The following is a 288,358-nucleotide window of genomic DNA, read 5'->3' on the forward strand; positions in this document are numbered from 1 at the left end:
AAACTATATCAGAATGAAAATCCATGAAAAATAAATTATGGAGGGGGTGTACAGTCTATTTTTACGGCAAAAACTGCTGTGGGGTTAATACCAGTGATACTCATAGTGTTAATATATGCAGTAGTCTTTACACAGTTAATACATACTGATCAATTTTAATGTAAATTAATTGACAGGAATTTACTGCTTCTGGTTAAACACACAAAAGGCTTAGATAATATATCTTTGAATTATTTATTTTTCTTCATCATCCAGTCTATTTTTTCAGCAAATATCTGGTTTCTTTTTGTTTAGAAAATAATTTCACCCAGCAAGTAAAAGGCACTGTGTAATACAAATGCTTAAAATAATTCATCTGGGGGTTGATCCAGAGCCCTTTGAAGTCAATGAGAGGTTGCCATTGACATCAGTGACGTTTGAATCAGATCCTCTAAGGGATAGATGTAATAAAAGCTGATAACAGAGAAGAAGGTTAAAGTTAAAAGGTAGATTAAAAAAAAAAAAAAGATGAAAGGAGAAAAAATTGCTGGACTCACGCAGCTTCATACCACTTGTGGTGAGTCTCTCAAAATCTTTAACCACTTAAACTAAATACAAGTTTCTCTTTATCATGATCTATTAAGTGATAGGGAGAATACAACAACAGTGTCCCAGACTTTGAATGAAGGTAGGTTCCCAAATCAGGCTGTGGTGTTCAGATGTGTTGCACTTACAGCAACTGCTGTATTTCAGAAATAGTAAAAGCTTCACTGCAACATCAACGAAATGTTTAGTATTTTTCATGGGTGGTTCTTTTCTTGGTAATCTGTTTAGTGAAGAAATGCAATGTCAAAACTATGCATGTCACAACTGAAAAGACAATATAAATATACTTCCAAATATTACTCTCTTTTTATGACTAATTCTTTTCTTCTTGAAAGACTCTCCTTCCATACTTCCAAATAGCATACTTTAACCTTTTTTTTTTTTTTTAAATGTAGCGGCATTCTCTCATTCATTTTCTGTCCTTCTGCAGTATCCATTCCTGAGTCCTATATCTTAAATACGTATTTTTCATTTGGAACAAGTAGTTTAAGCAAATAGAAAATAAATATTTCAATCATAGCTGGCATTTTTAAATATTAATATTCAGCTAATATCTATGGAAGTAGATACTGGTGGAAAGCATCTCATTAACATCAGGACAATCTTTGATTCACTGTTTTTTGAGCTACATGACTATAAAAGCACTTTTGATTCGCTGTTTTCTAAGCTACATGACTATAACAGCACACTCACTTCCTGTAACACATACCTGTAACACTTTCCATATATACTTTCCTGAAACACATGCATAGTTCAGCTGTAAAGTTACATGACCTCCTCCAGTTTTAGGCCAGGTCAAACATTTGGTCTACATGTGCCTTTGAATTTATGCTAAAAAAAATCTGCGTGTATATAGTATTGGTACAGTCAAATACATGCAAGTAACTTTGAATATCTGATTCATTTAAATGTTCTTAATTTTCATAAATACATCATCTATGAAAGTTATGTTCAGTTTCTAAAGAATTTTTTTTTTTCCTCTCAAGTGGTATGCCTTAAATCCTTTTCTATTCAACCAACAATTATTTAATGGTTATGATTTTCCTCAGATTTTTCTAATGCCTCTTTATAAATTTTCATGTATGAGTATAAATAACACAATACACCCAGCTGCGTGTAGTGTGATATAATCTGAATAATTTGAGGTTGTACTAATTTTGGAATCTCGCAATGCAGGTCTTACATTTATGATTTATTATGCCAAAACTGCAAATAATTGGCATTACATGGAACTAGGAATAAGACTACTTTATACAGTCTGTTGTGAACACACACCCCTGAAATAAATGAGTTGACAAAAAAATTAACCCAAGCAGTGACAAATAGTGGTGAAGATTTAGAGAGCAAAAGCGTTGACCTGTTTAGGCCTGTGTGCTGGGGAGTAGACAGACTTACAATCTCTACATCCTTGGATGGATAGAAAGCATTGAACAGATTGAAGTTATTTCATACTTTGAAAGATTTTTAATTTTTATCCAGCTTTCCCAGGCCATCAAGGACATTTAAGCCAAATGGATGAAATATAGATCAATCAATCCTATATTTTCATAGATAAGGTTCCAGGTGAATTAGCTTATGATGTTTAAAATTATCAGTAAGGGTCAAGTAATGCAAAGTGATAAATTTGTTACGTGTAGGACAATCACTTTTGTTTTTACAATAACCACTGAACATCTATGTTTTTTCCTAAGGCTCAGCTCACACAGGTAGGGAGGAATGTATACCAATGAGATTAAATACTTCTGTTAATGAAGAATTTAGGGCATTTTTCCAAACATTTAATGAACATTCTGGAAGATTTTGCTTTACTCTAGAAGTCCAAAAGCAAGTAGTCCAATTTCTTTTTTTTCACTTTTGAGTTTTTCTTTCTTTTAAAAGACTTTCATCTGGAACAATAAGACTGGTTAAATGTCTGTATGTGTGTATGTATATATTTATTGCAATTCTTCCCTGGATTCAATTATTGATGTTACAAATTAAAATGCATGATTGTGTTTTCTGAATGCTAAAAAATCTGACAGAAATTAGTACTGATAAATATTAAATACTGTATTGATTTATAATAATGAGCAAACAAGAATATTTTAATTGTATTTCTATAACAAATATATAATTTGCATGCACATACCTATTTTCTGTTTGGAATAGCACATTCTCAGCAGCACATGTAAAATACATACCAAGGATATAATGAGTCTGGAGGAAAGAAATCAAATAACATTTGGATACTTTTTACCTTTGTGATATTATCTATAAGGTCTTCAACAAGTGAAAACTTATTGTGCTAAAAGACCATTTACATCAACATCATGAATTGAGCAATCTACATAGCAATAAGAAAAGAGTTTTTTGTTTCTTTTTTGAGCCTGTAACATTTTGTCATTGGTTGATAATGGATTCTTTTGTTTCTGTACATTAATAGCTTTGGTTTTCTAAAATCAGTCAAATGTATTATACAAGCTTACCATGCCAAAGAAGCACAGTCTGCTATTTGCTGCTTTTTTTATGCCTCCTCAACAGAAGAGACATAATTGTAAAGTTTGTATTATATCCTGGTTCCTTTCAGACACCTGAAACCTGGAGATCTAGACAGAGTTAACCTGGACTTTTCAAAACAGCAACTGAACTAGAATTATTCTAGGGTATTTTAATTATTCACATGACAGCTGTTAAAATGGAAATGATCCAAGTGACAGAAAACTTCTATGTGAATGTTAGCAACTTAACTGTTAAGGAATTAGAGAGATGCTTCTTAAAAGCTTTTCTTTGCTATTATATCCAAACCCAAGATCTGTCATGGTTTTGGCTGCAACAGAGTTAATTTTCTTTGTAGAGGCCTGTATGATGCTGTGTTTTGGAATTTTGATTAAAGTAATGCTGATAACACATGGATGTTTCAGTTGTTGCAGAGCAGTGCTCACACAGAGCCAAGAACGTTTCAGCTTCTGGTGCTGCCCTGCCAGTGAGGAGGCTTGGGGGTGCACCAGGAGCTGGGAGGGGACACAGCCAGGACTGCTAGTCCAGGCTGACCAAAGGGGTGTCCTCTGCTGTGTGGTGTCATGCTCAGCAATAAAAGTTGGGGAAAAGAAGGAGGAAAGTGTTCAGAGTGATGGCGTCTGTCTGCCCAAGGAACCACTATGCATGCTGAGCCCTGCTTTCCTGGGAGTGGCTGAACATCTGCCTGCAGATGAGAAGTAGCAAATGGATTCCTTGCTTTGCTTCACTTGTGCATGCAGCCTTTGCTTTACCTAGTGAGCTGTCTTTATCCCAATCCCTGGGTTCTCACACTTTTACCTTTCTGATTCTCTCCTGTATCTTGCCTGGGAGAGTGAGCGAGCAGCTGGGTGGTGCAGAGCTGAACTCTAGGTAAAACCACAACAAGAACTTATGGTGACAAAATGTAAGGAAAGGACACCTCTTTGGGTAGTCAGACTCTGTGTGCTAAATTGCCATGTATTAGGAGTCTCTGGATAGCCCAACATAGCAGCAGAGGCCACATGGCTGCTGGTGCTGGGAGCCCAGAGGCCAAGTAACCATGATGGGAAGGGCTCAGCAGCACAAGCACTTTGCTTTGAGCCTCTGGTCATGGTCCTGTCTCACTAACCTGATCTCTTTCTATGATAAGGTCATCTGCTAGGTGGATCAAGGGAAGCTGTTAAATGTAGTTTTTCTGGATTCTAATAAGATTTAGATACTGTTCTTCACAGTATCCTTGTGGACTAATTTTACACCTGTGGGATGAGCAGGTACATGGGGCTCCACAGTATAGAAAGGATGTTAAGTTCCTTGGAAGCATCCAGAGAAGGGCAGAAATACTGTCTAAAAGTCTGGAAAGGATGTCCTGTGAGGAGAGGCTGAGGGCACCTGTTTTATCAAGCTTGGAGAAAAGGAGGCTGAAGGGTGACCTCATTGCTCTCTGCAGCTTCCTGTGGAAGGAAAGTGGAGATGCGCATCTTTTCTCTGTGGTGTCTAGTGACAGGACACGTGGGAATGGCTCAAAGCTGCACCAGGGTGTGGTTCAGACTGGAGATAGGAAAAATTCATTTACTGTGATGGTGGTCATACACAGGCTTCTTAGAGAGGTAGTTGATGTCTTACACCACTTAGTGTTTGAGAAGCATTTGGTTAATGGTCTCAGTGATGTGTTTTAACTTCTGGTTAGCTCCAAAGTAGTCACAGTTGGACTCACTGACCTTTTTAGGTTTCTTCCAACAGAACTATTCTAGTCTAGTAGAGTCTAGTCTAGTCTACTGACCTGCATGAAGAGGATTGGGCTCACCAGTGCAGGTGCGATGCATGAGGGTCATTACTCACAGACTCTCATAGAGGAGAACAAACGGGATGTTGTATGGGCCCACCTCCTGGCTCAGAGGTTCTCCTGTTAGATCAAGTTGCTCAGGGTTGTGTACAATTAGGTTTTGACCCAGTTCTTCTAACCTCTCCTGGCACACCACGTGTGTCAGCCCCCTGTCTGCCTTGGCATCTCTCCCTTAGATTTGCACCAGTGCATCCACATATTTCTTGCCCTGGGGAACCAAAACAGGACACTGCATTCCAGGTGCTGTTGTTGCACAAGTGAAACCCCAGAGCTGAGCAGTTACCCAACAATTCCAATCCCACTTTTTTCTCCTCCCACACAGAGGAAATAATTCACAAATCTAAGGACTCTGTTCACTTGCCTACACATAGGTGCCTTGTACTACTAAAGGATGGTCATTCCCGTCTTTCTTTGTGATCTGTCAGCTTTGGGAATAGATGATGCTGCAGCTTGGGAAGCTTGTGCCTTTCTGAAGTGGCAGCTGGAAATCAGTTAGTACTCTCAAAGGTATTTCAGCTGACACTAACATCAATGCATGAGCAGTGAGTCCCTCCTTCACTACCTGATTGTACACAGCCTTTGTAGGAGACATGCAGATGCTGAAAGTAAGGAGCTTCCCTAACAACTTTCCCTGTCTCATCAAACACAAAGGTGATGCTCCAGTTAAAGTCACACTGTGGCATATGTCTGGCCACCCACTCAGTTTACATGGTGCTTTTAGTTGTGCTTTTTATCAGTCCATCTATATGAAATGCTCCTCACCTCCATGAACTTCAGTGTTTATCCATTCTTTATTTATCTGACAGCTATTCCATTCTTCCCTGCCACCTGCAACAAAATGTCACGATTTGAGGTCCTGGGTATCAGTTATGACAAATATCTGTATTTAGTGCAGAGTAGGTGTAGGGGGTATGTTTAGTTTTTCTTTCTGTCTTTCTGAGAAGTAAAATTGCCAGGTGGGAACCTGAGGAAGGAAATATGCTGTTGGAGCAATAAGGAGGAAAAGACATTTAAAGTAATGCTGTAATTCTGCCAATTCAATCGAATTTAAAAGAAGACTGGAAATCCAGGATAATAAAGTTCCTAAAGCATGTGTGAAAATTGGCAGCTGTGGAGAGGACAGCAACATCCCCAGTGCTCCTGCAAGGGGGCTGGCAGGCTGTACCCAGCCATAGCCAGGGCAGACTGTGCCTGCCTGGAAATGTGGCCATGGGGAGCACAGAGAGGCAGCATTGAGAGATGGATGGTGCTCTGCAGGGTAAAGCATGCTGCCCTGTAGAAAAGCTCATTTAATTAATTCTCCTGTTCGTTGAAAACCATTTTTCCAAACAGCAGTAGCAGCCCACCAGCAAGCTCATGGTATGAACAATAATGTGGGATATAATTGCTCTATTTGTCTAAATGCCTTCACCCCTAGCCCTTCCCTTTCCTGTCAATTTAGATTGATGTTTTTAGGGGCAGAGCTTGTCTCTTAGTGAACGTTCAGTGGCATCTTAATAATTGTGAAGGTCCTGCAGCATGACGAAAAATCATGTGTGTGGTTTAGTACAGTGTGACTGATTTGGAGCCCAGAATAACCCAGGTGAATGGAGGAGCTGGATTTGATAGCTGATCCTGAGCTATCAAACCTAGTTCAGCACCACGGAAATATACAACATCAAACTGAATACCTGGCAACAAGACAAAACAGTATGGTATCAACTCAGAGGCTTACAGTGGGTGTTAAAACTCATAGTTAGCCACCTGCAATAAAAATGCAAGCAATGCTTAACGCTGCAATAAACAAGCTAAGACTGCTTAGTGATCAGCCAAGTGTTTCCTTGCATCAGGGAGGACAGGGTTCATACCACAGCTCTGGGAAGACCTGAAGGCTGTAGTTTCATGTTGGGTGATGGGGCCAAGCTGATGTTTTCTCTGAAAGGTTGGCTCCTCTGCCCAAGGCTACCTCACAGCCTCACAGTCTCTGTGCTGGGGCTGAAATGAGAGAATGAAAAAGGGGGAGAGCAGCCATGCCTGCTTTGCTGCTGAAGACGTTGTGGCATTGTCACTTTAGTTTGGTGCTTGATTGTTCTGTATAACCAGGAGATCATCGCTTTGCTGGTGGCTTTGTAATCAGCAAAAAGGGGGTCCCAAAGCCAAGGAGGGTTATGCAGACTAGCATAAAGACAAACCCACTTTTTTTTTACTTTTTTTTTTTTTTAATAAACTCAAAGTTGTTTTCACCTGGTCCTTCTAAAGCTCACATACAACCTCTTGAACCTAGAATAGCTTAGGGCTAAGGAGACTTCTCCCATGCCAATTTCCCTGGCCCGGTTTCAGAAATATCTTTCTATAGTACCCTCGATGGAGATGTCACACCATGCTTGTTTGGCTTTTTGACAACACCAAAACAGTCCTAGACAGACACTTCTGTTTTCCTGATCAATGATACTGCGCCTCAGAACAAGCTGTGCTGCACCATGAGCTGGTCTCTGCCACACAAATGCACACATTATATTATATATATATATTTTTTTTTTCTCTTTCTATGTATATATGTATGCATTTATATTCTCAACACAGAGGATGAAATAATTCTGCACCATGTACATTTTTGTGCTGTTAAGGCACACTGTTGCTCTGCAAGCAAAACAGTAGATCTTTCATTTGCCGGTGACATTGCACAAAGTGCTTATAATTCAGTGTTAGCTTATCAACTGTCCAATCTTCCACTCCAGGGAATGTGTCAACCATCAAAAGGAGTGGAGGAGGTGTGCTGAATCTTAATGGCTTCTATTTCATCAGACTCACTTTCTTAAGGGCATTTAATCAATGAGGACAAGTAGTAGGCAGATTTTGAAATAAATGTGTCACTTTAGGTTAATCCACAGTACAGCTGAATGTATTTGTTTATGCGATTCCCCGAATATGTTCTTCTGCTGCTCAGCTGAATTGATAATCTGTAAATCAAAACATGTTACAAGTAGTTTTAAACTAGCCCTTGAGCAATAGCTTCATTTGACCTACTGGTATCGAAACCATCCAGAAGTTTCAGATCCAAGGGTGTTTAATGTCAGTGTTTCATATTCAGCAGAGTTTCACGGAAACCTTTGCCTCAGTGAATTAAATTGTTTTCTGGTCACTACAGGCTTGTAGAAATATTTTGTAGACTGCTTCTCTTTAATCACATTTTCTTTTTCTTTTTTTTTTTCCTTTTTCCCTTTTCTTTTCTTTTCTTTTCTTCTTTTCTTTTCTTTTCTTTTCTTTTCTTTTCTTTTCTTTTCTTTTCTTTTCTTTTCTTTTCTTTTCTTTTCTTTTCTTTTCTTTTCTTTTCTTTTCTTTTCTTTTCTTTTCTTTTCTTTTCTTTTCTTTTCTTTTCTTTTCTTTTCTTTTCTTTTCTTTTCTTTTCTTTTCTTTTCTTTTCTTTTCTTTTCTTTTCTTTTCTTTCTCTTCTCTTCTCTTCTCTTCTCTTCTCTTCTCTTCTCTTCTCTTCTCTTCTCTTCTCTTCTCTTCTCTTCTCTTCTCTTCTCTTCTCTTCTCTTCTCTTCTCTTCTCTTCTCTCTTCTATTTTTTCTCTTTTCTCTTTTTTTCTTCCTTTCTTTTTTTGAAATACAAAAACTAAATGAGAAAGTGAAATTAAAAAAAAACACAATATTTTGAAATATTTTAAAATTGTGTGTTAGCATTACTTGTTACCAATAATTTAACAACTAATGTAAACATGTAATAGGATAATCTAAGAAAGCTTATGTACGTTTAAGACAGTAAAAATGCACAAACTGTTAAAATTGTATGAATATGTAAATATAGCTGTGTGTGCATGGGCAGGTGATAAACAGATACCCGCAAGCTCTGATTTACTACATTTTAACTCTTGCTAATTAAAACACTGAATCTGTTTATCCTTTCTGCTCAGACACGAAACAAAGGTTATCAGAAAATTCATGGGGGAAAATTGGTCACAAATTATGGTACTTTAATTGTACAATTACACCAATATATACCGGTGTTCAGAGAGAGGAAAGCTGACAGACTAGCGGAAAAAAATATCTAGCCCATCCATATGAGATTTGCACTGATGCAAAATATTGGCTAAGTTGCTTTGATTTCGACTGATAAGACCAAGATTATAATCAAGCCTAACAGCTAGACTGAACATCGTTTGTGCTACTCAGCTGTAAGAACATATAAGGCGTGGCTGCGTGATTAAAACCCCTAAGAGACCAATGCTGGCTTTACCTGCATAATGACCACTGTAATAGTGCAGAAATTATACTGTGCAGTAATAGAAAACTTTCACCTACAGCCGTTTATTGGGGCCTTTGGTGGAAATACTCTGCAGATCGAAGCGTGTGACATTGTGAAGGACATCTGTGATTATGAGAGGCTGCTTGTGTTATGTAACACAAATCACTCAAGCATGGGCATTCAACCAGAATATGACTTTCCAGTTCATGTGAGGAGTAATTAGATTGACGAGAGTGTGTCACAAGCAGAACAGTGAAATAAAATAAACTGCATCAACAGTGCTCATGGACAAAACAGAAAATAAGGCTGAACATGTGTTACAGGTGCTCTCTGTAACGTTCTTACAATTTTAAGGGTGATTCTCACATGACTTTAGCCTATCACAACCACTCCATTTCCAAGCTACACAGCACCAGCACTGTAAATGCTCTTATAAACATATGTATAATGGATACTTTCAAATGCATATTCATGTGACAATTTGTATTACAATTTTACTCTTCTCCATTCACGACAAATTAAATTCATTCCTGTGCATCCTACTGGTAATGTACAATTAGCATCCCGAGACTGCAATCTATTTTTTCTCTTAACTTGCAGGCGGGTTTGAAGACAGAAGGTAAAACCTACCTTATCCCTTTAAAAACAATCTTTAATATGAATCTGAATGCCACGTAAATCAATCTATCCCATAAACAGTGTCTCAACCTCTTTAAACATATCTCTGTGTTAGCTCTAACATCATTATGTCCCATTGTGATGAAAATGGACTTTCTGTGTCCTGTGATAATGAAAATAGCCACTTTATGCAGTTTTTGCCGGCAATTATCCAGGCTTTTCTCAGACTCTAGAGAAATCTAAGCTAATTGCTTTGGGACATTTGCTACATTTCCATAAATTCTTTGTTAATTTTTCATGAGAAACTGTTATTGCAGTTGGCCTTAAAGTTCCCATTGTATTCAATAATGTAAAGAAGTCATTATGAAAACATAACCAATTCACCAGTGCCTCCATCAAAGCTATGCTCTTTTTATCTACATGTATTCTCAGGTGAGACTGAATGACTCATCCAAACCCTTCAATGGATCTTTTTTGTATTTTGATGCAAGCTTTTCTTCATCTGAGCTTACTCAGAGCAAACCTAAAAGTGGTTCTATGTGGTGCATGACCTTGTCATTATAGGACATGATTTGAGTTTGCTTTATCTGACAGTTGGCTATGGAATTGCTTTTATACCTACTCGTGAAGCCAAAGACAAAAAATTCTGTTTTAAGTGACATGGTAGTAATAAAAATGAGGCACATTTCCAAGGGAACACTTCACCACTTGTGATGTTGTATTTGATTTATTGATTAGTCTGAACTCAAAGTCACAATTTCTGTAGACTAGAAACAACAATAAAATATTAATCTGAATCCACTGCAGTGCACTTTGTGCAGATATCTAGTAATACAAACACAGGTTCTATTCCAAGTGGTATTGAGCACTGCTTATCAGGATCCTTTTTTCTTTCTTTACTCACCTAGAGTACAGTACACTGGTGCATGTTTTCCTCTGCAACATTCTCCTGAAATGTAGTGATTATGAAAGTTGTTGTATTAATTAGATGAAACGCTACAAGACAGTGAGGAAGAATAAATTTGAATGAGGAGTTCTGGGGTAACTGCAGGTCGTTGCAGACTTCTGAAATAACAGCAGCTGTGGGCAGCTGGCTACAGTTTGTCAAGTGTTTTGCAGGAAGAATACTGCACAAATTAGAAAACAAGAACCATCAAAAGCATGGCTAAATTTGTGTTATTAACTGTGAAAAAGTATGCCACTGTCTTCTGCAAGATCCAGAGTAAAAGTAATGACTGCATTGAGGACAAGCTTCTCAATACAAAAAATCAGATTTGCTTGATTTTGGTGGTGCCATGCCAGTTTTCTCCCACTACAACACCAGCCTTGATGAGGCTTGAACAAAAGCATCAGTGCAGTCCACCAAAATGCCACTTTAAAAGTCCCTGAACTGCAAAAAACCTGCTTGGCTCCCCCAGAACCCTGAAAAACACTAAGAACCAAAAGTAAAATAAAATAAATACATAAAAATAAAATAAAATAAAATAAAATAAAATAAAATAAAATAAAATAAAATAAAATAAAATAAAATAAAATAAAATAAAATAAAATAAAATAAAATAAAATAAAATAAAATAAAATAAAATAAAATAAAATAAAATTGAGCCTGTTGCATTTGAAGTTTACAGATTTCCACCATTCAGTGCTTTCTGTTGTGATCATAAAATATTGACATCTTTGTAATCAGATATGTGTCACTGCGAGCTCTAAAGCAGTTCATATAATTTTCAGCAAAAGACACAATTCTGCAGTGATTTTCCCTGACATATTGTAACAGAAGAGAGAGTGCATTTCTGAGAAACAAAAGGAAATGAAGAGAAGCAGGGTAAAAAATCACCCTGAAAATATAAGGATAAGCCAGTGTTTTCCTAGTTAGATAATATTGCTCAGTGATATGATTAATGGAAAGCACGGGTTTTCTTGATATCAATAGCAACCATTATATGCTAGGTCTGGATCATTTAATGACCTATATTTCTCTAAGGTCCTCTAATGTCTGATTGCTGAAAAAGGCAAGGGATTGTAAGCAAACCTCAAAAATCTCTAAGGTTTGACTCAGAAACATGCTCACAAATCCCATTGCTTATTCTAAGCTTTTCTAAACCTCTTTTGTGTGGTAATGAAGCAGAGGATCATTGTATGATTGGATCTCTTTTTCTCTTGTGGGTAGGTGGTCTAAAATAAAAGAAAACCAATACTGCTTGTGATATTTATCTTAATCTGAAGCAAGTAAAATGTAAAATTTTAAATTAGTAACATGGTAGCCCTACTTTTTGCATTCTCACAAAAAAAAAAAAAAAAAAAAAAAGTACATCTGGCTTCAGTATTGTTCACAGACTCAGTTTTTTCACGTTTGTTAGTGGATTCCCTGTGCTGGAGACTATTGATTCAAGAACCGTGCCCTTCCCATGCTGCTCAGCGGCTGCTGTGCTTTATTCTCTGAGGAACCGGCTGACTTGAATGGGAATATTGGCAGCATATGGCATTGCTCAGGACATCTGAAGTGGATGGTTCGTTACACGGGAAGGAGATTTACTCTTCTTTAACTCTCATTGTTGCACGCGCTTTTGAACAGTACACGCCCACTAACTCCCCAAGACGGCAATTTTACAGCTCCTCTTTTTCTAGGATTTGCCGCCCTGATGCTAACAGAAGTGAAAGAAACAGTACAGCAGCTCGTAGGCTGAGATTTTAACTACTAAGATGTTGGGCTCATTTGTTTTCTTTTTTTTTTTTTGTTTTGTTTTGCTTTACTGCAGTGGTAGCAGAAATAGTGGGGTGTGTTACTAGGAAGATAAACCTTCTGTGTATTTAACTTCAAATATATGTGAACAAGGCATATCTCTACTTTATCCAGAGCACTGGATGTGCATTTTTGCCCAAGAGGTACACCCTCTCCACATTCTTCCATTCAAAATAGGACGTGCTTTGAAAGAGAGAAATGACTGGAAGGCCTTCTCTCATCCCCAAAGTCTACATCTACTGGAAGACTAATGGACTTACCAGCTGGTCTGCCTTTCTTTAATCATCTTCCTTCCAACATCTGCTCAAAATGGCCTAGGGAGGAGGGAGGAAAAATGGATCTGCTGGTGGGGTAGGGGACTGCAATTTCACAGGGGGTGTGAGAGACAGGAAAGCATAATTACGTTTTTCCCTGTGGGTTTGAGCAGAGTGAAATTGATGAAAAGGTGATGTTGCTTTGGAATTGGGCTAAGCGATGTATTAACTGAGAAGGGTGGGACAAGGATCAGTGGAAGAAACGTGGGACACAAAATTCTGGAGACTAGGAGAGGAGATACAAACTTCTGTGCCTTCATGAAAAGCTGTGAACATCTGTGTGTTTACAGAGGATTGTAGTGGGAGCCAAAGGACAGAAAGAAAAGAGGAGTGGGGAGGTGCAAATGCAGGGAGCAAATCTAAGTCTTCTTGCTCAGGAGAACTAAGCCAATGTTTCTTGTACAAACACTGCTTTGGTCATGCAGGAAAAATGACTCAGCTTCTGGGGACTAACTGAATGTTTTGGCTGTGCTTCCCTAAGCAAGTCATTCTGCTTCATTTGTACATGATAATTGCAACAGGCTTTACAGCTCGTAGTCCCCTTACTGTTAAAGAAAATTTCATGTGGACCAATTTAGGCCAGAAGGCCAGTTTTATCGTATCTTGATCATGTTGACAAGTTCATACACAAGCTAGATAATTTCTTCTTTGGTAGCTGAGTCTTAATGGTGTTTTCTTTTACATGCCAGCTATTTTCTAGCTTTTAAGTATTTTGTCACTCTGATATTGCCTGAACCATGAAATCTAATGAAGTGATTACATAAGCTAGTGAATATGGCTTGGTTCTTGTCTCTTTTCTTTGCTAGAGTATCTGTTAAATACATGAGCAAAAAACAGCTCTCTGAACTACTGGGGGAAAAAAATAGAAGCAGGAGCACACACATGCAGTAAAGTAGCCTTAGATTTTTACACACACATTAGTGTTTAATTTCAGTCTATTAGACAATTAAGAAGATTGTTTAGGTAGTATTTGTATAAAAGGCATGTATAAAATTTTCACTGAATCATTAGCTGGGTATAAGACTGATCACCAAAAGCAAAACAAAACCCAACCAAACAAAGACTTCCATTCTCACAACGATTATTCTATTCTGATCAGCTGCGTGTATGGAAATATCCCTTGACATGCATATATACAGTACTGATTTCCCTATAAGTGCAGTCCAGCGCTATCACATTCTAATTACATAGCTGTGCTATGAAGACAATTGTTCACTGAAAGCTGCTGGGAAGGCAAAGTTCACGTGCCTTTAAAAGCAAAACAAAACAAAATGTAAACTTTTGACTGTTAAAGTTCATTATGCTTTCCGCTGCTCTTCACTTCAATGAAGGATCTCGCAGGAAAGCTGTTACAGCAATGAAAAACCCATTGCTTTACATGGTGCTGTGTTTGCAAATTCCCTGTGGCTAGTGCATTTCTTTCACAAACTGAAAGAAATGAAGTGTCATGTACATCAGGTTGTTCTTCATTGCTCACATTCCTCTTTGTGTTGACCAGAATTTTTCGTCACAAGAATGCAAGAATGGCACTTTACTTAAAGATAGTGCGTTATGTTAAGCAGACAGTATTGTCATTATTTAGCTGCTATGGTAGACTGTGGATGCTGTCCTGTTGATTTTATTAAAGAGGTTGTCAGGATCTATAATTCACACATCATTAACCGCTTCATTAAGACTACAGCAGCTCTGTGAGCCCTAAACTTGTAACATTTTCAAGACAATACAAGTAAATGTTCACTGTCTGAGACATGCAGACATCTCCAGTGACTTGTTCACTGGATAGTTAAAAGGCAGTGTTGGTTTTTAGGAAATACTTTTTTTCAAACTATAAGCATGAATGCATAAAACATGTTCACTTAGAATTTATTTGATTTAAGTTAAAAGCATTACTTTGCAATGAGGTGTGCATTCTCACATCGTCAATCAAAAAATAAAAGGCAATAACATACCAAAATGTACAGTCATTTAAGCATTTTCATATGGTTTAAGTTTTCTTTACTGGAATATGAAGCAGCCGGTGTCCTGAAACAATGTGAAGGAGAACACTAACAGCCATGAGCAATGTGAATCATATTTATTTAAGAACTTAAAATTAATGGAGCATTAATTATGTAGAGATAATTTTTATTTCCCTACTATTTTCCCAGAGTCCTTCTATATTTCTGTTTTGCTATAGTCAGTGTCTGTCCCTTGTTTTCTCTTTCTCTCTTTCACCAGATACCTCCTTCTGTCTTTCCCTGCTTCTTTTGCTAGAGCTACCCACTCAGACACAAGCATATACCATGGATTTTTGAGCTGTGCTTTGGAGCCTGATCAACTTGAGCACATTTGGAAGCAAGCAGAAAGATTTACACTTCCACCCATAAGCTGTGGAAGCCTCCTGGGTGGGATGCGTGTGCAGCTGCCACAGCTCTTCCACCCCGCTTTTCAGAGCCACCAGCCATCCCTCCTTACACTCAGGGAGTCTTTTGTCAGAGCTCTATGGTGTCCCTGTGAATTCAGATCCTGTGCACCTGTCCCATAGGCTGCCAGCCTTCTCCCACACTTCCATCACCCCCAGCACCCCAGCCCCATGGTCAGCCCCACAGCCACCCCTGCAGATGCCCTGGCTCAGAGTCACCAGGATGCTCTGAGCTCATGTCCCAACAGGTCTGGACCTGCATTTCTGGGACCAAGTGCATTACACTGCAGTTCCCCAGCAGACTGGCATCCATAAACCAGCGTTCTGCTCAAGCTATAGGCACTACCTAACATATAAAGAGCCAAAATCTGCATTGCTTGCAAAAAGCAAGCAAAAGCTGAGCAGATGTCTGTGGAAAGCTGGCAGCCCTGTGGGAGTCTCAGTCCACTGTTATTGTTAGAGGTAGGGTCAAGGGAAGAGCAAACCCAGAGCTATCACAAGAGTAGGGAAGCCCTGGGAAACCGAGGGTTCCCTGGCCATCACACTCTATGGGTTTTTATCACATTCTTTTGGAAGGCTGATAAATAAAATAAATAGCCCTTACTGTATTTGTTGTTATCAGTCCAGAAGCGCTATGCAAAGCATAATTGATTGATATTGCCCTGAAAGACCATTTGAGTTTTGCTAACTTTGAGTTTACATCTTCACTGAAAAATTACATCGCATATTTGTTGCCATAAAGTAAATCTCTGGGTAAATGTACTGTCAGCAAGCATGTTGTACCTTTCTTGGAGTCAGTATGTGAATATCTCTATTGACATTTTTGTGGGGAAATAAGTCCAATTTTATTTTCAGAAAGATTTTTCTCTTCTCCTCCCCATTTACCTAGAGAGATGAGAGATGCACAGATATATAGATAGCTTTCTGCTCAGTCATGCTAGATTCTTTCAAGGTTAAATCCCAGGTCTCCAGGGGAATGCATTATTCTCTTTGCAAGATGTCAATGTTTCCAAGAATGGTCTAAAAAGGCAAAAAAAAAAAAAAGGTATTTTTTCCAACAGCACATTGCTTACAACTATTTTTGCCGGGGCAGAGTAGTTCATAATGGTCACCACTTATAACATGTTCACAATTTATTGGGATGTCTGGGCAGTAAAACTGTGGCTTGGGTTGAGATTATTGTTTCTATATTTTGGTATAGTAGTAGTTACTGAGAAATAAAATCAGCTAGGGTTAGTAGCTTTTGTCTATAGCCCCATCCAAACATGTCAAATACAACAAAACTGGCTTTTGTAAAAGAGGAATGAATGAGGAACTCTGATTTATTTATTTATTTTTTTATTTTCTGTAATAATCACTGGTGAGTATTTGTGCTCTCAGCAGAAAAAGTGCTGGTAATGTTGGGAACCGCTAGATCTTGAAAAACCAGAAGGCTAGTCACTGTGTAAACAGTTAGGAGCCAAGATTTTATTTATTTATATATTTATTTATCTATTTATTTGCCATGACTTTGCACTGACCTCAGCCTTGAAGTAGGAACTTCTTTGCAAGAGATAAACATTAATGCCTTCCTGTCTGTCCAGGACAGACGGCCTAAGACATGGCAGTAAATTCAATCTGACCAAGGACATTCTCTGGCAATGAAGCCAGCCTAGAAAGAATGGCACACATCCTTTCCTTTAAACTATCTTACTGCTCAAGACAAGTTGGCCAAACCTGAACCCACAGGTTGTGCACAGTCACAAGCAATGCCCAGCACAAGACTGCTAGCTGGTACAGACAAATCTGGGCTGAGGCAGCCCTGGCACTGTCGGTGTGGGTGGCTGAGCCTAGTGCCCAGATCTGTTCCCCAGCACTCTTTCATTTCACAGTATACCATATACCAAGGGGGCTGCTTCTGGTGCTGTCCACTTTTTCTGGGGAGTAAATCTGTGCATTCCATGTCCATTTTACCTAGAAAACTTGAAGGAAATACAAGCAGTGACCTCTTAAAGGAAGGTCAATTGTTACTACAAAAGCTTCTGAGCAAGTCAGATTGTATTCATACATTCTCCCAGCACAATTAGCACATTTCTTTCACAGCCTTATCCTTTCCCTGCAACCTGTATTCATTCTTAAGCTAAAAGTAGATTAAAAAAAAAAAAAAGAAAGAAAGAAAGAAAGAACAGAAAAGAAAGCTCAGATATTCCAGATATTCCTAACTGACATGGCTGTGTGGAGGGTTGTTTGTGTCTGGAGTCTGGATGACAAGAGGCTTGTATCTATGGCAAATCAACATGTTGTAAACGCTACAGAAAGTTAGCAAGGCTTAATTAATTAGTCCCACACGATAGTATTGTTGACTAAATGGGCAAGTCAACAGTAAAATATTGCAAGAGCTGAAAACTCAACAACTTGTGATTATGGGCTGCAAGTAAAAATTCATAGAACTCATCATGAGAAAATCTTTGTCACATATAATTGTAAAAAAATAAAAAAATTTAAAAAGTGTTTGAAAAATAACTAGAAAAAACAGAAATGTCTTTCCAATAGATACAGAAAAAAAAATAAAAGAAAAGCTGCCTTATCCCTCCCGTGCAATTCCAGAAACCTGCAGACCTAACACAAAGATACTGTGAAACAAGCAAGTACATCTACAACAGTCACGTGAATACACCTCCCATTGGCAAGTTATCATCATCATACAGTTCACTAAAGCAACCACAGTCCATGCTTAATCAATGCAAAAGTAAAGAGCAGCCCAACACAACCTTTTTAATTACAAAAATATAATAATAATAATAAAAATACTTGAAAAATAAAAATAAATAAAAATAAAAATAAAAATAAAAGGTTAAAAAGGTACATGCCAGATTTTGGCCAGAACTCAGCATGAAATGTTAGCCTTCAGAGCTCAGACCTAACTGCTGCTTAGGTCTGAGCTCTTAGGTCACTCAAGAATCAGTGATGGTCTAGATGACCAGTATTCTGGGCTAAAAGGACTTTTGGTATGGCATCATGTGATAACCCTTAATCACCTGCCTTTCTGATGGGCAATGTATATACCTCCCTTGTTCATTCCTTCACTTCTCAGCTTACCCATAACAGCCAGAAAGTACAAATTACTTTCCTTTTTCATTTTTATTTTTATTCTATTTAAGTCTTTTAGCTCTGATCAGACTCTTCTCAAAACTGAAATCCCTCATTTCTGACCATTGTCATTCCACATCTTGAAACATAATGTCCAAAAGAAAAGACAGGGTAAGGCACTGACTTCTTCCCACTGCTCTGTAGAATGGGATCATTACTTCATGTGTTACAGAATTTGCTATTTCATATCCCAGCATGGTGTGTTGTTGCTTTCACAATAGCATGACGTTGTTGACATTGTTCACTTTGATCCGCAATAAACCCCTACAAAGTCAATATCTATCCACTACTTGTGCAGTTTATTTTTACTTACCTAAGTACCTCATTGTGCAAATGTTTTTCAGTGCACTTTACCTGTTCTGTTATGATTATTTAGCATTACTAGAAGGACATTAAACTCCAAAAATGAGGGCAAAATGTGAAGGTTCAGCCAAAGAAAACAGCCATCTCAAACTCAGAAATTCTTCCAAAATGGAAGTTTTTAACTGTTACCTAATGTTTTGTGTGTATATTTGTCTCCTGGCACATCCATGGGGCACTACATCAGTCCAAACATTTCCCAGTGTTGTCCAACACTGGATATTCTTCATATATTAGAGGTAGCAAAGAAACCATGTCTGAAATCCATGAACACTAACCTATTTTGCAACCAGTAGATTTTTTTTTCTGTTCTAGAAACTATAAACTGGTAAAAAGGGAAAAATTAAAATTAACCCCTTACAGGAAGGCATTAGTCATAGCACAGAAACATCATTTGCAAAAAAAAAAATAAAATAAAAAAATCATAGAACAGAAACTTCTTACTGGAAAATTTTAGACAGTAGAGTACATTTGCCTGTACTCTAGGTCTCGTCATAGCCATGCCGCCTTCCTAAGAGTAAGTTTGTGTTCTCTTTGGTACCAACAGAAAGATGCCTAAAGAAACCAGGTGAAGAAGGGAATCCAGAGATGGTGCTTAAATTTTTCTCATTACAATGGGTTGTGAATAACTATAAATTAGGACATACAGAGCACAATTAAACATACATAGTGTTACTTCTCTTACATTTTAGCCTAGGTGAGAAGCACCTGTCTTGTCAGGATAGGCTTCTGGCCTGGATGACCTGGCTTCAATATGTTTGCTATAGTCTTTTTGTGGGGAGGTCAGCTTGTAGGTATGACAATGAAAGCAAAGTCAAAGGAAGAAATCTTGCACCTGGAACAGATTTATTTTTTTTTTCCACTTTCACTCGCTGTTTTGGAAAAACCTTCTATGAGAGAAAATGTAATTGGCTTACAGAGGTGTCTGTTGTGCCAAGAATGCATTATTGCCCAGTCTTCCTCTCAGAATTACAAAGAGTCTTGATTATGACCTTAGCTCAGAGCACCCAGAGGCAAATGTATTTTAATGTATTTTAATGCTTTGTGGTAACTGAAGTTTACTGAAGAATGAAGACTTCCTGAATAAATGTTCTGTGCAATTCTGAGATGTTGTAGACAGCCTGATCCTACAAATATACATCTGCCCTATAGATGGGTAGATGCCTTTGTTCTGCTGGGGTTGCAGAGCCTACTTTGGCTTTTATGGTATTTTCTGTGCTTTGGAGAATTCTGGATTTGCTGTGAACTGCTAGATCACATTTCAACTATTTTTTTGCCTAGTTTTCTAAAGATACTGTCTTACGCAGTCACTTTCTCATCAATGTTTTCCTGGTAATGTTTTAATTTTGACCTAATTTCTCAAAGGAGAGGGTCTCATGGAGAGTCCAACAAATCATTTGTAGGAATAAATGAATGCCCACAGGGGAGAACAAGCCAACAAACTCTCTCAACTGAATGAAACCAAGAGTTCAACGTGTAGTTTTTTTTTTTTAATCTTGTAACTAGTACATAGAGAAAGTATGTGCTTCCTAACTATCCAGTAGGTATTGGATTAGAAGTAAGGTAAAAGTACATGTTTTGGTAAGAACTTTGGAAGATAGAGCTAGAGCAAGCCAAAAGGGATGGGCCAAGATAGTTGCTTGAAGACTGTAGTCTCTCAATTCACAGAAAACAAGGCCACATTCACAGAGCAGTTTGGGATTTCAAGGAGACATTTACAAGCAGTTCAATAATAAAAAGTAAAAAAAAAAAAAAACCAAAAAAAAAAATTATTGAAAATAAAAATACATTTTACTTTATTTAAATTTCTTTTTTTTTTTTTTTCAAACATCCAGACACTGACTACTACTAGAAACACGGTCAAAAAATCATATAAAATCATTTAGGTTTTGAAAATATACATGAGATCATCTAGTCCAGCTTAAGAGACAGAGTAGTACAGTGGATAAAATCAGTACAGAAGAATGATTAACCCAATTGTAAAATATCAATCCCTTAATTCCCCTCCTCTCACAGATATCAGGGAAGAAGGACTCAGTGCTGGGAAAAGCAGAGGGAAACCCCTTGAGAGGACAGAATGGCTGAGGGTGGAAGGGACCTCTGGAGGTCATCTTGGAAGTGTCCACACTCCAGCAGGCTCCCCTCCAGCAGGCGGCCCAGGGCCATGTCCTGATGGTGTTTGAATATCTCCGGGATGGAGACTCTACCACCTCCCTGGACAACCTCTTCCAGTCCTAAGTCACCTTCAGAGTCCAAAAGTGTCACCTGATCACAGGCTCACAGTCACAGAGTGGCTGCGCTTGGAAGGGGCCTCTGGAGATCATGTAGTCCAGCCCCTTTCTCAAGGAGAGCCTCCTGGAACAGGTTGCCCAGGACCCTGTCAGGGTGATATTCTGACATTCTCCAAGGATGGAGACGCTGCCACCCCTCTGGGCAACCTGTTCAAGTACTCGGTCACTCAGGCTGGGGTGCACAGCAGGGATGGGGCTGTCAGCATGGCCTGCATTCCTGGCAGCTGCACGAGATGCAGTTCCTCAGGACCTGCAGGCTGGATGCTGGCCAGAGGGCTTGGACAGCCACGGGCTCGTGCTGGGAAGTGGGAGACTGGAAGAGGTCGACGGACATGTCTTCTGTGTTGGCATATGCATTAAATGCAATCATCATATGCACCACAAAATGCTCCCCTCTGGCTTTCCTCCACTCTGGAGACAAAGTTGGAAAGTCTTCCTTAGAGGAGGTAGCTCTTTGGTTTTGAAACAAACAAACAAAAAACAGAAGAGCGACGGAAAAGTATCAGGGCATTTATTGCATGTAGAAGAGTTCAATGTGCACAGCTCCTGATGCTTCCATTCTGAGGTGGAAGAAGACTGGAACCACAGGCCAGGCCGCGTGCCACCCTGCACGCCGTGGGGTAGGCCTCCGAGGAGCCCTGCGTGTGCGAGCCTGCTGGGAGGTGCCATTTGCAGGCCCCGCAGCTGCGCCGCCCCTGGATGCTGGGTTGGGCCCCACAGGTCCTCTCCTCCAAGCTGAGGGGCCGTGGCTGGTGGGCCGTCCACGTGAGTTGTAGCGCTCCTGTGGGGATCTGCTGCGCACCCTTTCTCTGGCTCTGTTCCTCCTGCGGCGGGCAGACGAGCCGACCCTGTGCTCCTCGTGGTCTTCTGGCATCCTGCGCACCACCCGCTCAATTGGCTGCCTGCAGAGTGGGCAGGTGCTGTTCTGTCTGCTCCAGCGTCGGATACAGGTGGAGCAAAAGCGGTGGAAGCAGCGGGCCACGTAGGCTGCGTCCGTGATGATGTCGAGGCAGATGGGGCACAGGCAGTCTGCCGCGTCCTCGGCTGGCCCCGCCTGCTGCAGCTGGCTGCTGCTGCCCCTCGCAGCAGGGCTGCTCTCCTCCAGGCGTTCCTCAGCACCCGACGCCATGTCCTGCCAAGAGAGCCGTGCCGAGTGGCCGAGTGTTCCTTGCGCTACCAGTGGGAAAGCAAGGAAAGCCCAAGAACGCGGTGGGAGAGGGGTGGCAAGGGCTTCCCAGGGGGCTCCCGGTGGGCTGAGAAGCAGCGATGGCAGCCTTTGGTGCAGCCTTGGGCAAAAGGGCCTGGGCAGGGGGAGCACGTGCGGCTCATGGTGGAACGGCTCCAGGTGGGGCTTGGCAGGAGCTGGGGCAGGGCAGACACAAGTGAGTGGGGCAGGATGGGATGTGCAACTGCACCCTGTTGGACGTGTGAGGCAGAAGAGGAGGAAGAGCAGGAAGGGAAGCCCTGATGTCCTCCTCGCTTGCCCAGTGCTCAAGCCCAAGGTGGGCTCTGGCATCCTGTCAGCAAGCGCTGGGGGAAGAGCTGGCATGCCCAGGACCCCGGAGTCCCAACGCTCCATGCCAAGCAAAGCTGGAGTTAGCCCGGGGTACCTGAAGGAGGTGGTCAGGAAAGGCACAGCAATGCACTGGGAGCCTTCAGCACTTCTCACAGCCCCAGCACACTCCTCGTGCCCACAGCCACAGGACAGTCGCTCTGTGGGACCCTCAGCACCCCACAGCCAGGCAGCAGGGACAGCAGCACTGGCAGGGGGCTGCCTTGGCTCAGCGTCTACAGCTGCCGCTCTCCGCAAAGCCAACAGTTGGCCAGCACGCTCACAGTCCTGCTCGAGCCTGCACGACTTGCGTCTGTGCCTGCACGAGCCCTGGACAAAGTGAGTGCGGACAGAGCCTGCGGCCTCGGCTATATACAGAGGTCACACGCAGTCACATTCAGCGCTGGTGACATCACAGCGGGCTCTGTGGCCTGAAGGCTATGCTTGCCAACGCTGCCAGGCAAGGATGGCAAACGCCCCAAGGCCTCCACAGCGACATAGTCACAGCACCAAGCCTGTTGGAGTTTAAGAAACACTTGGATTCTGCACTCAGTCATTTGGTCTCAATTTTTGGCAGACCTGTGTGGTGCCAAGAGTTGGATTCGATGATCCTTATGGGCCGCTTCCAACCCAGGATATTTTAAGATTCTATATCACCCTGACAGGGTCCTGGGCAACCTGCTCCAGGAGGCTCTCCTTGAGAAAGGGGCTGGACTACATGATCTCCAGAGGCCCCTTCCAAGCGCAGCCACTCTGAGACTGTGAGCCTGTGATCAGGTGACACTTTTGGACTCTGAAGGTGACTTAGGACTGGAAGAGGTTGTCCAGGGAGGTGGTAGAGTCTCCATCCCGGAGATATTCAAACACCATCAGGACATGGCCCTGGGCCGCCTGCTGGAGGGGAGCCTGCTGGAGTGTGGACATTTTCCAAGATGACCTCCAGAGGTCCCTTCCACCCTCAGCCATTCTGTCCTCTCAAGGGGTTTTCCTCTGCTTTTCCCAGCACTGAGTCCTTCTCCTCTGACAGCCCTCGGAGGGGCCTCTGAATCTGGGCACTGATGGGACTGAGGAGGTCAGCAGGGCTCCCTTGCCAGCATTGCTCCCCTGCCCGGTGCGTGCTGGGCCTTTGTGCTCAGGGGGCACCGGTCTCTCACCACAGAACCCTACAGGCCTGAAGATGAGAGAGCTGCCGAGAGGATGGCAATGTCCTGTGAGGCAGGCTTTCCCTCTTTGGGGCGTTTGCCATCCTTGCTGGGCAGCTTCAGTGGGAAGCCTCAGAGCCCGCTGTGATGTCACCAGCGCTGAATGTGACTGCGTGTGACCTCTGTATATAGCCGAGGCCGCAGGCTCTGTCCGCACTCACTTTGTCCAGGGCTCGTGCAGGCACAGACGCAAGTCGTGCAGGCTCGAGCAGGACTGTGAGCGTGCTGGCCAACTGTTGGCTTTGCGGAGAGCGGCAGCTGTAGACGCTGAGCCAAGGCAGCCCCCTGCCAGTGCTGCTGTCCCTGCTGCCTGGCTGTGGGGTGCTGAGGGTCCCACAGAGCGACTGTCCTGTGGCTGTGGGCACGAGGAGTGTGCTGGGGCTGTGAGAAGTGCTGAAGGCTCCCAGTGCATTGCTGTGCCTTTCCTGACCACCTCCTTCAGGTACCCCGGGCTAACTCCAGCTTTGCTTGGCATGGAGCGTTGGGACTCCGGGGTCCTGGGCATGCCAGCTCTTCCCCCAGCGCTTGCTGACAGGATGCCAGAGCCCACCTTGGGCTTGAGCACTGGGCAAGCGAGGAGGACATCAGGGCTTCCCTTCCTGCTCTTCCTCCTCTTCTGCCTCACACGTCCAACAGGGTGCAGTTGCACATCCCATCCTGCCCCACTCACTTGTGTCTGCCCTGCCCCAGCTCCTGCCAAGCCCCACCTGGAGCCGTTCCACCATGAGCCGCACGTGCTCCCCCTGCCCAGGCCCTTTTGCCCAAGGCTGCACCAAAGGCTGCCATCGCTGCTTCTCAGCCCACCGGGAGCCCCCTGGAAAGCCCTTGCCACCCCTCTCCCACCGCGTTCTTGGGCTTTCCTTGCTTTCCCACTGGTAGGGCAAGGAACACTCGGCCACTCGGCACGGCTCTCTTGGCAGGACATGGCGTCGGGTGCTGAGGAACGCCTGGAGGAGAGCAGCCCTGCTGCGAGGGGCAGCAGCAGCCAGCTGCAGCAGGCGGGGCCAGCCGAGGACGCGGCAGACTGCCTGTGCCCCATCTGCCTCGACATCATCACGGACGCAGCCTACGTGGCCCGCTGCTTCCACCGCTTTTGCTCCACCTGCATCCGGCGCTGGAGCAGACAGAACAGCACCTGCCCACTCTGCAGGCAGCCAATTGAGCGGGTGGTGCGCAGGATGCCAGAAGACCACGAGGAGCACAGGGTCGGCTCGTCTGCCCGCCGCAGGAGGAACAGAGCCAGAGAAAGGGTGCGCAGCAGATCCCCGCAGGAGCGCTACAACTCACGTGGACGGCCCACCAGCCACGGCCCCTCAGCTCGGAGGAGAGGACCTGTGGGGCCCAACCCAGCATCCAGGGGCGGCGCAGCTGCGGGGCCTGCAAATGGCACCTCCCAGCAGGCTCGCACACGCAGGGCTCCTCGGAGGCCTACCCCACGGCGTGCAGGGTGGCACGCGGCCTGGCCTGTGGTTCCAGTCTTCTTCCACCTCAGAATGGAAGCATCAGGAGCTGTGCACATTGAACTCTTCTACATGCAATAAATGCCCTGATACTTTTCCGTCACTCTTCTGTTTTTTGTTTGTTTGTTTCAAAACCAAAGAGCTACCTCCTCTAAGGAAGACTTTCCAACTTTGTCTCCAGAGTGGAGGAAAGCCAGAGGGGAGCATTTTGTGGTGCATATGATGATTGCATTTAATGCATATGCCAACACAGAAGACATGTCCGTCGACCTCTTCCAGTCTCCCACTTCCCAGCACGAGCCCGTGGCTGTCCAAGCCCTCTGGCCAGCATCCAGCCTGCAGGTCCTGAGGAACTGCATCTCGTGCAGCTGCCAGGAATGCAGGCCATGCTGACAGCCCCATCCCTGCTGTGCACCCCAGCCTGAGTGACCGAGTACTTGAACAGGTTGCCCAGAGGGGTGGCAGCGTCTCCATCCTTGGAGAATGTCAGAATATCACCCTGACAGGGTCCTGGGCAACCTGTTCCAGGAGGCTCTCCTTGAGAAAGGGGCTGGACTACATGATCTCCAGAGGCCCCTTCCAAGCGCAGCCACTCTGTGACTGTGAGCCTGTGATCAGGTGACACTTTTGGACTCTGAAGGTGACTTAGGACTGGAACAGGTTGCTCAAAGCACCGGAATATGTACACGACCTCCACACCTTCACCCCCTTAAGGAAGAATATTTGAGGAGCCACCAGAAAGCTGTTGGGTTAGGATTACCAGGGAAGCAGTGTCAGGTGACCTTATAGTGGGGGTCTGCTACAGGTTACTTGACCTGGAAATCCAAACGGTTGAGGTCCTCTACAGGCAGATAGAAGCAGCCTTCCTTTCTGAAGCCCTGGTCATCATGGGAGTTTTTAACCATCCCCGTATGTATTGGAAAGACAACACAGCAGAGAATAACAATCTAAGAAATTCCTGGTATGTGTTGGTGAACTTCTTTGCTCAATGGATAGAGGAGCCGATGAGGAGAGGTGCCATGCTGTATCTTGTTCTCACCAAGGAGGTGCTTATTGTGAATGTGAAGGTCAACATCTGTTTTGGCTGCAGTGACCATGAAATGGTGGAATATAAGAGTCAGCAAGGAGGGTGCACAGCAAGCTCACCACCTCAGTCTTCAGTAGAGCTGCCTTTGGGCTCTTCAAAATTCTTCTTGGTAGGATACTGTAGGATAAGGAGGGAAGAGGGGCCTAGGAAAGCTGGTTAATAGTCAAGGACCACCTCCTGCAAGCTCAGGAGTAATGCATCCCAGTAAAGAGGAAGTCAGGCAAAAATGCCAGGAGGCCTTCACGGATGAACAAGGAGTTCCTGGCCAAACTCAGACATAAAAACGAAGTGTACAGAAGGTGGAAGCAAGGGCAGGTGATGTGAGAAGAATATGGAGACAATGTCTGAGCAGCCAAGGATCAAGTTAGGTAAACTAAAGCCCAGATAGAATTGAATCTGACAATTTAGGGACATCAAGGACAACAAGAACAGCTTCTACAAGTATGCCAGTAACAAAAGGAAGACTGGGAAAATTGTGAGTCCTCTCCAGAAGGAAACAGGAGAACTGGTTATCCAGGACTTGGAGAAAGCTGAAGGACTCCACTTTTTTTTTTTCATTGTCTCAGTCTTCACTGGCAAGTGCTCTAGTCACATAGCCCAATTCATAGAATCCAAAGGCAGGGACTGGGACTATGAGGTATCACACATGGTAAGAGAAGATCAGGTTCAAGACCATCTAATGAGCCTGAATGTACAAAAGTCCATGGGACCTGATGACATGCATCTGAGTGTCCCAAGGGAACTGAAAAATAAAGTTACTAATCCACTGTCCATCATATTTGAGAGGTCGTGGCAGTCTGGTGATGTTCCCACTGATTGGAAGAAGGAAATCATAAGCCCCATATTTAAAAAGGGAAAAAAGGTGAGGCTGAGGAACTACAATACAGTCAGTATCACCTCTGTGCCAGGCAGGATCGTGGAGCAGATCCTCCTGGAAACTGTGCTAAGGTACATGGAAAATAAGGAGGTGATGGATGACAGCCAGCATGGATACACTAAGGGCAGATCATGCCTGACAAATCTGGTGGTCTTCTGTAACAGATTTATGGCATTGCTGCATAAAAGAGCAACTGACATCATCTACCTGGACTTGTGCAAAGTATTTGACCATATCCAGCACAACATCCTTATCTCTAAAATAGAGAGACATGGATTTGATAGATGGACCATTCAGTTACTAAGGAATTAGCTAGATGGTTGCTGTCGAGGAGGAGACCAGTGATGAGTGTTGTCCCTCAGGGGTCTGTACTGGGACCGGCGCTGTTTGACATCTGTGTTAGGGACATGGACAGTAGGATTGAGTGCACCCTCAGCATATTTGCAGATGACACCAAGCTGTGTTGTGCGGTTGATTCACTGGAGGGAAGGAATGCCATTCAGAGGGACCTGGGCAGGCTTGAGAGGTGGGCCTTTGCAAACTTCATGAATTTCAACAAGGCCAAGTACAAGGCCCTGCACCTCAGGATTGCCCATCCCAAGCACAAATACAGGCTGGGCAGAGAATGGACTGAGAGCAGACCTGATGAGAATGGCCTGGGGTTATTGGTGGATGAGAAGTTCAACATGAGCCAGCAATGTCTGCTTGCAGCCCATAAAGCCAACAAATCCTGGGCTGCATCAAAAGCAGCATGGCCAGCAGGGCGAGGGAGGCGCCAGTCACCATCTACTCTGCACTCATGACACTCCCCCCTGGAGCACTGCATTCAGCTCTGGGGCCCCCAGCACAAGAAGGACATGGACATGTTAGAATGAGTCCAGAGGAGGGAGCAAAGGGATGGAGCACCTCTACTTTGAAGACAGGCTGAAAGAATTGAGGTTGTTCATCCTGGAAAAGAGAAGGCTCTGGGGAGACCTTATAGTGGCCTTCCAGTACCTAAAGGGGGCCTACAGGAAAGCTGGGGGGGGACTCTTTGTCAGGGAGTGGAGTGATAGGACAAGGAGAAATAGCTTTCAACTAAAAGAGGTTGGTTTAGATTAGATATTGGGAAGAACTTCATTACTCTGAGGGTGGTGAGGCGCTGGCACAGGCTGCCCAGAGAAGCTGTGGATGCCCCATTCCTGGAAGTGTTCAAAGCCAGGTTGGATGGGGCTTTGGGCAACCTGGTTGAGTGGAAGGTGTCCCTGCCCATGGCAGGGGGGTTGGAACTGGGTGGACTTTAATGTCCCTTCCAACCCGAATCATTCTATGACTCTATGATTCGTGGTAGTATTATTCTGTGAATTTGAAGACAAAACTTGCTCAGCTGCGCTTTCTCCCTTTTGCAAACCTGGTGAAATTATTTATTTCTGCACTGTGAAACACAAATTAAAGCCAACTGGTCCTATTGCTTAGGCAAAGAATCACCTTTTGAACACTTGCACACATTCTAAAAACCCAAAGATTTTTTAGCACCTTATGACAGTTAGCTGTTTCAAGCCAATGATTTCAACCATAACCAGTTTACTCAACTCTGTTCTTACAGCATGTTTTACATATAATCTTAGAAAAAAACATATCTTTCAAGGCTGAAGCTTGGGAATAAAACAAAAATCAGCAGCTGAAGATAAAGTAACGTATAAAACTCTACTAGCAATTAGAAAGAAATCTGTTGGCATGAATGCTTTATCCCATAAGGTCCATGACCTTCCCATTAAGCATTACATGATTTTTCTAACTTCAGACTGACACTATAAACAGCTTTCCACAGGAAAAAAAAAAAGGGTTTAAAAAATCTTTATGTTTCAAGGTGGAGCCTGTTCATGGCTTTAACTTCATTACTATTTCAAAAAGCATTGCGGCACTCACCATATACTGATGTAAGTTAAACTCTTATCTACTTACGTATTAAAATCTCTTATCAAAGTCCTAGAACTATTCTACAATTTATAAATCTAAAATGCTTACGGGGTCCTTCTGTCTGTGTGGAAACTGGAGTCCCAAAGTAGTCTGAACTCTAAATCAAGGGTAACCTGAACAAAGACACATGAACTGCAGTAATCTCTCTGCCATATGTGCTTTATAAAATTCCTCTATGGCACCAGTGTGGTAATATGAATCCAAACTGTTGACCTACTGGATTGCAGCCATTTATCTAAAACAAGAGATGTCCTCTCCTTTTAACTGTCTTCACCATCAACAAGTTTAATATCACACAGAGGTGTATAGATGAAATTACTCAGAATACTTTTAATGACTGCAATGAAAGACAATCACTATAAATATATTTATACATCCCCATCACCAGGTACCATGCACTGCTGTTTTTCTGGAATCCTGCCCAGATTTCTAACCTAATCCTGGTGCCTGACAGTGTACACCAAATTTATGTGTACATCCAAGATGTATGTAATACGCAGAACATGCACACTAAACAAAACATTTCTCACACATGGCAGTGGGATAGCATGACCCTTACAAGTCTGAATAATATCATGATTTTTTTCTTGTAGGCTGATGGCCTTTGTGCTTTGAATCCTTGCAATTGGTTTTTGGATTAAGGTTAATCTAACAGAGCAAAACTTTGTCTACAGGTAAATAGGTTTTAGACAAATGAAAATAGCAGTGGCTTTAAAAGTGCCTTTTCTGTCACGGATGTAATGTGAGGACAACTAATTCAAGGTGATAATGTTAATGGGGGTTGATAAAGTGTTTGAGCAGACATTTGTATGGATTTATCAAGTGAAGCATGCATCTGAAATGCATTAGAAAATGATCATCTCACACTGATTAAGGATGTAACATTTCTTTCCATTGAGACATGTTTTACACCTGGGGGGCTGCATTGAGTCTTGCAAATAGCTTAAGTATTTCACAGGCAAATTATATGTTTCTCACTTGCGCATGTTCTGTCACTAACTGAACAGAGACGCCAGAAATCTCAGCTCTTAAAAAAACAAAACAAAACAAAAAACAAACAAACAAAAAAACCTTTCACTGTTTTTCTGTCCAAAACAGCCTTTATATTATGAACCAGCCTTTTTGCAAGTGCTCTAATACATTTTGAGATGTTTCTCTTGTATTCCCTTAGCAAGCTATGACACAGTTAGATAGACATGAGGAAACTTCAGCCTTGTGAACACTTGCCCACGAGAGACATGTAATCCCTGGCAGCAGTGCTTAATCACATTCCTCAGTCAGGTGTCAAACAGAGCAAAGGCACAAACACACAAGCAAGTTTTGTTTAGAGGACCTCAAAAAACCAGCCAAGTGGCAAATTTGGACATCTGTGCTAGACTGTGGCTGTCCTGTTTTTCCAGTCTAATCTGTCAAGATAACCATTTCCCCATTCTCTTAAACAAACACAGACTTCCTTGTTTAAACACTGCAACAGTTCTAACAGAGCACAGGTTTTAATCATTCTCTGCTAAGTACACTAGCAAGAGACTGCAAAAAGAAACAAAACATCTTAAATGTAAGCTGCTGATTTTGCTCTGTGCAGAAGAATAGAGCATGCAAGCCTCAAATTTCAGGTGGACTGTAAACAGTGGGCTTGTAAGAAAATGCTGCAGCTTAAAAATATACAAGCTCTTTTTTTGGTCTTTCAGTTTAAAGGAGCAGCTGAATTCAATTCTACTCTGACAGAATAATTAGAATGGGGGAAGGGGAGGGTTCATTTTTCTTTTCCTATAGAGTACACTTTCCTACAGATTTTCTCTTCTACTCAGATTATATTAATGTAGCATTAGTGAAAGGTTTTCCATGAGTAATACAATCATAAAATATGATAAATGTTGAACTATAATCGTTTATATTTAGTCACTGCTTTTAATACCAAAATCTAGGAAGAAATAAGATGTCTTTTGCAGGAAACATAGATACACAAATAAATCCAATTAAAATCAGTCTTTTTTTTTTTTTTTTTTTAAATATTGGCTTATCTTTTTACTCTCTTTAGGCTTTTTCCCTCCCTGTTCTTTTCTATTAGTTCTGGTTTATTCTATTCACTTCTGTATTATTTATCTTCAATTTTTTTTTATTTTTCTGCACATTGTTCTCTTGCCCTTCTCTTCTGTAACTACTTGTCCTTTTTCTCTTTGAAAGGAGCATTTCTCTTCCATTCATTCTTCATTGCTTTTATGCCCAGCACCCATTACTGACCCACATACACTGACACATACACACACATTACTGACACCACATACACCACATACACATACATCTCTCTCCTTTTGCTGTGATCTTATGCTTGTTTTCTGTTCGTCTGTTTCTTTTCATTGCATTCTATTGTCTCTTTCTTGCTGTCCCCTATCACGTTCATCCTTATCCTTTATTCCCAAAGTCTACTTTTTCTTGCCATTGAATCTCTCCTTTTAACTCTTTCTCAGTACAGGATTTCCCCACATCCTATTTCCAACATATGGTGCTTTTAACCTCTCATTCCTTATGAGGTCTCTCTTCCTGTCCTGCAGCAAAAGAAATATTTCTACTGACAGAAATACTACTCTCCCATCTTTCTTTTTCACCTCTTGTTTTATTTGCACTACAGCAACAGCTGAGTCATATCACGTGCTCGGAAATCAGTCTGCACAGGGTTTGGATCTTGTGATTTCCCACACAAATAATTCTGATAATTTTCCACCTGTGAGTCACCTGGGTGTACTCTGGATGTGGGTTCTGGTTTGGGAGACTCCTTTTTCCTCAACAGAAGAAGAGTCTCAGCCAAGTCCATGCAGCAGACCCCCATCACAAAGTTTCCCATATAGTTCATACAGACTTCCAAGAGCTCTTCTGTGGCACTCTGGTTGAAAATATTAAAAAAAAAAAAATCTGCGGAGGGATTTTTAAAATACTTTATTCTTGGATAATACATAAACCACACTGATCCATGTACAAACAAGAACCCTACATATGTCTCTTGGCCAGAGTTAGTTTTTCCCTCTTCAGTTATTCTTCAGGTTCAATTTATGACTGAGGCAGCTGCACTCCTTTCCTCTTCTTTGTTACTCTCCTGTTTTCCAAGGATGGTTCTTCAGTGGAGTAGGGAGAGAGGTCGGATAGGTCTGGAGAAGATATCTGTCTTCAAGTAAGACCTGTTCACCCTTGTTAGGTTACTCACCACTTTTAATATCCTAGTCAGATGGCTCATACCCAGCTCTGAGAGAAAGGCTAAGACAACTGACTTCCATTATGTTAGTCTGTTGACAAAATATGTCATTTCTCCCTTATATTCAGGATAAAAAGAACTAGGCAACTGGTTTTACAGCACAAAATGAGATGAAACAATGCAGAAGTGTCATGTGCAGTGAATCTGAAATACAGTGTATTTTGACAAAATGAGATGCAGACAAATTCTCAAAAACGTCATGATTTCTTGCACAGTACTGTATAGAAAATGCTTCATCAATAGTGTATGGACACTGGAAACAGTCAGTCACATACCTGGAAAATGTTTCTCCTACCCAAAAGGTGCAGTGTGCTGCTCAGATCAGTACTTCAGATTGAACAAAATAATAACCTTTAGGTGCTCCAGAGGTATAGCTACCATTCTTGCTCATTGCTAAATAATGCCAATACCCAAACAAACACTAAGGAAATAAATTAGTAGCTAAGGATCATAAGTAGCCCAGATCTGGACAGAACCAGAAGCTGTTCATCACAGTCTTAGCAGGCAATAAGTCTTAGAGACTTGGACACTGGAAATGAAAAGAAAATCTAGTCATATCCTCATGAGACAGGAGTGAAAAAAAGACCTCTGATCTAACGGGAAAAAGGACCTACAAAAACCAGCAAGCCCTGGTTCGGGTCTTTGACCTAGGTCTGACTGCCTCAAGGTAAGTTTCCCTCACATGGGAAATCCAGACTTGTTTGCTACAGGGGGTCCCTTTAAGGACCAAGTGCAGTCTCAATTAAAAACCAGACATTTTAAAGCTTCTACAAAGAATTTTAGCAGCACCCACATAGAAATTCTTTTTGTTGCTGAAGTGTGACCATCCTTAGAAAATCCTTGAATCCAGAACTTAAAGACAGATTTTAAAAATTTCTAAAATTGCATTGTACTTCTCTGTGCTTGCAAAGATCTTTGAGTCTTCTATACATGCTATCATCTCAGCATTGTGCAAAAGAAGTTGCATCTTTCAAAATTATGAGGTCTACTTTGGGAAACCTACAGTAGATTTCTCATGTCTACTGTGTTGAGGTCATCCTTTGAAGCAACACATCATGGGTGAGTTGTCTTCCACTTAGTGTTAGAAATTCTGCTGAGGGCTTTTATGTTTATGCAACATTGTGGTGTCTTTCCTCAGTTCTGATAAGGAGACTAACAAAACCATGGAAGGCTAATGAATTAGAGACGCAACATCCAGATTTCCTTCCATATTTTCCTGCTAATCTTGCCCTACAAAGTGGTTAGCTAAGCAAGTTCATAATCCATCAACACTTGCACATTCTGCAATTACTAATCACCTGGAGGAATTTATAGCTTGGGGAAAAGAGCATAGTTCTAAGAAGAATCCAAATATTAGTGAGGGCTGATGTTGCAAGGTAGTTTCTCACAAAGGGAATGGAATATTGTCCTGAAGGTTTAAATGTCAGAACATTATGTGGGGAAATGCAAATGGTCGTATCACTCAGTGAAAAGATGAGGTTTTCATAAAACTAGATGCAAAGTGTGTGAAGCGAGGAATTTAGAGAAACAGACTGTAAGCAAGAATGAGAATAGAAATAAAAACTCAGAGGCATCTGAATGGAACGAGCATCTACAAAGGAGAAATGTGAGAATGAAGAAATAGGACTCCAGAACACCAGGGCTGTCAGACATGGTATGTGACTGACCATCCAGATTTCAGGCTGGTGTCCAGGCTAGGATAGAATTTGGCCTGATGTGGCCCAGGACTGGCTTGCATTCCTGCTAGGGCATGCTGCTGGCTCATGCTCACAGTGGTGACCAGTGCCTTTACCCAGTCAGACTGCAGCCCATGCCTTTGCTTGAGATCACTCTGTCCCAGGTACAGGACTTAAAAGTTAACTTTGTTAAACCTTGTGCCATTCTTTATGACCAAACCATCCAACCTGTCAATGTCTTTCTGTACAGTGGCTCTTCCTCCCTCTGTACATAAAAGCTGCTACTACTTTGGTGTCATATTCAAACTTTACCCTCGGTAAATATGTGTTGGCTTTTCCCAGTTGCATTCTTGTCCTTCGGGTGCTTGAAAGCAACTCACCAGGAGATCTGTACCACAGTTTTTTCAGGGACTGCAACATCCTTTTCTCAGGCTTGAAACATCCTGGATCTGTATTTGCTCTGACCTAGCTGTGATTTCCCAGAACTGTTATCTTCAGTTTAACACCATATGTATTAGGACACACATGGGGTACCTCCAAAGTTTGTGTATATCACTTGAGGAGATGACATACAAAATGGCATTGTAGAAGCAGATACTCCTGTGACTCATTTAGTCCCTAAAAAGCCCTTTAAGACGTTCATTTGGGTCTTAGAGCATCCTGTAGTATAGCTCAAGGGTGAGCATACAGTATAGCTTTTGGAGGGGAAAGAGAAGAAGCTACCCGGAAGCTGTGCAAAATGTCTTCAGTACATAGGCCAGGTCAAGCACTAATGGTACCTCTCCCTTTTTTGTCATGACCCAGTATGTGTCCAGCACTGTGCTGCCCACCCACACAGGCATACATTATCTGAGCGTCCTCTGATGAGGCCCTGAGTAGTCATATCAATACCTTCACGAGCATGCCCTGTAAGGACAATATAGGCATATACTTTGTGGGTTTTGCCTGGGTATATGTCAGGCTGTGAGTGAGCACTCTGACTTACAGAGCACTCTGTAAGGCTGTGAGTGGCCAGGATGTTCTGACTTGCACCTTAAAATCTCTCTGTTGAGAGAAAGAAGGTAGAATTAATATTTGTTTAATAAACTTAATAGAAGATGTACCTGAAGGCACTTCTTATAAGGCAACACAAAAGGGATCATACAAAATACTAAAACCTACTTTGAATATTTTCTAAAGAAGAAATAGGTTTTGCAGCATAATACAATAGTAAGGGAATAAAGTTATCACTAATATATTTCTACCATCATATATCTCTGCCTTTACTTTCAGACAAAGTAATTTAAACTGTTACACTGTACAGATACCATCTAAAGTCACAGAAAGGCTGCATTCTTTTTCAGAAGAAGGTGAATTTTAGCACTTCAACAGTAAGTCAGATTCAAGAGCCATGTTGGCACAATCAATATAGTTTTATTATATAGTTTTATTAGCAGCATGAATAACTAATTCAATCAAGGTAGACTCCTTTAAAAAGAAATTTACTAATCTGTCAACCAATACAGCAACAAAACACTAGAAAAAGCTTGCTAGGAAATACTTGCTAAGAGGCACAACTTTAAAAATGAATTAATTATTAGATCAAAAATATGATAAATACTTTTCTTCTGAACCGTGTGGTTCAACTGCAGCATTGTCTTCACTAAAATTCACAACTGTGAAAAGTGGGTGAAAAACAAATGATTTTGTTATATAAATGATTTTGTTATATATGTATATATAATTATAATTTTAATTAATTATATATATATGAATATATAAAACGTAACATCCTACGGGAGATATTTCCCATCTAAAATAAATGTTAAATGAATGTATTGCTTACTTCAGAATGATTTAAATATTGTTCAATAATTAATGTGCTGCTGTGCTAATGTGGCATTATAGAGAAGAACTAATTCAAATGGCAATTAGTAGTATCAGATGAAAGTTTTGCTTTGGGGACTTTTATTATTTAGAAGCTATTTTTTATCATTAATTTAAACTCGGTGGCTTACATTTGAGGCCGTGTGGCTGTGGCTGCCTGCTACATGTATGCATGCTCTCCAGCCCGCCAGCCCGTACAGCCCAGAGACAGGGACCCCAGAACAGCTTTCTGCATTCACACTATCGCATGGGTGTGCAAACATTTTTAACCCTGCCACCTCCTTGCTATTGTAGCTAAGATATAAAGGAAGAATGCAGCGTCCTGGCTTTGTCTTGCACTTCAGTCCTATGGAGAAGCAAAGGTTAAGAACGAGGAAAATTAGGCAGACAGCCCTGTGTGGCCCAGAGAAAGACATGCTCTTCTGTGCGGGCCAGGGCCCCTTACATAAATGGGAGAAGGCTCTATGAATGAGATCATTTTGACTTCCTCTGCTCACATGCTAATGCAGGCTTTCTTTCCTTTGGCTGAAGCAGGTCAGCCATGTAGCTCGGTTCAGCGCCGCATTGTGAAACATTTCCGAGCCCCTGGTGCCTGCGCTGTGACTCAGGTCTAATGAACGTGATGTGAGAGGGCTTCTCCCAGCAGTCCAGCATCCACGGAGCCCACCTTGGTCTTCCCACTGAGATGTCTGCAGAGAAGCCCACAGCAACCAGCAGGATCAGGATGAACCACGGGCAGTGGGTTTGATTGCAGGCCACTTCTCAAGGGTTTGTTAAAATGAGGTTTGTGTGTGCCCTGCTCTCACTGAGAGCAAATTAAATTTTAACAGGGTGCAGCTCTAGCATTTAAGAGTGCCAGCCATCACAGACAAGTGACAGTGAAATCAGACAGACACACTCTTTTTCCTGGTGTTTATTTAGTGGCTTTTTTTTAATCCTTGGATGACTTTGCCCTCAAATTCTTTTACAGTTTGCTCACTGAGTTATGTTCACTCCAAAGATGTGCATCCAGTTAGCTTCCTCTGCTCCCACAGCAATCATCAATTCAAGCTAAAGTGAAAGGGTCAGATTCAGAGGCAAGTAGAGAGTGGTGTAAATTTCTTGTTAGTGAACTGGTCCAAATTTGTGAAATTCTTTGTTATTGTACCAAAGTCATCCCTGCTTTAAGTGAAAACAAAGTCCATTAATTTCTTTGGGAATGGCATGTTTTTTACTCTCTGCTTGATTCATCAGGCCAGATTACCTCTATACCCTTGACATGACTGCAAATTTGGATTAATTATTAATTGTTAATTGTTGTTAATTATTAATTACTTATGTGAACATAAATCTGTATAATTCACTGCTGAGAGGGGAATGGGACTGATGTAGGAAAAAAGAAAGTGTAAGACCAATGAGTTTACATTATATATGTGTGCATATATACGTGTATATATATCTATACATAAGAAATTTTAAAAGTATACTTAAAAACAGAATATATCACACATTAAAAATAAGAGAAACAGAAAGGCAAATATATGTCCTTTACTGTGGAATTACTTCTAACCATAAGCTTTTTTAATGAGCCTTCCTTCATGGAAACTTTGCATCAGCTGCAATTTTCTCCTCTTTTTCAAAAGACATCTTTAGAGATGCTTTATCATATTACAAAACCACTATAAGAGTCCTAAATCCTATGAAATGGATGCATTAGTCAGGGTAGGTCACTTTTAGCAGTAATGTTGTCAAGGACAGCCTCAGCTGCTCTTTTTTTATTATTTATTTTCACACTGTCCAGATTTGCTTGATATTGTTTTGCATTTTTAGCCCTGTTATCTCTGAAAGCCAGAATGAAGCATTATACCACAGTTATACTATTATCTCTGAAATATATGTGAACAAAGGCATATTCAGAAGTACATGCAGTTTGGAGGAAATACTATATTCAACACTGGAAATATTTAATGGATCAGATTCTATTCAGTCCCTTTAGGCAGTACCATCTCTTCCTCACACATGCATAAAATTAATATTAATATATTTTTAAAGGAGATTTGCAGGTATTTAGCTCTATGTGCTTGCCTGCATAAGAGCCTTATAGAATTCCTGTTATAGCTAGAATTAATTTGTGAACAAGCTGAAACAGGATGTTAGCACCTACAGCTGTAAAGACCACTGAACTATATGCCACATACATGAGGAGTCACCCACATTTCCTGCAATAGAGACCAATATACATTCGAGTGGACTGCAGTCTCTGAACTAAACACTGGAGCCTGGGCTGCTGCTATGTATCTCTGCAAGAGAAGCTAGAGCCTGGTTTGCAGTCTGCAATAATGCTTCTCATTTGACACTTGCTAAACATATGTTTTTGAAGTGGTGGAGAATTGTAATAAATTCCAGGGCTGTAGATGGGAGGACACACAGCCTGGACCCAAATTCTTGGCTCTGAACACTTTGGATTTTAGATTTGGATCATAATCTAAGCAGACAGTCAATGTCAGATTTGCTGTGGTCAGAGTCTCATGTGAGCTGCCAATTGTATTTCCTATCAAGACAGCAGGAATTTTATGAAAGCAGCTGTTCTGGAGAGATTTTTGCTATTCTCCAGGCTGATAATAGCTGATTTGTCTTTATCTACTTCATACCGTACTCAAACTTTGGGAAATGTACTTCATTATCCTCTTTGGAGTGACTGAGACAGTAATCTGTTATCACCAGCAGACTGAAAAGACTCAGCTCACCTTCCCACTTCACTCACTGGTAGACTCGTAGCTGTGAAATAGCGAAATGGTGGAGGACATTTGAGTGGTGGTGCTCCTAACATGCCATCAGACAGAGGAACAACCACTCAGTACCACGCCGAAGGCTCTCTCTGCAAGGGAAGGCTGTGCTCCTGCTATGGAGCCCTGTCCCTTCTGCCAAGAGCCATGGGGACATCAAGAGCCACGCACAGGTTTTGGAGGGTGTCAGACCTCAGGTATGCAAACCAGCAGTTAAAACCCCAGCTGATCTTTGCAAAGCTCATATCGTACACTCTGATGGATCATAGTACTGAAATCACTTCAGCCCAAGCTGATGAATGCTGAATTGCTTCAATTTCTGCTGACTTTTAATGGTCCCCTCGGGGGTCAGTACTCTGTTTGGAATGAAATTCCTAGCACACACACTGTCTACCCCAGCGTGTGCTGTAAATACAACATCAGTCAGACAGTTCTTAAGGAACTGTTAGACACTGGCTTATTCTTTAGATCTAATCACCTGCTCTTGAGAAACCTAATTAAAAAAACTTGCTAAAAATTTCTTCCAACTCCATGTGAATAGCATGTGTATCCCGGCCCTTGTATTCATTTGTAATACAATGGCCCCAAATATTCATTTGTAAGGACAAGACTTGAAAAATGCTGCTGCTGCTGTCAAGCCAATGTACAACCTCTTTTTGACTAAAAGGCACTGGCTTAGTTCAACTTTCAGAACAGAAGGCTGAAAGGTGACCTGACTGCTGTCTACAACTACTTAATGGGAGGATATAGGGAAAGTGGAGCCAGTCCCAAAGCTGGACAGGAATGTGAGAAGAAACAACAAACACAAGCTGGAACATGGGAAACTTCAACTAGGTAAAATAAAAACAATTTTCACCATGAAGGTGGTGAGGCACTGGAAGAGAAGCCTGGAGAGGTGTGGGATTTTCACCCTTGAATATATTTAAAACTCAACTGGACACAGCCCTGAGGAACCTCATCTAACCAGACCTGCATCAAGCTGGGTGTTCTGTGATTCTAAGAGAAAAACAAGGAGTTGGGTTTAATAAAATACAGCTGTGGGTACCTGTTTCTGACCTTCATTGGGCTCCAGAGTGTCCTAAGACAGTCGTGGCTCATCTGCTCAATTCTGAGTCTATACAAAATCACATGACATTTCGTTGTGCTAGATTAAAATGTCCAAATACCCATCACTTAGCAACTTTACTGCTTTTTCCTGCTGTATGCAAACACAAAAGGCACTTCCAGACTTGGAATTTCTGTCAGGGGATGTCCTGCCTTACAAGCCTCTTAAGAGCCTTTTGGGGGATCAACAGGCATATGGTAAGGATGATTCAACCAGATCACCCAAGTAATATTGTCTAGTTGGTTTTCCAAGAGCTTCTTGGCAGAGTCTTTCACGATGCTGTAGTTAAACTCAGCAGGCAGCTAAGTACACCAGCAGCTCATTCTACCCAAGTAGAATGAGGGAAAGAATCAGAAAGGTAAAAGCGCAAGAACTCATGGGTTGAGATAAAGACAGTTTACTAGGTAAAGCAAAAGGCGCGCACGCAAGAAAAGCAAAACAAGGAATTCATTCGCTGCTTCCCATTGGCAGGCAGGCGTTCAGCCACTCCCAGGAAAGCAGGGCTCAGCACGCATAATGGTTCCTTGGGCAGACAAACGCCGTCACTCTGAACGTTCCCCCTTTCCTCCTTCTTTACCCCAGCTTTTAATGCTGAGCATGACGGTATATGGTATGGAATATCCCCTTGGTGAGCCTGTGCCAGCAGTCCTGGCTGTGTCCCCTCCCAGCTCCTGGTGCACCCCAAGCCTCCTCGCTGGCAGGGCAGCACCAGAAACTGAAACGTCCTTGGCTCTGTGTAAGTGCTGCTCTGCAACAACTAAAAACATCGGTGTGTTATCACCACTATTTTCACCATAAATCCAAAACACAGCATTGTGTGAGCCTCTACAAAGAAAATTAACTCTATCCCAGCCAAAACCATGACAATATCCACCCCTTGTTCCATACCATTTATGTCATGCTCAGGTCCCATACTTTCCAATACATACTCATTAATCACCACCCTTCAATTAATAAACAGATATAATATTCTTAGTCTATGGACCATCCATATGAAATGTCCATAAAATGTCCATAAAAAGTCCACTGATTTCTTTTAGTCCATGACTTAGCTTCTATCTGTTACGGCGGTTGCTCAGGACAGGAGAGGCGGTGTGTTGTGTGGAGTTATTGGACGCCAAAGCCAGCTCAGGTCGGGTCACTGCTGTACTTGCACTGCTTCTCGTGAGGCTCATCCTCTCTTGATTCAAGTGCTTCCTGCTATAGGAATCCTGTGATCAAGGGTTACAACAGTTTGAAGGCATATCCATCACAATCTCCACCCCTTGTCCTTTTGGACCAGGCCGTAGGGTTTAGCATTGCAGTGAACTCATCCCCTTGCCCCTGCTCCAGCCTGGGCTTGTCCACTGGCCACAGTCCCTTAGAGGTGTACCTGCTCTGGAATGGCCTCATTCATGAGCCACAGTCCCTTCAGAAGTCTACCTACTGTGTTGTGGACTTATCCATGGCTTCTAATGCCTTGGGGTCTACCTGCTCTGGTGTGGACTTACTAATGGGCCACAGTCACTTTGAGGTGTCCCTGCTCTGGCACAGCCCTTTTCACTGGCCTCAGACACCTGCTGTGTCATGGTCTTATCCACAGCCAGACACTTCAAGGTGTTCTGGCATGTCCTTATCCATGGACACTGCAAGGTGTACCTGCTACACAGCATGGACTTCTCCATGGCCGCAGACACTTTGGGGTGTACGTGCTCTCATGTGGACTCACCCACAGCTCACAGTCCCTCTGACTTGAGTTTAGTCTGGAGCTCCAGCCTGTCTAGTACAGCAGCAATGAGAACAAAAACAAGAACAGCAGCAAAGATCTGGCCATCCGACAGCCCCAGAGAATGGTCACAGCTGATATCAAAATGTTGCCAGGCACAGCAAAGCAAGACGCTAAGGAGTAGAGCAAATGGCAGAAGCAGAAGCAGCCACTAAAAAGCACTGGACTCTAACATAAAGTAAGGCAAGCAAGCCCCATGGCAAGCACAGGAGCCAGCTAATTAGCAGCTAAACAGCTATAATATCTCCACACTCCAATCAGATCTGTCATCATCTCAAACCCTTCATGATATACGTTGGGCTCCATAAAGGACTGCTGTAGTTTAACCTGGCAGGCAGCTCAGCACCACCCAGCCACTCACCCACTCTCTCCAGGTTAATGGGGGAGAGAATCAGGAAGGTAAAACTGAGAGAGCTCATGGGTTGAGATAGAGACAGCTCACTTGGGAAAGCAAAAGCTATGCACACAAGAAAAGCAAAATGAGGAATTCATTCACTGCTTCCCATTGGCAGGCAGGTGTTCAGCCACTCCCAGGAAAGCAGGGCTCAGCATGCATAGCGGTTCCTTGGGCAGACAAACGCCATCACTCCAAACATTCCCCCTTCCTCCTTCTTTACCCCAGATTGTATTGCTGACCATGACACCACACAGTATGGGACATCCCTTTGGCCAGCCTGGGCCAGCTGTCCTGGCTGTGTCCCCTCCCAGCTCCTGGTGCACCCCCAGCTTCCTGCTTGCAGGGCAGCACCAGAAGCTGAAATGTCCTTGGCTTTGTGTGAGCACTGCTCTGCAACAACTGACACATCCGTGTGCTGTCACCACTGTTTTCATCACAACTCCAAAACAGAGTATTGTGTGAACCTCTACATAGAAAATTAACTCTGTCCCAGACAAAACTATGACACATGATGGCTTTGAAAGAAACTCACCAGCATAGAAATGCGCATAGGGAAAAAACTGGCTAAAACCCAGAAAGCTAAAGGTATGAATAAAAGGGGAGTTCTCACAACAGGAAGATGGATATGTGTCGCCACAGCTTAACAATTACATTAGAAATAAAAAAAGAGGTTCAGGGAAGGATGGCAAGAATGATTGATAGTCTCCATATAGCAGGGGAAAAAAATGAAGAAAAAAAAATTAGTCTGGAAATCTTCAGTGAGGGAAAAAAAAAGATCACTTAAGGGAGAATATATTAAAGTCTATAAAATCACAAGAGGTATAGAAGGAAGATGATTAGAACTGAAATTGGTTTTGTTACTTCCAGTACAGGAATCCAGGTCTATCAAATAAAGGTAACAGGCATTGCAGTCAGAGCACACAGAAGGTCTTCATGCAATGGGCAGCACACATGGGAAAATCCATGGCAAGGGACACTGCGAACACAAGAAGTTTATATTGCGTTCAAGAGGGGAGTGAACAAGCAGTTGAAAAATGTTTGTACATTATTACATAAAAAAAACAAAAGAGGGTCGGAAAATACCCTGGATGAAAACTGCCAGAAAGCAGGAGAGTGTTGGCATGGGTGAGTATCCTCTTCGTGCTCTTTCCTAGGCATTTGCTTGTGGCCACCGGTGATGACCAAGCTAGCCAGATGTTTGGCCCCATGTTCCTTGACCTCCTCTTTGACCTTCCTTCACCCCGAGTACTGCAAAGAGCACCGAGCAAGCAGGTTCCCTGGCCGCAGGGCCACCCAGCATTGCTCAGCATGGACATGTGCCTGGGGACTCTGTCCTTCTGCCTCCCGACCAGCTCCCCAGCAGCTTCGTGTCCCAGGGTGGCCTCCTGGCTGTCCTCCTGCACAGCGTGCGCCTGAAAGCCGCTGCAACTCTGAGCTTTGCATTTTAGCCCTGGAGCTACATCTTGGCAGACTTGAGGTGCCAGAAGAGGGAAAGTGAGGCAACTGTGTTGTGTGGACCTTTCTGCTGCAGAAGCAGCTGGATTTTCAAGAGCATTCAGGTGCCTAGAAAGCTCTTCAAGGGAATCTCAAAATGTGCTTTGCTAGATAGTTGCCAGATGCCTAACTCCCCTTGATTTCACTGTGATAGCACTTGTGGAAATATATATCTACCTATCTACATCTTTAGGTGCTTAAATCTCTCCAGTGTGCTGACCCCATGCCCTCCAGAACTTAAAAATAACTTTGCCTAATTGGACCCCTACTTGACCCCATGTGGCTTGAGGCCCACTCTGCCTGCATGGGATGACAGGGCAAATGAAAATGTATTAATCTGAAGTGAAAAGCACTTATTGCAGATGGAGTGGGGTCCCTTGAGGAACATTTCTTATCCCAAAGTTATGGACAGGCAGAGCAATTTTAATATTAATACTACATTCTAAATGATGGAGAAGCTGTGAGATGTTCAATTCATGGCCTAACAAACTATGAATCACACTTTTGTATGTCAGATTAAAGGACTGCAATCCATAACATTTCATGGTTCTCTAGTACAACAGTGCTATTGTGGAAAATAGTATTAAGCAGGAAGCTGCTACCCATTTGTTTTTTGTCCTCAACACAACCAAAAAGAAAGAAAGGAAGGAGGAAATTGACTGGGACAGAGCTCCGTCTTTAAGCATGTTTGTACAGGATTGAGTAGACCATGCTGGAATATTTGGAGGGCAGGGTAAAATACTTTCAGTGGGAATACTAAATCCTGACACGGAACAAAATAGCTCAGAAAGACAAAACACAGAGCAGGAGACACAAAACCCACCACGTGTGCACATGCTGAAGGTGACCATGTCACTGGAGACACACACGTATGCGTGGTTATCCAAGGGTTCTGCTGTGCTCTTCTCTCAGGGAGCAGTTTTGTTACCAGACCTGGCCATTCCCATGCTCAGCACATTCACGATTCATTCCTCTGCCTTTGCTATTTTTTGCTTTGTTTCATTTGTTCCAATGTCTGCTGCTGTTATCACATTCTCTGGCTCCTGATCCACTGGAGATGTCTTCTAGTCCAACCGGCAGCTCTGAGCTACAGGTTACAGCTCCGGAGGAGGGGGAGGCATGGGAGGGAGCTCCTGCCTGCCCAGCCGACTGCTCAGCGTACAGCTCCAGGTGCAAACCATGTGTCTTCAGCAATGCAGCCATTTGGTTAGCTGTCTGGATGAGCCTGCGCCAAACACTTGGATTCAGAAAGTTTGTTTTCAGCCTTTGTGGCTGCAGCCCTGCTCCAGTCCAGTGCTCCTCCCCACACTGTTTATTTAGCTAAAACACATAAAACTCTTGTCAGTGTAGCAAGGGTGGGATTAGTTCCTTTCTTCTCTCTTCCAAGGGAAGCATTGTTTTACAAGAAGAAACAGCTTGTGTCCAAAAGTAAATAGGTTAGCAAAATTGCTGCTGTCATTGGTCAACAGGAGAATCCTCCCTTCCTGTGCAAAACAGCTCATTCATTTGGGTGGTTAAGAAAGAAATTAGATGCCTGATTTTAGATGCCCACGTCTGGAATTATTGGCCTACAGTCCTGAACTGACCCTTCTCGTGCCCTAATTCAATTCATATCAACCCTTTTTGCACAGCAGACCAGTGAATCCTAACAATGGATGTTTGTTGTAAACAACAACAACAACAGCAACAAAAAATAATCACTGCTGTGACTTCAATTACAGTTAGCTAAGCTTAGCAATGTGCTGCAGGTATCTTTGCTTGATACTTCCTAACTCTAAATGGACATGCACATGAAAGGGAAATAAAGATCCCCAGAAGCCGCGCCAACCTCATTTGAACATTAGATTATTCACTTTCCCAACTAATCAATAATTGTTATAATTAAAATTGATAGCTGCAAATAACATGACAGAGTGCTGCTGCCAGAATACTGATTGTGTATTTGGCTTGGAAAGATAGGCAGTAGCGTGGAACACTTATTTTCCAATTTGCTTTTAGCTGTGTGCAAATTGCTTTAGCTGTATCCAGCTGATTTAGACCTTGCCTGGAGGTACACTAGATTAATTGGGAGCCACACATTCATTGCTTACAGAATGGACTCTGTAATTGGTGAAATTTGTTAGTGCCAGTTATAAAATAACTATATAGTTCTGCTTTTTAGTTGTCCTTTCATTACTCTTTCAGGAAGGGGGAAAAACAATTAGAACCTTTCAGACAATCAAGACTGCTTTTAAGTCTTTATGTAAAACTGCCAGTGTGACCATAGTCAATATTTTATGCAAGCAAACATTAGTGTGAATATGGTATTGATTTTTTTTTTCAGAACTGAAAAGCTCTTCAGCACACACAAGAGAGATTTTTTTGTCCTTGTTGTGACTGAACTTTAGATAATGAAACCATTATGTTGTTACTACCCAGAGCTTTCAAAAATAACTTTTTTTTTTGAATCTTAACTAGCTTGTTATTAAACAGTAGAAAAATTCATTGTTATTTGTTAACACCCAAAAGCATTAAAAAAAGACTGTGGCCACAGCTTTCCTTAATCCATATTCCTCTGTTGCTTGTGTGTATGTAATTGGTACATGTAAAACCTACAGCTAAATATATAAATAACTCTACAGTGGATTAATTCAGAATTACACGTTCTTGCGATTACTGATGAATCTAGGAGTCAAGAGCCATGACCTACACTTATTTCAGTTTCCCATGTTATTCATGGCTTTACCCTTAAAAGGAACAAGCAGTAAACCAGCTATTTCTCCTTACAGCAGCTGTGATCCCTGGAAATGTCCTGCATCCTGCCTGTGGCGCAGGGCATGGTGCAGTTTCACAGACAGGGCTCAGGTGAGGCCCCAAACACACCCCTGCATTGTGAAGGGAGAAGATGTGGCTAGCCCAATGCCACCTTTAGGATTAGGTTTTGGTTGCTCAGGACACATAACCAGGCTACAAAGACAAGAGCCTCGCACAACTCTCATTTACAGCTCCTGTGGTCACACGTTTCCCTTGCACACATCAATCGAGCCTGTTGTAGTTAACCTACAGATGCATGCTCCAAAAACACCCTATAGCTTCACAAGTACTGGCAAGCAGGCAAAGGAGAGGCAGCCTGTTAGTGGCCTCAATTAGGAAAAAAAAATATGAAGTTCACACCTTATTGAACATCTGAGAGTCCAAACAGGCAAGAAAGCCATTGAAATCTTGTCTTTACTAGCTGCAATTCTCATAGAACTACTCATTCTTCTTCAAGTCTCTTTTCCTTGGTGATTAGTTAGCAATTTACTTTTGATGGTGTTAGAAGATAGGGGTAATTCAGCTGTTGATTCAAGTACAGCATCGGACCTTGATGCTATCTTAGGGACTAAATACAACAGCTGAGCCAGGGGCAAACGCATAGTTTAAAAAAGGGTTGTGGGTGTGTGAAAGGGGTATGGTGAAGAGGTCCCTCACTGCCATAAATGCCCTGATAGACCTTCTCCTGAAACCAGTGTCATGTGTTTGCTTTACAGATGTCACATACAGAGATTTTCAATTCTTATTCTACTGATCATTATACACTAGTCAAATAAGCTTTAGTACAAGTTAGAGGGGTAACTGCATTATTGATAGATATCTCCTTGAAACCAGTGACCTGGTCTGAAATTTCTTTTCCTTTGTATCTGGTACCAGATGCTGCCAAGAATCTGAATGGCCTGTGAATGCATTTTGTCTTTTTAAAGAAATAGGGGGAAAATTGTGGAAGTTGAACACCTTGAAACATTTTTCTCCTTTTCACATGAACAAGATCTCAAAACAAAACAAAACATTACTAAAAATACATGACACTTAATCACAATATCACAAGAAGTGCTGAGGTTGGCAGGGACCTCTGGAGGCATCTGGTCCAACTTCCCAGCTCAGGCAGGGACACTTAGAGCTGCTTTCCCAGGAATACAGCCAGCAGCTTTGGAGTATCTCCAACAGGGATGTCTCCACAGCCTCCTTAGGCAACCTGTACTCAGTCACTCATACACCAAAGGAGTGTTTCCTCCTGTACTTCAGTTTGTGTTCATTGCCACTTGTCTTGCCACTAGGCACCACTAAAAAGAGCCTGGCTTTGTCAAATATTATGACAAATAGTATGAAAGTCTAATACTAATTTTGAAGATTCAGCTGAGGCCTCTTTTAATGCTGCATGCTGAAGTGCTAATTGTCCAAAAATATAGCAGCCAAAACAAAAGCATCTAGTAAGAACAAAACTATCATGTCTCATTATGGAAATACACTTGTTACAGAGAAAAATATTCTGGATGGATTTTCAAACGTGTATCAGCCAATTAATGAGGAAAAAATATAGGTCCTTTGTACTGGTGGCTAGTAATCTAATACTGCCATTTCATGGGCCCCCCAAAAATATAAGAATTGGATCTACTTAACAAGAAAACACAGAGAACAGGACCGAAGTTTTCAACTTACTGCCATGACAGGAAGTGTAAACGGAGAAACACACTTCTGGTTTGACAGATACAGTCTCCTGGCTGATAATGTTCTCCTCTGTGATAAAGTTCTTTTTCTCTATAAAAGAGGAACTTCTGTCTTCATATGGCAGACAGAAAAGACCGGTTCTTTCTGTAAAGCAGCTGGAAAACAAGTGAAATCATCTTCCTCTGAGAGAGGGGAGTTGCCTGTTTGTAACATGACAGGTGTAGTGCCTTCTAAAGACAAAGTTGTCATGGCCAAGCTTGAGCTCTGAGGTTACCTCATGCTTTATCTTGTCTCATTTTCTGTACATTGTTTGGACTTAATAACCCTCACCACTCCTGAGATAACAAACATCATGTCTCTTGATGCTGCAGACCTGTACCACTGAAGAAAACAAAGTGTACTGAGATGGCAGCTCAAGAGCCAGTAAAACACGAGCCTGCAGTGGGTGCCTGAGCACTTCACAACAGTCAGATTGGCGCTGAGGGTCCTTGATCCACATTAGCTACATAAACAAGACCTGTCTGTCCAGTGCCAATGCTTTACTAGGAGGCATTGCAGCCCCTGGTATCAGCAGTTGCTCTCTACACGCTTGGTGCTCATCTGTGCTTGCCCAGTGACTTGTGCGATGCCACTCACTGTTCCTTGTGCTGCTTGGGTGACCCTGCTGGACTTGTGACTATCCAAATCCCTGTTCCAGTACAAAGTTTAGCATGGGAGTCTGTAGGGCAGACTCAGCAGTTTTCAGTTGGGTCACTTTTATGTCAATCTTGTCCTGCCTACACATCAGGGCCAGTTTTAGTCATTCTCTCCTGAGAGAGAGAGATACATGGTATATATAGATATATATGTTGAATGATCTACCAGCCCCATACACTGACATGCACGCTGCTCTTCTTTAACAATACTGAATTTTGGTACATCCATCTCTCAGGAAAACAAACTCTTTTACAAGTGAGACATTTTTAAAAGCTCATGACCTAGCACCAGGTGTAGAGATAAAAGGCCAAAGTTAAGCAGTTATTAGTAACCTAGAGGACTATTTTATTGCCAATAGGCTTCAAAAGAAAACCCTAAGAAAATTAATATCAAATAATGCATATATTATTTATATGTGACCCTTTAATGAAGGAGATAGTGAGTACATAAACATCCGAGAGAGACTTGCATGTGTATATACTCAAGGAAGAAATAAAGACCTATAATAAGAAGCAATTATTGCTCTATCTCGAGGTCCCAAATCCTTATCTGAGTTGCAACAGGAGAGCTCACCTAGAACTAATGAAAGGTGCTCTAGCATAAAGACAGTGATCACTTTCCTGTGATTTTTGGTGTTTTCTTATATGGTAGTTTCTTCTGCACCTTGGTTCTTTAGAGCAGTAACTTGCTGTAACAAAGCTGGGGACAGACTTGACATATATTGGGCTTACATGGCAAAGTTTTGGTAGCAGGGGAGCTGCAGGGGTGGCCTCTGGGAGCAAAGCCCACCAGCTGCCCCATGTCAGATCAGAGCCAGCTACAGCTGCTCCACAAGGGACCGGCCATGGGCCAGAGCCAAGCCAGGGAGTGACGTTGGTTGGGCCTCTGTGAGAGCAGATTGAAGAAAGGGGAAAAAAAAAATCTGCTGGGCAACAGTAGCTGAGAGAGAGGGGGGAGAACCAGCCCTGCAGCCCCCCAGGTCAGTGCAGCAGGAGGTGCTGCAGGCAGGGAGCAGCCGTTCCCCTGCGGCCTGTGGAGAGGCCCCTGGTGGAGCAGGCTGTCCTCCTGCAGCCCATGGGTCCCACACGGAGCAGATCTCCACGCTGCAGCCCCTCCGTGGAGGAGCCCCCGGTGGAGCAGGTGGATGTGGCCTGGAGGAGGCTGCGGCCCATGGAGAGCCCCCGCAGGAGCAGGCCCCGGGCCGGAGCTGCAGCCCGTGGAGAGGAGCCCACGCAGGAGCAGGGGGTCTGGGGGGAGCTGCCGCCCACCCGTGGGGGACCCGTGCTGGAGCAGTTTGCTCCTGGGGGATGGATGGACCCCGTGGTACGGAGCCATGTGGGAGCTGTTCTTGAAGAGCTGCTGCCTGTGGGCAGCCCCCGCAGGCTCAGTTCGGGAAGGACGGCATCCCGTGGGAGGGACCCCACGTGGAGCGGGGGCACGGAGTGACCGTGACGGAGCGGCGGAGACAAAGCATCAGGAACTGACCGCAGCCCCCATTCCTTGTTCTCCTGCACTGCTTGGGGGGAGGAGGTGGAAGAGGGTGAATCAGGGGGAGGTTTTTTTAGTTTTAGTCCTCCTTGCACTGGTCTGTTATTAGTTGGTGGTAAATTACATTAATCTTCCTTATGCTGAGTCTGTTTTGCCCGTGATGGTAACTTGGGAGTGATCTTTCTGTCCTTATCTCAACCTACAAACCTTTTTCCATCAAATTTCCTCCAACACCCCTTCTGAGGAGGGGGAGTGAGAGAGTGGTGTGTTGGTACTGAGCTGTCCATTGGTGTTAAACCACCACAGGATGTAAAATGGAAACTGGCCATCTGAATTCAATGAAATCACAAGACAGCTACAGAGGCTGAGCATTTGGCAAATTCTCTGTTAAAGGAAGCCAGATTATTTGAAAGCAGAATGATCATGAAAGGGCTCAGCAGACACTTGAGGCAAAGCCTGGTACTAAGTTGTTATGTTTCAAAGCATGGCATGGGGAGACATATTGTATCATTGACATTTCAATGACCTTTTCTGTATGGAGCTCTGCTTAAAAATCAGTGACTTGATCAGGCTCATCTCTGTGAGCACTTAAACTGATGTGGAGATGGAGGTGGGGAAAGGTGCGAAGAAAAGGCCATTAAAAAAGCCTTGCTCTAGCATGCATAAGCAATGGAATAGCAGAACCGTCAGCCCTCCCTGCAGTCCATCTAGCCCTTGATCTGCTTCTTCGCACTGTCTCCTGGGGAACACAGAGACCCAAAGGAAGAAGGTAGTCAGGTTTTTGAAGCAACCAGCAGCACTGAATAGAGACTTATCAAGGAGAAACTGGTTCTGACAAGGAAGCTACCCAATTTGTGCACACACATTAGAGGCCAGCTCCTGTTAAAGCTAACTGCAAAGCTTATCCCTTTCAGTCACCCGTGTTGGATACGGAGGGGAAAATTTTCCCCTCTCCCCTCAAGTTTTTTCTAGTGTCTTGTGGACTCAAGTTTATATAACCGAGAAAATAGGAAAAAATGCAAAGAAAAAGAGGAACATTTTTTTCATGGCAGCCTGTTAACTACGTAAGAAGTTCTTCAATCAGAAAACTCTGGGGCTTTTTATCTCACCTCACTTCCACTGTTCTGTAAGAGTCTGACTTGAAATACACACGCAAAATTCCTCTTTCAACTTTCTTTTGACTAATCAAGAAAATATTAACGAGGGTCTGACTGAAGCACATTTCCTGCATATCCTTCTATTAGAAACAGCTCCAAACCAAGTCCAACAGAAACTACACGTCTTTGTTCACCACTGCCAGGGTATGGCCAGCAGCAGGGGTTCCCCTGGGGCCATCCTGGTCTCATCACACCCTTCTCAGCCAGGAACTGCAACCGTTTACTCTACCTGTCAAGATGTATACCTTAAAATTAGTCTCTTGTGTTTAGGGTTTAAAGGAGCTTTCAGAGAACCTTTGCTTCCTGATTCAGTTTTTTTTTTTGTTTTTGTTTTTTTTTTTTTCATCAGGCACTGCTGTACCATTCAGTTTCATAAAGAAATCCTGAAGTATTATGGTGAAAGCTATAAATAAGCACTGTTCTACCATCAGCAAACTCAAACAACAGAAATCATGTAACTAACATACACCATTATACCACCCCAAATTACTTCACAACGCTACTAAAACTACTACAAAGCTACCGAAACATTACTACAGGTACTGGCTTCGTTTTATAGCAGTTCATTTGTCTGTAACAACATATGCTTTCAAAGTCCCCAGAGCATTTTTCTATATTATGGTGGAGAATAACAAGTTTTCTACTTGATAAATATTGTCAGGCAGCAACTAATAATTACCTTTGCAAAATCCTAAGTTTGCTAATTTATCAGCCTAGACAAGAAGTTTCAGAGTTACTACTGAGGTTGAGAGTGCTATTTAGCATGTGTTGCTTAAAATTACTAACAGACACCATGAGGATTTAAATGGTATTTTATAGGCATTAAAATTCCTTACAGAAACGGTTAAGAAAGTGAAAAAGTAGTGTCTTTGAAAAGCTTTCCCATTCCTCAAAATGAAACAGCTTCAGCTAGTAAACAGTGGATATGCCAGAAAGGACATTCCATGCTCTCTGGTAAAGCAGAATGTTCACTGGGTAAGTAAAGACATCCTGAATATGAGCTGAAACGCACTTACAAGTTATTAGACTTCTTTTGTTTTCCACTTTCTGTAAAAAAGAGAGTATCTTTTAAAGCTTGTGCTCTAAAGAAAGGGATAAAGAGCATAATGAAAACAGTACAAATCAAGACCTAGGGTTTTTCCACGTTAAACTGAAGTGGATAGCTTATTCTGCTACCAAAAGTCAAATGTGCACTTGAATGAAAATGAAACCATCATATATTTCTAAGTAAAAGTAACAAGTAGGACTTACAAAAAAAAAAAAAAAAAAAAAGGCTATCTGGCTATCTGAGCTTAGACAATAGCCTAATGAAAAACCTACATTAAGGAAAACTGTAGTTCATGGTAAAGCTGTAGAGTATTTAACACAGAAAGCTAGGTAAAGGTTAAGACTGAAACAAATGAAGAAAACATCTCTTTTCTAAAGCAGAGCAAAGCTGGCTCATTAGGCGATGACTATATACCTCCAGTTCTCTCTGATTCAAGGAAGTACAGCTTTAGACTTCCTGTATAGGCTTGATATCATTCCCAGTTTTCGAGGCAGTAATGGTTTCAACATAGCTTTCAAAATCATGAAGTCTTTTGTCAGTTATCTTAAACTCCTTGTTAGTAATGGTCTGCTCTAACTACTCATGACATCTTGCACTATCATCTACATGATGTTAGAAGCATCCATTGCTATTACTCTGAAAAAACTATAAATATGACCTACACTGTGGGAATTTCAAGTGAGACATGTTCTGTGTCCCAAACACTTTATGCTGAAGAGAAACAGGATACATTAACACAGCATAAGACAGGAAAAAAAAAAAACACAGGTCAAAGAAGGGAACGTGATAAAAGAAAAGGTCGGAAACTAATCAAGAGCTGAGATCACAAATGTATGCAGAAGGATTTTAGCTGTACAGATAGAATGAGTAAGTTTTGATGATATCAAATGGAAGTAAGCTAGAGGGCTCTACTGTGGCCAAGTGGCCAAGTAAGGTGAAGGGGAGAGAAGGAGAAAGATGTGGAGAGAAAGAGGAGCGAGAGAGTATGGCAAGCAAATATTAGAATGAGATTTTCTTGCATAATGAGGACGGTACATCTGTCAGTTGTGATAAGAGTGGCAAGACCATGATGCCAGAAGGAATAAGCACTAGATTCCTTGCACAACTCTTCCACTCCTTCCCTGACAACAGCCAGGGTGGAGAGCTGCATAAGGGCAACAAGGTGTTGTTTATGGTGTTTTTTGTGCTATCAGTGATACCTGGTGTATTTTAGAATGCATTAATGGATTCTCTCATCTTACATCTTCTGAAAGCACAGGCACTGCCAGCAATTGTCAGAGACTTAATGACCCAGTGATTACATCCAACCAACACACCCTTCAGAAGCAAGGGATGGGATAAGATGGCACAGAATTAGCTCTATGAGTTCTTAGGTGTTCACTAAAATGACCAGGGAACCTAAAAATATGAAACTGGAAAAATGTTTCTCCTGGGCCGCACTTTCAACAGTTCCAGTCTAGCCCTGCTAGTCATCCAACTCAGTCAGTTAGACCCCTGTCTTATTTGAGCCTCTAGACCTGCAAGATTAATCAAACAAACCAACCAACCAACCAACCACACCCTCCCCATTCACATCTGTTTTCTTCCCAGTGCAAGCACCACAGGCAATAACTCCCCGGCTGGGGTTTTGGGTTGGTGTGATGGGCTCCCACTGACAGACCTTTCATTCCTCTAGCTGCATGCCATGGACAGGTTAGAAACTCACAGAAGTCACTGTAATACTAAAGCTCTCGTTCACCTCTACAAGACAGCTGGAACACCCAAATGAAAAATAGAACAGGGTCACTGACTGTAGCTGCTAGCAGAGCAGAGTGGTAAGGGTGTTAGCTGGAGGTCACAATGAGCACAAGCCCTGCCTGTGGAAAACAACAGCACAGATACATCTGTACCATGCTGCTTCAGCTGCCCCCTTCCAGTGACCAGCTTCTGTGGCCCGAAGTTCCCAGGTTTGTAAATTGTCTTCCTCATACTGCTGCTTCAGTTTGCTCATCCTTTGGATACACAAGGATGAAATGATTACAGCAGCTACATGTCAAACTTGGACACGTAGATGGATATCTTTTGGCTTTGGGGAGTTATTGAGCCAGCTGCACAGCCTTTAAGAAGGTCAGCACGGCAAGTGCTAAATTAAAAGTTATGAAGATAGAAGGAAAAGAATAACCTTAAGTGGAGGAAGAAAATAAATGGCAATGCCTGTTAGCCTCTCTTACAAATTTCAAGGATATAATAAAGTTATAACATTAATTATAATTTTAACTGCTGCTTACCCCATATCAATCAGAGTAATTCATTCCAGTTACTTACAACACTATATTAAACCACACTAAATCAAAATCACCAATAGTGTGAATTTATAAGATCTGTTTTGCTGCAGAAGCATTAATGGTCTAGACTGAAAAGAAATCAATGGTACATTTCAATACAAAAACCATCTAAGCTTTTAATATAGAAGTAATAAGGCACTTATTTTTCAGGAGTTCTGCATTCACAATATCCCCATCCACAAAAAAAAACACCTCTTCCTTCCCATTTTTGAGGAAGCTAATTTGTAGTATGTCACCACTGTGAAACTTCTGAACGTGTTCAGAACAAGATGATAGGAGTAAGCCACAGATGAATAATGTGTAGTAAAAATCAATAAACCTTATTACTAGTCACTATGGGAACTTATTTTATGCCTATAAAAATAAAACAATTATACCAATATGAATGGCAGATTCATCATAGTAATATAAAAAGTCCAAGTGTGCTTGTCTGCTGGGAATCTTTAATTCATCCTTCTGCATTAAGTATTCACAAGGCAGGAGGAATGGAACCGACTTCATAAACAAGCTCTAACTTCTAGTAATTCACCCTGCCAAAAAAAACAAAACAGTAAAACTTTAAAAAACAGTTTTGACTACTAATATAACTGGGATACGCAGGAAAGGATAGAAGTTAAAGCCTCAAAAACCTGACCAGTAAATCTGACTTTTTTCAAGTCATAATTAATGTTTTCATATTACTGTGTACTGTGTTTAGTGCAATTAAACAAACCAGGTGGTATAGCCACAAAAAATATTTATTTTGTGGTAATACAAGTACCAATGGTTAAGCACAGCAATGGCCTTTTTCTTTTACTCTACATGTCCTCAGTTTTTGTGCATCTATTCATTTTGGGGGGGTGCAATACAGACATAACCAAAAAAAAAAATCACCTGAAATTTATAGTACACAGAGCTGTGCTAAAAAAGGCAAATCTCTAATGCCTTTTGGAGTACCTCTAATACCACCCGAGGCTACTATGGGCCTTTTCCAAGCCTACTGGGGTCAACAGAAAGAGGTCCAGTGCTATCACCTGGCTCGGGTCCCGCATAGCCCCTGGGAGAGGACAGCACTGCGGGCCCAGCAGGGCAGGCAGAGGATCGCTGCGGGGGCACACTGGTAACTGAGCCCCAGGGAGAACTTCTGAGACACAGACCAGCAGTGGAACGGCAGCTTCAGGCTCTGCTATCTACACCTACGACACATCTTTCAAAGTGGCCCATAGACACCAAGAAAGTACAAAAACAACTTTTTTTCTTTATTCTGATTGCCAAATTATTTAAGGCAGGTATAAAAATGAAAGCATTCAATATACATTTTACATAAAATAAACTAGATTACAGCATAAAACAAGTAACCAGGCAATGGCATTAAAGTCTCTCTTCTAAAACTGGATAATTGTAAACATTAAAAAAAAGACTGCAGGACTATTCAAGTAATAGAACAATCACAGATGTCTTCTGTTATGCAGGCTATTGGTTATCTGCCATTCAAGATTATCAAAAAAGACATTTCATTATTCACAGATGCTCATTATTTTCCATTTAAAAATTTTACATTATGTACAACACAGTTTTTGTGGTACTAAGATCCCCATGCCTTCCAAAGGTATATTTTTCACAATACACAATTACAATGAAACAGTGAATACAGTAACATTTTACACTGATGCATCTTAATAGGAGCCACCAAATAGACATCTACATTGTACCAAAGTGTCATCACAGTTAGCCTCTCTGAGAGCTTGTGGGAAATATCAGAAGGGTACGCAAGGTTCAGGCACACTGATACATAACATTATTTATTTACAATATGAAAGAAAAGAAAAAAAAAGAAAGAAGAGAAAAGAAACAAACAACCTTTTGCGGTTAACACTTTCTAAACATGACAAATACATTTCTCCTTTTACTATGTGGTTTGCAACTTAGCAGCAGACCCTGTGTGCGAGCCTGGTTATTGATACAAAAAAAGTAAAGAATATATATATATTTTTATATATATATGTATATATATATACGCATATATATATATAAAAACAGAAGTCTAATTACAGCAACATTTGTTACTCTGTGATAAAATCTGCAATTTACAAAAATGAAATGACTGGTTTTTGCCTGCCATTAAGGCATTTCAAATTAACACCATGGAACTGATGTCTGTAATAAAGCGCTTCCTCATGTGATCCAGTCACATGACAATGTACATCTCCAAACTCATCATTCTCTGAAAAGAGAAAGAAGAATGTTTTAGTATGCAGTGTCCTCTTTTCCTAATGTTTTCTGCACCTCGGACAAACGCTGTGAAATGAAACCTGCACAGTGCTCTCAAACCCAAGCAGGAAAGACATCTAAGCCACGTCCTCTTCCCTCCCCTGCCAGGAACAACATACTCGCGAGTAACATGTGCCGAGATCGATCTCCTGGGCTCTGAAACCCTAGCATACACCAGCTCTCTCAGAAGTAGAAACCCTTCTCATTCAAATAATTCCAGGTGAGAGCCTTACATGGCCACTTGTTTTCAGAGTCAGCTTTCAGAAAGACATCCATAACCACAGAACTTTATAGTACTACCTAATACGTCAAACTCCGAGAATTAACATGGCAGTGATGAGAAAGACCCTACTGTTAAGGGTGCTTTGGGATTTTCAGTTGAAGTGGGATCATTATTATACACAAGAGTCTCTTTCCTCTTGAAGGATAAGGGTAACAGCTGGAGAGTAACTTCTACTGAAAACCTAGTAAATACCTGAGAGGCAAGAGTACAGTACTGGTATGTAACTTTAAAATGATGTAACCTCTAATGGATTCCCAGGCAAACCTCTCTGAAAGTAAAATCAGCAAACCAGGCAGACTTGCAGATTAGATAAACTCTTAAGTTTTCCTGGATCTACTACAATGGATCTGATTGAATACTAAATTTAAACCCCTTAAAAAAAATACAACAAACAAACAAAAAAACAACTTATAGTTTCACAATCACTTACTTGACCTTAATAATACCAACACTTATAGTCTATAGAAAATCTCAGAAGGCAGACTGCTTGCTCCCTGTTCATGATCTATATTACAGTTAAAAGACGCAGCATGACAAAATGTCACCTTGAACAGAATAAAACTATGATTATCCCAAAGCCTCAGCCAAGTCCCTCCTCCTCCTTAAAAACTATGTCACACAAGGAACTTTAGACCATCAGAGGTTGTAAAATTTATTATTTGCTTTCTCCTCTCTATGTTAAAAAAAAGTAACTTAAGATCTACTGGCTATTTACCTTCTTTGTGCAGGAAACATACCAGTTGCAGATGCCTGCGCAGCCACCTGCTGAGTGGCAACAAGGGCAGCAGAGGTCAGTCCTGAGGGAATAAGAAAGAAGGAATGTTGATGTACTTCTGGATTTAATGCATTTTTGTGAGAAATGGTAGAAAGCATCTCCAAGGCAAACAGATAAACAAACAAACAAAAAAACACCATTCAAAAAGTGTGTGTGTGTGTGTTTTTAACACTACACAAATGGCAAATGTTTTGGGCAACAGTTTTAAGGAAATCTACCCAGTATGATCAACATGCCTTCTTATACTATACCGAATTGTCCTTGATAGATATTTTACAAGAAAATACAGCATTCCTACTGATTGTATTCCTTTCCAAGTACTGCACTGCATGCTGCTAAATGGTTTGTATGAATTCCTGAATAGGAAGCTCAGCAGAAGTAATAGGTACCAGGAAACAACAAGAATCAAAAGTCACAGTGAATTACAGAAACGACATGCCAGCTGCTCAGAATACAATACTTTCATAATAACTTAATCATTTTTACAGTTTTCCTACTGAACAAGCATAATGCATCCCATAGGCATATGGAATCACTGAATCAAACTGAGAAATTTCAAGACTTTTACACAGGACAAATAGCTGCTGAGGCACCAAGTGAACATAATGAATTAATGTCATTTTAGCCAGCCATTGTGATAGCACGTACTTTGCTGCATGGGAGGAAACCTCCTTTTAATTTAGCTAGAATCCAGGCTTAGCGAAAAACAGTGAAAGACTGGTACAAAACCTAGGGAGAATGAATCGTGTCTTACTGTGCTGCTTTTCCCTGACTGCAACTTTGTGCACTGCATTTGCCAAAATACAAAGAGTTCTCTTTTATACACTCAAACTATAACAAGCACAAACCCTTGTGACTCCAATGCCTTGTACATAAAATATGCTCATTATAAAACGCTTTTGTCTTTGCTATATTTCTTCCATTGCTTACACAACTCTAATTATACAAAAAAGAAGGTTGTTTGGTTTGTTTTTCACTGCCTTTCAACCAGTTAATGTCAGTTTGCAGTAGGAATCAAAACATTCATGTGAATGACAGCCTAACTGGTACATCTTCAATAATGTTCTAAAACCCAGCTTTGCTAACAAAACCTAGTATTTCTGAATGAAGTTATCTACTTGCTGTTAGTCCTCACTGTGAGTTTCAAAACCTTCTTCCTAAAGGTAAAGCATTTCTGATTTAATAAGGGGATTCAAAATGCTTCATGTAGGTATGACTTGCAATGTCAAGGTAACAACTTTACATGGCGAGCTAATGCCATCACTGGAAACCTTCTGCTCACCTTGAAATGGGTCATACTGTCCAGGTATAAGTGGGTAACCCATTCCAACATGTGTGTGATGGTGTGTATGGAGGTGTCGCTGGCTAAAAGGAGAATGACGGTCTCTTTCCCTTTCTGCTTCCCGTTCACGCTCAGCTGCTGATTTTTCCACGGGCTGGCAATAAAAGGTGAAAGCAAACGGATATAAAATTTTTTCTTTAACAAGAAGAAAATCTCAACAAAAACACACTCGCCAATATTATGTGACAATGACATTCAAATGATGAAGCTTTTTTTTTTTCTGATGAAGAAGTTTATATAACAGATTATTTGCATTTGATTCTAATCTAAAGCTTGTGTCTCTGACTAATGGAAGATTTTCCATGAGCAGAAATTTTGAAGCAACACACTGCAGCATGAAGACTTCCACTATGCTGACCTCTAGTTTTGGGCACCCTTATGCCTGGCTGACTTGACAGTGCCTGAACAACCTATTTAAGCTGCAGAGAGCTGATGTAAATGAATCCTCAGCACTCTTTAAAGCACCCAGGGGATCAAGCCTGCCTGAATAGCTAGAAAGCCCTTTCAAAAATAGAATTAGTCAGTGACTTGCTCACAGTTAAAAACAGCACCAATTTCTCTGAAAGTGACATAGCAGTGTTTGTGCTAACATGGAAATCTTCAGAAACAGGAGCTTGTAATGAGCTATTTGGAAGATACGGCTTCATGGTAAATACAGCAAGTTGATATTATGAGATCCCACAGCCCAGCTTTTCATTTCATTATATTATTATAATATTATAATTATTATTAAATAATTATTAACTGCAATATTAATTATTAACTGTAATTATTAACTGCAATAAAGTGTGCACCAGGAGGTACCTCTGAATCTTGGTTTCTATACGAGTCCATTCATTTAAGCCAGAAAGACCCTGAGCACAGAACCCTGTTATATGTCACTTCCAATTTGCCACAGAAGCATTGTGACTTTAAATTGGTTTTATTTTAAGCAATACTCTAAAGAATCATCATACATTCAAACCCTGATGTCTGACTGTGTGCTTCTTAAAATTATGTTCTTTACCCCTCCCCAAAAGTACTGCTCCTTGGTAACAACAGATGAAGCCTTACAACAGGGGACTTGCTGCGATACTGGTTGGCATGCTGCTGGAGCAAATCCAGTGCTTTGGACTCAGTGGTTGATTTTGCGTTGATGCTCGGGCTGGTATTGACTTTCTCCGCCTCTTCTCTCCCTGACATCTTCCCGTAAACTGGGTAATGAAATCCTGGAGAGAGATAGGCCCCTGCAGGTAAACAGTAAATACCACATCAAGTTACTGTTTTCGTATTTTGGATATATTGAGATAGGAGGAGGGGATACCAGGACAGGGGGTAACATCAAAAATGAATCATGTGACTATCAAATGGTATCTTTGCTTCTTTTTTTTTTAACCTACTTTACACTGATGAATGGAGGCTATAAAGAGGGTTGAGCTGATAGCCATTTCAGACATTTATGGGTCCTCTTTAAGTGAAAGGAATAGTAACTATAATGGTTCTGACAGTAAGTGCTTAGAATATTTTTATAGGCAATAAACTATCTGTCAGCCTAACAGCAATAGCAGACTGTCAAGGGTTGGGGAAACTCTGGCTGGAAATGGTGACAGTTCATAAAAGGAACATCTTGTATTAAATCAGTTTCATCTACAGAACTTTACCTAGTGGAAGCAGAAGCAATACAAATGTCACCCACAAAGCTTCTAATTTACTCAAGCTACTAATAGAAATAGTAAAATGCAAGCTTTATTGCACTTTGAGCGTGTAAATCTTAACTAGTGTACAAGGCAAATTTCAGAATACATACCAGGATAGCTGTGCATTAGGACAGGAGAGACTGCACGATAGGCTGGATGGTTGGGATCGTACATCTGTGGATAAGGATAAGCATGCAAGTACTGGATATATGACTGATGCTGACTCATTGGTGAGGAAACTGCTACTCTAGCACCCCGAGAGTCCTTCCAATTTACAGGAGTCTTTCGATCATCGTTTTTTATCTTGCTCTCATCCACTGATTGAGAATCAGAACGCTTGACCTCTTTAGGCTCCTCTTTAATGCTTGCTAACGAGACAGGAAGGTTAGGCAGGGAACTTTCCTTGTTAGGTGTTTTTCTAGGGCTGTCTTCTTTTAACTTTTTCTCACGATCAAGTTCTTCTGATTTTTGGTGATCAAGGTATTTGGGCTGATAGACATAATGATGCCATGTTCGTGAATCTGGATCCTAATATGGAGGAGAAAACATTTTTTTTTCTGAACTTATATACTGAAATATAATTATTATTGATATTCCCATATTTCTGTTAATGTACTTTTAATAGCTGTTTTAATAACATAACTGTATTACATAGAGGAGAGGTTTGCTTGCTACAGAGTGCCTTGAGCTCAAAGTCAAACCAACATTCCCATGAAAGAGCAAAAGGCTATTATCAAAATTTAATTCAATTGCTTCATCTTCTATCCTTCTTCAAGCCTTTAACTAGTTTAATCATGAAATACATATGCACTGTTTCGAAGTTCTGAGACCACACTGTTCATAAAACATTTTAATTAAAGCCCACAGAGATATTTTCCCACTAGAGAGCAAAAAATATCTGTGAACCACAAAATTAAAGCTGCCTAATGATATGCCAGAGCTCTTAGATTACCTGGAACAATTAACCTGAAAAATGTATCTAGCTGGAAAGATGCTTGTGCTGTCTCTGACATTACAAACATTCACAAATCAGTGGAAGTCAGACATTTAGGCAGACTTCCTCATCTGACAGTACATTTTTAAGTTTGTAAAACTACGCACGTTAAGTATTTACAGCATCAAGACCACAAGGTTTAGGGAACACGTACAGGATATCACAAATACATTTTTGCTTAATACATTACACAGAGCAGTTCATAAACATGTTACAGAATTAAATAGATGAGTTCTTTACCAGACTACATCAAATCAGTATTGAACAATAACAGGAAGACTTTGTTGTGTGTTTTTTTTTTTTTTTAAATGCAAGATATGCAAGAGCTAATTGCAAACACCATCTCCAACAGATACACACTCATGGCACATGCAATGGAAACATAAGAACTAGACACTTGGATTGTCTGGTTCAAAAAATCATTTGAATCAGCAGAAATCTTCTCCTGCTCAGGCCTGTACCATCCCATTTCCTTTAGAGCTTCCTAACTCCCATTCACCTGACCCCACTGCATCTTCAAAGGCAGACTGTTAGGGTGAAGTCTGGGATGTACCGCACACCAGAACATGAAAGCATTAAGCATTGAGGCTCCAGTTCAGAGCACAGAGGCAGTAACATTGCCTGGAATGAAGGAAATCCGACATCTAGGAAGGTCAGCATGAGCCACTGGATGAAATTCTGGTTCCACTGAAGTCAATGGCAAAACTATCACTGACTTCAATGGAGAGATGATTTCATCCATTGTGTAGGTCTGTAGGGGCTGGAGGTTGGTTGAGGACAGAAGGGGAACTTAACTGTTTCAAAAAGGTCACCTTGGGTTAAGATAAAGAGCTGAGCTTCAAGCCAACTCTTCAAAGAACCAGTTCACCCATCTTTGTAAATGCCAACTGTCATTTAACAAAAAAAAAAAAAGAAACACTTCAAACCATGTTTCAAAACTACTTTAAGTCCTCTCACAATGAAAGCTGCTTATGTTGCTTGAAATTTCTCATTTCTGAACTAAGCAAATTGCTTAGTATTTACATCTAAAAGAGAAATCTAATTCTATTTTATTCATGCATGTGATTTAAAATAGTCTATTCAGGTCTTAAGCCTGGGTTCTGTCATCACCTTGCTAGATTTTTTTTCTTTTCAAACAGCTCAACTGAAATGTCTATTGGTCTATTCACAGACTACATTACTAACCATCAAGACAAATAGGATGGCAAAGCTTGTTTGACTGCAAAGGTAGAAGAACATAGCAGAATCAGATACAAAATCTCACGTGATTTAAGGATAAACCAAGACACTCTTGTTCCATTTCCTGTGATCTCACCTGTTTAAATCTCGTGGTTGGATCCACTCCTGTTTGCTTCATGGAGTCCATAACAGATTTCATCTCCACAGCCTCCTTTATGAGCTGATGGTTTTCCATTTGTTTGGCTTTGAAACTATCAGATTGAAGCTGCTGCTGGTGATTGGAAAGGATCTGTGATTTGCTCGTCTCCTCAGATTTGTTAGGGACTGAAGACCCTATTTTAGTGTTATTTTTGCTCGACTCTGGAGTTGAAGGGGCCTTTGAAATAGTAGCAGATGGAATATTTTTCTGCTTGTTATCGTCCTTTCCAATTTCCTTCAAGGGGGGTTCATTCTTCCTTTCACAGTCCCTCCCAGTTTGTGCCATTTTCTGTTCTGCTAGTCGCTGGTCCTCATAGTATTTTTCATACTGCTGTCTGTAAGCAGGATTAGAGGCCATTAAGGACTTTTGGTCCATATAGAGCCCATAGGCATACTGTCCATAATAAAGTGACTGAGCAAGTGCAGGGTGTCTTTGCGTTATTACTGACTGATGTTGTGGCTGCAAATTAGAGGAACTGCTTTCACTTTTCTTGGCATCTGACAGTTCTGCCTTCTCTTTCTTTTCAGCCTCTTCCTCAGCCTCCTTTTTGATCTTCAGTCCCTGTGGGGTGCTGCTGTTCCCAGCTGCTGGGGTGCTGACCTGTCCAGAGTGCATGTAACTTGGAGAATAATAAGGATCGTAGCCATGGTAATAGGGAGAATGGGACTCTTTCGCTTGAGCCGATTGTGCTGTGGTTGAAGAATGTCCTTTCACAACACTGTCCTTATTAGAAATAATATCCGAAGGAGAGCTGGCCTTTGACCTCATGCCCTCTGACCGGCTGTCGGAGCCACCATCATCAGCTGCATCAGAGATATCCGAGTAAGCAGGGCTGTTGGTTTTAGCGGCAGCGCTATCTGCACCATTTTGTGTCAACACATGCAGTGGCGCCATCGAAGATTGTCCATTCACCAAAGTGCTGCATTCCATCCTGGAGGCACTCCCTATAGAAGGGCTGGGAGCATTGTCTGTGAATGTGTAAACCTTATCAGCTTCAGCCTTAATACTCGCCATCCTGCTCTCTTGAGACTCAGAAAGTCCATTAGCTAACACTTCATTCTTGTTGAGATGGTCCTTTAAAAAATGTCCAGATAAATCTTTCCCAGACCCTTTTGAATCCTCTAGCTTTCCCAGCTTAGAATCCATCTTAGGGCTTCCAGTCTCTTTGCTTTCTTTGTCCTTTAGCTTTCGCTTCTCCTTTTTCTTTTTGTCTTTGAGTGATGTGAGAGCTGGGTTTACAGTGCTTGGCTCTCCCATAATTGTGGGCTTTGGTTGAATAGGTTTTAGCGGAGGGCTCTTTGGTGTAGCCTGAACAACAGTAGTTGTTAGAGAGGGCAGTCCCGGTATTGTCCCTGTAGTGCTGGTTGTAAAGGCTGTAGTAGGTATAGCTATTAATTGGGGAGGAGTCGGTGCTGGCGCTGGGGCAATGGGCCTGGCTGTTTTCAGTTTGGATAGGTTTTTATCCACTTTGCAATTATTAGCTTTCTTGCCTTTATCACCCATACTCTTCTTGTCTATTAGCCCTTCAGCCTCCAGTTTTGGCATTTCAGTTTGCAAATTGCCATCTGCTACAGAGCAATTATCCAGTGCGGCTGCCATATTAGAAATTACTGGAAGGCTGTTCAATTCACTGTTCAGACCCTTCTTTTTGCCAGAATTCTTGCCAGTTTTGGAACTGATAACTGAACTGGGGCCATTGCTGGTCAGTTCCCTTTTTCCCTTGGGGGTCCCTGGGGTAGTGATAGAGGAAGGAGATGTCGGTGCTTTTAGCGGATCAAAGCCTGGCAAATTTGTGCTTGGCTCACTGCATTCAAGTGCCACATTACTCAAAGCTTCTTCACAGTCTGAAATTTTGTCTTCACTGTCAGGCTCAAACTCCAGTTTGTTTTCTGGGTCTAAATGTGCATGAGCCTGGTGGTATCGTAGTCCATTAATGTGCTTGTACTTTTTGTTGCAGTTGGGGTGAGGACAGTCAATCAGCACTGGAGAAGAGCAGCCTTGGTCCAAAAAAGTAGTCTCTGGTTTCCCCTGTGGGGTGGTGGGAGTGCTTCTAGAGTTAGTACGAACACGTTTTCCACACTTATTGTCCTCCGAACTGGAGTTCAAGTCTAGCTCCATTGGAGGCTTACTTTTTCTCTTGTTTGTGGATGACGGGCTGGCTTTGACTTCATCCACAGCGCAATTTGGGGGTGTCCTGCGCCCACTTGAGTTAAGGCTGCCCCTCCTTCCCTTCCCATTAGCACCACCTCGATTCTTATTCTGAAGTCCTCTAGACTCGGTAAAACTCGTATCATTTCCAGGTACAGCTGCAGCTGCAGCAGACCTTGCCCTCTTCCCCCTGCCCCGTCCTCCTCGCATTTCCAGGTCACTTGTTGGAGATTCACAGAACCTATATATAAACAAGAGCAGATGTCATCAGCAGGAGCTGTGAACTGAACAGATACCAAAACAACACCATTTCCCATAACAAAACCTTTACTTGCATTAAAGGAAGGATGTCCTTTCAAATGAGAATGTTACAGTCTCAAAGGGAATGTGATAAAAAAGGACAAAAATTGTAAAAACAAGACCAACTAATTAGTTGAAAAGAAAGCTTTTTGAAATCTACAGAAATGTATTTTTAAATTGATCCACCCTTTGTCTGAATCCTATGTATTTCCCCTCACACTCAAAAACACAAAACAAAAGGAAATAAAAATGCCCACCCACATGTCCCCACTTTTCAGCGTGGAAAAGAGAATTACTCATTTCATGGCTGTATGTTTTCAATTATATCCATTTTTTTTATTAATGTCCATATATAGTCTCTGGGCAGAGACCAAGGGTGAAAACACAGCAGAGAAAAAACAGACTCACTCAGAATGATTGCCTACCTGGGAGGGGCCCAGTCATGCTTTGTGCAGTCCAGCAGCGTTCCCACGTAAGTCTTGTTCCTCCATGTAACGTTTACCACCAGGACACCTGCCAGTGGGAGAAAAACAAAGTATTATCACAGTCAGAACAATAACTGAGAGAGGTTTTTCCTTTTCTTCTTTTCTTTTTTTTTTTCCTCACTTTTTTTCTTTCCCACAAAGCAAGAGCTTTATTCTCATTCGCTTTCAAACGCTGTGGTCTATACTCTTCCTCTTTTCTGGTTTCAGTGACCTCAAGTTAAAACCACAGGAAAGAGAACAAACGAAAAAGAACGAGAATGTGTGTGTAAATGTGTGTGCATACGTGTGTGTGTGCATGTGCACCTATCAGTGTGTTCAATCAAGATACAGCCGACAGAAGGAAATGGTTTTTGCCATGTCCTGTTGTAAAACGGCAACACTCACCTCTTAATTTTGCTATTATTGCACATAATTGCTTTCGTTTGGCAGCCAGCCAGCATAAACTGAGCACCAGTTACAGTGTTCAAATCAGTAGGCGACTGAGAAGAATCTGCTTTGCTTTGAACAATATGATAATGATGCTTCTATTTATTTGAAATTGCATATATCCAAACACACAAACACACACACAGATGCATTATAAGTTTTGTTCATCAGACAGAGATGTTTATTATTTGCCTTGCCTCTCCTCTGTGCAAAGCATGGGACTAGACATGAAATCTCAATCATGCAGTACAGCTAAGAAGAATCACAGTACAGATATGTAGGAAGAAGACTCCTTTTAAAAAATATACTGTCATTTAATTGCTTCGCCACTTATGGCTTCTTTTAAATGCAAATACACCTGCCCACCTAAAGCTGACTTTGAATTTTGGTGGAAGGGGATGTCATTTAAACGTTTTCAGGCTCCCCTCAGACACTTGTTCACACAGATGATTTATGGCCCTGTGTACAGAGCAGCCAATATAACGACCACCTTACTCCACTGGCCACCACCACCGACAAGCATCAGGTAACAGCTATCTCTTCTCGTCAGAAGGTAACACTGAAGTGGAACAGCAGGCACTATTCTACCCAGTCGAGTGGCACAGTGCAGCCTTTCCGACCCGTAAGAGGCACTGAGGCTGACTCGCAGCCTCGTGACTCGTTTTCCCTTTGCGCTGCCCTTATTCTGGCTCTAGCTTTTCCATAGAGGATATAACAATGGCCCTGTGCCAGGCGGCCTGAGCCTGCCTGCCTGCTTGGTCTTACAGGTGTGATCCCTAATTCTGCACAATTAGGAACCACACCGGTAAGGAGGCCGCGAGCGGTGCCCGGTCCCAATGAGGAGCGCTGCGGCCTGGCCTCGTTCCGCAGCCTGGTGCTGTGCTGGCAGACCCGGGCGCATGCCACGAGGGAAGGTCTGTGTATGTAGCACTTGCCAGGGGCAACACAGCTCCCAAAACGGCACCCTCAGCACCCCACCTGGTAGCGCCACCATGCCTCTCTCCCTCAGCACACTTTCCTTTTTCCCCAGCTAGCTCACCTGCTTCCTGTTGTTAAAATGCAATGGGCACTTCAAACAAAATAAAGGTATACCCCTAAATAAGTCTCCGCCTCCCTCAGTATCTGAATTCTTGCCTCTCTCTGTATGTGTGCTATATTTGTAAATGAATTTATGAAAGAGCTGTTACCCATTAGAAAACACATAGTCTGCTACCTGTTATTAGAACAGAAGGCAAAAAAATAAGACGTGGAGCAGGCGTAACAATAAAACCCTGAAATCAATAAACATCTCAGTAATTCTTAGAAGACATTCAAATGACCTTCAAGTGTAAGCAAGTCAATATTTCAAAGCAAACATAAGCAAGTTCCTCCCTTACAGTCAGTTACATTTAGCATCTCATTAATTTTGTTAGTCTTAGTGAAGGTCCCAGTATGTAAATAGGAGGGAAGATTGATCCCCACGCCGTGTTAGAGTAACCATGGTAAGGAATACATTTCCTTTCCCTAATGAACAGCACATAACTCAACCACAGGTAAGATTCTACATAACAGGCAGTAAAAGTAGCTCATTTAATCTTCTAAAATTATCACAGAAATGGGTCAAAAGAATAGAAGTAACGTGGGAGGTAGAACTGACCCCTAAGGCAACATGCAACTGGCAGGCTTATTAGACTAAAGCACGGGGAAATGAAAACGGATATGAGGCAGGTAAGTAGTCTACTCTGTATGCTAGAGGCGTTACCAAAGAGAAAGTATTATTCTTGCTGCACCAGTCAGGGTGTACTGTTACAGGTTTCTTTGATCCAAAATTCTTGTCCTAGCACAGAACTCGAGCACAAAACAAGAGCCTCTGCTGGCACTTCCTTCCAGGTCTCAGAGGCAGTAGACAAATTGTACCACAGCAGTCTTTTGTTCACCTCCAAATAATGCATCTGAGCATACAGAGCAGGAATTCATAGACACACTGGCCATTCTCTTATCTGAGCACGTGTGAGCTCTGCATGTACTGCTCTATCTCATGAGGTAAGCAGTGTATCACATGCAGGATCAAACCTCTCTGGGGCTGCACCAAGTCATAAGAAGTCCCTGTAGTGAGAAACTCCCCGGTACATTACACTGTACGTTACTCTGCAATAATCTTTTAACATTCATTTCCTTAGCATTGTCTGAACAAGACTGAAAATGTAAGGGCAGTCTGACAATCCCACAGGTTTCATACTATCTGAATACAGCAACGTATTTTCACTTGAGAAAAAAAAAAAAAAAAAAAAGCCCCAAAGGCTTTAACTACTTAAAATAAGCACTACTGAAGAACGGAAGAAGAAATCAGATGTTTGTAATGCAGTGTTATCTAAGGGTATCGGGGCTAAGACTCTAATTTAGGAAACCTGGTCAAAATGTCTAGACCAGTTTTTGTGAGGTAGAATCAAACTATTGTGAATATATGTACGTAATATACAAATGTTTCTTCTACCAAGTAATGTCATCAACTCAGTTTTAACAATCACCAGAGCACAATTAAAAAGATTTGGATTTAATAGAGAGAAACTTATCCCAAAACGGGAGTGTAAATTTCTTGATTTAATTCATTTATTATTCCATGCACAAACTAGTCAACTATTCACTTGCAGTATTCCTGAAATTAGCTGTATTCTCCACAGTCCTCAGTGTGAAATATGTTATATTAAAGTAGCCAAGAATAAGAAATAATCTTTTGAAAATTTCAAAAGTTACTACCAATGCTACTCTTTTATCATCAAGGAGTAGGCACAGTAACTGGTTGACTGATAATGCTCAGGGATTGCTAAATGCAATCTTATATAGGGAAATGGGGTCATGTTACTTAGAAGCTTTACAAATCAATTCCCCTATCAGTCAGTACCTTTTCTGCCAAAATCCATTATTAGCCAAGATAGGATCATACACAACCCTTAATGTAAGGTGACAGTCACACAGAATGTTACCTAGTGTCCACCACTGTCAATGGATGTCCCTCCCTTAAAATCAAGGGGAATCTCAGTAGCCTGTTAGGAATAAAAAGGCTTTATGTATTTTGGTATTTTTTTTTCATGTTGGATGTATCTTTATGAGCTTTTTTCTTCACTTATCACATTCGTAATCACAACTCAGGTAGCTAGACTCCTGGCAAAAAGTAAGCCAATGCTAGCTGGCAAAAACTAACACATGCGTAGAGGACCACAAAACAATTTTACATAAATATGTGACAATTTTTACTCGGACTTTATTATGGAATGAACGGTCACATGTCACAAAAGTGATTTGTAATAAAATTACTTTCAGAAAGGAAGAAGCACTTTTGAAGCATTCTTTGAATGTGATACATCTTTCCTTTCCCTACCTTTCCTTCTTTTCAATGACCAAACACCAAAAAGCAGCACGGAAATGTCATTGGCTATTTACTATTAATTATGTCATAACAATTTGGAAACAAAGAAACCAATATTATTTTTTTGCTGTTTAAAAAAATAGCCATATTCTTTTACATTTAATCTAACAAATGCAGATGCACTATTTTAATATAGAAAAATAACTATTACAGGAGATATTTAGCACCAAGCCAGGATAGTGTGCATGTTAACTATCTTGATATGGCACCTCTAGCAGCCATGCTAAGCTTGTAAGAATCTACCCAAATCTCCTAAGATACACTCTAGTAGATATTCTTTCACCTAAACAAAAAAGCTTTTGTAACTTCATTTTCTGCAATAAACATAAACCAAGGATTTTTATGCTTTGTATTCAAAGTTCTGAAAATGAGATGATATGGCTAGGAATCAAACTATCCTGTTAATATCTTAAACGCAGGGCACAATTTTTGAAAATACTGGCTTTAGAAAATAAACACGTTCAAAGTCCAATGTAAGTAGACATTAATTAATCAGACTGGAAAGCCTGACTTAACGTTTACAGCATAGGCTGCTTTTGTGTTCAGATCACAGCAACCACTAAAAAATTCTGTTTTAGTTCAAGCTGATTATTTTCCTAGACAACTCAAAGATCAGTGATCTGAAAGGGTGAATGGGTATGTCTTCATTTTTTTTTTTAAAGGAGCTGTTCCCTCTATTCTTCGTAGAGAATCTGACCCAAAACTACCTTCTAAATTCTGGTGAAATCTGCCCAAGGTCTTTTCTGAACACTTCTGTAACTAATTTACTGAAGATTATCCAGAAGATCTTCCAAAACTAGGAATTTTTTATTATTATTTTTTTTTCAGTTACCAAAAACGACTGAACTACTGTTTAAACATAAATGAAGACTTGTCCTAAATTCCCATTCGGTTAACAGTTCTGCCTACTGCCTTTACTATGCTATTTATTTTAGACAACTTTTGCTGATGGCAAAGGAAGACCTGCCAAAGTACATGGTGTTTTGTAGTCATCATAAGATTACTTTTTTAAAGTTTAGTATGACACTCTTGCAGCAATATTCTTGTTGTGTACCATGTCTTCAAGTTTGAGATAAAACTCTCAATAATGAGAAGGCATTACATCATCATTTGACATAACATTATAACAAATTCAGTTTCTCCTATTTTTATTATCAGTGAATCCATAAATTTGTTTGTAAGCCAAATTCCATTTGACTTTTGTCCCAGCTTTAATGAGTACAAATAATATAGACATGCATGGGGTAGCCAAACCACAATATATATCCATCAACAGTGAGCACACTACCACCAAGGATTAAACACATTCTATTCTGCATCTGGCACAACAAATTTTTTAATCCCACAAATACCTGTTTGACATCGCTGCTCTAACACCAACTGAAGTATTTCAAGTGCAAAAAGCAGACGGATGAAAATCTATAACCTTAGGATTATCTCAAGCTTTTTTATTACTATTTGTTTAGTAAGAGCAGCATAGCTCATTTGCCTCAAAATATCCACCACACCGTCATAAATTCCAGATCCACATATACACCTGCAATTCATTCAGGCATGAAAAACACAGAACAATGTTTATATTAGACTTGCAATGCAAATGGCTTATATTTTGCTGATTGCTTCCATCAAGAAAGTAATCTAAAATTAACAGTAAACATTCTATGTATAAAGTCAAGTCTTCTATGTTGAATACTGATCCTGTAGACATACAATTTATTTACTACTTTAATCACACTGTCTAGCACGGCAGAAGAACTTAACTGCATCTACAGCAGGTGCACATGTAACAGGCATCAACATCAGCAAGTCTGAGAATGTAATGACTGTCAGGTGGCCTGGAAATGCAAGACTTTTTTTTTTTTTTTTTTAAGTGCTGTACTGCTGGGATGGATGTTTGAAAAGTCACTTTAACCACATCCTGTAATCAACCCATCTGGAGCACAGATCTGCAATTAGTCATCCTGGACATTGGACTTTATCTGAACAAATACTGTATAGCAATGAAGATGAGAAGATTGGATAGCATTAAGGAAAAGATGCATAATGAATTACTGTTGGTGCAGTCATAAACCTCTGAGACACTTAGCTGTGGTGTTAATTTAGTACTTTACGAAAGCATAGTAAGCTTAAAGGTTAAAAGGGCTGAAAGGCTAAAAACTGTTATTTTAGATCATGTTGCCCTGCTGGTGGCTAAAGAAGGCTGGTGTTACTCTGGCCACATAAATTACAGCAGCCTCTTCAACAGCATAACAAACTCTGCTCACATCCATGCGACTTCCAGTAAGTTCTGAGTAATGTCAACCTAAATTTGACACATGCTTTATTCAAAGGCATGCCCTTTTCTTCCCTCTTAAGTATGAAGTCATCAGCACAATGTATTTAAGGCTGCAACCACCACCTTAGCTTAAAGAACTGTGTTATACCTTTAATGAGATACAGGCAAAACATATATTCCCTGGACTTGCAGATCTGTCATTTGTATTCAGAAAATAAGCATCAATTACAGAGTGAGTACCTCTTGAAGCCACAGAGTCAGGCCAGCAAGGAGACAACCTTTGCATGCCACCTAATAAAACGTTATTAGTAAGAAGGTTTATCCCAGAGCATACAGAAGAATAAGCATTGAAATAACTGAGTAAGGCCTGTTCCCTCACAAGCCCATGTGCTTAATACACAGAAGAACACACAGCCACTTCCATCACTGTCACATCCCCTGCAGCCTTTGTTCTGAAGTCTGATGAGCTGTATTGATTTGGGAAAATCATTTTGCTTCTTGGAAAACTAGACTCTAGCTTATTCACTGCCATCAATTTCTTTCTCATGAAGACAGTTGGTCAATATTCAGTTGACTGGTCAGCTACAAGAAGCTCTGCTTTCTTTCCTTTTTAGTGCCTCCCTAGTAACGTTATTCTTTTCCAGCTTTATGATAAAAGAAAATAGCACATTAGAAGACTTCTTGCTAGGGGTGACCTGAAATGGTAACGCCTCCGGACAAAGCAATAACCAAAATGCTAAAGAGAGGTTGGCTCTCTAAGACTGGCAACATCTAATCAATAATATTCATTATCAGTAATAACAATAATTATGGCATTCCATTTTTTTTCAGTGTATGTTTCTTCTAAGGACATCCTGCTTAACAAATAGCCAACAAGCAATACCTAAATACAAATGGAGAGCTGAAAGAAAACCAAATGGTCCTAATCAAATACAAGGCTAAATTTTATACTCATTAAAAGAGCAACAGAAGATGCAATGAAAACTGTGTAATACCCTCACAGAGTATGTCAGATTGGGTCTCAAGTGGCTTGTAGGTTTATCCACAACTGAATAGTTCTACTAAAATACAAGCTACTTAGACTGGTGACTTTGAAAACTATGAAGCCACAGAAACCAACATAATTTTCTTCTGTCAAATTTATATGAAAGTGATTAGATTTTGGCAGGACTAGAAAAACTTGTGGATAAATTGCTGTTACACCTCTTGAATGTCAGACCACATATGTGTTTACAGGAAAAAGCGCAATTAATGTTATTATAAACTAACCATAGGTTTCTGACCTCCAGAGTACAACTAAGGATTTGTTTTTATACAAACCTTACCTTTTCTTTGGCCAGTATAACTGAACCACCTCACTGTTCCAGTGAAGCTTGAGAATAAAACTGCAGTCTTACTCTATTTCAGCTGATACTAAAAATCTAAGTTGAAAATCCTTTAACATCTGTGTGTTCTGAGGCAAACCAAATCTGTTTCAGAAATAAAGTATTTTGTTTCTAGCAGATTCTTTTTCTCTTTTACTTCAGTAATCATAACTGTGATTCACATACCCTGACACTAAAAGATGTCACATAGACAATTTTAGAAGAAAGAAATGCTATTCTGTAATCCCGTGAATTTCTCGCTCCCTTCTCAAGGACTGTTATTTCAGCTCCTACGTTGCGGCACTGTGGAACACACAGACATTCTCCTGCCTTCTCATAGAACGAAAGAAGGAAAAAAACACATGCAATCCACTGCCTGTGCTTGTAATGCTAGGACCATATGTCACCTGAGATAAGCAACAGAACACAGGGCTTTTCAACTCATCTGTCACACTTGCTTCCTACAGTTTATATTAATTACAGGATCTCTTCAGCTAGTTATTTCTCTCCCAAACTCTTTCACCCTTAAAGCAAGTAAATAGCAAAGCAAAACAAGACTGGAGTGTAGGGCAAATCGTAATTGTTTAAATGAGAAGTAAGACCAAAAAGGGAAAAACATTTCTTCTCACCCTGACAAATGTTCAGGAGTTCCTTTAATAATTATCTGCCCCCTTCCTATTCTTCACATCTCTGACTCCAGACCACAGAAATACTGTTTTCATCAGCAGACAGACTGTTGAGAAGCAGCTGCAGAAATAGGGAAGCTGGTATATATTTATGTGTGCATGCATCAATGCACGTGTGTGCATCTATCGCAACACACACACAAAGGAAGCCTTAAAGAGCTTACATTTTTTTTTTTTCTTCCTAACAGGAGTACTAGGACATCTCAATAGAAGTTTGTGTCCCAGCTCTGAACTCTGCTTCTGCAGGAAAAATTCTCTTGGCGAGTAAAAGCCAAACAAATTACAGATGACAAAAGGCACCTATAAAGCACCAAGTGTCTCTGGTGATTAGTCCTCCAGTGCTGTATATCACGATAAAGACCTGCCAGGTGCAAACAGTGGTACAATTATTTATCAAACAGTAGAGCAGCTAATGAAACATTAAGGAATGGGAAAGGGAAGAGAGAGAATTTGTGGGAAAGAAACAGCATGGATAAAGAAACAATTCCAAGCCCAAACCATGAAAATGCTTCCAAATCTGTAGGCTGCAGATACCAGAATTGCAGTAGAGCCAGGCAGACAATTCTGCTCAACCTCAAAGAGCTGCTGCTGATCCATATACCTCACTGGGATTGAGATGCAGAGCCTCTTATAAATTATGACGCTTTATTTAAAGTCAAAGCATTTATTTGCTTTTGTGCCAGCTTTGGATCCTTTTCATCTCCAGCTACCAGGCCCAAGAGAACACATTCCTGTAGCTCTGCTGGCAGCCAGCTGTGGCCTCAGTAAATCATAAAGCCTCCTAACAAGCCATTCTTTACAAAGGCCAACTGCAGTTACTAGACACGATAACTTCTCTATTATTCCACTCACTGGAATTTAAAATAGCAATTTTAAACTGCTGGCTGAAAACACTGAAATCTCCTGACCTGCATTCGACCTGCGCACGTATGCCCGTGTATATGTGTGCCTGCGTTAAGCATTGCTTACTGCACGAAGATTTGTCCTCAGGATAAGTAAGGGAAAAGGGTAAGTAAACACCTGAGGCAGACACACCCAAGACAAAGGGGAAGAAAAAAAGCATTTGGGATTTCTTTCACAGAACTCCCTTAAGATTTCTTGCAGCAGCTAGCAGGAGACAAGTACCTCTTCATTTGTTCAGTTTCTGGGGTTTGCAGAGACATGTTTTATTTTTGTGGAGGCTAATTTCATTAAGACCTTAATATAGTGACACCCTACTGTGAAATTTCACAGTAAAATTTATACAGCTAAAATCAGTGTATATTCAAATATGGGGCATGTATTAGAAGACTGCAAATATAAACAAGAATTCTCTCTCTTCTGCTTCCTTCCCACCCGTGCACCTAAAAGGAATCACTTAACTACATTACGGTGAGGCCCACCATTTCCTCTGTGTAGGAAAAGCAGATAAAACAAACAAACAAACAAACTTTTGAAGTCTGATGCCCTCCTTCATATACAATTCTTACACATTTGCTTCACTTTACGGTTTGGAGTAACATTATTTTAAGGTCTGTTGTTCCTATAGTTAGTGGATTAAAAAAAAAAAAAAAAAAAAACAATGCCTGAAACTCCACCTTCTAGATTTCAAAACCGCAAAACAAATATTATGCATTGCCAAGCTCTTAAAAAAGGATCTCAGAAATGAAGGTGGCTAAATGCTACAATTTTTACGAATCCTTTCCCACAGACTACATTCTTTTTTCCCCCTCTTTTTTTTTTTTTTTTTTAATTCCCTTCAAAAACAGCAGGCAGTGCTAAGCTTCCTACTATAAATTTCTTATATTTTACTAGGGAAAAAGAAGACCAGAACATGTACAAGTATTTCAGTAATACACGTAAAACACCAGTTCTTTTTGGTAAACAAGCCTAATGATCTATGACTAATAGCGTTCTCCTTGAGCAGAAGAAACGTAAAAGGGCTTTTGTTAGCATTTACTGAAGCGAAGTAGTCATTTCGCTGGGACAGAACAAAAGTTAGCTACTTATCAACTGACCAGCTTCAATAGATGTCACAGTTCTGCAGAGCAGTTCACCATGATTTTCTTTTCGCTGTTTTAAATTACCTCCCAAGTGGGTAAACTAGTAAAATGTCTAGTTAACCAGTTGACTTCTCCCAGCTGTTCATGAAGCATGTTCTGAAGCAATGCCAAGAGAAGTTACCAGCAAACAGATTTCCCATTAGTGATCAGTACACTTTCTGCTAGGCTTCTCTCATTTTGCCATGGACAATTTTCCTTCAAGTATCCTTCATGCAGCACGTCCCAGTTTCTCCCCTTACTGGTAAGAGCCAGGCTGATTTTTGCTGACCTGCTGTGAACTACGCCTGCTACTACAGCCTCACTTGGCTTTTTTCACGCACTAGATCTGATCGACCTTTGACCTTCTTAGCTTTAGAAACAAAACCATTCAGACATTAAGTACAAGCCCACGTTCCACAAAATGTAAATAAAATCTTAAGAGTTCTAGGAATCCTAATATAATCAGCTAAAATTTCTTTTGGCAATGAAACATCCCTCAAATGAGCATCACAGGCATGCCCTCCCTCATTCAAGTACAACTAATGTGATGACAGAATCACATATTTCAGTATTATTAAACTATTTTCCCATGTCATTAAAAGAAAAAAAGAGGTTGGAATGTCAGACATGACTTAATTCCTTCCCTGGTCAGACAAACAATATCAAGATAAAGCTTGCTTTACTCCAGAATCCACACACAAATTTCTGTATGAATTATTGACTGCACTTTGGCCTCATCCGAAAAAACGCTGGCCCCCAGGGCTGATAAGCTGTGACCCCAGGTGGCACATCCAGCCCCTCACAAGGGGCAGGGACATTATTGCTTTGCACTGAGGACTGCAGCATGAGAGCCAATCCATCAAGCTCCCTGGCAGCTTTTACAGCCTCCTCACATTCGGCCCAAGTCAAACTCCACGGCTCCTATTGTTCACATTATGCTTTTTTTCCCTGCTCTGATGAACTTAGGGCAAGTCCAAGGCTTCAGTGAGAAAGAAAGGCTATTGATAGCTGCCCAGAGTTTATTGACTCTGAGCTGTGCACCAATGGCCCAGAAGCCTTTTCCCTGAAAGTTACACATTCCTAATTGCTAATCATCATCACAATTCTGTACATCAGCAATTAGACACAGATTTGCATGAAAGAAAGGTGTAATTAACATTCAAGCAGATAGTCTCATCATCTTTACACAGTAAAAAAAGATCTCCTAAGATGCACAACAAGAACTATAATCTTTCAGCCTCATAGAGCTTTCATACAAATGCCAGTATGTTCCCTAACATTGCAAGTGTATTAGAAAACCAGTGACCAAAACAGATTTGATTAAAAATATCCCTCGTGGAATCGTGATAAGCTAACTGCAGACAAGCGGGTATGTTTTTCTTTACCCATTCTATAGCATTTTACTATCAGTATCATGTTGTACTCAAAACAGAAAAACTATTTCAGAACTGACTTGGTGTCATTGTTTCTCCCCAGCATTCTCCTGAGGTCTAAAGATCATTTAAATGCAACAATGACAGAGAACAATACTGACTTGTCTTTGAAAACATTCACCCTTAATTGTTACAATTATTTTTAAATAACTATGTATCACTTCAGCTGCATGCATAAATCTTACTACCACCAACAGGCCATTTACACTGTCATAATGTGCCGTCATCACATGTTCAGAAACCCCCTTTTTTTTTTGTCTAAGAACTTCAACATTGCTTAACATGACCGGATTTTACAGCTGGCAGAGTTCCATGCCTTTTTTCCTCTTTATCAGAGTTAAAACTGGAAAGAAGAAAAGGAAAGGGAGGATAAAACAGCTTCCAAAGGACTTGTTTTGATAGGAGTGGAGCTCTTGATCAACTACCAGCAGCCAAATGCAGTGACTCCAGAATTCAATTTCCCTGGATACTGAATAAGCAGAAGGAAGAGACTGTTTCTTCTTTTGAACTTAGCTGCAGCTTTAGATGATTCTGCCATTAAAAAAAAAAAAAAAAAGAAATCCAGCCTTTGGAAAGGCTAATCTCATTTTAAATTACAGAACAGCATTTGATAGACGCATGTAAATATTTGGTTACTTTCTTGTACCAGAATATCACTATTAAGATAGTGAGGGGCACTTCCAATTAAACTGGTTCATCCACGTATTTGTTCATGCACTGACTTCACAATTGGACGGGAACTGGTAAGATATTCAGTTTGAAAGAACAGCAGCTTCCTTCTGCTAAATCCCCTGATACAGCAGCTTGCTCTTTCAGCTGTCATTCAGTCCAGCATGTCTTTTCATACAAAACCAGAGGAGATCAAGTGCAGACTAAAGGCTTGTTTCAAATGAAGGATTCCCCTCCCTCCCTGGATTTCAGCTGAAAGCATATTTACACCCCAAAGAATAAGAAGAACTCGTAATTTGTAGTCCATCAAATAGCGCATTTTCAGATTCTGGTGAAGATTAAGTTTCACAGTTATCTAGGTGGATCCCTGAATAAATAGAGCAGTAAGAGAAGCACAAAGAAGCACTAGTAGTGCTGGAGTAGCATAATAAAAAATAAAATACAGCCAGCCTTTCAATTTATTTATATAACTACTGTGGATCAGTCACAGTATTAGTAACTCAAGTTTTTACCTATATGAAAATTCTCCTATTTCCTTTCTTAAAAATAGTAACAATGCATGCAACATCACATTCCTTGTCCCTACAGGGAAATAAGATGTGGCTGAGAAAAAACTAGCAAAGAAGTGTTAAAAGGTAAGTGCTGTAGCACCCAGAACTGCACTTGCAGTGTAGGTTCAAAAAAAAGGATTCGTGTTTACAGTGCTGTCAATTAGATATCACTCACAGGCACTGCATTCAGCTCCTGATTTTTTATTTTTTTAATGGAAATAAATGTAATGCTATTCTTGTCAACTTACAAAGCTGAGAAGTAATGCTGCTATATTTAATCTAAATGATGTTTTTCATGGATGCTCTGTAGGATGAATGATATCTGATTTAGAAAAATGACAGTGATTTTGCTGAGCTTTCCAAAATCAACACCCATTTTAGTTGAACAAAACAAGAGGCTGCTGAAGTACATTTGTCTCTCTGATGATGTATATTCACTAAGTACAGCCCATAACCCACCTACTCACAGCAGCTTCAGACAGTTAGCCTCACCCACAGCTCCTTGCAATTTAATGAACAGTCATATCCAACAAATCTCTTACCAATAGCCTGACAGTAGTTATTCTTTTAGACTCCAGGCCCAAAAGAGAAATTTGTCATTGCTTAAATAAATTTTACAGATGTAATAGATAAAGGCAATAAAGAAAACAGGGCTTTTATAAAACAAAATTGACAGAGCAGAAAGCTGTTCCTCTAGAATGTGCATTTGTGTGCGCAGGCGTGCTGGGCTTGTGTGTACTGAAGGGAAATAGACAATGAAGGTTAGGAAGCATGAAATGACAGCCTTCTTTGCCTTCCAGGGAACGTAAATTTTATTTGCAGGGTAAAAGCCATGGTTTTCAATCTGCATGCGTGATCAACAGAAATTGATTTCAAGGAGATTTGGGGGTATTTAACTTATTGCTCAGAGATGCAAATTCCATCTTGTACAACCATTATTGTAAAAATAGAGAAAAAAACAGGTGATGTTTCAGGGCTCTGCTTAGACATTTTCATTTTTCAGATGTTCACAGCTCACTAAGCTTTCATTTCAAATAAGGACCTGTCTATACTGAAGCACCCAAATAAAGCTGTATATGTTCCATATGTTTTAACCCAGTGTAAAACTCCTTCTCAATAATACAGCTTAAATGAAAGAAATTCTTGAATATGTTTGCCACTACGTAGCACACCCATGCTAATGTTCCTCCTTAAATGAGGAGGAAAACAGTGTTTAAATGCTTCAGTAAACATGGCAGCAGCACTAATGTGGATGCAGTGCTGAGAAGTTTTTGGAAATGAATAAAAAGATTCCTTGGCTTTGGCATGTGTACTGCGTTTCACAGTGGCTTTCTTAAAATTGTGTACCTCTTTTTTGATACTTCAACACTTATCACAAAACCGATCAGGTAGAAAACTGTTGTTGTTAAATTAAGAAATCACAAACCACAGATTCTTGAGCATAGTATGTCATGTTAATACATTATAGTATGAAAAATCTCTCTTAAGTGCAGCTTTTTCTAACAGAAAACAGATCTATTCTTGAACACAGATGAGCTTCCCCTGTGTCAATAAACACAAATTGACTCTCTTTGAAACACAGAGGAAACTGGTTAATTTCTATCTCAATAAAATTTATGAAGCTATAAAAACTTTGTTGTACAAGCTGTGTGGTTTGTTTCACTTCCTTGTCACAGAAATTAATGAGGAGAATTCTTCCCTTCTCTCAGAATCTTCACTCTGTTTCACAGGCTTGCACTGGAAAGGGCACCTTACAGTGATCAAGAGACCCTGGAGTACAATTCTACTTTCCAGTCCTCACCTCAATTTCTTTCTAGAATTTGGCACTGAACATTTTCATTTCCCATCTTTGTGATGACAATATTTGTGAACTTGATTGCCACTATATTGTGAATTGTGCTTAGTTATACAGTCTGACCGACACAAAAAGAAATGGCATGTGTGAACTAGGTAAACATCACCAGAACGAACTAGTACAACCCTTAATCCTATTTATGATACTGAAAAAGTCAGCTAATTTGTCCTGCAACCCCTGAATAAGATCAAAAGGTGGGGAAAATTGTACTGTCTGAAAATACGTGCCTGTAAGAACGGGAACAAAGAAGTCCGATAAAGATTTTATGTATAATATTTAGTCAGATTAAGTACAGCTCTTCACTACATGTTTTATTGTCATTTGTCTCCTCTCTGACCACATGAAGAAAGCCGCTTTTGACAGGCCACAAAAGCAAGGCTTCTGGGAATATTTTGTTCTCTCTCTTCAAATCCTCTGATGCATTAATTTCCTGACCTCTCTCCTAATACAAAACTACAGCTCACTCTTTACACAATCATCTTTGTCAGAATAACTTCTGTTCAGACAGCAGCTAATCCACCGAAGTTAATGGCTTCTGTCAGGAAGGAAGCAAGTGAAATGATGCTATCGCTACACTACATGGATAAATCTACATACCTCAGGTGGACCTCTCCTTTTGTCAGCAGCACCATGTACCAAACACAAATGCACTCTAGCTCTCTCGGTCCCAACATGTGAATGCGGTTCCATTAGCCAATGCATTTTTTTGTGGTGAGATTAAACCACTGGAGATTGTGGGCCTCACTGGGGTGGGAGACAACTGTATGAAAGGACTTCTCCCTTACTCTTGGTCCTCCACACTGAAGATGACCATCTGAAGCCACAAAGAAATCGTCAAAACCAATACTGTCTTCCCCCTTCCTTCAGTACTTGCTGTGTAATGTTCACAAAGAGATTAAGGGAGCTTAGAGGGAAGGACGGAGTGGAATCACGCAGAACCAGGAACAGAAGACAACAGCACTGACAGAGTGCCACCAGGAAGAAGGTCAGCCCTCCGTATACCTCCACCCACCGTTCCCAGTAATGGGCTACCTCTCTGAACTGCAGACAACCAAATGCACTAACAACAGATGTCACAACAAGAAGTTTGCAACGCTTCGGGAAGGTGTGAAAGGAATGACAGTTGGCTGCCTTTCGCATTGCTTCAGCAGAAGCCCCCCTCCTCACCCTGAAGGCAGCTGAGGCTGTGGCACCATTTCCTCACAGGTTCGCTGTGTTCAGAGGTCCTAACAATGATCCTTTGCATACCTCAGTCAGACAGCTACATGGATTGTGAAGGCTAGTTTTCCTCCTCATGGTCACTCTTCTGACAGAGACAGAAAAGACAACTACAGATTAAGGTAAAACCATGCATATACGGTAACTGCTGAAGGCACACAAGAACACTGAGATACTTCTGCCTCTTTTGGGGAACTTAACAAAAGTAAGACTTTTGCCCATTACTGAGCAGTTGTTTTCTCCTGGAAGACTTTTCCTGCTCTGGCTGAAGAGCCTCTCCAAAAGTAATTTTGAGAAAGAAATGTTAAAATGACCTATGAAAAAGCCACAGGAGAGGGACAACTTGCTTTTGAAACAAAGATCAACAGTGGAGATAGAGGACTGCAGATTTAGTAACAGGAAATGATATGCTCTTCTCACCAAAGACCCAAAACCACCTAAAATATGTACCAAACTACTCAATCAGAAGTGTAACTAGATTTTTAATGAATGTCCATGGAAAACATCTGTAGAGGATTTGCAAAATGCCTTTTTCTCTTCACCATATGACAGTCCAGATACAGTTTGCATCTTTTTAAGGAAGCATCCTCATTTTCTTTGCAGAGGCCGATGCACTATATACATAGTCAAAAACATCCTCTTTTAGTAGGAAATCCCTTGGGGACAGGCAGATGTAAGGCTGCTTGGTGAACTGAATCAGACTTCAAGGGAAAAAGGCTTGAGGACACAGAAGAACTGCTGCAAAGGAAACCCACAACCTCAGCTTTTTGTGGTCTCTTCCCAGCTAACAGGATTGGTAGGCTGGTAGAAAACTGCTGCCTTTATCCTTTCATTTGTGAGAAGGGTGAGAAGATTTTGAAAGCTGAAGGAAAGGGATACCATGAAAAAACCTCTTAGGCAAAGACTCTCTGTTGCAAAGCAGCCCCATTCTAACTTCCCTTCAGTTTTGCAAATTCTTTTTAATTTATGCTTCTTTCCTCTGAAAATGTCTTTCCCCCTCTTCATAAAACTACTTAGTGACAGAGAAATATTTCTGAGAACACAAAAATCTGATTTTGGTCCATCGAAATTTACCGCGAAATTTACTGCAAAATTTACCAAAGAGTTTATAAAGACTATTAATACAGACTTATTATTATTATTATTATTATTATTATTATTATTATTATAGGGTCCTGAAGGCATATCAGAATCAAATCTTGAAGCAACCTGTTTTTCCTTAAACAATAATACACTGATTGACTGTTCCTTATGCTAAGTTTCTGTTGTTCTGAAAAGAAACTTCTCAACCAATGGAGAAACTCAGGAGAACCTTAAACTTCATAAAATCTCAAGGATAAAAAAAAAAAAAAAAAAGGCAGGTATCTCAGAAAGTCAGAAAGACACATGAAAGAAAGACTAGTGACTTCACAGCCTCTTCAGGTTTTCTAAGGTACAAAAAAGGAAGCTTGTTTCCAGGTTTGTCTACAGGTTAGGCCATAAACACATTCACTTAAATGGACAATTCCCATGGCTGTGTCTTCTAATCTTAAAGACAGTGCAAGGGAGGCATTTAGGAAGACCCCAAATGAATGATGAACAGAAGGGAATGTTGTTTGGTAAAGCTCGCTATGAAGTCTCTTTCTCTGGCTTATAAAGTCATTCATGGGGAAAACACCACAAAAACAGGAAATCTTAAATACTGTCCTGATAGGTGACAGGAAATAATGGAATGAATGAGAAGAGTAGGAAGACTACGAGTGAAAGTCTGTCTTTTTATGGCTGGCTGCCAACTCTATTACGGACACCATAAATAAAATATACCTGGCCATATCTTTGAGACCTTGAAGATATGTTTTTCTCCTCTCCAACTAAAATTCAACATACAACCAATAACCCTCAAAAGAAACAAACAACACAATGCTAACACATATTTAGTGCTGGAAAAATATTCTATTGAAAACAGTTTGAAAAACTGAAGGAGACGAGCAGTATATCTTTATTACTCTCCAAATTGAAACCAACAGCTGCCCTCACAGAAGGAAGATTAGTGTTATTTATGCACCTCACTCAGAATCAATGGTACTCTTGGATCTCAATAAGCTGTATTATGTCTCTAACACTTCTTTCCACCATTCTTCATCAGACAACTCTAAAAGATTGTTACAGCAAAGCAAAGGTTACTGGAGAAGTGTCCTCTGAAATTATGAGATATTTACAAGCTTCATATTGGTATGAAGAATGTAATTTTAAGCCAGGCACAGAGGTAACATTCCAGTCAAGAACAACTCCACAGTCTCTTTTTTTTTTTTTTCCCCTTCGGCTGTATAGATTCAACAGTTGGCCTCTTCATTACTAGGCTGTCCAAAGGAGAGTCGTTCTCTGTTCCATATTTGGTCCTCATGAGCCCTTGATTAATAACTGACTGCTATAATTTATATATAGCCCTGGTTTAGGCAGCATAATTTCCTTTTTACTGACATTTTAAAATATTTCACTAAATGCTGTTCAACTAATTTTAAAAAATAAAGGTGACACTCCATGTCCTAATTTCCTAGAAAATTCCTGTGTGACAAATAAAAAAAAAAAAAAAACAACTATAAACTATCTTGCTCTAAGAAATACAGAACTATAGAGCTGAGGGGATCTCAAGAAGTCCAGTTCGCCCACCTAGTTGGTTCTTGACCAGTATCAGACTCTCTCCTGAGAAATGTTTTTGCAGTTTTTTTTCCTCTAACAGCAGGTTTCACAAGCCACCAGACAAGCTATTCCAAAGCCTCATTATCCCTCCTGTTAGAAATGCTTCTCTAATGTCTGACTTGAGTATCTCTTGCCACAATTTAAGGTCAGTATTTCCTGTCCTTTCTGCCATGGTCACAAAGAACAGAGCAACCTGTGGTACACCACCTATCTCAGATCTCAGCTGTCTCATTCCCCTTCCCTCAACCTCCAATCAAAACAACAAAAAAATAGCAAACAAACAAAACAAAACCCTGAATTAATTTATTTTCACATTGAACATTTCACCATTATGATGTATTTTCCTACCTAAAATGTCTTTTGACTTCTTTGGACAATATTTGAGTATAAACAGAGTTAGGGGCAAAATGGAAACTAATTAAATCCTGTGGTTAGGAATATAACACTATTAACTAATCTATTTCCACCAAATCTGTATTTCCAACAAAAACACACTGTAGCTGGCCTGAACTTTCTGTTGTAAACACCTTATACTACAGCAACAATTAGTTAACGCATATTTTTCAAAAAGTTTTTCAAGGAATGGGTTTAGAGGGGAGGTTTTTTTTAAAAAGACCAAAGAAAAAAAACTATTGCACAGCCTTTTTTTTTTCTTCTTCTTTTCTTTTGCACTGCTTAGAACAGAAACCTCTTGTGAGGTCTTCTAAAATAACAATTCAGCAAAAAGTGAATGCTGAAGCCACTGAGTCAGCCCTTATAAGCCCTTTTTTCAAAAAGGCAGCTTTCAATGAGTCCATTTTAAATGTTCCCCCCCCCCCCCGCCCCCAAGTTATTCTTATATAAAAACTTTCCCTCCCAACCCTTTCTCTTTGGAAATTTGGTAACCATAGTTTCTGTATCCTGCTGAGACTTGATATGTAGAGCTGTATTCTACCTGCTATTAAGCTCCTGATAGCAGTGTTTCTGTTGCAATTTATGAGAAATGTCAGTTGAAGGCAGAGAGTATTGTACACACTATATTTTCCCAGCTGGATACCTCCGTGAGCAGAAAGCAAAAACATGAATACACATGCTCCATACGTTTGGGATGGGGAGGGGAGAGACTGCAGTGAATAAAGGCTGCAGGTTAGGTGTGATGTTGGGTGGTCTGAAACTGGTGGAAGATGAACGTGTAAATAGGAAGCTACCTCTAACAACATCAGGAAACACAGAGGTTCTTGGTGCAGTTGTTAATGCTATATCACCGATAGGGAGGTCACTCTGGAGATTGCTCAGATGCCTCCTTCCCTTAAACAAACTGAATCGTTGGATTTTGAACGTAGTGACATTCCTGTTTGTTTCTCTCACCAAGGCCTGCAGCTTCTTGTTTAATGTTTAGCACAAAGAGCTTTTAATCCTGAACACTGCTTAGCCATTTCAGCAGTATTATATCTGAGGGTATTTTGTTTTCTTTCTTTTGTTTTTCAGTAGAATGAGAACCAAGTCACCAAACACAGGAAATAAAATCATGTCTTAACTTGCTCTTCAGAGCTCTTCAGGATCAGTTTGCTTACTTCAATGATAGTGATATAGCAATACACTCAGTGGTGAAAATATCTGAGCCTTTCCTGGATAACAAGGACAGCAGCTTTCATGTTTCTTCATCGCACAGACAGCTAAAGGTAATGGACCTTACCAGAGAGAGGAATCAAAGTCCAATTCAGCACAGAGTGAATGGGAATTAAAGCAAAATGCTGGCTCTGTCTTCTGAAACCACCACAGGGCCATAACACTTTCTACACCAGAAAGCATTGAAGATTACAGATGAAAGTATTCACTGAAGATTACTACTCTGCAAGAACTGCCTCCCTGGAGATCACAGTTTTGTGGCCAAGATTTTCTCTCCAGAGAGTACAGTATTGAAATGAAAGTGTTCAGGCAAATAACATAACAAATCCCCTAGTTTATGCCTCCACAGTCCACACTATTCAGAAACATTCACCTGTCGATGAAGAACTACTCCAGATTTAAAAGTTCCCAGTAAAGAAGACAATGATTGTTACAGCAGCAAAATGATTCGTTATGGAACATGCGTTGCTCCCATAGCATGTGTCTTTCCAAAAGTTACCAACTCTTGCCACTACTAACTGGCTTCCGAATTTGCAATTAAACTTTGTCATCCCCCAAATCACCTCCTCTATTAGAAGACTGGAACTGAAAATCCCAAACCCACTAAAGTTAAACTGCTCACAGTCAAACTGAGGATAGAGCCAATTACCATTTAAATAACAACATGAAACTCTTTGAAGAAAAGCGCTTTTGATCTCCAAGTTTCAAATGCTGAACAGTTTGAATCTGAGTTCTTTAAATTTCCAGGGAAAAAGCTAAAAAAAAAAAGGGACTCTGACCCAGGCTGTCATTCATGTACTTAAATCCCTAACATTTTTTACTGTTAAATGTAGCTGTCTTGGCATGCAATTAGTGGCAATATCATAATCAATATCATGGTTATTAAATGCTTAAGTAACTTTTCTTTCAGGTCATTCTAGTGTGAGGGAACAGGGAGTAGCAAAAAGTGAAAGGAAGACAGGCCAAGAGTGAAATGCGGGTTGTATTTTTCATCTTTCTCCTTATGGAATGATAAATTTCAAATTTCCAAGTATTCATCAAATCACACTTTGCTGTTAATACATATTTTGCAAATTTGAATGCCTTGTTAATTTGAAATTCAAAATAGTGCAAGGTCAAACGGCATTAAAAATCTCATTTGGGCAGAATGACGAATGCTGTTCCTTTTGAGTGGCAGAGTCAAACAAAACTGTATTGAACTGCAGTTCAAATTTCTGTCATTTTTTAATGCTTGCTCTGGAGAGCTCGGAAGGAATGATGCTTTAAAAAGTGCTTTAGCCTTTGACAGCCTATGGAGTTTGCTGATGTCACACTTCCTAATTGACACAACACAGGGTCTGCACAGCACATTGCTGCAACATTTGTTTTACAAGCACACATTTCACAGGAAACCAATGATTAATTTCCCAAAGACTTACGGGCATACATTTCCAAAAAGGGAAAAAATAAAACTGTTACATATCCACACAAATCAAAATTCACAGAATCATGGCAGCTAGCCAGAGAAACTACTCCAGGTCTGCTCTCCCATCTGCTTGGTCTGTTAACTATCAGAGAATAAAATCAAATTGCTCCTTCTGCAACCAATTCTGAGAAACTCCTTAAAAAAAAAAAATCCATGATGCAACTTCAGTAATGCAGAATGCCTTACAATGATCAATAAACGCCCTAGCACAGTGCAATGTAGACAAAACAGCTCAGAAATAAATTCACTCCCCAACCATGGAAGAGGTGCTGCAGCAAGCTGTCATCGCTGATAACAAAAAGACCTCTCTTGATCCCTGCAGCAGACTGAGCCCTCCAGCAGATGAGCTCAGCCAAATCTCGATGTAGTGGGAGATGTTACCTGCTCTTGCATATCTGCCCCAATCGTTTGCTTGAGGCTACAGCCCTTGGAGCAGGAAGGGTAGAAACAAATGCACGCCAGATCCTTGGTCACTTCCAATCACATTATTAAAGTAAAATGAAACTGGCACTGACTTATGCAGGTTTGTGAACTTGCTGGCACTGGGAAGCATACGGAATCTGTGCTGTTGCTTCTCCTAAATGGGAGGTAACCTACACAGATCAACAGGCTGCGCAGCTGAGGCTGATAATACCTTCAGCTATTTGTCTGCTGTAGCCATGACAAGTAATTCTCAGTTTATTGCAGTGTACCCTGTCAAAATCATTATTTTTTCTTTTAATCTATAAATTAAAAGCCCATAGACTTGCATAGCTTTTCTATGTCTACCATTGCAATGGTTTACAGTAATTAATATACTACAGGTTTCTACTTCACAGATTAAAAAATAATTTGACTAGGAGCACTTTCAACAGCTGCCCATAAATCAGCCTGCTCTGCTTGTAAAGTTCAACTCAAGAGTTATTGTGTCTATTGTGCATCTTAAGGTTCAAAGAAAGATTATTCATGCATTCATTCATAGCCAAGAATGTATCCCAGCAATGAAATTTACCCTTCAAAGCTGACCCAAGCTTAACCACCAGGCTGACTAAATAATTTAATTGCACAATGATACGCTATATCCCTTTTCTGAAGATTGTGTTTTTGGTGAATCAAGCTAGGTTTACACCAGTGGTATGTTAATGGCACAAATTCGAAAAGTGTAAGCAGCTGCTGTCCACAAACATTGCCAAAATGAATAATAGGAATGCAAACAAATCTCCTGGTATACAGTTAGGTTTTTAAAAGTATTTAAAGATTGTAGGGTTACAAAATTGCTTCTGTGGAAGAAAGAGGCAGAAAATAGATGAAAGCAAAGCTGTTATTTACAGACAGCCCCTAATAACTGAGTAACATTGCCAGTATAAGAACATTAATTCTGTCACCTACTTTTCATACCCACCAATTTATTTTCCTTTCTATGTGGGATTTCTGTGACTAGATGTAATCACAAAAAGAACAGTGAGTGTTCTTGTAACATACAAAAAAGTCAGAGGAGTCCCGGAGCAACTTTCAAGAGAAGCTGTCTGGTTCAGCTAATTCAGTAAACATTCCAGCCCTTCCTAGCTACAACAAGCCAATGTGGCTAGACTGAAGATTAAGCAGAAGGATAACAATTACATTGTGTGCTACTGCCAGCGATGCAAAGACTCTAAATCTCCTTGAAGCTGAAAGCAAATTAGCAGCTTTGCCTGCATCAAGCTGTCTGTCCAAATGGAGGTTGGTTTTCACAACAGTATTACTAACTGTGCCCCTTGAAGACAACTCTTTGGGGATACAAAAACATTTTCTCTAAGTTATTTCTTGTCAATTCCTTGTCTAGACCAACAGAACCATTTGTAACCTGATCACCACCTACAGTCTTGAAGCAAAACCCCTGAGGAGTCCCTCTCCCTCTATATTTTTACTCATTTTGTAAGTAACTTGACTGGACAGAATCAAGATAAAAGCAAAGAAATTGACTTAGTCTTATGGTTCCTGTTTCATAAAAACGCACCACCAATTGGTAAATCTGAACTTCTACAGCGTCTCTGGTCAGCACAAAGCTGTACCTTACAACAACATGGAGGTTGAGGCCTCCAAAACTTCATGTTCTGGAGAAGGAAAAACTCAAAGAAACGAATCTGAACAACTTTTGGGACACACACAGATAAAGTCTAGGAGACTACTTTCAAGCAACACATGAAGGTTTGTTATGGGAAGTTTGCAAAAGAACTATGCTGGAAGAAAATGTGTGTTGTTAAATGGGTGCCTCAGGCTTTCACACGCTGGATCAGCCCAAGTTGGAAGCACTGGGGAGATGTCTCTGCCTTGTACCAGCATTTGTGAGCACAACTTTGCTGCCTTCTTTTCCCTTGTCACTAAAATTATGTTTGAACATTTTCTGGACTAAAGCTGTTGCCAAAACAGGCTGACTAGCCAGTTTAATTAGAAACAAAATATGCCATTATGTTTCAAAAACCAAGGCTTTTCCCTCCCATCGTAAGCAACACTCCACTCTGGAGGAAATGAGGCTTAGCTGGGGTGTGCAAAAAATTGGCTGTGTTGAGAAAGTTCATAGAGTGGCCACTGTCAAAGAACTAAACTATATAGCCACTTAAGAGATCTGATGTGCTTATAAATACTGAATTCTTAATTTTTATATGACTAACAAAAAGACTTTTTCTTTCCTTCATACACTAAAGGAAAAATGAAAGACTTTTCAAATCCATGTGAACCATGAACGAAATGTTGTTTCCCTATTAAAGAATTCATATATATATATATATATATATATATATATATATTCATTACATAACAAACAGTAGCTTCCACTGATTGACCTTCAGGTTTTACTATGGCTTACACAGGTCCCTAGCTGGGAACAGTTCCAATCTTGCATGATTTGTCCACCTTTCTCTTTTTTTTTTTTAATTGCTCAAGTTTATAACCAGTGATGCTTCTTAATCTCCAACTGAATGAAATTAACTGATAGCTGGAGGTTCTTTTGATGAAACTGGCTTGGAGGCAGACAAACTTGTACTGGTTTCATAGCCACCAAGAGTGGCTTGAACAAAATTTCTGAAGAAGCAAAAATTAATTTCTTGCAAAACTTTTTCATTAATGACAAAACCTACAGAAGCACTTTTCAGAACTTTAATAAAATTTTAGTAAATAACCTAAAAAGTGAACCTTTTTTAAAATCCGTAACACACATTAGAGCAAAATGTGTTACTGACTCCTCTACAAATTGACATCAGCTAATCGCTTCCCTAAGGAAAACTGCTCCCTTAGTGAAACCTGAGACTGTTCTTTCTACTTCTAAAATCTCCTAACTCCGGGGGTCCGGGGGGGGGGGGGTGGGGGGGTTCACACAGCCTCAGGCTTTAAAAGATCCACAAAAGCCAGCTCTGAGTGAATACAAGGTTAAGAAGTATAGGTTCAGTCACTGTAGGGGAAAGTAAACAGGCAGTAGAACATAATTACTTGTTTCAACCTACTTAAATGCAGAAGTTTTAAAGTGAGTGGGGAAAAAAAAAAAAAAAAAAAACCATCTCTAGAGTAACTGAAGATTGATCTGGAACTGCTTCTCCACAACACTCGTCCTCAGTGTTAAGAACCGACATCTACCTACAATTAACTTCAGCTCCATTTTTTGGAGACCTCTATACCACTGGCTAAGTCACTGGAAAAAAAGCCAATAGGCTGTTCTAGGCGTTATGACTATACAGAAACAAACAAACAAACAAAAAACTTCAGACAAAACAAAATCACTTAAGTATACTAAAATACCACATAAAGCAAAGCCCTAGGAAATTTCCCAAGGAAGCTTAACAACTAATTGACATCTGTCAAAAAAATGTAGGGAAAAAAGAAGGTTTTTCTTAAATACCTCTTTAATTAATTTATTTTTTAACGATTGAATCTTTAGCTGGGGTAGTAAATTCAGGGTGTAACTAGTTCTATGACTTTTTTTTTTTTTTTTTTTCCCAGGTGCTATTTATTCCCTTAAATCTCACAGAGTTTGGGGATATAAAATTGATGAATCTCAATTGTGGTTTCCATTGCAACACTAGCTTTAATAAATCTAGAGTTAGTTTTTTGGTTTAAATCAAGAAAGCTGTTTCCCTTGAGCTTTTCTTTTTCGATATTCTACTCTTTGTCTTCACACTCAACCTCTACCTTTCCTCTCTACCTGTCTCAGAATAAAAACATAAACTGTAATCTTTTAGTAACCCTGAAAGCCAAAGACCTCTTCACTGTTCAAAATTCTTAAAATGAGGTTTTTGTTCCATTTTTTGGATTGTCACCAACAGTTCCAGAGTAGAGCTAGTTATTACCACATCATAACAATTGGAAAGAATTATGAATATACACTCGGGGTGACAAAATGTACGTTTCCACTGATTCTAAAAAATGAAAAACTGTATGTTAGGCTACACACTGGTCTTGTGCATGCAAGCTAATCCCAATGCCAAAAGCATCTTTCTGCTACACAGTTTATATACGTATTTTAAGATATATCTTAAATCTTTTATTAAAGATTTAATTCTTTTAGTAAACTGGTATTTATCTGAGTTACTGAAAACATAGTCCAGTAACAGAGAGAATTCTCATTCACCACCATCTACAGCGTGAGCAATACATAGGAGCATAGCAAAACTAGAAGACCACAGCTTGTCCGAACTAGTTAAACTATGTACAAAATTTGAGTGACTGTGAGAACATCTTTAAATAAGTGGTTTAATCCCTGAGCCACAACAGTTAAAGATATAATTTCAGTCATGCTTGTATTCCTCACTCCAGTGATATTTACTCAGTAAGAAAACACTTGCACGCATACACACTTTCTTCATTAGCAGTCAATCTCTCCCCCCTGCTATCCTGAAATCCGAATGCCACATGTTGCAAGTATTTTGTACTGGAATGGTCTCACTTCTAAGCAATCTGCTGCTATTGAGATTTTGCTTTTGAGCAGTAAATGCTCGAAAATCTTGCTTTTCTTAAAGCAACTCCTTCAGTCTTCATAACCTCACTGCTTGAGCAGGCTCAGTTTCACATTCAAATAGCTCCAAGCAAATGTTTCCAACCTCAATTATCCTCCTTCCTTTTTCTATGCACCCTCCCTGCCCCCATATGCTTGTTTGTAAAAGGGATAGTTTTCTATGTATGTACAAGCAGAGCAGGGAGTCTTCCTCTATAGCAGTCTGCCAAGACGCAGCTTTTTATGTAAGCGTTGTCTGGAATTTGGATGGTTTTGTGTTTTTTTTTCATCCTCTGCCTGGGGTTATACCAAGATGGTTGCACCCAACCTCACTGAGCTGTAAAATGTGGCATTCACCAGCTCTCTGCAGACAAACTGGCTGTTACTAACCCGGATAAATAAGACACTTAGGATACTCTCGGTCAGTTACTGCAACTGAACTACGGCTATGCTCTGCTTAGCATCATATCTCTATCCCTAAGCGCTGAGCAACAAGACGAGCACTGGGCAGTAAACAAATTACGCACCCCCCGAGCCTTAGAGATGCACAGCGTCTATAAACAATGCTGTAGGACTAGCACTACTTAGAGCCTGCAGTGTGCGTATGTTCAAGGAGGAAAGCTGACATTTAGAAACCAAATTTAACATTTAACGTAACAGCATATTTACACGTTTGCTGATCTGAAGCAATGGTGTAAGGAAGGAATGGAAGGGGCAATGAACTAGCTGGATTTCTCCACTGTGTTAAGAAAGCTGGAAATTCATAGTGGTTCTGTTTTCATTTCATCTTTTTCTCTTTTTTTTCTATTACAGAAATTCACTAACATGTGATGCATTCTATTACCTAAACAAATAGCCTTAAACTTAAATTACTGTTCAAATGAACAAGTAGTTGAGCATTTCTGAAAAAAGGAGTGTTCTGTAAAAGAATCAGAATTAAACTTGAGGTCAAAATATCTCCTTCTGACCTATAGCTCTGCCAGCAGGGAACGTTCATAATCTATTTTGCATCTCTCCTTCACTGAGAAGGTTTATACTGACACCATTTATCTACTGTTTGCTGTGAACTAAGAGCCCACAACGGTTTGGTTATCGTAGGCTGGCTGATTCATGGCAACTCATTAAAGTCACATCAACTCAGCTGTGTACACCTGGCTCATAAGAGCTGGTCCCAACGGCTTAAAAACACTTTAAGTAGCTTCTGTGGATAACACAGGGGTTTGCCTCTAAAATTATTATTCGCTTCAATTATTAAAGGTGAAAACACTATCAAATAGAGGAGAAGTAGCAGACTAATTGGGAAACTGAAGGGTGCACGTAGCAGTTTGTTCAGCCAGAGAGTTCCCTTTTTGGTTGTCTCAGCATAAGCATTTTTGCTACAGACATGCCACAAGAATAAAGTATGTCAAAATGCAACTAATGCCATACTGGCTTAGTCCAAGCACTCCTTGCCTCCCAAAGAGGCCTGCACTACGTGCTGCAGACAAACACACAAGAAACACTGCAGAAGCCAGTTATATGACAACATCAGGATTCACGTCCATTAACAAGCACTTACACTGTAAGGACAGGCACAATGGTGAGGTGATCAACCAACCACATGAAGTTTAACAAAGGCAAGTGCCGGGTCCTGCACCTGGTACTGGCTATACGTACAGACTGGGCAATGAGACGCTGGAGAGCAGCCCCGCAGAGAGGGATCTGGGGGTTGTGGCTGACAGCAAGTTGAATATGAGCCAGCAGTGTGCCCTGGCAGCCAGGAGGGCCAACCGTACCCTGGGGTGCATCAAGCATGGCATCACTAGTCGGTCGAGGGAGGTGATTGTCCCGCTCTACTCTGCGCTGGTGCAGCCTCACCTCGAGTACTGTGTGCAGTTCTGGGCACCACAGTACAAAAAGGACATTAAACTGTTGGAGAGTGTCCAGAGGAGGGCGACGAAGATGGTGAAGGGCCTAGAGGGGAAGACGTATGAGGAGCAGCTGAGGTCACTTGGCCTGTTTAGCCTGGAGAAGAGGAGGCTGAGGGGGGACCTCATCGCAGTCTACAACTTCCTTGTGAAGGGGAGTGGAGAGGCAGGTGACCTATTCACTGTAAACACCAGTGATAGGACCCACAGAAATGGTGTTAAGCTGAGGCGGGGGAAGTTTAGGGTGGACATCAGGAAGAGGTTCTTCACCGAGAGTGGTCGCACACTGGAACAGGCTCCCCAGGGACGTAGTCACTGCACCAAGCCTGTCTGAATTTAAGAAGAGATTGGACTGTGCACTTAGTCACATGGTCTAAACTTTTGGGCAGACGTGTGCGGTGCCAGGAGTTGGACTTGATAACCCTTACGGGTCCCTTCCAACTCAGGATATTCTATGATTCTATGATTCTATGATCAAGAAGGTCCCATAGACCCAACAAGCCTCAGCACACCTACTCCTAAATCCCTCTCACAGTCCAAGTCCTGTAAAATTAAACTCTTAAAAAACTTTTCTCACATAGCCTCCTTTGTCTCTAGGACACAAAGCATGACCTCCCAGATGTCTCTTGCAACATCGGTACAGTTTCCATAAAACACAACACTGTCTTTTCGGCATTTCTCGTGTGCTATGAGTTTCTATGTGATGCACGCGAAGCATCAGACTCCATGTACCTTACCTAATCCAGTGGGGCATCAGAGCTCTACAAACAATTATATATTTCAGGCTTCGTTAAGTCCATTCGTTTACTGGCTCCGGATCTCACAGACAAGAGAAAGAGGAACAGTAAAACGTAACATCTCAAAATATAAACACCTGTGCAGGCTTTTTGTGGTCACATACATTTTGATGATACTGGCTGGCACTCATACATGTCAGCTGATGGCTCTCCTAACAGCAGGAAAAAGCTGGGTTTAGTTTTTTTGGCTAGCTACATGAAGGGAACACCTATCTCCTCCATGAGCTGCTTCTCCCTAACACGGACAAAACCAAGCATGATGTTTGAACAGAGAACATCTTTGTGCTTCTCTCCCATAAAAATACCCACTGTCTTTCAGTTCTGTACTGAACATGGTGGTTAAGAATACCAAGCTGCTACTTCCTGTATTCAGCAAGTTAATGCTCAACATTACACATAAAGGGCAGAATACAAATGCACCCAGCTTGAAAGCTTATCTGTTTTTTCCAACTGTGTTGCTTGGTTTAATAAATGACATTACCTCGCTCTATAATCCTTGCCTGAGCTCAAGACAACAGTCTTGATTAACCACATTTATCTGAATTTTTATGTTTTCTCGTAAGGTTCTTTGATAAAACAGATTAGAAAAAAATTAATTTCTGCATTTGTTTACTTATATATTTGACAGTGCTTTCGACATTACAGGTTTCATTGTTTCATCATGCCTTTGCATATGTGAAAGTAGGAAGATGTGGTTGTTAAACCACAAAAAATTGCTAAGGGGAATCAGAGGCAGCCAGACTACTTCTCATTCTTCTAATGCTATTTCTATACTCACATACACACCCTTACTTATACACACATGTATGAACACATACATAACCACAGACATTTAAAACAGACTGTGTTCTTTCAAAACAGCATTTTGCAAAACCAACACCACCTAGTACAGCAAGGAGGAATTAACCTTAGTTCTGTGCAACAGGTATGTTTTCAAAACGACACCTATGCATCTTAGATGCAAACATGGCAGAGAAAACCGCCCACAAGTATCAGCATGTCTCTGGGTTATCTAAGTATTCTCCTTTCTCCTTGAAATTTCTGCAAAATAGTGTCAGAACTGACACTAGCATAAATCTGGAACACTGTAGAGGTGATCCCATCACATTTCTGAGATCCAATATAATTAAATTACAGCAAACTTCAGACTCCTGTTTCTGACACCCGCCAACTAGTCTTGAATTATAAAATCAACAAGCGAACACTTTAAAAAATCCAATTCATTATTCCATTATTTATTACTGAAGAACAACAGCAAGTTTTACCCAATCTGCACAAGAGGAAGAACGTAGATGCAGCAATGCGAGAACTCGAGAGCCGCGTGTTGACAGCTTGTTCTGCACACAAAGGCAGCAAGGTGACGGATGGCTGTCTCCTACACAGTTTTCAAGCAAACAAGACATCATCAGAACTAGTGCTTCTCACATCTAAAGGCTAACTCTATTACTAGACGCTGAACCAAAAACAGGACATGACCCAGGGCAACTGCGTGTGAAAAAACAGAAAAGTGAGCTCTAAGCAATTCAGAAAGTTGGTCGGTGGTTTCCTTTTTTTCTGGGTCATTTTTATTTCCTCCAGGCAGTAAGAAACAATTGCTGCTCTCTTCAAAACTGTTTTCCCAGAAGATAATTACACCATTTAGCAAGTACCTGATTCTAGATAAACCTTATTTCTCAGTATAGAAATACAGACATTTAGCAGTTGCTTCCCAGAAACAACCAAACAACAAAACCAGTAACACTACCAAGCTGCTTGTTATGATGGATTTTTACTGCTACTGGATGGTAGCTCCTGGAATCAAATGTCCACATCAGCTGCAAACTTTCAGGTTGATTTGTCCATAACCATTTCTCATTCCCCTCTTATACGATAACCTCAACTAGTTCCTTCCATACAATTTCTTCTTCAACCATTTACACCACTTCAGATACATTTTCAAGTCATTTAAACAAGGATGTTACACTGAAGAAAATGCACGCAGGATACATATGTTGAAATTAAACACTGCACAACTGAATAATGCAACTGAGAAATGCTCACATGATAATGGCATTCTCAGGAAATTATATTAGTAACACCACAGCTGTGGTTAATTACAAAGCCTTGTAATAAAATGTGACAGAATTCACATGCCAGCTTCACCTATACACATCTTAAGACTGAAACACTCTGGGAAAAAGTCTGATTTATTATATCTGCTGATTAAATCAACTGAATAGGTTATCATGGAGTAAATGAAAAGAGCTCTAGTAACAACACTCTCTTTGATCAGCCATGATTTTGTCTGAAATCGAAGGATGCTTTTTTTTCCCCTCTTTGGAGCAATTATCTTAAAAACACAAGTAATAAAACCAAACATCATCCTTCTCGTGACCTTGAAGAAACAATGCAACAGAACTTCAACGTTCCTAAAAGAAAACTGGTTACTTCAGATACTGAAAACCTTCAAAACATGCATTCTTGAGAAAATATCTTTTCCTCTAGAAAGCACGTGGTGGAATTAACAAAGAGTTCTATATAAACCATTGGATTTCACCTTCCTGTACTCACTTTACCTTTTTTTTTTTTTTTTAATAACTGTGTTCCCCACATCCTTTCTGTGTTTGCATTCCGAATGCTAGCTGCTGCAGCATATGATGTCTGCTCAGCAGCACATTTGGTTCACAGTTTCCATATGCAATAGTGGTTATGCAGACATCCTACAAGCCTATTCTAATCAGCTTACGACTCATCTTACAGAGTGGCTAAATCAGATACAAAATAATTCAAATATCTCAAAACACAAGCCAAGGTCAGAAATTTTCATACCTTAGCTTCTTGTTGTTGGTGGTAGTGGTATATTTTTTTTCCCTAAAGCAGCCATTTGATTTATAGACAGCTAAATAGATGTCAGTCTGCATGAACGTTTTTATTAGGCTTTGGAAACCAGTGAAGGGAGTAAATATGAAAAAACATACGGGTATCACAAAAGAAATTCATATTTCAATTGGACATTATGAACAACAAGATGGTTTTGTATCTCACCAGCTACAATGATTTCGGTTAGAGTATTCTGGATCTACACCAACTTTAGCTAAGGTCGTGTTCTGGCCTAATTAAAGTCAGAATCGTAACTGGAGAAAACGAGTATCTGATAATCATCCTCCTGTTAAAGGCAAATAGAAGACCCATCTGCACCCTGTTTTCTAAAATTTGGCAGAAATGGTTTTATGCAAGCTGCTACATAGTTGCTTTCATGAATGTGTCAGAAAATTTGAAAACAGCTAAATATATACATTTATGTGTGCCCCAAATGTCAAAATCCAATTAAAATGCAAAACTGATCAAGAACTCATTTTTCGTAACAGAGTCTTGATTGTGAACACCGGTTTGGAGGAAAAACAGAATACAAGTTACGATATTTTCTTCAGTTAAGCAGAGTCTGAAACAATACAAGACCACAGTACAAACTGTACAACACAAAATCCTATCAATTATCTTCAGTCGCTAAATCTACACTCTAGCTACAGTTCTAGAGCATTTAAAATCCCACTGCATGTATCACTGTACTCACTCATAGATGTAGACTTGCCAAACAGTATTTGTAAAGCTGTGAAAACAGGCACATTTAAAACCATTACACTTAAACATGCCGTCATTGAACTCTGAGTTGTTTCAGAAAATTGTTTTAGACAAACCGGGAAAAGGTTAAGGGAGTTAATTTCTATTAAATAACAAGAGCTTTTAAACCAGTGGAGTGCTGAGAAACTGGTAAATGGAATGTCATCCTGACCAGAACACACTTTTTTTTTTAATACTTCATTTCTGGTGCCAAACCTTTAACAAGACAGGCTTCTTAAATTCAGTGGGGGTCAGAAGTTTAGTTTATTCAGCAAGAATAACACTATTAATGGCTACTGCTCTTTCATGTCACCACAGTTAACGCCCACACATTCCAGCTCTCGTTAATACAGGCCAGTCAAGGAAAACTGGAGTTGCTACGGGCAGTCATCTCTGAAGGGATATTTTAAAACAGAATTTATATTGTGCTTTAAAAACAATCTAAGAGGCTCAATCTACCTTATGAATCTGCTGTAGACATATAGAGAGAAAGATGGATGGATGAAAGCATATACAAGCGAGTAAATCTGACTCTATTGATTTTTCAGAGGACAGTGCAGAGCATTTTGGTGAGGTCTTATGTATCACTGCAAAGGACCAAATGCCATTAAACGTATGTCTGCAGGATGTCAGGATTTATCACGAAGCAATGCACCGCTGTATTCTTTCATTACATCCTTTAGTAAATAATCTTGTTCTCACTGTTGACGGTGGTAGACCACTAACAATTAAACGATCCTCAAAACAAATGCAAGAGTAATCAAAGGGAGACTCTCACGCAGCTATAACTGGAGAAATCCAGTACTGTCAAAACAAAACCCGCAGTAGTTTAGGGGATACATGCAGTATTTTTAATATTAACAAGAGAATAATAATGAGCTTCTGAAAACCAAAATGGAAAAATCTGCATATCACAGCATAATCCTCTTTCTACTTTGTTCTAAATCATAGCCAATCAACATTCAGAATTCCCCGAAGCTCTCCAGCACTCCTACTTGGCCAAATGCCTTCAAAGGGTATTAAAGAAATCAGTGTGGCTTAGATAGCACTTCTTCACCAGATGGAACATCTCTCTTAGAACAAGGATGTTTTCCTCTTAAACCACGTTTCAAACAACCAAAATGCAAATGATTATCACAGTATCAAACAGAATTTCTGAAGGGTCTCTGGGGCCCCCATTATTATATAATGGCAGAATTTTTGATCGTAGTATCTGATATCCAAAATACTCAGCTAAGTTTTCATCTGAAACATTCACATATCCACTCCTCTCATATTCACTCTCCTCATGATTTGCATTTAAACAGCATATTTATGCTATTCCGTTAGATTTTTATTCATATGCATTTCTCAATACAGAAATACGAAACAATTCTATTGTTTATCGGGGTTACATGGCAGGTCATTTGGAAAAAGATGACTGCTTAAATAATAAAAACCTGCCGTTTGTTTTTAAAGGAAAAACCCACTAGCTTAGCTAGCAGCTGTGTCTGCCACTGTACATTATGATGTCCCAATAGACAAGCAAGCCCCTGCACAGTACCCAGGCAGAATCTCCTCCTTGTTAACATATCTAACAGACAAGCCTAATGGAAAAAACAATTTACCTTCTTCGGTTTCATGCCACACAATTCCTTCCAAGTTCACACTGGTCCCAGGCTCACAGGGTCCAAGGCATTCGGGTTCTGTTACAACTCCAATCTCGCAAGTATTTACACCCACTGAACGAGTCCGTACCAAAAGCTGCTCGACTGGTGCTGCAATATTGGATGAAGATGGGGAAAAGTAGGAAGGCAGAATCTGAGGTGTGATACTGCTGGAAATCGGAGGTGGAGGTGCAGGCACTGTAAACAGGGGATCAACCTGAAAACAACAGACAAACTTACTATAACGATGCTGTGAGATTTAAAAAAAAAAAAAAAAAAAGCTAAAAACAAACAAAAGAAAATCCAGTTTGCTTGGACTGCATTTGCATATGCAGGGATTTGGAGTACCATTGGTAATTTCAGTTTTATGAATTTAATTTTGTCGACATCAGCCCAAATGCTGCACATGAAAAATTATGTACAAAAATATCTATCATGCTAAACAAGGCAAATTGCTATGTTTCTACAAGACTATTCCCTGTTGTCACAGACAGCTAGTATAAAATAAACATTTTTGTGTTTTGTTTTGTTTTTAAGAAAAAAGGATTGAGGACACTTTTTTCTCGGTGCTGACAGAGACTGATTTGTGGATGGAAATTAATTTTGTAAACTGGCAACTTCATTTTCTATTTAAAGAAAAACATTTATAAAGACAGAACAAAGACACACAAATGACATTTTTTTCATCTGCATCATCTAGAAATTAGTACTTGGAACAATTCTAATACCCAAATGCCATCAAATATAATCTCTTGTCTTCCAGTCACTTAAAATGCATTAGGATCACTCACCTAACAGCTTACAGATAACATTTACGTCTTTCCACTTGAAATAACGGGTGAGGACTTTTACAGGAATCTATCAAAACCACGTAATATCTGAGGGCTTCCAAAACGCATACATGGAAGAATACAATTTGCCAGACAATCAGCCCGTGCACAGAAAACTCATATACAGTCAATGCGTCTATATGGACTTTAGAAGTTATCTTTGCTGTATGACTTTCAATATACCCAGTAGTATATTTTCTGTACAAGGATCTAGCCTGAGTGTTCTTAGTATTTTACTATGGTCACAAGGTCTTTTGAAACTGAAAAGATAAATGAGGATTGTACCCACTAAACTAGCTAAAACAATTAAATGTAACTCCTAAAATTCATGTGTATTTGGCCCACTGGATCATAGACACCACACCCCAAAATCCTTCTTCAGTCCAACAATTCAGAAAGATAGCTTTCTAGCTACTTTCAAATTGATGATTAAATGTCTTTAAGTCTAGGTTGTTTTTAATTTTGGACCCCTGTAAGAAGGCTTAACAGGAAAGAGAAGATGACTCACTTCACATTGTCATCTAGGTCTCATTTAAATATATCTTAACATAGATCAAGGTTAATTCTGCATTGTCTTAAAGCCCAATTAGCAAATGGGAGGCAACAAGAAAAAAGTACTAAAGAGTATTACCCTTCTATCACATATATTTTGGATCACATATCAGATCACTCATCTTATGGACACTTTCGATAATGAGAAAATGAAATGGAAATCTAAAATGATACAGGTAAATGGCCTTTGTAACAATTAATTCTTTTGCTTTAAGCCTTATTCATAAAAACAAACAGAGAGCCAACTTGTAATTGTGCATGCAGGTCCTGAGTCAGCTAAATATTAAACAAAAGCATTTAGTATGTTCTTTGTATAATAAGCCTGGACTGTGATCTCGATTATACTAGAACCAGGGAGAAGACAGGAGAGACCTATAATCACATTCTTCCCTTACAACTTTTCTTCACCGGGGAGGAGGAGCTCTGCTAATTTAAGACTGTAATAGGACTTCATATAGGCCTTTTTAATTAGGAATAATTTTCAGGTTAGAGATAGAACAAAGCAAAGGGGAAAAAAAAATCAAAGCACAACATGAATACTAAAAGTATCCATTAGGTGTAAAAGCCTACTAATACCAACAAAACACTACCAAGCACAAGCAGTTACTGTGGCACAAAGCAATGCAGTGGTGCAGCAGTATCTTCACTCTTTACACCATGGTGTTTGCAAAGTCTGAACACAAACACATATCCCTTGCAACACAGACATGAGTGCACACATGCAAATCAAGTACTAAATGGCCCCCAGGAGCAGCAGTTCTCTCTTGCAATGTCTAGCAGTAAGCATAAAACCATGACCCGTGTGCCTGGTCCGAGGGGACACGGGCTTTGTGCTACGTGGACGGGCTGCCTCATGGGGCTCTGTCAGCGTCTCGCCATTGGCATGTACCCTGGGGTGCCATTTGGAGGAGTACTCAACCCTCAACCCACCTCATCGCAAGCCAGAGGAGAACGTGTATCCTCAGCTGGCAGGGCAGGGGAGCCTTGTGCTTTAGAAAAGCTAAGCCTTATAAAACCTTTATAAAATGAAGAAATGCTATTGAATGGCCTGCTTGATGGTTTACGTGGTGTTTTGTAATGCTGTGCAAAATCTCCTAGTCCACATGCAACATCATTCTTCCGTAAAACGCGCTCATCACAAGGACAGAGGAAAAAAAAAAAAAAGTTTGCTATTATCAAACTAAACTAGCAAATGTTTTAAATGAATGCAGACTAAACAGGCAGATGTGTCTTCCATTTTCCAAGTCTTGTAATTGGTAAAAAGCAGCTAAAAAGCAAGCACGGATCTGGGAATGTAGCCTACCAACTTCTTCGTTACAAATATTTGTACTCGGCTCTGGCTTATTTAGAACTGCTAATAGATGTCCATGTTTTCCGTGAAAATGACTCCTATGGGACAAGGCCAAAGAGTGGCTGCTGCAGAGAAAGGGGCTGCTGCTGTGCTACATCCGAGCACCGAGCCTCTGGCTGAGAACTCAGTGGACATTAACTCTCCCTGAGGTTCGTGAGAGCTTCACGAGTATGATGACCTTACTCATACCACAAAATACACAGAGCGTAAATATTGCTTCAGTTTTCCGTGCTTTAAAACGACCCCATCCTGTTTGATAACCGTAATGCCAGCAGAGCGGAGTGGAGGCTCTCAGTTATAGCTGTGGTGACACGGTTGTTGTCTTGAATCCTCCAAAGGGCACTGATGTGAGCTATTGGAGGCAAAGAGGGAGGCAGGAAGGCCGCCATCTCCAGTGGAAAACAGGCACATAAGACTAACATCTGGTGGTGGCAGACTGTCAAACTGAGGAAAGTTAATGTCAAGAACAGACGCTCTGCAGTTTCTCACTGTTATTTCTGCATGATTATTCCCAGGTGTTGGTGCATACTGAGCAGTAGCCTTTCTGTTTATCACACAATCCAATATGAGAATGAAAAGCTAAATCTGAGGAGAGTTATTTACATAGATGCTCTCTTTATACACGTAATCAAAGGGCTCCAGAAAAGACTGAAATATTCAAGCAATATTTTCTTCATTCACCTAATTCCAAGAGCTTTTGAGAGCTGATTAGTAACAAAGGTTACAAAGCTGGAGTGTTATTCATAGCAGCTTTCCACTGCCAAGTGTTTGATTGTATCGGAGAGCTATGGCTCTCGGTAGCAGGAAGCTCATAGAAAATGAAGAATGCTTGCCAAGCACTGTAGTCAGTGCTCCATGGAGTGCTCCTCTATCTGAACATGACAAAAAATATTTTGTTGGCAGCATGACATTAGCCTGTATGTGGAAAAGGGTCTGGATAAGAGGAAATGCCACACTAGCTACTTTCTAATATGCAGACCTTCTAATAAACAGGGTTTCCCTTCAATTACGCAGGCACTTTAGATACTGTAATTAAGTTTTACTCATCAAAACTCATCCTTCCAATGCAGTGTAAGTTTCTAAAATCATGTTTGCAAATGGATATTTGATGTTCTTTGCAGACAATTTCCTGCTGACCTATGGGCAATGCCGAGCGCAGAGAAGGCAGCGCAGAGATTTGAGGGGACTTCTTAGATGGGCAAGTGCTCAGCATCCTACTACTGCAATCAGCAGTATCATACTCTGATTTCTTCAGGGGTGGAAGAATGTCAAGTCCTTCTGGGACAGACTCTCTCATGTACTCCCAAGGGAAACCCACATGAACCAAAGAGCAGCAAAATCTCAGGAACATCTATGGTCATATGCACCATGCCATTTATTTATCTGGCCAGAAGCAAATTCACAGTATTACTCAAAGTAAACTCCCTTTTTACAGAGATTTAAGTAGATAACATTTGATCATACTACCGCATGAATGTATTCTGTATCTATTCATATCTATGCCCCATCCCTGGAGGCGTTCACGGCCAGGCTGGATGCAGCTTTGGGCAGCCTGTTCCAGTGGTTGGCAACCCTGCCAGCACCAGGGGGGTTGAAACTAGATGATCTTTAAGGTCCTTTTCAACCCAGGCCATTCTATGATTCAATGATTCTATGATTTAGTTCATTCATTTCAACTTTGAAAACTTTCAGAGGGCATCTGTCTAAAGTGTGAAATGTTTCTGTCATAGTCAGAAAATGCAAACAAGAAAATAGCTGCCACACAGCCAGGCCATGTGATGTGAACCACTGAAGTGTGCAATCACATCTATAGCCATGAAAGTATGTGTAGTTTTGCCTCATTAATGAGGATACATCTTTGAAGATAAATTTTCATGAAGATAGAGTCTACCAGCATAAGACCAAACAGGGTCATACACCACCGCAGTGTTACCATGTGATTCTGAAATGTACATGCCAAAAGCCATTCACTCCATCCACCAATATACAGACTGGAGAAAAGTCCAGGTTTAAGAAGCAGCTTTAAGGCTCAGGATAACCCCTTGCAAGAAGTTATTGCCTTCTAAATTGAGTAACATTTACTACAGACATTGCCAAGTGGGAATATCTGCAGCAGCAGAAACAATGCAAGAAGAACCTATTCCAGACCTAATCTGGGGTATACCTAAAAAACAAAGCCTGACTCTTTGCAAAACTAAATCATTCCTTAAAAAAGACACCAATGTAAGATTGAAAGAAATGAGAAACCTCCAACCTTGAAACTGACACTGACAAGATCTTTAGAGTTATTATTACTTAACGTGTCTGAAATGAAAAGCGGGAAAAAATGGAAATCAGGCCTATATGAAAGTCTTGCTTCTCTCCAAATTGCTTTTTCTAGATTTCACGGTATAGGAGAGATTACCTTGTTTTTATATAAAGTATGCCTGCCCTACCTTAATGCTCTAAAGCAACAACGACCGTAGAAGACCTCATTCTAATCTCATTCACAACATCATAAATCAGAAGTAATTCTAACGAAATCAATGAAAACTACTGTGAAGGAAAACAAATGTGGGAGAATCTGACATGGAAAAAATGTTAGTGTGCTCTGGAGTGTGTCTGCCCTTCTTGGAATCTCATACAACCCTTGCCCCACAAGAACTTACATCTAAAACATAAAGCTAGTCCTTCATATTCTACTCTGTTACCTTAGGCATATTTGTTACCCTGTAATAAAAATGACCTCCATAAAGAATATTGGTTTTATATGAAAAATATCAATTAGATCTCAATTCAGTATTTCTTTCATTCAAACTCACTCAACAAGCCATGCAGAAGAATTTTGACTCTGTACTTAACAGAACTGATTTTTTTTTTTTTAAATAGCACTAAATTGTTCTCAGAAGTAATTATACCTCTGAAATACTGGTTAATAACAAAGATGTTGTATTTATTAAAACACCTATTTACTGACTAATATAGGCATTTTAGGAAAACAAGTTTTCTACATCAAATTTATTGGGGAAAAAAGGTCAGTGCTGTTAAAGACACATTTAGAATATAGGAAAGAAATATAAGATGCAGATATCTGTTACAAGCCTTACATTCAACATACAGGACAGTCAGAGGTAGTAAGAAAATTAGTTTTTTTGGTCAACTTATTTGAGAATCATAGGAGCTTGAATATTAAGGAAGAATGAAGGAGATTCAGACTGCCTTAATTGCATCCAAATTTTAGACTTAAATTCTCAATTCAAGAATAATCCATAAAATGTGCTTTCCCAATATTGTAGTATATTGACAAGAAATCCAAGATGTAATTGTGTTGAACTGAATAACACAAGTAGCATCTACATGGAGACTCTAAGTATTTCCTGTACCTAAAGTGAACTTCTCCACTTAACTCAACTGAAAGCTGGGAAGGAAAAAAAAAAAAAGAAAAAAGAAAAAAAAAAAGCAAGTGAAAGGACACTGTAAGGGAAAATGGCCCTTTTTTCCCTGTACATTAGCACATCGCTCATATCTGGAATAACTTCTGTATTCTGAATATGAAGCAAAAAAAAATCCACTCAAAACTCTTATGCTATTTTTTGTAATGGGAAAAAAATACTGCTTGTATTCAAGTTTTTTCTATGCCACTCAATTAACTGTTAAATGAGCAAACACACTCCTGCAAAGACAGTACCTTTTGATAGTTATGTACTCTTTGTGCATGCAGACCTCCAGACCTTCTCACTCAGGATAGGACTGTATCTTTGGCTGTTCCACCAATACTATACGGGTAATATTTTTTAGGACAGCGCTAACATACAATGAAGAGCATGATGAGAACTGAAAGCTTTCAGTAGGGTTTAATGCAGAGACAATGGTGCTGAACACCAGGCATGGAAACCACCTTGACCTCTCTTGTGTCTCCTGTTCTAGCTCAGATGCTTGGGATTTCCCAGTGACATTCACCCGTTTTACTGTGGGAAAGATGAGCATTTGACAGTTGCCAGTGATATCCTTCTGCCAAGGGCTGCATCTGTGAAAAACTGTATGTCAATTCAAAGTTTGGCAGAGGCCTGGGAGGATGCCCAGATCACCACCTGCAATTTTCTAGTGAAGATATTTCTCCTCTTTCAGCCCAAGAAAACCATATTTATTGAGATAACTTTGCCCATAGGTCTCTAGAGCAGCCTTCTCCATTGAAAGTTGGTTTCTCCTACTCAGCAGCTCTGTCTGCACTTCCAGTCTTCAGTCACCACATGGCTGTTTTGCTAAGCCTTAACAGAGAATGAACAGCACTGAACCTCTCTCAAGATCCCTGTGCTGTCTGCAGAGACACACACTGTTCCACTCGTCAAGAAAGACATTTCTGTGAACTGTTTGGATTTACAGAGAGCGTGCACAAGACGATCTCCAGCACCAGACAGTGTCATGTGACCAAATACGGTAAAAATCGAGGCACCATTATTTCCTAGTAAGGGATTAGGTATACCTTTTTCTAGTTCTGTGACCTTTTGGAAGAGGTAAACTATGACAATGATGGTTTTCGTCTAAACAAAATGACAATCACTGCTTCTTCTCCACAAGTGTTTGCTTGACTCAACCATGAAAAACATAAGGTATTTCCTTACAGAAATGCATTGAACTGTTGCATTTCTATTCAAGTTTTCATTCCCTCTCCAAGCAAATCTTACCACAACCCTACAACCCTGCAGCAACAGTTAACAAAACTAACAAAAGATGGTTTCAGTTAGTCAGTGTCACTGCAGCTCTGGTGGAAGATCTGCCTTTGCAGCCATTCCAGTAGGGATATAAAGAATCAATATAGTTCTGCGATTTTTGTTTCCAGGAATCTGCATTGCAAAATCCGGACTAAAGCAAGACTCTGAGGAGAGCAAGAGTACCTTTAGTCAGCTTCTTCGCACTTCATTGACTTCTTGCACATCGATATGCCAGCATTAGATTTTTGTTTCCTTCTACCCATTTCTTGACTACTCTACTTTGTGAGTTTTAAGTCTGTACATGGTGATTCAGGCTGTTGATTCCTCAGTTCATTAATTCACCTCTATAATCCTCAGACAAAGAACTGAACTTCCCTGATGGTCTATGTATACAAAAACCTTTTATTTGTCTAACTAGATTCTTACAGATGATATTTTTAGCATGTTCTGAATATTAATCATTTCACTTCATGGACTTCTATTTATCCATGTCTACTGACCCCAAAAATTCTAATTTAGCTAGCCCTTAGATAAGACAGGTGAATCTTCCTATAATATTGCCTTACGTCTCTTACTTGGGCTTTTGCATAGAATGTAGTATCTTGCCTTGGTTAGTTCCGCTCTCTCTCTCATACAACATTTCATGGTATTAGCTATAAACACTACAAAGCACCTGATACCATGCCCCAAATCTATTTAAAGAACAAGTCATTATTACTACCTTTAAGAACGGGACAGATGCATTTATGATTTTTCAGCAGCTCACTGAAGAAAACAAGTTTAAAATGACCTTTCAGCTTCCATTTTCAGCCTGGTAATTCTACTGAAAAGGAAGCTGAATCATTATTATTTAGCTATTCCTACAACTACCTGCTGTTGGAGAATTATAGTTAATAATAATAAAAAAGCTTTACTCTCAAAGTAAAAAATAAAAATAAAAATAAAAAAGAACAAAAAAACAACTATCTCTCCAGCTCTCCCAATTCAGAATATTTACAGTCTCTTAGGGAAAGTCAATTTATTATAACTTTCTTTTTTTTTTTTTCCTTTCAACTGGTGTATATCTTAACTCTGGTGTAAATCCAGAGTAGTTTCACTGAAGCAAAACTAACGGCAGAATTTGGATTGTAGTGTTTGTTTTACCAGCTACAGGCGTAATCAGCATTTCAAATAATTTTTTACGTGAAGATTTTTAAGAGGAAATAATCCTTGTAAGGAGGAAACTGCTAATACTTATTTAATTCAGAATGCATTTTTTTTCCTCTTTGTACACTGAATATGGCACTGACACAAAGTGTCCAATAATCCTTAATGAAACTAAAGGATTAAATTCGCAATATGAAGACAAATATAAGATCTGGAGTCAACACTGAAGACTTCTGTAAATTTACTTACCCACTTGCCTCAGTTTTGAGACAATTCAGTCTTGGCAGAGAGGAAAAACCCAGGTTTAGTGTTCTTTTAATTCTCTTTCATGAAACTATCTACACTATAGGCACCAAATCATCTGGTTACACGCCCTGGAACAGACAGCTGAAGACTCTTCCTGTGGCTTAGCAGCAGGCAACCTTGAGATGCCTCTTCCCATGTCCCTACCTCGAAGACATTTTTTTTCTACTGATTTTACCTTAGTACCCAGGGATCATCATTAGCATGTTCTCTAAGCACCCAGCACAGACAAAAGTTTACGTTTGCAGACTTTCAGTAAAGGTTTATCATTCCTGTCTTGCTGAGAAAGAACAGAGCCATGGAAAGGACATGGTTTCACTCCACAAATTCCAGATACCGTTACTGAAACACCTTGTGCTTCAGTACATCAGTCTAACCTTTAATTTCCCCTTTCACACGCTGTCTCATAGACTATTTTACAGTCCAGCAGTGATCAACAACTGCTGCAAATGAAGCTTCCTTTCTGTTCAAATAAAGCAAAGGAAAGCATTAGCTCAAATATTCCACATTTTATGTGTGGTATTCTACAGTCAGTCGCACCTTCTATTCTCTGCTCTGCCTGAATTGTACACATGCTTTTTACTCTGTTCACTGCATGACGAATTTATAACAAAAAGAAACATTTCTGTGCACATGGTAGAAACTCAAATATTTTGCTCAACTGAAATAAAGAATAAAACTAATCTAAGCTGTCATGAAATCATGAAATGCCTCTGGCAGTTCTATCAAAGTACATAGACATGTACAGATCCTTTGAAGAAATGAAACTGCAGTTTATCAAGTGTGATTTATAAGCAACACAGATTTAGCTAGGAGATAACACTGCTGTCTAATCATTAGTAGTCAGACAACAGCCATGTGAACACATCAATTATGGGCCACTGCCAAAAGCCCTTGAGATCCCAGAGATTAACAGCCAATCCTCTATTTTACAAGCTCACATCAAAAAGAATATTAATAAGAGGAGGGGCAATGTGAAAGCTTGTCAGAGTAATTCACGCACTAAAACAAGGCATTTTTCCCTTTGCTCTGCCTTGAACTGGTCCATGAAAAAAGCTGGCATCAGCTACAAAGCGCAAAGCTGCCAATTTCTCAGAAAATGTTTTTCATTAACATATGGGAAGTTGTAAAAGGCTGCAAAAGCCCTATTTGGTGGATAAAGGCGACAACTTCTATGCATTCCTTTCCTGAATGTATCAATTATACAACCTCAATCATTATTCAGATATTTGGAAATGAACATCCACGCACAGAAGTGTTTGATGGCTTTTCTCTCAAAACCAGAGCCATTTACTATTATAAACAAATTAGCCAGCCTTCCAGGCATCCATTTACTCTGTCTCACTAATGACTTACAAAAGCTAAAGCAGAAATACTACCAAATCAGGTTCACTTCAGTCTTGAAAGGTGTGGGAAAAGGTCCCACAAATGTGCCTTTCTTTCTGACTGGTATATAGCGTGGCTGACAAGAGGTTTATTTTTCTTCCATGCAAATGAAGAGAAACAACATGAGAATATAGGAAGACAAAAGCTGCTATGTCTCTGTAAAATGCAAACATGGCTATTGAGATGGACCTAAACCAGCCTACCGCTGGCACTTGAAATGCTGCAAAATGAACTGGTTAGTCTTTGAGATCAGTTCACTCACTATCCTGTCATCTGTTATCCCTGTATGGACCTGACCCAGGGGTCTAAAAATGCAAAGAGTTGTCTAACAGCATGCCTCTCTGATCAATTCCACCAATGCTGTATTTTAGGGTACACTGTGAAGGAGGGAATTTGGTTTGTGGGGCCTTTCCAGAGCTACCTTACCATGCTCTAGCTCAGGTACTGCCAGCGACTAACTAAAGGGCAGGTAAGAGGCAGGAACCTCCTAGGCTGAATCTGCAGCTTGGAGCCTGTAACGCAAGAATTACACCCCCAGCACACACGCTGACCAACAGTCACTCTGAACAGTTGCACTTTGCTCTGTTCTTCCAGATACTTGTCCCCGTCAGCCGCTTTCACCAAGCCTGCTGCCCATCCTGGCAGAGGATGGCACGCAGGCAGCAGCCTTCCTGAGCAGTGGATTCGTACTGCAGAGCAGCAGGAGCACAGGGACATTGTTTGGGTGGACCCTGTTTGGGTGGGTAACCACAGTGGTGGTAGCCTCCACGGCCATCCCTGCTGCAGGGACACCTGCCGTGGCAGTTTTAACTGAGGCTGTAGTCTTCCATCAGCTCTTGTGTTCCCACAGCCGAGCAGGTGCACGGCTCAGATCCTGACAAAAAGCTCCATGATTTGTCTCTTGGTTTTGGTGGGACTCATCCTGACATGCCAGGCCCAGAGGAAAGCAGGACGTGACAGCTCAGTTTGAGATTGGTTTCCGCAGGTGAGACCCCCCCCAGGCATCACACATGCACTGAAGGGCACGGACGACCCTAACAGAGACCTGTCACATCTCAGGTGCACCCCGATGCCTGACAACTCCATATTATGTGTCACAGGCCTTCGCTGACTTGGGCTTGTGCTTTCTTCTTCCTCTAGTGAAAGCTGTGCCTGAAAGCACAGCCTGCTGTACCGCACCAGGTCCTCAAAGATCTACCACTCACAGATTAACAGCTGATAGAATTTTAGAAATACTTTGTATGTTACCCTAGACACAGTTGGGGAACATGTCCACTGATACATGTCCAAAAAGGATGTATGTCTTTTTCATGTCTAATAGGGACTCCATGCTGTGAGAGGCCACCTTCAAAAAACCTAAATCTTTAATTTCAGTGTATTCTCTCGTGCTTCATCTCTATTATTTTATGAGGACTGCCAATTTTGAGATGATTTTATGATTTTGCATTAGCTGCTTAAAAGCTTACCTGGGAAAACATTTACTGGGGAGATGTCATCTAAACCAATTGCTAACCTCCATAAGAGTATCATAAAATAGGAAAGTAATTCAGCCATGGTGCAGCTGATCAAATACAATTTTTCTTTAATGAAAATATGTTAGATTTATTAAGAGGCCATGTTCTTTTTCAGCTGGCCGAGACAGGAAATTTATCTTCCAAGCGTTCTCTCACATTGTTTTCAATTTTGAATGAACTAATGCAGACTAATGCCAAATGTGGAACTTGGTGTGCCAAGTGGCATGTGTAAGGTTTGACAGGAGTAGCCTTCCAGCATCTAGCAAATTACAGAGAGAGAGACTTTATTTATTTTTAGACTGAGTTCAAAGAATCATCAAGATTTTCTAACTTTTCAACTTAAAGACATCATTTACAGAGAGTGACGAGCAGTCTGTGTACAAAAGTCTTGGACACCCCACATGTCTCAAATCAGGCAATTAAGGATCTCTTAAATCATTATTGAAAAAAACGGTTTAAAGCACAAACAAATAATATGGTGCCTGGATCAGCTGGGTCCTAACAAAAATAGAAAGAGTTTAATTGACTAATGACTTTTAGATTTGCTCCTGCTATGCCTCCTAACATGCTATCAACAAATTCAGGATGCAACAGCTAGTGACAACAAAAACTTTCATAAACCAAGCGCATGGCATAACTTAAATCAAGTAACCCATTTTTGGTGGTGATCCTGCACAAATGCTCTGCGGGTTTTACATTCTACCGTTCTCAAGAAGTGTGAAAATGATATAGGAGTGCTGTAAAACAGGGAATGCTTGAGAAGGTAACAGTTGGATGATATCCCTAATACTGAGCTCCTGATGATGCATAACGGCAGAATCTTTCTTCCAAGCAACACTGGCTTCTGTTCAAATTCACTTTTAGAAAGTCGCTGATACACTGGTTTTCAGCACTGTGTCAGGCTCTAAACACTTATTTGATTTAAGACAGTGTTAATGACTTAGATAATCACACAGTTTTATAGTTCTATAATGTACTGTGCTATAAAAATTAAACCAGCGTTTATTACACCTCTGCTACTTTTACTTTCCCTCTTATTGCACCAACTCTTAAATGAGTTAAAGCAAATACTGTACAACAATAAAACATAAAAAGTGCACTGGTTGACAACAGTTCTCAATGTGTAATATGGTATTTTAGTTCAAAGCCTGCTCTCAAACAAAGTAGTTCCGAACACTACTTTCGGATACCAAAAATGACAACATACTTATTTTTCAATTTTGAAGGAGTTACCCAGTCTGAAAATGTAGAAAACGCTATCAACACTTAATTACCTTAAAGTGATACACATTAAAAATGAAACTACCTGGCTTGTAGCACTTCAGACTCCTTACAGACACTAGAAACAACGTAGTCATCTTTCCTTTTTGTGTTTGAAATGGGTGAAATACAATTCAATCTGTGTTTCTGCAAAATTGTAGGTTTTTACATAGTCTCTTTGATGTCAACAAAATATTTATGTGACAGGTCCTGATACTGTACTGTTAAAAATGCATTGAGATGAAAGGTTCCTTTATCATCAGAGTATCAATATGACTAATGGTCAAGCAGAAAAAAAAAAAAAAAAGACTGCAAGATACCCAAAGACATGCTTGTGTGTTGGGGACAGAGAAATGAGAAAAATGAACACCAAAAATAACCTTGGAAAATGCGTAAGAAGTCATCTGAGCTAGAGATAGAGTCGGTGGATCTTTGAATACAAGCACAAAACTTCAGATACATGCTTACACTGAAAACTAACTTTTCCATTAAAAAAAAAAAGGGCAAAAAACTTCAGATAAACACAAACATCTTCAATCTCAATCTACATAAAATAGAAAATTCTTCACTCTGACATGGCAAAGGAAAAAGTATTTAAACTACCATAATCTGGATTAGTTTGAGTATTTACTTAAGACTGACCACTTGCTTTCATTACTGTTTAAAATTAGAAGAGAATCACCGAGCATTCTATTGAAATTAATGTAACAACACTTAAAGTCTGCACAGTATTTGTTACTGCCTGCAAAACGGATATAGCATCTGTCCCAAAATAAATGATACTAACTCACCCACCCAAATCATGTTAAAGAGTCTGATGATAATGTAGGAATGGATGCCGTCCGTGCTTATGGCATAGTATGACTAAGTTCCATGCCATAGTGCAGTCAATTTCCTTTGTGGTTCTAAAACCCTGAAAGGCTGAAATAAAAGATGTACTTATCTGGATGTGAATTTAGGCTCTAAAAGCCTCTTCTGATGGAGCTATTCAGTATGGAAATATATCAGTAACGTTCAGTAACTCCATAATCTTTCCATCTCAATTTCACTGTCTATAAAATGGCGACAGCATTGCTATTATGAAGCTTATCGCCAGCCTGCATACTATATTTAATTAGAACTTAAAACACAGAACTGATGGCAGATTTTCAGAATAGCTCACGAATTGAAACAACAGGCCAGATGTTCAAAAAGAACAAAGCACACTGGGTGCATGGCTTCCCCTCAGATTCTCTTATAATAGCAAAAGTAGGTGCTAGACTGTTGAAAAATCTTACCATAGCTGTAGGTGTTAACCACATAAAAACCTGCCTTTAAGAAATGAACTCCTAATGACTACTTTGCTTTGAGATCCTTGGAAGAAGAATGAAAGAACCAAGCATTGAACTATTTAGACTTAATTCCTCTTTTCACTGCCATAAAAGGAATCTGTAATTTGGTCTTCCATCTGTTTGGGGGCAAGGAAGAGACTGTTTCTTGGCTTGCTTTTTCCTTAGTATCACACAGAAAGTCGGGTTTTGTTTTTTTTTTTTTCTTTTTGCACCCATTCGTTCTAAGTAAAATGAAGAATGAAGACTAGAGATCGAGCAGGATGCTAGTGGATAAATATGACAAATTAAGCTGTGCTTCCTTCTCCCACACACAAGCCTTCAGCTTAGTCCAGCACATCACAACAGCACAACAGAGGAGAATGTATTGGCTTTTTCTGCTACACTCACATTTGCATGAAAAGGAGCAGTCAAATGAAAATTAAGCACTTAAACAGCTTAAAAAGCACTGGTTCAGAATACTGTACTTCAATAAAACATTCATTGTTATTCAACGCTTGGCAAATGACATTGCCATCAAATACTAGTAGAAGAACCGTGAAGAATAAATGCTATCTGAAAAAGAGGCTTGTACTTATGCAGCGCTAATGACCATCTAAAAGAGCGATTCTGCATGGTTACATCCTCTTTTAGATTCGCAGCTGCAGTTTCACAAGAGCAGCCATACATCATAATCTGGAGCCATTTTAGGCTATCCTTGTGCTTTAAAGAGCAATATGGGCAGCAAAAAACTCCTAATCTGCAGAGCAAAACTCCAGTCAGTAACAAGTTTATTTAACTGCGATGACTGAGGATTTTAATACACCGCTCATTGTAACAGCAGCGACAAACAGGAAAGAGATCTCCACATTTAGCTTCATTAGAGAGTAAACATTCTCATTATTAGATTTCATTCTAATTAATTATAGCTGTGGCACAGAGTAGTACATAAGCCATATCTTTAAAAAGGTCAGATAACTGTATATTTTAAGACTATAATACTTACATTTTAATTAATGTTTAATTTGTTTATTTAACAACATGCCGATCCTATAAACATCGCTAATTAACTGATATACAGTGACTTTTCAGAAAGTTAACATCTTGGGAACAAACATCGTTTTACTGAACTTTGATTTGATAATCAAAGGCAACATTAATACCCACTAAATTAGTCGTAGACTTTGTGGGCATGCCAAAGATAGCCTTCACTTTCTAACTGCGTGATATTTACAGCCGCGCCCGTCAGAGCAAAGCGTTTTCTCCAGTTATGCACACTTCTCCAAGCTCAGGTTACCTGGAAGGAACAACACTCAGGTCTCTGCCCAGTACATATTTGTGGCTTAGTAACACATCTCTTTAGGTCTTTAATTAGGACAGACAAAAAGCAAACCAGTCTTGATGTTCTTTTGGCTACTGTACTAGCGTGCCTCATACATTATCTTTGTCTCTTTCTAGAACTACCTAAGGCACACTCCTCAGGCCAGGCCATTCAAGCTAGCCCTGCACTACCCTGAAAACAGCATGTGCCATCATCATGGAAACTCCCAAGATATCTTTATGTACAGATTCGGGATAGGAAGTTCCAGCACTGAGAACCCGGGGCTGGTGCCAGTTCAAACTGTCAATAGCTCCACCAGAGGTTAACAACAATTAACCAGGAAACATGGTGGTTTGCTTTCAGCCCCCTGTACTAATGGAGGTGACTGCCAAAATACACTTCTTGTGCTTTTTATGCTTCCCTTGCTGAGATGAAAGTAACTTGAAATCCAAGTTACGACAAGCACAAGCATCTGTATGAAAATTCTGGCATACTGAAGAAAGACTAACCCTTTGGTAATTTGTTACAGCCACATGCTTCTCTGCACTGTCAAAGAGTACCCAAGGGGAACAAGTTCACATTAAATGTTCATCAATATATACTGGTTACTAAGAACCTACAGTTGTGTGTCACCCCCCTTACTAACAGTATCATATCACAGGTATGAAGAGAAGGACAAGAAAGCCAAAATTCGTGAGTTCCTCTAACCTCATGTTGACAACACAGGCACTCAAGAAAGAGACTGCTCCCTTACTGATGACCTATGCTCTCTTGCTTCTTCTTCCCTTCCAAAAAGGTGTTTTTTTATTTCCTTGTCATGGGATAGCTCACAGAAACCTAGCTAACGTGCATTAAATTAAGACTAGGAGAGCAGCACCCCATTTTCACAATCACACCACCAGCTGGCTGCCTCAACAGCACAGATTTGTCGCATAAGCACAGAATCAATCAAATTAAATCACCTGCACAAAGAATCATTTGGTCACCTATTAGCACAGGTTACCGTAACTATTACACCTGGCACACAGGGCAATCAACAGGCCAATAAATATATTCCCATAGAAGTGTTCAGCACTCAAGAGTGCCATAAAAACAAAGCTGTTTCTGTCTTGTGCCAGCTCCAAAACAATCTCTAAGCTGGAAAATGAGTTTTCTAAAGCCTGGTGGCAAGTGTGGAAACAGAGGCAAGAAAAATCCCTACAGATGTGGCTTAACATCCTCTCCCTAAAAAAGGGCTTCCCTGGAAGAACAGAGGTGTGAATATTCTTTACCTGGGTGCAACTCACTTGCATGAAGAGACTCCATTCCAGCTCCTACTACTACACCCCTAGCCTCCCTCCTCCTTACTCTGTGATATTCCTCCTGGAGGCTCTGGAGTGCCTGACCACCAGACAGGCAGTTGAGAACCTCCAAATACTGATAATGAGGGGTCTGTATGGACACTTGGAGGACAAGGCAATAAAAGACAGAAGGATTTCACACACAGGTTTCGAAAGGCACTGTCACTTCAGGCTAATGAAATCTACTTAGTTCCCCCAATAAAATGAAAACCCTGAAAGAGCTGTTCCAGATACATGGCCTACCCTGGAGACTTTGCTACATTTTTGCGGTTTCACAACACATTTTCCTATCAATTTGGAAATACTTTCCTCTCCTCGGTAACTGGTTGATAAATCCACAGAAACGAGAGGCAAAACTGACAGTCTACAGCAGGGAACAAGAGATTTGGCTACATATATAATCTGTCAAATGAACAGGAGAGTCTTAAGGGAAATTTTCTGCCTATATTCTACCTCTTCTGGTAACACTGAATATGGCACTAGATGGGAAAAAAATAGTGAAAAGGGCACTTCAGTGAAAGATTACACTGCACAGAATTAGCATCATACAAATGCAAGTAATGGTAAGAATAATCACTGATCTGGTGGAAATAAGGGGAGAGAATTACACATGAAGTAGTGGTGACCATCTAGAAGACAGACTCTAAATGCTCATGTCTCTTGATATTTGTTGTTGTTGAATAAATTCCTCTGGTTAACCAGGAGATTGAAAATGTCAGTCTAAATGCCCAAATACATTCAGTACTTTATGCTGCAGTCACACATCTGCAACTGAGCTAGGCTGAAACTAAGGCATCAAACGCAGCTCCTTATCACCAGCCCCACCTCACCTCATCTGGAAATCACTGCCTTCTTCTCCAAACTGCCCACACAACCACACATGCAGCCACCTTTTATCCCAACCAATCTGGACGCTAGGTTCAAATAGACATGGCGTTTGGATCACTTGGACTTTTTGGTTTTTTTTTTTGACAGAAGCAAGCTAGGGAACAGCCCAAACTGCAAAAGCAGGAGGAAATGTAAGAAGGTACTCATCAGTGACAGGTACTGGCAGCACTCTGGGCAGATGCAGTGGGAAGCACACGTGGGACCACAGCTCCCGTGCAGTTTTCAGGAACCTAACAGAACTGTTCCACTGGTGCTTGTAGGCTGAGACATGCTCTGGCAGCCAGCTGCCAGTTTTGTCCTGGCACTGCTCCACTCACACCCACTTCACAGATACAGCCTCACTGTACATCCAGATGCAAAGGCTACATACAGCCATGACAAATTTGTAGACGCTCTTTTGTAAGAGAGCTGTGCAAAATCTTTTGCAAGAGAACTCAGCAAAAACATGACCTTTCCTGTCCTTAAATCAAGAAAACAAGATTTACCATAGCCCACTTCCACAGTGGCAAACCAATAAAGATATCAAAGAATTTCAACAGGGCTGTAATAGGATTTCATCTTGGAAGCACTGGCTCTTCTAAGTGCAGCCTGACTTACACTATAGCGCTACTCAGAAGACTTGTAGTGATGCTCTGCTCTTATATTGAAAAACAATGAATTCTGCAATTCAGCTCTCAAGCGAGCCGCGAGTTTATTTTCAAATGAAGATTTAATTTAAAAGGAGAGTCAATTAATCTCAAAATAACTAATATTTCCTCTCTGCTCATAGCCTGGTTTCTCAGAGAATGCTTTACAAATTTAGCAACAGCTAAAACAAATTAGTCTAGTACACTGACTTTCCGTTTCCAGATTAGACGACCTTCTCTAAAATAAAACACTGAAAATGCTTAAACTATGAGAAGAAACAACACAGGTGCCATAGTCCTCATCCATGGAGCTACTCTCCATTCTTGGAAGCATTTGAAGTTGTTAAATGTAATTACAAGGCAGAGGGGCTCTTATGCCACCATATGTACTATCCATACCTATTTTTTATCTCGATGAGTTCAGATCATGTCCAGAATTTCATTTTGCTAACAATTTTGCCAGCCCTCTGGCTGGTATAAAAATCAAAACAAGCCTGTAAGAAATCTTACAAAATCCTGAGATTAAGTAATTTCTTGGCCTTAAATTGCTGATTTAGAAGGCAAATTTCCTTTTGAATTTACAAAGGCCCACATTCAGGGCAACATTGCTTAATTATTGTTTTGACTCTACCAATGAGACAGAAAAGCTCAGTAAGCCTAACTTCACTACATTGATCAAAAAAGTAAGAATTGGCCTGGGGTGAATTTGTCTCCTGATAGTTAAGCCTTATACAGCCACAAAAAAGGACTAATTTTGTCTTGAGAATTTATGGAACTTCACCCATTATTTCAGTGCTATCATTTTCACTGTGAAGTATGAAGACCACCCATGCATCTGTTAGAGGCAGCAACAACAATAAAATTATACACTTGTAATTAGATGCAAAAAATATTACCATGCTGAGGCTATGCCTCCAGAGGAAACAAACTTCCTCTTACAGTCTGTTTCTGTGTCTGTGCCAGTTGTGCCATGGAAATTCCAGTGTGAACATTACAGTGTGAAATCACAATACCAGAACATAGAGTTCTTTAAGGGTCACTCAGAACACTGCTTTCAATTATGTAACATATGATGTCAGTACTCACTTTACCAAATAGGCATCAGATAATAGAGGGTGGTTTACTGTTCCGCGGGAAATAGCCATTTCATTGCTAATGGACAAAATGAAGGGACATCAACATGCTAAGAATACACATACAATTAAAACAGCTTGTAACAGGCAAAATTCCTAACTTTCCAGGCAGTATCCTCCTTGCAGAGATGTTAGTGCTAATGTTGCCACTCGTTCCCAGGCAAGCAGATTCCACCTCTAAATGCAATTAGTGAAATGGACTGTTACTTGGAAATACAGCTGCATGCATGTTACCATGTAGTCTCTCTCACTCTCTGGGTAAGGAAATACAGCAGAAGCTAATAGAAATAAATAAAAAAAATAGAGAAGAATACTGCTCCTAGGGTTACTATGCGGTACACTACAGTTTGTCAGGAACATTTTTAATAGCTGGCACTTGTGCTTATGTTTGCTTATATATAAGCAGAAGGAGTAATACTCCATATAGTGTCAGAAGTTTCAGTCAAGAGATACAAAAGGAAACAACACATTGCAGTGCTAAGCACTTAAAAGGCCACACCTAAAGGTCATTTAACATTTTTCTGTCCTCTTACAATTACACAGCATAATACACACTGAAAGCTGTCCTATTCCCTTACTGGATTTCATATATGAATAACTGACAATTTCTTTTCTTGCCTGTATTTTTTTGATTTTTCTTTACATGAGCTTCCTGCTAGTCAAAGGGATAAAAACCTCAATGCCTACTTTATCCTAATTTGAAGGGAATCAAACTAAAAGAGTATTTTATAATGGCTTCAAACAACCAGACACAACTTGCCCAATTATTCTCTTACACAAACTTATTACAGCTACTGAGGATGTAAAATCAAGTACGTATAGCCACATCTTCATAGGCTCAGCATACTCTTCAGAAGGTTCATAATCTGATCAAATCAACGCCAATTTTCACATAAACAATCATGAGACATTTTCCCCAAAGGCTCTGCCTCCCAAGCTACAGATGGCAGGGATGTTTTGTATATAAACAAAATCACAGAATCATTAAGATTGGAAAAGAACTCCAAGATCATCTGGTCCAACCATCCCCCTACCACCAATGTCACCCACTAAACCATGTCCCTAAGCACCACATCCAACTTTTCCTTAAACACCCCCAGGGACGGTGACTCCTCCACCTCCCTGGGCAACCTGTTCCAATGCCTGACTGCTCTTTCTGAGAAGAAATGTCTCCTCATTTCCAACCTGAACCTCCCCTGGCACAACTTGAAGCCATTCCCTCTTTTCTTTTACATGAGGGTTTGGTTTCTAATGTCCACAGTTAGGCTTCCCAAATTAATTGCCATGTTGGTGATAGTGAGGAAATTACAGTAAAGAAGTCACAGAAAATTCAGCTTGAAAGGTGGAAGTGTTGAAAGGATGCAAATTACTGAAAGAAGGAGATTCAAACGAAAAAGCTTAAACAACCTTTAACTGTAGAGGTTACTCCACTTGTGCTATAAGACTTTCCTGCCTTTGACCTTTAAACCAATGACTCATGAAAATGGTATCTTCAAATTTACAGACAAGCAGCTAGTAGGTCTTTTGAAAAAATGTTGTACAACAATAAATCAGGAAGCACAAGCACTTTTGAGCCTTTTGAACTGTCTGCTAATTAATTACAATACTGAAACAATGAAACAAAGGCCCATTAAAAAAAAAAACTCTCATAAAGAAAAAACAGAAATTAAGTATGTTGTCGGGGAGAGGGCTTGAAACAAATGAATTACGATTAACAGGGACATTCCAACCGTCCCCCGTTCACAAAGAAAAAAAAACAGGGCAGGTCTTCTTGCCACCAGTGGGTGCCCCTTAGCTGGAAGCAGCTACAGCTGTCAGGTTGCTGTCAGAGTGTAAAGCGCACCAACACTCCCTTCTCCCACCTTTTTGTTCCTACTAAATATGTGCACTGTGCTCAGCAGCCTCTGCTGTTAAACAATTCATTTTTCCTTGCCTCCTCTGTTTTAGGAGGAGGTAAAAATAGCTGGACTTATTCACAAAATGTAAAGCTCATTTCCTGTACCTTAGTGCCTCATTCTTTCACCTCCTTGTCCATAGGATTTGGCTACCAAATAGGTCTTAATCTGTAAACAAATGATTTGCTCTACAATTAAACCATTCATTTCCTTTTTTTTCTTTCTTTGGCTGTTTGGCTGCTGTCCAATGTGGAGGCTCATAGGTTCTTCTATTATTTAGTGCTGGTTAAAAGGCAATAAGCTCATTTAGAGTTTATAAAACTATAAGCTATCAACAAAAGCATTTAATGCTTCTCACAAGCACCGTGGCTTTTGCCTGAAAAATTAATAATGTGGGGTTGTGTGCGTGCATGTGTACGTGTACATACCTTTGGGCGTGAGGGTCTGTTTTTTTATGCGCTGCCCTGGTTAAGCACTGTGGATATCTTTAAGCCTGTTCCTGTAAGCTGCAAATACATACATTCCACTTTGGCTTCAATTATCTGTGCACTTTTTTTCTCGACGGCTGATAATCATAGGAACTGCAATTCACCTTGACTTCAAAGCTGGCCCTCACAGACTTCAACGTTGCATGAGAAAAAAAAGGTCATGCTGCTGCAGCATTTCACCATGTTTGCAAACACTGTTTCCTCATAAAATGATGTTGTGAATCACAAGAGTCTACAAGAGGACACAAAATCTTTAGAGAAATAAATAGCATTCTAGGTTTCTCATCTATGCAGTTAAGAGTCATTTTTGACCCAAGAAAAATCAGGGTAACATCAAGGTCATTTTCCTCTATCTCTGTTTTTACATTTTTGTTCCTGATGGAAAATACTTTCTCAGGAACTGTGAACCCAAACACAGTGCATGTGCGTGTTCACCTCCACTCCAATATTCACATATATAGCATGGGGCTAGCACGCTACTGACTCAATGCGGGATGGTAAAGACAGTGAAACATTTCAAAAAAAATCTGTCTATAAGTAAGTGAATTACTGCAAATGAACAGCTAAATTTACAGGTGCAAATCTCATTTAGAAATGACAGGTACTTAGCAATATCAACTTCAGCAATATACTCCCAATGAAATTCCGCAAGGCTATTTAAAGTCTATTACGGCTGCTGACATCAATCTGCCAAGCTGCAGAGTGCTAAACTCTACCGAAGATTTGCACCTATAAATTTAGCTACTGGTACATTTGAATTAAATATACTGTGTTTCTCCATATAGGCAACTACAGACATAAGGCACTGAGGCAGAAGGGCAATCAAGCAGAACTGTCATGGAGGCTTCGATGCTGGTTTTGCCCAAACAAAAGTTCAGCCTGCAAGCAGGGTTTAGATTCCAGTCCTTTCTGCAGTGTATTAATCTAGATCTCTGGACTTTCCAACCAAAAATTCACCTTTTCCCCAGTGAACTGTAAAGGCTGTATCCCTAATGAAATTACTCATAGGAATACAAATATTAATTGCGAATCCCAAAACTGCATTTATATAAAGTCTTTTGAAGATACACCCATGTATTCATGTAGATATACGTATACACAAGTACAGACACCTATAGGGGGATGCATGCAAGCAGATTTTAATTAGCTCTATCTACAAAAATTCACTAAAGACCAAATGAATCTCTGTCTCTCCCCTCCCACCCTTTCAACCAAATGATGACTTCTAGAGTCAGGGATAGTAAGTGGCTTGCAGACAGGTGGCAACTAAGTACGCTCATTCTCAAAAACTACAGTAAAGGTTAAAAAAATTGCTGTGCTAGCCCTGGGGAAAAAAAAAAAAGTGCTTTGTATCCTGCTTTGGCATAGTAATCACAAATTTAACCTTAATTATAAGTATTTTCATTTTTAGAATTTATCCATATGTGATGCATCTTCTGTAATTACCAGTCAGCTGAAAAGGTTTTGTAAACATAAAGCAGTAAGAGGCATTTTAAGTCTACAATAAATATTACAGTTTGAGGAAAAAGGTAAATCTTGGAAGTGCTTTGAAAATAGTTGGCAACTCTTCCTCCCAGCATAAATCTGAAGGCTCAAAAATAAATATTCAAGAGCATTAATTTGTTTCTAGATGTGTGCGTGCAAGTAAAACAGCAGCCATAATGTGGAAATTTGAGTCACATTTTGCAACTAATTGGAAGCAGATTAGAATTCTGCCTCAGGGGAACATTGTCAAACTAGAAGCTGGAGCAAATGAAGAAAGAGGTGAAAGCATCGTGAAGAGCTGACAGATTTACAGTGCTCAAGGCAATAAACGGGTACTAGATGAAAATGAATGTGCCTCACTGTACGGCATGCAGTTCTCAGTCATATCTCAGCAGTAACAGCATACAGCCATGCAACTATTATTTTCAGAGAGATGGTGAAGGAAAGAGTAAGAATAAGAAAAATACTATCCAGGTGGCATAGAAAAAAAATACAAATCATACTGAGACTCAAGTTGCTACAGGAATAATCAAATTGGTCATAGTAGGCCTTGTTCTGTAACCTGGACTCATCTCAGGCAGGACTTACTCAGACATAAAGTAATGAACTACTTATTTGAGTTGAGCAAGAGTCAAAGCATTAAGCACGTAGCTGAAAAAAAATCAAGCAGGTTTGATATTTTTAAAGCTAAGAATAACACAGAAGCCTGCAAACAGATACATCAGAGGCAAAGGGAAAATTCTTTTTTAAGGAGTGATTACAAAAGGTTGGAGGGGAATATAAAAATGAAAATAAAGCGTAGAGAAAAATGTACCAATGCTGTAATGGAAACAGCTGCTAGCTTTCTCCTTCAGTGTTAGGCATCTGGTGCAGCATCACAGGAAAGACTGTTAAAGGATCTGGACATGAAATGTAAATAAAGTCTATTAGCAAAAACTCAGCTGCTGCATTTATAAAACAGTAGCATTTCTTTATATATGTGTGTGTGCATGTATACACCCTATATACATACACAGATGTACATACACACATATATATGTATGTATTTGTTTATATACATACATGCATAAATATATATAACCCTATCCTTAAAAGGCAACTAGCAACACTAAGCGTATTACGTGAGACTACACCTTACTAGTGGTTGAAGAGTGTCAGATGAGTTTAGCTTTATAGGAAGGCAGGGTGTGCCAACAACAATCTTCACTGTTCTCAAATTACAACATTTTTTTTTCCTTCAAATTCCTGAACTCCAGTGCAATTCAACATACCCTGCCTAACATTAAACCCAGGGCAAAAAACAACTGGTAAAACTCTACGTCAAGTATGTTCAGTAGAGCCAGCACGCCTCTGGAGTGTTAGATCTGTATCTTCAGTGCACGCTAACTAAACAAGTCCCTGGACATTTACTAAATCAGATTTAAAATTTCTAGCAGCAAAACAGAGTTGCATTGAGGTCCATTTCTAATTTTATTTGCTTCTAACTATTACCTTTTGTTGCAGAGATACAAATCTAGTTCCATTGTCCTCCTTCAAAAAGAAAGAATTGGCAAGAACACGAAGCCCTGGAACATGCAACTACTGCCATTACCCCACTGCTTTAAGCCTATAATAAAGCACAGATTTGATAGTCCTATCCATGTAGTGTGGCAAACCACACACAAATAAACAGTTCTACATGAAGAATGAAAACCCAAAGACCAAACTCTTCCAATTCAAACATTATTGTTGCTTTTAACATGAGCCATCTGCAGGAATCAGCCAAGGAGGTGACAGGAAATCCAAAAATAATTTGGTCTGGCCTTGTGCACTATGAGAACTGAGATTACAAGTTGCATTTAACTCTTCTCAATGGTTGAGGGAAGCAGTGAAAACTGTAAAATCTGTGCTTGTGTAATGTAGACCTATGGGCACACAGAGATACACATCTACCATAGCTCAATGCAGTATCACTGAAATTCACCAATGAAGGTGGCATTTGAGTAGTGTGAATTTAGAAGTGAGGAATGGACTTAACAGAGCCCCTGAATTAACTCAACGGCTAATGCAAGAAATTAAGTGTGTGCAAAATCAAAGCGCCTTGTGCATCAGAGGCCAGATGCACCTCAATTTCCTAGGAAATTCAGCCTAAACTTGACTGCTGTCTTTTATCAGAATAATAGAAAGTGAATTCTAGGAGTTTACATAAGTGTGACCAATTGGAGCTTACTCCTCCGTTGCTAATTGAAGCATGAGAGAAAAAAAAAAAAAAAGGAGCCAGTTTCTGAGAGCAAACTACAAATATACTTTTTCATATTCCACTGCCACATGATAAAAAACAGAATCAAGCTGACTGGTAGAAACTTGACTGGCAACCAAAGACCAAGCTATTATTTCAAACTGTTATGGGAAAGCAATAAAATTGCTACCAGGTCTCCTCATGTTACTCTTCAATAAAAAGAAGCCAGGGAAATAAGAGGAAAAGAAAACACATCAAAACCTCTAAAGTTCCTTTAAGTAAAAGTATACTTTCGTGGCATAATGCCATCTGCTTGCTGGTTAACATGACAAGACAATTCAATAACTAGAATACCAGTGTTCCGAAAACACCAAGTAACCACAATCAATAGATTTTTAGTTTGCTCTTTTGACTGCAAAAAATTGCGTTCGCACACCACTATTGGCATACGCTTCAAATATCCCCATGGGCACACTTTTCTTGTGTTATTATTTGACAGTGTAGATTCCCAGGAGACTGAATCACCTCAGCCAAGCTGGGTTTGTGCCCGGGAATACGATTTAGTCTAGGACGAATCAAAAACTGGGAGAGGAAAATGGGAGAAGATAAGTGAACCAGTTTTAAATGCTTACTATTTCTAAAGACCATATTGAGTCATAATGGTTGCAGAAGATTTATCATAAAGGACTCAATTCAACATTGCCCTTCTTTACATTAAAATTTACTAAAAAAATGGGGGGGGGGGGATTTCAAATTTAAATTTCCAATGGCTTTTTCTGAATAGCCTCAGTGGAAATTACAGGTAGATGTTAGAGAAGGTGAGATTTAGCAGCGTTTGCTTGCCTACTAGAAAAGCAGAGATAATACACTTCTCTCCATAAAAATACAACTCATTTACTGGTAGCATTGTGATCAAACACCATAGCTACCCTTCAGGTCGAAAATCTAAATACATGTACAATCCTCAAACCTCTTTCATTGCATGCAACTTACCCTACTCCCTCCCTTACATCTTTTGATCAAATAGCCCTGTTTATAAACACAGAGTGTGTATGTATACATGCACATGTACACAGAGCCGTAAGAAGCAACCATTTATTCCTACCCGCCTGAATCTTTTTATCTTTTTCCAAAAAAAAAAAAAAAAAAAAAGGAAAGCAAAAATTACAAAGAACGTGCTTGTCAGTCAAGTCACTCTGAATAGTTTTACAACCTTTCATTCAAATGTAAAGACTTTGTTCCAATTGCCAAGACCATTTAGCTGGAATTAAGACAAAATGCAACAGAGAGTGCTTACTGAAACCCTGGCTACGGAACAACCCAAAATCACAGTCTGATCTTTGCATTTGCCCAAATGGCTACTACTCATAGCCTGCAATGAACTGTGGGTATAATTAATGAACATAATCAAAAAAATCTTGTGATTTAAAAATCTCATATTAAGAAAACCCCAGAAGTCCTTCTATGAAAACTGGTTATTATCTTTATTCAAATTATCTTATTTCAAACATATTTTTAAGCAAATTAAAAAATGATAGCTTGCATTATTATTCACTTTGGTTAAACACTGCACCATAAAAGAGCTGGGGCAGAAACATTCTGATGTGAAAAGGGAAAAAGAAAAGTTTGCCAAATTGAAGAAAAAATATATATATAAACAAGCTTTTATGAATTTTAAAAAGATATTTACATTTTGTATTTACATCATAATCAGAAATTTTCACAGACAACCATTTTGCTATCTTTCACCCAACAGGGAACGTTATATATAGGCCAGAGTTTTTAGAAGATCAATGTATTTCCTGTGATTATTATTAACAAATAAAAATAACTCCTCAGTATGAAAATATAGCAAAACAAACACAAGCTTTTAGCAGAACTATGGCCAGCCCTTCAACAGAAGTCAATGCACCCACAGCTGTGACCACCATCTGAGGACCCATGAGAGGATGTATTTATTATAATCAATAAAGCACAATCAAGAAGTCAGATAAGCTCTCTGTCCTTCCAGGAAATGCAGTAACACATTGTAGCGTACACTGCAACATTATGTAAGTACAAGGTAAAGCCAGGATAGTGTCAACCCTGTTAAGTAAAGAATAACCTATCTGTTGGATCAGCTGTACTAAGTACATTAGCTCAGAGCAAGGCAGACTAAAATGTGGTTATACTCGGCAATCTCACCTGTATTCTGTGGAACAAACCTGGAATACGTGGCCAACTGGCAATGCAAAACTTGAGTGCTACAACTGAGAAACACTGAACATCCAGCAAGTACACGCCAAGCTGCCCAAGTATCCCTGGAAGTGATGCAACCTGTTTCTAAGAGTGGGTGATGGAAACCCCAAATACCTAACTCATGTCTTTACCGGAAACAGCAGTGAAGGTGGTATTTCTATCAGCAGAAATGTTAGTGTTTCTGAGTCTGCCTTCCTGACAACACTTGTAAAACGTGCTCAGATACCATGTGCACTAGTAACACTGCCCCAGGCTGGCAGACCCACATCACATAAATAAAAGGAGCACTTCAAAGACTCTTGCAGTCAAGGCTATGGACAGCTGAGTCAACAGCAGCACAGTCTGTCGAGTCACACTGGGCACTCCGAAGGCAACTATTCAAGGCCTACTTGGCCTATGTCTCCCATTCCATTTCCTTCTGTCCTCTGCTCAGGAAGGTCTTCTGACCTACTGTTTCACGGACCCTGCCTGATGACCTTTAATCCCACGTGTGGTTTCTGGACATGTGGGATCCTCCTGGCTCCGAAGGGAGGAAAGGGTGCCAGTATGCAGCTGTGTGGTGCACTCAATAGTGGTGTCACAGCCGGCACCATTTCAAAGGTGTCTCAGCTCACCCACTCTCCCTCCTACCTGCCCCCTGGGCTTTAACCACGTAGCATGTGGTCTGGCTCTCAGCTTGAACACAACATCTCCAAACACCCTGCGGAGCTGACCAAGTCACCCCTCAGGACACGCTCAAGTGTCCTGTGATCTAGGGACTCGTCATGGAGACTACAGCAAATCTGGAAAGTCCAGGCAGGGCACTGGGGCCAGGCAACCACCAGGCATGCAGGTACAGAACAGGATGATGGATTTTCTGAGCATCTTCACTAAAGGCCACAAGGAAGAAACTGAAGTGGACCCGAGCGTGACAAGTGTTCAGTTTGCAATGGGTTCCATTTTGTTCCACACTACCACCTATTCTCAACACTTTCTCCCTAAGGAAACAATTTACACTGTTGTGGACTGTTGTTGGTTTTTTTTCCCCCTTTTATTAATACATCTGTTTTACAAAGCAACCACAGGACGAGTCCTGCCGCCACTGACATAACAGTGTTTAGCCTAGCAGTACAAATGCAGATCACAGGGATGGTAGAGCAAACTGAGGGGGACACTACCTTCAGGATATGTTCGATTAGCAGAAGGCAGCCCAGGCTCTCCTGTAAACACCAGCGCTAGGGAACATGGAGGTGGCACCTCCTCAAAACCGCATCACTCATTTCTTACGCACAAACCACAACAGTTTTAGCGTGCAGGGAAACCCACGCATTCCTGACTTCCAATTTACGTTGCCATTGTCAAAACAGTTTTCCAACAGTCAAGGCCCTAAGCAGAGGAGCAGGGACATGGCCGCAGCCTGGGGTCTGGGCTTCACCCTTCAGCCCGGACCACGTGGATCCGCCCCGCAGCCTGCCATTTACTTGTCTGCTTCCTGTCAGGCCACGCACAGATAATGCCATTTATCTCAGGGCGGCACAACACCAGTCATTAGCTTCAGTCAAAGGCCTCCAACAAAGGCCGGATGGTGTTTTATCCAGGGCTCGCAGGCTGCAGCCAGGAATCTCACTGTCAAACAGGTCAGAACTCAAGTTATCTTTAAAAGAGTAATTTTCCCGCTATCAGCGATCCTAGAACAACTCTCCCAAGTCTCTGCATGGAAAAATTTCGTCAGTGGTTTTATCGTATGTGATTAGGTGACTGATAAGAGCTTGCTAAAGTTATCTTTGGAGAGTCTTCTTTTTATTTTTTTTTTCCTCCTTCCTTTTACCTCTTGGGGAAAAACTGACAGAATAATTCAGGTTCCAGCTAAATAGTAAGATCTTTGAAGGACTGACCCTTATTGTGTTTGCCTGCAGGAGGTGATTCACTATTATAAATTCTTCAATGACTGAGCTTCTGGAAATCTCTTTAAATGAAAGTGGAACCGGTTAACTGTATGTACGAACATGTGTTTTCGCAGTCTCTCCTGTATTATTGCATTTCAGAAAGCTTCTATAAAGTGCCAGGTGAACTTTTTAAAATAATGATAATAATAATAAAAAAGGAGAGAGTCTCAAAAATATGGGCAAATCTCAACTATTCTGTTCCTGGTTTTATGCTGAAAACTAGGAACAGATGGTACTTTCCATGTTCCTTGAATCTGGTTATTGAACACCTCTGTGGTTACGGGAGATTTTGCTTAGCACTTTTAACATACATTTCATTTATTGGACTATAAAATGCTACTTTGGAAAAACAAGTCTTTATATAGCTATAATTAAAACAGTCTTGCAGCAAAGCCCTTTAACATGGAGAACATGGTTAACCTCATGACATCTGGACAATCAATCCCTTCCTTTTTACTGGGTATTTATGAAGTTATTAAAATTGTAAAATTACTGGTGCGAAAGCACAGCCTTTTCCCAGCAGTCCCACGCCGTGCCCCAGAGGCTCCGTGGAGGGGTGCCGCAGCAGGCCCGCTCGCGCGGCCGCGCCGGGGTCAGCAGCTTCAGGCCCACCGCCTCCCTCGGCCAAAGGGCAGCACCTCTTCACCCGGCTCAGAAAGCACTGCCACGCTGCGAGGCTGCCCTACAGGACTTTGAGAACCCTGAGCCGTGCTTATTGTTAGGCACCCATAGTTATCACTGTTTTTAACAGCTAAATCCCTTATGTAGCTTTCAAAACAGTTTGCTGTCAAACAACAATAGACTTTGTTCTTTAATTACAGCGGGTGACCTGCTTGCCCTTTTATTTCACAGTGAATAAACTACACCCAAGGCCAGCGAGGAAAGTACATGAAAAGCATATCGCCATAACACCATTAATCAAAGCATGTACTTAAATGATTTACATCAGTGGGTAAAATGCACACAAATTTCCTGACCAAGTGTAGATCACCCTCAATCCTGCTATGAGAAGCGAAGATAAAATGAACAATACCAACCAACATGTTCATTTGCTGACGACAATGTTCAGATGCGAAATGCAGTCTTAATCCAATGCAACGTGCTAAGACAACAGAAAAATCCAATCCTGGAATATCACTTGACATTCATTTAAAAACTGCACCTGACTACGGCTTCAGATCTTCTGTATTATTTTCATTTAAACACACAGATTTTCATATGCCAACTACCATTTTCCCATATCTCAGAGTACATTGTGACATTGTGTTTGAATCCCCAAATCTTCCTGCAACACACAAAGTAATTTTTTGTAGATAAACTGAACTCTTTTCAATGTAACAGCTGTTAAAAATACAAAAACATAGCTAAAACAGATGAAGAGTTCATGCTGACAAACAGTAACTGTGCTAAAAATGGTATGGTATGGATAAGGAATGGAAAATGGAGACAGGTTTTAACACCAAAAATCTTAGGAGTGGTTAGCCTACCTGTCAAAGCTACTTATTCAGACATGTCACTGGTGGCTTAACCACAAAATGGGCTGCACGAATATAGCTCAAACATCTTAGAATTACAGCATACTTTGACTTTATCCACATATTAGGGGAGTGGCGACTTTTACAACATACTTGCGGTTTCTGCATAAAAGAGCCAGCAGAACACAGTCATTGATTTAATTAGGCTTCATAAGATCCTATTTATCATGTTTTACATGACTTTCTGCAGCAAGGAAACAGAATAAATAGACTAAAAATAGACATTGAAGCATGCTGTGAAAACTAAACAGTGACTACAAATCCAGGGAATCTGCTCCAAGCTTTTCACAAATAGTAAACATACGCAATTCCGCACCACATACAAAAAACCTTTAGATTTTGACTCATCAGGCATTAACTCATTTCTATCTATTAGGACACATCCAAATTCGTGAGACATGTCTTTCACTGCATTAAGATAACTGGAAATTGATTTTAACATGCAGGCTTGAAAATTATGTGTCTACAGACACAAGGTGCTTTATCCAAGTAAAGCACATCCATCCTAGTCTGAACATGAATTTAAAACCCTTACAGAAAAAAAAAAAAGAAAAAAAAGAAAAAAGAAAAGAAAAAAAAAGCCCTAGTGATTATTAACCATTTGGGAAAAATGCCAAAACAACAAACATAAAACACTGAAGTTTCACTACCACCACTGTCAGCAATGAGGTTTATTATTGTCGTATGTCTAGTAGGGAACATTCTCTAGGAAGAGAAATGCTAAGGGATGTTATTTAAGACAGCGAGCACACCAGTGTGCCAGACAATGGCCAACACTGCACGACTCTAATGTGCGAAGCCTGTATTAAAGTCACCGTGTGCCAACAGCAGTGGCTGTTAGCAGAAATCCACGCTCCAACTCAACTGCTATTGGAGCAGCAGCCACAACGCCAAGGGTACCACCAGCTCTAAAGCACCCCATACGTGTTTGCTCTGAATTTACAGGCCGTTCCATTTACATTGCACATACGATTACTCACATGTATGTGAGTTCTTCATACAATTTCCTGTGTGACTCGAGACTGAAAAGAACACAAAAACTGGAGAAACCACACCACTCTCTAATCTCTGTTGCCATGACAGCAGCCTTTGAGATACTGAAATGTTCAGATTGCCAGCTAAACAAAATTGTTGAATGTGAACATTTGGCTGAAAGATTAAAAGGCTAAGGGGGTTGCAAAAGGGCAGTACCTCCCACATTCCAGGCAGCCACTGAATCCAATCAAATGGCTCTGACTCTTTAACCACAACCATTGTGAAGACTGGATTAGGGCAATTTATCTAGATAGTTAAAACAGATTAGAGAACTGCAATTTGAAGACTATTGGCAACAAAAGTAAATGCCTACTGTACTAAGTTAATAAAGAGAGCATGAGATTTTAGGACACCTTCTCACAGGGAGCAGAACTTCCATAAATCAAAGTGCAAACATATACATATGCATTGAATCAATCTGGTTTTCTCTCATCTGCATTTAGAAAAGGTCACAAGGCTCATTCAAATTCATCTGTAGATATGCTATCTTAAAAGCAGTAATGTGCATACAATATGAAATTTGATTTGTTCCTTGCCTCAAATACAAGCTCTTGAAATTATTTTCAAGTTTCTAGAAATATCTCATGTCACAAACGCCCATCTAATCCTCAAAAGTCGATTTTGACGTTACAAAACCTCCAACACCGCTGAAATACTAAAAAGCCGGTAACAGGTCATAAAGAGCCGTAACTTTTCCCTGAGACATACAACCCTCCCAGATGTTTGCGGACCATACCATTAACACCAGCCCGAAAGTTTTCCTATCACTGAGCGTTCGCCCATGGAAACAGTAAAAGCAAATAATTTAGGAGCACAGCAGCAGACAATGAGGTCTCAGTCTAACACCCTGATGCTACTCGCTCATGGGGCGTCGACTTGCTCCATTTTTTGGGCAGGCTGATAGGTAGGTTAGGTTATCCATGCTGGACAACCTGTGGAGTCCATCTGACCCATGATCTAGCCCCCCAGACCCCACGACAACGCCGTCTGCCCTGGAACAGAGCAGCTCCCACTGACACCAGAACCTCCTCCAACAAGCTGTTACAAAAGCTGTGCTCTGCCTCCACCCTTCCCTCTGAGCACAACGATGGGCATTTATTCGTACAGAAAGCATCCTTGGCTGCGTTAACAGAAAGGAACAAAAGCGCACCCCCCTGCTTGGTGCCTTTCACACATTTCCACCACTCAGCACACAAGCAGCGCACGTCCAAGCGCCAGCGGGGCTCAGACCAGTGAGCTCCTCTCTGCTCCGAGAGCCCTTTGGCACACGTACGTGTGTTGGGATGAGGTGCCTCCCCTCCTGCCAGCCTCCGCCTTCCAGCAAGACCAGGGGCACCGCCTGCTTGCTGGCTCATTCCTCTCTGCACCAGCGCCTGAGGGCTGCTGCCCCACCGCAGGAGCCACCCTGTGCAACAAGCATCCCTCGCCCCCACAGAGGGACACGGCAGAGCCCGGGGGCCTTGTGGCTGCCTCCCTTTTCCCAGCCTTGGCTCTTGAGAGTGGGACTAGGGTGTGGGGTCCCTGTGGCCTCGTGGCAGGACAGTTAACACGTGCCCGAGCTGCTGCTGGAGGAGCTGGAGCTGTGCACCCCCTGAGGCAAATTGGGGCACCTCCAGCCTGCCGTCCCACATGCCGTCCTGCCAGTACCAGCACTGCTGCTCTCGGCTGACACCAGGGACAGCTCACGCGGGGTCATCTCGGGGCTTCTCCTCCTGGGCAAAGGACACCAGAAGGCAGGGGCATGATGGAAACATTCTCCGTGTCTGGATACAGTGGGGGAAATTCTGTGGGAAAGGAGCACACCCAAAACATGGTGTCTCCCTCCCAGGGGAGGAGGTTTGTGTCTTTTTTTTAGGGAAGAACAGATGCATGTTATGGACACAGAGCAGAGGTAACAAGACAGGAGCCAAACACACAGCTGTGGGAAGTTTATCATAGACACGGGGTGACACGGAAGAGGAGGTGGAGAGGAGCTTTGTCCTACCTTTTCTGTCTTCAACTTCTTGATTCGCCTGTGGCTCTCTTCCTCCTCCTCTTCCTTCTTTACCAAAATAGAGTTCCCCATTAACCCTGAATCCGGGGCACTTTTGCTCACCTCCCCGACGGCAGTGGCAGCAGTGCAGTGGAAGGGGCTGCCGCTCCCACCGCCCTTGGACCCGTAGCCATAGAGGTGCCCTGGGGGGGCCTGGCCGCTGCCACCCCCGGGGCCATTGGGGTGGCCCGGCTGCAGGTCGTGCTGCTTGTCCTTCCTGGACTTCCCCGCATCCTTATCCCGCTTGGAGCCTCTGCTGCCCTGGTTTTTACCTGGTTTCTCCTCTTTGTTTTTCCCACAAGAGGCAATAGTGGTGGTGGTGTTGCTGGTGTTGTTATTATTGCCGTTCGGGTTACCGCTCACGCTTTGACCCAGTGCTGAATTCATGCCAGTTGCCTCTCCAGGGCGCCCTTGGACTTCCTGCCTCTTGCCAGCACTGCTGATCTCAGGAATCCCATACAAGGCAGCAGAAGGCAGAGATTTATTAGCATCCTTAGAAGTTTTACTCCTTTTCACTTTTGATTTGCTAGTTTCTTTGTGAGAGGAATTCCCCTGGGGAGCAGAGGGCTGAACAGAAGCAAATTTTAGGCCATCAGCTAAGGCTGAGGTAGTATTAGCCCCACTGGAAGCCAGACCCCCGCAATCCTTGGAGCTGGTGTTGCTGCTGCTGGTGGTATTGGTAGAATTATTCATCTCAAATTTCTGTCTGTCCTTCTCCAAATCGGCGTCCAAATCGATTATTAAATTCCCAACACCGATTTCCCAATCATCGCCACTGTCATAAGTGTCAACCGCGTTTGGATCCACACCTTTTCCTGTAGTAGAAGTGTTCAATGACATCCTGAAGATGAGATCTCTAGAGTAAAAATCCGATGAACTTTCCTTTGGAGATGTGGGGACATTCGTCTATCTCCGCTGGGCTTTTTTAAGTTTTAATTCTTCTTGTCTTCCTTCCCCAGGTGTGTCTAGGTTTATAACCTGCAGTCCACGTCCACCTTTTCCTGTGAGGAGGGGAAAAGTCGGATATTTCTTGTCGGGGTCTTACCAGAATATAACACAACTAATAAAAAGAGCCAAGGTAGGGGGAGCAAAATCATTCACTATTTCCACATTTTCCCCCTTAAGTTTGTTAAACCAGAAGCAATAGCTGTGATGCTTATACAGTGAGCATCTTTAATCTAGTTGTATCCCAACATCCACAATCTCTCTTTAAAAACATATCCACAAATAGAAACTTAAAAAAAAAAAAGTAACTGCATGATTTAAATCCACAAAGCTCAGGAAATACAGTGTTAGAAATGGTGCCTAGCTGTTAGAGCACATGTTGTAATCTAACCCCTTGGACCACCACCTAGGCACGAAAGGGAGAAAAGGAAGGACACAGATTCACTCCTCGCTGCATTCCGTGGATTTCGTGGCTTTAAACCAGACCCTTGAAGTTCTGTGACTTTCCTATATTATCTTTTACCCCTTTTCTACTTAATCTCTTTTTTTCTGGAGGGGTGGGGGGAGAAAGGGGGTTGAGGGAAGTGGGAAACCTAATTCTCCTTGACACAATACAGCTTTCTATTAAAAACCAACAACCCATAAACACAAGTGTTTACTGAAAAATATTAAACTCCATAGGTAAGAATAAAACAAAAAGGAAATAAAAAGATCTTTCTTTAAAATATATGCTCAAGGTAACAGTTCTAGAAGCAGTTCTAATGCACTCCTAGGTCACACAATTGTTATGTCTGTTAAATATAGTATTACTGACTGTACAGGAAACTGATTAAGACATACACTTTAAGTGATCTGCACCAAGGTGGCCTCAGTGACCGCAAATGAGTGTGTGTTTGACAAAGCTTAGTTAAAACGATTTTTAAAGGGATCTCTCCCTTTTACAGTCGACTGTCGAAATATTTATACATATATACGCATAATGCTTACCTTTAATCCTTTATCATTTTTAATTAAACCAGCAAATCAAAGTGCTGTTCCCACTCGTCTCAGCAACAACTCTGTGTCTCATTTTACTTAAAGAGCAAGTGAACAAGAAGTAGAAAGCAAGTATCATCTCAGCCAGTATAAATCGGTCAGTAACACATCTCCCCCTACTTTGGCACACGGATCAGAAGTCCTTTTTTGTTTGTTTGGTTTTTCCTCCTCGCTTAGAAAAATAATAAAAATTAAAAAAAAAATGCTGCTGTTCCTCACAACTTTACAAGCTGGTAGGTAATATTTCACATTCAGAACTGGAGCATCAGGTTTTTTTTTGTTTTGTTTTGTTTTTCTTTTTTTTTGCCTGTTTGCTTTCCTGAGTAAAAGCACGGAATCGTAATAATAATCACAGTAATTTAAAAAAATAAAATAAAAATGTTATCCCCAACTTCCCACTCCGTCTTCAGCCCCGTGCTCGGAGCCAGCCTGAGCAGTAAGTAATGATCCCGTGCAACAAACCTACAGGCGTCCGGGTGTTACGAGACAGAATGTGCTAACATCGGGATAAATTAGTGAAAGGGAGGAAGGGAAAAAAGAAGAAGAAAGGACTGAAAATCTGGGCTGGATTCCGCCTGTTAGTTGGGAAGTGGCATTTTTTTCGCCCGTCCTGACAGATCTGATTTCTTCAAGTAACTTGAGGGGGAGAAAGGAGGGGGGGGGGGGGGTAGGGAAAGGGGGGGAGGGGAAGGGGGGGTAACCACTGATCTGATAAACCGGTTATCAAAACACTTGGGGGGGGGCACCTTCGCGGGGGGGGGAGGGGGATGGGATGGGGGGCGGCTTCATACCACCGCCGAGGAGAAATGCCGTAATATTAAACAACCAAAAAAAAAAAAACACATACACAACACGGGAGCTAATCAGTCACGCGGTAAGTAATTCGGTAATTAGAGCCCGAGGAGATACAGCAGACGACCTTTTCTTCAGGACAGACCGCTCCCCCCTCATTGTCTCCGCCAGCCTCGCGCAGCCCGGCTCCTTCCTCCCCCCCCCCCCCCCCCCCAATCCCCTCACCACCACCACCACCACCACCCTCCTCCCCCCCCCGCAAGTCAGACAGCCGCGGAGCTTTAAGCTTTAGTATTTTTAATTAGCCGGCGATGGGAAGCTAAAAGCCGTAATGAATTGCCGCCGGCGGGGGGGGGAGGGGGGGTGGGAGGAGAAGGAGGGGGAGGGGAGGAGGGGAGGAGGGGAGGAGGGGGAGGGGGCTCGGGGGCTCGGGCCCAGCAACCGCCAACCCCCGCAGCGCGGCTGTTCCGTTACGGCTCGGGCCGTGCGCGCGCGTCACGTGACGCCGCCGGGCGCCATTGGCTGCCGGCGGAGGGCGAGCGCTGAGGGGAGCGCGGGGCTCAGCCCGGCCGCTCGGCGGCGGAGGGGGGAGCCGATGCCATCGCCATCGGGCGGCCCCCAGCCCCGGTGCCCGGCCTCGTCTCACCGGCACCGGCGTGGGAGGGAGGGAGGGAGGGAGGGCAGGGAGGGAGTGCTGCGGCGAGGCGCCTTACCGGCTGCTCCTTGCCTCACCGGCCTCTCCTCGCGGCTCGGATGGCGGCCGCCTCGCCCTGCCGCTGTGTAACGGGCTCCCCCCGTGCCGTGCCGTCCCGTCCCGGCCCCCACGGGCAGCCCGGACCCCCGGCAGGCGCCCTCCTCCCTCCCCAGTCCCCGAGCGCACCGCCGGTGTGATTGGTGTGGCCACGCTGCTCTCGCCCTCCTATCTCCATCCACTCTGCTCGTAGGATTTATTTCTCCTCAAACCCCTGAAAACCCTACTTCCTTCAACTCCCAAAACTCGCAGAAAAATAAATAAATAATAATAATAAAAAATCCCCTCCAAGTGCTACAGACAACCACGCAACCGTACTTACGGTCTGTATTGGCTCGAGTTGACCTTTTCCTCCTAACTGCATTGAGTGTGTTTTTGTTGCAGCCGCTTTTTTTTTATTATTTTTTTGGAAAAAAAAAAAAACCCTAATGTCTTCAACAGATTTATTGTGTTTGGGAGAGGAGAAGCACCAGATACCATGAACCTCCCTTTCTTTCTAGAAACAAAATTAAAAAATAAAAGCGGGGGGGAGGGGGAAGGGACCCACCCCCCTGCAGGCACACAGCCGTTCTCACACCCCCACACACTCGCGTACACACACACACACACACACACGTATTTACACGCGCAGGGGGCCGGGGCGGGGGCGCGCAGCCCGGGCCGGGTACCTGGAGGGACTTCTCTTTGTTCGCGGTGCCCCCGCGCCCGCGGCCAATCGGAGCCCGGCTTTTGTGGAACCGCGCGCTCTGATTGGCCGCCGCTCCTCCTGCCTGCCGGCGGGGGTGCGAGGCGGGAGCGCGCACACGGCGCCTTGCACACGCACACACACGCGCGCGCACACGTTGCACGCGATGCAGCGAGCGGGCTGCACGCCCCTTGAGCGGCACCAAAGCTTGCAGCCCTCCGGCTGCAGCCAGCCGGGTGCAAGCCGCGTTTCCCGTTTCAGTTATCCCGTATGACATTTTGGTCTTAAAAACAGAAAAAAAAAAAAAAGGAAAAAAAGAAGGAAAAAAAAAAGAGAGAGAAAGAGAGGAGGGAAAAAAACAACCCAAGGTGTATCACCGCTCTGCCAAGACTCGCACGCTGGGAGGAAGGATCCCTCATTTCGCTTCTTTAATTTGATTTCAGGGCAGTTTTGGAAGCGGTGATGAATGATTATTTATTTATTTATTTATTTATTTATTTATTTATTTATTTATTTATTTATTTATTTTCTGTGCCGGTTTCAGAGGCAATTTAGGCATCTCGCTCATAATTTTTAAATGCCCCCTCGTTCGGGATTATAACAGCTTGAGGCCGGCGAGAGGGGGCTGGTAATACATATGTGCGATTATTCCCGTGCTTGGCGGAGGGGAAAAGCAAACAGTGTCTGCAGGAGGGGGCTGGGGCTGGGGGCTGGGGCCGGGCGGGACAGGGCAGGGCAGGGCAGAGCCCCCAGCCCACCGCAGCCCATCCTGCACACCATCCGCAGCGCCCATCGCCTAGCCGGCCGCGGTCCCGGCTCCTTTCTGCAATATGGCTTAAATTAGGCAGGTCGGGTGGTGGTTCCCCCAACCTCCCCCCCCCCCCTTTTTTTTTTTCGGAAGGAGGGGGAGCAGAAAATAACCCTTTTGTTTCCAGTCCCCTGATTTACTGCTGCAGGCACTGAACTGTGAACGCCAGCGACCATATAACTACCACGTGAACATCCTTTCACAGGAATTAGTAACACAAATCTTCCCTATCGGGCTTTGTGTCGCTCCGGAGTGGTGCCCCCCCCACACTTCGCCACCCCCCTTTGTTTAGCCGGCGAGCCATTGTGCCACGCCGCTGCGTTAAATCGCCTTTAACCCTTCGCAGCCGGGCAGCCTGGCATCCTCCGGGGGACGGCCGGCGGAGGGGCAGCGGGCAGGGCCGTGCCGGGCCGTGCCACGCTTGCACCTGGGCGTGCAAGGCGTGGGAGAGCGGTGGGGCGGCGTTTCGCCCGGGGCCGTGTCACACGGAGCTCGGGGCTGGAGGAGGGGGTGCAGGGGGGGTACAGGGAGGGGTCCCCCGGGGAAATCGGTGACATGCTGTCAGGGCAGCAAGGCCAGACCTGGGGGTGTCTGGGCGGGTTTTGCACGGGAGTGTGGTGAGGTTTTTTCAGCCTACTTAGTCGCAGATCGCTGTTCCTGTTTCTTTACGATATGTATTTTTCAGATTTAGGTAATAGCCCTGATTTTTCAATATCGACCTCTGTTTAGACACGTTTCACTTTGGGCTGCTTCTCGTCTGCGAAATTACAGTCATTTTCACATTATTATACAGTGAGTAGGAGACAGTTTGTATTTAGCATCGGGTGGGGGAAGGGCTATTATGGCAAGCGAATCTGCTACGGTCAGCACATAATTTCAGCCCAAAGAAAATTGCTTCTGAATAGATGGTCTGTTAACTAGCCAAGGAACAGTCGCCGGGAGAGATGGCAAGAATGCCTCTGCTTTATCGGCCTCACACCATCGCCTTAGTTCCCCAGAGCAGCGGCCAGCAGAGTGGCCTCTCCTGCGGCCGCCCAAGGATGGGTAAAAAGCCCTGGCAGCCCTGCATGGGTCGGAGGAGGGCTGTGCCGCACCGGCCCCAAGCAGGATTTTTTTTTTTTTTTGCCCCCTTTTTGCCCTTGGGTGCCCAAATTCACACCGCGGTGTCGGGGTGGAAAACTCCCCGCTTCGGAGGGGCCTCGCCGGCCCGCCGAACTACATTGCGCCTTCGTGCTGTCGCGCGTTTTAAGAGATAGACAGAAGGCCAGTAAATTAGCGGTGTTTGTCTAAAAATAGGAAATCCGCTTTTAATTGATGCAGCAAAGGGACCCGCCCCCCCTCTCCTTATCCTACCAGGCGCACGCATCTCTCACCCTGACAAAAAATGACACCGGCGAGCACCAATTTACAGTGCCAGGCCCTCATCGTGCGCTCCCGGACAGCCTAAAACCCTAAAACCCCGTGTGTTGTGCACCAAGGCTTCCTTTTTCCCCCCGCCGGGATAAATCACGCCCGGCCGCCGGCCGCGGGCACGCGCTGCCCCGGGACGCGGGGGCGCGTCTCTCCCCGAGGCGCCCGGCGCCCCGGCCGCGGGGAAGACAGCCAATCAGCGCCGCAGAAATCGCTTTCCCGGCCTCTGATTGGCTGCGGCCTCCGAGCTCGTGTGCGGCTCCGGCCGGAGCGCGCGGCCCGGGGAGTGGGGAGGGCGGCGGCGGGAGCGCGCGGGGCGCGGGGCGGTGCCGTGATTTTGTTCACTCGTGTGAAACTCGCCAACGCCACGTGGTTTTATTTATTTATTTATGTATTTATTTTTAATGCCTAGGTGCCTGCAGGCTCGGTACCAAGCCCTGCACATCCGCGCTGGTTAAGGCAATTTTTCCCTTTCTCCTCCACCTTGTACCAAAACGGACAAAAATCTATTCCACTCCAGGATTTATTTACCGGGTTAATTAGGCAAACAGTGGACGGCACTTCCTTTGTGTACACGTACACGGTTTCTCACGGCAGATGTAAAAGCAGTGCACGGGACGCTATCATGTTGATCAAAAAAAATTTGGGGGTACCGACTCCTGAGGATCCCCCGAATTTGTCAGAGCCTGTCCCGCAGCCTCCTGGTCAGGTCTGCAGTCGGTGTGCGCAAACCACTGGTGCTGCAAATTAGTTGTGGGTAATTTATTACAGCTTTGCAGCCTGCCAGTGATCCATAAACTGAAGTGTGGGAACTGGTGATACAAACATACAGACAAGTCATTATAGACTTGGCAGATACTTATGTTAGATACTTTTTTTTTTTTTTTTAAAGAGGCAAGGCTAACTACGTTTTCTTCTTTAGAGCAGTCCTTAAGCTCCTTTCCATTTATATGCATATTCAAAATGACTCTCAGTTTGATATCTAATCTGAAGGTCACTATCTCTGATGATTCGGCATATAAATATATGTAATGTATGAACACAAAGTACCACTGTGGTGTTTGTAGACGAGCGGCAAAAATGACCTGGCAACTGGCAACTGTAGGGAATGATTTATGAAAGAGTCTGTGTGTATATTTGTATTTACTCGGGGGATAAGGGCACAGTCTAAAGGGTACACAGGACAGAAACTGGTACACAGGACAGAAACTGTCTAAGAACAAGAGGGATAAAAATAAGAAATACATCTGTTGAAGGTTAAGAAAAATAAAACTGACAAAGGGTTTTGCTAATCGGTGAAATAAATAGTATCCTGAGGGAAGTTCTTAAGTCCCATTGCATGGGACTTTAACGTTGGTCTGGAAAATGCACTAAAAAACAAATACTATCAAGAATAATTGTATTTTGGCATTGGAATGGACTGAATGACCTAGTAAGTCTCATTTCCTAACTTAACAGTTCTGCGAAATTCTTCTGTAGAATTTGTACTACAAACCTTTGACCTGGACATGAATGTAGCCTTCAGCTTGCTGTATATTCAATTTCCCCACAACTAATTCAAACAACAGCTTACTTATTTATGTAGTACATTGTGTAAACATTCAGACAATATTTAAAGACATGTATTTATTGTTTAATAGCCTGCGTGTGATAGGAAACAGGCAATACATGTTAAAATCTGTTACAGCGTTTTGTCATAGCCTTAGCTATATTGCATGCTGTATTTTTTACAGCTACTTTCATACAAAATAGCATAATGTTCCACAGTCGATTATAATTTGTAATAGAGATGATGGATGAAGGTACAGTATTTTAGTCAGGCAGCATCCACATTATAGTAGTGCTAGGGAGAAAAATGTACAAAAGGCCAGTGGCTGGGTGCCATACTTCAGATTTTCAGAGAGAAAAAATGAGCATGGGGAAATGAAACTGAGGCTTAGGGAATAGGATTAGATTGTTTTATTAGAGAGAAGGCTAGGAGTCATAGGCCAGGGAGAGGGAAGATGAGTCTTGAAATGGAATTTACAGAGAAGTAGTCAGCCAGATGTAAGGAGTCTGCAGCAGAAACTGTGGTGAGAGTAATTTGTTGTCCAATGTGAAAGAAGGGAGGGTAGGCAGGAGCCTGACATTGGGTGAGCAGAAGGAATCAGCCAGAGATAAGATCAGATAGTACATATTAGGATTAAGATAATGGTGACTAAGAGGCAGAGTGTGTGGAGTGAGGAATGAATCTGTGAAAGTTTTCAAAGCCGAGGTTAGGTATGCCAACCTCAGGGGAGGAACGAGGAAAACATGCTGCTACAGTTTCGATAGAAAAGAGCCTGAAGAGGACGACCCTGAAAAATCACCACAGAAGTTATCAGAAAGTGTCTTGGAGTTGCTATCTGCTAGATTTAAAAACTGCAGAGGTGTGGAAGGAGAAAATAAGTGCTCTAGGAGAAGATGAGTGCCTGAGATCTTGATAATCAGGCTGAGAGGCGTATTAATAAATGAAGTATATGTGCCGCTGGAGCTACAAGTGAAGAGAGCGTGTATACGTATACCAGAGCAGGCAGCTACGGCCCCTGCCTTTTCTGGCAGTCCTCATTGCTCTCCTGTTGTTTCCTTTGCTGTACTGGAGGCAGGAAGAGAGAAACCCCAAGAGACCTACCTACCCGTAGCTGCACAGGAAGGGACCTGGCAGAAAAGAAGCACAAGGAGGCAGAGATCGAGACAGTAGAGAAAAAAAAAGAGGTGGGGGAGGGGGGGAGGGGGGGAAGGGGGGGGGGGAGGGGGTGTTGAGACCAAGAGAGGGAGACAGAAGAGGAGGACAGTACAAATACAAAAGGGGAAGAATGATCTCATTAGTGCAGAGGATGGGGGATTGGATGTTCTTTTCTCAGCTGTGTTACAATTATTGTGTGACCTTGGGAAGGTCATGGTACTTCTCTCTGTAACTCAGTCATCTTGCCTTGAAATGGTAACAAAAACAACGCGTGGATGTAAAAACATCCTTAGTTCCTCAGGCGAAAATAACGCAGTTATATTTTTTTTAGTGGAAAGGGAAGGTGGATCTGATGAGACATTACTCACATTCCAGGCTTACTCACATTCTCTATGGATCTACCTGAAACTGCAGAACTGCATTCTTGATGTCTGAGAAGACCTATCCAGCCTTAAGACACTAGCTGCATAGATACAGACCAAAAAATCACACACAGGTCTGAGCTATATCTGCATTATGTAAGGAATCTCTGTGCTTTCAAAATCTTTAAGTGGGGATGAGGGGATGACTGCTGACATTTTGTCTTATATGCTGAATGAGAGAATAATGAGACTTTTTACAAGGGCACGTAGTGATGGAACAAGGGATAATGATTTTAAACTGAAAGAGGGTAGATTTAGATTATATTTGAGGAAGAAATCCTTCACTCTGAGAGAGGTGAGGCACTGGCACAGGCTGCCCAGAGAAGCTGTGGATGCCCCATCCCTGGAGGTGTTCAAGACCAGGCTGGATGAGGCTTTGTGCAACCTGGTCTGGTGGGAGGTGTCCTGGCTCATGGCTGCAGGGGTGGAACTGAGTGGTCTTGAATGTCTCTTCCCACCCAAACCATACTATGGCTCTATTAATAGCTACAGATGTGTGGAAAAAAAAAAAAAAAAAAAAGGCCTGGTGCACTGGCATCCTGAACAACCTCTGGGACAGAGGATCTCTGAATGGAAATTCTAAATAAAGAATTTTAGAATTTGGAAATTCTAAATAAAGAGGTCTTGAATGTTAGGAGGTGCTCAGGGATACTTCTGGAGCCCATTGTTTTCTGTGGTGTCCTGGAACCAGTGGTGCTATTTTTTCAACCATTTTCCAACTGAAATGCTAAAAAAAAAATGCTCTGAGGATCATTCCCCCATTACTTCTACAGAGTATATTCTAGCTCATATTCATCAAGGATGCCAAAGAGAATCTTTCCAAAGTGTATTTGAATGACAAGGATACTTATGAATTGCTCTGCACTCTGGACTGTGGAAAAGTATTTTGCAGAGTGCATACTCTTCCTTCCTTTTCTCTCCCAGATCTTATATTTAAGAACAAGTTGTATAACTTTTATTTTAAAATTTCCTTTTAATTTTACACTTCTTTAATTTTAAGTGCTCAAATTTAACACCCTCAGAATTAAAACACTGGTGTTAAAATTTTGCCTGGGGCAACGTTTTATAGCTTTTAAACAGTGTTGTTGATTTTATTTTTAATTATGATATTAAAAGATACCTATAAGTATACTGATATTAGTAAGAATTATTAAAATTTTTACTTTGGAGAAATGAATTTGTGTAAACTGTTTCTAGCTGTAAATCTTTTTATCTAGCACTTCATATTTTGCTGGTTAAAAGCATTCCTCTGAGGTCAAATAAAAATTTGTAATCAAATGCAGACCAACTTTCTCTTGTACTGCTGTTCAAAATGGGGAATTAGTTCTGAAATATAATCCGTTAACATATTAATAATAACAACATTTAAACACAGGTCAAGGCTTTTGAAAAAAAAAAAGTGCATTTTTTTTTTCAGGAGAATATCTGTTATCTACTCTTCTTACTTGTTCTTTGTAATAACACTGGTTTATAATTTGTCCTTGCTGGAGAAAATGTTGTTGACAAGGCTGTATTGCAAGTGCATAAAGTAAGTGGACAATGGCTTCTACTTGGTTACTTTGCAAAGAGAGGTGTGAGAACTGTGCTTGTGTTGAGTAATACCGTTATCACATCAGCAGTTCCACAGGCTTCAGTGCGAGGAAGAATGCCTGAGCATGACCCTAGGCAGAAAATATGAAGCCCCAAGTACTATCTGCCCAACATTTTAACATGTTCGCATACTTCAGAATGATCAGAAAATTCCAAGGATACACTGCTGTATTCACACACAGTGTCACAACAACTCAGACTGCAGATGATTGTTCCTAAGTCCGGTTCTCCAGAAGGTATTTATAGAAAGAGCTTTGAGGAAAATGTGATTGTGTTCCTTTTATTTCTCTCTATTTTAGACTTATTAAAAGGAGAAACTATGCATCTGAAAAGAAAAACATGAAGAGGAGACCCCAATGTCATTACTTTGGAGTGCTGAGAGGTGGAGAATGAAAAAGCCATTGGTCTCAGTTTTACTACCACAATGGCCTTTTATGAGAGGGATTAGATACGCCTAGAGCTGGTGCAGCATTCAGTGCTTCTCTGGACAACAATCTGTAAAGAAAGACGATAAAAATCAGTTTGTCATAAGGTTAAATCACCACAGACTAGCTAGATTGGCTTTTCAGATTGTTTTTCATTTTGGGAGATGGGGAAAAAACAGAAAGAAGGAGAGAAATATGGCTTAAAAACTGTTCTTACATTTTTTTTCTCTTCTCTCTCTCTCTCCATTTTTTTTTTATTTTTTTTTCCTTTCCTGCAAGATGTAGCATTCAGAAAACATGTTGAGCGAGTTGAGGCATTAAAAAGATCAGTCTTTGGTTGCTGAATGAAAGACTGTTGCGCGTGTGACTCACATACTAAACAGAAATCTGCCTTCAAAGCCTATTTTACTGCCTAATTATATATACACAAAATGTAGCTGTCTGTTTCAATCAAATCGTAAGAAAAAGAATAAAACTCCTCTTAAGATGCAATTTTCATGGTTTGTCATAACCTTGGAACACACACTGCTAATGCAAAAGGGAGAAGTACAGCTGCAAGGTCCAGATAAGGCACCAGTAATTGTTTTTCTTTTAATTATTACTTTATAAAGACATTATACCTCCTACTCAGAATGAGGAAAATTAGTGTCCTCTCTATTTTTCCTTTTTTTTTTTTTTTTTTTCAGAGAAAGCTTGTTATGCATTTCAGGAGCAGCCAGCCACTATGGAAAGTACTTTTAAGCAGGCTCCACAATAATAAGCCTTCAGGAAGGACCTAGGAATCCCAAACCCCTACAAACCTTTGTGTTGTACTGAGCATGCCATATGAACAAAAACATATACAGACTGAAAGAATGCACTATAAAATATAAAATAATTGCTGGCAATCAGCTCTCTTGGAAACTTTCAAGCTGGACAACATGTGTGAGCCATTTCTTTTACAAGAGACAAAAAAAATAATAATAATTTTAGCTCTTCCTGCAGTAATGTATGTGTGTTCATGTGAGTATATGTACATACATACATTTATATCATTTTTGAAATATTCTATTTGCTGGTCTTTTTGAATTACTTGAACTGTAAAGTTTAATAAGCCATTACTAATTTATATCCTCTTGCAGATACAAATCATTAAAATGAAATGATGTTTTAATGGCTTATCCAATATATATCTAATTGCTCCCTAAAAGTGTCTTACTCTGAAGACATCACTGGGTATCTCCTAAGCAGAGTGTAAGGGTAGAGATGGACATTCACTCAGCAAATGGCTGCACCAGTGGAAGAGGTACTGCCCGTAACCCTCTTGGAGACGGCAGGTCGTGTTTGCGCTGACCTGACAGTTCCCCAGACTATTTCAGGCAAAATGAGACAAATTAACAAAACTATTGTTCCCTGCATTTAAGCAGTTGAACCCACTTAGACAGAAGTGAGAGAGAGGGGACAAGCTCAGTGGGCAGAGCTGGCGTTCGGTAGCTCCTAGGAGGAGGCGTGGGGGGAATGGCGATGAACAAGTCCTGATAACTGTAGGGAACACCTTTACCTCATCAGCTTTGGTTGTTTGCAGTCTAATTAATAGTCATAACCCTATCCCAAAGACACAGACCTCTCAGGCTGCTGCCCCAGCTGACATCAGCAGACCTGCTGGCTGAATCACCAAAACACCTCAGCCAACTCACCTCGTTTTGCCTTGAATAGACCAAGACACAGTCATGAAGGCAGCTAATTCAGAAAAAACGGTAAAAAATTTCAGCACATGGGGATAGACACCACTTCCACTGACACAGATGCAGTAAAAAGAAAAGATCTGCCTCTGTCCTTACAGCATCCGTGAGGGATTTAGTGCAGAAGAATGACTGTGCTATAAATTCACAGCAGTTTTATTTAAAGTAACTTCCACACATGAGAAAAAAAAAAAAAAAAAAGGCAAAGAAATCAAGGTGTTGGAACAGGGATTCATGTGGACTCACAGAGACACATGGGAAATCCCAGGCAAATGAAGGGAAGAAATAAACCTGCTTTCACAGCAGAGCAGAGAGGTCTGGCTGTTAGATCAACATATGTAAGAGATGACGAGCTGAGCTGAAAGCAGTAAATGGTTTGGAAGACAAATGACTTGGAAGAGTCACACATAATATTCTGGGCCAGGCCATTAACGGTAGAAGAATGCTCCAAAATGTTAGGAAACTGGGAGTAAGAAAATAACTGTTTCTTATCTTTGTCTGTGTATTTTTGAGTGGAGTGTAACACAGTGAGTGATTTAAGAAACCCAACGCAAAGTAAATCTCTCCATGACTTCTTCCAGATACGAGGAACGCAATACAAAATCACCTAATTTCTTGCCATGTTACCTTCTGGTTTCTTCCCTCATTAAGCGGCATTCTGTATCCTAGGGCTGGCAAAGGCTCAGTATGAATTCCAAATCAGTAATGGGACATGGGAGATCAATCAATAATAAAATAAAATAAAATAAAATAAAATAAAATAAAATAAAATAAAATAAAATAAAATAAAATAAAATAAAATAAAATAAAATAAAATAAAATAAAATAATAAAATAAAATAAAATAAAATAAAGTAAAATAAAATAATAAAATAAAATAAAATAAAATAAAATAAAATAAAATAAAATAAAATAAAATAAAATAAAATAACAATCAGATTGTTATTGTGATAAAACTTTTAACAGTGGTAATACTACCAACACGATAGAATATTACAGCATCACATAATGCCAATGGGTTGTTACTGGTGCAATTTAGTCTCAGATCAAGCCATCTAAAATGAACTCTGATTTCCAGCGGCAATGTTGTATACACATTCATTTTGATGTACTGCAAGGTTAACTGCAGTTAACTTTAAACTTGTCTTAATGAAGTTTTTGGAAGCACAGATTCCCAAAGACAGAAAACATGGAACATTTTTTTTTTTTAATAATTTTTTACCTCTTATTTTAGAGTTAAAAAAAAAAAAAGTAGAAAGTATAGTTTCTCTCCTAAACAAATGTTCATAATATTCTGTTTCAGAGTACACGGCAGAAGCCTAAATAAGAGGGAGATACCTAGTAGACAACCAGCTAGATAGGTAGGTTGCATAAAAGGATGCAACTTCAAGTATCTTGCCTGAATTCCATGGCAGAACTAGGAGCACAATCTGAATTTTTGGACTCCTTACAATTTTGTAAGATGTCACCAGAGTAGACATTAGGAAAGAACATTTTCTACAAGTCCAAATCCCTGCTGTTGCAGAAAACCATGCAATAAGTGTTACAGGACATGCACAGAATGTGCAGTACATGAGTGGTATTCTACATACTACGGAAACAAAAACCATCTACTGAACAAAACCATCATACGATGGGTGAGCAATTGGCTGACGGGCGGGACTCAAAGGGTTGTGTTAGATGGGGCCACATCTGGCTGGCGGATGGTCACTAGTGGGGTCCCTCAAGGCTCCATTTTAGGGCCAGTCCTCTTCAATGTCTTTATAAATGATTTGGATGTAGGACTAGAAGGTGTTTTGAGCAAATTTGCCGACGACACCAAACTTGGAGGAGTTGTGGACTTGGATGAGGGTGGAAAGGCCTTGCAGAGAGATCTAGACAGATTGGAGAGCTGGGCTATCACCAACCGCATGAAGTTTAACAAAAACAAATGCCGGGTCCTGCACCTGGGACGGGGCAACCCTGGCTATATGTACAGACTGGGCGATGAGACGCTGGAGAGCAGCCCCGCAGAGAGGGATCTGGGGGTTGTGGTTGGCAACAAGTTGAGTGTGAGCCAGCAGTGTGCCCTGGCAGCCAGGAGGGCCAACCGTACCCTGGGGTGCATCAAGCACGGCATTGCTAGTCGGTCGAGGGAAGTGATTGTCCCGCTCTGCTCTGCGCTGGTGCAGCCTCACCTCGAGTACTGTGTGCAGTTCTGGGCACTACAGTACAAAAAGGACATTAAACTGCTGGAGTGTCCAGAGGAGGGCGACGAAGATGGTGAAGGGCCTAGAGGGGAAGACATATGAGGAGCGGCTGAAGTCACTTGGCCTGTTCAGCCTGGAAAAGAGGAGGCTGAGGGGGGGCCTCATCGCGGTCTACAACTTCCTTGTGAAGGGGAGTGGTGAGGCAGGTGACCTATTCACTGTAAACACCAGTGATAGGACCCGCGGGAATGGTGTCAAGCTGAGGCGGGGGAAGTTTAGGGTGGACATCAGGAAGAGGTTCTTCACCGAGAGTGGTCGCACACTGGAACAGGCTCCCCAGGGACGTAGTCACTGCACCAAGCCTGTCTGAATTTAAAAAGCGATTGGACTGTGCACTTAGTCACATGGTCTAAACTTTGGGCAGACCTGTGCGGTGCCAGGAGTTGGACTAGATGATCCGTATGGGTCCCTTCCAACTCAGGATATTCTATGATTCTATGACTCTATGATTCTATGATACATACTACTGAAACATCGTCATCATAGGCCACGGAATTCATTCCAAAGTCCTGCAGCAAACACAAGACCTATTTCCAGATGACAAAAGCCACGATTATACTATGTCTCAGGAAGGCAGTAGACTTTCTTCCAATGCTCTGAAGTGGGGTGGGAACTTGTTAGAGAAACCTGCCAGATGACCGCTGGGAAAAGACTAATTCTACAGAGGAGTATCAAGAGTACATGCCAATCAGTTCTGAATAACAATTGTTTCCTGACCTCAGTTTGGTATAAATTTGTGAAAAACACACATGAAAACATTCCTGGCAAATTTCATTGCTACTAAAAGCATCTTCTGCCTTCAGCTATGAACAATGTCTCTGTTAACCCTGAAGAGGAACCCTTCTTTCAAAATGCAGGGAAGCATTAGACTTTCTCATTGCTTTCTCCACTTATCCACTTAAAAACAAACAAACAAACAAAAAACAACAACAAAAAACACCTTTTGGTCAGTGAAGGTTCATTAGGAAAGTGATTAAAAACTTAGTAATGTCTGAACTCCGGGTGAAATATCATTATTCTTCTGAAGCCTGTAGAGTTTGGTGTTGGGTGTCCTTTTCAGGATGAGATTCTTTACCAAGATGAGATGATCCTTTAACTTCCTTGTCAAGGACCTGAAGTGCTGATATGCCTCCTGCACACCACAGAAGCAAGGTAGAAAGTATGGGACTTTACAAGGAGGAGAGGATGACTCCCTACAGTATTCAGTCCATCTAGCGATAGCCAGGAGTCTTTTTTGTGTTTTAATGAAGCTACCAGGGGAGAGCATGTTTATCTACTCACTGTGACTGTGGTTGGCCACAACAGTACACAGCTACAGCTGGGGCCAGTCTTGATTTTGGGGTTATATGTACTGAACAAAGAGAGCATTTGTTATTTCAGACCATTGCTAGGCCATTGCAGAATGGCAAAATAATGTTAATCTGCATTCTTTTATAGTTCGGTAGTTTAGTTTCCAATCCTGTTGCTGCATTGCCTAGTTTCCTAAGTTTTCTAAAGCATGAATTTAGTTTTTTTGACACTTCAATATATTCTCAGGACACAGATGACTGACTGTAAGCCCCATGTCACTACAGGTTTTTCTCCTTGGGGTTTTCAGTGGGAATTATCTGTGCTTCGATTACCCATTTATGATAGTGTAGTGTAATAGAAATAAAAATAGCTTAATGGAAGTTTACAAGAATGGACAAAGGAATTGTTACAATCTACCACGCAGAGCTAAAAGGCAGAGTGTAAAATGCATCTTTTGCACTTGCAGCAACATCAGCCTGAAATATGAAGCGCTATGGTACTGATATATATGCACATACAGAAAGAAAAGAAAGTGTGAAAAGGTAACAGATTTTAAATACTCTTCGATTATTAACGTTGCTTAAAATATTACAGGATTCTATCACCTGTTTTTTTTTTTTTTTTTAAATCCCAGAATCCCAGTTTGAGTTAAATAAGAATACACTAATGCATTTTTAAAATATATGAATAGGTAAAGGGAAAAAATCTTCTCTACAATTCAGAGAAGATTTTAGTGTTTTTATTTAAAAGTTCTAAAAAATGGGTTAAATATAGGAGACAGCAACAAAGCCTTAAATATAGATGAGCTGACAACATAGTAGGAAAAATCTCATATCATTCTGAAAGGTTGCTACAGCACTGCTAACATATTTTGTTACAGTGCTCTCTTAGTCCTTCACCAAATGTCTAATTTCAAATCCTCTTCACGTGCTCTCCTTGCAGGGTTTAATGTACGTGATTAATCTTTACTTGGCTTAATACTGCTAGGAATGTGGCAATGACCTCAGCTGAACACTGGCAAAGTGATTAATGTTACATGAACTGGGATATTTTTTACGCAGGATCCTGAATAAACACAGACATGCTGTATTCCGTTACAGACCTTTGCTCAATTGAAAATGTACCATGGTTTCAAAGAGTAATGTTTCAGATGCAATAAACAATGTTAGAGGAAACATGGCTCTTGTTAAAGAAAATGCTGTTTCAGGCTAAAGTCCCAGTGATCATAAAAGATATATGATGCAATAAACAAAATGAACCACAGGCAAGACAGGTCCATTCGACGACTAACCACTGATTGAATTTTCCAACACTCCTAGACATTCTGTGAGATAAACTATTCACAAAAGGTCCCTATTAAATATAAGGTTGTCATTTCGTTTTTATTTTTATAGTGAGGTCCAAGAACTCTATGAATTTCCCCTATTGGTTGTTTGTGTTTTTGAATTTTTTATGATATGGGAAGACAGGCAAACAGTTGCTATGATTGTCAAATGTCTTAAATCAAGTAGAGAAAATGCAATAAAACACAGTTTCCATGGCAACACATTGTAACCTAGTACCTCTGGATTATGAACCAGCTCACATCTATGATCATTATTTGTTGACAAGCCTAAATTGAGCCTAAAAGCATTAATTTCAGAGATAAAACTGGAATGTTGAGCTAAGTAATAATAATGTTTAAATATTTCCAAAGTAGTGGCAGCAAATCAAGGGTAGTTACGTTGCCATTTACGTGTCGTTAATAATCTAAATGAAAACACTTTTATTTTCAAGCTTTTCAGGAAACATATAACAAATATATAGATCTCCAGTTCTGGAAGTAGCAATTGACAAATACTCCACACAGCCAAAAAAAAAAAAAAAAACAACAGGAGCAATTATACAGGATGATATACAAGACATTATGATCAAATAATGTGATTTTGATTTGCAGGCGTTTGACAAAAAATGGAGAAAAAGAAGTATTTAATTGCTTATTTACTAAGACCATCTCCCTCTTCTGAATGCTGTTTTCTCTATTGCCCGTTGGACGTTTTTGTAGATTGCTGTGAAGCACGAAATCAGAAAGGGGGGGATGTACTTTGTTAGCAGAATTTATGTAAACCTGTCACCACCATATACATTTCAAAAGCATAAAGGTGATTGCTTTGTCTGTTTTTCACAACTCAGCAAGACTTGAACAAAACAATCAACAAGGATAATGAATCTGTCATTCCAGAGTGCTTCTCAGTCTTACTGCTAGCATTCAGATCATCTCAGAGCAGGGGTCTGTGGAGTTGCAGATCTCCTTTCACAAGAGGCTCCCACAGCAGTTGTGTCAACACCAGGCATGTCAGACCCAATTCCAATTCCCCATAAAGCTACTCTACAAACCTGCAGACACCCCTGGTGCTGCCTGTGCACTGAGGCTGAACTACCTTCAGAAGTAATGTCAGGTATCCCCATGCATGTTCCTTCCATCTTACCACGTGTACACAGAAAATATATTCCATGCTTTTCACTTATTTGAAATCATCCTGTTTCTTGAGAGGATCCACTTTGTCAGGCGGTGGCTTTTCTCTACAAAAATTAAGGTATGTGAACATCTTTTGGTGGCTTATCAACAGGCATGAATGGATATGAATGGATATTCATCTTTGTTGTCACTGAAGCAAAAATCCCTGTCATTCAAAGTCTTTGGTGTAACTTTCTTTAGGGTTGTATGTCTTGAATATTACTTTCACATTGATTTTAGAGAAGAGACTTGATAACTGCTAAACATAGATTTATACTCTCTATACCATAGCTCTATTTAAAGAAAATTGTTAACCTTTTAGTTGCAAAAAGTCAGATGTGCCCAGCTCTAACCACTGCAAAAGCAAAATTTGGTAAACATATGCAGAAAGTTTGGGAGCAGTGGAAGCAGAATAAAGCCGCTTATATCTTTACAGCCTAGCATATGAATGAAGGAATACTTATTTAAAGGAAAAATGCCTTCTTTTTTTTTTTTTTCCTAGCCAAATGACACCAACTTTGTAGGGATTACTGTAACATTTTGGAAAAAGCTCTTGGAAATTGCAGAAACGAGTTACTTACAGAGATTTTCCTAGCAGAAAAAAACTATTCCTTCATACTTATTATTATGTAAATATCAATTTGAAGACCTTTAAAAAACACATTTCTTGGGCTTCTTTTTATAGGACTATTGTTGTGATATATCCTAATGTCTATAAATAACTCAACAAAGGCTCTAATTCTGATGGTCATTACGCCTTACACATGTTGACATTTTCTGTGGCTTAAGGAAAAATGCAGAAGTGGCTTTCTTACACATACAGTCAAGCTGGAGTTTTGTATTTTAAAAATCATAGACATTCTCAGGCATTCTCTGTGTTCTTGAATTCCTTAAACTACTGGGGTAACATTGAAGCGAGAAAGCTAGTTACATCTATTTTAGGAAAATTATGTACAGGCCCACTATTCTTATAAATAGTTCAGTGATTCACTGAATGATGTGTTGTGCTTGAAAAGAATCATCAGTACAGGGAGAATAAAATGATATTTAAACACAAGAGGCATTTAGTTCTTTTCACTTTACCAGTTGCCTACCATAAATACACTACAAGAGGGGTGAAATATTGCAATTAATCATAGTAATTATTGTATGGGTACAATCTGACCATGCCCCTTTTCCCCTGTAAAGTACAATGGCACCAACAGAAGACAATGGAAAACTGGAATCTCTGTGCAACTGCTTACCATTGAAGCAAAATCTTTTTCTCCTGACCTTCTGTGAGATGAACACATTGTACATTGCTTTAATCTCTCTGTTTTATACAGAGTAAGCATCCTACTTGGATTGTAGCTTCCATATGAATATCTGCCTTGGGTGCTAGGTGACCTTTACCTTGGTACCTCTGCAGCTAGCAATAGCTGAGATGTGCTGCACTTTCCACAGCAGGAGACACATTGCTCTGTGTTCTGCAGCTATGTTGGATCTCAACAGCTTCACTTTTCTCATGTATTTCACCTCGTAGTTTGCTAATTACAAAATAAGCTCAGAGGTAATCAAAGCTAGAGTTTTTAGACAGAATCTGAATTCAATCTGAGGGTGAATTCTGAAGCATATTCTATCCAAAGCAGGTATCCTGCAGTCTAGGACGAATCACAGAATTATAGAATCACGTAACAGTTTGGGTTGGAAGGGACATTAAAGATCATCTGGTTCCAAACTCCCTGCCATCTACTGAGATGTTACCCACTAGATCAAGTTGTCCAGGGTCCTGACTTTGCTCTTTACCAGGCCCGTATTCTTTGAGATCAGGATCTCAATCAGGGTACAGTTGCTGCAGCCCAGACTGCCTCCAATCCTAACCTCTTCAATGAGTTCATCCACATTGCTGAGCACGAATAATGCTTCTCCTCTGGTTGGTTTGTTGGACCAGGAAGTTATGCTCAACACACTCCAGGCATCTCCTGGATTGCTTACAGCCTGCTGTGTAGTTTGACCAGCAGACATTGGGGTGGTTGGAATCCCCCACCAGGATGAGAGCATGTGAGCATGATGCTTGTAGTTGAAGCAAGAAGGCCTCATCCACAGGCTCCCCTTGCCAGGTGGCCTGTAGTAGACCCCAACTACCCGATGCCCTTTATTGGTGCCATCCTTAACATTTACCCACAAGCTCTCAACTTGTCAGTGTCTGTTTCTGAGAGGCATCTCTTCACAAACAATCAATTCCCTAACATAGAGGGCAACACTCCACCCCTCCTTCCCTGCCTATCTCTTCTGAAGAGCTCGTAGCCCTCAATTCCAGAGTTCCAGTTATGTGACCTGTCCCACTATGCTTCTTTGATAGCAATCAGGTCATAGTTTTCTAATGGCACCATGGTTTCCAGCTCCTCTGGCTAGTTTCCCATGCTGCCTGCGTTGGTGTAGAGGCACTTCAGCTGAGCTATCAGCGGCATCACCTTTTTAGAAGAGCCCTTCCTAATTGCTTTCGGTTGGTTCACAAGTATTACCTTTCTGTTTCCTAAAGTGACAACTTTCCCAGGTTCTCTTCCATCACTCAGAGGTACAATTCCTTCTCCCACCTCATCTAGTTTGAAGCCCTGCTATTAAACCCAGCCAGCTCACTGCCCAGAACACTCTTGCCCCACCTGGTCATGTTCTCCTCACTTGGGTCAACATGCTCAGTTTCTCAAAAGTGTGTCCAAGATCACAGAACCCCAGACCTTGACCATGGCACCAGCCACGTGGCCAATCATTCACTTGTTCAGTTCATCTCCTTCATCTTGGGCCCCAGTCACCAACTGGAAGGACAGAGGAGAACACTACTTGCGCTCCTGATCCCTTCTGCATCTTCCTGAGGGACATAAAGCACCTTTTGATTTTTCAGTCTTTTTGGTGCAGCCTCATTTGACCCTCCATGAAAGAGTAGGAATGAGTGGTAGTCTTCTGGCCCCACCAAGCTTGTTAGCCTCTTCGAAACATCATGAATGTGGTCCCTGGGCAAGCAGCAAACCTCTCTGGAGAGATTATCTGGATTACAAATGGGTGCCGCAGTGCCTCTCAGAGAGGACTTTCCAATTACTAACACCCTTTGTGCTTTTTTGTGGCACTGTTTCTAACACAGTGGTTGACAGGGCCAAATTTGCATGGTTGCCTTTCCTGGGTCTTCACCATTATTAACACTCATCTTTTTCCAGCCCCAGAGCATCATATCTGTCGTGCAGGGGCACTTCAGGGGCAAGGGGGAGGCTCCTCCTCCTGCTCCGAACAGAGAGCAGGGTCTATCTCCCTTGTCTTGTGGGTCAGGCAAGTTTTGTCATTTCAGGGTTGGAAGCTAGCTTACCTTCCCCTTGCCAGGATTTAAGGCAGGGCTGTTGCTCAGCCTGTGTCAGTGTATAATACCATTACCAATCTCCCGCTCAAGTTCCTGGATATTATGTTGCCTGGTGAGCTCCTCTCGCAACAGAGACACCTGCTCAAAATGTTCATCCAGCTGGGCATACTTGCACCCATGACACCCATCGGCCTTCTAAACTTTCTCTAAAGAGAGTTTAGAAGAAAGACAGGAATAAAGGCTTAGCTGGGTGGCATCAAGCACAGGATTTCTTCAGAATAGTCTCGGCTGCTCTAATCTTCGCAGTGATTCTTGGGATGTATCGCCTGAAGGAGATATTTATGATTTGAATGATAAGATTGAGTATTCTTCAGTGCTCTTCAACAGTGTTAGCAGTCACAAAGTTTAGTTTCACTGTTAGTGGCTGTAACTTTCCACAACGATCTAATGTTTTTTTTTGTTTTGTTTTGTTTTGTTTTTGAGATAATTTCAGTGAACAGCATACGTATTCAATCTGTTTTACAACTTGATCTGCTTGCTCCATGATGGTCCAAATTCCTCTGGTTTTCAGCTGTGAAGTTGGAGTGGGCCTGTTGCACTGTGACATTCTTTGTTTTTATTTTATATTTTATTTTATTTTATTTTATTTTATTTTATTTTATTTTATTTTATTTTATTTTATTTTATTTTATTTTATTTTATTTTATTTTATTTTATTTTTATTTTATTTTATTTTATTTTATTTTTATTTTATTTATTTTATTTTATTTTTATTTTATTTTACTTTAGTATTTTATTTAATCCAAAATGTACTTTCCTCAAAGTCAGTAGAGTTATCAGGAAGAAAAAGCAGAACATAACCGCGGAGTGGAAAAGCAAAGGAACATCTCCTTTGCCCATTAAATTCCCAATTAAGCACATCATTGGTCCAAATCATTTGCAAAGGCCAGTGCAAGGTTATGTGGTTTATGTTACTTAAGCAGAATGGTTTATAGTTGGCATATCTGTCCTGCTAAGCAGATGATTTGCAGAAGGGAAATGTGCACATATATTTTTAAAGGGCCAAAGCAAAATCCACAGGAAAGCTTTAGGCTGCAGGAACTGTTTAAGGTTGCAACATAAGCCATATTTAGAGAGTTAGAGGTTGAAAGATGTAGCAGATCTATTGAGCTATTGTGTTAACTTTTCTTTCGAACATCATATATACTGCTCAGGATATTCATAGCTCTGTATCCGCTTTCAATTTATCTTGGCATATATATGCTTATGGTTTTATGGTTAAAATCGCTATGAAATTTGTTAAGTGGAATTAATAATCATAAAAAAGTATCTACTTTTCTATATAAGCTATTATGTTTAAGGGGTGTAGATCACTGAGTTCAGTGAGAATTTGCTCAGACAAAACCAAGCTGGAAGATGAGCACAGCCAAATGCAATGACATCACACATTGAGTTTAAAGTTGGGCCTCCTGCTTCTTGGTCATTAACACCCAGCTCTCTGATTCAAAAGAAGCTTCATCTACATTACAAGGCATTTCAGCTAAAAGGGATAATCTATGTTGAGTTACAGAAGCTTAGAAGTAATACTACAACATAAAACTGCGGGGTGTTTGTACTGCTGATTTGTCCAAGAGTAACCAGAAGAGAAATTTTCAGTGGCACATTTATTTTTTTATTGTGCCCTGTTTTACAGTGCTGCAGCTTCATGCTGTAGCTCCTCACCCTTCACTGTGTCCCATGCCTAATGTTAAAGAGGGACCCACAAGGACGTTGCTGAACAGTCTGCAGCATTGTCCTTAGTGTCAATGCAAGCTCCTGTGGCCATACCCGCTCCAACACCAGCAAGTCTGGCAGGACCAGGCAGGCACTGCTGCTTTCTGAGCCCTGAAGGGCCAGTACCACCTAACAAAGCTATTGGGAAGACCTCCTTCCTTCCTCATTGTGCAGGCCTGCCTCATGAAAAGCACATTACAACCCTAAAGGTTTATGACATGTTCATTGACTCTAATGAAGTTATGCCTGCACACATTAAGAGTAAGTTGCACTAGGAGTTTTTTTTCAATGTTTCTGTGTTTATTTTTTTTTCTTTCTTTGTACTTTACAGAGAATATGTTTTACTCTGTTGTAATTAATTGGCTCTTGGATTGGGTTTTGAAATAAATGATGTGTTCACCCGGCTGCAAGCGAGGGTGCTTTATTCTTTAAATACAGTTTCGCAGAATGAAGTAATACCTGTCATAACCAACGCGCAGCATTTAATTTTCTGAACTCACTTTTGTGAAGAACAAAAGAAAACGAACAATAATGACAATGAAAAAAAAAAAGAACAACAACAACAAAAAACACCCAATCCCTTACCCCTTTAATCCTACCTTGGGCAAGGAAAAGAAAACCCAACCAAACTTGAAGTAGTTGAAATTATGATCTATTCAGATTAGGTGGGTGAAGGAAAGGCTGCTCTACTGGCATGCCCTTGTTCCACCTCCTCTTATCATTAGTAATTCTATTCCATTCTTATCTGATTATGCAGGGACACATTAACTCACTGGCAAATGAATGCGCTATGGAAAAAACTCCCTCAAATGCAAATGAAACAGGAGTTGCTGATACTGAACACAAGGAAGCTTCTTGTACTCCTACCCGTCTGCTGACAAGAACCTGCCAGCCACCCTAACAAAATCTACAAAAATAAAAGCCCTAATCTAGCAAATATTACGGAAATTATGCCTTTCTTATCTCCTTGGATGAAATCTGATATTCAGCAAACCCTTAACACTCAGACTTATTACTTATATGACATTATATTTTTGAAATGCCACATTTCAACCTTTAAAATAAAGCAAAGAACAAGCTTAGATAACGTGTACACAGCAACCCTAGTCATTGGACATAGAAATGCTTGGGCATAGAAATCCTCAGGGGTACATGATTTTTCCAGAGTTTTATCATCTCTCCCAGGTCTGTTCAACAACAACAGTAAAGCTCCAGCATCTTTTGGGCATGGACAGGTAGGAAAAGAATGAATTTTTTATCATATTATTTTAGAATTCCAATTCTGATCATCTTTTTTTTTTTAGGTTCACAAAACAAAACAAAAGCTTTAGGAATAGAAAATGTCATCTGTGTGAGAACAATGTCAATCAAAGCAAACAAAAAAAAAAAAAGAAAAAAAAAAAGGACTAAAGATGGCTCCAAAGAGACCATTCACTAAAATGTACACATTGGAAAACTACTCGTATCTGTTCAATTTTGATATTTTTTCAATTTTCACATTTCATTTTTGGCCCAAGCTGAAGTCCTCAGAAAGCTGTTTTTATAGTGGATCATTTCTAAACATTTTGTTTTATCTACTGGTTAATATACCATAGTTTAGAAAAATAACTTTTATTAATACCTTTAAATACAGTGAAGGTCTGGGTGAACAAGAGGATGTATTATGAAGTATGCATTCCTGTGCTCTTTGAATACCTACCAGGCCTGATCACGGGCAAAACAAGGGTCTATGCCTCAAGCCAAAGCACGTAAAGTGCATTCAACATTCAGGAATATTTGGTTTGGAAAGTGCATGCAGCCGTGTATGTTCATATCCCTTTTGTATTAGGTACTGCAGAGAACTGCACCCATAGAGATTGCCAAAAAAACCTTGATACATTGTCAAGTTTGCAACTGAAACTCCTGTTTGAATCTATAATGCAAAGCTTTGTGCAAGCAAGTGTGGAAGACAAGGACGAAGAGAAGAGAAAAAACACGGCATAAATGGAAACTCATGTTCTTTGAATTGCTTTCAGGAAAAATATCCCAATTAGCTGAGTTTCTATGTGAGCCAGTTGAGAGAAAACAGTAATTTTCTTTTTTATATATGTTATGTCATGTTACTCACATTTTTTATTTTGTCTTGTTTTTATTTGACACAGTTTTACTTTACTTCATCCTTCAGGTTAAAGCATTGAAAACTAAGAACGTGCACAGTATGAACTTACAATTTATTTAATACTTTGGCTTTCCAGAGCTCAAATACCTCTGATCCGTTTGTTTCATGGTGTTAGTTGGCTTAACCTTTTTAGATTCCTCCAAACAAAATAACTTGAGCTGCACCAAGCTGTTTGCCAGAGATCTGAACTCTGAAAAGAATGGGGAAAAAAGCTACTTAACTCCTGCAGTGTGGTGGAAAAAGTGTTTACTCTCTTGTCTGTGTGTTAGACTCCTGCTCACCTGGCTTCATTCTTGCTACTATGCCAATTCTGCCTTCATACTGTGCCCCTTTTCCAGCACTAATCCTGGTAGCTATTTCTTGAAATATAAAAGATATAAGTAATTTTAAAAATAGTATTAAATATGAGTGTCTTTTCACTATAAGCTAAAGTGTAGATACAACAATTCATACTTACAAGCCGTGTTTGTTCCATGGAAAAACTACTGAAGTTATGGTGACTGAATGAAAGGATCCTTGTATTAGCACACTGAGGTTCTTTTCTTTTCTTTTCTTTTCTTTTCTTTTCTTTTCTTTTCTTTTCTTTTCTTTTCTTTTCTTTTCTTTTCTTTTCTTTTCTTTTCTTTTCTTTTCTTTTCTTTCTTTTCTTTTCTTTTCTTTTCTTTTCTTTTCTTTTCTTTTCTTTTCTTTTCTTTTCTTTTCTTTTCTTTTCTTTTCTTTTCTTTTCTTTTCTTTTCTTTTCTTTTCTTTTCTTTTCTTTTCTTTTCTTTTCTTTTCTTTTCTTTATTTATTTGTTTTCCAGAAAAAGGAAACTGAGAGAGATCAGCCATACTGCATAGCAGTTCATATTGGCACAAATAAGAGAAGTCATTGCTTACAGGATAGAGGGCTTCAGCAGCTGAGTCTGAGGCTTATGGGGAATAGCTATCTGAATGACACAGCCTGGTGACTCTCAAATAAGATTCAAGAGATGGAACCTTACTTTATGTTTTGTTTTGTTGTTTGTTCGTTTAATTGCAGTGATGTGGTTTGCAAAGGAGCATTGTGTTCAGGTAGGATGTTGTCATTTTGGAGAAAACACACACACACACACACACAAGAATCAGAAGATAAATTAAAAGGCTGAAAAATAAGCCTGCCCATGAAAGATTTGGGGAATGCAGTCAATTTTGTTTATCACAGAGAAATTTAATGGGGGTATTGTTCATAGTTGCAAAGAGGAATTGTCTTGTAAGGAATAAGAAATTTAATAACATGGAGCTTTTTCAGAGATATAACTGCACGGAATGATCCATAATAAGCTTAGCCAAATTCAGACTGTCTCAGTGTAAACTTGATTGGGATCATTCCTTTTAACAACAAAGGTTGCTAAGTGTTTTTGCCATTTACAACGATTTGTGGTAGACTCTCCATTGCTGGTCCAAATACCCTGCCCCAAGCAGTGAGGGGAATATCTGCCCAATGTGGGCATAACCTACAACCACTTTCTTCAGCTTTGTTGCTCTGGTCTTCTTGCGCAGCAACACAGCATATATGTGGGGCAAGGTTTTTCTTTCTGAGCAGCAGTGACCTGGTATGGCTACCTTCTCAAAGCAGAAAGTGCCTCTGATGAATACTATTAACCTCTGCTGCTAGACGTGGAGAAAGAGGAGAGTGAGAAGCAGCATGGGACAGCCATACAGGTGCTGCCTCACCCTTGTGCACAGCTGGCAGGACTTGTGGGGATCTGGCAGGGTGCATGACACATGGTACGTGACACCTAGCCCCTTTTTCCTCCCTCATTTGCTTCTGTGAATGAGGGAGTAATCTAGCAATTATCCTTCTGCTCCCTTCAGGTAGGGGAAACTACATGAGTGTTTCTTTGTCCGTGTTCTAGCAGTGTTTTATTTTCATTTATTCATTTATTTATTTTTGTGATAAACACAACAGAGAAAAAACCTGAAGAGCACTGATTCATTTTGTATGAATCACTAGACAGCCTCCAAGTCATCAAGTCATTGAAACACCAATGACCTAGCTGTTTCTAAATGATATGCCCTTGTTATTTGAATCTCTTTTTGGGTAGCTTAATTTAAAATGGAGGGGATCCTCATTATCAATGCCTTTCAACAGCTTCACCTAAATCTCCAAATTTTCCTCAGGTCAAATCAGAAACCTTGTTCAGCCAGGCATCACAGCTGGCTCAGAACAAAGAAAGTTACAGCCAAGGTAATAGGAAATCATTTCGAATAACATCTTCTTATGACCATGAGTTCTGAGGGTTTGGTTTTCTGAAATATATACAAAACCACACATATGCACGAAAGGAAAGAGAATGTTTGCCAGCTGGTATGCTTTCCAGCCTCTTACAGTTCCAAAAATACTCTAAGAAGATTTTATGGTGAATGTTTTCCGATTTAGCACAATTATAGCAGCTGAATATTTGACCCGTTTTCCTTGGAGGAGTAGTCTGAATGGATCCTTATACAGCAACAATCTCCCTATTATTGTGAGAAAAATGTGGGTTTGGGGTAGCAGTTTTCTTTCTGTTTTTCTCTCTCTCTCTTTTTTTTTTCTTTTTCTTTCTTTTTTTTTTTTTTCTTCAATTTAATGACCGCCGCATTCCTCTGTGAGAAAATCATCACCACGCTTTTCTTTCTCCTCTGCTTCCCCGCTACTTTGCCTTCCAGGTGGGTGATGCCAAGTCTCGCTAATGAAGAAGCAACCTGTGACCAGCCTCGGTGAGCTCTTCGTGGCCGGCGCTAATAATGTTCTGGCACAGCCCCCCGCTCCCCCCAGCTGGTTTCTGTCGCTGCCTGGCGGTGTCGGCCGCGCGGCCGCCGGAGCCCTGGCTGGCAGGCTGCCCGGCCAGCAGCTCTCCTGTAGATTTCAGCCTCTCTCCGGGAGCTGTCTGCCTCCAGCATAATGGGCAACATTGAAAGCAGCAAGGCGTTTGGTCGACAAGGTCAGAGTGCCTTTCATTCCTGCAATAATCAACCAGTGTAGCTCTTCCTCAGACCTGGGGAGAGAGAAGATAGAGGTCAAAAGAGCAATTACATTTCACATTGACTCCAGGAAAGGCTTGGAACACAACGCTGAAAAGAAAACAGCGCAGAGCCTCTCTTGCACACATTCGTTTTCTGGCCATTATTATAAAAACAGGGCAGCAGCGATGTCCATTATAAGCATTTTAACACGAAGAACCATTTTCCTCCAGTGGATGAGATCCTTCTTCTCAGACGTTTAGCGCTGTCAGCATATTGCAAAGGAATGTAAATGAGAAACACCATGTATAACCAGATACAGTGAGTAAAGGCTATTAATTACATTAAAAATGTTAACCCTAGCCAACTGTGGAGCAAGTAGCTGTGCTAATTTCGCCTGTAATCAGTCTCTGAATTATCATAACTTTATTTATTTAGTATTAAGATGATAATTTAGGGAATATAATTTAGATGGAAATGTCAGTAATTTTCTTCTGGCATATTGTCATTACAAAGCTGTCTTTATTTGACCCTACAGCTGCTGGGCCTAATTACTTCAATGGCATTAATTGTAGTGACCATTGTGTTATTGTAGCTTTTAATTGCTATTACTGCATAGCTGAGATCATTGCAAAATGTGTTATGTTTTTTTCACAGACATCTTCCGCTACTTTCTCAATTTCTTAATCATAGTCTGCCAAAGATTTATCCAAAAAAAAAAAAAAGTCCTCAAGAAACATAAATCAGAGACAGCCCTTTAAGTGAAGCAACCTGCTAACTCTAATGTTAATATACTGTGATAGTAGAAGAATGTAACTGATCCATTTACTCATCGCCCTACCCTGTCTTTATGAAAGCTGAATTAGCTCATTGTTGACAAAGGATTAAGAAACTTGGTAGTGACATTCCTCACAGTAAACAAAACCTCCCTCATTCCACATTTCACATTGAAGGCAGGCACTTCAAGAATATTCACTTCTTTGTTTCCAGCTATAGAATGCAAACATGGCTTTATTCCATGGTTTCCTACGAAACGAAATGTGAGCACAATGTCTCTATCCCACGGAACACCTGGTATTATTCACTCCTCTGTTGAAAGCACTATATCACTAGCGGATTGAAAAAACATATTTATTTTATCAACCATGACAAGCAACAGGATTTTTTTTTCTTTGCAACATTATGGGCTCATGACAAGAGGGAGATTTACTTCAAGATTTTTTCGGAGGGCTCAGATCTCTGCAAGTACAATACAATTAGTAGCCAACACTTAAAAATCACATGTAAACAGAGCACTGCTTTAAGCCAGATCCTAAAACTTAAGACCTCACCAAGACAAAACAAATTGAGGATTCGGGAACAGCTGAATCAACACCAAATTGGGATTTAATTAGATGGCTGAAGCTGTTCACATCCTAGCGGACTGTATCGCTGCAGCCCTGCCAGACGTGATGTCTCTCCATCCAAGTCAACATTCGACCCCTTGGGGACAGTGGCTAAGGTTCAGTTGTGAGAGTTAGCACCATTTTCCCTTCCCCTTTAGTGATATCTGCTGGAGAGAAATGCATTCACATAGTCGAAAAAGTTTTCTATCTATATGTGCTTTTTCAATGGCTAACATGCTAGAAGAATAAGTCTGACGTGGGAGTTCTGTGCTATATATCATCAGGAAAGATATGGCCTTAAAAGGATGGTTTGGGATGGTATTATAATGGAAAATTCTGCACATTTCCCTTTTCCTTAAGTAGATGTGAACTTTACTGGAATGTGGACAGATCACAGGAAAGAAAGCATTTGTAAAAATGTTCCACGGGGAATAATCCTGCAATAATAATCAGTTAGATAGTCTGCATGGGGAAAGAGGAACAAAAAGAATACAAATGTTAACTTTCTAAAAAAATACACACAATCCTTTCAGAATATGAAAAGATGCATTGGTTTTCCTTTTTTGAAGATGTTTCCCTGCAGTGATGATATTTTTGAATAATTAGAATTATACATAATACAACTTGAAAAATTGCTCTCTCAAGCAGATGTATTGATTACTCACCTCTGTGTTACCTGGGATAACCTTAACAAAAGAGAAGCTGCATCAATAAGTGATCTTGATACTGTATTGTTGCCCTCATTAAAGCAGGTGATAAGACAATGCCATCTTGTAGAACTAGCAAGACAATGCTTTATTAAAAAGGGACTTGACTGCATGATCTAAATGTATGTACAGAGACAGATGTGATATGGAAAGGAAAAAATGCAATGGTAAATTATTGCTAGGTCTGCATTACCTCTGTGTTTCCATTGCCAGCTTAGACATAAGTTCTGTACCAGAAGTATACAGTGTTTTTAGTCATCTCTGATTTATAAGATGAAAGAATTCATGGAGCCCTTGTGTGATGAAGGGAAGCCTTGTCACGTATTAAAATTCTTATGCTGCAGGTTTAGGCATCCTAAACTAGTTCTGCTGCCAAAATCACATCCATCCCCATGCCAGCAGATGCTACCGATTCCCCCAGCTGTGCCAACATGCAGCACGCCTGCAGCAGCCTTTGCGAGGCAGCGCCAAGGACTGGCTGAGGGAACCCATCCATCCAAAATGCACAGGACAGTCTGTGTGAGGCTGCCTTTCAGCGGTGTCATTTGTTCCCAAATCACGAAATAAGCACACCAGCACTTCTGCTGGCTCAGGCTGCATGGGGACACCAGCCTATAGAGAAGTGGATGGCAGCAAAGGGGCAACAGAGGTAGTATGGGTGCACCCAACCTATGGCCTTAATGCACCAGCATACTTCTCTGGTCTCTTCCCTGGACTCTTTCCGATATAATGGAAACTGACAATGTTGTAAAAAAATATGACTACTAATTAGCTAAGTATGCCTGGCAAGGGCATTATAACTGCTTAGAGATGTGTTTAAGCTTGAGTTGTGTTTTTTTTTAAGTAGTGAAAGTGGTTCAGGTCACTTAACTGTGTACCTTGAGAGCTGTAATTTTCAGAACATTGCACTGTACTTGGTGTATCTCACAGTAAAGTTTTATCAGCACTCAGAGCAGTGGCCCCAGCACATGAGGAGATGAGGAGCAAGGCCTGTGCATGAAGTATCCATGAGAGGAGAGGCATGTGGCTGACTGCACACAGACATCGCAACAGGGCTTATCAGGGTGAAGATCATTTATCAGGACAAACATCCTGGGTGGTGGACTGGTGGAGATGCTCCTTCGGACAAACACTGTATTAGTTTTCTCCCTTATCTCTGTCTATTCACCATCAGGAATGTTTTAGGAAAGCACAAACCTCCCCAATAGCACACTACATTCTTCAATCTGTTAAAAAAAAAAAATCCTATAAAAGTCAGGAAAAAAACTCTCATCAACATTGTTCAGAACAGGAAAAAGACCAATAGTCTATAAAATGTGTGCATGTGCTCTGTTTATGGAAATCTATGCAATATGAAACATATGGTAATGCCACATGGAAGGAAATATTTCAAAAAAATACTTGCTAAAGGAATAAGACTGTCAAGGAAGAGTTAGTGATGGAGTTCTTTAAATAACATTAAACATTTCAATCCAGACTTGCCTTCCTTTTGTAACTTCAGCTCTTATTGATCAGAATTATTTCTTTCATTGCATTTTACTTTTTTTCTAGTACCCATTCAGACTTCTTGGAACCATCTAAAATTTAATATGCAATCAGAAAATGTAACATTTCCCAGTAAAAGATCTTTATTCATTACATTGCCTTTTATGCATTTTCCTGTTAGTAGATTCTCATATAAACCATGAAAAAAAATAAGCTAAGTCACCTACAGTCTTCAGCTCCATCTCTTAAAATGTGCAAACTCCCTAAATACCTAGAAAGATAAGAAGGACCTTGTAGTATATGCCGAAGGGCAATTAATGTATGACAAAGTAGGTAAAGTAGAAACAAGTTGACCAAACTATTCCAAAATCAAGTCTTTTATCATCAGAAACTGCTCCTAAAGCCAAAATACCTTAGAGGTTGATCGTAATCTGACCATGACAACCTGTGGAACAACTACCATGCAAAATCCCTCTTAAGAATGACTTCACAGACATGCTTAAAATCTCCTGTTCAGCAATCCGTAAATCTCCAGTGATGTCTTTCCAACAGCCTCGCAATCTCCATAAATTGGCAACAAGATCTGCTTTAACACAGCCTGTCACCAGTGCTGGTTCTCACTGTTGGCATTCGATGAGATTCACTACCTCTGATCACTTAGAAGAAACCGCAGCTTAGGAGCACACCTCAGAAAGCACCAAAATAAACAGCACACACTTACACTGATCCGCCTGCATCATCTCTCACGCATATTGTCAGTGGCCAAACTGCCATCAACACCATGCAGATTGAAATAGAAACGAGCTGCTCAGAATATGCATCTGTGGAAAATGGTCAGACCTCTTGCTTTGTGTCAGAGTATTTCTTTCGGTGCTTCAGGTCAAGGCTTGGCATCATCTTGTATGCTCTTTAATGAAAGTAAAAGACAGGGTAAACTGTCTGTACTAGTGTTTGTAATTACATTGTGTGTTTTCATTATCTGTGAAAAAAGCTTCAGAAATTCTTTGCTGCACCCGTGCTTGGCTGCTTATTTCTACCTGCGTGCCAAAGGTTGGTGGCCCTCCAGGAAGGGTGGTTCAGCAATCTAGCGGGCAATGCTCTTCCCTAGAGCATAAGAAGACATATTAATATATAAATGTGTGTGTGTGTTGGGCTTTACTGCGTAGCATATATCTCCCATATGTACTCAGAAAATTTGTCTTCAGCTTCCTTGTTGTAGTGGAAGAGTCACTGAACTTCAGGACAGGGAACTCTGAGAAGAACTGATAAGGAAAAGTGCCAAGTGTGACTGGAAGAAACTGTGTAGAGGTAAAAAAACTTCACACTGTGTCCCAGAAGAGCCCATAAAGTTTGTGTTAATTAAAGGCTGTTTCATAAAAAGTTGTATAAAATTTAAATAGTACTGAATTAATACACAGGTGAAGCATCAAGAAAAGTTACAGTTAACTTCATCTAGTGTTGTTGCCCAGCTTAATAAACAGTTATGCCTTTTTAAAAATGGATTTCCATATATTGTTTTTTTTCCTGAAAGAACAGCATCCAACATTGTTATGAAGGCTGCAGGAGCTATTATAGATGTTAGAAAGTCCACAGGAATAATTGATGGCCCAGCTGAAGTGCACTTAACCATACTTCAGGACAGAGGATGTTAAGTTGTTAAAAAGAGGACCAATGAATCAGCAAAGTCTTGGGAAAAATGAAAAAGCAGTGAGAGAAGAGAGTATCCTGCTGAACACAGTGTATGCACAAAAACAGACATCATTTGTATTTTTTATAAATCTATGTTTAAAAATGCTTTAGAGTAAGCATGCTTAAATCTTAAATGCTAAAATCTTTGAAGTGACTTTCATTTGCTGAAACTTCTCTCTCTCTCTCTCTTTTTTTTTTTTCCAGCTTCTTTCTCCTAGTCTCTTTTGGTTGGTACTCTTCACCCTCGAATTAAAGCCCTCTGAAGATTTTATGAAGTCCAGGAATAATATTTCAGAACACTTTTTATGTACAAGTGCCAGGTGTGCCTTCAAAGTGGCTCCATAAAAGTACTACTTGGATGCCAGATAACAGATTCCTGCTGGCCTTCAGATCCTGAGCTTCTCAGAATGTGAGTAGATTTTTTCAGGTGCAGTGGGCGTTCGCTTTATCCCTAGATGATGAATAAGTCAGGGATACAATTGTTATAAATAATAATGCTTATTTGTTTTTCTTATTCTACTATTAGTATATTTAATGCTTATTTATTATTTCCATTATTATTTTATTATATTTTTATTTTAAATATAGATAAACAGTGAAACATTTATTTATTTATTTTTCAGTTTGCTGCTGGAAAAATCATCTGGAGAAAGTCTCAATGGATCTTTGAAGTGCTCCTCAAGATGAGTAATAATGCTGTAAAGGTTGGTTTATTTCTTTGTTTATTTTTCTTGTAATAAAACATCCAGAATTGAATTTCTGTTCCTTGTTGCTGTTTACAACACTGCTTTTGAAGCATACAGCGATTAATGGCTGAGTGTATCTGCCATCTTTGAACTTCCCCCACTGGGCTCACAAGCAGTGGTGGAATTGAAAACGTACCCAGCAATGTGCAGTGAAGCTCAGCCTGCTCTTTTAGAAATTCAGGAGAGTGGCATGATGTCTTCTCCTACTGTCTTCAGTGATAGTCTGGAGTGCTAAGTCTGTAATAGATACTATTCAATTTAAGGATCCACAGTTCCAATTTTCCTCCCTGAAAGGGACATTAAGACACGTAAAGAAACTTCAGAATAATTCCTTTAGGTGAGTTTTACCAGTCACTGTCTGGAAAGGTATTTGTTCAATTTCCTTCAATAATTTTCTTGTAACTTTCGAGAAAATTGAATCATTATCCACAGAGTGGGTGGTGTAATTCTGCTTATGATCCACATTTGCTCTTTTGCGTAATAAATGGGTGTAAGCCTCACTTTGCCAGACAAAGTCAATCCTGATTTAACAGTGAAATCACTAATGGCTCCATCATTTTTCATAAATCTCTTTACTGCTCTTCTCTTCCCTTTATCTACTTTCATATGTTTTCAATTTTTGGTCCTTCTGCAGTTCTGCCTTTCTGTATCCCAGTCAATTTTCTACTTTTCTCTCCTCATCCTTTCTTTCCGAATGAATGTCTTCTGATTCTCCATGGCATTCTCATCAGTTTGGAGTTAACTTTGCCTGCTTATGTTTCTCCTTTGTGAAGTTAGTATTTCATGTACTTGCCTAGTCCCACTCTCTGCTAACTCTGCCTTTATTAAAAGTAGTACAAGAACTGTCAGATTAACAAGATGCATCATGTTTATCTTCTGCCCTTTCCATGCCTATATAAACACCACCTGAAGCTGGAATCTGGACGAAGTTTAGAGACTGTCATTCCCATTCTGTGATCCTGCTAATCCTGGGTTGTTTTCTTTGGAGTAAAATAGCTTCCAGAAAAAGACTTAAGAGTGCCTCACACCCAGAATGCTGTTTCGTTTGGTGTTCTTTTGTTTTGTTTTGTTTTGTTTTTGGTGCAGAAAAGGAGAAGGGAGATGATGGTTTTATTTCCCTCTGTCTGGAAAGGCAACTGATGTGATGACTTTCTATGAGAGTTTTATTCTTTCTAGACACAATTAAAAGAAAAATAGACGATCCTCAAGGGAAAGATTTCAGATAACTGTCTGGAGGAAGAGATTTCAGCCCGAAGGTTCAGAATAAGTCTGCAGTGCCCATTGGCCTGCCAGCATGGCAGCACTCCATGCTCAGCGTTCTGGCTGTCCTGCTGGGACATGCCTACCTCGCACCAAGCCCTCCAGCAGCATACCATGCACCCCAGCTGAGGACCCTTCCCAAAGACCTCAGGTAACTTAAAGCTGTCTGCTGGACTAGAACTATTTGGGAAATCTGGCCCTTAGTAAAGGGGATGGAGATCTTATGCTAAAATTTGGAAAACCACATGAATTAAAGCACCTACCTTTGGAAGACTATTTTCTCTACTTTCCGTATCAAATTAGCAAAGAAAAATAGCTTCTGCCTGAGGAAGCAGGTACTTAGACAGGTTGACTCACCCACTGCAGTCTAACTACCTAGCTTCAGCACTTGGTAGACACATAAGATGACATGCAGGGAATACTCCCTAGGTGAGAATCCAACGATGTTCTTGTGGCACTTTGCTGGCAAAATATTTGACCTGTTGATCTGAGTGTAGTAGTTAGAGCTCTGATAAAGTAAGTTTCATTTAGGGAGTATGTTACCTTTCTAAAACAACTGTTCCTAAAACAGTGCAGAGGTAGGAGACAAGTTTTCTCGGGTGTTAGAAGTACGTCTCCTTCTACAACTTTTCATACATTTACCTATAAGCACGTGCAGATATAGGTGAATGCTGTTGATGGTTGTGGAAGAAAGGAATCCCTAATGTCATTCATTTTCCAAGAACTACCATTATTAGGTAATCGTATTCAGCATATGTAGGCTTTATATAAAAATACCAATCAGCCTATTCCTGGACATGCATTTACTATAAATTGTTCAAGCTTAAAATCAAACTGATTTTTTTTTTTGTGATATATATGTAAATTGAGATTTCATTCATGTTAATGGCTAGATAGATGAATGATTTACTATGATTCACATTACAAGCATGCAAGGGATGTTGATGGTGTGTGTTTTCACATAAAATTGTGTCTAGCTAGGTATGTTTATAGCCAGTGAGGATCTGTCCTCAAGGATAATGATACAATAATTTTCTATTATTGATGCGTTGTGGGTGAAATCTTCAAAAAGAAATTTGTGGGAAAAAATACCATAAATTTAATAAAAGAATTATGTTTTGCTAAGCAGACTTTTGGAATCACCATGAAAGGCCTAAAATAGCTTATGGCAACAGACATCTGTAATAAATATTAGCCTAGTTCAGGGGCCTGTCTACAGGAATTCTACATAGCTTTTCACAAGTCCCAGCTCATTATTAATTCAATAATTTGAATGCTAAAAAAAATGACTGTTGTCCAGATGCCCTGGCTTGAAACGATCAATGGAGAAAACAAGAAGATGTGATGTGTTCTACACAGATAGTTGGAGAACCATGGTAGGGAACAGAGAAGAACAAATGGAGAGAGCTGCAAAGAAAGAATCACAGAACCAACCAATGCACCAAGAAAACAAGCACTCTTCATGAGAGAGATTACAGTCTGGGTTTAAGAATACTTCTGAAGACATACCAAAAAAAAACAAAAACCAACCAACCAAAAAAAAACCAACAACAACAAAAAAGCTTTGCAATCCATTTTTGTCTTGTCTGTCCTGTGAACAAACAACTCTGTGGAGCCACAAGCTCTTTCATAACTGTGGCTACTTGCAACAGATTCACTGTGCTTATTTTTTGAGTCATGCAAAAGGAAAAATGTGCTTGATAGGCAAAATTCACATGTGTGATACAGCAAGCAACTGTTCCTCTAGAGTCCTGGGGTTAACCACAGAGTAATAATAAAAAAAAAAGAGTAGTAGTAAAAATAGTTACACTGCCAGAGTTGTATAATAAACAGAAATGGTGATCATTGATGCTTGAATTTGAAAGGTCAAATGTGTAATCCTGTGGAAAAATCTTGCACGCAGTAACTTGCCTAATCTGTTCCTCAATTGCTGTAGCTGGGAGTGAATCAGTCGTGGTACATGCAGTTGTCTCCAAAGAGTTGCATAATTTCCCACCTGCAAATACTGTCTTTTTAACTGAACACATGTACTACTTATACATCCAGTGTATTTCTGACTTTTAAATACTCAGAGTGCTCAGATTGAGTTTGATGGCTGAGATTCTTGTATAAAAAGCAGCAGGAACATAAAGTTTGGGACATTGCCTGGTTTCCTGGGAATACAGGCGGTGGCAGAGCACCCAATCTCACCTCCTTATGCATGTGACCAGCACCCAAACATCTTTTTTTGGGGGGAAATTTTTCATACAAAACAACAAAGGGACAATGAATTGAAGACAAAGAGCAAGAGATATCAAGGGCACCTCTAATAACTACCTCTCCATCATTTTGAGGGATTTCTTATACAGGAATGCAGAGCCGTAGGACAGTTTTTATTACTCATTAAGAGAAAGAATTGGCTGGAAATCTGCAGAAGCTCAGGTGTTACAAGCAATAAACATGCTGTGTAATAAAAACTCCAGCGCTATATAAGAAGATTTTCCAATTTCATTGGGATCCCTGTGATAGCTTTCTGATAGTATTTAGTAGCATGCAGCCATGATGCACAGATGTATTCTGATGACATTTGTAAGGTGATCTCTGCAATGAAAAAAAAAAAAAGTTCACTTGCAACTCCTTGTTAGTTTAGGTTCTCTATCCAGAAGCGTTCTCCATGGCTTCTGCTGAGTGTTTCAATTATAAACCGGAAAAGCTCAGCTGTTTTATTTTGTAAAACAATTGTGCTAGTTCCTCAAAACTTTTGTGTGTGAAATTGAAGGAAGAGGCAGAGCAGCTGATACGGATGCATGCCAAATGCATGTACACACCTACAGATACATATAAAATCTGCATTTATAAACCTGACTTGCTGGTCTGCCAGTTCCTGTTTGCACATGAATTTGTGAGTGTTAACCTGCCTCACGAGCCTACATCTGTGAGTCCAAACCCACAAAAAGCATGAGCTAAGAGAGCCCAATGTTCAGACAGTTTTGCAATGCTCATGAAGTACATCGGAGGCTCAGCGGTGGCCTGGAAGGTTGGGTAAAACAGAGGCTAGCCTCTTGGATCTGCAGCTCCACTGAGATTTGTGATGCAGAGTTTGGCAGGTGTGTGGCTCCTGTTATGGAGAATATGGCCGGGGACTCTGTAAGGATGTTGAACAAGGGCCGTGACTCCATCGCACTGGTGGCAAGAAGCCGTTGTGACAGCCTGTGTGCCACTCAGTCCAACCTAATCCTTGGGCCCAGAGAGCTTGGTGGGGTTTGCTGTGATTACTGTCTGGGAGAAACTAAGCAGCAATGACCTCTGTAAGTACAGCAGTCCTGCCAATGGCCCTGGGTAGTTTTACAGACTGAGCAGAGGAGGATGAGGAGACAACTCACAACTATGTCAAAAAAAAAAGAAAAAAAAAAAAAGACTGGAAGCTGCTTTGCTTTGTCATATTTGTGCTTTGTTAACATTATTTTAAGGCTATGCAAAATAATTTTGTCATACAAGAAAAAAAAAAGAAAACTTCTGGATTTTTAAGATTTTACTGTTGCTTTTGTGAAGGAAGGCTCATGTGCTCTTTTGTTAGAAAATGAAGCTCAGTTCATGGCCATATGATTAAAACAGCCTCTTTCCTCTCCCCTAAAAAAATAAAATCACATGGGCTCACTTACAAAAGCAACAGTCAAATCCTGGGTTTTGCTGTAGTATTTGAAAACACTTAAGCACCATTAACCATTTCCTGGGATAATCAACTCACACAGTGTTGGGGTAAGTAAATGAATGAAAAGCTGCAAAAGATTTTTTATTTCTTGTATCTGAAGCCTGCTGTAGAATTGCAGGAAGAGTTGCAGGGGTGGTTCAGCAGTCACTAAAACAGGAGAAGCCAGGAGAATGGGGAGATCGACTGGACATGAAAGAGGGCAGAGGAACATCAAACACATAAAACATCATTTGGCAGTTTCCTACAAAGATTTGTCTTCAGGGTATGTGACAGCAGTTATTTATTATTATTGGCTTTGAAACTTTTTCCAGATTCCACAGTGAGAGTAAAGTGTTACTATTTCCCTGACTGCAATTTTGAGAAAAATGCAGTAAAGACATTTTTATTTATTTATTTGTTGTTTTTTTTCCACTTCTAAGTGTGTTGTTGCTAATGGCCTGATTCTATGTGGTGCTGGGGGACCTCTGCTCACATTGAGGCAGCAGAGCACTCAGCAACATTCACAATGGGTGTTTTATTTATTTATTTATTTATTTTCCCCAAAAGGTAGGAAAAAAGAGTCAGCAAACCCAATAACTATTAAACTAAAAGTCAGAAGATGAAAGAGTAGAGAAAAATCTCATAGTCACTATGCATAGATCTGCTGCAATGCCAGCCACTGTACCTTAGAGTGGTCTTGGCTTGGATTTCATGTCAGGACTGACTCTACATGGTGCTCAGACACCTCTGCTCACAAGTTCACAGGCTGTTTCACAGAAGAAGGACCCGTTCCTTCACCCCAGCTTCATGTCTTACTATGCTGTGCCATTGTGCAACATCAAGAGGTGACAATTCCAATAAAGGTCACATTGCTAATGGGGGAAAGAAAGAGGTGGGAAAAAAAAAAAAAAAAAGCTTTCCCTCTGCAAAAATTGCATATTAAACCTGTGATGTTTAATCTGATTCTGCTGAACTTGGGCTGGCATGGGCAATCCCAAAATCCATAGAGCGCTGGATATTTAATGCCATTAGGAGATAATTAATAACAGACTAATCTCCACTCCAACACCTCTGCAAAGAATGAGAGCCAGGGCAAAAAAATGCTTGCACACCAACTCCCTGCAGCACAGTTCCAGCCAAGCCAACACGTTTTAATATGAAATGTGGGTGCTGAAATGTTAATGTCAAATAAGGTGTAGGAACACTCTTAGCTGAAATGAAAGAAAACAAAACAAAAAAAACAAACAACAAAACAAAACAAAACAAAACAAAAAAAGCCTTTGAAAAGGCACATAGACACAAGGGAATATCCAGTGTCTGTTCAGAGCTCTGTTTCTGCTGAAGAGAAGGCCAGCCAGCTGCCTGGCATCCTTGTGGCTGGAAGAGCAACATCCTGGAAACCTCTGGTGCCACACTGGCCTACACCTGCTGAAGATTCAGGATGTCTTTCGAACTGCTGATCAACACATGCCAGCTCCACTGGAAATTTGCCAAGTTCCACAAATTGTAGGATTTCATAGAATCATGGAATCACAGAATGCTTTGGGTTGGAAGGGACCTTCTACATCATCCAGTCCCACCCCCCCTGCCATGGGCAGAGACACCTCCCACCAGAAAAGGTTGCCCAAAGCCCCATCCAACCTGGCCTTGAATACCTCCAGGGTTGAAGCAGCCACAGCTTCTCTGGGCAACCTGTGCCAGTGCCTCACAACCCTCAGAGTGAAGAATTTTAGATATCATCTAAATCTACTCTCTTTTAGTTTAAAGCCTTTACCCTTTGTCCTATCACTAAACCCTCTGACAAAGCGTACGTCCCCAGCTTTCCTGTAGGACTCCTTTAGGTACTGGAAGGCCACTATAAGGTTTCCCCAGAGCCTTTTCTTCTCCAGGCTGAACAACTCCAGCTCTGTCAGCTTGTCTTCACAGGAGAGGTGCTCCAGCCCTCTGATCATCTTCGTGGCCCTCCTCTGGACTTGTTCTAACATGCCCATGTCCTTCTTGTGCTGGGTACCCCAGAGCTGAATGCAGTGCTCCAGGTGGGGTCTCATGAGAGCTCAGTAGAGGGAGAATATCACCTCCCTCATCCTGCTTATCCTTGTTGAACTTCATGAGGCTCACATGGGTCCACCTTTCCAAGTCCCTCTGGATAACATCCCTTCCCTCCAGCGTGTTGACTGCACCACAGAGCTTGGTGTCATTTGCAAACTTTTTGAGGGTTCACCTGATCCCACTGTCCATGCTGCCAACAAAGATGATTTCAATCTTTAAAATGTTACCACCCAGCCAGCCAAATTCCCTAGCTCGTCTGTAAAAATCCTGTGGCTGTTCTCAGCAGGCTGGTTAGACTAAATGTACCCGCTTGGACATGAAGCTGCAGGTACGTTTGTTGTGTGAGTAACAAGGTCACTGACTGTTCAGCTGTAGGAGCAAACACGATTAAGACTGGTGATAATCTTTTGAAGGACTGTAATTTATCTCCATTTGAAGAGTATTATCTTTGTTCTATAGCTATCAGACTACAAGGTTAACAAATATTCAGTGACGAGTTTTTGAGAGGTTTAGTCAGATTTTATACATTTAAACCTTTCCACAGGGCTGTCAAAGGCAAGGAAACAAAGTGTCAAATTTGTACACAGACTTACTTAATGGCCTTTGTCTGAGAAAGTGGTTTATGATTTATGCAGTCTCTGCCTTTACTTAAACAATTTCTCGTTTGCTCTGTAGTGAAGACAATCTTCTGGCATTGCTCATGTGGGAGAGATTAGCCCCAAAGACTGATCTCACTGAAAGAAGTTAGGAGGTTCAAAACATTCAGAGACATGATACAAACCATACGATAATTGGCATTTATTATTAATTGCTTGTGAACTGACAGTTCACTGTACTTGGATATAAAAGTTTTAAGTGCATTCTATACTGAAAACATTTGTCCTCATAAATGTTTTCCATTCTCCTTAATTTCCAGGTAAAACATCAGCTTCAATGATCATTGCATAAATCTGAATAAAAATGCACATCTTCTGTCCTTGAAATGACATTAGCAGAGTAAGTAGATAAAACTGAAAGCTCCATATCTTATACAAACTCATGGAGCTCCTACTCTTACAAAAAAAACCAAAACAAAACAAAAAAAAAGGATGAAATGATTACTGGACTTAATGAAGAAATAATGAATATTGAATACTACATATACTTTTTCAGAGAAATGATCCTTGTAGTGTCTTTCTGAGGGTCTTTACTACATATGGGTTACCTACCTGGATAAGAGAAAGAACATACATATCTATATATGCACACAAATGATGCATATATGTTTATGCATTCACATATCTGTGACAAGCATTTATGATCTGTATCTATATCCATGTCCACACATCATATTTATTTAATTTTAGGAACATATCAGAATGAAAAAGTAGGACAAATGCATTGACGCTATGTATGTATTTGAATGCATTCATTCAGGTGAAATTTCTATGCAACTGTTTTGTGATCAAACGCTCTCCAATGGTTAGGTCATGCAGCAGATTGTATGGTGTTTAGTGAGAATGATTCTGAGACCTGTTAAGTATAAAGACGTAATTTTACATACACATACTAAATTATGTAAAGAGTTTGCACCTGAAATTTAAACAGGATTCTTCATACCTTAGTGCCACTTGATCTGTGAATTTGTAGCTCTTCTATTTTTTCTCAGGACCTAGCTATTAGACTGTAGATAACATGTTATTAGTGATGGCAGCAGACTTCCTGGTGAGCCCTGTTGCCAGCTGTTTTGGCAGCTTTGCAGGTGCCATTTGGTCTGAGAATCAGCACTGCTGAAAATGTGCCAGGGCTGCCTTGTACTTTGAGACGGTGTTTTCCTCTGGCTCAGTTTTGATTGACAGTCCTATTACAGATATCTTGTGGATTTGCTAGAAAGGATTATGGACATAAGGAAAAATATAGTACCTGTGATACAGGTACACTGATATATCAAGGATGAAGTCTGTAAAATGAAAGGTACATGCAATAATACTAGCTGTATTTAATTTACATTTCCAGCCAAGTCAGGGATCCATATCCTACAGAGCAGACGAAAATAATAATGTATCTGTCATGTCACAAATGATGGCAGAGGTGGCCAACCTATAGTTTACAAACTATGTGGTGTTGCAAGACAGTTAAGTATGGTTCCAAAGCAAATGTAGCTACAATCCAAATCAGGAGACAGAAATGGGACTGGGACAAACAGGAGCACAGCAAGTGATGTGGGAGATCATGCCCAGAGCCTGCAAGCAGGAAATTACACATGTAATTTCAAGGATATTCACAGCCAGCCTAGCATAATAGTACACACCAGACCTATGAAGAGGATAGCCGATGACTACCACATAAGTAGATAGATAGACAGACAGACAGACAACAAACAAAAAAAATAAATCCTGTGAAGGCAGGCATAATGAGGCACATATCATGCACACAGAGAAAGCCTGACCTCTCAGACAAATGTCTCGAACTGACAGACAAGGACAAAAAGAGAGTTTTGGCCGGCTGAAACACTGTAAGAGCTCTGAAAATCTGAACACCATGGTAACTCAACTTAAAAACTTATTACCTAAATGTCAGGGCATAAAATGGGTGCCCATTTGCTTGTCTTAAGTAGTCAACTTCCTATGTACATCTGCTATGGATATGGAATAATATACCAGTGAGTATCTAGGAGGTGAAAGACAAGTTTTTAATATTTTTCTATATTATCTAATTTCTTGGTCATTACTCTTACAGTATTTGACAGTGACAAAGCAATAATTTTCAGGTACTTTGGCCTATGTCGTGTTAAGGGTTAACAAAAAAGGCAACAAGAGCAAATATGTACTGTATTAATATTGTGCTTAACTTCATCTCCGCCCACTAGCCCTCCAAAATATTGTTGATTAATGTTCACTTTTAATACAAGAAAAGCCTGAAAATTACATTAAACTAAATTATTTCAGGCACTTTAGCCTTCATGCATAGAAGCACTCATTTCTTTAAAAGTAAATAAGCAAAGCCATAAAGTTGACTTCTGGTGTCATAAAACAGACAATGGAATGGACAGCCAATGAGAGATGTGGATTTCTCCACAAGGGAAGATTGCTGCTTCAAAACTATGCAAGATTGCTAATTGCTAATATTTGCCATGATGAGCTATGGTTGAGTAGAGTTCCAGGGTACCCCAGCAGACCCATGCAGAAGAAGATTTATAGCAGCACAAAGCAGGTGTTTTATGGCCTACCTTGGCTGTGCTCCCGCTGTCTCTACCATCCTATTCTGAACAGACTCAGTGGCAGTCTGTCCAACTTTTTTTACAAAAATCTTCCACAAACCCGGAAAAAGTTCCGTGAAAGACACACAAAAGCATGAGTTCAGATCCAGCAGGGTGATGCTATCAATTCATTGATCTGACCTCACTCAGTGAGGACATGTTTAATGACATATCTGCTCCTGGTGGCCACATCCCTTGCTCAGTGATTTCAGTTCTAGGAACAAATACTGCAGCTGCACCCAAGGTGGATTTGGTCCCATGGTGGGAATACCATGTATTCTGTATGACTGATTGCATATAAGAAAGATAAACTTTCTTTCTAAAGGACATGCAAGCAAATGCACAGTGCTATTTGTGACAATATGCTGTTCACAAATATGTTTATGATGGAGTTAAAAAGCGTGCTATCAGCACAGTGAAGTTCTGGAAGACTGGTATTCTTTATTCTGGAATAAAAGCAAGAGGAAAAAATCATAACATTTTCAAGCTTCTCCTCCATTGATTTCTGAAAAGGATATCAGAAAAGTATAACTGATGACACACAAGATATCAAACTCCCCCTGGTCTGATCCAAGAATGTTTAATGTTCCCAGAATACCAAGATTCATTGAATGGCAAACAAGAGATCTTCCTAGGCAATTGAGTAATTCACAGTGTAATTTTATAGTGACAGACAATAAATAACAGCTGCACAATGCAAACACTCCTTATGGGTGAATCTGGAACAGCCATGTTTTTGCACACTTGTGAAAGGACCACACTTGTGGTCCTTTGCACAGCTATGGCTTGTACATGACAGTGTGAGTTGTCCTCTCTCACTTCACTGTAACTCCTTGTACACTTGGCTGCTGCATATTGCTGAGCTGATCCTGGCTGTCCGGTTAGCCCACACACCATTGATCACTTACTTCCTTCACAGCTGGATGGGATAGAGTCACAAGGGCAAAGGTGTGAAGAACTTGAGGATCAAGATAAGGACATTTTATTAATCAAAGGAAAGAAAAGGAAAGAAAGAAAGAAACAAACAAACCAAAACAAAACATAAAGCAATGCAAAGGATATCACTCACAAATTCCCACAAGCAGACTGATGCCCAGCCACCCTCTAAGGAATGGTTACTTTGAGATACCCCTCCTACTCCTGATTTCATAGCTGAGCATGGTGTTACATGGTCAGTAATGTCCCTTTGGTCAGCTGGGGTCAGCTGTCCCAGCTGTGTCCACTCCCAGCCTCTTGCCCATCCCCAACCTATTTGCTGGTGAGGCAGAGCAAGACATAGAGAAGTCCTTGAGGATGTGCAGGCATTGCTCAGCAATAGCCTAAACTTGGCTGTGCTGTCAGCACTGTTTTGGTCACAAATCCAAAACGCAGCACCATAGAGGCTGCTATGAAGAAAGTTAACTCCCTCCCAGCCAGGTCCTGTACATATGTACCACCTGGCCAGATGATCCATGTACATATGACCACCTGGCCAGGACAACAATGCTGATGAATTATTCTTTGCAGAACTAAGAGATGCCTCAAGATCAACTCCCCTTGTCCTAATGGGGGATTTCAACTAGCCAGACATCAACTGGGATCACCACACGGCTGACACGAGCAAGTCCAGGAGGTTCATAAACCACGTAGATGATAACTTCTTGGTGCAGGTGCTATGAGAGCCAGCTACGAAAGGTGCCCTCCTAGATCTGTTGTTGGAGAACAGAGAGGGTCTTGTGGGAGACGTGGCAATTGGCGGCCATCTCAGTCATAGTGACCATGAAGTGGTTGAGTTTAGAATTTATGGTGATAGAAGGAAAACTGTCACCCAAACTTCAGCCCTGGATATGGGGAAAGCAGACTTCAGGCTGCTCAGGGAACTAGTCAGCAAGGTCCCCTGGGAAACTGCTTTTGAAGGCATTGGTGTCCATCAGTGCTGGTCAGTCTTTAAGTACTGCCTCCTAAAAGCACAAGATCAGGCAATTCCAAAATATTGGAAGTCAGGCAGGCAGGGCAGAAGGCCAGCCTGGCTGACCAGGGAACTTCTACTGGAGCTTAGGCAAAAAAAGAAAGTGTACGGCTGCTGGAAGGAGGGTCAGGCGATGAGGAAGGAATACAGGGATGCTGTTCGTGTTTGTAGGGAGAAAATTTGTATGGCCAAAGCCCAACTAGAGTTGAAGCTGGCCATGTCTGTGGGAGACAATAAAAAAGGTTTTTTTAGATATGTGAACAGAAAAAGGAGAACCAAAGGAAACATAGGTCTGCTACTAGATGGGGAGGGTCTCCTCACAGACAATGACATAGGCAAAGCAGAGACGTTTAACACCTTCTTCGCCTCTGTCTTCAGCACTGATGATGGGCTTCGGGACCCAGGGTACCCTGAGCTGGAGGACCATGACGGTGGGAGTGACAAACTCCCAACTGACCCTGAACGTGTGCAGGGTTTGCTGCTCCACCTGGATCCATACAAGTCCATGGGTCCGGATGGGATTCATCCCAGGGTGCTTAAAGAGCTTGCTGATATCAACGCGGGACTTCTCTCAATTATTTTTCAATGATCTTGGGAATCTGGAGAGGTCCCAGTGGACTGGAAGCTGGCAAATGTTGTGTCAATTTTCAAGAAGGGTAAGAAAAAAGACCCTAGCAATTACAGGCCTGTCAGTCTCACGTCAGTGCTTGGTAAAATTATGGAGAGGATGATCCTTGAAGTTATTGAAGCGCACCTGGGGGACAATGCAGTCATTGGTCCCCGCCAACATGGGTTCATGAGGGGTAGGTCCTGCCTAACAAATTTGATTTCTTTTTATGGTAAGATCACCCATCCAGTCGATCAAGGGAAACCAGCTGATGTGATTTTTTTGGACTTCAGCAAAGCTTTTGACACGGTTTCCCATTGGATCCTACTGGACAAAATGTCCAGCATACAGCTAAATAAAAACATCATACGATGGGTGAGCAATTGGCTGACGGGCGGGGCTCAAAGGGTTGTGGTAAATGGGGCCACATTGGGGCCATAAATGGCTGGCAGATGGTCACTAGTGGAGTCCCTCAAGGCTCCATTTTAGGGCCAGTCCTCTTCAATGTCTTTACAAATGATGTGGATGTAGGACTAGAAGGTGTTTTGAGCAAATTTGCCGACGACACCAAACTTGGAGGAGTTGTGGACTTGGATGAGGGTGGAAAGGCCTTGCAGAGAGATCTAGACAGATTGGAGAGCTGGGCGGTCACCAACCACATGAAGTTTAACAAAAACAAATGCCGGGTCCTGCACCTGGGACAGGGCAACCCTGGCTATACGTACAGACTGGGCGATGAGATGCTGGAGAGCAGCCCCGCAGAGAGGGATCTGGGGGTTGTGGCTGACAGCAAGTTGAGTGTGAGCCAGCAGTGTGCCCTGGCAGCCAGGAGGGCCAACCGTACCCTGGGGTGCATCAAGCATGGCATCGCTAGTCAGTCGAGGGACGTGATTGTCCCGCTCTACTCTGCGCTGGTGCGGCCTCACCTCGAGTACTGTGTGCAGTTCTGGGCACCACAGTACAAAAAGGACATTAAACTGTTGGAGAGTGTCCAGAGGAGGGCGACGAAGATGGTGAAGGGCCTAGAGGGGAAGACATATGAGGAGCGGCTGAAGTCACTTGGCCTGTTCAGCCTGGAGAAGAGGAGGCTGAGGGGGGACCTCATCGCAGTCTACAACTTCCTCGCGAGGGGGAGTGGAGAGGCAGGTGACCTATTCTCCGTAATCACCAGTGACAGGACCTGCGGGAACGGTGTCAAGCTGAGGCGGGGGAAGTTTAGGGTGGACATCAGGAAGAGGTTCTTCACCGAGAGGGTGGTTGCACACTGGAACAGGCTCCCCAGGGACGTAGTCACTGCACCAAGCCTGTCTGAATTGAAGAAGCGACTGGGCTGTGCACTTAGTCACATGGTCTAAACTTTTGGGCAGACCTGTGTGGTGCCAGGAGTTGGACTTGATGATCTGTATGGGTCCCTTCCAACTAGGGATATTCTATCATTCTATGATTCTATGATATGTCAATTTATGTACTAGTATTGAGAAAACAGCTCAGTCAGTATCTTACTCCTCTGACTAGCACTGGCAGGTTGGTGTTGCTTCGAAACTGATTCCATTTACTTTTGGAATACCAGGCAGTGATCTAGGACATTGAAATTTTACTTGTACTGGTGAGAGAAGTTGCTAGACAAAAACATTAGCACAATTACAAGTCCTGTGGAGTGGAAGAGGAGTGTATTTTGTGGCAGGAATATGTTATCACGTCCCCATGTTCAACAGATTATATATATGTGTGTGTGTGTGCTGCAACTTGTGATTTTCTGTGTACTTCAGGAAACACTGGGGTGCATTATGCATTATCATATATGGTCCATGGATGTTAGGAAAGGGCAGCTTAGCTACTGGGCCAGGCTGAAGTGAATTGATCTGTATTGCATGCAGTCTCTGAGTTGACCAGTTCATATAATTATTTATTTATGAGGGTACTGATCTTAGTTTTAGCTGTTGTTTGAACCGCTTATGACATGTAAGACTCTTCCTCATTAATAAATGGATTTTCAAACAGCATGACCTGTCAACACCAAACACCAAAGGAAAGTAGTTTTTGTGAAGTACTTGTTCGCACTCACTCACAAAGGTGAAATTTTGAGACATCAAAAGCTGGAGGAGGTCATAAGGGAACAATGGGGTCACCCATTAGTAAAATAATGTTCTGTTTGCTGTCCTTTTTAACTCATTATCCAATGAATCCATCCTCTCTACTGTCATCTGCTAGTTCTGATGTTTGTGCTCTTGTTTCAGAATAAAGACTGAAACAGAAAGAGACCCATTTTGCCAGGGACCCATTCAGTGAGCTCACAGCGTCCCTAATCAGTCTAATTCCCATTGAACAAGAATGGTGGGAGAAACCATGTCAATACTACACCAAATTAAAATGATGGATGTCCCTTATAAATATAGGCCATTGCTGGTTCAAAGAATAGCATTCTGAAAATTGGCAAACTTTAGTTGCCCTCTGCATAGACACTGGAATCTAGACATAGACAGATAGATAATACTGCTTAAACACTGTTTGAGAGGCTATGGTTTTCTAGTTGAAATAAAACACCTAGAAATAATGGAAAATGAAACTAATATGTCAGTATTGACAAGAAATATTATCAGCTCTGGTTAAAATCAATTTCTCCTTCACATATTCTATTTTATCTTATTTACAGACCTTTCTGTTGCTCTCATCACCAAATTACCTGCAGTCTTCATAGACACCAAAGAGGTTAGCATCAGACAGCACCTGGGAGACCAGAAAGATAAGTGTCTTCATTTTTCAGACGACAAAATGGAGTTCCAGCCTGCAGAAAAGGCTTCTTCCAGATCACAAACGATAAAAGAAGCTGAACAGAAATCGATCCCTATGACAATATGAGTTGAATTTCAGTTTTTTTGTAGTTCTTAATTCAATGCCTTCAACTTAACACTCTTTCTTAGAGGTAGATGATACACACAGCCAACGTAAATTGATTTGACTCAATATACATATTAACTATTAATAGTATTTTAGATTGATAAAGAAAAAAGATCTGTTGATTGAAAAAGAGAAAAAGTAGTGAAAGTGATATAAAATTTATTTTAACATATTGTTAACATATAACAATTAAATATTAAGAATATTTTTATTCTTCTGTTTAATGTTCCAGCTAGAAGTTAATAAATGTCACATTGCTCAAATATGATTTGAATAGACTGTTAATCTCTATTTACCTGTTTTCAAACATATGTTATCCTATATTTACTGTGATTCTGGCATTTTGTTTCTCTATCTTTTCCTTTCTTTTCTTTTCTTTTCTTTTCTTTTCTTTTCTTTTCTTTTCTTTTCTTTTCTTTTCTTTTCTTTTCTTTTCTTTTCTTTTCTTTTCTTTTCTTTTCTTTTCTTTTCTTTTCTTTTCTTTTCTTTTCTTTTCTTTTCTTTTCTTTTCTTTTCTTTTCTTTTCTTTTCTTTTCTTTTCTTTTCTTTTCGGAGAAAGACAATTAAAAGACAACCTAGTGTTAACAATTTTATTTATGACACATACGTGTCATACCATCTCATCCAGCAACTGCAATAATCTAAGCAAATTATTCATTAAGAATGAATCAGCACCATTGTTGGGAAAAAAAGATTTTAATGGCCAGTTGGTTTAAAGAAGGATTCTGTGAAAGGAATTGGTCAACAGCCAGAAGCTGTTTGCAATGACAAATTGCTCACAATGAATTGTTTAGAGAGAAAACACTACTTTTTGTTTATGAAACAAATCTGCATGCCAGTCAGTCGAGTTTGAGTATGAAGGATGTTTGCTGTAAGGTCATGAATGCAACAATGGTTTGCCTTCCTTAGTACATGCTGTTCATTTCTCTCGAAGCCATAACTGCCAAATAGCAGTAAAAAGTAGTTAGCAACTCCAGAGTTGGTCGGGTTATTGTCACAGAGAAAGGCTGTCTGGCAGTCTTTTCATATCCATCTCTTTCTTCATTGCCAGTCCTCCTACATTCAATGGGTAATCTGAAAATATCTGTGTGCAATGACTTCTGGACATTTTCAGGAATTCTAATGATTGTGTTGGATCATTTAAATTCAGTAGCCTATCCTCCACAGCTGCAAAGTCTCTCTGAGTGTTTCATTCAAACCATCTAGCTCCTGTGAAGAAGCAATATGACTGCCAATGTTCCCTTAGAGCTGCTAAGAAATAACCATTAAAATTTGCTTTTAATGGTATTACTTACAACACAGTAATTTAGTGAGATACGTGTTGTTCACAGACATTGCAAATAGAGATTGTTTGCACAATATTCAGTAAGGGCAACCAAATTAATAGTTTTGCCAGCACATGTTATTGTAAATGTACTCAAAAGACTGCAATCAATTATCTTCAGAGCACAAAATACAGCCTATGTCCAGTTGCACAACACCCTGTAACATTTTATTCTTGCCTACACAGAAAAATTTCCAAGAGCCCATGTTGCATCTCCAGCATTCTCATTGTTGTCCTAGTCTAAAAATAATGTATACCTGCCTATTCTTTAAAGATGATATTTTCACATATGGAAGAACTTTAGTGCAGGAAAGTTGCTACGGAAATCTATGATTACATTTTTTGGCTAAAAACCTTCCAGACAGCTCTGTGTCATATCAAACTTTGCATTTCATGCTGTAGCTGGCTACAAATGTGTTAATACATATCTGATGGGCAAGGGGAATGTTTTGCAGTAAAATCATCTAGATATTTTCCAGCAGAGGGGAAAGGTACTTTCTGCGGTCAGTGACCAACGTTTCAACAAACAGAATACCATACCAGTGAACAAGGGAAATGCAACTCCAACGTATTCAAATGCTTTACACTATATATAAAAAGGGAAAGATCATTGGAGCTGCAGTAGTTGTGATATAAAATTGCAGTAGACTTTACTGAGCACGAAAATAGAGCACTATAGCTTTCTACGTTGTCCCTGTCCCCACAGTCTGGACAGAAATGGGAGCTCGATACTCCTGTACTCACCACACAGCAGAGCTGTTCAAGCATCACAAAAAGTAGAATCAATTCAGCACTAAAACAGGCCAAAACAGTCAGATATTAATCTGCTGCCATCACCAAGCCAACTGAAGAAGTAACTACTGATCAAGCACTGAGTGCTTCAGCAAATAATCCACCAACACGCTTGTTGAAAAGTCATCATTCTGCTGTACTTCGGGGCAAAAATTACCTCTTTTTTTTTTTTTTTCCTTGGGGGGTGGGGTGGGGGGTGGGGAGGGATGAGGGGCGTTTCCCTTCAAATGTTTTCTTGAAGTCCTTTATCTTGATATTTACCAGTATACAGAAAATGGAATGCGTGTGGGACACATATCTGTGAAATCCAAAAGCCCTCATCTACCTCCAGGCTTGTAGTTTCTTAATGCACAGGTTTCTGCCTTAGTGAGAGCACTAGGACGATAACCAGGTTTATTTTTACATTTTGCAGTTTTTATATTCCCAAGTCAGTCACATACATAAGCTACTCATAGAGGTGTGATTTGACATTTGTAAAAAAACTGTAATGTAAAGGCAGATCAGATGTATGAGAGTGTCATATCTTTGTCTACGCCTCTACTCATGTTCTTGTTGTACTGAAGATTAATACCCAGATGCATCACTTTAACTGTTTGCTCAGCCATGTTTTAAAATATATCTCTTCAGTAAATATATTTTGGTTAAGTCTGGTCATTTTATAGAACCATCATAGAACACAGTCACAAAAAATGTTCCTCAATACACTTCAAGAAGCATAACAGCGGTAGGTGTACTGGTCTGGTTTAAAAATTGACAAAATCTCTAAGCTCTAAATGTTCACCCACATTTATTCTGTGAAGCTGTTTGCCAAATTGATTCACACTGTCATTCTAGAAGCAGTGATGGAGGATATAGAAGATCTTGCATCATAGAATAGTAGTCCCAATTGAACACAAAACACTTCAAAAATTCAAGGCATATCTCTGCTTTGAACCACAATGACAGTAAGTTTTTCCAGTCTTGAAAATAAAACAGGTCTTGAAGTTGATAACATTTCCTTTGTTACTGGTGAGGTTTTTGTTTGTTTGTTTGTTTTTAATTTGTCTATTATTTAATTCTTTATAAAATGTACATCCTGTGCCAAGCTTAGACTGAAAATGACTTATTTGGTAGTGAGTTCTGCCTTATTTATTTATTTTTTTTTTCAGTTTTCATTTAGTTAGAAAGCTCATGGATTACTTAAAAATAGTTGTACCATGAACAAAAGAAATGGGAAGTGCTGTTTTCTCTGATCTAAAAAATTATGGAGATCTTTAGGATATTTGTCCCTAACTATTTTGAACACATATACCATAAGTAACAGAGAAGAAAAATCATATACTCATTTGCATATGCAAGGTAATTTTACTGAAGTCTTTCCTTTAAGATCTCTGTACGCACAATATTTTTTACAGGTCTAGCACCCAGGTGCAAACACAACTAACACTGAAAGTTTGAAACATCACACAGCTTTGCTGTTACACATTAGCAATGTTTATATGAATAACAGAAATTTCACGTAGAACCCACTTGTCTCCAGAAATTCTGCACTGCCAAAAGTCAACATTAATTATATTCATGATTGTCCTGGTTTCAGTTAGGACAGAGTTAATTTTCCCCCTAGTAGCTGGTAGGGTGCTATGTTTTGGATTAGGATGAGAAGAGCGCTGATAACATGCTGATGTTTTAATTGTTGCAGAGCAGTGTTTACACCAGGCCAAGGACTTTTCGGCTTCTCGCTCTGTCCTGCCAGCGAGCAGGCTAGGGGTGCAGCAGGAGCTGGGAGGGGACAGACCCAGGACAGCTGACCCAAACTGGCCAAAGGGGTATTCCATACCATCTGACGTCATGCTAAACAATATATAGGGGTGGCTGGCCGGGGGGGGGGGGGGGGGGGCGGCTGCTCGGGGATAGGCTGGGCATCGGTCAGCGGGTGGTGAGCAATTGCATTGTGCATCACTTGTTTCTTAGACATTATTATTATTAATACTATTATCATTATCACTATTATTATTATTGTTATTATTATTTTCCTGTCTTAATAAACTGTCTTTATCTCAGCTCACAGGCTTCACTTTCCCGTTTCTCTCCCCCATCCCAGAGAGGGAGGGGGGAGGGTGAGCGAACGGCTGTGTGGTGTTTAGCTGCCAGCCGGGCTAAACCACAATGATCTTTACATCTGAAGTGGACAGTGGATAAGAATATACCTCTTTCTTCTTTTTGTCTTTTCTTTCTGGCTTTCATAGTCTTTGTCTGCCTGACAAACAAACAAAACAAAACAACAACAAAAAAAAACACCACTACCACCAAACAGTAACAAACCAAAATCAAACCAACCAAACAAAACCTTTGGATTCCTTTGTTAGGTGAAAGGGACTCTGAGTCTTGCAGGACTGAGCCTTGCTCACAGATATAGGCAGGCATTTGGTTAAGGACCCTGCATTTTGTGAAACTTACCGCCTTGCCTTGTCAGGTGGAAATTCTGGGGTTATAAGAATGGCTTCTTTCCATTCCAGTGTCTAGGGATTACTAAGTGAGCTGCTATTTTATTTTTTTTGCTCCTCTTCCAAGTACTAATCTCCTTTCCTACAGCTGAGTAATGGCACAGAAGGAAGAATGGCAAAATAGAGGTCCCTGATCTATGTAAATATTATTTTTGTGTCTATTTCATAGTATTTTTGACAGACTCTGCTATAAACAGTTTTCTGCAGGCTTTCTAATTTTGACCATTGCAACTTCTCAGCAAGTCAAATAGGTCTCTCTAAGTAGGGTAGATAAGCATGACAGAGAAAGGGTGTCTATAAACAGAGACAGAAAAAATACAAGTTCACATCTGGGTCAGTGAACAATCGCTGGTGTCTGGGAAACAGTGTCATTGAACAGCAGCACTTAACATTGCTTTAAAATATAAAGTGCTCCTGGTCTGATCCAACTCTCATTGAAATCAGAGGGAATCTTTATCCTGATTATAATGGGAGCTGGATAGAAACTTAATCCAAATACCAAGCTGATTACATCCTTAATACGTTCCACAAATCTAGCTATTTATTAGAAACATGGACTACTACATAAAACATCATCTGGAAATCAGAGTGCCTTTGGACTGAAGGGAAAATAAATAAATAAATAAAAATTGAAAAAAAGGAAACAGAAATGTGTGAAAATAGTTTGCCATTGGCAGAAGAGTTGAGTGAACTTACTAGCATTCTGTTATATGAACACCTGCAAAAATGTTGAAAGGGGTTTTTCTGTTCCTACTTTGCATTCAAAAAATGGTATGCAAATGAAAAATAAAGCATTAAATATGCTCCAACATTTGTAAATTCAGCATTAAGTGTGGTTTTGCATTGGCACATAGTTAAGAGCACCAAACTGGCAAATATTGTTAAACATTTGAAACGTGCTCGTACAAGTGCTTGTTTGCACCTGGTGGGTGTGTAAAGCATAGAGCTTTGCAGATGCGCTACATCTCCTGTCACAGCAAACTTTGAATAGAAGATCTTACTTCCAAATTCTGCCCCACCTTCCAGGGTAAATGCAGATGAAAATGCTGATTTCATTGGACAAAGATTGTAGTAGGTTGACATCACTTTTGGCTGGCAAACTTTTTCAAAACTTCTTTGCCAGAACACTTCAACTGCATTTAAAACTGGAGAAATGTCCTCAGAGTACCTAGAAATGCCAGCTCAACCCACCAGCCAGCCTGATCGCTGAGTGGAAGATGTGGGAGACACAGGCTGCCCTGCCCAGACATGGCCTGTCAATGTCTTCCTGCCCCAAAGCAGCACATTAGGAGCTCCAGGGAGTCACCAGTCCATCTGTAATTGGGGAAATTCTTAGATGCAGAAGTCAGCAAGAAATATGAGTTTCTAGACACATCACTGATGGATTAGCTGCACCTACAGCGATGTCCCATCTGCTTCTGGCAGGTTAAGCTTTGCAATCGCTTAACCTCATTGAAGTATTTGATGTTTTTCACACATTCTTCCATTTTTTCCTGTCACTATTCTAGTGTATTAATTACAAAACTAGCCATTATGTCATTGATCCTTCCAAGGTTTCATTACTGTGAATAAAAAATAAACAATTTTTACCCCAAATAAAGTAACCAAGAGAAAATATATTGCGGCTGGAAAAACCCTGACAGAAAGACAGATGACCAAAGACTGAAAAAGGAAACACATGGCCTTCAGGAAAGTACCTGAGGAGAAGCAAGACCAGAAACTATCTCATACACAGACTAACAGGTGGGAAAATAAGAAGCCTGAAGGTTTACTAAATACTAAAATCTTTTACATCTTAGACTCCAGTCTCTGGATGCATATTCTGACACAGGTACCTAGCTCTCTGGCTTTGTGCTTATTTTTCTGAAAATTTAAAACTAGGTGTTTCCACGGGCAATCTTAAAATAATTATTCCTCAAGTTACTTCTTAGCAATTAAATCAGATAATGCTTGAATATTTCAAATGTATTTTAGCCATTCAGATTACTTACTGCCTGGTAGGTTTTCCATTTCTCTCTGTGTTAGGTAATCTTGATAGCATAATTAAGATGTTTAAAACTTTTCATTAAAGCTTCTTGGTATATTTAAAATTTAATTAAATCATAGCAATATTTCAGCTTTCATTAGATCCTTTTAAAGAAGCGGCAGAATATTGCTGTATAAACAACATATACTCCATGATAACTGTTTTGTTCTACTGCTTAATGAAAAGGAAATAAAGCCTCACAGAGATGCTTTAGAACATACATAATATTGCTGCCTGTTTCTGTCTTTTCAAAAAAAAAAAAAAGGTAATTTTATTCCACATTTCAAATTCTATTACAGCTGAAAAAATCAGAGTAGTTATATGATGAGCTGTAAAGCTAAAATGGAATCATGTAACTTGCCAAAAGTTAGGTACCACATAATCAGATTGCTCTGTGTGCTTGCAAAAGTTATTCTGTGTTGTTAACTTTTAGTTCACCTTTATTTAATCATTATTTGACCTTCTCTACTACTCACTTGAGTCTGATTTTCCAAATTTTTAAGTTGTCCAAGAATCTGTCATTTATCAATGTTAATAACTGTGACATGAAATCCTGGCTCACTTGAAAACAGTGGGACTTTCCTATTACTTACAGAGCAAAAGTCAAATACAACTCATAGACTTTCTGCAGAAAACCCATCCTGCCCCATGCTGAGCTTAGTCAACTGACTGTAATGCTGAGAACAATTTACCTGGTGACAGCTTCGGCAAATCAGGAAGCACAAGAAAGAGAGGAGAAGGAAGAATATTGTGTATACTCACATCTTGCAAATGTGGAGCTACATAAAGAACTTTTTAAGTTAACTGACAAATTTTGTTTTCTTAAGCGAAGAGTAATAAATACAATAGTTTTCTTTTTGGGTGGCATGTAAATACTTCCAACAAGATAAAGTCTCATTGTTCCTGTCCTACAGAGCTTGCACCTTAAATTTATGTAACAGAAGAACGTAATAGACTAATCAATCTTTTTATTTTCAATAGCGTTCTGTAAATTTCTTCTTCGCTTTTTTTTTTTTTTCTGTTGAAAATTGAATGACATGACTTTCTAGGAGTGAATACTGTCATGAGCCTAAGATGTTACTTTGGCTGGGTGGAAAAGCAGGCATTAAGATTTACAGCTGACAGAGAAACAGCACACAAGGAGAATGAGCAGTTTTCCAAAGGTCAAAGCATAGCCATGAGCTGAACCCAGATTCCCGAGTCCCATGTATATGTAAACTGTAACACCATCAATTTATAATAGTCCTAAAATTAATTACTTTAACTCCAGCTTCTAGCACATTCAGAGCCATCAGTACCAGTTCCTGTGGCTTTGTTACAAGTTATTGTATCTGACTCCTCAAGAGTTGACGTTGAACTATAAAAATAAAATAAGCAGGGATCACTAGGTGCTCAATGCAATTTTTTACTTCCACTTACTCCATTTGGAAACATCATTATTTATCTCACAAGGTAAGTGAAATAATACTTTTATGGGCTCTCAGTCGTTCCCTTTCAGATTACTATTCTGATTTACAAATTAAAAAGCTATTTTTTTCAACCAGGAAACAATACCAGTAGACTAAATATTTTATGTTGTTGTTACTGTTTTAACAGTTCTGTAGTTTGCCAGTATCATCTCCTCTCTGGCTGTCTGTTATTATGCAGTAATGTTAAAAAAGAATCCACCCAAGGAATTGTCTCTGTAGTACATAACCATGTTCAGTTTCTATTATTGTTTGAAACATGCAATTCAAGTTCAAGTGGGGTTTTGCAACCAGACAGAAATCTTAGAGCTCGAAATGAACTCTCTCTAACCCAGGACCTTTCTGGCTCTTGCTTTCTCACTCTTTCTTCTTCTCTCCACCAAGCCCAAAACCAGATAACACTATCCTGCTGCGAATGTTTTAAAGTCACCCAACAGCCCTGGCAAATGAGAGAGCTGTCATAGTTTTCGGATGAGAAAATCATCTGCAGCTCGCAGAGATCTATGAGTTGATAGGAGTTAATTGACAGCTTGCAGGATTTGGTCTCCAGGCAGAGTTAGAGGGAATGGGAGCCCTGTGAGTTTCATTTGGGCAGAGATAAAGCAGGTTTTTATTCAGAGCTCATGGAGAGAGCATAATTAACCTTTTAGAAGTTTTAAGAATGATCAAATTGTTATTCATTTTTGCAAATGAGAAAAGAGAGCTTCTTTCTCTGCTAGGAAAATGCCAGTGCAGATTTCAAGGTCACTTGATGATTTCGTTTGACTGAAAAAATGGAAATTGGAAAAAAAAAAAAAAAAGGGCATAAAATATGGAGATTGATAACTATCATCATAAAATCAGGCATCATTTGGGATGTTAAATGAACAAATGTTTTCTAACACGATATACTTCAGATACAATTTACTGTGTGTTCACATTTGCCTGCTGGACTGCATAGGTGATTAAGGTTTCCATAGTTATTATAAATAAGGAAGTTGGCATAAGCAGCTTTCTTAGCTTTCTTTTATGTTGCTAATATAATATATATATATACACACACATATATTAATTCTTAAAGAGAAAATGGACCATCGTAAGTTAAGTGGCTTGGTTTTCAAGATGTGTGGCAAAATATTTTCAAATGCTGCAGATTCCTGGGATGATTATGTTACCACAGAGTAGGAGTACTTAACACGTTTTTTCTGTAAATCAAAAATAAATATTTCTTAAGTCACTTTAACCATTAACATAAACTAACAAACAAACAAAACAGATAATAAGAGAAAGTCATAGAATCACAGAACATCCTGAGTTGGAAAGGACCCACAAGGATCATCGAGTCCAACTCCTGGCTCCACAAAGAACCACTCAAAACCAGACTTTGTGTCTGAGAGCGTTGTCCAAACGCTTCTTGAACTCCAGCAGGCTCAATGCTGTGAACACTGCCCTGGGGAGCCTGTCCCAGTGCCCGACCACCCTCTGGGTGCAGAACCTTTCCCTCACACCCAGCCTGACCCTCCCCTGTCCCAGCCCCATGCCGTTCCCTCGGGTCCTGTCGCTGTCCCCAGAGAGCAGAGCTCAGCGCCTGCCCCTCCGCTCCCCTCGTGAGGGAGCTGCAGGCCGCCATGAGGCCTCCCCTCAGCCTGCTCTGCTCTGGGCTGAGCAAACCAAGGGACCAGTGCTGCTCCTGATATGTCTTTCCCTCTAGACCCTTCACCAGCTTCACAGCCCTCCTTTGAACACTCTACAACAGCTATATATCTTTTTTTTTTTTTTTTTTTTTTTTTTAATGTTGTGCCCAAACATGCACACAGTGCTGGAGGTGAGGCCGCAGCAGCACAGAGCAGAATGGGACAACCCCTTCCCCCGACCTGCTGGCAGTGCTGGGCCTGATGCACCCCACGGTATGGTTAGCCCTTTTGGCTGCCAGGGCACACTGCTGGCTCATGGTCAACTTGCTGGCAACCAGAACCCCCAGATCCCTTTCCCTGGGGCTGCTCTCCAACCTCTTGTCCTCCAGTCTGTATGTACAGCCAGGGCTGCCCCACCCCTGGTGCCAAATCCAGCACTTGTTCTTGTTACACTTCATGCTGCTGTGGACTGCCCACCCCCATGATTTGTCAAGATCTCTTTGTCTCTTTGTCATGATGTTTTTTGATGGAAAAACAAAACCCTCAGATTTTCTCTTATTGACCAAACAAAAGCTTTCATTAAATGTAGACTAATATGTCCATGCTTCAGTTTCTGTTTGACTAAGTTTCAGTCTTCTAATTGCAAAAGTATAACGTCTTTCCTCCTTGTGTTGTTTGTAGCATATATATAACTTCTAGAGCAATGACAAGAACAGAGAATCAGCTGGGGGGGGGGGGGGGGGGGGAGGGGGACAGGTAGTAGATCTAGACTCTAGGGTTGCATAGAGGCAACATGGCAATCAGCAACCACAAACAAGACTGTCAATACATCCATTCTTCCTATCTAAGTTGTAGGTTTTATGATGCTCCCCTAGATCCAGTGTTTAGGAACACACTTCTTTGTCCAACCCTTCATGGTGTTGCTGATCTCTACCTGCACTATCCTTCTTTTCCTTTTTATCTGCTCTCTTGCACTCTCACTCTTTCCCCACATGACTTTTCAGACCTGAGACCCACACAGTATGATCAAAGTCATTGCAGTGCTTCACATTGTTTTCTCTGGTGCAGTGGTTCTTAGTGAACTCCAGCAACTCCAGCTGCTGGAGTTTTGCTGCTACAATAGCAAGATAAACTACAGATTGCAAGAGTCCCTTCTGTAGGTGGGTTCCTGGCCCTTATTCTGTAGCTGACTGCTGTAGGATGTGCTCTCTGCCTCTCTTATTTTTTTCCTGTATGGAAATAAATGCTAAAATTGTGGAAACTTTTGACACACAGTTTTAATAACAACCTTGTAAATAAGTTTACTGCTTAACGAAATCAGGTTAGGGAATGAGGGATCACAGACTTTGCAATGAGACTTTAAAGAACACTTTCCTTTAGCTCGCAAAAATTATCTTATCTTGTTTTGCTTGAAGTAAATCCTTACTATTACAGTACATGAGGGAAAGACTGTTTTGGCTTCCTAAAAAACGTGTGAGGATAAGGAATTCTTGGCATGTTTTTTTGTTTATGTTACCTGCTCTTTATCATTATTTTTTTCCCCTCTCCTAAATGCTTTTGTCCTTTTGATTTAGGCAGGCTGAATGGTAAGCTGATATCCTTGGTAAAGCTCAAAAAAGTGCCGAGACTGTGGTTGTCTTGAGCTACCTCTTAATTCTTGAAATATATTTAAGTAAGGCAGGATAAAGAAGTCATAAATAACCATTTGTCTCTTTTTTTTTTTTTTTTGGTGTGGCATTGTAGTTACTGTGCTATTGACTTTATTAATAAAGAATGCAGAGGGCTAGGCTATGAAAAGCTGTTTTTTCAAATCTCAGTAATCTAAAATTCATAGCTCCACTCCTCACCCAAGTGAATGGAAAAGCTCTATACATCCATGTTTTCCGTTCCAGTTAGGCACAACCTCCCTTCTCAGAAAACAACACAAGTCTCCCCGCTGATGTACCACAGCCCCCTGTTAGTAGATGGAAATCATAATGCTCTACCACAGAAATGTGAGTAGATTTTCAGTTGGAATGCAAGCAAGTCCCTAAGAGGAGAACACTTCTGATGAGACTCTAGAAGGTTCTCCAGGTAAGTCTTTTTATTGCCATGAAATATTCATACTCATATCATGGGTACCAGCAAACAGAAAGACTTTCATTAATAACACTGCTAGACAGCTAAATGTTCACCTATACATTTTAGCCTAAAACTCATACAGTTTTACCAAATGTGTCTGTCATATCAGTTTCAAAAAAATAATAATGAGCTAGCTTATATCTTCAAGCTTGCAGCAGGTCTTTTGGTTTTTCATTCCAGAAAACTTATTTAGTTTTTACCATATGAAAATTATAGACACAGTGACATTTAAACCTTTGCTTTTCATACCATTTCACACTTACACCATTTTAAATGACAGCTATTAACATTTACAAAAATCTTTCAGAAACCAAATGTTCTAACATGCAGAATTCCAATTATACTGTGTAAGAGGGTTATCGACTATTCTTCTACAAGAATACTTTGAAGTGCTTGGTATTAAACCAAGAGCTAAAATGTCAGTTGCACATAGACAATAAATTAAGGTTTATAAAACCATGTAAGATTTATTTAATATTACAATTTTGACCTTTAGACTGCCTTAACCATAGCTTGCTTAAGTTTTCCTCTCTTGCCTTCCTTCTTTATCTGCCTAATCTTACTTGAATGTTAAACAAAGGTTGTGATGCCAGTTATGCAAAGTAATATAAACCATTCATACTATTAGTACTTTCTTACAAATGTTGTAACACAGTCACATAAACCATGTTTCATTTTTCGGCAGAGATGTTTTCTGAATTGCTCAGGGAGTTCAATGAGCAGCATTTCCAGGGCTGCCAAGCCACAGCTGTTTAATGTTCAGGTTTTCATTACAAATATCCAAAACTTTAAATGAAATGAAAAACTAAAAACACAAATGCAGGCCATCTCTCATAACCTACCAACAGACCTTGAGAGTAAAACCAGCAAATTCAAAAGAGAAGTGGCAATAACAGGAGAAGAGGACTTTTGTGTTGAAGGAAAAAACAATGCTTGCTGCAAACAGGTCTAAGTGGATGTCATTTTAAAACACATTTCAGCTCAGTTCACAGTAAATAAAATATTATCCTGGAAAATAAGGGAAGAATTAAGAATTTTTTGTGGGATTCACACTAAGGAGACTTCCTCTCTCCAGATAAAGAAGCTCCTGTCAGAAGCTAAGTATCTAACCTAGTTTTGCCTTCTCTCATTTCAGAGGTATTATTGATTAATAATGACCAGAAAAGTCAGGAAAGCAATCAGATGTGGAAATAAATGCTGAAGAATCTACAAAGAATGTCTGCAGACGCTTACCACTGAGGAAACATGTACTAAAAGATATAGCAATGTATACCCAAGAAAACTGAGGAATGTCCGGAGACTGTACATGGAAATTAGAAACTTAGCTTAATGATGCTTTTTCCTTGAAGGAAAAGGTGAGTGGTGCTGAGGAGAGTTCATAGAGGAAAACACGCCAGGCTTGCAGATGTCATGAAGGAAATGGAAGAAGCAAATGCGGAAAACTGCATTGAAACTCTTCTCCAAATAATATTCTGCCATGAGCTGAACTGTGAGACCCAGATGACTGCAAGGGCACAAAAATTGCCAGTGCAGAGTCACCACATGGGAGCTTTCCCTAGACATTTTTCCTCAGATGTCTCAACTACAGAGATAAGGTTAAAATGTTGAGATTGACTGGACAAAGATCAGAAATTAAATTCAACTCCATGTTCATTTCATTCTATCCAGACTGTAGTTTAAAGATCCAAAGAGGTCACTGTTATTTTCTGAAATTTGAAGAAAGTCCTTAGAGATCAAAATGTTCACTATGTCACAGCATGTTCCTTTCTCTGAAGTTGAGAGGTGAGCTCCAGTAAATGGGAACACTCCATTTTCTAACTTTACCTGAAAGCAGCTTAAAATTTCAGCTTTGCCAAAGCCAAAGAATTATTTCTTCCAGCTCGCTTTGAGAGCAAGGATTTTAAAACATCTTGTTTGGTTTTTGTTTGTTTTCACTACAGCCAAATATCTCAATAACTATGCAGAAAAAGATATTGTTATTACAAGATAATGTATTTTTCATGTGGTGTGGATGACAAAGTTGAAAATATAATTTTTTTTTTCTTTTTTCCTGATAGCAAGCCTTGGTGAAGGCATACATGACTGATAACTACTTTCCTTCCTCGACATCAACACCAAAAAAAGTCCCATGTCAAATTCTTAGCTGTAATTTGATCTGGAGAGTGCTCAGCTCATCCAATTGTGCAGCCCCACAAATCATGTACTGAATCCACCTTTTCTAACACTTTCCAGCTTCTCAAATTCTTTGTCTCTCTCTCTCTCTCTTTTTTTTTTTTCCACCTTCTTCTCCACTTTTGTGGTTACCGAAGAAACAGTGTTTCTGGGAAGAGCGCAAACATCATAGGAAAGTGTTCCATTGCCTTCTCCCATAAATCTTCACTTGGCCCACACAAGTCTCTGTTTTAATTCACATTCTCAAAGTTCGTTCTGCCTTTCAGCAGTTTCCAGCATCCAGAAGGGCCCCTTTCCTTTCCGTTCCTCTATAATCCCCAGCAATTTCATTGTTCTGTTAACAGACAGATAAATAACTGTACTGAAAAGGCAAATCTTAAATCACTGCACAAGTTTAGGATTTTTTTTCAGCACAACTGAAGCTTTTCCTTTAATGTTGCTTTCAGGCAACACTCCCTCAGGATTTTTATCTGTCTCAATGCATAGCACAAAACACAGACTCCTGCTATAGAAGTTTGTCATAATGAGAGGTGCAGAATTCCTGATGTCATGTAAAGGAAAATTAAAAGTCAGATTATAATAGTTTGAATGAAATGGGTTTTCTGTGAAGAGTCATTGCATGCAGTCTAGCACTAAAATTGGTAGCAATTATTCGCAGGGTCAAGGTCCCACAGAACAGTCATCTCAAAACAATACAATGGGCAACTTTTCCCAGAACAGTGTAACACCCAGCAGAGAGGCAATATTAGGGAGCTGCAGGAGAGGCAAGAAAATTAAAAGGTTTATGTCATTGATTGCAGAAAAGAGGAGCCTTCAGTCACATATCAAATCAATCACTCTGTTTTGGTCTACTACATTATTTGTTCATTACTTTTAGTAGTGCCTTTAATTGTATGCAGTATGATGAGCTTTGCAGACTTCTTGAGAATTCTACAACATTAAATCTGGAGACCTAACAGTTAAGTCTTTACTTTTTTTTTTTTTTCTTTTATGTTGTCTCTCTCTCTTCTCCCCCCTCCTCTTCCCCTGCCCCTGACCAGTGCTATATAAATGGGGTGAGGGCACTCAATCAACTTTATTGAGCCACAGCACTTTCCATACCTCTCAAGTGTCTAGATTTTATTGGAAAGTCCACCACTTACAGGAATTTGAATTATGGGCTACGTGGTGTTTTCATGTTTTGTTCCAATTTTTACTCTGTGACCACTGAAGTTGCAAGCAGGCATCTGTGGAGAAATGCAGACAGATTCCTGTAAGTTAAATTGACTGCATTGACTCAAATACTGTGCAAATTTTTGCTGCCACCTAGAACCAATATTGATTTAAAGAAGAATAAGAAAGAAAAAAAAAAAAAAGAAAACAGTAGACTAATCAATATAATTTATATATCCAGCATCACCACTTCCATGCCCACCTTTTCTTAGTGTATATTGGGCTTGTGAAAGCTCTGCAGTGCATTCTGGAATGGTAGAAGTATAAGGCCAAATACATTAAAATTGGGATTTAAATACATTGCAACACTAAATAAGATAATGATTAATGCTACTAAAAATTGTAGGACAAAAGAACTTGAGTTTTTTTACTGTCATTTATAATGTATGGTTATTACATGAATTTTAAAGTCTTCCCTCACTCACCCTAGTATGTTTAGCTGCATACTGAGCTAAATAAATAAGTGAAAGAAACCATTTTCATGTAGGACATAATAACTTTCCATTCAGTATGTGGTGCATTGTTAAACATTAAAGAACAGCTCTGTTTCCTGGATGCTAATGAGGATGTTGTTAGATTTAAGTGGCACTACAGCCAAAGATCCTTACGATTACCATATGCTTTAGACTTTCCTCATATAATTCCTAGGACTAGAAGTCACCAGTAGTACTCCCTCTGTCTTTTCAAACTGTCTTTGTAACACCAGTACATCACTGATTGTAAATTTAAGTTGTAAATTGTGTTGTAATTCATGAACATTAATTTTTGGCACCATCTAATAGTTAGCATTTTCCTTCAGTGCTATGAAAAGGAAGAAGGCTAAACGGACAGAATGAAGATAGAATGAAGAAAGTGGCTTCAGCCAAAGGCATTTTGTGTAGATGGAAGCTTTTTTTCATTAGTGTGGTATGTAAAGAGCAGGATACAGGTAACTGATATTATTTTGGTTGTTAGAGCCCTATTTTCTTATCCTGTGCATGTGAATTGCACTTGCTGTGCAAGTGCAATTGAGGTGGTTGCATATATGAATGAAATGAGCAGTTAAAGCAATTGTGCTCATATTTTGAGTACAGACTTTGGCTTTGTATCTTTAAATCTCTAGACCACCAGCTGTCTGTAAGAACTGCTCCTTCCATCATCTACTTTGATCAGATAAAAAATGAAACTGAGTGGCACAACAATACATAACAGTTTGGAGCTAATCTTGGGAGCATTAATGAATGCTCTCTCTCTTTAATGTCAGGCCTCCAGCTCTAGCACACAAGATGAAGAACATTTCATTTAAAGAAATTGTGGGGTAGGTGTAGTCAGAGAAAATATAACCGTGCTTCAACTATTCCTTAGGGCTACCTGGGAGCCATGACCTGACTGAATGTCATTATCTGGCCTCGAGAATCTTTCCTGTTTTAAATGATCTGTGTACCACATGCAATGCAGACACCTACTCAGCCATTTGTGACAAATACTGTCATACAGCACTCACATTATTCTAATAGTGAAATAGAAAATACGTTCCAACTATGAAAGTAATTAATATAAAAGAGAGGTTTAAGATATTGAATAGTTTGGAGTGTGCATATACCACTTCCCATCTATTGCTATATAACACACGATTGCCCTCAGACGAAGTGTTCCTTCCTGCAGTAAGTGGAACTGAAGCTACAAAGTTGTCCCTTTCAAGATCACTGTACGTCCTTGTAAAATGTGCCCTGTAATTCATCATATCACCAGAACTGGACTGCTTTTGGGAGAGATGGCCACCTGCTACATCTGATGGACCCTCCAGAAGAGTCTGAAGAGAATTTGTTGAGAAGGGGATGCAAAGCAAAGCATATGCTTGGGACATTAGTGTTGGGAGGACATGGAGATAAACTCTAAAATAAAATATGAAGATGAGGTGCAGAAAATGTGGAGAATGGACAGGAAAGTGGAGGGTGAGGAGGGGTTAAGGACATGCCGTAGTAGTAGTGCCTCTGAGAAGACGGTCAAGAAATGTTAAGGGTAAAGGAATAAGGTAAATACAGAGGGTAGAGACCATGTAGCTGGTCACGTAGCTTTGGTACAGCAGGGAGGATTAATACAGTGAAGCATGGGAATAAATGGAGAGGGTGAGGAATCAAACACAGAGGAAAAAGAGGAGGAAGGAATTTTCCTTCAGGACGTAGGATAGGAGGAGAATAATGCTGTTCCTAACAACCATGTCATAGGACCACATTCCTGAGTGGCTTTTGAGTACTAAAAAGGCTTTCATATACAGTCTGTTATTTAAATGGGGGAAAAAAAAAAAAAACTGAAAATAAAATAGATAAAAAAGAACAGTGAAACTTTCACTAAGCAGACACCTGCTGTAGCAGCTGAGCTAGGACTCTGCTCTCTCATGGTTGTCTCAAGGGTCTTCACTGTGCTTAGCTTGGAATTATGCCAGGCATGGACCACGCAGCCCTACTTTCGTAGAGAAACCAAAGAGATTTTAATGATTATGAATGACTGGAAGATCAGGTTTCTACCCAACACAAATGATTGTAATAATAGGTATGAGAGGATGATAAAAGCTGAACATCAGATTCTTTTTTTTTTTTTTTTTTTTTTAATACAATAAGCTGTGTGGTTTCTTTAGGACTTTTTGTCCTCTGCATTTTTTTGATAGATGGAAAAAAAAAAAAAAAGGTGGATTGAAAGTTAACTGCTAGTAATCAGAAATAAAACCACAATGCAATCTCCTACTTGTCTGTCTTCATTCTAAAGTAATTTATCTAAAAATGCATCACTTTGTACATACGGTAAGCTGGGATGAGTTCATTCGAGTGCTTTTCAAGTACACTGTAATTGTACATTTCTCTGCTGTAAAAGGCCAACAGAAAATTGGACACAGTACACAAAACAGATTTTTTTTCCTTTTATTTATTTATTTTATTTTTTTACCCACTTTCAGGACTGGATACTGCATAAACAAGATAGAGTGGAGTGAAAATCACAAGATAGAGTGGAGTGAAAATCAGATTTGTGCATTCTGCTTCAGGAGCAACTTTTTCAACTTGTTTGTATTTATAGAACCACTGCTGCACCAGACCCTTTAGTGAGCTGTAACTGAAAGCAGATTCAAGGGGAACATCAAGTACTTTTAAAAAATTCAACCCAGGAACCAAAAGTATTTGATTTTTTATTGGCAGAGTGTGGTTGTTGTAGAGAGAAATGAAATACAGTGACTCTTCATTGTTGAGTGTAATTGTAGATGCATCTAGCTTAAAGTGGGTTCAGATAAATCTTGGAGTATGTTATGCATTACAATCAATTTCAGGTCAGATAAATGCATGTGCACATCCATGCGTTTGTGATTTCATGATATTTAACATTTTTCCTGTATATTTTTTTTCTCCTTGAAAGGATGCTTTTTATTTTTAGCAAGCACACTGAAATTCTTGTGCTGGTAAGTATCTTTTTTTTTACAGACAGGTTATTTCTGGAGGATTTTTCTATTTTTCATGCACACAGATAAATACCATCAAAATAATACACACATATACCTCCTTTCTAACTGGAAGAAGATAATTTCATATAAACTTGATTTAATTTGTTAAGTGCGGGACTATACCACAACAAGATACTTTAGGCTATGCAAAACACTGGACTGGAGCTACATTTAGTCATGGTGTGGCAAATCCACTTATGAGTCCTCTGAGACAGGCTGGTGGGCTAGAATAACAGCTCCATTATTTACAGTTTCATGTCTATCACCCTACTTTTTAGCATAGTTTTGAGGTTAAACAGTGGTGTTAGATTTCGGTATGCATTCTCCTACTAACTTTTTATCAAATTACTTTACAATGTTTATTTAGATGGCTATCACTTAGATCAAACATGCCAAATCCTAAAAATATAACATTTTCAGTAACAAGAAAATTTTCAGTGAATTGATTTAGCATCTAACTTCAACATGGAATTGGAATCACCTCAGAAACAGGTTTTGAAAGTGTTTTTACAGGAATGATATACTGAGTTTGATAAACAGGGAACTGTGGAAAGTGTTTCAGTGGGTTTGGATCAAGACTAAGGTCTCATCTTTGAAAAGTACTTAAATTCTTGTGTACATCTGTGCCTATTCAACAGAAAGTATTTAAGGACATAGGCCAGTGACTCTTGGTTCATGAAGGTTAAGTAGTCTTGTAGGTGATTTTCTGATCAAATATTTAATGTTGACAAAAATATCCAGCTTTACATATCACAAATACAAATGTCACAATTTGTATAGACTGCCGTATATCATAGAATGGTTTGGTTTGGAAGGGACCTTAAAGAACATCTAATTTCAAGCCCCCTGCATGGACAGGGAGACCTTCCACTAGACCAGGTTGCTCAATATGCTAGAATAAATGAAATGATAGAATAAAACATATATATGTTTTCCCCTGAGTTTAAGAGAACATTTTGCTTCAAAGCTAGTTTGCTCTCATCAGATCTATTCAGATCATTAACAGGTCATAGAAATATTACAGTGTACTGGCTGTCACTCTTTAGTTCATGAGCAATGCATGGCACACCTTAATCACACCACAGAGCTCAGGGTTTATTGGTTGGTTGGTTGGTTGTTGTTGTTGTTTGTAATGACTTCAGGACTGGTTCTACCTAACCAATTGGTATGTTAATATTTGAAAGTTAGAACAAAACAAAACAAACAAACAAACAAAAACAACCAGTAAACAAATGTAAATCTTGTGATACATCAAGCCTCGTATTTTGGCTTCAGTAACATTAACTTTTGAATACCCACTTGTTATATGTACATGATGTGACACCTGGTATAGGTGTGCACATGTGGAGCAGGGCAGTAGCTCTGGGTAATCATCCATAAGTCTTGCATAAATGCAAGAAATGACTGTGACCTTAAATTATGAAATGCAAACAGTGCTCAACATCTGTATAAATGCCTATAAATGACAAATATATCTCTCTGAGAGATGCACTATTTTGCCCCCTTTTCATAGACAGCTTGCAACTACCAGGACCGATATCTGCTTCTCCAAAATCTGGATGGTCAGAAGCTGAAGGCAAGAAATTTTCTTTGTCAAGATGCCACAGCTCTTTCTTTCCCCTCCATCTCTGCTTTTGCTCATGTCTGCCAACAAATGACTTAGGAAAACCTTGAACTGAGCTAATTTAGTTCATTCCTGTGTGTAATTCAAACTGAACTACAGCTGAACTGCATTTTATATTCCCATGGTTTGTGTGTGAAGCTACAAACAAGGGGAAATTGCAGATCAGAATGAAGCTCCTGTCAGCTGTCATTTCCCACTGATATATTTTACTGTAATTATTACTTTTTGAAAACTGGCATACGTTGTAAATTACAAGGTTATTTAAGTTCTGATGTATTACATTCCTGCTCTGAAGTTTTTGGAAAAAAAATGTTTCTTTTTATGTGTTTACACTGGAGCTCAAATCTGCCAGAGACACACTATCCTATGTTTTAAAGTGATGTGAGATTTAAATATATGTATTTCAGCTTTTCAGCTTCTCTCTTTGGCACCTCTGCATTTTTTATTTTTTATTTTTTTTTGAGGCAATATATATAAAGAGGCTCTCTTTGACACCAATCTGATGTTTTTGTAAAATAGATTACATCACACCCAGAATATATTATGATGCATCTGTTTAACATGCAGCCTTACCAGAAGTACAAATTTGATATGTTACACTTCTCTAACCTTATGTTTTCAGTACAACACTATGCCTTTTTAGCACTGACTAGGAAATCAGATTGAATGTGTCTGGGAATACGGTTTCACATTGTGCATAATTCTGGTTCTGCAACTGAAGAAAATCAATGAGGGTGAAGCATTGATCTCCTTGCAGAGTGCAAATGCAGTTAGCTGTGAAACACACTGCTGGGGATTTTGTTATTCAAGTCATTCGATCGCTCAACGTGTTTGCTAACCAAGTTTTTATCATGCAGAACCTCACTAGCCTAAGCTTAGCTTCAGTTATGTTTATAGCAAAAAAAAGATCCTTTCTGGAAAAAGAAAAAGGCTTTGCATATTCACAGTTCTTCTACTACGTATATGTTTGCTCAAGGCTAAACAGAAATGCCTTTTCTTCAATGACATTTCACAATGTCACGAAATATATGAAAGTCTCAGAGAAGTATGTGCGACTATGAATCACTGCAGGAAAATATTTTCTTCTTTTATGATGAATTTTGTTTTAGTCTGTGTTGGTTTGTCAATTTATTTATTTATTTATTTATTCTTAAAGAAGGAAATGTGGTCAGGTATTTCTTGATATTCATACACATAGATACCTTCATAATTGCAGGTATGACAAATGCATGCACATGTAAGCACACCTCTTAGAGAGATGTAGTTACATTTATAGTTATATAAGAGCTATATTTCATTCTTGTCAGTAAAAATATTTTTATAACTTACAACCTTCCAACTGCAGAAAATAAATCAAGTACTTTAAAAGTGATTGCAGATGATTCACTTAGTGCTGCTATAATATGCTTTTTTTGTTTGTTTTTAATGAAAATTTATATACTTTCATCTGGAATAAAATTCAGTTAAATAATTTGTACAGAAAAATGCAAGAGAACTGATATATTCTGTAATAAACAGTGGCTAGTATGTGACAAAGACAGGACCCTGACATGCTGTAGTACTCTGATGTTATTTAATGTACCGACACGGAGTTAAGATTTTTCACAGTATTGCCATTGCAGAAATATATGTAGCTGAATCAGGTGGCATTTGTATTAAGACATAACACTCACAGATCAACATTTAGCTGCTGCTATATAAAGCAGTTCCTCAGAATATTAACAAGATTAAGATAATGAATTCTGCATATTAAGAGCAGACAGCAGCTCTGGTGGTTGAAAGGAAAAAAAAAATGCTTTGGTTTTATTGTTTCTTGAGTGCTCAAAATTTAGAAGGAGGAAATATTACCTGAAATTTTATGGGAATTACAGAAAGGGCATGCTGCAGAAAATTTTTATCTAAGAGAGTAATATATATTATTCTTCATATTTATTTATCATGACCATATACTTGGTAGAATTATAGTGGAAAAACAAACAAACAAACAAACAAACAAGAACAACAATAAAACAATAGGAGAGCTTCAAAAGAAGTGTTTCCTCTGCACATTCAGTGTTATGCCAGCAACAGTTCTTCAAAAGACAACAAAGCCTTTTGAAATATTGAAGTGAAGTGCTGGTTTATGTCACTAAAAGCATCATACAGAACTCAACTTGTAGCAAACCATTCAATACCAATTTAGCAGCAATATAAAATTAATAGCTGAGCTTTTCATCTGGCTGTTATACTGGATTAAATACACTCATTTTTAAATGTGAATATTTGAGAAATTTTGATACTGCATAATGAGATACTTTATCACAATGAAGTGCAAATATAATATCTCTCACTGAATTCAAAGCACATACTACAGAACATGAAATGTTACAATATGTATGAATAAAACACTCTTTCTCCAGGTGAAAAATATATATAAAAATCATTAAAAGCAACTAAATTAAATATGTGGTCCCTTTTATGCTCCTTGACTTAATTGTATGTGTGTAGTCATTCAAAATTTGACCTCACAAAATGCACAACGATGAGACCTTCTCAAATAGTACAGTAATAGATAGCCTAAGCTGATGTTAACAGCTTGTTTTAAACAACATGTGTGAACAAACAAGTGAAGCATAAAACACGCAAACCTAGGCCATCATCTTCCAGTTGCCTGACATCCACTCCCATGCCACTATGTATTCCCGTCCTTGAACTTGCAGCTGTGACTTCAAATAACAAGAAAACCATGAACTAATCTTTACATGGCAAAGTGAAACAACTCACCTTCTTTTTATCCTGCCTTGGCTATTGCTGGTAGTGACTCAATTAATTCTCTTCCATTTCCTTTCAACTTCTGAATTGTGATTTGATTTTCTGCTTTTTTTCTATATTCATGAACATCATTGCAAGAACCTGCTAGGTTTCCCATTGCAATGTCTCTTAAATCCATTAAGTTTATTCCTATAAACAAAATTCACATGCAGATTTACACTACCTTTCCCTGTAAATACTGCATTTCCAGAGAGGAGAATGTATGTGTCCTCATTCCTTGCATTTCACTCAAAATAAAAGATTTTTAAAAAATAAAATAAAAATAGCTCAGTGTTTCATCTACATGAATGTTAGCACATCCCCACATGGGAGGTCTTTATCCTTTTCTTACATTATAGAATCATAAACCCGTAGAACCATAGACTCATAGAATTGTTTGGGTTGGAAGGGACCTTAAAGATCATCTAACTCCAACACCTCCACAATGCGCAGGGACTCCTCCTACCAGTTGCCCAAAGCCCCATCCAACCTAGCCTTGAACACATAAGGTTGGGGCATCCACAGCTTTTCTGGGCAACCTGGTACAGTGCCTCACCACCCTTAGAGCAAAGAATTTTTTCCTTCTCTACCAACTTTTAGTTTAAAGTCATTACTCCTTGTCCTATAGACTTGTCCTACACTTTCGGATAAAACATCCCTCCAAAAGTAACAAGAATATTACTCTCTTTTTCCACCTCCCCTAACCTCATCAAATCTCTTTTTATGTATGCCTACTATTCTTCTTTAGAAAACCAAGAGAATGCAACTACTTCCTGAGCTCTGAGAAGTGGGTCATAGCAATGGTCTTTTTAAATTTTTTTTTTCTTTTTTTCTTTTCCCATTGCTTTCCCCAAACAGACTCATAGGTAAAGCATGTTTCTCCAAAAACATGGGAAACATGGTTTACTTCGTTAAGAAATGTGTGTAACACTGACAATAAAGATACATCTTTACACTTTAAAGATACATCTAGTTACACTTTTTGTTTTACCCTTGTCAGCTCTGAAGCTGGAGTTCAAGTCAAAGTATCTTTGTTGGAAGTGCTTTGCTTTTCTGTTTTTTTTATCTGTATCACTTGACTCATCTCAAAACAACATAGGCTGATGAGCTGGTTTTGTTGAAAATAAATATGTAATAAAGCCAGCAGAAAACATATCATGTTGATTTTCTCAACATCCATAATAGATCTGGTTTAATTATTAATTGTGAATGAAATGTCTGATGACTTTTTTTTTTTTTTTTCTGTACGTGGGTCATTTGTTAACTAATCCTGATTTCCACAAAATATCTTTTATGCGTCTGTGCTGAATAGTTTGTACAAACAAATATTAGCCCATGGCTTGCTTGCAAACTGCTGACTTAAAATGTTTGTTATTCATTGCAGATGACTGATAAGAGAGTTAATACTTTATTGATTTAGTTGTTTTGATAGTTTTTAAATTTTAAAGACACCACAGTTGGTTCTGGACTGTATAGGTAGTGGTTTGGGTTGTTAGGGGGAGAAGAAACATGGGTAGCAAAAATAAAGCAAACATGAAAATAAACATATCAAATATAGGATCATAGTAGATCTGACTTTAAGAAAATGGTAAATAAACACAGAAAGATGTTTAAAATATAATATATATATATAACAGGATTTTTAATGCACTACTCATGCAGCTAGTATACAGTTAATGTTATTTCCAGTACAGAGTTTCAAACAAATTTCTTATATTCACTGAAATACTAAAATCCTCTCTTTCTATGGTGATTAATCAATTAATTACAACAAGTGATTAATACAAGTCACCTATACCAGTGAGATGACCATCCACCGTCTATATACAGGAACACAATGATCCCATACAATTCTCTAATAATTTTTAATTCTAGTATTTCATTGGTGTTTCATGTAATTTCACAGAATTATTCACATACACAAGAGTTTTCTCTCTGGACATGCTAATGAAACATAAATTTAACCTGTATAAGATCTTGTTAGGCAACACTGAGAGCATAATCAGTTGTCAAAATTGTGAAAACATAAACAAAAACAAATCCAAGGTTTTCTATTTCATACCATAAAACATTTCTTCACAGAAATTAGAGAAATACAGAACTGTTCTTTGACTAGCTCTATTTCTGTAAAAGGAAACAACGAAAGGTTAATCAGAAACATTTGCCAATAAGGGAATGTTGTCCGAAGACTGAGACCTGACATCCACTTACTGCCTTTGGAAGAAGGCTACCAGGTTCAACCTCCTGCCATCTCTAATTGCCAGACCTCAAGGAAAAAATGTAAAGTATTCATAACATAGATCTTCCCGGTAGGTATACACAAGTTATATTTTCCTTAGGAATAAGAAAGTGGTGATAATCTTCAGTGACATCTTCGGTTATTTCCTTTTGCAAGGCATAATAGACAGTTACCTCGATGAAAAGCTTTTGTGGAAAACAGTGATTCTGAAAGTTTCTGAAAAGGAATTGCAACATAATACCAATTCTGAGTTTCTGGGTCTTGAGGGGAGCAGGAACTCACAAACAATAGGTTTCTTATTATTAAATCCGTAGACCCACAGTGAATGAATGCAAGCACCATACAGTGTTTATGTGAAACAATGTCAAAGCATGCAACTCATTGTATGCTGGGGAATTGCTAATTGAACTTGACATGTTTATCTCATCATTTTGCATTCTCTACAGCAAGTGATTGCTTACATTTCTAACAACAAAGAATAAATAAATAAATAAGAGTATTTCCTTCTTCTAAATAAAACCAGAGCTCTGTGGTGCACAGTGCCCTTGCTGGAACTTGGTCAATGTCACATACTTAATCTAGACTTGAACTTCATGACTGTGCAGTCACTGTAGTAGATGCTTAGAGACATAACTGGATTACAGGTCTAAATCTTCTATATTGGTAGTTTTTGAACCTTCAAGGTGTTACCGAAATGTAAATATACATCTTTGGGTGAACTATCTGCCACAGCATCCTTCCTCAGCACACACAGATTTGATCTGAGTCTGTGGTTCTTGCTGAGATATGCATTGCATCATTGTCTATTTTCAGCCTGTTACATTAATCAAAACCTATCCCATTTATTAACCTGCTTCCTGCAGCTCAGGCATTTGAAATTCAGACTGCCAGCAAGCAGCTTCCAGGCACCGTGAAGGAAAGGGGAGGGGTAGATTTGAGTAATGAACAAATTGAATTTCAAGTGACTGAGCAGCCTCTTTATCTCTTAGTGACACAACCAGTGATTGTAACAGTATTCTTAAAGGAAATGAAACCTGGAGCCACAGTTCAATCATTGGGTAGTTACTATAGCCCTTCCCAGCAGTCCTTCCGGAACTACTGATGAGTGTGACCTTTGCAAAAATGCACAAAGCCTTGATTTCTGCACGGTTAACCTTTACAAGCTGGAACCCTCCTGTAGAACCTAACCACAACATAGAGATGTTTTGGAATAAAAACACACACACACATCTCATGAAAGAATAAATTAAAAAAAAAAAAAAGGGAAAAAGAGGAAAAAAGAAAAGAAAAAGAGAGAGAGAAAAAAGAAACCTTTGATAGAGGCATTTTAATTTTTTCCAAATATTCAATTACTTAAATCTCTATTTTGATAAGTACTTTTCACACTCATTAGGATAGGATAGGATAGGATAGGATAGGATAGGATAGGATAGGATAGGATAGGATAGGATAGGATAGGATAGGATAGGATAGGATAGGATAGGATAGGATAGGATAGGATAGGTAGAGTAGGGTAGGGCAGGGCAGGGCAGGGCAGGGCAGGGTAGGGCAGGGCAGGGCAGGGCAGGGCAGGATAAAATAGAATAGCATAGAATAGCATAGAATAGCATAGAATAGCATAGCATGGAATGGAATGGAATGGAATGGAATGGAATGGAATGGAATGGAATGGAATGGAATGGAATGGAATGGAATAGAATAGAATAGAATAGAATAGAATAGAATAGAATAGAATAGAATAGAATAGAATAGAATAGAACAGAACAGAACAGAACAGAACAGAACAGAACAGAACAGAATAGAATAGAATAGAATAGAATAGAATAGAATAGAATAGAATAGAATAGAATAGAATAGAATAGAATAGAATAGAATAGAATAGAATAGAATAGAATAGAATAGAATAGTTGGTGGAACAGTGAATGTGGAGGCTCCACACCCAGGCAGGCAGTGGGCTCCTATTCTCCATCAGTGCTCTTACCCAGTGCACTCATTACCTGCGAGAGATTTTAGGAATCCAGATTTGCATATAAGAATAACCCATCATAAGAAATTTTAGGAGAGGATGAATTACTTTTCTGCTATCCTTAAACTTCAAAGCTTGAGCTCAGCCATCGGCATTATTTTCTTGAGCACTTAAGAGAGCATATTGCCTCAGGCCAAGGGTGTCTGCCTCTCACAGTCCTTCAAAGCTGGTTTAGAAAGCAAAACTCCAAAATTTTTCTCAACAACATTCCAAGTGATGCCAAACAAGTTATTGGCGAGCATTTCTGTCAATGCCACAGCAGGTAAAAAAGGGATGAAAATTGGTGGAATCTTGATGATAGCTTACTCCTGCAGCTTTCTTATTATCCTTGATGGCACCAACAGCTCTTTGGAAAGCTTTAAATATGTCTTTGAACAACATGAAAGGTAAAGTAATGCTGATTCATATTTTATTTAGATTAGGTTGATTTGATTTTCTGGGTATGAATCTTTGTAGAAATTATCTTCAAGATAAGATCTTTGGAAAAATTATGTTTCAAAAACAAATCTTTACTGTCTGAACTGTGCATTCCTTGATCTGGTTGTATGCTTTTCATTTTGGTGTATAGAAATCTTCTGTCTCACATTTGGTGACACAGTGTCTGTCCTTGTCATGCTGGTGGTAGAAAATTTCTGCTTTTTTTTTTAGATGACTTCAGTCAAGCCAGCATATCAGCAAAAGTATTTAACGTAGAATGAGAATGAGCAATACTGAAACGGGAGAAGGATTAAATGACGAAGACTATAACTAAAAGAACACAAACTGGATAAATAACCACCTGGCAAAGTATTTTGTCTTTAATAGCAAATTAGAAATTAAATCCTGGGAGGCCATGTACTAATAGTTGCAACTTTTGTTTCCCTGGACAGACCAAAAACATATCACAGCTTTTCACAATGCATTCTCTAATACTACATCTGTAAGATATGTGGGTGAAAACAGCTTCATTCTAGCCTTCAAAGTAAAGCCACATGCTTGGACCTCAGCAGGAAAGTGACTTTAATTCACTCTAGATGACCTTTTCATTGAAAAGAAAAACCCTGCCCTTAGGCTATTTAGAAAGGTTAGGTGTACCTTTTTCCTTTTACTATTATGAGGCATACATTTATTAGTGCTCTCCAGTGTTTTTATTTTTTTTTTTTCACACCAAGTGCAGTTAGCCTTTAGAAAAATCAAATAACTCCCACCTTCATCAGTACCCTTTTCCCTTTTGCAGATCATTAACTACTTCCAGACTCTTGCTTTTTAGATCTGAGTGTAAAAATTTCATTCAAAAAAAGAGGAAAGGGAAAAGGATCAACAGTATAACTGATAACATACAGCAAACAATAGCTCATTAAATAGCTAGACTTCCTATTCTTTAAAACTTGTTTTGGTTGTTTAAAATAGTCAACTTGGAGAAAAAAATATTCTCTAGTGAAATAGTATTAAATATGCTGCTTTTCATCTCTGCCAATGAGGATTTTGGTATGGATATATGGAGTTAGCACCCAGGGGACACTGTTAATTACCAACAGAGGAAATCACGTTCTGTATGCAGATTGCTGAAAAGTCTTTATTAACTGCTAAGAAATAGTTAATTTGTCATTAGTTAGAACACTGAACCAGAGGCTGCTGCCTATGAACCATTGATTAAAGTTTATGGTAGCAATAACCTCACTGAAAAACATTTGTTACCATACTTAATGACCAGATTTTAAGCCATTAATCTTCCTTTGCAGGTTAACCAACCAAAAGGCTGTTAGCTGTTTGTTACAACCAATGTCACTGATATTAATATTCAGACTTTTTAAACACCAAACAAAAGCTTCTTAATGTATAGTCTGTAGCAACTTGTGCATTAATAGCACCAATTACAAGAGGAATGGGCCTTCATTTCTAACAGACATAGAATCATACTGCAAATAGAAAACTATAATTTGGCTTTTCCTTAGGCCAAATGTGGTCATAGGCTGCCATTAACCCTTTTCACAGAGGCTCAGAGAGATGGGCAGAGTCACAAGTGCATGGTAAGACTTCAGGTGTCAGAGGCAGCATTCCTCTTGACCATAACTATGGGGGCAGTATTGAAAACCACTGCTTTACTTATATTTGTGGTTATGATGAGGTGAGCTCACCCCCTGCCTTAGCTATGATATAAGACAGACTTGATCTCCCTGAGAGGTCAGTCCTCACTTCCACAGGGAGCAGCAAAACTGCTGTTTACTCCAGTGGTAAATTCTCAGTGAAACCAATATCATCACAACCAAATAGAAACCTATAGCTGAGATTTCTACTTCGTTCATTTTAGTCTTGGAAAATAAAACAGATGAAGTACTTGCTGTAAAACCAGTACAACACTATTTCTCGCAGGAGTGGTTCTGAAATATGAATGTGTTCCAAATTGCTGCCTATGCCTCTAGAAATGTTTTGAGATTAGCGTATAGCATATGCTTCACTCTGGATATCTATAGTCATTGGGCAAGTGCCCAAAGTGAGAAGCAATGCTATTATTAGAAATTCTGTCTGATGGTTACAAAACATTGCAGGATCCTATTTTAGTTCAGGTTCCACCATGCAATGACTCATTGCAAACAAAGTAGAAGGACCTGCAGTGGACAAGTAATAGTTTTTACTAAAATATGTTAGTTTAGCTGAACATGCACAGTGGTTCATGCCTGCAAACACATTACTGGCAGTGCCTTGAGGTAAAGTACTGATAGCCTCAGCTGTGCCTAAGCACCTGCCAGCTTCCGCTGACTTAACTAATGCATCTTTACTATATACAGCACCTCTGGGATCTCCGTAATGAAGTGACCCATCTTTAATAATTCTGCAAATCACAGTAATACAATAACATTTGTGACCTAATCACTTAAGATAGTTATTCTTGAGTAGCAAAATAATAAAGCAGGAACACGTGGGGTGGTTAGATCAATAGCAATGGTAATGACACAAACTGTAACAAACAGCAATTCTCTGTTAGAAGAGCAGTGAGTACTCACAACCTATGACGGCAGCTCTGAGGATTTCAGTCTCTTTCAGTCATTTCCCTTTCTGATGGTTACTTCATAATTGTTGAATTGGGGAATTTCACGTACATGTTAATTCTTCAAATATTCTTGGCCAGCTTCCATCTAGTAAACAGCTTTTGTTATTATCTAAGTATTTAACTCATCCAAGTTCTCAACAATAATAATTCAATGTCTGGATTCCACATTGCTTTGGGAATAGCTGTTAGCTGAGTGAGTGAGTGAAATAAAATATTCTTGCGAATGTCTATTTTTTTGACTTTTTTTTTCTTTTTGAGGTCTGTATTATTTGTTTTCCCTCATACATTATAATACTGGGAAAAAAAAAAAAGAGAGAGAGTGGTTCTTTATACACAACTATATATGTGTACTGAATTTCAGCAGACAAATCTCTTTTGAGGTAAACCTCATTTAACAAAAGCGACTTTCCTGAAACCAGACATTTAGATTAAAATCATATATTGGTTTAAAGTGTTTATTACTACAAGCTTGTGATTTTGTCCTATGGCTCATTAACAAAATAATACTTAAGAATATTTGACTTTCAGTAAGGAGCTCACACCTGACAACGATGAAATAGTGTTTTAAACCCAAATAACATGGATGATAAGCATGGAAAATCCACTTTTGGATTTTCCACATCATAGTGCATGGTGATTTTGCAACATGCAAATGTTGTGCTATCGATCACTTAAAAAGTACTTTTTCCTTGGTGTGGGCAGTGCCATGGAAAGCAGGCAAAGGCTGTATGAATATATCATTTTTCTACATAAACCACATGAGCAGATGAGCTGTTTTTTTAAGATGTAAAGAGGATCATACGCAAAGACCGATGCTGGAGCAACCATACCGCTAAAACTGTGCCTTAACACTCCTCCTCGCTGAGGCCTTACCGAGCTTTGATGCTCTCCTTCCTGCAAACCCTTTTATGCTTTCTGTTGACTCCATATGGCAGTCTGATGAGCTCACATTTCTTCTTAAGTAATTCTGTATCAGAAAACAAGAGCAAAGCTGAAACAAAGTGGATCATCTGTTTTAGTCTCTGCTTTCACTGCATGAGATAATGTGGAGGTGTTAATTACAAGACTTCACTGAGTCTTGACTAATAACAGTGTGCAAACAAATGTATGTCAAACTCAGCTACAGAAAGCTTCTACTAATGAGGTAAAACTAGCAATTAGAGCTGACAATGAAGTCATACTTTTCCTTGAATATTCATTTATGAAGTTGTTGTTTGTAGGCTTGCTTCTGTTTTCTTCAAGGAAACTAATAGGAACTCCTAGTCATTCATTAAAAATGACTTAAATATCATTTGGTGAGCAAGCACACTGGATTAATTCTCCTTTGTACTAATCCACTGACCCTTTGCATCAAAGGCAGAGAAGTAATGTTCTCTAAGATTCCCCAATCTGTGACCTTGGCATAATAGGAACAAATTGAATTCCCAGAAGAAGAAAAATGACACTGACCATATAAAATCACTAGCCGCATGCCTGAAACACCATTCATTTCATTTAAATTCTACAGTGGAACTCCTTAGGTTACAAGAAGAACGAATATGATTAGCACACTAAACTTAGTTCTGTCACTTGGTCTATGGCTTTTTTCCCCTTCTTTACAAAGCAGTTTTGACATGGTTCTTTAAGCACAGTTCCCATGCTGGATGAATGCATACCAGAAGGAAGCAGGCTGCACATTCAAATCTCTTCATGTGCTTGGATCCCCAAACAAAAACAATTGCAGGCTCAGACTCAGCCATGCAGTCTAATTCCATATCTGTGGATTAATCATTCCCTAAAAAACATTTAATGATTAAAATTAAATAAAATACAGATCATTTAAGTTTATTTTTATAGTATGTGAATGTAAAGGAAAACAGTAAACACAACCTGGAAAAAAAATCTCTAGAAAATATTTCACAACTAATTGATAAAGATAGGAGTTTTGTAAAAAAAAAAAAAAAACACAAAACCATGAGAAAAATAAAACATCAAAGTATTCTATTTGGAAATATTCTTTCTTTGATCAACAATCTCCCTTTTCTGTCTAGGTTATAATGTAAGCCATTTCCAATGTTGAAATTTTGTGTGTATACACCATTGCTGAGCATTGCTGAAACTGTGTAGAATACAATACTGCTCTGGAGCATCTTTCTTCACTGTGATATCTGTCTGAGTAATAATTTGGCTTTGTAGCATTTGATTTATTACCAAATACACTTTTTTTTTTTTTTTTTCCTGATCTCTCTAGGTATCTCTGGAAATCTATGGGAATATCTGTAACAACGTCTATGTCAAATCCATACATATCAACACACCTTGTCAGTTTCTAATACTTCAGCTCAACTCCCATCTTTTTCAAGACCAAATTCAAGGTCCTAGTACCCAGGGAAGGAGAAAAAGGGGTAACTAACTACTGCACACTCTCAATTCTGTTTCCATTTGTATGTTGGCTAGAGTAATAACAGACAGGGCTGACAAGCATAAATCTGCAAACCTGACACAGAGACGTGGTGATATGGTGGAGTTGCTTTTATTTTATTGGAGTCTGAAGAATAGGAAAGCTAAAATTTTGGTAGCTAATTTTTTTTTTTTTAATTCAAAGTGTATCTACAGAGGAGACATTATAATACCTCTGTTACTTTCACAGCCAAGGCCACACGATAGGAAAACTTTGACTTTGCATTTCTTTATATTGTAATTCAAGTAAGTATATTTGAAAATAAATAATAATAAAGTTAGTGAATTCAAGATGAGGTAGGCAGGTAGAGGTAATGGACTTAATTAGATTGATCTGTTTTGAAAATCAGCAAATTATTCATTTTGAAATACTTTATTGGGTTATGAGATTAACAGAGGCTTTGAAACAATGATCACATTCTTCAGATACTGTTCAAAATGCATATCATGCAACTACATCTGTAACAGGGAGTTGGTGAAAGTAGTGTTTTATTCATGCGTACTTTGTTTGTAAGTTTATGACTATTTACAGGCACTGCTTCAGCAATGCAAAATCTACCATAGATCTGGACTGCAAAATGGTTAGAATGGTTAGAAGCAAAGACTTTAAAAGGGAACAAAATCAAGAGGAGAGCTTTCATTCAGTGAAACAGATTAAAAAAAAAAAGTGTTAATTATTTCTTGCAGTGGGTATTGACTGTCAAGGTAATGCATTACTACACCATTTGGAAAAAACTACACTTCTAATTAGATGAGCAAATAAATGTTAATTTCAATTTATTAATATAGCTGCAGGCCTTGTTGCAATTTGTCTCTTATTTCTGAGACCAAGGCATCACAGTCTGGAAATCATTGTGGTGAAGTAACTGGCTTTAATAATGGATACAGGCTGTGAATTATTGATGCAGAGGGGAGCAAGCCTTGATGCTTTCCACTCACTCCTTTAATTAACTGTGAGATACTGACGAGCCCTATAGTGTGTCTAAGCCTTCTAAGTTTATCTCCCCTGAAAATGTGAATTCTCTTGTAGGCATACAAGTAAAATAAAATAAAATAAATCTGTTTATCAACAGCTTAATACAGAAAATGTAATCCTGACAAAGTAACTGCTCTGCTACAGTTATTTTTTAAGCTTCAGGTTTGTGTTCTTTCATGACAGCACCATTTCTATAAACCATGTCTTCAATCTCAGTCCCAAATTAATCTCAGCTCCTCTCTGCAAAACTTATGCATCTTGCAAATTCTGGAAAATGTTGCCTTATGGCTTTGATATCCAATGCTCTTTCTCCACTAAAAGTGATGGATAGGGAATACACTAGTGAGAAATGCACTGTACTCAAAACATGTCCTCAGATCTGACAGGAGCATGACTCGAATCTCTCTCCTCCTGCCCTCCCTCCCTCCCTCCCTTCCTTCCTTCCTCCCTCCCTTCCTCCCTTCCTAGTGTTCCACTAGCATAGTGGACTACCAGTGGCAATGCTGAGGAGAAATTGTCACCCTCTGTGAGGCTCAAGTGATAAGCCAAACCAAAGCCTTTCAAACTCCTGGGAATAAAACTGTATAGTTTTGATCATGTTTCAATCGACAGAACTATTTTGTTGCCCAGTTATATATATGCATAACAATTTGTTGGATCTGGCTCCAAATCAGGAAAAATCTGAAAGAGTACAGCTCAGGAAAATTTTGCTAAGACATACAAGGTAATTGAGCATTTCCTCTTAGTATATTGGAATAAACTTTTATTTAAAACCATCAGTTTGTAGCTGCTTAATGAGCTACAAAAGGCATTTTTAAGCCTATATTTTGTGCAGCATCAAGCAAACATTCTAAATTCATACCAAATGTAAATGCTGCAATTATTTGTATGGGGGTTGGTATGCTATTTATGTGGGTTTACCAATGTGCTTTAACTGTTTCCTGTAGAGGATCACAGATTACAGTTTCTTAATGAAAAAAATAATAGCTAAAAAAAAAAAAAAACTTTTATTTTTTTTTTACAAGTTCTGTAATGATAAGTACAGAGTGGAGCAGGAGCAATGCACTTCAGAGGCACTTTCTGCTGAGATATAAATCAATGGTTTTGCTGCAGTCGTATTAGTGACATGCTTAGATAATTGATTGTCCATTATCTGACAGATCTACATTGCTATTACCCGTTACTAAGCAAGTAAAATATGTAGTGCACAAGAACATTTATTGAGCATTTCTTGTATTGCAATGATAAGCTTCCTTTGACTTTCAGCATTTCTGAACTAAAGAAAGAATCTGGGGGAGGTCTTCTCCTACCACTTCTTTGTAGAAATTGAATTACTATTTCTATAAATCAAATACCATGTTAAAAGCCCTGTGAAATAAACAATGATGTATGTGAATTAGCAGCAAACTTTAGTCAATACAAATCAAAGTGGCTTTATGAAGGTATTGATGTTTTCAGCTCTTGCGAAGGTTGAATACATTTACGCATTTACCCCTGGGGGGACTGTTGATCCAAATGAATCTATTCACTTTGAAACCAGATCATGGTCATGGCAGCAAACAAGCTTACATACACCAAACTAAACGTGGCACTTATATTAACTGCAGTAACCGTTAAGTTCATAGCAATACAAGTGCTATTCTTAACATAACAAAATGGGGTGGAAAATACGTGATTGCAATATATGGGTTATATTTTAAATCAATTTTCAATTTATTTTGTAATTTCAGGCAAAAAGTGGTAGAATCCAAATATAATCACATTTTCACACGAGAGATGATTCTGATATCAGATCTGTTACTTTCTCATTTTCTTTTCTAGATTAAAATAACGTTTACTTTAAAAGATAAACTATATTTTGTACTTTTACAGATGTTCTGCAGGATGTACCAAATCTACTCCTGATTGCTTGTGTGTAAACCCGAAGTAACTGCAGTGAAACCTTCCCTGAATAACACCATTGGCTTCAACATAATTACTTGACATTGATACTGATATGCCAGGTCTAGTTGGCCCTGTGTGTTGAATGTTAGCATGGAAGCAGTGCACATACAAGGTTGCATTTATTTCTGTATAAACAATGACCGTGTGAAAAATACCTTATTTCTCTTTGAATAATATAATGAAAAGAGCCAGGCTTTACAGGATTAGCTGCAGAACACGGAACCTCATGACTGCAACCATATGGCAGTTGGGAGATATTATGTAATGCCTTATTTGATAAAGAAAACTACCCTCTTTGGTTTATACATTAAAAAACTAACAAGCAACCTCCATACTCCGACCCTTCCCCCACCTCATCCTCTCCCCCCCCGCCCCTCCCCCAAATAAACACACACGCGCACACACACAAAACAACAACAAAAATCCGCTTGCTGTAAGCTTTCTCCCGACAATTTAAAGAGCTGCTTCTCTTTCCACACTGTTCTGAAGAAGCTGACTGGATACCCATGGGCTTAAAGTGTAACATATTGCCTGTACTTCAGAATACAAAAGGGCAACTCTCCTTTCAATCCATTTGCCTTTCTCCAAGAAAATAAAAAGATGTAAATATCTCTTCAAACCCATCATGCTTAATAAATGTCAGGTTGCCTGAGGGTGCTTGCAAGAGACAAATATATATTAAAGGAACCACACCAAAAAAACAAACAAACAAACAACAACAACAAAAAAAACAACCAACCAACCAAACAAAACAAAACAAAAAAACCTACCCTGATGTGTAGTTGGGAGCCATAGATCTTTTTAAGCACAAATGAAAAAAAAAAAAGTAAATTAAAATGTCCTCCACAATGTTTTTTTTTTTTTTTTTTTTTGCAGTTCTCTCCTTCTCTAAAGAATAGTGCAGCATTCAAGTGTGGGAATGTTTCTCTTAAACATGTGTAAATCACACGTTTAGCCATGCAGGCTGCAGCAGAACCACAGCGGTGGGGGAGGGGAGAATTAAATACTGGTCAAGCAGCGTGTTAATGAAACATTTACACAAGCAGTTTATGTGGTAGTAATGAAAAAGGCTCTTTCACCCCATCCTTTCATTACTTAGCACAATCTTTAAGAGGATTAAGTTAAAAAAAAAAAAAAAAAAAAAGGCCGGGGGTGGGGGAGGTGGGTAGAATGTGCTTATCTGTTGATTCTCAGGATCGGTGATGCTGAGTTCTTAATAGATTGCCCCTGGATTTGGGATTACTGCAGCGCAAGCTCTTTCAGGCGTGGCTACAGAACAGAAAGCAGTTTGTTTTAGCAGCTTTCTCACCCTGAGATGAAGAGAGCTATTGACTTTGTGATGAAATGACACAGGACTCTAAGGTGCTGTGGACTGATCCCTTCTGCAGCTTCATCTCTCCCTTTAGGAAGAGAGTAATATTTGCAGCGATTTCTTTAAGGTGGATGATGCAGATTGCATTGAGACATGCACTAGTTCCTCAACTAATGTGATTAAAAGCTGCTGACACTGTGAATTTAGTTACTGTAAGCAGCAGACTCGGTGAAATCCTTTTACACGAGGTAGGGTTCACCTCCACAGGCAATTTACCCTGGAGCAAACCCATTACAACTCCTTGTGCAAAGGTGGATGTCTTAGGTCTGTCTGGCTCAGAATTCGTTTTGTGCTGGAGAAGGTTGTGCTGTTTGTGTGTGTGCATCCCTCCCTCCCTCCCTCCCCCTTCCAGTCCTCTGCGCCTGGATCTGTGCTCTGTACGCCACTCCTTTGCTATCTTGTGTCATTAGTACCAGGCATGCTTGCAAAGATGTATGTGAAGACATTTCCGACCTATATGTAAAAAAAAAAAAAGTGTTTGGCTCATTCAACTGCTTTAATGATGCAAGACCAGAACTGCAGCTGGCCAAGGCTGCTGAGTCTCCTGGACTGCTTCAGGCCACCCTTCTCCCCTTTGGTCATGCATGCTGGCCAAGATGATAGGTTGTGGGGATTAGCTGGAAGGTAGTTCTATTGCTGGCTCTTGCCATGTAACACAACCTAGATGGAGAAAATGGTTCTGAACAGTCCTGATGACTGATGCTGCTTGTTGAGTTCTGCCTCTGGTTAGTCTGTGTTTAATAAAAACACGTGTACATTTGATGGTGTTGATTAGGTCTTGTTGCTTACTGGCCCCAGCACCAGTGCAGGCTTCCCAGCATTAGCATTCCGTTTTAAATCTCTGCTTTCTGTCTGGCTAAAGAAAATAAATCAATGAGAGGAAAATAATGAAAACTTGCATATTATTGTTTGTGAAATTCATTTCTTAGTATAATTTCATTGTCAAGAAGAGATTTAATTTTCCGTCAGGTGTGAGGATCAACAACAGAAGATAATCAGATATTTATGTTCAATTGCCTGACATCTCTAACATCTTGTTATCTTCACAAGTGGAAAAATAATACTGGATTACAAGAGAGGAAGTAAACATTTCTATTGATATTTCCATACTTGAAGGAAATATTTTATTTTCTCTATAACTGTTAATGACATTGTATGGAGTAGTTCTCAACAACAATCATAGAAATTGCAATTAATGATCTAGTTAAAAGTTTTTCAATGGACTTAAAAACATTGCCTTGGACTACCTGCATCTGGAATCCCCAAATGTCATAAATATATTTCATAATTCATTAACTGTCTGCCCATTGCTGATAGATTTGGAAGAGGTTTGGACTGATCATCTGCAGCAGGTCTGCAGCATTTTAGTATTAAAATGAACCCTCTTACCTTTAAATTGTCTGATTTTAGAGTTCTTATGCTTTCGTTTCTTGTCAGAGAGGAACCAAAATTAGGTGTTAGGGCAAGAGAAAGAGACAGTGAAAAACACTGAAACATTTCCAGCTGATGTTTTTCTGTTCTGCTTTTGATTTTGACCTGGAGACCTTTATTTATCAAGCTTTTCAGTCTGATTGGAGCTTTTAACTAAGAACAGGCATCTCATAAATGATAACTGCTCAAGTTAACTATTTTGCAACATTGAGGATTTTCCTTTTATTCCATACAAAAATCTCTGTTTAGGAGAACAGTAAGGTAGCATGGTTAAACTTTAAATGATCAGAATGCGCAACCTTAGCTATGTATCCTGAACATTTTCATTACAATAGACCTTAGTTATCAAATTATTCTTCAGAATTGCTGGACAATTTTTCTACAGTCTGTGTATAACATATGGTAAGATCTTTCCCCAATATTTTATCATCTATTCCTCTTATTATGATAGAATTTTTGTGTATTTCACTAATTTAAATTTCAGATTTTTTCATTTCACATTTTATGATTTGGTAGAAAGAAAGTTATATGTTTCCATGATACACAGTGTAGTTCTTGCTACAAATATTCCATAGAGATGCCATCAGGACATAGCCACAAAGATAAAGTTGTTGGAAAATTCCACAGACTGTGCATACATGTGTGTTATTGTTTAGGTGTATTTGCACACACATATGTGCATCATTCTTAAAACAGCAAAAATAAAACCCAAGTTTTATTGAAAATCACACTGTCGATAGCACAATTCAAAATGAACACTTTTAGAGTTTATTTTTTTTCCTATTTAATCTAGTTTTAGAGGCATTATAAATTGCTTTTAAAATATTATTGAAAATTATTTTAAAGAAAGGCTGGGTACAAACTGGGGGCTGACCTGTTGGAGAGCAGCTCTGCAGGGAGGTATCTGGGGGTCCTGGCAGACAGCAGGCTGGCCATGAGCCCGCAATGTGCCTGTGTGCCCAAGAAGGCCAATGATACCCTGGGCTGCATTCGGAAGAATGTTGCCAGCAGGCCAAAGGAGGTGATCCTCCCCCTCTGCTCAGCCTTGCTGAGGCCACATGTGGAGTATTGTGCCCAGTTCTGGGCTCCCCAGTGTAAGAGGGACACAGAACTACTGGAGTGAGTCCAGAGGAGGGCTACGAAGATGATGAGAGGACTGCAGCACCTGTCGTACAAGGACAGGCTGGGCAAGACAGCTCGGCCTGTTTAGCCTGGAAGAGAGAAGACTGAGGGGAGACCTCATCAGTGTGTATAAAAATCTGAGGGGAGGGTGTCGAGAGGATGAAGCCAGTCTCTTTTCAGCTGTTCCCAGCAACAGGATGAGAGGCAACAGGCACAAACTGAAGCCCAGGAAGTTCTGGCCCAGTATGAGGGGGCACTTCTTTACTGTGAGGGTGACAGAGCACTGGGACAGGCACTGCCCCAAAAGAGGTTGTAGAGTCTCCTTCTCTGGAGATATTCAAAACCCGCCTGGATGCCATCCTGTGCAACGTGCTCTAGGTGATTCTGCTTGGCAGAAGGGTTGGACTAGATGATCTTCAGAGGTCCCTTCCAGCACTACCCATTCTGTGATTCTATGATTTTTTGAAAATTACAGAGACGCAAATTCATAGCAGTTGAGCGATCTAACATCATGGTGTCCAGGAAGTGAGCAGCTCCATTTTCTTCACATCTTGTTCTTCCTTTTCCTGGCCATAAGTATGAGCAGTTTCCACGCAATCTGTCTGCAGAAATCTAGCCCAGTGAGGGTAGTAGAATGTACCTTTAACTAAATTAGCTTACTGGGGCATCCTGGAACAGGTATGTAAGAGAAGTTGGGATTATACAGCCAGATGCAGGGAAGTGAAAGGAAATGGAAAAGGAGCGGGAAGATGAAACCTGCATCTTGCAGTGGTAGGGAGATGTTATATGAATTTATAGAGAACACAATATTGAAAATAATAAAAATAACGACAACAACAGTAATAATAACAACAACAATAATAATTGCATGAGTTAGCAAACGGTCACTTTTTTTTTTTTTTTTTTTGAGATATTTCCATTAAAATTAATACTCAGGGAGCTTGATTAGTGTTTTGTTGTTGTTGTTGTTGTTGTTTTTTTCATAAATACACATATAGAGATTCTGTGTTCTTTGAGTGTTTGCTGTATGTAACTGCCAATCACAGTTTTGTTTTTAGCAGTATATGGTATCCCAAAACACAATGGTAAGTGTACAAATCTTTTTTAGGATTAAGATGTGAAAGTTCAAGGACAGCAGTAAAATATCCTAAAAAGGAAATTGTATATGATCCTGTAATCAAGATCCATGTATAAATATCAAAAGGCAATACTAGTACAGGAAATGTGACTGCTAACAATTGAAAGAAAAGCAAAAATGGTCAAAATAAACACAATTTGAAAAAAACAAACTCCATGCTGGGTCAGAAAGTAATAAACATGTTTGGAAGGAGCTCCTGATTGTATGTGATAAACTGGCTTGGTTCCCATACACAAGAACAGAAAACATCATCGTGAAATTCTCAACAGATCATGAAGAAAACAGAATCCATCTACTTTGCTACTTCAAATGCAGACCACATGAAAGTAAGAAAGAGTACGAAGTTTATTCTGTGTGTCTGGATCCCTACCCACAGAAAGATGCATATGTAAATAGACTAGAAAGCCAGAGTTGTTTAAATTTAAAGTCTAATTGGTCAATTTAGAAAGAAATTGAGGAAATTAAAGACAAAATATTTGGGAAACATATGACAACAGTCACCATCTGAAAAAGAGCTTAAATTAATAGAGAAACCTAGATATCAAATTCATTTTCAAAACAGCTCAAAATCCAGTGCAGAATTTATACTCTCAAATCTAACTCTTTGTGTGTTTCTCTTGTGGGCACACAAAAATCTCTCACCTAGGTTGGGCAATAAAATAAATCAGGTTTACCTCACTGAGGATGTACATAATACCACTGTTCCTCACACTCTTTCACAAATCAGAAAACTGTAGAACAGTTTTACTTACCTCAGGAAAGGGAACTGTGAAATAAATTTCCCAGTGTCATCACAGCACATAAAAAGAGCACATCATGTTAACCTGGGAGTGGGATTGCTTACAACTTGACTGGATTGGACTAACTTGGGTCCTCTGGCAAAGACACAGGCATAAACTTGCTATGTGGTCTACATGTGCCTTTTAAGGATCAATATTTCTAAACCTATCTCATCCACCTCCCCTTGGCTCAAGTAAGAGGAAGTATAAATAATATGATCATGTCCTTTTATTGTATGATGAAGATGCACAACAGCCCTTTAGCTGTCAGTCTCTACATGCAGTAGGAAAGCAGGTTTACAGCAGTATCTGTCTTAACCAAAATTTTCTCTCACTTAAAAACAGTTTTCAAGAACCCTCATCCACATACAGCTAACCTTTAGAAAATAAAAAATGAGATGTTTTCTTGCCATTATAATTAGTATTTCAAGTCCAAAAAGTTTCCAACCTTGAATCCGGTTCACTCTACATATTGTAGATGTATCACTTTTATACTGAGAGTTGACACAGAAAAGGAGGTGAATAAAATACTCCACTGACACCTTTTGTTGTCATATTATTCCTCCTGAACAGTTTGGATACATATGCTTAATTCACCATGACATTAAAAATCTGTGGCTGAAACAAAAGGAAGTAAAGATACACTGATCATATTGAATGTGAACACTTCTTTCCTCCATTCCATGTTAACTTTACTTTCCACTACTAAAACCAATTTAGAATTATATTTTTATTCTTTGGGCACTCAATCCTCAAGTATCATTCTTCTTTCCTTTTGTTCCAGTGGATTATAATAGCTTTGTTTTGTTTAGTAACAACAGGCAAGAAACATGGCTGACTTGATTTATGTGGACATGGAGAAGAAGATTGTTAAAGTCTCTGTAGCTTAATTTCTTTGTTGGTAAAATGTTTCTGGAGGAAAAAGAGATTTCATCGCTTAGCAAAATATACTGGCAAAATATTTTTACATTTCTGGATGGTTAGAACTACATAAACATATACATGATATACATGAGATATATATGTGTGTGTGTATCTATATCCATACCTATATCTAAGTATATATGTATGTATGTACATAAACATATACGTACATATAACAATTAAATTGCTACTTGATTACTGACATCCTCCTTTGTCCTAAATGTTGCTTATAACGTATTTTTCCTGCATAGTATAAATAAAGATTTTTCCTCCACTGAAAATCACCTTTAACTCCAGTGAATATTTTGCCTCATGTTTTAGACTATGAATTAAGAAATAGCTTCCCTCTACTCTCCCATTGTGCTGTATTTCAGAACTTCTTGAGTCTCTAAATCTGCTTTCTTGGTCTTGTTAAGATGAGCTTTCTGAACTAAACGTAGAACAGTTTTGCAGCCACTGATGTTTTCCACATGGTACAGCCCTCTACTTTTCATGACTGTACTGTTACTACTATACTTGATGCTGACCATGGTTAACTAGCATCTCACACCAAATTTCAGCTCATAATTTATTAAGAAAATAAATGGACTGAGAACACAACATAAAATAGAATTTTAAATATCAGTGATTCAAATATTATTGTATTAATTATGGCAAAGCTTCTTGCCACAGAAATATTTTCAATAAAGCAGTAAACACTGTATCAAAATAAAGACAAACTGGAAAAAAAATCCATCTTGAGGCAGTGATTTCTTTTTCTTTCTTTCTTTCTTTCTTTCTTTCTTTCTTCCTTCCTTCCTTCCTTCCTTCCTTCTTTCTTTCTCTTTCTTTCTTTCTTTCTTTCTTTCTTTCTTTCTTTCTTTCTTTCTTTCTTTCTTTCTTTCTTTCTTTCTTTCTTTCTTTCTCTCTCTCTCTCTCTCTCTCTCTCTCTCTCTCTTTCTCTCTCTCTTTCTCTCTTTCTCTCTTTCTTTCTCTCTTTCTCTCTTTCTCTCTTTTATGGGAGTCACTGAGACATCAGTGTTGTGAGTGTTACAGAAATGTCTTTGTTTAAGTGTAAGTTACAGCCTTTAACACTTGGTAATAACACTGAAGTTCTTACGAGTTACTTACCATTTTGAAAAACAGGAAATTTTTTCAGCTGCTAGACAGAATTCTATTTAGGAAAGAAGAGAGAATAAAAATCTGTGTAAACTGACATATGAACCAAATCACTGTCAAATACTGCCCATAAGGGAGAATAAAGGAACACACCATGTGTAAGTGGTATAATGAGCAACTTTTGGACATTTTGAAATTAATTTCAGAAATAAGCTACTTTTTTTTTTTTTTTTTTAAAGCTGATTTCATCTTCTTCAGAATCCCCTAACACCCGAACACCATAGAAAAGTATAGTTTCCATGTACATTAATTTTATTTATTAGGACCATGCTATAACATCCCAGTCTCAAGATATAAGGAAATCCCCAGGTCTGTGCTACATTTCATATCATCCAGAGCACAAACAGTAATGCAAAGAAACAAAGGTGCAAACAGATTAATAGTACCATCCCCACATACCTGCTGATTTTCTAGAAAGTGAAAACATTAGGAAGCATAAAAAGAGAATCACACAAATTTGTCTCCCACAGAATGAGTACTAAGACAAATGGCAAGACATAAAATAGCATCCATAAAAACAGTGAGTCATCTAACCCTACAGGAGTTTACCAGCACTGCACAGCTGATAAGTAAATTTGTTGTTGATAATCTAGGGTAATTTCTGACAAAACATCAAACAACTCATAAGTGTATGAGGATCTCAATGTTTTTTTCATCTCCTGACAAATACACACAGAAAGTTCTTCAAAGATGTTAGAGAAGAATGAGTAACACCTGTCTCTCTTCTTTCAGAGGCTTCTTTGGCCTCTGAAGGAAAATATAAAATCCTTGAACTCAACTTGAAAGACTCTAATTTCAGTGGGATTTAGAACTTATCCTACAGAAAGTTTCATTGCATGGTTAAGGTACTTCTTCAGTTAGAAGGTGGACAGTAGTTCTGTTCAACTCTTTGAGCTCTGAAAGAACAATATGAAATTATGTTGCTATCATAGCCTATGCATACAATGCAGTGCTAAATTATGCACTTCTTGTTTTGTCATTCTTTACAGTGTGTAATGATTATTTATTTATTTATTTAGGAAAAAAATAAAAAGGTTATTGTGAATACTTTGGCACCGCATGTAAGACCAACACACAGCTTTTAAAGAGCTATTAAAGCAACACTTCAGAAGCAACCATTGCAGTATTAATTTCCCCATTTCTTCTCATTCAAAAAAAACCTAAGTTTCAAAGCAAAGCCATTTTTGTCATGATCAGAAGTGATCCAGAGGTGTAGGCATGGCATCAGGAAAGACAAGACACAGATGAAATTCAGCTTGGCAAGAGGTACAAAGGATAACAAGAAGGGATTCTAGAGGTACATTGGCCAGAAAAGAAAGGCCAAGGAGAGTGTTCCTCCTCTGATAAATGAGAAGGGAGAACTAGTAATGACAGACATGGAGAAGGTACTAAACTACTTTGTCAGTCAGGCTTCCCATGTCTCTTGGGTCCCTGAACCTGTAGCTGAGGGGTTGGGGAGCAAAATCCCTCCCACTGTAAGCAAAGAGCAGGTTCAAGACCACCTGATAAAACTGAACAGCTACAGATTTATGGGGCTTGATGACATGCACCCCAGGGTCCTGAGGGAACTGGCTGATGGAGTTGCCAAGCCTCTCTCCATCACATCTGAAAAGTCACAGCAGTCAGTTGAAGTCCCTGGTGACTGGAAAAAGGCAAAAGTCATTCCCATTTTTAAAAAGGTGTAGAAAGTAAGACCTGTGGAATTACAGAACAGTAAGCCTCACCTCTGTGCCTGGGAAGATCATGGAACAGATCTTCCTAGAGGCAATGTTAAGGCACAAAGAGGTGGTCCAAGACAAGAGTTGGACCTGATGATCCTTGTTGTTTCCTTCCAGCTCAGGATATTTTATGATTCTATGATTCTATGATTCTGTGATCTGTTTCAGTAATGGTGAATACAAATTTCTTTGACAAAGTCTATTTTTGTTGGGTAAGATTCCTGAAAACTGATCAGAAAGACTTCTCTGACAAGAGCACACACATTCAAACAATTTGCTGTCTTACAGCTGCTGACACCATTGCGATGGTGTGTGTTAATAGTATAACTTAAACATTTGAAGTTTAAGATAATAATAATGCAAAAGCATTATAGAAAGCTTACATAATTTAAAAGCAAAATGCATAATAGCAGCACTGCATATATGATGAAATCATAGAGCCTGTCAAGCCTGCTGTTTTTAGTCTTTCACATAATTTTTACATACTTTTTACTTTGAGGAATTGATCTATTTTACATGTTTTTTACTTTCTATTCTTTACAAAATATACTGTAATACTTGTCAAGTGTTATATGTTTTCAACCTTCCAAAAGGAAGAAAAGAAAGGTTAATTCTACTTTAAAAGTATAGTTAATTATTTGATCACTTGTTTCACTAGGGACTAGATTTTTCTGCCAAGGGTCCCTGAGCCAGCCATGAACATTTCATGTACACATGAATAATTTTATAATTAATTCTGAGAAACTAGATCAAATTCTATGTTTGCAATGACATTTGAGACAGCCTGACTGGCAGGATTTCTGTAACTAACACTGAATGTCCTAAACATTACAAAAATTTCTGGAGTTCTATTTGAGTAACAGAGCAGAAAGTTTCACAGAAGAGGTCACCTTTAAGTTATTGTGATTGAAGTATGCAAAGTGTGAAGGACTTGTGCAGACCTAAATGAAGTATGTTTTAGAGAGTTTCTGTGGTATTTACATTTCTGTAACTTAGAAAATGAGACTAATAAGACAAAATATGTTGTTATATCATCAGATGCCAGACTTCGTACTTTATCATCATTATATCTATGTGGTATCGAACTGGTAATACTGATAAGAAATACCACAAGTTATCAGGAGCTTTGTGACAACTGATGACAAGATCCTGTCTTTGAGGACATTAGCACTATGGGGAAGTCACAGCCATGGAACTTATGACTCTATTAAAAATATCCCCAAGTAGAAGAACACTCTTTTATTCTCCAGGAGTGAATTTCACTTCTCTGTGAAAGAAACTCACTCAAGACCCTCACATATTTCAGGTCGCAATTAGATCCTTGGAGGAGAAGGCAGAAACAGTGGTAAAAGGTGTCAAAAAGATGTTACAGAAGCACTAAACAGAGAAGGATTTCATTCCTTTTGAATATTACTGCTGGAGAGTGATGAATTTGATGTAACCAAGCATGTTTTTCTCTGAGGAACTTTTAAAGTTAGGCTCACACAAATGAATTCACATGAGCATGCACTTGATTGTACTCATGACTGTCAACAAAAGCCAAAACATCACACAGCTACTGCTGCAAGCCTGAACTAAAACCACAAACAGTAAATATTCCATATGACATAGCACAATAAATGCAAAAACTGTCAGAGACATCGTCTTCCTCTTGATCCACACTAGCCCCTGGGAACTCCAAAATAATTTAAATAATATATCCATAAGAAGGAAAGAGAACTTCATACTTCATACAAACATGAGAACTTCATACATCAAATACTGTATCCAAATCAATGTATGAGGGACTACAACATTGCTGTAATCTAATATAATCAGAAATGTGATCTTCTTTTTTCTTCTGTTGAAGAATCTTGTAGGGGAAAAAAGAAAGAAAGAAGGAAAGAAGGAAAGAAGGAAAGAAGGAAAGAAGGAAAGAAGGAAGGAAGGAAGGAAGGAAGGAAGGAAGGAAGGAAGGAAGGAAGGAAGGAAGGAAGGAAGGAAGGAAGGAAGGAAAGAAAGAAAGAAAGAAAGAAAGAAAGAAAGAAAGAAAGAAAGAAAGAAAGAAAGAAAGAAAGAAAGAAAGAAAAGAAAGAAAGAAAGAAAGAAAAAGAAAAAGAAAGAAAGAAAGAAAGGAAGAAAGAAAGAAAACTCATTGCTGAGAAAGCAGTAGTGAAGAACAAGGCACTCTCTGTGACATTTCATTTCTTAGCAGCTTGAGAGATTAATGCTCTCTTCTTCAGCTTATGCATTACTATTCCTAGCCATCCAGAAATGAAAAAATCGTGTACTCAACTCATTCTTTACTGCATAAATGTTATACAAAGAGAACGGAAATTTGCATTTAGGTCTTCTTTTCTGTTAAAATATTGCAGACTTGATAATGTCAGGGTGATAAATACTTTAATGCATTTGCACTTTTATACTCAGGATCTTTGAAGCAGCTTAATATATTCTAATTATAAAGTGGGAAATGAAAAAGTTATATTAAATTATGTGGGGGCTACAGCAATTTGAAAAATCTTGTCATATCTATATTACATAGAAAATCTAATGATAGATGTTTCCTTGTCCAAAATCACTCAGGGCAGAACTGACCAACTTACCAGCAACTGACAACTAAGGAAAAACATAATGTTGTTAGTAATGTTTTAAGGTAACAGAAGATCAGAGATTGAGGCTATTACAAGGACATTTTTTTTGCAAAGAACTATTCAGACATACACAGCAAACACTGTTATGTTAGTATAGATAGCACATCCACACCTTGTTGAACAATGAGTTGTTGGATGGATAAGGCTGTTCAGTTATGTGTCCCCTTGAAATGGACAACTTTGTCCTGTCAGCAAAATAAGTGAAAGTTGAGCTTGACAGAGTAAGCTGTTATAGAGCTGAGATTGCCATTGATTAATTTGTTACTGGAATCAACAATGTAAAGCTGAATTTATTTTGGGTGTTGGGGTCAGGAAGATAAAGTGGTTCCATATTCAGTACTGTCAAGAGAGACACCTAAGTTCTTACAGGTCCATCTCTAGCAATCTTCTTTCCTTTTATAATAGTTTTTATAGTCACGTAAGAAATTCCTGGTGTAAGTTTTTCAGAAAACCAGTACTTTCATTGTATATGTTATGTTGTATCCAGACAAAGCAACTTCTCACTTTTGTACACTGGTACTTAGTTTCCACATAATAAACTATTCAGATGTTATACTGCCAGATGAAACAAGAAAATCAGTTTTAATTAGTTTCTAAAGTTGGGAGTGAAAAACTGATTGAAGACCTCCTAAGAATATAAGTTTTAACATTATTTCAGAAGAGAAGCCTTTAAAAAGACATTTCCTTAGGTATGAAACTCCAGTCTTTCAGATACAGGTTTTATCACATCCATCTACATAAGAGATTTTCATCCAATATGAACTAAACTTTACTTGAATTAGAGGGCATCCATGGGAATCTTGGCCTCTGAGTTTGTTCAACAGGAACACTTCACAGACATGAGACTGGAAGGAAATAAGATACTAAAGTAAAAACTGAAGGCTAGGGGACTTCAAAAAGCCAATTCCACTTCAGATTACCACAGCTCTGTTAATAATATGAAAAGAGAGGGATCATCTTTCTCTCTCTGCTGACTTAAAACTCATCTTGCTGCAGAGACATTCAAAGATCTGTGGGAGGTTCCCTAACTTAAAGTAATTTTGTATCTTTGGCAATTAAAGATACCCTCCTTCACTTTTTTATAGAACTCCTCATCTTAATCTAAATCTTGAATTAGACAGAAAGAAAAGAAGTTGTACCAAAAGGAGAAGACTAGGAAAAATATCAGCTTTTATCCAGCCTAAATTCATTTCATTAGTGTTAGGATCTACCATAAAAATACATTAACTGGTTAGTGCCAGAACTCTGTTCCTCTCATACAATAATTTCTACCCTTGTAACAATGAAGAAGACAATTGGTGCTTACTGGACTGTGTTCTCCACATTCCTCACCAGAGATCATCTAACAAGTTGAACTTGACCAGTTCAGCCAACCAAATACCAAATGTGTACATTAACCTCAGGCTTCCTGACTCAGCAGCTATTTTAAACCTGAGTCTGTAGAATTATGTGTGAGTGCCTTCCTTCTGAATTATTCTCTTTAAGGGGGTATGCACTGGGAAGACATTGTATATATTCATGGTTCTAATAATTTTAAAATTACTTTTGATGTAAGTAATTTTCTAATATGTCATAAGTTTGGTCATTGCCCATTTGTTGTTAATTGGGATTAGCCCACCCACACTTTAACTCCTAGATATACTGTTTCTCATGACATGATAAAAATTAAATTTTAAGTTTAAATTTTCAAAAACCTGATATCTAACATTGTATTTCATAATGATTTTTCACACTCAGGATGTATGAGTTCTGTGAGCTACTGTGCCATGCAATGGAGCAATACTGAAGAAAACAGTTGTCAAACTTTTCAATTAGTTGTGTGAAAACATTGAAGGACTCTGACTAGAAGAGAGGCTTTTATTTTGTACTTCTGTATTAGTATTCTTTTTTTTTTTTCTTTGCAAGAAATGTCTGAGAAGCTTGTGACAATTTCATTGATGTTTCATAACTATGAAGAGAAACAAAACAACTCCACAAATTAAGAGCACTTCTCACTTTTTAACTATGGATGGATCAGAAAGAAATAGGATGAAAGTAGGAAGGAGAAAGGAGACATAAGATGTACAAAAATAAGCACATTTTATTTCTCTTGACACATTACTGCCAAGGAAAAAATGTACTTCCTTTTGGAACACAATTTTCCAATTTTCTTTGGGAAAGCAGTGAATCTCCTAGGAACTTCAACGGCACTTCCTGACAAGATTCCCCATGATTTTTCTAAACATCTGGCCTCTGTGGTATGCAATTATATTGCTCTTTTCTTTTCATGCTGAACTCCAAGTTCAGCTGCCTTCTGACACGAGCAGCAGGAGAGAGCAAGCAACTCAGTACTGTGTGAAAAGAAAATCATGAGGCTGGAAGTTGAATGTAGAGTCTTTACTGGGGCAAATGGAAACACTCGGTGGCTCAGCATACTACCTAGATGAAAAATGGTATACAGAAACTGAATAGTGCTGTTTATCTGTCAATCTTTGAATGTATGGGGGCAAAATGCCCTCTTTTTTTTTTTTTTTCTTGCATCTTCTTGTGAAATTAAGCTTACACAGTAATATGCACTGTGAAACAATGACAGGAGACAGAAGCTATGGAGTAAGGCTATATATATAAGTATATATAAGTATAAGGCTAACTGAAGACAGGTTGCTCAACTGATAGCATTTACATCTAAAGAATGGTGATGGAGAGGAACAATGCACTTTCTTTGGCCCAAAAATATATGGCAAAGGCCTCATTCTGTCAGAGACATGCACTTGTTAGGTGTTCTTTGTGAATAGGAGATTAACACATATAACACCAGTAAGCAGTCTTCTTTACAGCAGCTACCTCCTTAAGATAAACAACATCCATAGTGTTTTAATCTTCTTCTGTGGATGGGGAACAGGAAACATGGACCATTATTACGACTCACAGCAGAAGGAATGATGCATTTGATATGCATAACATCAGGTGCACGGAAAGGGCACATAATTTTAATACTGCCCCAAGGGTGAAAATTGGACAACTAGTGTCATCATTAATCTTACAGCACTGTCTAAAACAGTACAGTCATTTAGTCCAACAAAGACCTTCTTAAGAGCCAGAATAGATATTTGATTTTGATCCAGTGACAAATGTCTTTTGATGGCTTTCTGGCAGGCCAGTAACTTGCTGGAATAAGTATCTGCAGGGGAGCTGAACACAGGAGTCATTACAGAGGTCTCCAAGTTTCAGATCCTTTCTGATAAGGCCAGTAATTTTTTTATAAAACACATCTGCAAAGAACATTCTTTGGGGCCTACTGTGAGTCTGGTCACACCAATATTTATTCATACTCCTGCAATACCATTATAAATAAAACTGTAGTTTTATTTTGTACATAATTCAATCAGTGTTTAAAAATCAGTCTTATGCTAAGTTTTCAATTCATTGTGCTGTTTGTGTAGCATTTAGAAACCAGATATCAAGTAGGCACTAAAATCTCTCCAGCTTTTGAATAATGAAAATTATATTAAAGAAAGCATAACATTTTCTTCAGTAAATCATCCTTTGAACATTAGGAATCTGTTTGCAGGAGTTAATTAGTTTATGCACATATCAGTGCAAATGTTTCAGCCTTTAATCTTTCAAAAATATGTGGAAAGTTTTTTTTTTTTTCCTCCATGCAGAATTTTTTATGTAATTCATAACCACAGACCCAATACTGCCATACATTACAACTCTTTGTTTTCTCCCATTGAAATGTGTATTACTTCCAGGAAAAATAAATAAATAAATAAATGTAAACAAAGAGATAGAATAAGATCAAAACAGAATTTTTGCAAATATTTCAGACAGTTTCATAAAAGTTCTGTAAACTACAGATCTGTGGAATTGTCAGCTCAGAATATGGCCATAAACTGCATACATTTTATTTCCCTCAGACTCCACAGTTTGATTAGGAATAAGCAGTTACTGTGGTAACCCTTGTGTGACATGGAGACTGAGAAAACTTTTTTTAAGACACAGATGCTACACATAAAGTACGTGGTTTGTGGATTTGCACACTGCCCTATTCATGAACAGTGAGAATGACACCATCTTACCCTCAGTAAGCTATGTCTTGAAAACCATACTTCTGGAAAAGATCATTATTTATGTTACATATGAATAGTTACAGTTTGTGTGTTTAAATGTGAATACCTCCTTTTGGTTGTGCACCCACTGGAACGCACAACATATCCTTACCTCCTTCAATGCTCTGGGAGGGTAATGTTGGACTTAATGACTGGCAATGTGGGATAGGCTTATGAACATCACAAATGGGACTTTTATTCATTTTCCATAATGAATGGAGAGTGCATAAAGCCACTGCACATGCACATGTGAATCCACAGAAGTTCAGAAATGGAGTGGTATAACTGGAAACAGATGATTAGGTGCTTATGAACACCAAAACTTAGTAGTTTTTTGTTTGTTTTTAGATGCCTTTTTGAATTTGGAGAAAAAAAAAACAACACTTGTCTGAATACACATTCGAGTCCTTTTTAAAGTTGTGCATGCACTTGGGTGGTTCTGTGAATAAACATATGCATCTAACTTTAATATTGGATCCATTTGTATTGAGCTGAGCTTACAATTCACAAGAATGGGATTCCTTATAAGAGAAGACATTTGTTAGCCATGTATATGGTCCTAATTATCAGTCAGCTGTTGATATTTTGTTGTATTCCTCAACCACCATTTATTTTTCCAATTTATGTCCACATAGTCCTTAACTGTATCTTTGCATTCTTTGGAAAGCAGTTAACTATTCCATGGTATTTCTCACTTTGTGTGGATCCCAGTGACTATTCTCTAGAAAGCTTTTCAAATCTCATAGGGACTTCCTCCCTTAGAGTCTTGCAGGAGGCATGTGCTATTCTACACTATTTCATTCAAGAAGAAGGACAGAAAATGCAGCTATATACTTCCCAGCATGGGGACAGGATGAACAAATAAAGCTGCAGAGTCATTAGATTGGGAACCAGTCATCCAGAGGCTTGAAACAAATTCCTTGTGAGGGACCCACCACTACTCTCCAGGGCCTGTCTGACAACAGATCCAACTCACTAGAGATCATATCATCCTATGAAACTCCAGAAATGAAACACTTTTCAAAATGCAAACAGACATGACAGTACAACGGTTTGTTGTGAATACGCAGTGTGGTACACATGGAAATAATCAACAGAGAGTTATTTAAAGGGTACATTCCTTGGGTTGGGACCATCTGTTTTGTTTAACATTGGAAGAGGATTTAGTGCTGTGAAAAATGAGAGGATTCCTTGATCCACCAGAAGAGTGTTGTTCATAGGGGCTTCCTAACACAATAACAAATAACAATGATATAACTGTGAAAAGTATTCTGCTACTTATTTTTTTTTTTTAATAAACAAACCACTTGTAATTACCTTAAACCTGGAAATTACACAACACAATAGGGAGATAATGCATTCCCCTCACCCTCTTATTACTTCAGGAGGTGCCACATACTGATCTCAATTATTTATGCTACTTTAAAAATTTTTAATATTTTTCCAAGAAACAAACCATATTAGAATTTAATACTTAGACAAGTTTACTGACAATGTATAGAAAAATAGGATATTCTCTTTAATTTCTCTGAATAGAATCCTGTAAGAGGATCCCTTCTAAATCAGACAGAAGAGCTTCCATCTGGAATCTGAGGCAAAGAATACTGGCGACAGAGAAAGAGAGCAAAGGAAAAAAGAGGACAAATGAGCGCAAGCATGCCTTTCTGATTTGCTGTGTTGTTTGCTCAGCAAAACAGTGCAGATTATCAGATAAACTATTGTAAACCATTGCCATTTTTCTAATGTAAACGAAACCACTTAGAGTGGGATGCCTACATATTTTCAAAAATACGTCATGCTAAATAATTATTCTACAGAGCTGTTTGCACAAGAAAGCAAATACTCTTCTACTACCGTTCTTCAAGACATAAGAAGAGCCCAGCTGAATATGATTTAGGGAGGGCGTACATGTAAGAGAAAAATGGTTCAGTAATGAGTAATAGGAGGAGAAGGAGGTGTGAAAGACTTCTAATGTTACAGTGCTGGCTAGCTTTGATAAATTGCCACAGTGAACAGGCAAGAGTAAATATCAGAATTAAGAGTTTGCTCTTTCTCCAGGGGCTATGCTAATGACCCCACCCCAGCTCCTGCTGGAACCAAACCTCAAAGCTATTAACTTGTCCAGTTGACTGAAAAATCCTGCCCCAAAGAATATTTGAATTTTTCATAACGTCTACAAGACACCTAAAAAAGCTCAAACAGCCAACCCTTTATTCTAACATTCATGGAAAGCTTCTATTTAAGGGGTTGTGTGACTGATGCAGTGTATTGGACCCTCAGGGGAAAAATATCAAGACTAAATATGGATTCATCAGTTCTAAAATGCAGCCACATTTCCAGGAAAACATATACATCATACTTTACTAAAAATTACCTATTTCCCACGTTTTTCATGTACAAGCAATAGATGGTAGGCTTAACAGATGTGAGGATTAATATTAGTCATGGGAATGTGCAAACTAAATACTTCTTCTTAAAAAACTACCCTTTAAATCCTATTAGTTCAATCTGACACTGAATGCACCCTGATTGAGAAATGATTTACACCGCACAGATTGTTTGTCCAGATTTAGAGTTCTTTTTTGAAATGAAAAACGTGAAGATGAATTTAATACTTCTCAAATGAATAGGAATGGGACTTGAAATCTTCCTTTGACAGATATAACTGCATTTTGTTTTAGTGTTAATAAATTCACTTTTGTAAATTGTTTTTTGTTCCACGATTCATTCCCAGTTACTGCCCATCAGTCTCTCTGTAAAACTACCTCCTCCATAGGAAAAAAAAAAAAAGCAACAAGAAACAAAAACTAAAAAAAAAAAGCAAAACAACATAACCAGCTAGAGAACAAATATATGGGATTAGTACATTATGAAGAATAAAGAGCTGCTTTCAGCTCTCTGTCATGGATGGTATTTATCACATTTCTCTCTACCCTGCTCCTAACAACGCTGAAGCGATAAAGCAGACCGGGTGCATTTTTCCTGTATAGTGTGTTTTACAACAACAATAATAGTAAGAAGACTGCTAGATGATGCATGCGTTTTTCGTCTTCCCAGTTTTTATTTTTCTTAGAAAGAAAGGAAAAAAAATACTTCTGCAAAAAGTGGGTTTAGACTTTTGTGTCTGTTATGCTAATATATTCATAGAAAAAGCTGCTGCTAAGGGCGGTTCTCCAATTAAGACAAATGAGGCACATTGAATTTCTCCCTCAGGGCACAGCAGGGGTGCTGGCAAAATCTACTTTATTCTTTTCTGTCAGGGCTGAACTGGAAACAAAAGCATGAAAATTCAACACATCCACTTACAGAATAATAAAGGCTGTTGTTTAAAGCGTGAAGAGTTTTGGCACCCTTCTGGGGCCTTATGCAAATCATTCTTCCTCTCAACTGCTACCAAACCATCGGTCTTGGAAATTAAAGATGTACTTGGTCGGTTAACAGCTGAAAAGAGAAGAGCAGCCTGAAAGTCAATTAGATTTGTATTAAGCAAATAAATCAGGTCTGACTGATATTGGCTAAACTAAAATGCATTATTATGGTCTGACAGTAATTCTAATTTGATTGACAAATGTATGTAGTGTATTATTAAGCTAAATGAAAGATGAGAATAATCCTATTATTTTTTTAGAACTGCTTTCAAGCAAATAGCCTTCCCCTCCCCCAAAACGCAATAAAGACCACCAATGTTGTATTATTATCTACAGTACGGTTAAAAAAACAAGGACTGTATTTTATGAGATTAAAATGTTTAAGACAAAATATAACCTTTAGAAAATGACGTTTTGTACAGATTCTTTTTTTTTGTGCTTTCCTAAATACAGAAATGAATGAGATTAAGGTAATTTTTTTTCATCATTTTAGCTTTTGTTCTTTCTGCTTCCTCCATACAGAAAATGTAAACTTGAAAATGATAATGGTGCATATCAAGCACTAGTAGAAAAGCTAGCACTGAGCTTGGAGTAGTTCTGTTGCTAGCCATAGCACCAACTGTCACAATAGCAGCATATTTTAGGGAAAATAAAATAAATAAATAATAATAATAATAAAAGCTTAGCACATATGAAATTAATAAGCAACATATATTTAAATATATTTTTTCTATCTTTGGATCAAACAAGTCGAGTAGCATCACCACCAGTAGTACCGGTGTGATTAAGAAAAATGTCAAAACTTGGCCATATAGGATGGCATATGCAAGAGTACGTGAACATAATTTAGACAGACAACTGTTTACGCATATGTAAAACAGGATTTGTAAGTCAATGACTGCAGACGGCTCACTCCCTGTGCTTGTGTACTAACACCCAGGCTGTACCTTCCAGACAAGCATTTCCTTTCAGAGGTGAGGCACGTGCAAGGATTCTTATGCATTTGTGGAGTTCTGACAATCATCCCTTCTACCTCGTGAAAATAAATGATTAATGGTCTACACCATTTGTTTTTATTGTGGAAGTGAAAGATGCCACACTGCACTAATACGGTCAGGAGCCAGGATCTGCCTGTCAAAATACAGCACAAAACCCAGACAGATCAGTGTTAACTTTAAGATAATACACTCAGAAAGTATTGTGGTAGCCAATAGAGTGGTAAGGGAAGGGTTTATGGTGTAACTGGCACACTGATAAGTGCACAGTTTTAGTCACTGCTTTTTGGAATTAGGTTTTATATATTTGAAGGATATCACGAGATTTTAATAAGGAAAACATGTCAAGCTTTGCCTCAAGCTTTTCTGCATTCATAGTTTTATGGAATCCTGTTTTTTAGAGATAACATATGGAAAACAGAAGATGAGTGTGATTGAGTAAATGTGGCAGTACGGAGGGAAGTGGAAAAGAATTTTGTAAATGGTTTTTAAACTCCAAATTCAAGGCTAGAGCTGGCAGAATACTACAAGAAAGTATTCATAAACATGTGCTGGAATAAATATAATATATCCATTTTGATGGCATTCACAGCTGTTTTTATTTGTTTTCCATAAACATTTGTACAAGTGTTTATTTGTTATTTTATTTATTTATTTATTTATTTATTTTTAAGAATGTTAATTGAAAGCAAAGGGCTGGGCAATAGCCATGCAAATTGTTGAAGGTTTTTTTTTTTTCCCTTAAAAGGCAACTTTCTATAGAAAAAAAAATGTGTAAAAGATGGCTGTTTATTAAAAAAAAAAAAAAAAGAATATTTGTTCTGCTTCTGTCTTTGCTTGAAATCCTTATACCCTACCTTTTTTATTTGATATGCTTTATTATGAGGTATCGTTATTGAGGAATAAAATGGTTTACAATTAAAAAAAGATAAACTTTATTTTTTTTTTTCCCACTTTCAAAAAGACTTCTTTTCCGTTTGTCCCAGGACTTTAGAACCACTGAGTCATGGGATAACTCCTGTGAGGAGGGAGCTGGGGAGGTTCCTGGTGCCTGGAGCTGCTGCCAGCAGGCCAGCCCTGGGGTCAGACCAGGCCGCTCAGGCAGGCAGGGTGCCTGCACAGCCCAGGGCAGTCCATGTCCTCACTCACCTCTGCTCCCACAGAGAGGTTTCCTGGTGCCAGGCCCTTGTCCTCCCACCGTGCCCCAAAGAGAATAGCCCAGCTCTGGCTCCCTGGCAAGGGCACAGGGGTGCTGCTGGGTGCTCCCAGCCCTGCCCCTTCTCCAGCCACAGCCAGGCCTTGTCCCCCTGCCTCCTCGCGCAGGCCTACTACTCCAGCCACAACCACTTTGGTGACCCACTGCATGAACCTCCACTGAGCTAGCAGATCCTCCTGGTCATTATTATGCTAATTATTTCTGGAAGTGGTAGCTTTCCAGAAAGATGTTAGTTACTACTTTAACAAATGTCATATTTTCTCTGGATCTGCCCAAGTGTAATGTTACATTAATAAACAACGTCACATCACTGCATGCCCTTTGGATAGCTTTATAAAAAAGCATATATACACATTAGGATTCTAGAAATAACTGTCTTCAAGTACCATTGCCAGTTTTTATAAGGGAGGAAACACTGACAGTTAACACTGAGGGCACAAAATAGACAGTCTATGCCCCAAACAGTTCCACTAAATTTATACTTGCTTTTGGGAAAATCAACATTAATTCCTTTGTGATCAATGCTGTTCTTGAGAACTCAGATTCCTTGACATCCAGCAGTCTACAAGCTGGTAGACAAGTAAGGGGAACTTCTGTTCTCTCCTGAGTATCAGGTTCTGCTCAAGTGATGTGGGGTTGCACACAGTGCACCATTGAGCAGCCACATGCCAGGTAACACTCACAGGCTGCTTAGTGCAGCCATAGGAGTCCACTATTTCTCCCCAGCATCATACTTCAAAAACACTTCACACAGTATTTATTAAAAATGTTGGACTCTCACAGTTATAGAAATATGGAAGAAAATGTTTGCTCATTATTTCTTTCTGTTGTGACTGATTCTCTCCTGAGGAAGGAAGAAGTCAGCCATTTGAAACAAATGTTTAACCTGTAATAAATACAAGAGCAAAAAATTTAATCTTATGGTAGTATTGCTCAAAAACCAAACCAAACCAAAACAACAACAACAAAAACACACCCTACAACCAATCAAAAAAAAAAAAAAAACACAAAACCAAAAGCAAACAAACAAAAAACCAACAAGAAGATTTGTATACTTCTACGTTTAATTAAAAAATTACTACCTTTCAGATTATTATTAGCCAACTTCTTTAAAATTTAAATCTTGGATAACATATTGAGTCACTATGCATAATGTAATAATTTCTGGGAAATCACAGAATCATAGAAGTGTTGAGGTTAGAAGAGATGTTTGGATATCACCCAGTCCAAATCCCTGCTGAAAACAGGGTCAGCTAGCACAGATTCCTTAGGGTTGTCTCCAGTTGGGTTTTCAATGTTGGAAAAGACCTCTAAAATCACCTAGTCCAACCATCCCCTTACTGCCAATGTCAACCACTAAACCATGTCCCTAGGCACCATGTCCAACCCTTCCTTAAACACCCCCAGGGACAGTGACACCACAACCTCCCTGGGTAACCCAATGCCTGCCTACTCTTTCTGAGAAGAAACATCTCGTAATTTCCAACCTGAACCTCCCCTGGTGCAACTTGAGGCCATTCCATCTAGTCCTCCCACTAGTTATCTACAAGAAGAGGCTGACACCCAGCTCCCCACACTTTCCTTTCAGGTAGCTGTAGAGAGCGATAAAGTCTCCCCTGGGCCTCCTCTTCCCCAGACTAAACAGCCTCAGTTCCCTCAGCCACTCCTCATAGGACTTGTGTTCCAGGCCCTTCATCAGCTTTGTAGCCCTTTTCTGGACACACTCCAGTGCCTCGATGTCCTTCTTGTAGTGAGGGGCCCAAAACTGAACACAGTACTCAAGGTGCGGCCTCACCAGAGCAGGGTACAGGGGGACGATCACCTCCCTGGTCCTGCTGGCTACACTATTCCTGACACAAGCCAGGATGCCGTTGGCCTTCTTGGCCACCTGGGCACACTGCCAGCTCATGTTCAGGCAAACATCAACCAGCACCCCCAGATCCTTTTCCTCTGCACAGCTTTCCAGCCACTCTGCCCCAAGCCTGTAGCTTTACACGTGGTTGTTGTGACCAAAGTGCAAGACCCAGCACTTAGCCATGTTGAACCTCAACCCATTGGCCTCTGCCAATTGACCCATCCTGTCCAGGTCCCTCTGCAGGGCCGTCCTAACCTCTGGCAGATCAACACTTCCCCCCAACTTGGTGTTATCTGCAGACTTATTGAGGGTGCACTCAATTCCCTCATCCAAATCATCATTTAAGATATTAAAGAGGAAGGGCCCCAACACTGACCCCTGGTGAACACCACTGGTGGCTTTTGCATTGGGAACCCAGAGCTAGACCCAGTACTCCAAATGTGCCCCACGATGCGGAGTAGGGGAGAAGGATTACCTCCCTCCACCAACTTGTAATGCTCTTAATGAAGTCTGAGAGGTATCACTATCTGCAGATTTTCATCTGAGTAAACTGGAGACATACCCAAGCATTGATGGGCCACAAAGATCTTTGATACTCACCTCTTAAGTGCAGTACAGTAAAGCTTGTTTTGCACAAACTCACAAACAGTCAATTTTAATAGAAAGAATAAAAGAAAAGAAAGCTTCAACAGTCTCAAGGGAATCCACATTGATCATTATGTCAGTGATGCATGTGCATTTCTCAGTGAATGACTGCCTTTTCCAGACATTGCCTGTTATCCAGGGTTGAAAAGAGATGGAGGGGACTACATGGCAGAAATTACTACTTGCACCTGTTCTCACTTGCAACCAGAGCTCTCTTTGGGAGATGAAGAAGTTTTCACAATAGGTCATATTTGCTTGCTGTACTGCCACTTTGATCACTGACATAGGAAAGGGCATCAAAGAGGTCTCTTCACTCTGTCTACTCATCTGGATGTGCAGACACTTCACCAGCCTTCGAACCTCTCTAGGATTGAGACTGGAGACTTCTCAGGCTTTTAATCTTCCTCTCTAAAAGGAAAGGAAATGTACCCTGGTCTCCATTTCAACTTAAAAAGATTCTTAAAAATATTAATGATGAAAGACCCAAATTGATTAAATGATAGAGAGTTGGTTTTGCTCTCCTATCCACAACAACCATCTCCTCTCATAAACAGCAAAAAGTCATTCTCAAACACTTCCAGTACACATTTGCCAGAATCAGTATTGAGAGTTATGCTGTTCTTTAAATACATCCCACTGAACTTCTGCTATAGAGCTAGGCTGTACAGGTATCATTTATGCTTTAGAAGATCATACCAGATATATATGCTACTCACTTAGACACCACTAAGTATAAGTCAATTTAAGCTATATTTAATAGTATCCCATAATAACAACACTTTGTTGAACATAAAGCAAAAATGAAGAGAAAATTAATCTCATTTGGGGCTTTTTGGCGCTCATAGTTTTATTACAACAGGATGTAATAAATACAACACAGCTCCAAAAGATATTGGAAGATTTAGACAATTACTTTTTCTTCTTTTTTTTTTTTTTTTTCCCCAGAAGCATCCCTTCCTTGCTTTCAGACTAGAATCCTGGTACTATTTTAATGAGATTTCTGTTTGGGAGTTTTAAAACAAATGAGAACAGTTCATTTAGAAAAGCAGCAATTAATGTTGAGGGGATTATTTCTGCCTTTTGGGTTTTTAAGGTTTTGAAAGTTAATCTGAAAATTTGTTTTCTTAAGATAATATTCTTTGAAAAACAACATCTTATCCTTTTATTTTTAATAAGCTGAGGCTTGCGATTTGAGGTAACTAATACAATAATAGTATAAAACTCAGGATATTCAATACTGTTCTTATAACTATATAAATAATGTATGATTATATGATCACTTTTAAATGGCAATTCCCATCTTAGAGATGCCTATTAAAGCCACAGCAGAATTTTTCTCCCTTACACACATATATATGAATAATATTTAATTTTCCTTCTAGAGCTTATTAAGAATCTTTTGCATGTGTAGGCATTTCCAATTAGTGACTTCCTATTAACATCATATAATTTAAAACAAGTAACTTGACATCCCTACTAAAATCTAATGGTGGAGATATAATGTGCTTTCATCACTTCTTTTCATTTTACATTACTTTCATTTTGATTGCCTTCATTGAACTGCACTTGACGGACATTTAAAGCACTTGCATTATCTTCCCATGACCACCCTTATCATCTAGTCCTCACAAAAAGTACCAAAACTTATTTGCTGAAATGACTGGATTTGTACTAATTTACGATTGCAAATCTTTTTTAAGAAACCAAAGAGACTCAGCATTGTTTTCCAGGAAGATAAATAGTATTTCAGCATGAGAGGTAACTCTTAAGGTTTAACGGAGGTGGAAATCCCAAGATGACATACAAAATAGTGATGAATAGGAAATATTTAGTGAGAAATGGAAAGCAAATATCATGATGCAGACATTTCAGTACTATAATATTGACAGAGCGTGACTGAATTCTTACAGTGATCCCATGACCAGTGTTAATGACTGACTGAGAAGTGTTTTTTTATATTAAAAATATTGTAGGACTTTCTAGAACTTAAAACAGTAAACTGGAAAAATAAACATTCAGGGTTTTGAAGCCCTTGCATTTTAGACTTTCAAAGAATTTTGTAAACACTTATGAACCAGATTTAAGAACACATGCAATAATATCAAGAAAAACATTCATTGGACTATCTGTACTGGAAAATAATCCAATCATGAAAGAAAATTGGTAGTAGTACAGAAGAAGAGATGTCCATGCTAACCGTGTCTCTCCCAGAGAGCCTTTGCAGCATCACAATATTCTTTTGTCTGCAATTAATACATCAGAGCTTTTGGCCATGTTGAATGCAAGTTGCCCCAAAGAGGGAGATCACAAATCTAGACCAATTACGGTCTCAGTTCAAAGGAAAGGTCTATCTTCTGTTGATGTCACAACACATCATCATAATTTATAAGGCCTGTCTGTAGCAGAATGGAGAAAATGAGGAGGGCTCTTTGCTTTGTACAAAGACACTTAGCTAACAAATCTGGGGAAAAAAAAAGAAAAAAAAAAGGAAAAGTTATTTGTATTTCTGATAAGGTTGCAAACCTCACATGACAGGCTGTTTCCTGCTCCCCTACCCCACTTTTTTTCACAGCAACTTAAATGACTACACACAGCGATATTGTAATTTAGGAAAGTTTTAACCACATGAAATTCAGAAAGTTAAACAAAATAAATAAGTAATAATAAAAAAGACAACTAACAACCTCCCCACCCCAAATACTCATGAAAGATATGAACAATTTATTTGTAGTTCATATTTTCTAGATATTAGATACATGCATTAGATACATTTTTTTTTTATATAAACATGTACGAGCAAGAGGCAGTTCCAATTTGAAAAAAGTATTTATTTTCTTTTTAAAAAGGAAAATGTCTGTTAATTAGAGATTGTGCAGACCACGTTATGTGACCTGCAAAATATAGCCCAAAGTTTACCTGAGTCACACCAAACCAGTTCCCTTAAATCACAGAGGACATCAGGTACTGTGAAACATAGTCTCTCCTCTTGTTCCGTGCCTTTCCAGAACACTAGTGTTCCTTTATTTGAGTCTCAAAGAAGGATACCTTTATATTAAATTGATGCAGTCTCAGTAGTGGGCAGGGGGCAGTGATTTCTCTACAAGCTTGCTAGCTTAATCAGGTGGAGCTTTTATCACTAGTTTGTACCAGCTTCAGGGCATCCTGGAGGTGACAGGTAAAGAAAAGGCTTCGAATGTATTGCCATTATGTATTCCTGTAACCTTTCAATTGTGTGGATGAGAAACCAAGGGGCCTGACGCTTATTTCATGTGGAAATGGATCACTCAGCTAATAGTTTCTCCATAGAGATCACAGAGAGGCTTCTGCCATTCTTCTTTGAAACCAGAGGAGGCAAAGAAGCCAAGCAGGGACTGCATGTCTGTCTACACTGAGACAAATGGAGCTGGAAAATTTTGTCCCCTTTGTTACTTATGTGTCATAAACAAAACTCAGATTGTTTATACTGCAAAGTGTATATCACATGTTTAGTTCATTATCTATCTATGCAATAGTCAAAAAGGCCAATGCAAAATTATCTGAATCCAGTTCACTTTATTTTCTATTCATACCAAAATATCTGGGAAGGACCTTTACAATCACTTAATTTACTTCCAATGAAAAATAAAGCTTCTAGCAGCAGATTAACCATGTTTCAAAAGGTAATCTACTAATAATGTGGTGGTGGTGGGAGAGAAATAAAACAGTGCAGGATGGTTCACAGAAAATATGTATAATGGCTTAGATTTGTAGTGGCAGAACTAAAATAACAGTGACCAAAGATCTATAGACAGAATATTTATTCCCAATTACTGGTGTCTGGTAGATTCTAACTTAAATTACTTTTTGAGCATCACAAAATTAAGCATTTATGGAAAAAATATTAGTTTTCTTCCTCTACACTCAACCTTTTCCAGTGTGAAACTGGGCTATTTTGGAAAGAAAAAGAAGTAGTCATCTCTTACTATATTTTTTCAGCTGGACATTGTGCATGCTTGTGGAATGCATCTGCACAAATACCATACTTCTTTTACATTCAGGAAGTGATATTTCAGAACAAGCTCTTGTAAAACAATACTCCATTTTCTGTGGTTTGGGGGAAAGCCAACACAAAATTTAGATTTCTTCCTTTTTCATATACGAACTCTATAATAAACAAAACTAACTCCATAAAGTAGATTTACAATGCTGCCATTGTGTGGGGTTCAGCACAACTACAAAATATTACGTTGGCCAAAATTAATGCTGCTGAAAATATATGTTGCCAGCAGCTTGGATAATTACAAGGAAAGGCAGTTAGTAATGAATTCCTTTTACTCAGAATTCAAATCTGAGGACTGAATGTTGCCCATTATTGTAGTTCAAAGGCAACTATCTCTAGAATTGTTCTTTTAATGTTTGCTCGATGGTTTTAGTTGTTCTTTTCTTGTAGGCACACAATTGTTGTCTTGATCTTTGTGATAAAAAGAGCTACACTGGAGCTTTGTAGTGAATACAGTTGGCTTGGTAATGTGCCCATAGTCAGAATTCCAAAGTGGGAAGACAAAAGCCTAGAAAATATAAAGCTGAGAGCTGTTTGTTCAGGGCTGTGGGAATCTAACACAGACTTTTGAAACCAATGAGCTCTCTCCATTACATCCACATTCATAAAGTAACTATCCAATTCTACGCTCTTTTTTCTTTTCCCAAACCAGAGTTTTAACCACAATTTAAGTGAATGTGGCAACTTCTTTGTAGCTCCACTCCTACCAAAATTCCCAGCATGCTACAATTCTTTCTCTTCAAGTTAAAATTCCATTTAGTTTAGCTTGTTCAAAGTTATATTTATTTCTGTAAATAACTATGCATCAATTGAAAGAGTTTCACTTAAACAGACAAAAGAAAAAAACTGTTTTTAAAACCAAGAGGCAGTTTTCACAAGGTCACAAATTACATTCAAAAATATTTTATAAGGCTTTACAAAAATAAAATTAGAATGCATGTCTGTCATTTATATCTTAATTGAAAACATGGGATTCTAAGTTGTATGAGTAATCTGTTGCATCTGCAGATCTCAAAGGACTTTGTAAAATGTTTCATAAAAGCTGAGGCACAGAGATCGTGTTCCAAGTCAGAGACAGAATGAGGAACAAAACAGGGGGCTGGCAACAGCAGCTTCACCATATGTCTCACTATACTGCTATACTGCAGAACAGAAGCAAAGGAGCTAGCAGAAGAACTGAGAGGCAGGAAAAGTGAAGGAGGCTTGGCTACCTTCTCAGCAACTGGAGTAGCAGCTCATTGCTGGTGGCCTTCTTTAAGTGCAACAGCAGCTGAGGTGAATGACAGAATGACAGCTAGAACAAATGTGTGGCTGTTATTCCAGATGAACGATATTTGGCTGGGCCATTGTGGTAAGATTTACACCTAAGAGAACCTTCGGAAAATATGCAAGGAGCCAATACTGTGTAAGTCCACTGAACTGAGATACACTCAGAGTGGGTCAGCAAAACCAATAAAGCATTTGTCATTATTGTTTCAGAGGAGGAGGTGGCTGCCCTTCTCAAGATGCCCAGAAATTTGACAGAAAAACATGGTTCAGCTAAGGCAAGTGATTACCGGTTCCCAAAGCTGCAGGAAAAAGTGCTGTGGGGGGAGGGACCAAGCGTTTCCAGAAATATATGTTGCCCTGCAGTGCAGACATGAAATATATAGGTATCTTAAATTCTTCCTGCCTTTACTTCTTCCCCGAGTTGTAGGACAGGGTGGGGAAGGTTACCTCTAAGCTATATGGTATATGGCAAGGTCAGTATCAACTAGCACTTCGGTTCTTTTTTTTTTCCTTTTTTTTTTTTTTTTGAAATCAAATATAAATCAATACATCAATCACAAATACAGTCGATTAAAAAGACACAGGTGCGATAGCAACTGTGACACCTTACTCCCCTGATAGATGACAAGATATTTTGCCTCATAACACAAAGCTATCAATAACTGTTGTCTCAGGCTTACAACAGCTTTCTGCTTGCAGAGGCACTTCTGTTTCAGAACAATTCCTGCCACACTGGTCTGTGCAGCTGCTGAGCTACTCAGTCACCTAAAACCTGTTTACACTTCTCTTCTTTTTGTACTTTGTCAGTGAGTGGGTAGGCATGTGCAACATCATATGCACAAACAGCAGTAAGCTGATCTCCTCCAAAAGGTGATCCATGCCCTTACAGTTGCACTTTTTATACTGTTATCAGCCTGCATGTTAGGACCAGGGCATCAGCCCCCTGGACTCACTGCTGGCCGCATGGGTTGAATGATATGAGCTGCAGATTACCATTAGGAACATGTCATTAGCTATGACGGCTATATTTTACCATTCCTTCCCTCTCCCTAGGTGGAGAGTCTACCATCCTAATGATCTTGGAGCCTGAGCAAGGAGAGAAAGAGAAATCCATTCTCTCATTTCTGAACAGGTATGGGAGCTAGGGAACAGATGTCATACCTTTAAATGTCCTTTCCTCGGTTCTCCATTCACAGCTAACGAGGTGCATGTGGGTCAGAAAAAAAAATTGCCCTGTTGTGATAATTCTAAAAGAGCTGTCAGATTTTAGGTTCCAAAATAAAACTAACTCAGGACTGGGTTTAGCTGAATAAAAGAATAATCAGATAGAATATGTAATCCATACAACTTCCACATTTGGTTTAGTAAATGTGTCCTTGTCTTCTTTCCCTAAGACCAGATCTCTGGCCACAGGGATAACTGTCAGACTTTTAACAACATTTCTGCTGTTTTAATTCAGTGGGAGGTAATCCTAAAAAGGCTAATGCTCAAGAAGCTTTTCATGGTGAGATAAATCCTGATTGAGTTGAAGATAAAGGCTCCCACAGCTTTCAATGAAACTTGGTTTCACTGGTAACATATAAAATTCTCTCTTCTGTTGGGAATTTAATGGACACATAATCCCACTAAAGAATATGAGGAATAATCTTGTTACAGTGAATGATGTTGGGAGGAGATCATTGAATCTGACAGAATGTTTCTAAAGGTGCTCTTCCCTACCTGTGGTCTCTCTACACAGTAAAAGCTTTGAGTTATGTTCTTCAGCTGATAGAACAAGGAGAATGGCTGAATGGTGGCTTTTATTAATTTTGCATTTATCTACTCACCTGGTATCTCATATGGAAGTAATTGTGATTGAAAATATTATTTCACTGATAGTCAATGAGCTATATAAAAATAAAAGTCAACTAATAACAAATAACTTTTTGGTTCAAATATCTTGAACTTCTTTTAAGGATGACCTGAAATCTTAGATGCACTTTATCCTACATTTATAACAGATAGTCTACAATAACTTAACTTCTATCATCCAGTCCTAGCCCAAGTGAACCATCTTGTTTTTTTTTTTTGTTTGTTTGTTTTGGTTTGGTTTTGTCTCTCTCTTTTTTTTTTTTTTTCTTCTTTTCAGTTCAGAAAGCCTGGATTGGTGTCTACGTATTTTAAAAAATATATTGATTGGTACTCTCTGGCACTTTGCTTACTTAAACATCTTTAAATATGTGCCAAAATCTGATGGCTCCTACCCAGACAAGAATTCTATTTTCTTGCGATAAATTTCAAATACATTTTCATGTTCAGTGGTTTCTTTCTTGGCAATCTATCTAGTTTTCCCTCCCTAAGCTTTACAAAAGACAGGTAATTTTATTTCTCATTTGAACCTGTCTAATTTCATTTACAAATGGGGCAACATGCAAGTCTTATTAAACTTCTCTTGTACTGCTTCTTGTCTTTGATATTTGTAGGCAGTCCTGAAAATATCAGCTGTAAGAAGCTTCTAATCAAGCCTCCATTTCACATTTAACAAATTCTTGTGCCATTTCATGATCATTTTCTGTAACACATGTTCCTAAGATTTATGGTTTGTTTCCATCTCAACTTATTTCTGCCTGTAAACACTTTCGTGAAGCTGCTCACAACCATAAACAATTGCCACTCCTCTGCCACTATCCCATACAATAAAATAATCCTATTGCACTGTAGTCAATGTTCCAGAAGCAGTTGGAGTTAATTTGTCAAATAAGCAGATCCTAGCACATGTAACGTCAGAGTGACTCAGATGTGTTATAACTTGTTAGTTTCCAGCAATCTTAATGCTGGTACTTTGTAATGCTCTTGTTTAATTCCCCATAGTTTCTTCACGGGACTTACACCGTGTTATCATCCCCTGTACACAGATAATACCTTCAATATGTTCTATGAAAAATTCAGGACACATATGTGCCCATCACACTCTTGAAAACTGAAACTTTCTGTTTAGAATTTCTTGCATATCTTTTGCTTCCACTTAGGAACACATTTGATAACGTTATGGACTCATGGTTCATCGAGACCAGCCTGCTACTATTATAATTATTCCTCTCCCTTGATTTCTTCCACAAATTTCTCAATGACTCTGATCCATGCTGGGAGCCAACAGCAACTCTCAGCTTAAGATCATCAGCAAACTTGCTGAGGATGCATTGCACTCCGGCAACCAGATCATTGATAAAAATGTTGAGCAGGACCAGCCCTAGAATTGAGCCCTGAAGAACACTACTCCTGAACACCCATCAGTCCATTCACTATGACCTTTCAAGCTCTGCCATTCAGCCAGTTCATCACACCAGTACCAGCATACCATGTACCTGCTCATCTCACAGGTGGACACTTTGTCCAGAAGGATGCTGTCAGGGACAATAATAGTCATGACAGACAGGGTTATATCTATCTTATGGTAACAAATTTTAATACTGTATTTTGATAACACATATATGGTTGGACCAAATGATTTTGGAGGTCTTTTCCAACCTTAATGATTTTATAATATACTATTATTAATATACTATTTGTAAACAGAGAAAGATATTAGCTAATCCATAAGGAATTAACTTTAAAATCCCATGTTAAATTTACCTCTTCCTTCTACTTAGCTCTGTGTCTTCAGCTATTCTTTCCTCCAGAATTTGTTCTAAAGATATGAATATTCTTGAAATTATTTTGTCTTGATCATTCCCCTTGTGAAATACAAGTATTTAATTTTCATTTTGTGTCTTAACCTTCCCAACAGTTGGTTGATTCATTTAAAAAAAAAAAAAACACTTACTAAATGACCTTCCTAGGTTTCCTAGGCTAGATTCAGGATGTAAAGATGCAGGGTGGAGAGTATTAGTCCATTTATTCTGAGTGATGTATAAGTCAAGAAGTGCTCCAGTCTGATGTCTGTGAGATTTTCTTCTATCCTATGAAGCAAAATATCTTGTTTACCTTGAATATCTTTTAGGAAATTGTTTCCTTTAAAAACTTAAAATCGTCATTTTTAATTAACACCACGTATGCATGTTTTGATTTTTCAAGATCAAATTGAAGAGTACGTTATTTACTGATATAATTTGGATCAGATAAATGTAGAATCTGGTTCTTAATTTTCAGTGTAAATTTGACTAATAAAATTATATTTTTTAGTTCACTGCCTAATTTATGGTATAGAGTTGTAAACATACATAGCAGCATAATATACAATGATTTTTCAAAAGTGAGATTTCCTGCTAAAACTGTTTTAGGTGGTTTTTGAAAGGGAAAGGTAACACTGGTGTACCACTCTTTACCTAAAACAAACCTAGAAATCTTACACTACCAAGAACCCTTCTGTTTCTGTAAAGACAAATGTCCAAAATAGAAAATCTGGTTCTGGTTCTTCTTTCTTTTTTCCCCACAGGATTTTGTCACTATTTGGAGGACTGGTCCCTGCGACAATGTCTTGTCCATACTCATCTGAGATTACTGAAAATGGTGAGGCCTGCACTGCTGCAGACTGAAGTCATCAGTCTTCTGGGATTCATCTCATAATACCTCATAGGTGTCAAATATTGCTTCGAAATCAGTTCAGGTAACTTTTTGTCAGGAATATCTTTAATGTTTTTTCCCCTTAAAGATCAATAGTAGTTCTCTTTCCCACTATTATGCCTGTGTTTGTGCTTTCACATCCCTGTGTAAACCATTTTATCCAAAGTGTCTAACAGCCAAACAGTGAACAAGGAATAGACAAAAAATATGTCATAGCAATTACACAGGAAGAGAAAGCAAAATGTAAAATAAAGACTTCCTTTACTAATCATTTTGTCAGTCCTAAAAGCATATATTTCCTGCAGAGTATCCTGGTCAAAGTCTGGTCTGTTTGGAAGAATGGTCAGTTTACTCTCAGTGAATATTTTGAACACAGATGTTGAACATTAATTGTCACACAATGTGACAAAGGAAAGTAAATTTTAGCATTTAAGTCAGTGTACATTTAAAAACAATAGACAAAGACAATACCACAAATCCAAATACAATAACTACAGCGTTTTCATGTATATGTTCATAAAAGCTTTTAAGACATCATGTTTAATTAATGGACCACTTTGAATGTTAACAACCAAGTTACTTGAAGGTGTTTATAGTATATAAGCATATAAAGGTTAAGAGACCTATACTGCATTTTCCAAGTAGGAAAATGTGAATTAATTCAAGCAGGAAGATTCTGGGATAACAGAATCAGTTGTTTCGCAGCTAAAAGAAAGTTCTGCCTTTAAAGAGAAAAATATAACTTTCTCTCTTTGTCCTGAGATGTTATGTTTCATGCCTCCAGAAAATACATGTATGCATGCTTATTAACATTTTCTAATTCAAAATTTTAATTGAATAGAAACTGCTCCTCTGACTGCACCTGTTTCTGTCAAATACACAGACACTGCTCTTTATAATGCCCTTCCTCCACCAGAGATCCCTGAGCTAATTCATGACACTTGACATTAATCACATGCACAGATCAACAAAGACTTTGCTTTCATATAAAAACTAATTTAGAACATATTTCTAAATTACTGCTTGTTATTGCAGTCAATTTAATTAGCTAGTTAATGACAATATCTGTTCATAATCCAAGCAGTCAAAAATACCAAGTTCAGTAATTAGACCATATAATTCCTTAACAACTCAATTTTATAATGGAAGAGTGCTATGCTTTAAGTCAATTTGCTTCTAATACTCTCCTATATTCAAAATTAGAAATCCCTTAGTGTACTATTTTGACATTCAAAACCTGAGAGAGAATATTTGGGTTAAAAAGCTCAGCCGCACTCTGTATTTCATATAAAATAGATGTAAGTTATGTTGCATTTTATATAATTTACCTGGGTGTATCCTATTTACCTAAATACTAGGCTAAATAATCTACCTTAAAACAATTGCAAAATTTAATCTTTGTCAGACAACAATAATGATAAAATAATTACAGACTACAGTAGCAAGTAATATTTGACCTTATTATCAACACAGACATTGAACATTATTTCAGTTAATGTGACAAAGGAAAGTATAGTAGAGCATTTAAGACTTTTTTTTTTTTTTTAAAAAAAAAGAAACAACACAACAAGTCGAACAAAGACAGTACCACAAATCCAAACTGACACTTATAGTAACCCATGGCAATGAAAAAATCCTGTCAAAAAGGCATTAGAATACGATAATTTCATTTCTCGCAGCTGCCTGCCTTTCAATTCTTTATCCCTGCTATCAGGTTTGAATAAATTTCATCTCTCACACTACAAGTAATGAGCAGGCAATGACTTATGAAGCAAAGAGACCAAGTTGAGGCAGAATTAGAATACAATTTTAATGAGACAGAGCTGAGAAAGTGGAAGTGTTACTCTTTTGACAGACTTGGCAAAATACCCAACATTATTTCAAATGCTCTTTCCTCTCTATAGAGAAAGTGCCTTTTTTTTTTTTTTTAATTGGAATACTCAAGAGAATACTTTTAGGAGTATATTGTTAATGTGATTTAAGTCAAAAACTACTTATTAAAGAATCTATGAATTTGCGTTATAGAAGACCAAATAGGAATTAAAATACACTAGAAGTCACACTGGATGACAAACAGGAAGCTGATCTGCTCTGCTGGTGCCCTTCTAGAGAATCAGTCTCTTCAAAGCCTTTTTGTGGCCAACTGAATAAAAGTACATCATTCTTTATGTGTATACAGAACGAGTACTCATAATTGCACTCGCAAGGCTTAGAAAGTCTTTACCTAATCTGGATGTAACAAGCATTTATAGTTCTGATGACTTTGTATCTCCAGCAGCACTCCAACATCAGCAATTTCAAAAGAGAAGGAGGCCTCAAGAAATTGGGACTTTCTGCCTGGAAGAAAAAAACAAAAACAAACAAAAAAACCCTATATATATATATATATATATATAAATATATATATATATATATATATATATTTATATATATATATATATAAATATATATATATATATATATATATATATATATATATATAAAGAAAGAAAGGCAAGCTTACATGTAGATAAGCTACCAGAATTTCACTCCAAGGTCTAGCCACAAGATAAGATGCATTTAAAATAAAGATGTGTTCACGCACCCAGGAAAAGTGACAGGAGACAACAAAGCAGTTGCAAAAAGTTGCTTTGAACTGAGGGAAAAAAAAAAGTACTTTAAAAAAGTGATGAAAGAAAATGAAAGATTTGAACAATGATTATTTTACTTATTTTGCCTAAGTATTATGGCATATCTTTTGTGCCCTCCCTTCAAGTGGTATTTACAAAATGGTCTTCCAAATGGATCTGTTAATGAAACAAGTTGAAAGAATAGTAAGTAGAATATACAAATACTACTTTGTTTTGTAAGTATCCCTACCTAAGAACTGAAGTTTTCACATTTGCCAGCTTCATACTCTTTCTTGTACTAAGTCACAAAACTCATTTTAAGTACAAGCTAAGCCTGTGTGTTTCAGGGATCTGAAGCTCTGCCTATATTGTCTTTCCCCGTCAAACCTGAGTGCATCCTGGTTACTCTCCAAGATAGCTGGAGGCAAGCCAGCTCTGATCCAAAAGTTGTGTAACTGCTTTAGTGGCTCTTAGTAGGGCTTATCTTGGGCTCTGTGCCATGATAATGTGGTTACACAGCTTCTACTCTGGATCAAGTTCAGGTCTAGTTGGCTTGGAGTGAGTTCTTGTGTGCTGGCCCCTTAGCTATGTAGACGTAACCCAACAAAACTACCTTTTGTCATTTTTTAGCCCACAGAATCAAATCATTCTCACTGTAACTGCTGATAAGACTGAAAATCTTTTAATAAGTATTTAAAGTTTGTGAAACAAAACCGTAAGTCAGACTATGTGAAAAGGTGCATAGAAAAGGGTTACAAAATATTTATACATGTATAAAGGAAAAATCCTATGGTCTTAAGTTTCACACAAATACAAGTAACTACACTTAGTATCATTAATCAAAGGAGGACATATAATTTTCCTACAATAAAATTAAGAGTTTTACAGCCTCAGGCAAAACATGAATCAAAATTTTATTGTGTTGGAAACATCTGATAAACTTCATGCATTCCTGACCAAAGATCTACAGTTGTGTTAAAAGAGAAGCCTACATTGTACATGCAGGTATATGAAGAAAAAGATCCACAGTATAACTGTGCCAATTTAAAACTTTTTAATTTCTTTTGGATTCTTCCTTTAAAATGATGTTATTCCCTCTTGTTTGTATTTATTAACCTAAGGCCAGCCTGACTGTTCAAAAAAGGAAAGTAATGACAGATATGTTTGGTGGTTTTACTCAGGTGGGCAGCCGAGCTCAACCATAGCTGCTCTCTCACTCCCCTTCCTCAAAGGGGGAGCGGGAGAAAATACAATGCAAAGGGCTCAAGGGTTGAGACAAGGACGGGGAGATTGCTCAACAAGTATTGTCATGGGCAAATCAGACTCAGAGTAGGGAGATTGTAAGATTTATTGCCTATTACTAACAAGCTTGAGAAGTGAGAAACAAAGGAAAGAAACCAGAAATGCCTTTCCTCCATTCACCCTCTTCCACCTCCTCCCCCGAAGCTGCACAGGAGAAAGGGGGAATGGGGGCTGCAGTCAGTCTATAGCACTTTGTCTCTGCCAATCCTTAAAGAACTGCTCCCACATGGCTCAGTACCACAGGGTCCATCCATCCCCCAGGAGCAAACTGCTCCAGCACGGGTCCCCCACGGGTGGGCGGCAGCTCCCCCCAGACCCCCTGCTCCTGCGTGGGCTCCTCTCCACGGGCTGCAGCTCCGGCCCGGGGCCTGCTCCTGCGGGGGCTCTCCATGGGCCGCAGCCTCCTCCAGGCCACATCCACCTGCTCCACCGGGGGCTCCTCCACGGGCTGCAGCGTGGAGATCTGCTCCGTGTGGGACCCATGGGCTGCAGGGGGACAGCCTGCTCCACCAGGGGCCTCTCCACAGGCCGCAGGGGAACTGCTGCTGCGTGCCTGGAGCACCTCCTGCCCTCTTCCTGCACTGACCTTGAGTGCTGCAGGGCTGCTTCTCACTCCTCTCTCTCTCCCAGCTGCTGTTCCCCAGCATTTTTTTTTTTCCTGTCTTAAATATCCTTTCACAGAGGCACAAACAACATCACTTATTGGCCCAGCTCTGGCCAGCGGCGGGTCCCTTATCTAAGATAGGGCGGCTTCTGGATTCTTCTCACAGAAGCCACCCCTATGGCTTCCCCCTCTACCAAAACCTTGCCACATAAACCCACTACAATATGACACTGAGATTGAAGAAATTTTATTTCATTATTATAAATTTATATAAGGGCCAGATTTAATAAGAAGGCTATAGGGGCCTTCTTCTTCCTTAACCTTACAGGAAAGCTTTTGATGGGGTTAAGTGTGTATTCTTGAAAAGCTGTGTGTTGTATAGTAATAGCCTGTAATTTTCTTGTAGTGAATGAGTGGACACCATAAAACTGCATAGTAGCTTAATACAAGGTAGTAATGCAGCATACGCTTGCTTGAAATACTCTCATTCACAGTATTTTTTACTTTATTTATTTTTGAATGAGAAGGTCCATTGTGTTGGTTTACTTGGCCAGAATTCTGTAAAATGCTAATATAAAACCAACAGGAAATCTATGTTAGAACATGAAGAGGTGTGTCTGCTGTAGGACAAATGTTGCTTTTCCCATATGAGGCTGATTCTTGTGTGTCCTGTTTTGGTTTGTTTTGAGCGAGCTTGTTGGTTGTAGGCACCACCACTCTGTGTTGGATTCCTATAAGTCATTCATAACTGTCTTGCCATGATGCTCTGAACTTGCAAGAGGCATCAGTGCTGCCTAGCAAGCACACCAAGTGTCATTTAATGTCTGAAGTGAAGAGGAACAGTAAGGTATATATTGTCCCCAGGGACTATTTAGGGCAAAACACTTTTTTAAAATCTTGGACATAGGATTGTAGAACAGTCAGAAGAAAATAAACTAAACATTAAGAGATAAATACAGTAGGGGAGAAAACTGAAGCAATCTTATCCTGGAGGCCTTCCGTCTTTTATAAGTCCATGTCCTCAAACCGTTCTGAAATTTTTCTCAACTCCTCCCACTTTTTCCAAACACACTTGCTGTTGCAAGGCACTCCTGGTTAAAAAACAAAAACAAAAACAAAAACAAAAAAACTACTTAAACAGTCATCCTAGAGGGAATCTCAGCCAGGACATTGCGGGGAATGATGCTCCAGACCTATTCATTAGGTAATCGCTGTGAGGTGGTTATAGTGATAGCCATGTACTCATACAAGGTCCTTTCATCGCTGGAAAAATGCTTTGGTGATAAGTTCTGTCCTACATTATCAGAGGGTCTGTCCATGTGCCTGCTATTTTCAGAAAATCATAAAAAGCAACATTTTAAAATGACATATAGGCTTTTTTCATTCATGCATTCTTTCTCTTTCCTAAGGGTCTTGTGTTTGTGACTTATATCCTTCTCCACAGAGACAAAATAAACCAAATTTGCATGGAAGAACTATAATAGGGCAAGAGGGGACAAGAAGAGGTTTTACACAAAATAATATAGTATCTGAAAGGGCAGCTCACAAAGTGTTTTCTCGTATTGCTCAGTGGAGCTGTTGGTTGCCTTTCAAAAAAAAAATCTGTATGGCATGCTGTTTTTATTTATTCCACACAAATATAATTCATTCAAATATGGCAATACAGCAGGAGGTTTAAGGGAAACTAGAAAATTATAAATATGAGCAGTTTTCATCTTTTGTTTGGGGGGGGGAGGGGGCGGAGTTAATCTATTAAAAGAAAAAACAAATAAGCATTGCCCCATTTCCACATTTCTACAGGAAAATGGTGTTCGTTTGATGCTTGTGAAGGAGTATAATAACAGCAATCTTCTATTTGCTAAGCTAATTTTTAAGTAAAAAGTTGTACAAAAGTAGAGCAACAGGACACTGCTAAATAACAAAACACCAAGAAAATTTAAAGCAGTTTTTTTCCCTCCTCCTTTGCCCTCCCCCCACTGGCTCTGTTTTTCCTTTAGTGATTGCTTCCTGTCTATTTTTCCAGTGTGTAAAACATCTGTGATTTGCTGCAAGCACTCTCTATTTATACTGAGAACCTCACAGCAGGTGCCACTTAAAAAAAAAAAAAAACAAGCAGTAACCCATGAGTGTTATCCCATGACCCTGGAGGGTCATTTTACTTGTTAGTTCACAATGCATGTGGGAAGGAGGCTTCCTATGAAAAGGCAGTGTATAGCCAGCAAGCAGGATACAACTGCTTCCCTTTATCACAGCAGAATGCAGGGTTATAAAACAGTTATCTCCCAGAAACAAAAGTCTTTACAAACAATTTAATATGTTGACTGCAAAAACAGACCATTCTGAACAACTGCATAATATATTGTGTATTTTTAACTAGGAATTATGAAATCTTTCTTTCTCATAGCTTTTGTGTGAGCACAAACTTGTTCTCATGACTTTAATGTTTAACATCAGTACAGCTGTCAAAGCATGGTATTTCCTAACCAAAATTGAAATGAAACAATTTCATCCTGAGAAAATGTATCCAATTACTGGAGGATCTCTGAACGCAGTATGTGTTTGACACTCTTCTACAAAAAAAGGTGTACTTTGTCGTATACAAAAGGGTGTACAACACCACATATAAATACCCTGTTCTTTAAATATCATTTCAGGAAATCAGTTAAGGGAAATTATTGGATCTAATTGTAGTTCACCAATCCCCACCAGCCTTGTTTCTTCTTCTGAGTCATATTTATCAGGGTCATTGAATAAAAAGCCTGAAGGAACTTCCTTAAACTGGATATTTATTTAGCTCTTTCAGGTCTGCCCTTTTCCCTTCCCCCCATACTCTTTCCACTGCAGCTCATTGTGAAAACTAGAGCTGTGAAGCATGAAAGATTATGTCCTGATACAAGACAGTAGTGGAGTTTTAACCTTCCATGCTAATAAGATGGGTCTTAATTGTCCTCCCAAGTGTCTGCAACAAAGCTAATTTCAGAGTGCCAGAGATAACCCCTGTAGATGACCTAATTAAATTCTCACGAAAGCTGTTATTTTTAAGCTAAGGTGTTTCAGTCATTGGCTATTTAAAAACTGAAGTTTAAAATGCCTGGAAAAGTGGCATCTGCAATTCCTACTCAGCCAGAATTTTTCATTCATGTCAGTAGTGGGTACAGAATTAGAAAAAGTGGACCTTTCATCTTAATTCAGCATGATTCATCACAAATCTCTAAAACAACCAAAATATTTGTTCCATGCAAACACAGCAAGCTGTTTAAATCTAGTTAGTATATATTTTCTGTATGAATTAAATATGCAACAAAATACACAGGGTGAGTTGTTACGTTTAAAATAAAATTAGAGAAATTAAAGATGGGAACTGTCTCCCTTCAGGTCCAGTAATTGTGAAATTATGCATGTCAATTCGTTAGCTATATTGAAAGCATTCTCAGACTGACCAGCTCTCACTATGGTGACATTGTCTTTCTATTACAAATGTTGGCTAGTGTGCTGCATTTAAGCTTTTGAAAAATGTGTGGAGTGTGATCACCTAAAGTTGAACTAATATTTGGAACTAGTATTTGGAAAATTTGCAAGCTAAATTGTCCAAGAGAAAAGCAATTTATTTACAATCAGCATCTGGGTATTAAGATAAGGAAAGGAGTCATTCCCCAGACAAGGCAGGATTAGTCTGAAGAGGTGACGAAAAAAAGCCCAAAGACAGTTCTGAACAGCTTTCAGCTATCAGGCCAGTGTTCTTGCTGTTAGATCAGTGGCTGACAGTGGCATGTCTTCTTTGTAGCAAAGGAAACCCACACTGACATCTTAACTTGCTAAACTAGCCATGGTTGTCATTTCATACAGGGGAAAGAGGGAAAGGAAAAATTGAGCGAATATAAAAAATTAAAAAGAAGAAAAAACAAACAAAGAAAAAAAAAAAGCACCCTATTTGCACACCAAACAACTTCAACAGCCAGTTTTCTGTAAATATCATGCATTCCATTCACTTTGGACATTGCTGGAAATGGGATCCATCTGGCAGATTTTCTGGGTTTGAATCAAAATGCAGGGCTCTGCAAACTCATTACTAAATGGGCTTTAGACTTTTTACAATCAGATGGATGGCTTCTTTTCAATATATTCTTCACAATTCTAAGAGCTCCTAATGTCTTTTTTTTCCCCGATCCTAAAAAGATAAATATAAGAAAGAATACTTATGCCTGTTTAAAAAGAGGGCAAATGTTTCTCTTTTATGAGCATTTCTAACATATTTCAACTGTCTTTAAAATGTTCACATTTTAAAAGCAAGTATGCTAATAAGCACACTACTTTAGATTGTGCAAGTAAATCAAGAAAGAATGTGCTTCATGAAACTCCTTTAACTCACTGCATAAGAATAAAGCAGAATTGAAGGCACCCTTGCTTGAGTGCTAAGATCCTAGTTCAACTAGGCTAACAGGAACTAAAGACTACCAATCATCTCACGGAATCACACTTTGCAGGATCAAAGTAACAGAGCAAGTTATACCACAGAGATCCTAAACCTAAATATATTAGTTTAGGAAAGAGAGACATGTCAGATTTCCTATGCACACACTGGCTTCAGCAATCCCTTTCTCCATAATCAGAACAAAGGGAACTGCCTCACAAGCGATCCTTAGACATCAGCCCTGCTTGCTCAGTCTTCCTCGTGTCTTACTGACAGCCCATTTTTCCCCTTTAAATGAAGAACTTAGTGCAAAAGTTCTTGTAATATTCCCAAAATTGCACTCAAATTACACTCACACTGCACAGTTTACTTAAGCTAGTGGGAATTTAGTGTGATCTGTTATCTCTCTGCATGAACTAATACACTAAAAAGTAAACATATAACAGAAGAAAGAAGCAAGAGCCTTCAGATATGTCTTGATAACTGAAATATAATTAATAATTAAAATGGTGGGATTATTCAGATCTTTTAGCATCCCTTCTATAAGCACAGTTCAATTATGCAGTTCTGTGACGCTGTGTACCCACAGACTCTTCACACCCTTCAATTCCCACAAGTTCTTCCAAGAATTGATTAAAATACATTCTCAAAAGTGAAGCTAATGGAACCATAAACTGAATAAAAAAAAGGCTTCTTTTACTAAATTTGTTAAAGTCGTATCAGCCTGACAAGTAGGGGTCAGTGAAGTTCAAACCCCAAATGTTCACATCCCTGAGGAGAATGGGACATTATTAATATTTTTGTATAGAAGAACTCCTGAATGAAGCAGCCTCTCGATGATGAAATGAAAAGGGTATTCCACTGTGTACTGTGAAATATATTATATATCTTCCACATAGTTGGTTGGCGATCAACTGCCAGCTTCTTCACGGTGTGAGCTCTTGATTGAAGCACCAGCTGTGTTCAAGGGATTGAAAGAGACCTTGAAAATGGCAAAGCAAGACCCAGCATTCAGAGCTGACAAAACAAAACTGACAAGAGAGGCAATAGCTATTCTTTCTGAGTGCTCATCATAGGAAATGTCAATGAAAAGAAAGAAGAAAGAGAAAGAGAAAGAGAAAAAGGGGGTGGGAGAAATCAAACAGAGGTCTTCGTATGACTTGAATATGCTCTTCTGTTTTCTCACACTTTTTTTTTTTATTAAGAAAAAAAGAAAAGCAAGTTAGAGCTTGAAGAAAAATTAAAATGCAGGAGTCAGATGAGAACAAGCTTCTATCTGCCAAAAACCTACAAGAAGATTTATGTCTGCTGTTTGTGTGAATTAGAATTAACCAAAGCCACGGAGCATGGTGTTGGTGTAAGTCAGGTGTAAAATGGGAGAAAAATGAGGCCTAATTCTTTACAAAATTTGTAGAAGGGTTACAGTTTTAAGGGAGCTCTGTGCCTTGTTATTTCTATCAGAACAAGACAGTCATAGTTCCACTTTATATGTGGCTTTTCACTCTGTAAAATATGAATGAGATACTTACAACTCCTGGGAAGACAAAGTAATATTTTTTGAAGGTAGGAAGTATCTAAGGTCAGTCTCCATTCATTGTGCAAAGACAGACAAAAAATAAAATAGATGCTCACTTTCTGTTTACAAATGCATGCTACTGTTTTCACTGTGCTTTCAACTTTCAATTTTATCACTTTATCCTTTTAACTTTTCTCTCTCTTTTTTTTTTTTTTTTTTATTTGTGCAAACCCATTCTTCGTCAGCCAAAGTGTTGAAATGTCAATTGGTATCCCCTGGAGACTTCATTTCCACTGTCTAACACTGCCAACATCATCATGTGGTTCAGGGTTTATCTTTCCTGCTGTGACTGAGCTGGAAAATCTAAATCAGCCCTGCACAAAAGGTTGACCAGAGGCCAACCATAATCAGATAGAAACTATATATTTTTGACCAATAGATAGGAGAAAGGGGGAGGGGAGATTGCTTTAAAAAAAGCCATATAGACATAGACTAATCATACAGTGTTCTCGTAGTGGCAATCTCTTAGACAGGCTGCATATAGTGTTCTGTTTAATAAGCAGCATAGCAGAAAAATTAGAGAAAGAGAAAAATACAATTAAAAGGGCAGTGGTGGAGTTTAATCTGACAAAAAGCAGATAGATTTTCAGGGGGAAAAGATACACAATGAAAGGTTGCAGAAAAATTAAGGAGGGTATTTCAAGTGATCTTGTGTGATTCAGAGTCATTACTTGAAGTGATGTAAAAGAATAGTTCACTGGACTGGGAGCTGGGGAGATCTATGTTTTATCTCTAGTTCTCCACTGACCTAATCAACACTGGGTGAAGATTCCTCACCTCTCTGGCCCACCTCATATCTGTTTGTGTTAGGCTTTTTTTTGGAAAAGAAACATTTTGTTTACATTTTCTGGTGCTCTGCCTAAAAGAGAGTTCTAGGAAAGCTCCCTCCTAATACAAACAGTTTAGTAATTATAATACATTTCAAACACATATTAATCGTTCCACTCTGATACCAGTGCAACATTTTTCTGTATTTGGTTTACAGCCCAACACTTTTAACAGCATATTTGTTCAGTGAAAGATAGAGTGCTAATCTACAGGGACTAGAAATGGCTTTGTCATTTTCTAGATGACAGCTCTTATTTTCCATTGCATTCTGGCAGAAGAATTGCCATGAGTCTTCTATCTTTCTCAGTGAGACACTTGCTTATCTAGATGCTAAAAATGCTTTTGTTTAAAATTCCACATGTATAACTCGACCACGGTTAGAAGAAAGGTTGCTTCATTTGCAAAAAAAGCTCACACTGTACTAGCTCTCTAATGCTTCTGTTGGTAAAAGCAGTCAGAAAACAGCTGAAGAGCAAAATCCAGTTATTAGACATAGGATTTTTTTTTTATATGTATAATAATAATAAAATAAATCACTTCTGCTAGAGGTTAAGGAACTCAACTTCCTTATTTGGAAAGAAATATAAATGTGTCTATATTTGAAAAGAATACATGAAAATCTGAAGCTTAAGCAAATTTTAGAGTTGTTGTGACTAGACTCAAGTGGAACCAGGACTTAATCCATATTAGATGCTTCAATTATCAAACAAAGTCAGCCTAATAAAGTTGTGCAAGCACATGCGAAAGCACACTCAAATTGAATACAGGTTGGAAAGAACAATTGTAGAGATCACCTTTGTCCTTGGTCAATTTGTACAGTAAAAAAATTAATTTTAAATGGATGAGAGTTATTACAACATGTTGGTAGCCTTTCCCATTTCATTATTTTGAGTTTAGATGGTAGCTGATAAGGATCCTGAACAAAAAATCTTCCTAGTCTGTTTGGTTTTTTCATGATGTATGCTGGTTTTGGAAAGTATGGTCTTGAATAATCCATTGTGACAACTCCTACTCAGCTACCCAGTACACGTGCTTCAGATAATATTACCCTAGGATGACATCTACTGTAAACTGTGGTTTGTCAATAAATCAACACAATTGCTGATTTGAGAGCAAACATTGTGGATGAAGAGAAAGGCGGAATTGACTGAAAGAGAAATGGCTGAGAACTAGAAAATCCCAACCTTCTTTTCTTTTGTAGTGGAAGACAGTAGTAAAATGGGCTGAAATAGATAGAGCTGTACTTATTCCTAATAGACAACACTAATTTATGATGGAGGGAGAAATTTCTGAAGAAAAATTTGAGCTATCTAAAAGGTTCATAGTTCATTACTTCATTCCCCAAATAAATCAAACATAAGAAGGGAGATGTCAGTTCAGAGCATTTATATATTTATTTTAAAACAAATTTTGTTAATAAATAAATAAAGCTTTTCTATTGTACAGCAAGAACTACAAAATCCCTTTACTGTCACAGAAATGCAATTTATAGTACACAACTATAAATTATTTTCAAGTGAACAGGCTTGATGTTATTTATGTAGGAACTGTAAAGAGATTTCAAGGAGAGGAAGCTTATTTTCAGTCTCATAGAGAGGGCAAAGCTTTGGCTTCTGCATATTTACATCACATACAAAATCACACCTACCTTAGTTCTCACAAAAACAAGGAAGGTCTTTCCTATTGTTCACAGGACTTGCCTGGGAAATAGCATGGCTTCTTCTAAGGACACCTCCCTGTCCCAGATTAAATCTGTTGTTGAAACTTTTTATTACTGCCAAGTAATTTGCCAGTTTCTGCAATCAGTAAAAAACGGTTGCAGAAACTTACTGATTCAGCAAAGCTACCTCTGTGTGAGGTCTTCAGTTCTAGGAACAATGTCAAGGTTACAGGTGATCTTTCACATGAAGGCAGAGTTAACAGTTTGATTTGGGATACATTCTGAATCTACTGCTTTTACATTTTGTTTTTGAGAAGGGACATAGATGGACATCTCATACATCGTAAGTCAAATCTTATAATCAGTTGTCTATGCAGCACAAGCATGCATTTTTGCACTTTTTCTGTTACTTAAAAAAAGAAAAAAGAAGAAAAAAAGGAAAAAGAAAATTATGTAACAAAGAGAAGTGACAATGAATTCTGATTTTTTTGTGAACTGAAGTTCTTGTTTTGCCCTGAGTCCTACTAGCACGCATTAGCGTCTCACCACTCTGTTCCTGCTACAACTTTGACCCTTGCTAATCTTTCTGAGTATCATTTTTCAGGATCTTTCTTGTGGTCTTCTCATTGGACAATTTCTTTTTTCAACATGTAGCATCTTACTTTAACCGTTATCATTAATCAGTCTTTTCAAAGCAAAATATTGTCTAGTTTCAACACAAGGACCAAACCAAAAACAAAAAGTACTTTAACACAATTTACAAACCTTTTGTGGACCTCTACAACCACAAACTGCTCAGTACCTCTGAACAGGAATAAGGGAAAATTTAGTTATTCTGTCAGATTTCCAAGTAGAATAAATCTGCTCTCCCTGTTTCTCAATAGTCTTCCACCTATCTGATAGGATGTTCGATCTACAGATGGTAATTTTTCTTCTCAGTTCACTATAGGCTTTCCTTCACCACACCAATCAACAAATCAGTTCCCTGTGTAACTGCTGACAATCTGCCTGTCTATTTCAGTTGGAACAGAGCATCCACGCCCTACCTTGTATTTACAGCAGCACAAACCTGTAGTTTTAGTGATAATTCCTCAACACCTGTAGCAGTGTAAGAACACCATTCTCAAAATCATTTTTTTTCTCCAGAAATTTAGCCATGTCTACAGATAAAGAATAATAATGATTAAAAAAAAAAAAACAAAGAACACTTTCTCAGCACTGACAATTTTTGTTCCCCCCACCCCCAGTTTTGTTTTGTTTTGTTTTAAATCACTAGCATGATTAGGTCTAAATACATATCCATCAGCTCTTAATCAGCTGTTGTAGAGCAGCACCCACCCCTTTTGGACTAGCAGGGTCTCCCTTACTCGGAGGGTCTGGGTGTAGGTGCATAAGGACAAGCTTTTCATGTGTATAGCTGCTCTCATATGAAGGAGCTTTAGAGCCATCCAAGGTCATCACCTGCAGATCAATGAGGTCCCCTCACACCTCTCTCCTAGTTATGCCAGAACTGTTGATTGACATTAATCGCTTTAGCTGTAACCTGCCCTGAACAACACCTTCACTGTACTACGGAAGGCATAACTTCCTTCCAAATAGATTGGCTGTGGAGGGAAAGAATATAACTGAGATTTTTTTTTTATTTTATTATTATTATTTTTTAACCAGTCCCAATGGAATGGAAAATGGAAAAGAGAGGGTGTGGAGAAGTTTCATACAAATTTAGGTAGGAAGTCCCTGTAGACAAACCTGACAATTCCTCCTTCATCTTTATTGAAAGTGAATTCTCCTTCACAATTGCTCTCCTAGTAAGTCACAGCTGGTTTTAATGACAGGATTTATAGGGTGTTTCCAGACTGTTGTGAATTGCATCCAACAGACCCCTGCAGAAATTGTATCCTGCAGCATAAGATCATTTTCACCAGGGGCATGAGTGCTGGGGTATCATATAACGGGCTATCTTTCTCAAACTTCAAAAGAATTCTTATAAACTATAAGGTCCTATTCCTCCCCCCACTCTCACCTCTTTCTAGGAGACAATTTCATAAATATTTATTGCTAAAGGGCAAGTTACCTTCCATCGTCCATCTGAGTTAGGTTTTCCTCTGTTCCTAGTTACCAGGAATTTGGCGGTCTTCCAAGTTTCCTCTGTAATTGTTCTAAGAGACAATAGAACATTAGGATTTGTACTTGGTATGTACAAAGAATATACAGTTACAGCTTAAAGAGGGGACAAAATCAGCTGGTTTGTTTGTTAGTAGTATCAAACCACAAAGGGAGGTAAAGCCAATTCTGTCCTTATCGAGCATAATATTGACACGTCGGTTTAGAGTCCATTCAGCTGAGGAAGACAAGTAATTCATGATTAAAAACATACCTATTATCCTTGTACCAGGTCAACAGTCAAGGTCCAATGCCTTCAACACAGACGTTACTGTCATTAGAAGGAATCCAGCTGGTTTAAAGTGAAAAATGCAGCTGACGAGTCATTTAAGTGGTCTTCTTCAGCTCTGCATGCAAAACAAATGGTAAAAGGCAGCAGATAATATAATTATTTGAAATATGTCTGATACTAGGTGAAATGGTATAGTACTTCCTGCATGATGCTACTGTATCTTTAAGTCTACAATAAGTAACAAGCATATATACATTATGCAGGAGTGTCAAATTTCAAATTCTAGGAAAAAAAATCAAATTATAGGAAATGTGATTAAAAAAATACTTTCAGTAAGATAGGATTAATTTTGAAACATAGTGAATACTGGACTGATATCTGTGTAGGACAGAGCTATCATTCAGCAACAGAATGGCAACACAAATATGTGAAACAATTTAATTACATATTAATCCATTATATTTGGTTTATTTTCAGATTCAGATTGTTAAATTTATTTTTATTTTGCACAGAGCTGTACTTTTGGCTCATCTTGTTCAATTTTATTGCCAGCACAGGTCAAACCACTATTTAAAACAAAACAACAAAGAAACAAACAATATCGCCCCCCCCCCCCAAAAAAAAAATTAATGCAAGCACATATGTAAGTTGATGCTTGAGACAATAGTTAATATAAACTGAAGATAAATTAGAACACTGATAAGAAACAGAAGATGAGAAAATTCTAAATCTTGCTAGCCTTTACTATAGCAGAAAATGTGACACGTTCTTGGGATTTTTAGCTGTTTCTTAGTGGAAGTATATCTTCTGAGGATTTTTGAAAGAAGAGAAACATCAGGGATAAAATAAGAAAATATTACAGCAGGATTTTATTGCTCAGTAAGAATCTCTGATACCTTTCCTTTTGCACAAATATTTTTGTGTATGTGGCTTCTGAAACTCATGTAACAACTGTTCTGCAAGCACTTCTATGTATGTAAACTAATCTATATCTATTTATGCAAATAGTAAACAGAAAGAGAAGTAGACAATTAAATTCAACAGCTGTAGTAATAAATTGAGCTGGTAGAAGAAAAATGAGTTTGAGAGAATATTGCTCTGTTTTCTTTCCAAATGGGTGAAATTCTATGTACCATTCCAGTGTGCTCTTTGCTTCAAAAGATACTCAGAGAGGCTGTAACAAAACAGAACATTTGTATACATAATACAGGTATGCCCAGAACTATGGAATCTTCATTCTGAGTTTAATGTTATATTATATGCAGATAATAGATATAGTGCATCTGAAGCTGTAGGATCACTAAAAACTCGCAAAGTAAAAAAGTCACAGATGTCTCCTTATTATGCAAAGCTGGATTGTATAAATCTTCTGTTTTCTTGTTTTCTTGGATGAAATAGCAGTCTACAGAGACTCCTTGCTTCAATAATTGTGAGTTTGGTAGTTTTTCAGATATTTTGTAAGTCTTTTTTTGAGTGGAACAGAAAAATGTAGAAATGCCTGGAGTAGGTTGGATATTAAGAGGCAATATTTTCCCTATTCAGGGCAAGGGCTTGAGCAGGGTAACCATCCTCTCATCTCAAAACTTTCCTCATGCCTCAACAAAGCCCCAGCTTCTTCGTCCTTTTCATGTTGCTGAGTTTGCTGGCTCAGAAAACGAATTTCAAGATTAAAGAGTCATTCTGTGTGCAAAGTGAAATTCCAGTTTTCATTTATATCTGGACAATGACAGTCAGTACAGAGTTACATCTCCTCAGGGAACCAAGAACAGCCTATACACCATCAAAGCACTGTGCCCCTACAGGAAAATTTCTTGTCAGCCAGCCCCTTCAACACCTGAAGAGTAAAGAAGGTATCTATAAGTAAAAAGTATCTCCAAACTGAAAAGAGACAGGAAGGAGGTGAGGTTCCCCTTCTTTTTCAGTTGACTTCTCAGATTGCCAATTCCTCTTTGGTCTGTCAATGGAAGAAGAGGGGAGGTGCATTTGTAGTTCATATGCCCTAAAACAGACCTTTCAGCACTCTCTCATAGTGGTGCTCCATGCTTTTAACTAACAGTGAATCAGTGGAAACCACATTTTAATGTTATTTGCTTCAGTGAAACTTCCTGCAAGTTATCACAGACAATTACTCTAGTAATTCAAAGGCAACTACTGTCTTTCCTCAAGCACTGTGGAATGTAAATAGATGTACCCTCTCTGTGAAAAACTATCTTTCCAATGATTAATTATTTAGGCACATTATCAATTATTTAAAATATCTTAGATATTAAGCTTGAATTCAGAATTTCAAAATAGATCAGTATAAATAGCAAGCCATAAATGGATAAAATCTTTATCAATCTGTGTTTGATTGTATGACTGCTGATTTCTAGAAATACACATATAAAACATAAGTACCACGTGTGCTTGCAAAACTATAGCCATGTGTCACTTGCAAATAAGATGCAACTGCCATCTATTTCTATTAGTTTTACTAGTCTGCAAGTGAGGCATCTTCTAAAAGAAAGGTAATATTTGAGGTTGTTTCACTCTTAGAATCACACTAGCACAGGATGTCTGAGGTTGGCAGGGACCTGTGGAGGTCATCTGGTCAACCCCCCTACTCAGGCAGGGCCACCTGCCCAGGTTTATGTTCAGAAGGCTTTTGAGTATCTCCAAGAATAGAGAACCCTCTCTGGGCAATCTGTGCCAGTCACCCACATAGTGAGAAACTGTTTCCTGATGTTTGGAGGAAACCTCCTGTGTTCTGTTTTGTGTACACTGCCATTTTTCCTGTAACTTGGCACCTCTGAAAAGAGCCTGGCTCTGCTGTCTTTACACCCTCCCTGCAGGTATTTGTACTGAATAAGAAGACCTCCATCGATCCTTCTCTTCTCCAGGCTGAACAGTCCCAGCTCTCACATGAGTTTCCTCACAGAAGAGATGCTCCAGTCACATCATCATCTTAATGGCCCTTTGCTGGACTCTGTCCCTTACGTTTATATCTCTTGTACTGGAGAGCCCAAAACTACACCCAGTACTCTGGTTGTAGCTTAACCAGTGCTGAGTAAAGGGGAAGAATCACTTCCTTCCACCTGTTGTCAGCTATCCGCCAAATGCCCAGGATACCATTAGCCTGCTTTGCAGCAAGAGCACATTGCTTGCTCATGTTCCTCATTGTATTCATTGGGACTCTCAGGTCCTTTTTTGCATAGCTGCTTTCTGGCTGGGTGGCTCCCAGTATGTACTGGTGCCTGCTGTTCTTTCTCCCCAGGAATCTTCCCCGGGACTTTGCACTTATCCTTGTTGAACTTCATGAGGTTCCTAACAGTCCATTTCTCTAGCCTGTTGAGGTCCCCCTGGGCAGCAGCACAAGCCTGTGGTGTATCAGCAGTTTTGCGTCATCTGCAAAGTTTCTGAGGGTACCATCTTCCACATCACCTGGATCATTAATGAAGATGTTAAACAGGATCTAGTATTGCCCCTTGCGTTACACTGCTAGTCACTGGTCTCCAACTAGACTTTGTGTCACTGATTACTACCACTGGCTGTTCAACTGGTTTTCTGTACTCTCACTGTCTGCTCATCCAACCCATCCTTCAACAGTTTTTCTACAAGCATATTAGGGGAGATAGTGTTGGAAGGTTTACTGAAGTCCAGGAAGACAATATCCACTGCTCTGCCCTCATCTACTAAGCCTGTCATTTCATCATAGAAGCTTATCAAGTTTGTCAAGTGTGACTTCTACTTGGTCAATCCATACTGACTACTCTTGATTATTTTCTTGTTCTATGTGTGCCTGGAAACAGTTTCCTGGATTAGATGCTCCATCACCTTCCCCAGGATCAAGATGAGGCTGTCCAGCCTGTAGTCCCTTCTTGCCCTTCTTGAGGATAGGAATTTACTTTCCTACAGTTCATTTCTTACAATTTCGTTTACTTTCCTAATGTTCTTGGGCACTTCTCCAAGTCACCATGACTTATCAGGGATTATTGAGAATGGTCTCACAATGACATCTACCATCTCCTTCAGCAACTCAGGGATGCATCTCTTCAAGGCCCATGGACTTATATATGTCCAGCTTGCTTTAGTATTCCTTGACTTGATCCTCTTTCAATAAGGGTACATCTTCCTTACCCCAGTTTTTCACAGTTTCCTGGTGCCTGAGATTCTTGAAAGCTGGTCTCACTGGAAAAGACTGAAGTGGAGAAGGCATTCAGTACCTCAGCCTTTTCCATGGTCTTTGTCACCAGGTCCTCCACCTCTTTCAGTGAAGGATCTACATTTTCCCTAGACTTCCTTTTGTCACTGGCATACTTAGAGAAACCTTTATTGTTTTTGATATCCCTCACCAAATTCAATTCCATTTAGCTTTCCTAACTTCATCCCTGCCTGTTCAGACAACGTCTCTGTATTCCTCCCACATAATCTGTCTTTGCTTCCAGCCTCTGTATGCTTCCTTCTGTGCTTGTGTTTTGCCAGGAGCTTATTCTTCATCCATGCAGGTCTCCTGGCATTTTTGACTGACTTTCTGCTCATCGGGATAGGCCACTCTTGGGCTTGGAGGAGGTTATTTTTGAATATTAACCAGCTTTTTTGGGTCCCTCTTCCCTCCAGGGCCTTATTCCATGGGACTCTTCTGAGCAGATCATTGAAGAGGTCATAGTCTTCTCTCTTGAAGTCCAGTGTTGTGATCTTGCTTTTTGCCCCCCTTTCTCCTCTCAGGATGCTGAAGGTTCAGGTTCACCAAACTGCAGTTCATAGTCAATGCACCCAAGGTTGTCTTTGACCTTCACACCTCCAGTGAGCCCCTCCTTGATGGTGAGTACAAGGCCCAGCATAACCTCTCCTCATTTGGTTCTCTGTCTGTTGGGTCAGAAAGTTGTCATTGATGCATTCCAGGGATGTCCCAGATTGTTTATGCCCTTCTGTGTTATCCCCACAATAGATACTGGGGTGGCTGAACACCCCACAGGCGCTAGGGCCTGCAAACCTGAGGCTGCTCTTAGCTGTCTGTAGAGCGCTTCATCCACTTATTCTTCTTGGTCGGATGGCTGTTGGCAGATATCCACTACATCACCACCTTTAACTTTTCCTTAATCCTAACCCATAAACTCTTGGTTATCATCACCCCCCCCCCCCCCCCCCCCCCAATCTTCCCAAAATCTCTTTCCTAAACAGGATCTATCCTTTCTTTCATCAGAACATTGCAGTCATTGGTGCTATCTCATATTGTTTTTGTGATCCCAATGAGCCCTTAAACTGCAAATGTTTCTCTAACTCATTATGTTTATTGCCCATGCTGCATGCATTTGTATACATGCACTTCATAGTGGCACCTCAGCATGCTGATTTCTCCCTCTGTTTTTCTTAAAATAATGGTGTCTTGTAGGCATGCCTTACTTAATGCAAATAGAAGCAGTGACTCTGTTTAAGCCCTATTTTGTTGATATTGTGATCCCTTCCTATCACATTACTCCAGGCCATCTGCTTGTCAAAACTGTCCATCACTCCTTTACAGGGCTCCTGGTGACTCTCACCCTCCCTTGTCATTCTTACTTTAATGCCTGCTTTAACAGGTCAGCCATCGCCCTGTCAAAGGCACCTTTGACCTATTTACTGAGGTGTATCCTATCTCTCCTAGGCAGATGCTGATCGGAAAACAGTTTCCCATGATCACAGAACCTAAAGCTCTGCCACCATCACCAGTTCTACAGCTAATGATTGACTTGCATTACTAATGTCCTCCTCCTCACATACATTGCCCTCACCAGCAGGACTGAGGGGAATACCACCTTGGGCCTCCCTTTATTCTAAATGAGTTGAAACTAAGTTCTTTCCAAGAGGCCTTTCTCCTTTTCTAATATCTGCTTAGTGATTTCTTAGCCAGTAATGAAGATTATTGACTTGCTGAGTATCACAGATTATACAGAGCAGAGGGAAGTACTCAAAACAGGACTCAAAGGGCCCATGCTAGTGACCAAAACACAATTAAACTACACATATACATTCACACTTATTTGAGAAGGATTTCTTAGAGCTGTAAGAATAATTTTCTTCACATGTGCTATCCAAAGCTAGCTAAATTATCTGCAAGTAACTAAAAGTGTGTCAAGAAGATAGTATTTACAAAAACGTTTCAACAACAGTATTAGGATAGTTTAGAATTATCTTGCTCTTTGTTCTTTTGCAACCCAGATGTTATAGTAACCTTGACCCTATGTGAAGGAATGTCTGAAATATTCTAGTTAACAATGACAGGGAACACATATTAAGACTTTCTCCCAGTGGAGACCTCATCAAGAGTAAACCAATGTTTCAAACTGTGAGAAAAAGAAGAAAACAAAAGAAGCCACACAAATCTAGCCAAATACTGAGACCAAGCAGATATTTACCTAATCATCTGCTTCCTCCCTGTTCCTTCAGATTTTCTCCTATGAGAATCTGAACACAGAAACTATCCCACCTTACCAGTCCACTGGAAGAACTGGGTCCACTGTGATTCCAAAACACAGATGCCTGTTTACTTTTGTGATGTTTGCTTCAGCCCTCTGTAGCTGTCAGAAGTAAAGTCTTCCAGGTGTATTAGACACAGCTGTGGGCAGCCAGCAGCAAATTAATCATTTCAGGAGGTTTGAATGTTAGCAAACAGAGAAGCAGGCAATTGAAAATGAAAAGCTAGGCAACAGGGAGAAGATATTTTATTTGATTTCTTTACATACGGCCAGTGGGATGCAAAAACCAAAATCTGAGGGAGGAAAACACTTCTGTTTTTCTCTTGTAAGTGACATCCCCACATATGTAAAATCAGAGGATTTATGCACAGAATGATAAACAGGTATAAACCACATATTTTATTAGGTTATGTAACACCAGCAAAATACAGCTCTGAGAGTGGGCCAATGTCAAGAATCATGGTCATTCCTGCATATTGGAATATGTAGGGGGGATAGTAAAAATTACATTAGTGCACCTTTTTCTCTGTTCCCCTTTGGTAAGAAACATTTGCAAGCAGTGGCTTTACAGGCTTTTAAAGAGCACTTGCAATCTGTTCTTGAACTTCGTTTGTTTTTCTTGCTTTTTGCAAAACAAAAAACTCCATAAAACCTGTTTTGCTAAATGAATAGCTCTCTACTTTTTCTTACATAAAAATAAATAAATGAATAAATTGAAACTATTTACAAATACAACACTCAAGAATAAGTCTTCACATAGAGCTGAACTTAGGTTTTAACTAATGTGTGCTTGCAAAGCCACCTTCATTTCTGCTGTATAAGTCAGGCTTTTTTTAATTCCTCTCAGAATGAAATACCTTGCTCTCCTGACCAGGTTATTTGATCCTTTCTGTCTCCATCCAGCCCTCTATAACATTCAAGTTCTCAGTTCATGCTTCTCATGACATTTGATCATATTATGTCACTTCATCTGCAAGTGGCTCAAAAGGTTGTTTAAAGCAAGGGAGATTTGTTAGAGAAAAGGGAGTTAGAAGTACACCCCCCTACATCTTCTGATCGATGCCTGGTGCTCTACAACCTTAGGGTCCCGAAATGACAGCTTTGATTAACAGCAAACTTCCCTTCCCTCTCACAAGACAACCAGGACAGTCCCACATAAGGGACAATGAAGGTCAAACAGCACTTCACTCTTCGGAATAGGTATCAAACATCCCTTGGACATCCATACATTTCCTTATCTTCATGCACTTTAGCTATAAGCACAATGAAACATGTAATTTAAAAATAGTCTATGAGATCTAGACACACATCTGACATGGAAAAAGCCCATATTTTAGATATCATATTACCCTACAGAACAGCATTAGAAACATTATGTACATCGTTTCTAATTTATTGCGTCAAATATTATTTATTTTTAGCAGAGCTTTAAAGCAAACATTTGCCTTAAGTTTAAGTGACTGCTACTCAGTTACTTGGGTGAATAATTCTTAAGTTAGAGATTTTGAATACATATCCATACACACTCTTATATCCTCCTAGCTGTAATTTCAGCAACCTTACATTCCCAACATCAAACAAAGGTTAAGTACCATGTTATTTAAACAAGATGGAGGCATTTGATAATGACTGAGTACAGAAAGCGGAGGAGGAGGAATGCTGGAAGAGAATGCAACTGCTGTCACCAGGGTATGGGAGAGAACAGCAACAGTACATAAATCTACTTTAATAAAAATATTGATATCATATTATAATTCACGTCTTTGGACTTTTCTGCTTCTCACCTTAGAAAAACAGTACAACTAGGGATAGAAGTTCACCCTTTTTGTTACATATTTAAGAAAGTAGTCAAGACTAATTAGACAATTGCACCCATTAAGGCATTTTAAATATCAAGCTTGACCAACTAATTCACAAGTGGGTTGAAAACAAAATTCTTGTTACTAGGCTTAAGCTTTGATTTTTGATTTTTTTTTCAAGGCCATGGAATGGCCAGGATTGAAAGGTACATGAAATGATTTTCATATTCCCTCTTTTTTCTCACACTTGTCTGGTCCCTTGATTTTGATTACTTTGTTGCCACAATTAAGCAATTGCACCTTTCTGTAAACAAATATATCAAGCTATTTTTAGCATATATATATATTAACAAAGAAATTACCACCTTCCTTTTAACAAATCCTGAAAACAATCCTTCACTTATTTAATTTGTCTAATTTTCAGAACTCCAAACAGTTCATTCTTATTCATGAACGACAAATCCAGGAGAAGAGCACACCTGGATGGTGCACCTAGGTTCTGAGTCAAAAAGTTGCTTCCAGTACCCTCTGCGAATCTTGTTGATTGCTTAAAAGTAAACAAATTTTAGCAATATTAAAGGTCATTTATACCAAATAACAATAATAATAATAAATATTATTAAAAAATAACAACAAATAAAAGACATGAAGTTTCTGATGGTCACCCTGATCCTCCATAGCATATATCTCCAAACACAGAAACTTGCACTGACTTTTATAATGGTCAAAACTTCTGTACCAATGGGTCCTTGGAATTCGACCCAAGGACATAATTTGCTTTAATTTGATTACATTAAATCATCTTGGGAAAAAAGAAACCCATTTTTATCTTCCTGAGGGAACTGTTGCTTGTTTTTTTACTTGAAACAACAAAAATTCAAGCTGTCAAGTCAGTAATGGACTTTTCATGGGTGTTGGTGGATAACTGGCAGCTAGCAAATGTGATGCCCATCTACAAGAAGGGCCGGAAGGTTGACCCGGGAAACTATAGGCCTGTTAGTTTGACCTCAGTGCCAGGGAAGCTCGTGGAGCAGATTATCTTGAGTGTCATCACGCGGCACTTACAGGGCAAGCAGGCGATCAGGCCCAGTCAGCATACGTTTATGAAAAGCAGGTCCTGCTTGACGAACCTGATCTCCTATGACCAAGTGACGCTCTTGGTGGATGAGGGAAAGGTTGTGGATGTGGTCTACCTTGACTTCATTAAGGCTTTTGACACCATTTCCCACAGCATTCTCTTCGAGAAACTGGCTGCTCGTGGCTTGGATTGGCATACGCTTTGTTGGGTTAGAAACTGGCTGGGTAGCCGGGCCCAAAGAGTAGTGGTGAATGGAGTTAAATCCAGTTGGAGGCCAGTCACTAGTGGAGTCCCCCAAGGGCTCTGTACTGGGGCCAGTTCTCTTTAATATCTTTACTGATGACCTGGATGAGGGGATCGAGTGCACCCTCAGTAAATTTGCAGACGACACCAAGTTAGGTGCATGTGTCAATCTGCTCGAGGGTAGGAAGGCTCTGCAGGAAGATCTGGATAGGCTGGACCGATGGGCTGAGGCCAACTGTATGAAGTTCAACAAGGCCAAGTGCTGGGTCCTGCACCTGGGGCACAACAACCCCAAGCAGCGCTACAGGCTGGGAGATGAGTGGTTGGAAAGCTGCCTGGCAGAGAAGCACCTGGGAGTACTGGTTGATAGGCAGCTGAATATGAGCCAGCAGTGAGCTCAGGTGGCCAAGAAGGCCAAGAGCATCCTGGCTTGCATAAGAAACAGTGTGGCCAGCAGGGCTAGGGAGGTGATTGTCCCCCTGTACTCAGCTCTGATGAGGCCTCACCTCAAGTACTGTGTTCAGTTTTGGGCCCCTTGCTACAAGAAGGACACCGAGGTGCTTGAGAGAGTCCAGAGAAGGGCAACGAAGCTGGTGAGGGGTCTGGAGAACAGGTCTTACAAGGAGTGGCTGAGGGAGCTGGGGTTGTTCAGCCTGGAGAAGAGGAGGCTCAGGGGAGACCTCATCGCTCTCTATAGATACCTTAAAGGAGGCTGTAGAGAGGTGGGGGTTGGTCTATTCTCCCACGTGCCTGGTGACAGGATGAGGGGGAATGGGCTAAAGTTGCACCAGGGAAGGTTTAGGTTGGATATTAGGAAGAACTTTACTGAAAGGGTTGTTAGGCATTGGAATAGGCTGCCCAGGGAAGTGGTTGAGTCACCATCCCTGGAGGTCTTTAAAAGACGTTTAGATGTAGCCCTTAGTGATATGGTTTAGTGGAGGACTTGTTAGTGTTAGGTCAGAGGTTGGACTCGGTGATGTTGGAGGTCTCTTCCAACCTAGGTGATTCTGTGATTCTGTGATAACTTGGCAGTAATGTGAACAGACATGGTAAAGAGGAAAAGAAGACATATTTATCAAGTGACCGCTATTGATCTTGTTAGTGAAACCAAAGTTATAGCTTGGTATGCAAGCCAGCTTTCTACATGAAGGGGAAACTGAACAGCAATCATAGCAGGTGAAAAATACTCTTTTTGTGAAGATGAACAAAAAAACCCACACATTCTTATCTCTCAGAAATCTCTGTTATCTGCAATATAACATAAGGTATTAAGAGGTTAAAAATTCTGCTATTAGGCCCATTTCATGGTCCCATAAATCTCAGAGGTGGGAAGTTTAAATTAATTGTGAAATAGAAGGAATAAACCTGTTTGTTTCCCTAGTTGGTAGGGATATACAAAGCAAGTCCCTCCTCCTGGGCAATCACCATGATATAATGCATAACACATGGCAGAAACTGGCATGTCTGCAGTCTCTAGATACTGTTCTAAGATTGATAAAACAGTATACGAATTGATTAAAAAATGTAAATGCATGAGAGAGCAATCACAAGGTATCAGGGGGAGGGGTGGGAGGAGTAGGACAGCCATATGTTCCTTTCCTCTTCCTGTGTTTGCTGCTCTCATACAGAGAATTCCCTGTCTGACAGATGGAGAGAAGTGTGCTTTATACAAGGTGCAGGCGGGTTTCTCTATCAAAGCTTAAGAGCTAGAGAACAAAGCACAGCAATTATGAGCTTTCTCTATTAAAATCTATGACCCTTGTCAGATATATTACAGATGACTTCCAGAGAACTACAGAGTATTTTTTTTAAAGGGATAATAATAATAATAATAAAAAATCACTGAAGATTACTAACAAAGTCACTTGTTCACTGACAGTTTCTTATTTTAGTTTTAGTAAGGAATTGATGCTAGGAAAAGAACACTCAATAGCTCAAAAGGCTGGAAGGAAATGTGTGTATATATATATATATGTTATATATATATATGTTATGAACACTCACTGTTTCAGCTGTTTAAAATCAGCCCCCCCTCACCTCACCACCCAAGTCTCCAGATAGCTTGAGATATCATTTAACATTATTTGCATGAATGTGTAGAGTTGATAGATTTAGATAGTATGGATGGATGGCAGGTTTTTCTTTACCATAAATCCTGTCCCACACCAGGCAGCACGAGAGAAGCATTTTGATAGATAACATGAACTGAAGCTTTTTGATAGATAACAAACTCATTAATCACGTTCCTCTAAGTGCCACAAGAAAAATTTAAAATGCATCACATTTGGCACTTGTAAAAGTTTCTTACTTTCAGAACACAGCAGTTATTTCTCTGTGTTAGCCTAGGTAATCATTTTGATATTAAAAAAAAAAAAAAAAGACCAGTGGGAGTTAAATTTAGTTAAGACCAAACAAGGACGAGCTTCACAGTGCTATCATTAATGTTCCCTTCCTGTTCCCAGAGAACATTGGCAGAATTCCAGTTTATTAAAACAACAATCAAAGGCAGATCTTCTCTCTGTATATACAATGAGTCAAGGATGGATCATTTACTCAAACAGAGTGGTTCACTGAGGTATAAAAACAAAAATGCATTTCAGGAGAAATAGTTCATGAATATTGTGGAGAAACCAAAAAAACAAACAAAAAAACCTCCACAGTTGTGGCTCATACAAAAGCATTCCAATCATTATTAAATAAAAACAGATTTTTTTTTTTTTGAAAGCTTGAAGCACGAGATCCAGAATTAAAATATCTTTAAAGGATTAATTGGTAATTATTTGTACAGGGGATTGTCAGCATTTGTAAGCCTGTTAATTCAACTAAATTTTAAAGAAAATTCTTTTCCTGGCTACCATGCACTGTAATGTAAAGAAAAAGTTAGTACTACATATCGAAGTCTATTTACATGAAAAAATAAAGGTAGAAGGAAACCATGTGTACTGTGACAGAAACATGACAGGCATACATTTCTATAAAAAATAGGGATTAGATTATGGGATTCTGGTTTGTGAAATAACTGCTGTGAGATAATGGGTCGGAAGTTTATCTCAGAAGTCCTTTGGTTTGTGTCATGCTTCAGTGAAGATGGGGGAAGGGGAGAAAAGAATGAAAGAAGCAGACACAGGGCACAGAAAAAAACTGCAAAGAAAAATTGAGTTTGGAGTAAACCGAGTGGAAAACTAAATACACAGAAGGTGAAATCCTGACCCTATTGAAGTCACTGGGCGTTGTGCCATGAGATTCAAGGAAGCCAAGATTCCATCCAGAGACTGCTTAAGTAAAAATAAAAAAGACAGTGGCAGAGAACAACATTTAAAGATACATATGCTGTGTATCATATGTAGGTCACCTGTTGATGTGTAGTCTCACTTAGGGGTAGAGATGTTTTCCTGTTTTCTGAGCATAACACAAACTTCTTCAGCTAGAAGACAAAATACACTTGTATTTTTTATTTTCAATGACATACAAATAAGTACAAATAAGTAGTGAAATACTGAAAAAATGAAACACTATTTCAAGGGGAGAGGGGGAAGGGTGTTTGAAAATCTTGTTTAGCTAGACTCCACCTCATAAGCTCAGCTGTCTAGGAGATTTACACATCCCTCGTAAAAGCTCTTCCCATCCTTGTAACACAATGATTATATCTCAAAGAATAATTTTAGAGGTTAAGCTGGATTGCTGTGCATCCAAATGGCAGCTAAAGATGTAAGACAAACAAGCTTCACACATGAAGACTCCTTGCAGCTAGTGGAGCCTCAGGGAGAAGTGTCTGTAAAATGTGCTTTGTTTGCAGGCTGCGTTTGGTAAACCTGGATCTTTGATAATGACACAATCGTATTGAATGGAGGCTGTGAGTGAATGCTTGTTGAACTTTTAAGATATGATTCAGCACAGCACTGTGAGAACAGAGCACAATAACATTAAACACCAGATGGTATTTCAAAGCCCATCAGATACACAGATTCCTTTTTCTTCTGTACAAAAGATCGGCAAGGCCTCATGTCTGAAAAAAAAGCCCATTAAGATAAATGGAGTTGATTTGGTTTTGTCTTGCTAGGCTATTATAAGAAAGTCATCTGAATGGGTCAAATTACAAACCACTCCAGATCAAAGGAGAACAACTGCAGTAGCGGGTCAAATTGATCCAAGCTATGTCAACTGGATCAGCATGAAACACTAAACTGCAGTGCAGAAACTCCATAGCATGAGGCTTGACAATAATAATTAACAGAAGCAATGCTTCCTTCACACTGAAAGTTAGGGAGGCTTTAGCTAGCTGAATTGATCAGAAATCTCTTTCACCATTGTCAGAGAAGGAAGTTTGTTAAAGCAACATCAGGACTCCAGGCTCAAGTGGGAAAAGCACCTCTGCAGCCCTGAGCACCCACAGCAGGTGAGGTGACAGGCGACACGGTACTGTCCATCTCAGAGGTACTTGTGCTGAGATACCTGAGAGTCTGGCTGTAGAAGCTGTGCCACGTGAGAGAGGACTCTCAGACTGGGAGTCACATTCAGCCAGGAGGAGTTCCTTCAAGGTACATGGTATTATCTCTGTGATTTATTTTGTCTGAAGGCAACATTGCATTTGTTGACTTGTTTCAGTGCTTCATTGGTGCAGCATGGTCCATGTGAGCAATTGGTGTCAGACAATGCCTGTTCTGTAGATGGGGGCTGTGTGAGGGTATGTGTGTGAACATTGCCATACTGGTGGTAGCACAGCTTACAATGTTGTGTACAGCATAAAGGCAGAATTTCAGGGTGGTAGCTGTAGTAAAACAGCTAGAAAATGTTGTGAGGGAGAATAATGGAGTAGAGGAGCAGAAGGGAAAAGTCTCCTTAATAAGATAAGCATTTGACTGAATATAGAAATGGTAACTTTGTGCCCCTTTCCACCACCCCCACCCCCACCCCCCCCCCCCCAGTCTCCTGGTAAATGAAGAACCTCCACCAGTTAACAAAGCCACTCACAATGCAGGTTACATACAAAAACCTGGCACAGTACTGGCAAAAGGAGCAGCCCTTTAAGCTTCATCACAGATGTCCAAGTGTCCCCTCTTGCCTTTCTCATATGTCAGCAACAAACAGTGGTAAGCATGTCAAGCAAATGTCTGAAACATACATTTTCCTCGTAGCCCAGTTTTTCCTCAAACATTACATTTTTCCTCAACTTACATTTTCTACAACATACATTACAACTTACATTTTTCCTCAAACCCTGCTTGGAACTGCATTACTGCTAGTTGAGTCCAGAGAAGCTGTTCTCTGAGGAAGTAGTTACCTAGGGACTGTGTAAATCCTCTACAAATTACTGTTTGTCTTTTTGCCCATTCAACAGAAGTCCTATAAAATTGTAGTTTGCATCCTTCTGGCAACAGCAGAGTCACTGAATTCATTGTCTTCTCCTATAGTTATAACATTGTTTAATTCTGTTGCATTGGAGGCTCTTTTTTTTGGGAAGGGGGATGCAGCAGGACGTCTTCTTTTTTTATGTTTAATTCTAGAGGCATCAGACACCAGAAATTTGCCAGGAGTGCCACTGACTTAGTTTAACGTGAATAAGCAGCTTTAATAAGTGATGCATGTTTCCTCTCAGCTACAAACATTCTGGTTTTCTAGGGGCTAGGTACAGTGAAATGCTATGGCCATTCAAAAAGGCAAGGGTGTCAAAACCCCTGATGATTCCTAGCACTTGAACACATCACACAGGAGCAATTAAACTGACAAGGGGAAAAAAGCTCTCCTCAGTCCAGATTTACACTATGTTCCTATTCATGGACAAATCAACAAACATTTCAAATGCTTTGACTGAGTAATGAATGGGTTCTGGGTTAGTCACTGTGCTGACAGCAGGTTTTAAATTCTATTGAGTCAGGCAAGGGAGAAGGTGAATAGGGTAGAATTACAGGAAAGGATTAATGAGGGGTTTCTTGCTGAACATACTGTTGCAATGTTCTCTCAGTCACTATACCAAGCAGTCACTGATTTTTGCCTTAAGGACTGTACTTTTATAACCTAAAATATGCCTCCTTAAACAAATCCACATCAGGCAATGTGTCAACACTTCATTGGTTTCAATAGAATTAGTTTCCTAAATGCTCTTTTCTGAAGCAATTTTTGTACTTGAAAATGCATTACAAGGAACATTTACTACAACTACAGTACAATGTGTATAATACGACAAACACAGTTTTAATCAGTGCAAGCTGTAACAACAAATATACTACACATATGGTCTCTCTTTCATTCCTGTTTGCTCCTCTGCAGTCATAGTTAAAATCCGGTCATTTGTCTTTCTACAACCGTTAGTTACTATGATAGATTTAAACATCATTTTGAAGAAAACAAACAAAAACAAGAATGCAAAACCAAAAATAAAACAAACAAAATAAAAAATAAAATATAATAAACACCACAGAAGGTGCAGTAACAATTTCAAGGTGATGACTTATGCCTGCTTATTAATGTTGTGTTCTTATTGCTTATCATATATAGAAAAGCATACCCTGCAATAAAATCATTTTCCTAGAAGAGAGAATATGCAAAAAGCCTCCACTGTAAGTTGCATATGAATATGAAATTGAATGTCAGCACCATTTGCCAGGCTTAGCTGGCTCACATTCACTGAATAGTCTTAGAGGTTACCAAAGGCTGTTGAGATGCCACATCACTTGCTCTGAAGCATCCCACAGCTCAATCAGCTGCTAAGATTACATTGGTATGGTGACAGTGATCTTCAGATCCAGGGACCAAGGGAAAAATCCCCTTTTTTTTTTTTTCTCCTTGCCCATACATTGCTGTTGGCCTTTTTTCATAATGTGATTTTTGAAGGAGTCTATTTTTAACTTTTCTCATAA

The 288,358-nt window shown here is 39.6% G+C and overlaps 1 protein-coding gene and 2 long non-coding RNA genes across 12 annotated transcripts; 1 reads left to right on the plus strand and 2 right to left on the minus strand.

Moving 5' to 3' along the window:
- Positions 1-31,084: 31,084 nt before the first annotated feature.
- Positions 31,085-141,817, minus strand: ZNF608 (zinc finger protein 608; the record flags this gene model as incomplete). 8 transcript variants are annotated; one of them, XM_083818738.1, is made up of 10 exons in its annotated part: positions 139,485-141,817; positions 135,246-136,294; positions 100,756-101,011; positions 66,187-66,274; positions 63,251-65,702; positions 61,052-61,469; positions 60,319-60,491; positions 59,206-59,359; positions 57,886-57,945; positions 31,085-56,818 (listed from the first exon to the last, which is right to left on the minus strand). In XM_083818738.1, exons 2-10 carry the CDS (start codon positions 136,131-136,133, stop codon positions 56,682-56,684), a joined length of 4,626 nt encoding a protein of 1,541 aa, XP_083674864.1. In that variant the 5' UTR covers positions 136,134-136,294; positions 139,485-141,817. The 8 variants fall into 8 exon arrangements, with proteins under 8 accessions (XP_083674864.1, XP_083674861.1, XP_083674863.1 ...); XM_083818735.1 differs by lacking the exon at positions 139,485-141,817 and adding an exon at positions 139,139-139,472; XM_083818737.1 differs by lacking the exon at positions 139,485-141,817 and adding an exon at positions 138,779-139,128.
- Positions 141,818-161,317: 19,500 nt separating this feature from the next.
- Positions 161,318-186,795, plus strand: LOC310889703. The gene is made up of 6 exons (XR_014576719.1): positions 161,318-164,819; positions 169,621-169,723; positions 170,309-170,513; positions 170,728-170,808; positions 171,763-172,261; positions 186,276-186,795. It is a non-coding gene; the product is annotated as an uncharacterized lncRNA (long non-coding RNA).
- Positions 186,796-208,867: 22,072 nt separating this feature from the next.
- Positions 208,868-224,890, minus strand: LOC310889950. 3 transcript variants are annotated; one of them, XR_014576930.1, is made up of 6 exons: positions 223,038-224,890; positions 218,564-218,682; positions 217,782-217,875; positions 216,862-216,993; positions 213,849-214,587; positions 208,868-212,067 (listed from the first exon to the last, which is right to left on the minus strand). It is a non-coding gene; the product is annotated as an uncharacterized lncRNA (long non-coding RNA). The 3 variants fall into 3 exon arrangements; XR_014576929.1 differs by lacking the exon at positions 218,564-218,682; XR_014576928.1 differs by lacking the exons at positions 213,849-214,587; positions 218,564-218,682.
- Between the last annotated feature and the right edge of the window lie 63,468 nt (positions 224,891-288,358).

Source organism: Anser anser (genome assembly GCF_964211835.1).
Source record: "Anser anser genome assembly, chromosome: Z".
In the NCBI taxonomy this organism is placed as follows: domain Eukaryota; kingdom Metazoa; phylum Chordata; class Aves; order Anseriformes; family Anatidae; genus Anser; species Anser anser.